The sequence below is a fragment of the Balaenoptera acutorostrata genome, chromosome 11 (genome assembly GCF_949987535.1).
Source record: "Balaenoptera acutorostrata chromosome 11, mBalAcu1.1, whole genome shotgun sequence".
In the NCBI taxonomy this organism is placed as follows: Eukaryota; Metazoa; Chordata; class Mammalia; order Artiodactyla; family Balaenopteridae; genus Balaenoptera; species Balaenoptera acutorostrata.
Genome location: NC_080074.1, coordinates 63,594,747 through 63,870,129, shown reverse-complemented (window position 1 = coordinate 63,870,129; position 275,383 = coordinate 63,594,747). Strand labels below are relative to the sequence as shown.

The 275,383-nt window shown below is 44.0% G+C and overlaps 3 protein-coding genes and 1 pseudogene across 7 annotated transcripts; 2 read left to right on the top strand and 2 right to left on the bottom strand.

Annotated features, from left to right (window-relative positions):
• Positions 1-27,937: 27,937 nt before the first annotated feature.
• Positions 27,938-28,548, top strand: LOC103018017 (high mobility group protein B1-like; annotated as a pseudogene).
• An 18,336-nt stretch (positions 28,549-46,884) lies between these two features.
• SCN8A (sodium voltage-gated channel alpha subunit 8) lies at positions 46,885-235,234 on the top strand. 5 transcript variants are annotated; one of them, XM_057557190.1, is made up of 27 exons: positions 46,885-46,969; positions 115,207-115,536; positions 140,740-140,858; positions 142,785-142,874; positions 143,526-143,654; positions 145,546-145,637; positions 155,995-156,216; positions 157,210-157,273; positions 159,041-159,182; positions 160,746-160,952; positions 161,812-162,105; positions 173,106-173,501; positions 183,109-183,241; positions 188,037-188,275; positions 196,722-196,895; positions 198,999-199,355; positions 202,198-202,668; positions 203,206-203,323; positions 203,863-204,017; positions 206,929-207,102; positions 212,556-212,678; positions 218,479-218,763; positions 220,563-220,616; positions 221,132-221,269; positions 222,270-222,374; positions 225,345-225,615; positions 228,647-235,234. In XM_057557190.1, the coding sequence occupies exons 2-27, from the start codon at positions 115,261-115,263 to the stop codon at positions 229,792-229,794; spliced, it is 5,976 nt and encodes a 1,991-aa protein (XP_057413173.1). In that variant the 5' UTR covers positions 46,885-46,969; positions 115,207-115,260; the 3' UTR covers positions 229,795-235,234. The 5 variants fall into 5 exon arrangements, with proteins under 5 accessions (XP_057413173.1, XP_057413170.1, XP_057413171.1 ...); XM_057557187.1 differs by lacking the exons at positions 46,885-46,969; positions 115,207-115,536; positions 140,740-140,858 and adding an exon at positions 201,431-201,493 and having other exon boundaries at positions 142,803-142,874; positions 173,106-173,468; XM_057557188.1 differs by lacking the exons at positions 46,885-46,969; positions 115,207-115,536; positions 140,740-140,858; positions 145,546-145,637 and adding exons at positions 145,299-145,390; positions 201,431-201,493 and having other exon boundaries at positions 142,803-142,874; positions 173,106-173,468.
• Positions 235,235-236,107: 873 nt separating this feature from the next.
• Positions 236,108-237,028, bottom strand: TMDD1 (transmembrane and death domain 1). Its single transcript, XM_057557544.1, has one exon. It carries the CDS (start codon positions 237,026-237,028, stop codon positions 236,108-236,110), a length of 921 nt encoding a protein of 306 aa, XP_057413527.1.
• Positions 237,029-239,936: 2,908 nt separating this feature from the next.
• Positions 239,937-267,258, bottom strand: FIGNL2 (fidgetin like 2). The gene is made up of 2 exons (XM_057555914.1): positions 267,057-267,258; positions 239,937-244,096 (listed from the first exon to the last, which is right to left on the bottom strand). The coding sequence occupies exon 2, from the start codon at positions 244,083-244,085 to the stop codon at positions 242,115-242,117; it is 1,971 nt and encodes a 656-aa protein (XP_057411897.1). The 5' UTR covers positions 244,086-244,096; positions 267,057-267,258; the 3' UTR covers positions 239,937-242,114.
• Between the last annotated feature and the right edge of the window lie 8,125 nt (positions 267,259-275,383).

The window sequence follows — 275,383 nt, the reverse complement described above, 5'->3', positions numbered from 1 at the left end:
TTCCCCTCATAGTCACAAGATGGCTCCAGGAGCTCCAGGCATCACATCAGGCAGCATAACTCCCCAATACAAGAGAGGCTAAGGGGGCATTTCACTAGCTTCTCCCTCTCTTTTTAAAGGGGAAAACCTTTCCCAGAAGGTCTCCCCCTGCAACATGCCGTTGGTCAGAACTGGGTCACATACCCATCTCTAAGATGGGAGAAGGGGATGGGATTGTCCTGTTTGGCTAGGACCAATTGTCTTCATCCTCTGGGGTTGAGCCCATCTTCCTTGACCATATTGCTGCTCCAATACTTGTACAAAATTAGGATTCTGTCAGCAAGGAATAAGGCAGGAGCTGTAAGCGATTAAATATCCAAAAGGGTCTTTCAAAGGATCCGGGAGAATCTGAACCACGGGGCCTCCTGCAGAGCTGGAGCCAGGCCGCAGCAGCAACAAGGAGCCTCAGGAGGCCCGGGAGCCCCCCCGCAGGTCAGTGGTTCTCCACCTGCCTCTACCTGAGAGTCACCTGAGGAGATTCTTAACCTACTAATGCCCGGCCCCCACTCCACACCAATTACATAGACTCTCTGGGGATAAGTGCAGGCACTGGCGTTTGTTAAATTCTCTCCAGATGATCCTTATGTGCAGGCAGGGTTGAACGTCAACTGCTGTTACGCTTCACCTTCAACTTGGCCTGACTCAGCTCGTCTGTGTCTGCTTCACTTCAAACCAGCTCATTCTCACCCTCCCCTGTATATGTTCTTCTACCTTACAGCCCTTCTGCAATGTCAGTGTGTCTCTGCCTAACCTGTCACAGCCTTAACCATCTCCAGATTCTTTCAGCTTCAATCTCTATGGCTCACAGCTTTCACCATCTCTGTATTTCCAGAATCAGATTCCCAAGATTGAGAATGTAATTGGTCTCTGATCATCATTTCTTAGCCACATTGTAGGTCCCTGACCAGCCTATGAATCAGGGGCCTTTGGGTCTGGGACCACCCCTGGGCCAACTGGGGGAGAATTAGGGTCAAGCAGTAAAAAATATGGCAGTTGAGGGATGTTCCTTCAGCAAGGGCTGTGACTTGTCAGTTTCTCTTAGAAGGAGACAAGGGCCAGGGAGACAGAGTAATTGACGTGCCTAGTTGTCTTATGATGTCCAAGGCTGATCCCTGGGTTACAGACCTGGTCACAAGTTCACCCCTTTTACCTCTTGGTTGTGTTTAATTACTGGGACTCACAGGTACATTCTTGCAAGAAAAATGGGCAAGTATTCCACTGCTCCTTCCTTCAACCATTGCCCCCAAAGGTCCCTAGCAGAACACCCCCCCCCCCCCGCCATCTCACCTGTCTGGTGGATGTCAGCGCTCACAGTGGAGGGAAGTGCAGAGCTTCCCTGTCAGGAGGCTAAGGGGGTGTGATTGAGGCTCCCAGCAAGTGGCAGGGTAAATGACAAGAAGCCAGGAACAAGCCTGCCTGCCTTCAAGTCCCGCTCTGCCTTCACAGCTGTGTGACCTGGGGCAACGTGCTTCACTTGTGCCTCAGTTTCTTCCCTGCAAAACGGGAGTAATAATACCGCCTACTTTATAGGTGTATGGCAAAGACTAAATTAATTAAGCACATTAAGGCTGGCCCCTCCCTGCGCGCCCTCTGTGCCTCCTTTAGAAGCGGGTCCACCCCTCTCCTGCCTTCCCGGTCCTCGGTCTTGCAGCTGTGTGGTGGAGTGGGCCCCCTAGAGTCTAGGGGAAAGGGGTCACGGTGTCTGTGTGGTCTATAGGTATTAACGCAGGAAGGAGGCTTCCTGGTCTCAGCCATGCTCCCCAGCTCAGCTTCCATCTGGGGCTGTAGGGCGCCAGCCCAGTGTAAGATCATCCGTTCCTCATTCAGCCTCATTCAGACCTTTGGGGGTATACTCGCTAGGTGCAGAGGGGAGAGACGGGGTGACTAGGGGCTTCCCAAGCCCTAAAGGGTAACGGCCATTTCTCTACTCTTACCAGAGTCCCCAGAGCCCCTCGGCACTCTCAGAAATTACAAAATAAACTATCACCTGATTTCCCTAATAGGCACAGTGGGTAAAGAGAAGATGCCCAGACCTTGACTGCTCAAAGTAGTGGTAAGTTTTCTAGTAACTTTGGGCTATGTGATTCTAGCTCTAATTCTGAGTCAGAGGGGCCTCCGTGTCCTCTTTTAACAGTTCTATCATCACCGTCAAAAGCCTTCCTTGGCCACCTCATAACCTACCATGCAGGGCTGAAGCCCTCACCCGAGAATCACTGGCAAGAGTGGCCAACGTCTGTTCTGTGTGTGTGCCGTGCCCGGCTAAATGCACCACGTGTACGTGATCTGATCCTCACAATACATGGAATGGGTACTGTTTCTCCTACAGCTGAGGAAAAGGGAAGCTCACAAAGATTACAGTATTTAAGTCCACACAGCTGGTATAGCAGAGACTTGAGTGAGCCCATGTTCGTGTGTGTGGAATCTGTGCCCTCAGCTGCCACTCTCTACAGGCTTCATAAGGTTTCCAACTATGGGGTCTGCATCTAAAACACATGCCCTGATATATCCAGAAAAGGACAAGGGCAGACTGAGAAAATTATTACAGAAATGTGCAATGAGAGAACATACCAGTTACGTGACTTTTAAATAGCAGGCAAAGTTGAGAAAACAAACAAAAATTCCAGAAAGAGTGCCTATGATATGGCAGGTATGCAACCATTTTCTCTTCCTTCCTTCCTTCCTTCCCTCCCTCCTTCTTTCCTTCCTTCCTTTTTTTTTTTTTCTCTGAATGGCCAAGGGAAATGGTCACTTCTGAGCAATACTGGAAATATTTTCCCAAGAAGAGGAACTTTAGGATACATTGTTAGGATGTGAAGAACTCAACGGCTGATCAAGTATTTGGGGAACCTGGGTAAATCATTGTTGGTGGCCAAATTGCTGCATCATAATCCACTGCATCCCTCTCCCTACCTTGGCTCAGGGGGACTGTGGTTTCATGGTACCTGGTACCCACAGAGACTCCTGTGTCTTCTTCAGAGGCTGCTGGAAAAACAGAGGAGGAGGAACACTTGAAGAAAATGGAGGAGAGACTCAGGGAGTCCTGGCAACTGGGTTGATCTCATCTTTGTCCTCAAAACTCATGTGTTGAGTGCCTACCAATGAAAAGGGTGGGGGAATAAAAGTTCTCAGAGGACCTACAAAGCACAGCGGTGAGGACTGTGTGTTCTGTGGGATGTAGGAGGGGATCCTTTTAGAGCCCAGGGAGTCAGGGAGACCTCCAAAGATGATACAGGAGAGAAGGAAGGAGAGGAGAGAAAGAAGACCGTGGCAGGAATGCTAATGGAATATTTTGATGACAGTGAATTTGACTGGTTTGCCTGCAGTTAAGCGTTTTGTGTCAGAAAGCAATTGTACATGAACTTGGAGACAGAGGAAAGAAGACCTGGAACGCCAGGTTAAGGAGGACCTTCCTATAGGTTCCAAGCCACTATCTCAAGGGAGACGTATGCTCGTTGACGTTTTGGAAAAATTCATCTTGTGGCAGTGAGGAAGAAGGCTTGGAAGAGGGGAAGTGATGTGGGTGGACCAGCACGAGGTGGTGAGGCTCCGGATCAGGAGGGGGCAGTGGTGATGGAGAGGAAGGGCAGGTGAGGGAGCAGAATTGAAGGAAAAAAGCTGCTGGATGTGGGGGACACACAGGCGGAGTGGACATCACTCCAATGTCACACGTCTGAGCAAAAGGCATAAAGACTGAACTCGTTTGACAGAGCTCCAGAGGACATAACTGGAACCAGCTTCTCTTCTAGGAAGGCCGATTTGGGCTCAAGGTTTGGAACTTAGGGCTAACCAAGAATGGAATCCGCTGCCTCAGGAGCCAGGGCGTGCCCAGCTTGCAGGGATGCAGGGTGGACGCCGGCCAGGAACCTGCAGGTGTGGGAGGATGGACGGGCAGGCCCATGACTCCGTGACAGGGATAGGGCGGGTGCCACAGACAGACAGCATCGCCCGGGAGGAGGATGAGAGATGGGAGGGTGCTGATGAAGGAGTGGGTGGGGAACAGATGTCTGAGTCGAGTGGAGGAGCAAACGGTGCAGGGAAGAGAGTGAGTGGGATGTAGTTGTCTGCTTTTGAGGCCGAGCAGGAGGATGAGGGCCTCAGCACTTCGAATCCCCACCGCTCTGGAGCAGGGTTTTTGGGTTATGTGGGTCCCTGATTATGTGGGTCTAGGTTAAAATTTGGGGTTCCATAAGGACACAAAAGGATATTTTTCTGACGGCCTCCTGCTCCCCACCTGCTATTATAGGACCTCCAGGCCCTCTCAAAACCCCCAGAACCGACTCATGTCTGCTCATGAACACGGTGACCTCAGTGACAACCTCATATCCAAGCTGCACGCCCACTGCTGAGCGAGACCCTGCTGCCACTGCCACCTCCGTCACTTCTGTGGACACGCTGTGCTGATCCGCTCTGCGCTGGGCCAGCACCCTTGTGTGCTGATGGCATTGGCTCGCTGGGGACCTCAAGGCAGCAGCGCCGAGCTGCTCACTCTGATCCAGGGCTGGGAGCCTTTCCTCGCAGTGTTGAGTCACCCTCCGCCAATGGCTTCCCAAAGCTAAACTGCCTTGGTTCCTCCAGTGGCCAAAGGGAGAGAGCATTCATTACAAGATGGCAATTGCCTGGAAGGCCCAGGTCCCACAAAGAGGGGGGACTGAAGAGGTTGACCCCTACTAATTCCCTACCCTGGTCCAGTCAGCTGTGTCCAAGGTCAAGGTCACGTGGGCAGCAGAGGCTGTGAATAGGGGTCGCTCCTAGAAGGAGATATGGGTAGGACCAGCATCATTGCTCACGTAGCATCTCTAATATAAAAAGCTACTGTACTTTAAAGACTCAGGATGTGTCAAACACTGAGCCAAGTACTTTAAATGCATGATTCATTTAACTCTCACAACAATTCTTTGAGGTAAGCATTATTATTCCTTTATTACAGGTGTGGAAACTGAGGTTAAGAAAGTTAAGTGATGTACAGAGCTAGGATTCAAACCCAAATCCTTCTGAGTCCAAAGCACATTGTTGCTCAAAACCACATCATTGTTCTGACCACACTGGTTCAGCTCATCCAACTTCTAGGCCCAAATGACCACTTTGAGGGCTGAGTAATTTGGTTTGGCCATATCTACACTGACTTGCTTATTGATTCAACAAGTAATGACGGTGCATTTACTCCAAACCAGGCACTGCCCCTAGGGCTTGGGACACAACGATGAACAAACTCACGGGGCTTCCGGTCTAGATGGGGCTGACACAAATGAGCACATTACACTGAGGGGGGAGGCTGATCTCACTAACAAGATGGGCAGTTTGGAAAACTTTCTAATGGACCCCCAGCCTCACGGTCGTCACATGGCTCTGGGAAAGGGGAAGTCAGGAGACAGGATTCTGGCCTGACTCTGCTGTTTGCTAGCTTCAGTTTCCTTCTCTGGGCTTCAGTTTCTTCGTCCGTATAAATGAGAGGTCATGTTTAGATGGGTTTTTAAAAAATTTTTATTGAAATATAGTTGATTTACAATTTTGTGTTAGTTTCAGGTGTACAGCAAAGTGACTCAGTTATACACACACACATATACACATACATTCTTTTTTAGATTCTTTTCCATTATAGGTTATTACAAGATATTGAGTATAGTTCCCTGTGCTTTACAGTAGGTCCTTGTTGGTTATCAATTATATATATAGTAGTGTATATATTTTAATCTCAAACTCCTAATTTATCCCTCCTCTTCTTCCACCTTTGGTAACCATAAGTTTGTTTTCTATGTCTGTAAGTCTACTTCTCTCTTTTTTTAATTTATTTTTTTAAATTTTATTTATTTTTGGCTGCATTGGGTCTTTGTTGCTGCTCGCGGGCTTTCTCTAGTTGCAGCGAGCAGGGGCTACTCTTCGTTGCAGAGCACGGGCTCTAGTCACGCAGGTTTCAGTAGTTGCAACATGTGGGCTCAGTAGTTGTGGCACGTGGGCCTTAGAGGGTGCAGGCTTCAGTAGTTGCAGCGTGTGGGCTCAGTAGTTGCGATGCACGGGCTCTAGGGCACACGGGCTTCAGTAGTTGTGGCGTGCGGGCTTCAGTAGTTGTGGCTCACAGGCTCTAGAGCGCAGGCTCAGTAGTTGTGGTGCACGGGCTTAGTTGCTCCGCGGCATGTGGGATCTTTCTGGACCAGGGATTGAACCTGTGTCCCCTGCATTGGCAAGTGGATTCTTAACCACTGCACCACCAGAGAAGTCCCTGTGAGTCTATTTCTGTTTTGTAAATAAGTTCATTTGTATCATTTTTTTAGATTCCCCATATAAATGATATCATATGATATTTGTCTTTGTCTGACTTACTTTGCTTAGTATGATAATCTCTAGGTCCATCCATGTTGCTGCAAATGGCATTATTTTATTCTTTTTTATGGCTGAGCAATATTCCATTGTATATATATATATATATATATATATATATATATATATATATATATATATATATATACCACATCTTCTTTATCCATTCATCCGTCGATGGACATTTAGGTTGTTTCCATGTCCTGGCTATTATAAATAGTGCTGCTATGAACACTGGGGTGCATGTATCTTTTCGAATTATAGCTTTCTCCGTTTACATGCCCAGGAGTGGGATCACTGGAAAATATGATTAGATGGTTTCTTAACTCTCTTCCAAGTTCGATGTCCCCTGAGTCTATAATGAGGGCAGGAATTGCTTGGCAGGATCAACTCTGTGGTGAACCAGGAGCCACAGAGGTGGGACAAGCCCAGAAGACGGGCCAGGTGCAAGTCCGGGGAACCCTGTTTAGAGGACCAGAGACATCAAGGAGGATCCAGGCACGTTGGAGACTGGAATCCAGTGGGTGAGAGCTTGAGGCAGCAGCACGAGGGTGAAGAAGTCACTCACAGGACCTAGACCCTCAGGGACGCTGTTAGGGGCAGCCTGGTGCCTATGTCCATGTGTGGTCTCCCAGACTTGGCGTACTGACCACGATGAAAGTCCAAAATAAGGGATTTGTGGCCTCTGATCTGCCTGCAGAAGGGAACACAGTTCCATTCATGTCATCACAGACTCAGCTTTGTATGGCTTTTAATGAGTTATTGGAAAAACTCTAACCAGAGGGAGCCTGTGTTATATACTGTTGTGGTAGCCACACCCCCAGATGCTGTGACCTTGCAGATCAAGTCCCTGGAACTGGGGTCTTCATCCCACTGGCAGTATCCCAACCAGAAAGGGTGGAAATGAACACCCATAGAGGAAGAAGGGACTGATCTAGCCCTCCAGATCAGCCTTCCATCATCTGCATGACGAATATCTCACTACTGGTCATGTCGCCAGCTTCGCTGGAGAGGTGATGAGAGCTGGTCATCCACCTGCATCCGGGTCTTGTCCTTCCCACCTATTTCTCCTCTAACACAGCCCCTCCCCACATCTCCCATCCTCATTCTTCCCACTGGTTCCTTCTCACCCGCCTCTCCCCTTGCACAGGGCAAACACACCAGGAGTGTCATGTCTCAGGGGACACTATGGGGCCTCACTCTTCTCTTCAACCCCCAGTTCCGGGTCCCTCCTGGTTCCTGCTCACATCACCTCCCCACAGCGCATGTCCAGCAAAGCCCTCTCCCGCCTCCAGCTGCTCTCCCGTCTACCTGCTACTCTCAGTCTCACCAGAGAACTGGAATTGGCTGAAGTATATGGATGCTGTTGGGCTATATACATAGCTTAAAATAAAAGAAACCTTTCATGGAGCACAGTATAGAAGGTATAATCAGTGGTATTTTATAGATCAGAGATGCTAAATAATTTTCCCGAAATCACACAGCTACTAGGTGGCAGATATGCCACCTAGTAGAGGAAAGCCCTTCCTCTTTCCATTACATTAATTTACCTCCCAGAGCCTGCAGAGGAACTTTTTGTTTGGCCACAACATGGGCAACTTGCGGGATCTTAGTTCCCCCACCAGGGATCAAACCCATGCCTCCTGTAGGGGAAGCGCATTGTCCTAACCACTAGACCATCAGGGAATTCCCCAGAGGAAGTTTTCTTAAGCCTTTTAACCAGATGGTCACTATCCAAATATAAAATTATTTCATAATTTTTCATAATTATTATTCACAATATAATTCATAATTATAATTCATAATTATTTCATAATTATTTCATAATACTAATTAGGCCTTTTCCTACTCTATATCCCGCCCCCCCAGAGAGCCTGCTGTGCACATTCATAGGAAGAGATTCTCCCCACCCCCATCCCAGCTCCTGGGGGTCACGAGCCGCTTTAGAGGCATGTGATTCCATGTGTGGAGAAGCCAAAATGCCCCTGTACTCAGCCACAAGAGTGCATCTGAAAGAAAGGTATCTTCCAGTGCCTTAGAGTGGGATGCACCGGAATCAGTCAAAACACAAGAGAACAGACCTTGGGGTCCTAGGGGGAGAACAGGAGCCTGTCCTTCCTCTCTCCTTTGCCTGGGCTGTCTGGTTGGAACGCACCCAAGTTCCCCAGAAAGTAACTCTTCTTCCATTCAGTTTGTCCTGAACTGGAGGGGAGTGAGCGGGCCTGATAGTCCAGCTGATACTCCCCCGGCAGGGCGCGAGCACGCCCATTGCGCAATGCGCATGTGCTGCAGTGGGGTCATGGTTTGGGACCCCTTGGTTTGGGTTGAGTTGAGATGGTTGAGCCTCCCTGAGCAGGATCACAGGATCTCCATCTCGGTCTCCCCACCAGACTGAGCACCTACTGGCAACAGGTACGGGTAGCCCAGATTCTTCATCAGCCCCCAGGGCTTCAACAGAACCCTTGCCAAAAAGCGCAAGTTTTCCCGGTCCAGAGAAACTGATGCATGCCAGGCTGGGTGAGGGCCTCCTCCAGACCTCCCAACATGGAGAAAAGAAAGAGTGGGTTCCCTACTTTCAGGGTTTTACCTGCTGTTTGAGCACAGTACAGGTGCACTTCAAGAGAAATAGGAACTTCAAGAAATATTTTAAAATGTAGAAAATCTGTGCCCAGATTCTGGGGGACTTCTTCATTTTTTAGGGAAAACCCTCCCACGAATACCACCAGTTTATTAGGGAGCAAATTCTCCCTTCCCTGTTGAGATTCACATCCTGGAGGCGAGAGATTTTCTGTTCAGTACTGGGCATGCTCAGTGAATAGGGAAAAGCTCTTCTGTTCTTTCTCTACCCAAACCCACATCACTTCTGACACCAGATGTGTGGGTTTTCCATACCAGGCAGTTCTGACACTAACTGCCTCACGTTAGCACAGACCCCACAGGTTAAGGGCTCAGTCCCACAAGACTTCCCCCCTTCCCCACTTCAGATGCCAATCACAAGTAGTGGGTCCCCAGGTTATCCACAACCTCTGTCCAAGTTGGCTACAAACTTCCCACGATCCCTTCCTTGGATTTGATAATTTGCTCGAGTGGCTCATAGAATCCAGGAAAATAGTTTACTTACTATTGCCAATTTATCTCAAAGGATATTTTACAGACTACAGGTGAACAGCCATATGAAGAGATACATAGGGTGAGGTCTTGAAGGGTCTCCAAGACAGGAGTTTCTGTCCCCGTGGAGTTGAGGTATCATCACATGAACATGTTCACTAACCCTGAAGCCCTACGAACCCTGTACTTTTGGGGTTTTTATGGAGGTTTCATCACTTAGGAATATCAATTATTGACTCAACTTCCAGTCTCCCTCCCCTTTCCAGAGAATGGGGGTGGGGGGGGACTGGTAATTCCACACTTCTAATCGTGACTTGGTCTTCCTAGTGATCAACCCCATCCAGGAGCCCCCCCAGGGTCGCCTCATTAGAACAAAAGATGCTCCCATCACCCAGGGAATTTCAAGGGATTTAGGAACTCTGTGTCAGATGCTCTGGTAACTCAGGAAATTATAAGGGTTTTAAGAGCTCTGTGCCAGGAACTGGGAGCAGAGACCAATCTACACTTTTTCTATTATTTCACACTCAGAATCTCCCTTTCTGCTTTAGCCAAACAGGTCAGGAGCAAAGGCAAGGCCTGGGACTTCAACCACTAGTGAGCCTTCTCCCTGCTTGCCGGGCCCAAACTCCACTCCCCATCTGACTTTTCTTTCATCTCCGCATCCCAGCTCTGCCACTCACTAGCCGTGCGACTCTGGGTAAGACACTCCTCTACTTTGGGTATCAGTTTCCTTCTCTGTAAAGAGAGGATGTTGAATTTCAATGAGTTTAAGATCACTTCCATCCCCGTCATTTTATGATATATTTGAAATTACTCTGCTACAATACAATGTACATATTATGTATTTACTGTTTATTCTATAGTGCATAAATATCATACAAATGATGGTCACAGAGAGAATGAGTCTCCATGTTTAATCCACAAGCATTTACTGTATATGAGCAGAGCCGATGCTGAACTGAGAGATACAGAAATGATGTAGAGTAACAGAATCTGAGGTGCTGGCATTGATATGGGACTTGGGCATCTCAGGGAGGATGGAGTGAGGGCAGGGACAGCAAGTAATGACATGGAGATCTGCTTGCCTGGCTCCCTTATTCTTGGGGCCCAGCAGCCATTGGGCCCCAGCATTAGGCTGGAAGTCTACACCTTCCTCATTCCTACTAGTTCTAGGATGAGTTTCCAAGGTCTTTCTTTCCTGGTAGAGCCCTTCCAGGGCACCACCCAGATGGCCACCAGACTCTGAAAACTACTGCAGCCCAAATTCCACAGCTGTGTCTGCCCTGCCTCTTGGATTGAAATGCCTGGTGTGGGTAAGTTTGCCAAACTTTCTTTGGACTTGGTTTGGCTGATCTCACTTGGGAAGGAGAAGGGAGACAGGACTGCGTCTTCTGCCCTGGGGTGTCCTAGGGTCACTCTGTGTATTCACGCACAGGTTGCCCTGAAAGGTGCCCAGGTCAAAGGGAGAATGGGAGCTGGAACCCAGCTCTCTCTCCACTCACCATGCTGTGTGCCCCAACATGGCTGCATTTGGATGGGGGAAGGAGGACCTTTTTCAAATTTGCACAAAGGCGCCCTAAGGGCTAATCATGGTGGCTCTGCGTTTCCCAAGCTCCTGCAATTTCATCTGTTACCGCCTTGGTCCATCATCCCTTCCCACATGTCTTAGAGCTCCTCACCTCTTTCTTGTCCACTGAAATGTGACTCTGGGAACTTCAGATCTGCCCTTAGGTGTTTCTTCTTGAACTCCTGTTTCCAACCTCATTACTGACCTAGCTCGCTTCTCAGACTTCAGACTGATTCTATCTCCACTTCATGGATTACCTGAGAACCAATATATCTAGGGAAAACTGAGCTTCAGTGAAATTAGAGTGACAGAAGCAATAGAAGGAAAGTTCAAGAATAAACGGGAGTATGTTCCTATGAGAAAGAGGGTTTCTAAGGATGTAAGGAAAGGGACCGGTTAGGGAGAGGCCAAGGAGGACATGAGTCTGGGATGGGAGGGTTAAGCTGATGGGCATATGAGAGTAAGACAGCACTGGATCCAGAAGGGTCTCCAGGGGCAGAGCTAGTGGTGTCTGCTACCCTTCCCAGGACACGCAGCCTGCATCAGGAGCATGGCAGGAGCTGCAGACAGGGGCATGGGGTGGCAGTGGGTACTGCGCACAGTAGCTGCCATATAAGTATTTGATAAATATATATGGACACAGCGTTTATATTCTCTGGCTGCCCTTTATCTCAGAAGGCAGCCTTGCTTCAAGCAAATCTCTGGCCTCAGACAAGTCACCGATCCATCAAGGATCCCCAAGATCTGCAGCAGCAGGTTCAAAGGGCAGAGCTGACCATGTGGTAGGAGCTTTCTCACCCATATATTTGTTATCTTGATTCCATGGTCCCTTTTCCCTGCCTACCTTTGAAATAGATTATCTCAGAAGACTCCTTTACATGCCAAAGTCCAAAAACTGGCCTGTAACTAGACTAGACTCTAAACTTCTTGAAGACGGAGACGAGGTCTATTGTGCTCATTTTTGCATTCCCAGTGAAACACTGCATCTAGCACATGGTAGATGCTTGGTAACTCTTTGTTAAGTGAACGTATAGCCCAACTCAGAGGCAGAATTAGCCTGCAAGTATATGCTAATTAGGTACAATGATGTTTAAGGAGAAGTCAGATCAACACCAAAGAGACCAGTTACAGAACAGCCTCTGTTGGGTCCATGTTGAGTGTCTGATTATTGATGTCTGTGCAGAAAGGTTAACTCAGCAGGCCTGGGTTCCTCAAACCCTGCACATTCCAAGGAAAGGCTTGGTTCTGGACTGGCCCCTGACCTGGCTCCTAGGAGATAAGCTTTGAGCCCTTGGAGTATCCTGCTTGACAAGAGTTTTTTTTAATGCCTGAGGCCTTGGGCCACACTGTATCAGTTTGACCAGATAGTTTATGCTAACAATGTGACTTTTGGTGAATACCTGTTTGTGCATGTCTGAGGCCCTGGACCATGTGTATCAATTTGACCTCTATGGGGCAGGGAGCTAGAGCCTGGGTAGCTAAGATCAGCCACTGGGCAGTGCACGCCTACCTGACTGGCCCCTGATAAAACCCCTCAACAAGGCTTGGATATGCTCCTCTGGTTGGCAATACTTTGCATGTGTTGTCACACATAGTTTCTCATCCTCGTGTAACTCCACTGGGAAGGGACACCTGCAGATTGAGCCTGCTTTCTCCTGGACTTCACCCCATGCTCTTTCCCTCTGTGCTGACTCTAATCTGTATCCTTTTATGGTAATAAACCATAACTGTGAGTATAAGAGCTTTTCTGAGTCCTGTGGGTCTTTCCAGTGAATCATTGAGCCTGAGGGTGGCCTTGGGAACCCCCAAAACAATGTCTATGATGAAAGAAGATAGAAGTGGAATAATCTTTGTCTTCAGCTGCACTGGTGCCTCTCCACAGAAATGCTTCTTTCATTCATGCAACAAATATTTCTTGAACACCTGCAGCGTGTAGATGCTGCCTTCTAGGTACTGGGGCACCCCAGTCAGGGAGACACACATCTTTGCCCTCATGGAGCTTATTAGTTCCAGTGGGGACACGGCAGAGGCTAGAAGCAACAGACATAATAAATAAGGTAATAAATGTGATGGGAAAAAGAAGAAGTCAAGCAGATGCAGGGAATCGAGTGCTGGGTGGGGTGAGATGCTGCTTGACGGAGAGGAGGGAGTCGGCCCCCAGGGTCACTGCTAAGAAAGTTCTCTGAAGGCCCCGCCCTGCTTATTCTTTTTTTTTTTAAATTTTTTAAATTTTTAAATTTTTTATTTTTTTAATGCTATTCTTGTCTGCTTACATTCTTTTTATGTATGTATGTATGTATGGCTGTGCTGGGTCTTTGTCTCTGTGCGAGGGCTTTCTCTAGTTGCGGCAAGTGGGGGCCACTCTTCATCGTGGTGTGCGGGCCTCTCACTATCGTGGCCTCGCTTGTTGCGGAGCACAGGCTCCAGACGCGCAGGCTCAGTAGTTGTGGCTCACGGGCCGAGTTGCGGCATGTGGGATCTTCCCAGACCAGGGCTCGAACCCGCATCCCCTGCATTGGCAGGCAGATTCTCAACCACTGCACCACCAGGGAAGCCCCCTGCTCATTCTTTAATGCGCACCATAATCAGGTAGGGAGCTTGTGGAAAAAAACAGATTTCCAGGCTTCTTTGGCGTGTGTGGAGGGGAAGGAGGGTTAATATTTTTACAGGCACTTCCTGTTAGTCTGACGCTGGACGTCTGTGAACCGCAGGTGGAGACTCCACAGTAAGCAGCCTGGATGGTGACTAGGGCACAGCCCTGCCCTCAAAGAACTTACTCTTCAGTGAAATAGAGGGTCATCGGGATAAAACGTACTGCCTCTTGGAGCATTTCTCTGCCATTCATACGCACATGGGGCTTTCTGAAGTGAAAATTGCCTGGAGTAGAGAACTCTGGAGGGATAAGTTTCGAGGAGCTAAGGAAGGAGGGATTCTGGAACAGCGATGGGAAGGCCTGCAATGAGCATCTAGGTTCCTGAGAGCCACAAAGGAGGTGCTGAGATACTGGGAAACGTCCCTTATGGGAGGATGAGAGGCCTTGAAATCTTCATAGGTTTTCCCAGAAGCTCTGCCTGGGGGAACAAAGTCTTCAATCATGGGGAGACTGATAAATAGAAGGGACCTTGCAGAGGGTAGCAGATGCTATCGGTGCTGCCCCCGACCCCCTCAGGTCCCTTCACTGGCTCCGTGTCCCCCGCCGGCTGCTTGTCTTCACTCCTAAGGGCTCCTGCCAACAACTGTCTTCAGAGGGTAAAACAAGGCTTGCGGGAGCTGTCTCAGCCAGGCACCAAGAGTCGGAAGTGCCTGTGAGTTTATTACGTCCCCTGGGTCAGTGGGAGCCAGTGATTGATGGGTGCAGGAGTATGAAGGAAGAATCCCTTTGCCCCGAGATGGGCTACACATTATACTCCTGAGCTCCCCGCCGGGTTAGGCTGGGACTTCACCTGAAATCAAACACTGGCTTCTCCTTCCCTATTCTGCTTTCCCCAGCTCCTTACAGAAGTGGGAATGTTTCTTTAGTAAATCACTTGACCTAAGACAGCAGAAAGTTCAAGCTCCAAAGCAACCTGCAGTTCTTTATGGAGAAGGGACAAAATAAGGGGTGGCAGGAAAAGTTGAACCTCTTTCCATGGCAACCTAGAGAAGCATTCCTCTCCCCTTGTCCAGCTTGGACCACTGAAATCTGCCTGGCCTGGCTTCTCTAGAAAGGGCATCATTAGTGGCCAAGGAGAGGAGGCACCAGTCTTTGGAATGCCCCGAGCTACAGGAAAATGATGGAAAATGCAAACTCGGTATCAATTTCAGGCAAAGCTAAAGGTGTAAATATGGAGCCCACACTTGGGTCAAAATAACTCCAAACCTCACATAGAGAGGACTCACCCTTTTTCGTAAGTCTAGGGAGCTGTCCAGACAGTTCAGGGTGTGCTGAGACCAGCATGAGAGACTTGGCCAAAAGATCGGACTTTCCATCCCATCTTTGCTCAGCCTGCCCTCTGCTGGAGTGACTTGTGAACAGCGGCTAGTCCAGAGGGACAGAGCCAAAAGCAAGAGGCCTCCAGAATCCCATTCAAATCCTACTCATCCTTCAGAGTCCAACTTAAATGTCACCTCCTCCAGGAAGCCCCCCCAGATTCTTGCAGCTGGAAGCAAGTCCTTTTACTATGTGCTCTCACAGTCCTTCATTTACACTTCCCTAAATGGTGCTGTCTACCTTATGTCACGGTTATGTAGTACATACGTTATCTCCCTGACTAATTTGTGAGATCCCAGGAGAAAAGGATTTCCTTTTTTTTTTTTGGAAATTTACTCCCGAAAGATTTTGCACCTGCCCAGAAATGTCTCCTAAAAATAAACCCTGAATTTACATCATTAAAAGAAGTCCTTTGAATTCAGATGTATCTTCAAAAAGACCCAATGAAAATGTAACTATGAAAAGATGTCATCATGTTGCCCGACTGTGAGTTATTACCCACTTAGGGCATTAGCACGTCAGCAGTGCCCAGAGCTCAGAGCCATAGTGTTATGGGAAAATTTTTTAGGTGGCAAAGAAAGATGATAAAAGGAAGACGGTTAAGGAATAAAGGGGGAGGGACTTCCTTCGTGGTCCAGTGGTTAAGACTTCGTGCTCCCAGTGCAGGGGGCACAGGTTTGATCCGTGTTCGGGGAACTAAGATTCCGTATACCGCATGGCGCGGGCAAAAAACAAACAAAAAAAGAATAAAAGGAATAAAGGAGGAGAGCTTGAGCACGAGACAGTTCTGAAGACAGTTGGCTGGGGAGGTTGGGGAGAGGTTGGGGTATTGGAGAGGGCAGAAGGGGACTCAGGACTCCCTTACCCTGAGCCAGAGGTTCCAGAAGGAAAAGTGTGGGACACATATCAAAGGAGCCATTGCATCTTGTAGGATCCAAAGAGAAATTATTGGCTCCAAATACAAAAAGAAAACAGTAAAAGAAAATTAACATGTACTTAATTAAATGTCATTAAAATATAACATGTCAAATTCATTAATTGTTAATTTAGCATTTATAAATATTCATTCCATTTGAATAGAATTTGTGGGTTAGATTTTCTCATTCATAAGAATTCCCAAGGAGAGACAATGACTCCTGACAAATCGTAGCCAATCACAAATTAAATATTCCTCACAGCCAAATAATTTCTAAAGTAAAATTATAAAACTCCATTCAAATTTTCAGGGCAAAATTATATTTAATGTAGGATGTGAGTGCATTTTAATATATTTGATATAATAAAAGTAGGAGTCCCTGGGGCTTACAAAGTTTTTAAAACGGCCCTGAGTATCAAAGATCAACTTCATCCCCTTCAATTTCACTCTCTATGACGTCACATCTTCCACAAACAGACAAGCTGCTTCGTTCTCCAAAACAAAACTTGCGTGGACCTTCTTGTCCACCTGCAAGGGCCAATCTTTTAGAATTGACTGATTGATTAAGTGCTTGGAATAAATAACTGAAATTTTTTCCTGTTCCCAAGGGATGCTCCAGAGGGAACCATTGTTATTCATTCCTTATGTGTATTTTCCCAGTATCTTCTGCATTTACAAGCAAAAACTGGAGACATGCTTTCCAACTTCCCCCTTTACATAGTTATTAAGATACTGTGCACATCACTCACACTGCCATGTTCCTGGTCCTTTCTACTTAACAATCGAATCCCCTTTTTAAAACCCTTAATTATGAGGAAACTACTAGTAACCCTCCCCGCAAAATGGTCAGAAGGGGAAGAAACGTACAGCCCTTTAGGAGGTAGAAGCAGTTTGTATCTAGTCAGAAGACACTGAGCTACAGAATGTAGTTAAAGAGAACTCCTAAGTCATTTTATACAGGAACAATTTGGATATCCGCAGAGAATGCCAAAGTCAGAGGCTATGGAATGAGTGAGCCCTGTAGAAGCCTGATGGCCAAGAGTGACATTTTTTTTTTTAATTGCAAGAGAAACAGTGATAGAGAAGGCCAATGCATCATCTTTCTCCTCATCCTTTCTTTCCTCTCTTATTCTTGCTGGAAATAAAAAAGATGGCCGAGAAGTCTGGAGGCACAGGCAGATGGAAGCAGAGAGGGGCCAGCTTGTCAATAAAAGTTGAGTGCATGCTGGGGGCAGAAGGAGAGACATAGGTTGCAGGGCCTGGTCACAGCAGGGCTGCAGAGAACTCAACACCAATTCAAGAGACCAGAGAAGCTGGCTGGAGTCCATAGTTAAGGGAGGACAAGAAAATCCAAGGTTTAGTCAAGCCGTGCTTTCTCTCCTTGCATTTAGAAATTTAGTGAAGTCAACAAAGTGATATTTACTTAGTGGCTGCTGTGTACCAGGAAGGAAGACACAGGCGTGAGCAAAACAGATCAAGTCCACGTTTCATGGGGCTGTCAGGGAGAGACACAACACGCAAATAGATGGCAAATACATGGGACATAATATCAGGTTGTGATCAGTGCTACAAAGACATAGAAAGCAGGGTAACAGGACAGAGAGTGACAGGATTATGGAGAAAGTGTGACTTTAGACAGGATAGTCAGGAAATGACTTTCTGGGGCTGAGGTGGTGTTTGGGCAGAGACTCATATAAAGCGAAGGTCTGAGCTATTTCAGTATCTGTATAATGGGTGTTCCAGGTATGAGTGATGGCACTTTGGCAATGTGCTGGGCTGGGTGGGAGATAAGGCTGGGGAGCTGGTCACGTGGGCAGAGTCCCAGGGAGAGGCTCACTAGTGGGGTGAGAGCAGCATGTGAAAAATCAGAATGGAATAGAAGAGAAAACATCAGAATGCACTGTGGGTGGTACAGCATATATGTGTACACAACATAAACAGAATTTCTTACACTAGATGTCCCAGTTGGAAAAGTCTGAAAGGCACTGATGTGAAGGTACTCAATCTGAACCTGGATCATCTTTACACACACACACACACACACACACACACATATTCACGTATTGTCGTAACATATACAATACCCATATATATGCAAATAGTAATATACATATACATGTATAGTAATAGACTTTTTATCTTGAAATAATTTTAGATTTTATAGAAAAGTCGTGAAGACAAAATACAGAGAGTTCCCACATACGCCCACCCAGTTTCCCCTGTTAGCATCTTACATTACCATAGTGCTTTGTTAAAACTAAGAAAACAACATTGGTATATTATTATTAACTAAGCTCTAGAATCTGTTTGGATTTCAGTCATTTTTACAGTTTTTAGTTCCAGGATCCAACCCAGGACACTGCCTTGCACTTAGTCACCATGCCTCCTTAGCCGTCTCTGGTCTATGATAGTTTCTGTCTTTCCTTGTTTATCATGACCTTGACGATTTTGAGGAGTATTGGTATAAGATATTTTGTAGAATGTCCCTCAACCTACAAACCATCCAGAGGTGGGTTTTTATCTTGTGTTTTTCTCATGATTAGAGTGGGCTTATGAGTTTTTAGGAAGAACCCTGAAGAGGTGGAGGACCTCCTATCACATCCTGTTGGGGGTAGAGGATATTGACCTGACATCACTGGTGATGTTAACCTTGATCACTTGGTTAAGGTAGAGTTTGCCAGGTTTCTCCACTGTAAAGTGACTATTTTCCCCCTTTTCATTCTGTGTTCATTAAGTTCAGCCCACAGGAGGCAAGAATTAAGCTCCACCTACTAAGGGTGGAGTGTCTACTTGTATTATTCGGAATTCTTCCTTAAGGAAGGTTTGTCTTTTGTCCCCTATCCATATACTGAATCATTAAGTTATACCAAGATGTCATGCATATTCTATACTTTGGGTCGTAATCCAGTACCACGCTATTTATTTTGTTGCTCAAATTGTCCCAGCTTTAGCCATTGGGTGCTCTTTCAAGCTGGTCCCTGTGTCTGACATCCTTTTGTTTTTTGAGTTCTTCCTTGTTTTCTGGCACCACAAGTTGCTGATCTTTATATTTTTAAAGTCCTGCTGCTCTGAGTGTATCACTTTGTTGTTGTTTTTTTCCTTGCAAAAGTTTGCATATTTATACTGTTGTATTAGACATGAACTGGAAGGGGGGAGTGGGTGGAGACTCTTGCCGTTCCCCAGTATCTATTCTCCCCTTCTTCCAAAATTACACAGGTACCAGGTAAGCCTGGTTTTCCTAGCCTTTTTGCAGCCAGATGTGTCTCTTGACTGAGTTCTGGCCAATGATTTGTAAGTGGAGGTGATGCAAGGCACTCCCCAGTTCTTGCCCTTACAAAGACGGAGCTTGAACGAGCTCCCTGGGTCCCTGTCCTCCTTCCTGCTGACTGACAGATGGTGAGATCCACAGCTGTTGTTTCCCATTAACTGCAGCAGCAAGAGCCCAGACCCCGTGTCGGGAAATGGTTTTCCAGCAGCTGAACTGGGGGCGTCCCCCAACCTGTTCTCTACCCCCGGCAGAGTCTTCATCACACCACACCGGCAGGACCAACAGACAACCACCAGCAAGCGGACCTCACACTGAAACAGGGCACGGTTGAGCAGCCTGCTAAAAACAGGTCTCGGGCAAATGTGCTCAGGGAGAGAGGAGATACGTGAGCCGCCTGGCCACAGCGCACCTCCCCCCCATCACAAGGTGCCTGGGCAGAGGTGGTTGACTCGGAGGAGGCTTGGCTTGCGCGGCCAGATGAAGGTCTGAGGCCCAGCTCCTCACTGTCAGTGGGTAGTAAGTTGCTTTGGTTAGTTGCAAAAAGGAGATGCAGTTCCGATTTCACTTTTCTCTCCTCTCTCTCCCCCTCTTCCCTGATCCCTTTTAATGATAACAAATACTAATGATCAGAAACCATGAAATACTGGAGAAATAAAAAGAGCTAAGTGATATTCTGAATCCCTGGGTAAGGATCAAGGGAAACTAACAATTAATGAGTTCCTACTACGTGCCAAACAATATGTCACACAGATTATATTATTCTTCAGAGCAACAATGAAGGCGAAATATTTTATCTCTCACTGTTAAAAAGGAGAAGGTGGCCAGAAAAGTTAAGTGACTTTCCCAAGGTTGCACAGCAGGAAATCAGCAGATCTGGGATTGAACTCAAGGCTGCCTGTTCCCAGTTCTTTCCCCTATCTTGTCATCTCTGTGTCTCCAGGGCTGTTCAGGGCCTGCTATATAGTTTGTACTTTTCTACTTGGCCCTGTTCTTTTGGGGGGGGGGTTGGTATTTGTTGGACCCCAGCTTAGGAACCCTATCATTAGGACAACTCGGCTCCCTTTGCTTCTGGGCAGTTCTGATGGACTCTCTCCCACTCTGACAGTGAACCTTCTCTGGTGTCGTGTGTCCATTCTGCAACACTGAAGCCCGTCTGGGTTCTTCCTATGTCATCACATGCAGGAAAGCGTGCCTGGAACCGAGGGAGGGGCAGTAGACAGAGTCTCTGAACTGTCTGACAATATAGAACCAATTCAGGTGTTCTGCGAAAACATGCAGGACGCTTGCGGGGTTGGTTTTTGCCTGATGATGGCTGCTAACGTCATCTACGTAGCCTGGTGCTGAATTGCATGAGCTTTGGAGCCAGATATCCTGGGTTCATCTCCAAATCTTGCTATTATGCCAGTTTGCTCTGTAACAAACTACCTGGAAACGTAGTGGCAGCTATTTTATGTCACATGATTTTGTGGGTCAGGAATCCAGACGGGGCTTGGCAGGACAATTCTTTGGTCCACATGGCATTAACTGGGGTCATTTGGTGGTCTTCAGCTGGCAACTGAAGACCAGCTGAAGGTCAGAAGGGTCCAAGATGATTTCATTCACATATCTGGTGCATCGTGGTGTTAGCTGGAAGGCTTGGCTCAGCTGGGCCCCTGTCTCTTTCCGTGTGGTCTCAGGTCCGCTCCACGTGGTCTCTCCAGCAGGGGTGTCAGATTTTTTACACGGCAGCTAGTGCTCCAAGAGACCAAGCTGCCAGTCCTCTTGAAGGCTGGGTCTAGAATTCACAAAGCCTCCTTTCTGCTGTCAAAGCAATCCGAGGCCAGCCCAGATTTAAGAGAAGGGAGTAGAGATCTCACTCTCTGTGGGAGGAATGTCAAACCGTCTGGGGCCACGTTTCACCCATCACTGCTCCTCACAACTCTGTGTCCCTGGACAAGTTTCTCAACTTCCTTGAGCCTCAGTTTCCTCATCTGGAACAGTGGAGATAATAACACAAATCTCACAAAACTGTTGTTCTGAGGATTAAATTAGAGAGTGGATGTGAAGTGCTTAAGACATTGCCACAATATGTAATGCACTTAATAAGTGGGAGCCCCTCTAGTGCCATGGTTAAGTTTACAGGCTCTGGAGTCAGACTGTCTGGGATTCATTTCTGCCACTTGGCAACTGTGTGACCCTGAGCTAGTTACCTAACTTCTTTTGCCTCCATCGTCTCCTCTGTAGCCACTCCATAGAATTGTGTTACTGGGATTGGGATCATACATGTAAGCACTGGCTCATAGAAAACACCCACGTGTTGTTTGGATGGTGGGAGTGCATTCCCTAAATCGGAGGAAGCATGTCCTTATCCTGGGCTTCAGTGACGAGATGCGTCTTTAGGTTAACACCTTGGGCACTCTTAAGGAAACTGAGCTCAAAGTGGAGGTGTCATGTGACACTGGATCCTGCTACTGACCCTTCTGGTCATAACTGTGAGCCAGGTACCAGGTAAAATGGGGTGGATGCCGCCTTGCAGAGTTACTGACGATCCCACCATAAACCAGTGCAAAAGAGTCAATGTTGGCTGCTGTCTCTGGGCTGCAAGAAACACATCCACCCCAGACAAGGTAAAGTAAATCGTTTCCACCTCCTGGAAAACATCAGAAGGAAACCGCAGAACAATAGCAGAGTGAAGGAGCAAAACTGTCAGAGGCTTTCATTAAGGATGGGGGCAGGGTTGTGCCATCCAGCTAGCACTTGGGGATTGTGCAGAGCCCAGGGAGTGACTGGTGGCATGGAGGCTCTGGAAAGTGCCCAGTGGTCTGGCAGGTGGGTAATCCCCATATCACAGAAGGGGATGGCCTCATCAAATCTCAGAGTTGGGAGAAATCCCAGAGGTCCCACCAGATGCATGAATAACTCCTACCTTCTAGGACAGTGGTCATCGACATCTGCTTGTGCACCCCAGTGGAGAGTAGTTCGTTATCTCTTGTGGTAGTTCATCTTATTTATGTACATCTCTGATTGTTAGTTCTCTCTTAAATTAAGACAAATCTGCTTATAATTCTAGTTCTGGTTCTAGCTCTGCTCTCTGGTAGCACACAAACAAGCCTCCTAACACATGCTAGTTTTCTAGACACTTGAAATCAGTTCCCATCCCCTCTGAGCCTTCTCATCACCAGGACAAACAGCTCTAGCTCCTTCTATTGTGTCTCGGTGATCTGAACTCTCTCCACCACCCTCAGGATTCTTCTCTTGACCTTCTCTTTCTAGAAATAAAACAAAATCACCCAGGTACCCCACAGCCAGAAAAACAAAAACAACTTTGAATTCGCTTGTGTTCCTCATCCACTCTTTAGCTCTGTGCTGACACTCTCTTATATAGTTGGTATCATAGCATTTGGGGGATGCTGCTGTCTTCGCATCATGTGGTGGATGAAAATGGCCACAAATTCTTTGCTACTCTTTCCACCAAGAGATGGAGCCTATTTCTCCACCCCTTGAATCTGGGCTGGCCTTTTGATTTGCTTTGGCCAGAACATAGCAGAGGTGATGTCTCAAGAGACCTAGCAGCTCCCACTTTGGTCCTCTTGGGATTCTGGCCTGAGACCACCATGCTGAGAAGAAGTCCAGGATATGAGAGCCGGTGGAAAGAGAGGCCCATTTCTTTCCAACATTCCAGCCATCGCACCCGAGGCCCCAGACACACAAGTGAGGCCATTCTGTTACATCAAGCCCAGGATGCAGCTGCAAGAATGGGGCCAGGAGAGACAAACATAAGAACTGCACTTTCAACCCACAGAATGATTAAAAAAATAAATTGTTCATGTTTTAAGCTACTAAATTTTGAGGGGTTTATTATGCAGCAGTAGAAAACTGATGTTTTTACAGCAGAAGTCACTCACTGGGTGCTTTTGCTCTACACTTACCCACAAGGGTTTTTCCCCTTGCAATAGTGAAATATTTATCTACCGACCTTCTCCCCGCTAGGTGTCCTCAGCTTAGGGTCCCCTGCTCTGGGGGGACAGAGTCCAGCTATCTTGTTTTGCCAATCAGCTGCATCACTGCTAAGAACACATGCCCAGCATGGGAATGAGCTGCTCAAGCCAGGAAACTCGACCCCTATTTTAAGTGACAGTTGTCATAGAAAAACAGAATGTCTGAAACTGACATCAGGAATAGGGTGTTATTCAGTGGCTGGTATCTTATTGCCTGATACTGGGAGGAAGTTACAAGCCAAAGGAAAACACAGTAGCATATGGAAGAGGCCAAGTGGTAGACTCTCTGTGGACTCAAGAGAGGAACAAAATACTAGCTTCCATTGCCAAGAAGTTCTTTCTTTCTTTTTTCATTATCTTTTTTTGTGTCTTTGGATTTCCAGGTAGCAAGACCTTAACAGACCTATAGAAATCAATTCATTTCAACAAACAATTCTGAGCATCTATTAAGTGCCACACCCTGTGGATGGGGAGGCAATGAAAAACAACACAGTTTCTGCCCTCAAGGAGGTCAGTTCAGAGTGGTTCAAATCCAGACTTCATTGCAAGTAGCAAGGCTTGTAAATATGTCAAGATATCTGCTGCTGCTGTGATGCTTTAGCTCTGGAATCAGCAATTTCTCTACAAAGCCTTGGTTCACAAATAAGATATACTATTGGCCAATAAGCACATAAAAACGTTGCTCAAGAGCATTAATCATCAGGAAATTTATATTAAAACCACAATGATATAACATTACACTCACTAGAATGGCTAAAATTAAAAGAATGACAATAAAATCATTGAAAAAGATGTGGATGACTAAAAAGCTCATACTGTTGAGCTTTGGAACAACTTTGGGGAAAAACTGGCAATTTTTAAATAAACTTGTAAAGTTTTGTATTTACCATGTGACCTAGAAATTTTACTCCCACGTATTAACCGAAGAGAAATGAAAATCTATGTCCACACAAAGACTTGTACGTGAATGTTCATAGCCACTTTATTCATAATAGTAAAATAATTGGAAACAAGGCAGATGTCCATTATCAGATGATTGGATCAAGAAATTGTGGTATATCCATACAAAGGACTACTACTCTGCAATAAATAGAAATAAACTGTGATACACAAGACAACACAGACTAATCTCAAAAACATTATGTTGAGTCAAAGAAGCCAGGCACAAAAGAATATATACTATATGATTTCATTTGTATGGAATCCTAAAGAAGATGAATGCATGGTAATAGAAAGCAGATGAGTGGTTGCTTGAAGCTGGTGTTGGATTGCAGAGCTTAACTGGGAAGGAACAACATAAGAAAACCTTGGGTGGGCTTCCCTGGTGGCGCAGTGGTTGAGAATCTGCCTGCTAATGCAGGGGACACGGGTTCGAGCCCTGGTCTGGGAAGATCCCACATGCCACGGAGCAGCTGGGCCCGTGAGCCACGATTGCTGAGCCTGCGCGTCTGGAGCCTGTGCCCCGCAACGGGAGGGGCCGCGATGGAGAAAGGCCCGCGCACCGCGATGAAGAGCGGTCCCCGCACCGCGATGAAGAGTGGCCCCCGCTTGCCGCAACTGGAGAAAGCCCTCGCACGAAATTAATTAATTAAAAAAAGAAAATCCTTAAAAAAAAAAAAAAAAAAAAAAAAAAAAAAAAAAAAAGAAAACCTTGGGGGTAATAGAAATGTTCCACATGTTGGGTAATAGAAATGTTCCGTATGTTGGGTAATAGAAATGTTCCATATGTTGGATGTGAGCAGGGGGGTGGTTGCAAGGGTACCTGCATTCATCAAAACTCATCAAATTGTATACTTTAAGTGGATTCATTTTATTGTATGTAAATTTCATTTCAATAAAGCTGATGAAAAAACTATACGAAAGCGTATATTCAGAGAAGTGCTGCTATTTCTACCCCTTCTACTCAGTGTTCTGCTGGAGCCAGCTTGTACTTGCTTGCAAGAGCCAATTCTGTGCATCTCTGCAGGCAGCTTGAAATTGACCACATTGGGAGTATTTACACCAAGGAAAGTGGCAAATTTACAAACCAAGGCTTTTGCAGGGTTTTGTTTTATTTTTTCCAGATAATTGGTTTACCTGCCTATCGCTGCCTCTACCTGACCTATCCTCCACCCCTTGTAGATAAACCATCTCACTGGTTTCTAGTTTATTCTGCCTGTATCTTTTTGTAAAAATCAGCAGATATGTGTTTGTCTTCTTATTTCCTCTTTTTTCTTACACAAAAGTAGCATACTATATATGCTTTTTTGCATTTTGCTTTTTTTCGCTTAACAATAAATCCAGGAACTCACTCCAATTCAGTTCACAGAGATTATCTCCATTGTTTTTTTCAGCTGCATAAGTACTCCATTGTTTGTACTGTAGTTTATTCAACCAATTTCTTGCTTTGGGGCATTTAAGTGGTTTCCAGTATTCTGCAGTTACAAGTTACCCATAATCCTATAATAAATAACCCTGTGCCTGTGTAGTTTTGTGTTGTTGGAGGTGTCTTTTGAACTTAAATTCTTAGAAATGGGATTGCTGGCTCAAAAGGCACATGTTAGATATTACCAACTTCCTCTCCATTTGGCTGTACTAGTTCGTATTATTACCAGCAATGTATGAGAGTGTCTGTATCATTACCACCTTGCCAACCACGTATGTTGTTAAGCTTTTGAATTTTTGCCAATATGATGAGTAAGGAATGGTATCTCAGTGTAGTTTCAATTTGTATGTCTCTTATAATGAGTGAAGTTGAACTTCTTTTCATGTAAAAGGGTATGGTGCAGACTCTTGCCCCCCACCCTACAAAACCTTTCATTTGTAGGGCCCCTTCTTGTCTGACCAAGTCTTAGCATCTTATTTCAAGTCATTGAAAGAGGATCTGATTGGCCCACCTGTCTGTGACTTGGTTGCTACCCCAGGTGCATTCGGCCCTGAGCAGCTGTCTATTCCTGTCATACAACAGGGGCTTGATGGGAATTCTCAGAAGGCAGTGAGCAGTCACTGTATGAAAGATGTTGAGTGAATACCAGTACTGAAAATGTGTGTTGGAGCCCAGATGGCCCCTTCTGCTAAGGCTGATATTGTCTGACAATTCCTTCATTCAATACATATTTTTCACTGAGTACCTACTATGTGTAAATGCTGGTCTAGGCACCATGGAGGAGGCAATTTTTTATATTAAGAACATATTATGGAGCATTTCAAACAAATATAAAAGTAGAGAAAATATATAATGAAACTCCATGGACCCATCACCCAACTACAACTATCAACTCATTTCAATTTTTTTTCATCTATACACCATATACTACCCTCCCCCATGGCTTTACATCATTTCATTTGTAAATATGTCAACATGAATCTCCAAAAGATAAGAACTCCTAACTATAAGGACATAACCATAATAACATTATCACACCTTAAAAATTAACAATAATTGCTTCATATCAAACATTCACTCATTTCAGGTTTGCATGTTTGGTTGTTTTTACAGTTTGTTCAAATCAAGATCCAAATAAAGTCCATATATTGTAATTGATTGATATGCCTTTCAAGTTTCTTTTAATCTATAGCTTCTCCCTTTTCTCTCTCTCTTTTTTCCTTTCAACTTAAGTATTGGAGAAAGCAGGTCATTTGTCCTACAGAGTTTCCCACCCGTGGTATTATTTAAAATATTCCTCCATCCTCTGTACTTCTTTGAAATTCAGATTTTGGGACTTCCCTGGTGGTGCAGTGGTTAAGAATCTGCCTGCCAATGCAGGCGACACGGGTTCAAGCCCTGGTCTGGGAAGATCCCCCATGCCACAGAGCAACTAAGCCTGTGCACCACAACTAATGAACCTGTGCTCTAGAGCCTGCAAGCCACAACTACTGAGCTCACGTGCCACAACTACTGAGCCTGTGTGCTGCAACTACTGAAGCCCGCACACCTAGAGCCCATGATCTGGAACAAGAGAAGCCGTCACAATGAGAAGCCCACGCACTGCAACAAAGAGTAGCCCCACTCGCCACAACTAGAGAAAGCCTGTGTGCAGCAATAAAGACCCAACGCAGCCATAAGTAAATAAATAAATAAATAATGAATAAATTCAGATTTTATTTTTTTTTATTTTATTTTTTCTGCTGCATCACACAGCATGTAGGATCTTAGTTCCCCAACCAGAGATGGAACCCGAGCCCCCTGCAGTGGAAGTGTGATGTCTTAACCACTGGACCACCAGGGAAGTCCCCAGATTTTATACATTTATTTATTTATTAAAAATTTATTTATTTATTTATTTTTGACTGTGTTGGGTCTTCGTTGTTGCGCGCGGGCTTTCTCTAGTTGCAGTGAGCAGGGGCTACTCTTCGTTGCAGTGCGTGGGCTTCTCACTGCGGTGGTTTCTCTTGTTTTGGAGCACGGGCTCCAGTAGTTGTGGCATGTGGGCTCAGTAGTTGTGGCACAGGGGCTCTAGAATGCAGGCTCAGTAGTTGTGGCACACGGGCTTAGTTGCTCCGCGGCACATGGGATCATCCCGGACCAGGGCTCAAACCTGTGTCCCCTGCTTTGGCAGGCGGATTCTTAACCACTGCGCCACCAGGAAGTCCCTATACATTTACTTTTGCAAGACTCTTTCAGACAGACACAAAATATATGGTTGTCGACAGAGTGGAGAGAGTCAGGAGGCTGCGTCTGGCTCCAGCTTTCACAGCCACTGCAGTACGTTGAGCTCCATAGAGACAGTGCCCGGGCAAGTGAGAGCCGGATGGGCACTGGGCCCCCCTGTGCCTCACTGAGGAAAAATAATTAAACATGGGCAAAGGAGATCCTAAGAAGCGGAGAAGCAAAACGTCATCCTATGCATTGTTTGTGCAAACTTGCCGGGAGGAGCACGAGAAGAAGCATCCAGATGCTTCAGTGAGCTTCTCAGTGTTTTCTAAGAAGTGCTCAGAGAGGTGGAAGACCATGTCCGCTAAAGAGAAAGGAAAATTCAAAGACATGTCAAAGGCAGACAAGGCCCGTTATGAAAGAGAAATGAAAACGTATATCCCTCCTAAAGGGGAAACAAAAAAGGTCAAGGATCCCAATGCACCCAAGAGGCCTCCTTCGGCCTTTGTCTTGTTTTGTTCTGAGTATCATCCAAAAATCAAAGGAGAACATCCTGGCCTATCCACTGGTGATACTGCAAAGAAACTGGGAGAGATGTGGAGTAACACTGCTGCAGAGGACAAGCAGCCTTACGAGGAGAAGGCTGCTAAGCTGAAGGGAAAGTAGAAAAAGGATATTGCTGCATACCGAGTGAAAGGGAAGCCTGATGCAGCAGAAAACGGAGGCGTCAAGGCTGAAAAAAGCAAGAGAAGAAGGAAGAGGAGGAAGATGAGGAAGATGAAGAGGATGAAGAAGACGATGATGTTGATGAATAAGTCGGTTCTAGCGCAGTTTTTTTTTTCTTGTCTATAAAGCATTTAACCCCCCTGTACACAACTCACTCCTTTTAAAGAAAAAAAATTGAAATGTAAGGCTGTGTAAGATTAGTTTTTAAACTGTACAGTGTCTTTTTTTTGTATAGTTAACACATTATCGAATGTGTCTTTAGATAACCCTGTCCTGGTGGTATTTTCAATAGCCACTAACCTTGCCTGGTACAGTATGGGGATTGTAAATTGGCATGGAAATTTAAAGCAGGTTCTTGTTGGTGCACAGCACAAATTAGTTATATACGGGGATGGTAGTTTTTTCATCTTCAGTTGTCTCTGATGCAGCTTATACGAAATAATTATTGTTCTGTTAACTGAATACCATTCCATAATTGCAAAAAAAAAAAAGAAAAAGAAAAGAAGTTGCAGCTGTTTTGTTGACATTCTGAATGCTTCTAAGCAAATACAATTTTTTTTTCTATTAGTATTGTTGTCCTTTTCATAGGTCTGAAAATTTTCTTCTGAAGGGGAAGCTAGTCTTTCGCTTTTGCCATTTTGGATCAGACTAATCATTACAGTGTTTATCTTTCATACAGTTAGCTGATAAAAAGCTTTTGTCTACACACCCTGCATACTCATGATGAGGGTAATAAAAGTTGAACTGAGACAGTTTTCATCCATAACTGAAACTCAAATCTTGATCAGTTGATATCAGATTTCACATAGCCCAGTTACATTTACAAAGTGAAGAGTAACCAATCTACTCACAGGACTGGATTATTAGAATCAAACATTTTGAAAGTCTGTCCTTGAAGGACTAATAGAAAAGTATGTTCTAATCTTTACATGAGGACTCTACATTCTTTAACTCCCATTACTATGGAATGGCAGCTATATTTGCAGTTCCCACGTTAAAGACCTGAGAATGTATCGCCAAAAGCATGAGCTTAAAATACAAGACTAACATATTAAATTTTTTTGTTGACATTAGTCCCAGCAAAGGCTCTGGAAAAAAAGTGCTGGCTATAAATGTCTTCTCCTATTTATCTAAATATGGATTGTTTAGGAAACTTGAGACCCTCCATTAAAGGTACTTTTAATTAATTGGGCCAACTTTTAAAATTGTATACCACATTTTAAATCAGGTATATTTTCCTATATTGGGCTTCCCTGGTGGCGCAGTGGTTGAGAATCTGCCTGCTAATGCAGGGGACACGGGTTCGAGCCCTGGTCTGGGAGGATCCCACGTGCCGCGGAGCGGCTGGGCCCGTGAGCCACAATTGCTGAGCCTGCGCGTCTGGAGCCTGTGCCCCGCGACGGGAGGGGCCGCGATAGAGAAAGGCCCGCGCACCGCGATGAAGAGCGGTCCCCGCACCGCGATGAAGAGTGGCCCCCGCTTGCCGCAACTGGAGAAAGCCCTCGCACGAACCGAAGACCCAACACAGCCAAAAATAATTAATAAATAAATAAATAAATAAATTAATTAATTTAAAAAAAAAAATTTAAAAAAAAAAAAAAAAAAAAACTTAAAAAAAAAAAAAATTGTATTTTCCTATATTATGGTCTGCCCCTTTATAAATCAAATAGACATGAGGGAAGAAGACACTTAAGCTTTGTTATCTCAGTTTGAATTACCTGATTTATTTGAATTTGAATTTCTTTACAAAACTCAGCCTCATTCATTAGAGTCATATGTTTGTCTGCTTAGCAGTTTAGGAAACACTTTGGCAATTTTGTGGTTTTCGAGATTACCATTCTCTTAAAGTGCCAGTGTTTTAAAATAGCGTTCTTGTAATTTTACACACTTTTGTGATGGAGTGATGTTTTGTTATATAATGTGGACCTGGATTCTTTCCATTTGCATTTGTTTATGTAATTTCAGGAAGAATACTGAACATCTGAGTCCTGGATGATACTAATAAACTAATAACTGTAGAGGTTTTAAAAAAATGTACAGTTGTCTCTTCTTTTGAGATGTCTCTAGTCATGTTCAATCCATTATTAATTCTTTAGGGGATACAAAGGGGTGATATTTTAATTCTATCATTTCTTCTTTATATATGAGCTGGAATATTTCTACAAAGAGAAACTTCTCCTTACCTGTTTGGTTATCCCTATTTATAGTTCCCTTAGAAAAGCAGGATAAGTACTTGAACCAGTTTCAACATAAGAATTGGTTCTTGACATGGAAAATGCAAATTGAATCCGACATGGATCCTGCCCTCAAGGAGCGTCCCATTTGGTAGGGGGATAAGAAATGTGGACAGAAGTGATGAGAGAATCCAAGAGATGCAAAGGATTCTGAGTATGCCCAGAGGACCATTGTTCCTAAGAGATAGAGCTGGCTAGGACTCAGTGCTTCTGGATACTGGACATCAGGGGGACCTAGTAAAAGTGTTCACATTTCAGCTGAGCCTCTAAAGATGGGGTGGCAGGGAGTGCCAGTTGTTCTCTAACATTAGATCTCCCCTTCTTCTAAGCCTGGGCTCATGGTGTTCCAGAAATAAGATAACTTTTTATTCTTCCTTGCAGTTCGGTGTGGCCATATGGCAAAGTTCTGGCTTATGGGCTGTTATGAGAAAAAGTAACTTGTGTGATTTCCACATTGTACCCTTAAAGAGAGGGCAGGCCTTTCCCTTCCCCCTCCCCCATCCTACTGCTCACAAAGTAGATGTTGTGGTACCCCATCTTGGAACATGAGGACCAGGAAGCATCACAGAGATGGCAGAGCAACAAGATAGAAGGAAACTCCTGGGTTTCTGGTTGCCCTATGAGCCACTGTACCAGCCCTGGATGCTATCCAACTATGATAAGAACAAGGAATAAACCTCTTCCCCTGATGGGGTCGCCGTGGTGATGGGAGTGCCATCTGGGGTCTCCCTTGAAGCATCTAGTATCTGCTGGTGCTAGGAAATGGTGGGAAGAGGAATCCAATGCAAAGAATGTAAGGGAAGGAAAAAGTGTAAGGCAAGGTAAATGTTTTCACATTGAGGAAGAGGAGAGAGCAATTAAAATATCCCAAGTCTCTTAAGGGTAGGGTTATAGGTATTTTTGAAAAACATTGACTCTCCCTTTTCAATCCTGAAGTTTACTCACTGTGAGAATCAGGCTAAAGGTGTTTGTTACATTGATGGTCACATGGCCAAAGGCATTATTCACGCACCTTTAAAAAGTGAAGTGTTTTTTCAAATATTTTCTATATATTCTCAGAAATTATCTGATAGACGCTTTAGCACTCTTTTATTCACATTTAGATTTGAAATTCACATAGAATTGGGTTTTGTGTATGGTATGAGGTAAGGACAAAGTTTCAACTGTTTTAAAAATCATCCTTTTTCTTATTGCACTGCAGTGATAACTTTGTCATAAATCAAAGGCATTTGGGAGTATCTGCTAAAATTGAACATACATACACCCTCTGATCCATTAAGTCCACTCCTAGATGTATATCTAACAGAAATGCATTCATACGTGCATGAAAAGAGAGATTTGAGAATGTTTATAGCAGCACTACTCAAAATAGCCCAACAGACAACAATATTGTATTGTAATCATCAAACTTGCTAAGAGACCAGAACTTTATGGGTCTTAAGGATCATCATATATGGGATAGAGATGCTAATTATCCTACAATGGCAATCATATTACAGTATATAAATGTATCAAATTAACATGATGTACACCTTGAATTTGTGCAACGGTATATGTCAAATATATTTCAATCTTAAAAAGGTTAACTGTCCCCCAAAATAGCCCTAAAATGAAAACAACCAAAATGTCTATCAACAGTAGAATAGGTAAAGGAATCATGGTATATTCATGCAAGAAAATAGCATACAGCCATGAAAACAAGTGAGCTAAACTATATACAATAACTTTGATAAATCTCAGAAACAAGTTATTCAGTGAAAGAAATCAAAAGTAAAATAATATAAACTATCTCATTCTATGTATATAACGTTTAAAAATGGGCAAAACAAATCTATGGTGTTAGAAGGTTATCTTTGGGGAGGAGAGTAGAGTTAGTAACTGGGGGGGACCCGCAGAGGGTTTCTGAGGTACTATTAATGTTCTATTTCTTAACTCGCGTGGTGGTCACCTTGTAGTAATTCTTTGAACTGTACATTCATAATGTTTGCATTTTTTGTATGTGTATTATATATCAATCTAAAAGTTACTTTAAAAAAGAAGTTGGGGGACTTCCCTGGTGGCACAGTGGTTAAGAATCTGCCTGCCAATGCAGGGAACACGGGTTTGAGCCCTGGTCCGGGAGATCCCACATGCCGCGGAGCAACTAAGCCCGTGTACCACAACTACTGAGCCTGCGCTCTAGAGCCTGCGAGCCACAACTACTGAGCCCACGTGCCACAACTACTGAAGCCCGCATGCCTAGAGCCCATGCTCCACAACAAGAGAAGCCACTGCAATGAGAAGCCCGTGCACCGCAACGAAGAGTAGCCCCTGCTTGCCGCAACTAGAGAAAGCCCGAGCGCAGCAACGAAGACCCAACGCAGCCAAAAATAAAAATAAATAAATAAATAAATTTATGAAAAAAAAGAAAAGAAGTTGGTTGCTATGTTATATTCTAAAGGAAGGAAGACTGAAAGAGAGGCATGACAGAGTTAGGACAGAGCCTATGTGGAGGTGGTCTTCTTTTGGTTTCAAAGTATCAATAGCTGTTACATTTCTCCAGTGACACACCAAAACATAAGATATTTGATATACATGCAAAGCAATGTTTGATATTTGATACAAATTGGTAGATGGAAGAGGAAGATAAAACTAGTAGTCAGATTTCAGCAAATTTCAAATACCATTGACCATTATTTTAATAAATCATTTATAGGGGAAAATGCTGCTAATTAAATGTGAAACCATACCTTAACAATAGTCCTGGGTGACACATGTATTGGTCATATCAGCTTCTTATTGCTTTGAGATTTCTTTGATTTATTCCAAAAGATTTGGCTCTTTTTCCTCCCTTTATTTGCCTTATTTGCTTGGTGATATTATGATTGACATTGCTTTTGCATATATGCATGTCAGGTACAAAATGGAACACAACTTCATCTTGTTGTGGGCCTCTTCCTTTCTTCGGTCCTGTAAAGCTCTTGGTTGGTCTTTACAGGAGAATTAGAATTTTGGCCATTCCTCCAAAGTGAAATGTTTGCTTTATTACTACCAATGTGCCCCTGTTGCTCTGTTTCTCTGCCTTTCTGTGACTACAATAACCTTTCATTTCAATAAGCAGTCTTTTAAAGGACATTTTAAAAATCAGCTAAGCTCATCTGCAGTGATGCCAATAGAATAGCTATGGCCAAGTTCACACATGTGAAGCAGTGACACAGCTGCTGCCTGGCCAACAGTGACTATAAGAGGATTCTCGATTTCAGAGATGTTAAAATGTGAAAAAAAAATGTGCATCTTAGAACTGTTGAATCAGTGTGTTGAAGGAAAAGGCAGAGTCAGAAAATTACTATTTACAAAATTAGAGGAAGTCTTACATACTTGCATAATTTGGGCTGAAAATAAGAAGTGATGTATTTCAAGGACCTAGAAGGAAATCAGGGAAAAGGTTAAAAGAAAATAACATAGTTTGCCTAAAATAAATATACTATGTTTGGTGGAGACTGGTATTCATTAACTTGATGTAGAAAAGCATGGCTAGTCTCTCTCTCTCCTTGGGAGGCAAGGTGATATGATAACTTAGAGCATTGGAGTGCTGATAAATGTTTAGCAACTGGTTTTCTAGAAAAATGTGCATATATAGGTTTATTATAAATTTTACTGATATAAAGGGGATGTAGCACACAGTTTAAAAATATTATTAAATATACTACTGTTTGTTGTAAATTACCATATAGCCAATTGATTCCCACAGAACACTTTTGTTGATTTTTCCCTAACTCTGTATCCATAGCCAACCTACAGTTGCAGTTGACAAATGAGTACAGTTTTGACATGAACGTTGGTTGGTACTTTTGTTTACATTAATGAATAAGAGCAAAGTGAACAGCAAAGACATATGTTGGAACTTCACTGGTTTGTCAATGACATGAGTGATTTCCTTGCTGAATCAGATAACAGTCTTCTAATACTGAAAGAATCTTCCCTCAGTGTTTTTGTGTTATGAAGAATGTAACAGCTATAGACACAACACACTTTCAAGTTTAGTCTACATTTCTAACATTTTCCCACCTTCTTAAGTCTAGACAATCAGCAAAATGATAAATGAAGCCCTGAATTGTAATATGTGTCAGTTGCTATGTTGTAAATATGCCCAGCGTGGTCAATTTCAAGTTATCGAAGTGATCTTACTGAATGTGGAGTTAGGAAGAGATGCGAAGTAACACAATATTATTTAGTATTTCCACCCTATAGCTCTAAGAGATATAAATAATCTTAAGAGTGTAGACACTAGTCAAAAGTAGTGATAATAACTAGGAAGTAATTAATTTTGAATATTTATTCTCTTGTTTTAAATATAATTTATTTATTGTAAGTTTGCATCACTTAATTTTTAATAATGGCTGTGCTTAACAAATGCTCATAAAATTCCTGAAACTTTGACTCTCAGCTCTTACAAGGCTGTATGTGTCAGCTCCGGCAAACCTCTGCTTTGGAGTCAGACAAGTTCAGGTTTTTATTTAACTTTACTGGTTCCTCCTTCTCCAACCATGGGCAATATATCTAGCCTCTTCAAGCCTGGTTATTTCTACAGCAGGGCTAATAATACCACCATCATAGAGATGAGTGAGGGCAGAATGAGATCAAGTTTGTGAAGTGCCAAAATCAACACAAAATAGGAGCACAATATTAATTTTTTTTCAGTTAATGCACTTGGCTAGTCAGGAGGTATATTGATTTTTTTTAATTGAAGGATAATTGATCTATAACACTATGTTAGTTCCAGGTACACAACATAGTGATTCCATATTTCTATACATTACAAAATGATCACTGCACAATATTAATTTTTTCCTCTTTCTCTGGTCTTTCTCTCGTCTGATCTATCCTGAACACTGCTAGTTAAAATTATCTTCCTGAAGCAGAGATCCTTGCTATGTCATCTCTCTGACTTATAGTGGTATTAATCACAAACTTCAATTTGCTATCAAAGTCTACATCTTACCAATCTCATTTTTTCATTACTCCTTAGGTTGTCTGTGCCCCAGATACAAATCTGCTGACATTTCCCACAGAGTCCTTAGGGATCCCATCTCTACACCTTTGCTCCTGACACTCCTTCCTGTAGAGACCTTCGTATTATCTGAATCACCCTCCCCTCTCCCCGTCAAAACACACCTTCACAAGGCTGCCTTTGTTAGCCCCATCTCACGATGATCTCTAACCTGAGTACTCAGTGCTGGGGATGTGCTGGGAACTGTACAAAATTTCTATATGCATTATCCCCTTTAGTTAGTCCAATTTAAAGATGAGGAAACGGAGGCACCCTGAGAGTAAATCATTTTCCCAAGGTCATACACCTAGTGAATGGTAGAGCTCAGATTGCAACTCGGGTGGTCTGACTCCAGAACATGGGCTCTTAGACATCATGTTCCACTTAACTGCTTGAATAATTACCTTTTAAAATAAATTACATCTGTTTGTTTAATATTAATGTGTCATATATACTGTTGTATATCACGTTCTTGGCCTTTTTCATGTCTAGGTTTATATGTTTTATTTAAGTACCATCTTCTTGAGGGCAGAGTTATTCATTTCTCAAACATTTATAAAGTGGTCTCCCTATGTATCAGGTGCTATATTAGACACTGGGGATATAGGACCTGTCCTTGGTTAAAGACATGACAAAACATCCATATAGCAGAATACTATGTAGCTATAACAAAAAATGAGGAGGCTCTTTATGTAAAGACATCAGAAGTGTTCCAAGATATACTGTTAAGTATGAAAGCAAGGGGCAGAACATTCTGTACACTATGCCAACTTTTGTGTAAAATAGGAGGAGGGGTTAAAACTTCTTCTGTGTATTTTTACCTGTTAAAATAGTAGACTCAGTTCTTATCAATATGAAGTTCATAGTTTAGGCAACATACTATAACAATGCTATAGTTATGTACAATGGAACATTGACCATGAAAAATATATATTCTGAAATCTTCAAAGACTATAAAATAATGAATACCACGGTGGCAGTGAGGGCCAGCTGTTTAATGAAGTTTAATGCTCCCCTTGCAGGATATAGAGTTATTGCTGAGAAGTGGCTCCTAGCAAAGGACTTTGTTTCCAGCATTCCTTGCATGTGGGACCATGTGGTTAGATTCTGGCCAATGGAATGTGGGCAGAAGTGATGTAACCATAAAACTTCCTGTGGGTATTGACATCCAGGAAGTTCCTGAATGACTGTGTACAGCAAAGTTACTTTACTCCCCTTCCCCCCTGCCACCCATCACCCATCGGGCTGCATATGAGAAATGAAATTCTATTGTGTTTAGCCAGTGAGATTACAGTGTATATCTGTTATTGCAGTTTGTATCAACTTCATTAATACACCACTCTAGTATAAAATTTTCCTCTCAAAGTATAACTGAAAAATTTAAATGACTCTTTCAGACTCTTACTAATTTATCTCACCTGATACGCATAATTCGGTACACTGGCTGGAATACTCGCTGAAACAGTTTCACAAATTCATTTTTCTTATTTTTACCTAGTACCTATGGTAGGATTATCCACATCACAAAGCTATGCTACAGGCATATGTGACATTTCACTCTTTAATAGATCCAATATTTCCATTTTCTTGACAGAACTATATTTTCTTAGACCTTTTAACTTTTTACTCCAGTGTTAACATCTTCCAGCTTTCCTCTTCTCTTTCTCCTTTTAAAAATTTTATTATGAGGGCTTCCCGTGTGGCACAGTGGTTGAGAATCTGCCTGCCAATGCAGGGCACACGGGTTCGAGCCCTGGTCCAGGAAGATCCCACATGCTGTGGAGCAACTAACCCCGTGTGCCACAACTACTGAGCCTGCGCGTCTGGAGCCTGTGCTCCGCAACAAGAGAGGCCGCGATAGTGAGAGGCCCGCACACCGCGATGAAGAGTGGCCTCCACTTGCCGCAACTGGAGAAAGCCCTCGCACAGAAACGAAGACCCAACACAGCCATAAATAAATAAATAAATAAATAAATAAAAATTTTAAAAAAATTTTATTATGAGATGCATCATACATACAGCAGAGGGCATAAAACAGAGAGTACATTTTCAAGAAAAATCAGAAAATGAAGTCCTGTAAAATGCCACCCAAGTCAAGAAACAGAACATTGCTGACCCCCAAGAAGCCCTCCAATTGTCCCTTCCTGATTATAATTTCCTTTCTTCCCCTACAGAGGCAACCACTCTCCTGACTTTGGTGATAACGATTTCCTTGCTTTTCTTTGTAGTTTTGCCTCCTGTGTCTGATCCCTGAATTATGTAATGTAGTTGATCTGTTTTTGAACTTTATGTAAAGGGAGTAATCAGCTCTATTTACTTCGTGTCTTGCTTCTGTGTCCGAAACGATGTTTGTGAGAGGCATCCATGATGTTTCATGTAGGGCTAGTGAGTTCATTTTCATTGCTGTAGAGCAGTCCTTTCTGTGACTATACTGCATTTAACTTATTCATTCTAGTGTTGAAGGACATTTGATTATGGTAAACATCGCTTTTATGAACATTCTTCCCCACGTATCCTGGTGCAGATGAGCATGAGTTTCTCTAAGGTACACAGCTGAAGAGTGAAATTGCTAGGATATGGAATGTGCCTGTCTTTAATTTGACTGGATAATTCCATTCTGTCTTGCACAGTGCGCTCATTAGTGGTATATGAAAGGTCCCCTTGTCCCTCATCTAAGCCAACATTTGACATTGTCAGACTTTGAATTTTTTGTCAATCTGATAGGCATTTCATTGTGGTTTTAATTTGAAATTTTCATCATCAATAAGGTTGAACACCTCTTTATATGTTTATTGACCATTTAGATTTCTCTTCATGTGAAGCGCTTAATTTAAGTCTTTTAAGTCTTTGACTAGTTTCTAATGGTGGTTTGATTGCAGGAGTTCTTAATCTTAGGCAGTTATATGTTTTTCAAATATTTTCCCTACCCCACACCTTGTCTTTGCACTTTCTTTATGGAATCTTTTGGAAAATAGACTCAATTTGATCAGGACTGGATTTATCTTTTCCTTTACAGGTAGTGTTTTTTGTGTCTGGTTTAAGAAATCCTTCTTTTCCCTGAGATCATAAAGTGATTCTCCAGTATTATATTCAAAGCTTTTATAGTTCTGGCTTTCACATTTAGATATTTATTTCACATGGAAGTAGAAGTCTAATTTCATTATTTTCCATCTGGTTACCCAATTTCAGCACCATTTATTGAAAAGTCTGTCATTTCCCCATTGATCTGCAATGTCACCTATGGTCGTACATCAAGAGTTCATATGAGTGGGGGTCTGTTTCCGGGATTTCCATTCTGTTCCATCACTCTATTCATCTAACCCTGTGCGAACACCATATGTTTTCTCCCATTTCAGTTTTCCTTCTCTCATTCATTCAGTACATTTATTTTGAGTGCCTGATAGACCCTCTTCTAGGTACTGAGGATAAAGCAGTGAATAAAGCAGACATAAAATCCCTGCCTTCCCAGAGTTTCTGTTCTAGTGGGGGAGTCAGACAATAAACAAGATAAATAAATAAAATAGACAGTATGTTAGATAATAATATTTGCTAAGGAGAAAAATAAAGCAGGAAGGGGAATAGGAAGTACTGGGGGTGGGGCTGAAATTTTGGATAGGATGACCAGGGAGGGCTTCACTGAGAAGGAGATACCTGGGTTTATATCTAAAGGGAATAGGGCGCACCCTGCAGCTGTCTGGAGGAAGAGAGAAGGATGATCCAGGCAGAAGGATCAGCAAGTGCAAAAGCCCTGAGATGGGACTGTGCCTGGTGTGTCTGAGTAATGGGTGAGGCCAGTGAGTGCTGTGGTGTGAGTACAGATAGAAGGATATGAAGTCAGAGAATTAGCAAGGGCCAATCCTGGGAGGGCTTGTAATTCATAATACAGGCTTTGGCTTTTACAGCTGTTAGAAGGCTTTGAGAGGAGTAACTTGACCTAACTTCTATTTAAAAGGATCCTTCTGGATGTTTTTTTTTTTTTTTTTAAATTAGTGTAATTACGGTATTCTTTGGATCTCTAATTCTCTTTCCTTTTTTTTTTTTTAAATTTATTTATTTAATTAATTTATTTATTTATTTTTGGCTGTGCTGGGTCTTCGGTTCGTGCGAGGGCTTTCTCTAGTTGCGGCAAGCGGGGGCCACTCCTCATCGCGGTGCGGGGACCGCTCTTCATCGCGGTGCGCGGGCCTTTCACTATCGCGGCCCCTCCCGTTGCGGGGCACAGGCTCCAGACGCGCAGGCTCAGCAGCTGTGGCTCACGGGCCCAGCCGCTCCGCGGCATGTGGGATCCTCCCAGACCAGGGCTCGAACCCGTGTCCCCCGCATTAGCAGGCAGACTCTCAACCACTGCGCCACCAGGGAAGCCCCTTCTGGATGTTAAGTTGAGAAGAGACTGAAGAAGGGCCAGGTGAGAAACAGGGAGATCAGCCAAGAGGCGATTGAAACAAGTCAGGTGAAAGAAAATGGTGACTTGGACCAGAGGTAGCTGTGGTGAAAGAGGTTAGATTCTGGATTTGGTGATGGATCAGATGTGAGGTTTGAAAGATGGTAGTTAAGTCATGCTGATGATTGAATTTGAATCCCTGACATCTCACTCCACAGTCCACATGGCTGACCACTATGAATACTGCCTCTCATTATGCCTATCAGAGAGTGTACTTACTACATAGAATGCATAGCAGTGACATCATTGAGGTTCCAGATGCTGATCTTGAGGCCTGAGGTATGCTCTTGTAGATGCAGTTTGACCAAATTAATCAATAAATTATTTGTAAAGCTATAATAAAAGTAGGATAAGCCAAAAGTAAGATAAACCAAAGTAGGATTGTCCAAAAGTCTACAGGCTAACACATGGTGGATATTGTCTTGGGGGATTTCACATTGCTTGCAGTGCAAAAGAAGACTAGAATGAGTGATGTCCTCCACATCGCCAATATCTCTGCAGTGTGGAAGATTAGGAGTAATCTCAGAGATAAAAGTTCCAGACTGGAGTCTGCTGGCATCACAGAAAGCTAAGGGATTAAATCCTGTGTCCATTGAAGGGAACAGTAAATTCAGAGGAAGCAGTAACGTTTGGAATGAGGGATAGAAGATTAAGTAAACTATTATGGGGTCAAAATGTAGAGATGAGAAGTGAGGCAGAACATCCAAAGAGGGAAAGTACTTCTGCTAGATTTCCATCAGGAAACCATAGATGACCTCTAAAAGTAGTGGTGAGGTTGGGGATAGAACCCAAGTGTCACAGGCTCTCAGAGTAGGAAGGGGCATGTCCCACTTCACACTTTAAACATCTGTGTACACCAGGCATTCTTAACCCGGGGTTCAAGGATGAGTTTCACAATAGAATGTAAAGCTGTGCATTAGTATATGTGCATGTGTGTGCATGGATCTGTGAATTTATCTGGGAAGAAAAAAATCCATAGCTTTCATCAGATTTTCAAAGGAGTCCTTCATCCTAAAAATGTCCAGAACAACTGATCTTACAGTTTCTCCTTGAACAAGTGCTTTTGGCTTCTTTCCTCAGGAGTGGTCTGTTTTGCTGCTGATCAGCTCTGTTAGAACGTCCTTCCTCATGGTGAGCTGGCACTTATCTTTTAGGAACTCCCACCCCTGGTCTAGGTTTTGCCCCCTGGAGCAACACTGGGAAGTCTAATTTTTCTTTCATCTCAGTGTATTGAATTTATTTTCTGATATGAGCTTAGTTGTTAAAGGAAATCCTTGACATTTGTAATGCCTTCGAAGATTCTCATGAAGTCAGCAAAGATTCTCAAATTTTGAAAAGTTTGTAAGTTTAGCTACTCGGAGCTTAAAAGTAACAGATTCTATTACATGAACCCCATGTAATCCCATGAGGCTGAATTTCCATGTTCATGAAAATATTGGAGAAAGGATATAGAACTCTGTCCTCTCTCACTCTTTGGCAAATAATGTCTAGTGATAGCTCCAAAGGGTCTGATTTTCAGGAAAAGCAGTTTTAATAAGGAGGACATACGTCCTGATTATAATAACCATAGAGCTTCAAAAATGCAAAACAAAAACCATTTACAAAGGCAAGTAAGAAGAAAGAGTTTCTCTATGTCATGGGATTAAATTTTTTAAAAATCTGTAACCTCAACTTCTCTAACTTATTTACACATTGGCTTTCTTATAAATTATACTACATAAAGCCTTTAGTAATTCTACTTTAACCATTTTTTGTGGATTTCTTTTCCTTTCCTTCTCTTTACAATCATCTTGATATAGTTACCATATTGGAAATCAGTTCTCTGTCTCTTCATCTAGAATGAGGCCTGCTCCAATCAAAACCAACTTCTAGTTCAGTTATCCGGAGCCCCCTAAGCAGGTAATCTCTAAATGTTGATGTAAGATGAGAAGAAATAAATGCTCATTCATTCAATGAGTATGTATTCAAAGCCTACTGTATGCAATGCACACAAACCCCAAGTGGTCAAAGAACTTACAGTTTAAGTTAGTACCCAAGTTAAGGCAAATACTTAAACTTATATAGTAGCAAAATAACACAGCAAAGAGTTATAGCAATAAGTCAACAATGTAGATGAAATGGACTCATAAAATATATTCCCATTGATCAATATAAGGCAGAAAAAGAGAAGAAGCAGAGAATAGAAAGAATAAATAGGAAACAAAGAGCACAATGTTAGATTTAACCCCAACCATATTAATAATCACATGAACTGTAAATTGTCTTACCACCCCAATTGAAAAACATAACTTGTTAGTTGGCAGGGGTGGGGAGTGGGGAACAAGACCCAACCATATGTTGCCCAAAAGAAACCCATTTTAAATATAAAGATATAAATAGGTTAAAATTTTAAAAATGTAAAAAGAAATACCATGCCAGTATTTGTCTATATTAGACAAAGTGAATTTCAAAACAAAAAATATGGCCAAGGATGAAGAAGGTCATTTTTTTTTTTTGAATCCTGGTCTTTTTTTTTTAAAGATTTATTTATTTATTTATTTATTTGGCTGCATTGGGTCTTCGTTACTGTGTGAGGGCTTTCTCTAGTTGAGGCGAGCGGGGGCTACTCTTCATTGTGGTGCACGGGCTTCTCATTGTGGTGGCATCTCTTGTTGCAGAGCACGGGCTCTAGGCACGCAGGCTTCAGTAGTTGTGGCACACGGGCTCAGCAGTTGTGGCTTGTGGGCTGTAGAGTGCAGGCTCAGTAGTTGTGGCACATGGGCTTAGTTGCTCTGCGGCATGTGGGATCTTCCCGGACCAGGGCTTGAACCTGTGTCCCCTGAATTGTCAGGCAGATTCTTAACCACTGCACCACCAGGGAAGTCCCACAGATGCAACAATTCTTAACAAAATGTTAGTAAATCAAATCCAACAATATATAAAAAGGATAATACACCATGATCAATACATTGTCCTAGGTTGGTTTAACATTTGAAAATCAATCAATGTAATTCACCATATTATTAGACTAAAAAGGAAAGCCATATGCAGAAAAAGGATTGAGAAAATTCAACATTCATTCCTGATAAAAACTCTCAGGAAACTAGGAAAAGAAGAGACGTTCCTCAACATGATAAAGGGTATCTAGGAAAAACCTACAGTTAACATCATACTCAGTGATGAAAGACTGAATGTATTCCCCCTAAGATGAGGAAGATTTTTGCTCTTACCACTTCTATGCAACATTGTACTAGAAGTCCTAGCCAGTGCAATAAGGTAAGAAAAAGGAATAAAAGGCATTCAGAATGGAAGGAAGAAGCAAAACTCTTTATCTGCCAATGACTTAATTGTCTCTGTAGAAAATCTGATGGAATCTACAAAGAAATCTACAACAGTTAATAAGTGAATTTAGCAAAGTTGCAATACATAAGATCAATATACAAAAATTAATTGTACTTCTATATACTACCAATGAATAATCAGAAATTAAATATAAAAACACTGGAACTTCCCTGGCGGTCCAATGGTTGGGACTCTGAGCTTCCACTGTGGGGGGGCATGGGTTTGATCCCTGGTCGGGAATTAGGATCCCACATGCCTTGCAGAGCAGCCAAAAAATAAAAACACTAATAGCATCAAAAATATGAAATATTTAGGAATAAATCCCAGAAAGGTGAAAAAAAAAACTGTATCCTGAAAATTACAGAACATTGTTGAGAGAAATTAAAGAGAACTGAAATAAATGGAATGATACATTGTGTTGTTGTTATGATATCAATTCTCCCCAAATTGATCTACAGATTCAATGCAATCTTGATCAAAATTCCAGGGGGCTTTTTTTGCAGAATTTGACAAGCTGATTCTAAAATTCATATGGCCATGCAAAGGACCTAGAATAACAAAATCAATATTTAAAAAGGAAGAGCAGGGCTTCCCTGGTGGCGCAGTGGTTGAGAATCTGCCTGCTAATGCAGGGGACACGGGTTTGAGCCCTGGTCTGGGAAGATCCCACATGCCACGGAGCAGCTGGGCCCGTGAGCCACAACTACTGAGCCTGCGCGTCTGGAGCCTGTGCCCCGCAACGGGAGGGGCTGCAATAGTGAAAGGCCCGCGCACCGCGATGAAGAGCGGTCCCCGCACCGCGATGAAGAGTGGCCCCCACTTGCCGCAACTAGAGAAAGCCCTCGCACGAACCGAAGACCCAACACAGCCAAAAATAAATAAATAAATAAATAAAGTAGCTATAAAATTAAAAAAAAAAAAAAAAAAAAAAAGGAAGAGCAAAGTTGGAGGGCTGACACTATTTGACTTCAAGATTTATTATAAAGCAGGGGTAATGAAGACAGTGGGGTTTTAGTGTCAAGATAGCCAAAAAGATCAATGAAATAGAATAGAGAGTCCAGAATCAGACCCTTAACATACTTGATTAATTGATTTTTGACAAAGGTGCAAGGGTAATCAGATAGTGCAGGAACACTAGATATCAATGTCAAAAAAAAAAAGAACTTATATATTATTCCAAAAGCATGATCCATAGAAGAGGAGAAAGTAATAAATCAGACTTCATAAAAATTAAGAATTTCTGCTCTTTGAAAGACTTTAAGAGAATAAAAAGGTACACCCACACTGGGAGACGATATGTACAAATCACGTATCTCATAAAAGACTTGCATCCGGAATATATAAACACCTCTCAAAACTCATTAATAAGAAACAAACAACCCAACTTAAAAAAATAGGCAAAAGACTTGAACAGACACGTCACCCAAGAGCATTTACTGATGACAAATAAGCCCACGAAAAGATGCTCAGTATCTTTAGTCATTAGGGAAATGCCAGTCAAAACCGTGATAACACTTCTTACCTGTTGGAATGGCTAAAATGAAGAAGACTGACCATACCTAGTGTTGTCAAGGATGTGGAGCAACTGAAACTCTCATATACTGCTAGTAAGAATGTACAATGACACAACCACTTTGAAAAGCAGTTTGGCCCTTTCTTAATATGTTATTTATACATCTACAGTAGGACTCAGTCATTCCATTCTTAGATATTTATACCCAAGAGAAATAAAAGCATATGTCCATACAAGGACTTGCACACAAATACTCATAACAGCTTTATTTATAATGGGCAAAAACTGGATATAACCTAAATGTCATCACCAGGTGACTAGATAAACAAGTTGTGGTATATCTCTGTAATGAATAGTACTCAGCAATAAAAGGGAAAGAACTATTGATAGACAACTGAATAATTTCAAAATAATTAAACAGAGTAGAAGAAGCCCTACAAAGAAAGTACATACTGTATGATCCCATTTGTTTAAAATTCTGGAAAATGCAAACTATTGTACAGTAATAGCAAGAAGATTGTGGTTGCTTGGAGAGGGAGTGAGTGTGGGAGAGTGATGCACAGAGGAATTACACAGGGGCCTGGGAAAACTTTTGGAGGTGACGGGTATGTTCATTACCTTGATGGTTGTGATAGTTTCATGCATGCATACATATGTCAAAACTGTTCACTCTAAACATGCATAGTTTATCCTATGTCAAATATACCTCAATAAAGCTATTTAAAAATATATGTAGTGGGCACACTATGTGTGCCAGATCTTGTTCTCAGCGTGTGAAATGCATTCTCCTCTTTAATTCTCACAGCAAACCTGTCAGGTCAGTCCTATGATTGTTCCCTTTTACAGGTGAGAACAATGAAGCCCAGAGCCGTTCGCGTCCAAGGGTACTCAGTAAGCGGTGGCAGCCTGCCCATACTCTTTCGCTCTTAACAGTGAACTTGCGGTAGAAATATGTGTGAGAAGCACAATAAGGTGCTAAGCGTTCTCACATTCATTGTCTAGATCCTCGTAAGAGAGTGTAGAGTAAGCAGTTCAAATGATCGTGCCTACTTTACAGATGGACAAACTGAGATTCAAAAAGATTAAGGTGACCATTACAGTTTCAGGCCTGGGGGAAGGGATGTCTCCCTCCTCCTCACACCAGAGCCGCGTCCACTGAATCACAAGGCTCCAGCTGCTGTTCATAGACTTCCGCGTTTTTTTCTCAGGCAGCCAAAGATCGGGTAAATTGAGTTCCTGGTGTTTATAGATGTCAGAAACTCTAACAACTGAGCACTGCACTGTTACTGGGCATTTCCTTCTGCGACTGTCGTTCAGGAGAAAGGTAAGACTTGGCATTTCCAAGGGTCACGGGGCCCTCGAGTCCACATAGCACCTTTCGGGTTTCAACGCCCGCGTGCTGGCAGACAGCCCGCCAGCGTTCCGCGGCCGCGTCCCGGCACTCGGCCCGGGTGCCCCTCCCGCGCGGCTCGGCGGGGGCGTCGGGGAGGCGGGCCCGGGGACGCTCGCGAGGCGCTCCGGCGCGGCGCCCCCTGCCGGCGCCCTGCTCCCTCGCCCCGGATCCGGTCCGGGCGGCGCGGGGACGCCGGCCTGACAGCCAGCGAGCGGGCGGGCGGGCGCGCCCTGCAGAGGTAGGTCGGCTGCTGGGCGCAGGCAGGCAGGCAGGCGGGAGGGAGGGCGGGGGCGGCGTGCGCGGGCGGGGGCAGGGGGCGGGCAGGGGGTGCGCTCCGGGGGTCGGCGCGGGGGCAGGGCGGGCGGGGGGCCCGGCGGCGGGGGCGCGCGCGGCGGCGCGCGGCGGGCGCGAGTCATCAATTATGCAAGGACTTCGGCGGCGCGGGGGGCGGGCGCGGGGAGCGCTCCAAGATGGCGCCGACCGCAGTCCCGCCCGCAGCATCCTCCGCACCTCCGCAGTCCGGCCGCGCCTCCCGGGCCCCGCGTTAGGGCCGCCGCTGCCTCCCTTGCCACCGCTGCCGTAAGTAGCCCCATAGCCCCCGTCCCAGCGCCGCTCCTCGCCCGCCGGCTTCCCCTTCTCGCCTCGGGACCCTGGAGCGGGGCTCGCCCACCTCCAGTCAGGGGCTTTGCCGCAGAGTGCGCGGCGGGGCTCCAGGGGCAGTGTAGCGGGGTTTCTGCCCTCCCTGTTTTGGACAGGTGTTTGGAAGTCTTGCTTCCTTCTGCCGTGTTTACTGGGGATCCCTGCGGAGAACTGAGGACCACCGGCCCCCACCCCCATGCACCCTCTCTCTCCTCCGCTCTTGGCTGCACTGGGGGACACTGGCGTGCCCTCGGCGCCCCTTCCGTAGGGCAGCACCGTCTCCTCCCCATCTCTCAGAGCCGGGGCGGAGTCGGGGCCCCTCGCCCGGTTACACTGGAAGGGCAGCGCCGTCCGGATCTTCTAGGCAGCTCCTTAGCTCTACCCCCTCCCCCATGTCTTACTGCATCCTTCTCCCCCATCCGGCTCCAGATTGTTACCAACTGCAGAAGCCTGGGGCTCGTGGGTTCTTAGGGCAGACAGGACTCCCCTGTCCTTTACTCGGATGCATCCGTCCCCCTCCCGACAGGGTACTCTGGGGTTGTTGGGGGCCCCCCGGGACCTTCCTCGGCAAGCTAGGATTCCTGCATTAGGGAGTACATCACTTTCAGAACATCCCCTTCCCCCGCCCCCACCCCTACGCCACCCGATGCAGAGCTTGCTCCTCTCCTCCTCTTTGCTTCCCTCCCCCACCTTCCCACCGGCAGCAGCACCCTGGGCTTCTGCTAGCTTTGGGCTTACAGGACTGCCCAGCTCCACAGGCTTGGACCCCTCCTCTCTAGTTCTCACTTGGTACTTGGGGGACCGCAAAGCCTCTGCATTTTTCCTGAGAGCTCAGCTCCATCGCCTCCTTGCCAGCAGCAACCACCGGTGGAGACTTGTCAGCTAACTTTCGGGGGGGGCTTAGCCACGGCTTTCAGACCCCTTCAAGGGCCCCAGTTTCGAGGTGGGATGAAGTGGGAATAATTTTACAGCCTGATAAATATGATTCTACAATCCATGCCTTCCTTCCAACTACCCCACCCTGTGCCCTCTTCCTCACTTACACTGCAGTTTTTGAAACATGGGGGAATACATTTTATGTCCGGAGATTCCAAGACGCCAAGGTTCAGCGTCGGTATTCATAATAAAAGGATGTCATCTGTTTTGGGGGAGGGGAAGGGGTAGAAGAAACTTTGCATTGCATCTGGCTAATTCAGGGAGAGGGAGAAATAATGAGCACGGAGCAAGCTCTACCAAACAGGGAAAATTGCTTTTGATGCACGCACAATGGGCACCAGAGAAGCCGGGATGGAAGCAGGAAGTGTGGGTGAGGGCTCTGGGGGCAAAGGGGGAGAGTGCTTTTTATAACCGTTTTCTCAAGTTTGAACCTGGAGAGCCTTTAGAAAGGTAGTGGTGTGCTAGGGCTGTGGGATGTTTTAGCTTTCCAAGGGAGATTTCGGGTGTGGTAGGTAGGTTTTCACTGTTTCACAACCTTTCTGTACTTCTCTGTTTTCCACGTGTATTAGAAGATAATGGTGGTTAGGGGACTTCTTTTTCTTTCCTCAAAAAAAAAAATTGGTTTTTTTTGATGTGTAATGCAAATGGCTGGATAACATTACCACCTGGTACCACCATCCCGGTAGAAATCTCAGGGGAATCAGACTTAAAATGCTGAAAGCTTTGTAACACGTTGACTGTAACCTGGTTCTTGAAATGCTGCAGCATTTTTTCTTTGGAGCTCATGATCCACAAGGCTTCATTTCTCCCTGAAAGAGAATTTGATTGCTTGCAAGCGGGTAGTAGTGATGGCTTGGTACTTAGCAAACGTTGTCTGTCCTAGAAATTGAGGCTCTCCCTGGAGAGGGCTCCAAGCATGTTCTGTGTTCTATGGACTTCTGATTCAGGGTATGTGTAAATATGTTGTGTTTCTTAGTAGGGCTGGTGGTGGGTACTACAACACAGTTCTTGACAGTGCTGGTCAGTTACTGGTTTCTTGGGTTCAGTTGGAGACGCTTCAGTTTTCATTTGGGGTTTTGTCAACTTTTATCAAAATATTTGAAGGATTTTATTTTAAATTAATAAAGGATTATGAAATGGAATATAGCTTACTTAAAAACAAACAATCATACAGTTGATGTTGCTTTCTTTGTAGGGGCTTTAACAAATTTTTCGCAGGGCCCAACTTGCCCAGCTTTGGTTGCCGGTGTTGAGGTTTGCGCCAGGGTTTCCTGCTGTGGTGCTGAAAGGACAGTTCCCTGACAGTCCCGCCGTAGAGTGCACTCATGCTGGACATGATTTGGGTTTTTCTTGCTTTTATTATCAGCAGGCTTTCCTGTAGATGTGCGTGTGTGTGCGCGCATGTGCATGCGCAGCTGGGTTTATACTTGAAGTTGCAGGCCTAGTTACCATATTTTATTACTCCCACATAACTCTTCATTTTGGCTGTCCCTCATGGAGACAGTGTTTTTACAGGCTGCAGCAGATCCATATGTAAGTCATACAGTGACATTTTGCTGACTGCATTATTTCAGCACATTTTGATAATTTCAAGTAGCAAGAAACTATTAATGTTATGGGAATTTGGTCTCCTCAAGAAGTAGTCAGATAACTTGCTAAATTAAGCTGGATCAGAAGGGCATCTTCTTTGGGTTGATTTGAACAGTGAGCTGGGAAAAGGACTCAACACAGCAGAGGCCAGTATGCGATTCATTGTTTCACTAAAGTAATTTGTCAAAAAAGTATTTTAAAATCCTAAAATAGTGAACGGAGCCATAAAATTCAGCTTGTGTGAATCTCCCACCTAGCACAGGGATCCCCTTATGGGAGATCTCACATAAAGCAGCTCGTTCCTTTTGGGTTCCACTGTGATTGAAGTACTTTTATGTCTTTGAAAAGGTAACATACATAAAGTTAAAAGACATATAAATTGGGGCTATGTCAGGGGCAAATGTCATTCTTGTGCTTCTTACCCAGAAAAGATTGACATTCAGTGTTCTATAGAGATTACACAAGAAACCTGCACCTGCTTGAAAAGAATACAAAGATAGAGACATATCCACCTAAAGCAAGAAAAGCATTCTTGAATGGAAAGAAAAGTAATTATCTTTAATGTGCTGATATTATGTAACAAGTTGTTCTGGAGGCACATGCATGAATTAATGAATACTTAATTCCTATAGATTATATCTGAGAAGGAAAATAAAACCACGCTGTAATGCAGACGTAGAGAATGGACTTGAGGACACGGGGAGGGGGAGGGGTAAGCTGGGACGAAGTGAGAGAGTGGCATGGACATGTATACACTACCAAATGTAAAACAGATAGCTAGTGGGAAGCAGCCGCATAGCACAGGGAGATCAGCTCAGTGCTTTGTGACCACCTAGAGGGGTGGGATAGGGAGGGTGGGAGGGAGACGCAAGAGGGAGGAGATATGGGGATATATGTATATGTATAGCTGATTCACTTTGTTATAAAGCAGAAACTAACACACCATTGTAGAGCAATTATGCTCCAATAAAGATGTTAAAAACAAAAAACAAAACAAAAAACAAAAAAAACCCCCACACTGTATAGAAAGTGTTAAAAAATAGTTTATCCAGAGTCAGATCAGTTTCCATAATTATAAAAATAATGTATACTTATTGCAGAAATATTTTAATATATAAAAGACAGGAAAAAAGTCATCCTTAGCAAAACAGTTGTCTGTGTTTATGGTTATTTCAGTCTTTTTTTTTTTCTGTAGAGAGGGCAAGAAGCACTTGCAGAAGTTATTCAGAAGAGCAAAAAATAAGTATTTTAAAACCAAACCTTTTAAACTCTTAAGTTCACAGTCCACTAGTTAGTCATTGAGAGGCTTAACAGCTAGATCGTTATATTTCAGTTTACCTTTATTTTCTGAATCATGTAAAAAAAATTTCCACAAAATTATCTTTAATGTGAAAGAATTCATTCTTAGAATTGGACTCCTGTAAAGTCTTTTTTTTTTTTATTTATTTATTTTTGGCTGTGTTGGGTCTTCGGTTCGTGCGAGGGCTTTCTCCAGTTGCGGCAAGCGGGGGCCACTCTTCATCGCGGTGCGGGGACCGCTCTTCATCACGGTGCGCGGGCCTTTCTCTATCGCGGCCCCTCCCGTTGCGGGGCACAGGCTCCAGACGCGCAGGCTCAGCAATTGTGGCTCACGGGCCCAGCTGCTCCGTGGCATGTGGGATCTTCCCAGACCAGGGCTCGAACCCGTGTCCCCTGCATTAGCAGGCAGATTCTCAACCACTGCGCCACCAGGGAAGCCCTCCTGTAAAGTCTTTTGATTTAAATATAGCAAGTTAACTAGAAGAATAAAGAAAACTTTACAAATATTCTCCCTCTGCACCTACTGTGTGTGAAGCATTGCACTAAGCACTAACACTCTTTAAATGGCAAGAATCAGCTTAGAAAATTATACCATGCTCAAAAACTATGGCTATTAAAGTGTTAAAAGAAGGAAACAGAACTTTCACCCTTCACATATATTAATTGCTGAAATGTTAACTGGAAGCCTATTGATCTTACCCAGTGATTTAACCTAAAAAGAATAATGTGTGCAGGAATATGAAGTAAATGTATGTAAAGAAAAGACAAAGAAGAAATCCTCTGGAAAATTTTTGTCTGTCCCTTCGTGAAGTTATAGATACAAAATCAGGACCCGCATTTAACTACATATCAGGAATTAAGGTGAAATGAAGACCCAAGTTGCCTTAGTTACACTGCTGAGAAGAAAAAGTCAGAAGCAGTATAGGCTTTGGAGGTAGGCAAAACTAAGTTCAAGTCTTGATTCTGCTACTTACTAGCTTTGTCACCTTGGGTAAGTTATTTAATCTATCTGAGCTTCAGTGTTCTCATCTATAAAAATAGGAATAATAATACCTACGTTGCAAGGTGTTTGTGGGGATTAAATGAAATCTCTGTTTCCTTATGGTTCCTGACACATAGAGCTCAGTATATATTAGTTCCTTTTCCTCTAGGGATTTAGCAGCTTAGTGTGTATTTATATGTGTGTTTGATAGAGTATATATGTACTGTATTAAATTACAGTAGTCTGAAAAGCAGACGGTTGCTTTATCTTCAGTCTGGCAGAGAGAATAGAATCTGCAGGTGTGCTGACTTGGGTGGACATTGCTAATATAAAAGGAGAAAAGTTTTACTGTATAATTGCACTGCTGATCTCCACCAACACAGTGCAAATGCAGTTACCAAAGTAACTCTTTCTGCATTCATTCCCAAACTATTCTAGAATAGGACTATTTACCAAATAGGAATGCTCTGGCATTCGCCAGTTGGCAGGCAACTGGGCTGTTTTTAGCTATAGTTTGGGATCTGAAGGTGGAATGGGCCCAAAGGCTGAGGTGTCCCTTTATCCTTACTTGAGCTGAATGTGTTAATTGTAGTAAGTGGTTATATGGGTTTGGAGTTGCTTTTGTCTTCAGCACCATTCTAGGTTTCCCCATTATATAGCCTTTTAATTGCTTTATTTGAATGAGTCTCATACATTTAGGTCTCATGGCTGACCATCTACTTTTGGTAATTATTACTCTATGTTTATCTGTTTATAAAAACTTTAAAAATCCTTCTATCAGTTGATTGTTTGAGTTAGGTAAGACAAATATTATTCTACGCATTTTATAGCTGAGGAAACTGAGGATCCCAGAGCTTGAATGAGTTGTCTAGGGCTATGGGACCATTAAGAGATGGAGTGGAGACAGGGACCCAGGTTGGTTGACTCATGCTTAAAGATTTTTCTTCCATTAAATGGTGTTATGTTCTGATGTTCATATAACCAAGTATTGTGAACGATTTTGGCTTTAAGAAATTATCATTACCCTAGGTATCTAAACATATCTTACTGAGTGGGCATAATGAAAGATTCTGGGATAGGCAGAGGGAGGGCAAGAGTACCTTTGAAGGAGAGCATTTTGGAAGCAGGAAGGAGATGGAAAATGAACAGAAGATGTATCAATAAATAAAATATGGATGAAAATAGGAGGCATTGAAGTAACATGGTCGTTTTGTTTCTGCAGCTATCCTGGCTACTTTTTTAAAGGTCATCATGTCTTGGTGTCTACTTGTCATTCGTCATTTCTCTTGCACGTAAATACACAGTTGGCTACTCATAAATACTCCCATGTTGCCAGTATAAGTTATAACCAGGACCACAGGGGAATTATGGCCACTATCACCTGGACTTTTTTGCTTATGCAAGGCTGAAATTGGTGTAGGACTCAGAGAAGAATTGGTGCTGGGTGGCGGGAGGGTTATGCTAGTTGAAGCAGAAAAAGTTCTGGGAGGCTCTAGATCTAAAAGAGCAAAGGTGAAAGTAGATAATAGTTACAATTTCCCTTAGGTATATGGAGATGTGTTATACTGAGGAGAGTGGAACAGAAGAAAAGCTGGGACCCTGAGGGTCTAAGATGTGCTCTTAGTTTGGGACCGAAGCTCTCTTGATCCTGGAAGGAGTCGATTGGGTTAGGATAACTAAAATGTTGTCTAGAGAGGTTTGGAACGCTTTTATATTCACTGTTGGTGGTAGCGAGAGTCCTCCTGTGTTCGCTGGGCTTGTCCCAGGATCTGGAAATGGAAAGCCTGAAATCCCTCAAAAGACACATTAACAGGCTCCTTTCATGTTCAGTTGATTAGTGCGATTTTTATGATGTAAAATCTTTTGAGTTCCTAGGGAGTAAGAACATTAGAGAAATATAGCGAATGCTTATTTATCCAAGGATGGATTATCTGGGCTATGAATTATACATGTCATTTATTTTCCTCTCATTTTCTGCATCTTGAGCATTTAACTGATCGTTAGCATTTCCATCAGAGTGAACTTGGGAAGGGAGAAAAAGTCAAAATTAAAATGTTGCTTTAAATTTTTAGATAATGATTGAGAAAGGAAGAGATCAATGAGAAGGCAACTCATTTTTAATCTATTCTTAGTCTCTCCTTATTTTAAAGTACAGACAGTTGAAAGCTGAGCCTCCAAGAGCTTCCCTGGAAGCCAGTGTGAAATAGCATTTTCCCCTCATTTTACTGAGTGACAGCCCTGTAAATAAATAGGGCTTAATTTATTACATGGTTAGTTTCTTGTTTCACAAGGAATTCTTCTTCAATTAAGGATAATGCAGCAGGCTTTTCTTCACATTCACTAGTGACTTTTTGTCTTAGCAAAAAGCTGAATAAAATGCTTTTAACTCTTTTTTTTTTTTAAAGCATCTAATTTATTATTTATTTATTTATTTATTTATTTATTTATTATTTTTGGCGTGTTGGGTCTTCGTCTCTGTGCGAGGGCCTTCTCTAATTGTGGCAAGCGGGGGCCACTCTTCATCGCGGTGCGCGGGCCTCTCACTATCGTGGCCTCTCCCGTTGCGGAGCACAGGCTCCAGACGCGCAGGCTCAGTAATTGTGGCTCACGGGCCCAGCTGCTCCGCGGCATGTGGGATCCTCCCAGACCAGGGCTCGAACCCGTGTCCCCTGCATTGGCAGGCAGATTCTCAACCACTGCGCCACCAGGGAAGCCCAAAATGCTTTTAAATGAAAACAAATTGATGCGTTATTATTAAATTGCAGAGAAAAATTGAGCAAGTTGCGAATGAGACTGGTAGAGCTTTCTCGGAGGTCAGAATAGCCAGAAATCTCATTTGCTACAGAATTCTTTTTTTTTTTTAATTTTTATTTATTTGTTTATTTATGGCTGTGTTGGGTCTTCGTTTCTGTGCGAGGGCTTTCCTCTAGTTGTGGCAAGTGGGGGCCACTCTTCATCGCGGTGCGCGGGTCTCTCACTATCGCGGCCTCTCTTGTTGCAGAGCACAGACTCCAGACGCGCAGGCTCAGTAATTGTGGCTCACGGGCCCAGTTGCTCCGCGGCATGTGGGATCTTCCCAGACCAGGGCTCGAACCCGTGTCCCCTGCATTGGCAGGCAGATTCTCAACCACTGCGCCACCAGGGAAGCCCTGCTACAGAATTCTTAATTGGATTTCCTAAGATTTTGGTGAAGACTAAAAAGGCGGAATGTCTTATTTCTAGGAAAGATACCTTGAACAAAATAAAGCATTTTAAGCAGATTTATATTGTGATAGGGAAGAAAGCATTGGGAGTGTGAGGAATCATCAGAGTGGAGAGTGAGGAAAGGTGAAAGAATGACTGCAGTGAAAATGGACGAGGAAATTTGGATGTGAACTTGGGGGAACTACTCATGTTTTAAGAGAAAGAGTTCTCTCTCCTCTGCAAGCTCCTTTGGATACATGTCTTTGTTCTTCTTCCTGAACTAAAGTTGTCCTGATTTTCCGGATAGGGCACAGAACCTTAGGAAGATGTTTTGTGTTTTAAATGTTATTTTATCCCTTTCTCTGCTAGAACTTTGCTGCAAATTGCTTACTTTATCTGATGTCTGCTTTGGAAAAGCTGGAGAAATTTTCTTGCTTTGTAGCAAAAAATTTAGTACCATTCTTAAATGTTTTTTCAAAATTTCCTTTTTTTTTTTAAAAAAGGATTTTAAGTCATTTAATATAAAAAACATTTTCTCAAAAGGCACTGTGGAAGGTATCTCTGTATTCTTTTTTTTTTTTTTTTTTAAGAATTTTTACTTTATTTATTTATTTTTGGCTGCGTTGGGTCCCCGCTGCTGCACGCGGGCTCTCTCCAGTTGCGGCGAGCAGGGGCTACTCTTCACTGCGGTGCACGGGCTTCTCATTGTGGTGACTTCTCCTGCTGCAGAGCACGGGCTCTAGGTGCACGGGCTTCAGTAATTGCGGCGTGCGGGCTCAGTAGTTTTGGCTCACGGGCTTAGTGGCTCTGCGGCATGTGGGATCTTCCCGGGCCAGGGCTCGAACCCCTGTCCCCTGCATTGGCAGGCGGATTCCCAACCTCTGCGCCACCAGGGAAGTCCATTTCTGTATTCTATACATAAAATATATCTTTTACATTTTTTTTGAATAGTTAACAGAGGCAAAGGGTTAAAAAATCAGAGAGTTCAAAGTTAAGTCTTTTATACTGTCACCTTCACTCAGTGTGCCCTCCATAAAGGCAACTACCGTTACCAGTTTCTCTTGTATCCTTTCTACATATATATGCCTGCACACATTTTCTCTCCCCTGCCCTCCCCCACAATTATGTCAATGGCCTTTTGAGGAAGACTGTTAAAATAGTTTGGGGATTTAACTCTCATTCTAGGTCATCTTAGATCAATTAATTCCCCGTTAGCAAAAATTTTAGCGTCATTCTTAAGTGTTTTTTTTTTTCCTCTTTTTATTGTTTTAAGGATTTAAGTCATTTAATATGAAAACATTTTCTCAAAAGGCACTGTTGAAGATATCTCTTCCATTCTGTGTCATAAATTTGGGGATTTGAATATAGAGTATAATTAGAATTATATTCAAATTAGAATAGAAATTTTGCTAAGAACAAATCAGTTGGGCTGGGGTAGAATCCCCCAGTGGCAGATAAGCCTGCAAAGATACAGTAGAGTTAGCCAAACACTAAGAATTTTTTTGAAGTTGCATTTATCCTTGGAGACAATGGAGAACATAGAAGATTTTTTAGGGGGTGCAAAATGACACATCATCAAAGCCGTGCTTTAATATTTTAGGAGAATTGGGCAGCAGTGTGTATATAACAGGATGGAACAGAACAAGGAATGGACATCCAGTTAATTGACTGTTTGATTTGGCCTAGCTGTGTGGTGACAAAGGCTTGGACTCGGAGAGTAGTGATGAAGATGGAAAGGAAAGAATATAAATACAATTTTGTATATGTGTGTCACATGGATGTGTGCGTTTAAGTAGCATTTTTATAATGTAAGAAATTGTTTCGAGGAAGGCCCAATAGGAATTGGTGAATAACTTTACTTGGGGAAAAGGGAGGAGGAGGAGTTAAGATTATTTTGCTGTTTTAAAGTTCAGCGACAGAGAATCTTCTGTTTAGAAAATCTGAGGAAGTAAGTTCTGTAATACACATTGGCAGTGTAGTCCAGAGCATCTTGGTTAGCAAGCTACCTTAATTTCTAATTTTTAATCCTTTCTCTGCAGAGGGTTTTCCCCCATCAGCTTCTCATGCTTTCTTTAAGGAAAACCTAAATCTTCCAACTTCTTTATTCTGTGCGTTCTCTCACTGATAAATATTACTTAATCTTTGTGGGTCTCTGTCCTTTTCTTATTTTGTGGTCTTTCATTCTGTCCATTTATAGACACTTAGCTCGCTGTCCTTCTCCTTGATACTCTCAACTAACCTTCGGTTTAGTGTATAAAGAAACAAGAATTATGCACCTTTTTATAGGTGGATGACTGTTTTGTCCTTACTGAAACTCAATGACTTTCTTTCTTTGATCATTTGCTTATATTCTGTGTGTTTCATGGAAGCCATAGTATTTGAAATTGCAGGTTGAATTAATGGTAGCAACTGAGAGAATTCTAATAGGTGAAAGCAGAGGGAAAGTGTTAGGCCTTATCAGCCAGTGATGTTGCTTGCTATTTCAGGTATTGACCTTGGGCTGTCAATACAAAATGTCAGACTTGCATAAACTTCCTTGGTGTAGCTGGGGTACAAGAGAGTAGAGAGTGGGCCCTAATGTGTAATTTCAGTATACCGTGATAATTTAGAGCAAAGGGTGAGCTCAGGGAGCTTGGGTTCTAGTCTAGCCTTTTGCAGTCAGTAAAGATCTTTGAATAAGAAAAAATAGAGGGTGGGCTTCCCTGGTGGCGCAGTGGTTAAGAATCCGCCTGCCAATGCAGGGGACACGGGTTTAAGCCCTGGTCTGGGAAGATCCCACATGCCGCGGAGCAACTAAGCCTGTGCACCACAACTACTGAGCCTGCGCTCTAGAGCCCGCAAGCCCCAACTACTGAGCCCGTGTGTTACAACTACTGAAGCCCATGTGCGTAGAGCCCGTGCTCTGCGACAAGAGAAGCCACTGCAATGAGAAGCCTGCGCACTGCAACGAAGAGTAGCCCCCGCTCGCCGCAACTAGAGAAAGCCCGTGTGCGGCAACGAAGACCCAACGCAACCAGAAATAAATAAATAAAATTTAAAAAAAAATAAAAAAAATTCAGGGTGATTGGAACATCAGAACATATACATGTAAAATAATAGAATGCGCCTGGAGAAAAGCAATTTAATTCAGTAAATCTTTCCATTTAATTTTCCTTCTCACCACCAAAGTTACTGAGTTTTTGCAAATTCCATTAACATTTGCCATAGTTTGCACTCAGATTGTTCGCAGAAGTCTCCATGGTTTATGTGGAACCAGTAGAGCAGGCAGAATTCATGTAAAAGATGTTAGTAAATTTAGACTCTGTTTAGGGATATAAAGCATCCTTACAGTAATCCCATCAGGAGGTTCTCTGTGCAGTCACACTGTAAGTTTGTACCCGCTTCCTAGTATGAATGCTCAAAGTAACAGTGATGAAGAATAGGTAAACAACAGACTCTTGGGAAGCCATTCTTAAAATAGTTTGGGGTGAGGAAAGTCCATAAAGACCACTAAACTGAAAGATGGCAATCTGTTTTATTAATCTAGATGTTCTAGTGCAAGTAATATTTCAGTAGGTTTATAGGTTTTTATTTTTTCACTTTCCTTCTATTTGTAATATTTCTTCTTCCTTGTCTCTAGAAAAGAAGGGTGGTATAAAGCCAAAGAAAGGCGCAGATTGAGTGATTGAGTGATTAAATGTAGTGGGGAAACAAAGTAGAATGATCCTATGAATATTTCACTTACCTCACAAGGCTGTTTTCTGACTCATACAAGAAAACTTCAGCCATAAGGGCCAAAGGGGTAGAAATTTCTTTTATTTGGGGATCTTAATGTAGATTCTTTGCATTAGAAATTGCTCAAAAGCTATATAGTTCAAAGAAAATAAGTCCGTTTTGTGTGATGAGTGGACATCAGAGACTTGTTATTAATTAGATCCGAGTGTCTTCCATCTTTAATTTTAATAAGCTTATGTGCAGCTTGACCCTTGGGGGCTGATGTGCTTTGTTCCTAGCCACACGCTCCTTCCTGACCATTAGTAAGTCTCTGGCCCGTATTGTCCCTTTCAGGTTGTTAGGAGGTGCGCATCTTTCACTTCCCTCTCCTCAGCAGGCTGCCCAGGTTCCCAGGGGTGAGGCAGAGCACACAGGGGTGTGTGACTTCTATGCCCTGCTTGGGCTCTGCTTTGCAGCCCTGCCTTTGCCCAGGCTAGTGCTCAGAGAAAGTTTTTTTTTTAAGAGCAATGCATTTATCACTCAGTGCAACCTATTGCAAAATCTCAAGGAAAAAAAAAATCCTCCAGAAAACAGTACAACTTTTCTAGCCAGGATTCCAGAGCCATCAGCTTCGTATAGGCACTGCTTCTGTTTATACATGTTGAGTTGTCAGGGCTTTGCCAGTTGTTTTTTCCTTCCATGGTTTAATCACAGAACCTAGTAAGAACTCTTATTTGTGAGAACTGAATGCTGACTTTTGAGGGTATTATAAAAATCTAGTGGATCTGTGGAGTTCGAAATGTGGGTGCTAGTCTATATTTTGGGCAAGAGAGTATCAGATATTCTTCTGGTGGAAATTGAGGCATCATAACCCTTGAAGTCTAGTTGTGGCCTTGGGCCAAGACACAGTGCCCCTGGGACAAACAGTGTCCTTTTTCCTATTTGGAAATTTATACCTATTAGGGTACTATAACCAAGTAGAGTACTATTTCCTTCAGAAGAATAAGTTCAATATTACTAATATTTGAAAACCTTTTGAAGTTCTAACTTATGTATGACAAATATATTTTTTCCTTTTTAACATTTTTAACAGCTTTGGTTATTTTTAATTGTTATTTTTAAAATTTACAAGCAGTACAGTTGAAAAAAATTTGGAATATAGTTCTATGAGTTTTAACACATGTATAGATTCATGTAACCAGCACTACAATCAGGATACACAATAGTTCCATCACCTCAAAAAGCCCCCCTCTGCTGCCCCTTTGTAGTCAGACTCTCTGTAACCTGTGATCTCTGGCAACTCCCAATTGGCTCTCCATTCCTGTGGTTTTGCTTTTTTTAGAATATCATGTAAATGGAGTCATACTACAGAGTATAACCTTTTGAGACTGGCTTCTTTCACTCAGCATGATACCTTGGAGATTTATCTATGTTGTAGTCTTTATCAATAGTTTTTTTTTTTTTTTTTACTGCTGAGTGGTATTCCATTGTGTGGTTATGTAACAGTTTGTTTATCCATTCATTTGTTGAAGGATATTTGAGATGTGTCCAATTTCAAGTGATTATGAATACTGCTGCTGTAAATGTGTAGGTTTTGGTGTGAATCTAAATTTACAGTATTCAAAGATAACCCTAAGGGTGAGATTGCTGAGTAATAAAGTAAGTATATGTTTACCTTTATAGGAAACTACTAAACTATTTTTCAGAGTGGTTATACTATTTTGCATTTCCACCAGCAGTGTATGAGAGTTCAGTTGTTAATATCCTCATTTGCACTTGGTATTGTCAGATTTTTGTTTGTTTTTTCGTTTTATTGTGGTAAGAACACTTAACATGAGATCTATCCTCTTAACAAATTTTTAAGTGTACAATACGTTATTGTTGACTATAGGTACAGTGTTTTACAGTGAATCTCTAGAGCTTATTCATTTTGCTTAACTGAAACCTTCTGCCCAGTGGTAACTCCCTATTTCCCTCTTCCCCCAGCCCCTGGCAAACATCATTCTACTTGGATTCTATGAATTTGATGATTTTATATACTTCATATAAGTGTAATTATGCAGCATTTCTCTTTCTGTGACTGACTTGTTACACTTAGCATAATGTCCTCAAGGTTCATCCGTGTTATAGCATATGTCAGAATTTCCTTCTTTTTAAAAAAGGCTGAATAGTATTCCATTGTATGTATATGCCACATTTTCTTTAGATGTTATCTGTTGATGGGCATTTAGGTTGTCTCCCTATCTTGGCTACAGTTGAATGGTGCTGCAATGAACATGATAGAGCTAATATTTCTTCAAGATCCTGATTTTAATTCTTTTGGATAAATACCCAAAAGTGGGATTGCTGGATCGTATGGTAGTTCTGTTTTTAATTTTTTGAGGAATCTCCATACTGTCTTCCATAGCAGCTGCAATATTTTGCATTCCCACCAACAGCGTGCAGGGAGCTCCAGTTTTTCCATATCCTTGATAACACTTGTTATCTTCTGGTTTTTTTTTTTTTAATTTTTATTTATGGCTGTGTTAGGTCTTCGTTTCTGTGCGAGGGCTTTCTCTAGTTGCGGCAAGTGGGGGCCACTCTTCATCACGGTGTGTGGGCCTCTCACTATCGCGGCCTCTCTTGTTAAGGAGCACAGGCTCCAGATGCGCAGGCTCAGTAATTGTGGCTCACGGGCCTAGTTGCTCCGTGGCATGTGGGATCTTCCCAGACCAGGGCTCGAACCCATGTCCCCTGCATTAGCAGGCAGATTCTCAACCACTGTGCCACCAGGGAAGCCCCCCTTTTGGTATTTTTTTGATAATAGCTGTCTGACAGCTGTGATTTCTCACTGTAGTTTTGATTTCGCATTCCCTTGATGATTAGTGACATTGAGCATTCAGATTTTTTATTTTAGCTATTTTAATAGATATGTAGTGGTATCTCATTGTGGTTTTAATTTGCATTTCCCTAATAGTAATGATCTTGAGCATTTTTTCACATGCTTATTGCCATCCATATATCTTTGGTCAAGTGTCTGTTCAAATCTTTTGCCCATTTTGTAAATTGGATTATTTGTTTTCTTACTGTGAGTTTTGAGAGTTTTTAAAAAAAACATATATCCTGGATATAAATCATCAGGTAAATTACTTGGACATGTTTTCCCCTAGTGTGTAACTTTTCTTTTTCTTCTCTTTATCATGTCTTTTGTAGAGCTAACATTTAAAATTTTGATTGTCTAATTTATCAATTTCTTTCTTTTATGGATCATGTTTTTGATGTTATAAATAAGAATTCTTTGTCTAATCCAAGGTCACAAATATGTTCTCTGTTTTCCTCTAAAAGTTTTATAGTTTGCATTTTACATTTAGATCTGTGATCCATTTGAGTTAATTTTTGTATAATGTATGAAATTTAGGTCAAGGTTCATTTTTATGTATTTATTTTGCAGATAGATGTGTAATTGTTCCAGCACATTGCTATTAAAAGACTATTCTTTTTCCATTGAATTGACTTTGCACTCTTGTCAAAACTCAATTGGCTATATTTTTTTGGGGCCTTTTTCTAGGTTCTCTATTCTCTTCCATTGACATATGTATCTGTCCTGTCACCAATGCCCTACTGTTCTGATTACTGTAGCTTTACAGTGAGATTTAAAATTATATAGTGTGAGTCTTCCAACTTTATTCTTCTTTTTTCAAAATCGTTTTGGCTATTATAATTATTTCATCTTTCCATTAAATTTCATAGTCAGCTTGTCTGTGTCTACAAAAACTCCTGCTGGCATTTTGCTTGGAACTGCATTAAATCAGTAGATCAATTTGAGAATTGATAACAGTATCATGTCTTCCAATCAATGAATATGATAAATGTCTTCATTTATTTAGGTTGTATTTGATTTCTTTCATCAACATTTTATTGTTTTCAGCATATAGATTTGCATATATTTTGTTAGATTTATACCTAAGTATTTTTTAAGCTATTGTAAATTTTTAAAATTAGATTTCAGTTTCTAATTCATTCCTTGTATATAGAAATATGATGGATTTTTGTGTGTTGAACTTGTCTCTTACAACCTTGTTAAACTCATTAATTCTAGGAGCTTTATTATAAATTATTTTGGATTTTCTATATAGACAATTATGTCTTCTGTAAAAAGGAATAGTTTTATATCTTCCTTTCTAATCTATATGCTTTTTATTTCTCTCTCTCCTCCACCTTTATTACAGACTTATAGTAAGATGTTGCATGAAAGTGGTGAGAGTGGATATTTGTGACTTCTTCCTGATCTTAGAGAAAAAGCATTTAGTCTCATCATTAAGTATGATGGTAGCTGTTAGTTTTTGTAGATATTCTTTCTCAGGTTGAGTAAATTCCCTTCTATTCCCAGTTTGTTGAGAGTTTTTTCAGGAATGGATGTTGAATTTTGTCAAATGCTTTTTCTGTATCAGTTGATATGATTATGTGATTTTTAAATTATTTTATCTGTTAATATAATGAATTACACTGATTGATTTTCAAATATTGACCTACCCTTGCATTCTTGGGATAAACACCACTTGGTTGTGATGTGTTATTCTTCTGTATTGTTGGATTTGATTTGCTAATATTTGTTGAGTTTTGCATCTGTGTTCATGAAGTTGTTAGTCTGTAGTTTTGTTTTTTTCTTGTCTTTATCTAGTTTTGGTATCAGGATAATGCTGGTCTTATAAAATAAGTTAAAAAGTGTTCCCTTTAGTATTTGGGGGAAGAGAAATTGTAGAATTCCTTTTTAAAAATATTTGGTAGAATTCTCCAGTGAACTGTGCCTAGAGTTTTCTTTTTGTGAGAGTTTTTAACTACGAATTAAATTTCTTTAATAGATACAGGCCAATTCAGGATGTCTGTTTCTTTTTGGGTGAGTTTTGGTACTTTGTGGCTTTGAAGGAATTGGCCCATTCATCTAAGTTGTCAACTTTACGTACATAGATTTGTTCATAGTATTCCCTTATTATCCTTTTAATGTCTGTGGGTCTATAGTAATATCCTTTCTTTCATTCCTAATATTGATAATTTGTGTATTCATTCTTTTTTTTCCTTTGGCTAGAGGCTTAGCAATTTTATTCATCTTTTCAAGGAAACTGTTTTTGATTTTATTGATTTTTCTCTTTTTTTTTCTGTTTTCAATATAATTGATTTCTGCTCTTTTACTTATTTTCTTCCTTCTGCTTGCTTTGAGTTAATTTACTCTTCTTTTTCTTTTCTGTTTTTTTAAGGTGGAAAACTGTCTTTTTTAGATCATTGATTTGAGACCTTTCTTCCTTCCTAATATAAGCTTTTATTTTTAATACTATAAATTCCCCTGTAAGCACTGCTGTGTTTGCATTCTACAAATTTTGATATGTCAGACTTTTATTTCCCTTGAAAATTCTTCTTTGACCAGTGGATTATTTAGAAGTGTGTTGTTTCAAGTGTTTGGAGTATTGGGAGATTTTCCAGAGTCTTTATTTTATTGATTTCTCGTTTAATTCCATTATGGTCAGAGAACATACTTTGTATGGTTTCAATATGTTTAAATTTGTTAAGGTTTGTTTTATGACCCAAGATGTGGTCTATCCTGGTGAATATCCCCTGTACACTTGAATAGAATGTATATCCTACTGTTGTTAGGTGGAATGTTCTATAAATGTTAATTATATGGAATTGGTTGTTCAGTTCCTCTGTATCCTTGATTTTTTTCCTCCCAATTTTATTGAGATATAACTGATGTGAAGCACTGCATAAGTTTAAGGTGTACAGCATAATAATTTGACTTACATACATCATGAAATGATTATCACAATAAGTTTAGTGGACATCCATCATCTCATATAGACATAAAATTAAAGAAATAGAAAACTTTTTTTCTTATGGTGAGAACTCTTAGGATTTACTTTCTTAACAACTTTCATATGTAATATACAGCAGGGTTAATTATGTTTATCATGTTGTATATTACATACCAAATACTTATTTATCTTATAACTGGAAGTTTCTACCTTTTGACTGCCTTCATCCAATTCCCCCTCCTCCCAACCCCTGCCTCTGGTAACCACAAATCTGATCTCTTTTTCTATGTTTGTTTGTTTTTGTTTTTGAAGTATACTTGACCTACAACACTATGTTAGTTCCTTTTACACAACATATTGTTGTGATATTTCTACACATTTCAAAATGATCATCATGATAAGTCACCATACAAAGATATTACATAGTTATTGACTGTATTCCCCACACTGTACATTTCATACGCGTGACTCATTTATTTTGCAACTGGAAGTTTGTACTTCTTAATTTCCCTTACTTCTTTCTTTCCTCCCCTCACTCCCCTGTATCCTTGATTTTTTTCCTTCTCCTTTAAAAAAAAATTGAAATGTGATTTATTATTTAATTGCAACATTATATCCTATCTCTTTATTTTTTCAAATGTATTGAGATATTATTGACAAATAGGAATTATATATATTTAACATGTACAACATGTTTTGATATCCTTGATTATTTTCTGTTTACTTGTTTTATTGATTAGTAAGAAAGGAAGATTGAAATCTCTAACTATAATTATAGATTTGTCCATTTCTTCCCTTAGTTCTATCAATTTTTGCAACATATATTTTGAGGTTCTTTTCTTAGGTACACACACATTTAGAATTGTTATAAATTTTAGTGAATTGACCCTTTTATCATTATTTAATGATGAATAAATTTAAAATTTATTTTTAAATAAATTTTTTAATTTTAAAATGATAAATAAATTTTTATCCCTTGTCATTTTCCTTGTTTTAAAGTCTACTTTATCTGATATTAATATAGCCTGTTAATATATAGTTAATATAGATCTGATAATTCATGTTTTCATGGTATATACTTACCCCTCCTTTTACTTAAAAATTTTTTTGGAAATAATTTCAGATTTATAAGTGAGTTGCAAAAATAGTACAGAGAGTTCCCATATGCACTTTACCTAGCTTCCCCCAATGTTAACATATTACGTAACCATAGTACATTCATCAAAACTAAGAAATTAACATTGGTACACTGTTAAGTAAGCTACAGAATTTTATATGGATTTCACCAGTTTTTCTATGATTTTTTTTTCTGTTCTGTAATCCAATCCAGGCTGCCATATTACATTTAGCATCCTTTCATTTTTTTTTTTTTAATTAATTTATTTTATTTTTGGCTGCATTGGGTCTTCGTTGCTGCGCGCAGGCTTTTCTCTGGTTGCGGCGAGCGGAGACTACTCTTTGTTGCAGTGTGCGGGCTTCTCGTGCAGTGGCTTCTCCTGTTGTGGAGCACGGGCTCTAGGCACATGGGCTTCAGTAGTTGTGGCACACAGGCTCAGTAATTGTGGCTCGTGGTATCTAGAGCTCAAGCTCAGTAGCTGTGGCGCACGGGCTTAGTTGCTCCACGGCATGTGGGATCTTCCCAGACCAGGGCCCGAACCTGTGTCCCCTGCATTGGCAGGCAGACTCCCAACCACTGCGCCACCAGGGAAGCCCCATCCTTTCATTTTTAACCTATATATATCATTGTATTTAGTGGGTTTCTGGTAGATGACATACAGTGTGTCTTTTTTTAAAAATCCATCCTCATAATCTCTCTTCTAATTGATGTGTTTAGACCATTTACATTTAACATAATTATTGATATTTTAGATTTAGGTCTGCCATTTTATTATCTGTTTTCTGTTTGTTCCTTCTGTTTTGTGTTTCTTTGTTTCCCTTTCTTTCCTCCTTTTGGATTATTTGAATTATTTTAGTATTCTATTTAAATTTCTCTATTGAATTTTTTACGACCTGCATTTGTATAGTTATTTTAGTGTTGACTAGGGATTATAGTACACATACTCAAGTATTCAGTCTACTTAAAATTAATATTTATCACTTCAAGTGGAATATAGAAACTTTAGTACCACATAGATTGGTTTGCCCTCTTCCTTTTATCTTGTAATTGTCATATGCATTACATCTACATTCATTGAAAACCCCATCAGACATTGTTATAATTTTTGCTTTCAATCATCTTTCATATTTTAAAGAACTTAGAAGTAAAATAAGCTATTATATTTACCCAGATTTTTACCACTTCTATTGTTCTTCCTTCTTTCCTGAAATTCTGAGTTTCCCTATTGTAACATTTCCTTCCATCTGAAGAATTTTCTTTAGCATCTTTGGCAAGTCTGCTGGTGATGACTTCTCTTGGTTTTCTTCATCTGAGAATTTATTTCATGATCGTTTTTTAAAGATATTTTCACTGGATATAGAATTCTGGGTTGATAGTTGTTTTCCAGCACTTAAAATTCTTGTTCCATTGCCTTCTGTTCTCTGTGGTTTCTGATAAAACATCCACAGTCAACTGAATTATTTTTTCTCCTATGTGTAATGCATTATTTTTCTCTGACTGCTTTCAAGATTTTTTTCTTTGTTTCCGTTTTCACTGGGCAGGAATTTCTTCATCCTGTTTGCTGTTCACTGAGTTTCTTGAATCTACAAGTTTATGTCTTTTACTAAATTTGGGAAGTATTCGGCTATTATTTCTTCAAAAAACAATTTTTTTTTTGACTGTGCTGTGTGGCTTGTGGGATCTTAGTTCCCCTACCAGGGATTGAGCCCTGGCCCACGGCAGTGAAAGTGCTGAGTCCTAACCACTGGACCACCAGGGAATTCCCTCAAATATTTTTTTCTGCACCACACTCTTTCTCCTTTACTTATGGGCCTTTGACGATACAAATGTCAGACCTTTTGGTATTGTCCAGTGGGTCCTTGAGGCTCTGTTCATTTTTGTCTTCCAATCTTTTTTCTCGGTTGTTCAGCTTGGGTAATTTTTGTTGATCCATCTTCAAGTTCAGTGACTCTTCTGTCATCTCAGTTATACTATAGAGCCCATCTAGTGAAGTTTTAAATTTCTGTTATTGTATTTTCTAGTTTAGATTTTTTTCATTTGGTTCTTCTTCTTCTCCTTCTCCTCCTTCTACTTCTTTTTCTTCATCTATTTCTTTGTCGTGACTGTCTATTTTTGCATTTACTTCAAGAGCATTTGCCTTTATTTCTTGCAGCATGATTATAATAGCTGCTTTAAAGTCTGTTAATTCCAATATCTTGGGGTTGGTGTCTGTTGATTGTCTTTTCCCTTGTGAGATATTGAGATTTTCAAGTCTCTTTGTACAGGTTGACCCTTAAACAGTGTGGGGATTATGGACACCAACACCCATGCAGTCAAAAATCCACATATAACTTTATCAACGGCCCTCCATATCTGAAGTTCCATATCTGCGGGTTCAACCAGCTGAGATTGTGTAGTATTATAGTATGCATTTATTGAAAAAAATCTGCATGTAAGTGGATCCACGCAGTTCAAACCCATGTTGTTTAAGGGTTAACTGTATATCAGTTTGGATTTGTATCCTGGACATTTTGAATATTATATTATGAGACTTTGGGTCTTGTTTAAATCCTGTAGAGAATGTTTTTGTTTGTTTGTTTATGTGAGCAGGCAGTCAATCCAGTTAGGTTCAGGCTACAAGTACCTACCGCCTTCTTTGGGCTGGGGTTCAGTATCTGTTCAGTTTTCAAAGTTCTGTTTGCTGTGCTATTTGTATCTGTTCCATGTACATACCAGCCAGTGGCTAGACTCAGACCTGGGCAGTGGTATACCTCATAGATCAGTTGTCAAAACCTTCAGTATGCTGTTTAGGGTCAGATACTTTCATGTACAGCTTGGGGATGATTCCTGGAGTTCACACACAGCTTCACTGAGCTCCCTTTTCTTCCTGTTGTTCTCCCAAACTTTCTAGATCCAAAGGATTCTCCTTCCTGCTCCTCTTGCTAGAAAGCTGAGACTTGAATTTCTCTGCTCTGCCTTGCACGCCCTATGACTACCTTTCCCTTGGGAACCAAATAGCAAGAGGCTAGGGAGAGAAAACAAAGCAGTGGAGGTTCCCTCTATGCACCTGGGATCACAGTTCCTCAGGTCAGAGAAAAGGTTTTCCTTTCTGGCTGGTGTTGTCATTGCCACTGCTGCCTAATTGCCTTGGAGGTAGGGCAAGAGAGGACAAAAGAGAAACAAACAGAAAATCAGGGGATTTCCTCTACTCCCTTTGACCTTAGGGGCTCCCTTTCCTGCTTCTTGGGCCAAAAATGGAGGTCTTCTCTTGGAGCTTTTTCTGTCTGTACCTGGTGCACAGTTCTGGGTTTGGGCTGCCTTTGAGTCCAGGCCAAGAGATACCAGAAGAAGAAAAAAGGGAAGCTCTGTTGGTTTCATGATATTTTGAGCTTTGGTTTGTTTTTCCAATCCACCTGCTATCAACTACTTTTCAGGCATCGGATAATGCATGGAGCATCTCTGTCTATCCATGGATTTTAGCTGAGTTCACTGGGAGAGACAGGGTGGAGTGAACTTACTCCATCTTAACTGGAACCAGAAACTTTGGTTATTTATTAGACACATTTTAAGAGAGGACCAAGGTTGTCAGGGGCAAGAAAGGTGTTGGCTTCAAGGCAGGTTATCAATCCTGAAAGATCAAATGACTGGACTGACAGGCCTTAGGGTCCTTAGTGGAGAAGACACCTCAAGGAAGGGCTCCAGTGTTTTCAGTGCAGGATGCTCTCTCTTCCTCCTTTTTAATTTTTAAATTTAAATTAAAAGTTTAAAAAAAATAGATTATATTTTTACTCAGTACAAAATTTGAAAGATATAAAGGGAACAAAACGAGAGAGGTATGTCTCCCTCACTTACTTATCCCCTAGCTACCCAGTTCCTTCCCCTGGAGGCACCCATGTACCAATTGCTTGTGTATCCTTACAGAGACATTCCCCACAATACCAAATATAAAATGGGAATAAGTGTGCATATAATAACAAAAACAGCAGTGTACTGTACATACCGCTCTATGCCTTGCTTTCTCACTTAATATGTCCTGGAGACCTTTCCATAGCAGTGGCTACCGAAGGCTTCATTCTTCTTAGCAGCTGCAGAGAATGTCATTGAATGAATGTACTATGATTCATTTAATAAGTCCTTTATTGGTGGGCTTTATTCCACCAATAAATGATTATTTAGTCAGCAAATAAATATTTATTCCATCAATTTCAGTCCTTTGTTATTACAGGAAAGTTGTATTGAATACCCTTGTATACATATTTAACATATGTGGGGCAATATCTATAGAATAAATACCTGGGAGTGACATTGCTGGACTAGAAAGTATGTGTGTCCATTTAAATTTACCAAATTGTTAATAGCATATTGATACCTTATTTCATACAACTGCAAATAATCCATCAATTTTTTAAGCCTTGGTAAGGAGAGTAATATTAGAATAGGTAATAGAAACCTTCATATAATCTTAAGTCTTTTTCTAACTCTGGTTAACATCTAACTCTGGTTCTGCCTAGTCTTTTACCAACATGATATGGAAGAAAAGGAAAATGTATTAATTGGCATTTTCCTTCTTTCTTCTCTCTTCTTACTCTAGTAAGAGACATGCCAACAAGCTGTGAAAAAAATATTATAAAATAACTAAATAGGAAATATCCAAAAGGAAGGCTATAACAGTCAAGAGGATTTGGATGACCAATTGATTGGACAATCAGTTCCTAAACCTCAAATGTTGGTTTGCATTAAAGCCTTTCTTCTGAGGAACATTTTATCTATCATGTGTTCTCACCTACACAACCATGCCCATATAGGTAGGTAGAGAGGGCAAGTGAAAGCTGTTATCATTTACTGTACTTATGGTGGAACAGAAGCCCTACAAATATAATGATTTTTTTTTTTCTGATCCCTAGATCAACACATTTGATGTGAAAATGTTTAATGTGAAGCGATCTTGGAGGCATATTTACTATCATGGATACCAAAGAGTTGTCACTTAGCGGTTTTTCTGATTGTTCATAGTATTTATTTGAAAGCAAGGCTTTCTTGGAAAATCTGACATACAAATTTTCCAACACGATGGAGCATTTTACTAGTAAGAGTCCTTACATTACACCTGAGACTAGAAATCAGATCAGTGAGGTGCTTAAAAATTTTCATGTTTACTTGGCTTTGACTGTATTGTTATCTGCTTCAATTAAATTTTATTTTGCATTCTTTTTTTTTCACACACACACACTGTATTTTATTTTTACAAGAGATAAATAGACTGACACCAAGCATTGTACATGGATGACCACAACAAAAGCAACAATGATTGCAATTACCAAACATGAAACACACTCACACTATGTCATAATATTGACATTCAGTCCAGTAATCCTCCACTGTAACAGCTCCTTTACTTTGCAGTGAAAATTGATTTGTATATTCTTTGCCTCTGAGTCCTTATGGGATTTTTTTCTTTTAATTCAAACAGAAAGTCACAAAAATTATACTCATCCTCATCAGTTCACTCAGTCCCATGTAATTAATTTTTTTTTCGTCTTGATCTTTTGTTAGCACTTTTATAAGTTCATCAGTTTTTCATTAGAGTTCTGAAAATGCTTATTCATTCAGTTCAGCAGTACAGTCAGTTACCAGAAACCTGTACTTGTCGGAGTCTTTTCCATGAATTTCTTGAAGATGAAACCCTTTTATAGGAACATATTTGCAAAATCATCAGAGTACACCCAGAACTGTCTGTAAATGACAAAAGACTTAAAACTGACCACGGTTAAAGATTTGATGAAAGTTCATAATAATGCAGTTGACAAGAAAATCAGTTATTTCTGAGATATACATTTTAAAGTAATAACTAGGATTATGACTTATAACATTATACCAGAACATATAAGATTTTTAGAAATTTCATGTAATGTCTGAAACATTTATATTAACATATTTCCATACAAATAACCCAATGAAAGTTTAGTATTAGTTGTTTTGTTTGTTTCTTTTTTTATACTGCAGGTTCTTATTAGTCATCAATTTTATACACATCAGTGTATACATGTCAATCCCAATCGCCCAATTCAGCACACCACCATCCCCACCCCACCACAGTTTTCCCCCCTTGGTGTCCATATGTCTGTTCTCTACATCTGTGTCTCAACTTCTGCCCTGCAAACTGGCTCATTTGTACCATTTTTCTAGGTTCCACATACATGCGTTAATATACGATATTTGTTTTTCTCTTTCTGACTTACTTCACTCTGTACGACAGTCTCTAGATCCATCCACGTCTCAACAAATGACTCAATTTCATTCCTTTTTATGGCTGAGTAATATTCCATTGTATATATGTACCACAACTTCTTTATCCATTCGTCTGTTGATGGGCATTTAGGTTGCTTCCATGACCTGGCTATTGTAAATAGTGCTGCAATGAACTTTTGGGTGCATGTGTCTTTTTGAATTACGGTTTTCTCTGGGTATATGCCCAGTAGTGGGATTGCTGGGTCATATGGTAATTCTATTTTTAGTTTTTTAAGGAACCTCCATATTGTTCTCCATAGTGGCTGTATCAGTTTACATTCCCACCAACAGTGCAAGAGGGTACCCTTTTCTCCACACCCTCTCCAGCATTTGTTGTTTGTAGATTTTCTGATGATGCCCATTCTAACTGGTGTGAGGTGATACCTCATTGTAGTTTTGATTTGCATTTCTCTAATGATTAGTGATGTTGAGCAGCTTTTCATGTGCTTCGTGGCCGTCTGTATGTCTTCTTTGGAGAAATGTCTATTTAGGTCTTCTGCCCGTTTTGGGATTGGGGTGTTTGTTTCTTTAATATTGAGCTGAATGAGCTGTTTATATATTTTGGAGATTAATCCTTTGTCCGTTGATTCGTTTGCAAATATTTTCTCCCATTCTGAGGGTTGTCTTTTCGTCTTGTTTATGGTTTCCTTGGCTGTGCAAAAGCTTTGAAGTTTCATTAGGTCCCATTTGTTTATTTTTGTTTTTATTTCCATTACTCTAGGAGGTGGGTCAAAAAAGATCTTGCTGTGATTTATATCAAAGAGTGTTCTTCCTATGTTTTCCTCTAAGAGTTTTATAGTGTCCAGTCTTATATTTAGGTCTCTAATCCATTTTGAGTTTATTTTTGTGTATGGTGTTAGGGAGTATTATAATTTCATTCTTTTACATGTAGCTGTCCAGTTTTCCCAGCACCATTTATTGAAGAGACTGTCTTTTCTCCATTGTATATCTTTGCCTCCTTTGTCATAGATTAGTTGACCATAGGTGTGTGGGTTTATCTCTGGGCTTTCTATCTTGTTCCATTGATCTATGTTTCTGTTTTTGTGCCAGTACCATATTGTCTTGATTACTGTAGCTTTGTAGTATAGTCTGAAGTCAGGGATTCTGATTCCTCCAGCTCCGTTTTTTTCCCTCAAGACTGCTTTGGCTATTCGGGGTCTTTTGTGTCTCCATACAAATTTTAAGATGATTTGTTCTAGCTCCGTAAAAAATGCCATTGGTAATTTGATAGGGATTGCATTGAATCTGTAGATTGCTTTGGGTAGTATACTCATTTTCACAATGTTGATTTTTCCAATCCAAGAATATGGTATATCTCTCCATCTGTTGGTATCATCTTTAACTTCTTTCATCAGTGTCTTATAGTTTTCTGCATACAGGTCTTTTGTCTCCCTAGGTAGGTTTATTCCTAGGTATTTTATTCTTTTTGTTGCAGTGGTAAATGGGAGTGTTTCCATAATTTCTCTTTCAGATTTTTCATCATTAGTGTATAGGAATGCAAGAGATTTCTGTGCATTAACTTTGTATCCTGCAACTTTACCATATTCATTAATTAGCTCTAGCAGTTTTCTGGTGGTAGTTTCAGGATTCTCTATGTATAGTATCATGTCATCTGCAAACAGTGACAGTTTTACTTCTTCTTTTCCAATTTGTATTCCTTTTATTTCTTTTTCTTCTCTGATTGCCGTGGCTAGGACTTCCAGAACTATGTTGAATAATAGTGGTGAGAGTGGACTTCCTTGTCTCGTTCCTGATCTTAGAGGAAATGCTTTCAGTTTTTCACCATTGAGAATGATGTTTGCTGTGGGTTTGTTATATATGGCCTTTATTATGTTGAGGTAGGTTCCCTCTATGCCCACTTTTTGGAGAGTTTTTATCAGAAATGGGTGTTGAATTTTGTCAAAAGCTTTTTCTGCATCTACTGAGATGATCATATGGTTTTTATTCTTCAATTTGTTAATATGGTGTATCACATTGATTGATTTGCGTATATTGAAGAATCCTTGCATCCCTGGGATAAATCCCACTTGATCATGGTGTATGATCATTTTAATGTGTTGTTGGATTCTGTTTGCTAGTATTTTGTTGAGGATTTTTGCATCTATATTCATCAGTGACATTGGTCTGTAATTTTCTTTTTTTGTAGTGTCTTTGTCTGGTTTTGGTATCAGGGTGATGGTGGCCTCATAGAATGAGTTTGGGAGTGTTCCTTCCTCTGCAATTTTTTGGAAGAGTTTAAGAAGGATAGGTGTTAGCTCTGCTCTAAATGTTTGATAGAATTTACCTGTGAAGCCATCTGGTCCTGGACTTTTGTTTGTTGGAAGATTTTTAATCACAGTTTCAATTTCATTACTTGTGATTGGTCTGTTCATATTTTCTGTTTCTTCCTGGTTCAGTCTTAGAAGGTTATACCTTTCTAAGAATTTGTCCATTTCTTCCAGGTTGTCCATTTTATTGGCATAAAGTTGCTTGTAGTAGTCTCTTAGGATGCTTTGTATTTCTGCAGTGTCTGTTGTAACTTCTCCTTTTTCATTTCTGATTTTATTGATTTGAGTCCTCTCCCTCTTTTTTCTGATGAGTCTGGCTAATGGCTTATCAATTTTGTTTATCTTCTCAAAGAACCAGCTTTTAGTTTTATTGATCTTTGCTATTGTTTTCTTTGTTTCTATTTCATTTATTTCCGCTCTGATCTTTATGATTTCTTTCCTTCTGCTAACTTTGGGTTTTGTTTGTTCTTCTTTCTCTAGTTTCTTTAGGTGTAAGGTTAGATTGTTTACTTGAGATTTTTCTTGTTTCTTTAGGTAGGCTTGTATAGCTATAAACTTCCCTCTTAGAACTGCTTTTGCTGCATCCCATAGGTTTTGGGTCGTCGTGTTTTCATTGTCATTTGTCTCTAGGTATTTTTTGATTTCCTCTTTGATTTCTTCAGTGATCTCTTTGTTATTTAGTAACGTATTGTTTAGCCTCCATGTGTTTGTCTTTTTTACGTTTTTTTCCCTGTAATTCATTTCTAATCTCATAGTGTTGTGGTCAGAAAAGATGCTTGATATGATTTCAGTTTTCTTAAATTTACTGAGGCTTGATTTGTGACCCAAGATGTGTTCTGTCTTGGAGAATGTTCTGTGCGCACTTGAGAAGAACGTGTAATCTGCTGTTTTTGGATGGAATGTCCTATAAATATCAATTAAATCTATCTGGTCTATTGTGTCATTTAAAGCTTCTGTTTCCTTATTTATTTTCATTTTGGGTGATCTGTCCATTGGTGTAAGTGAGGTGTTAAAGTCCCCCACTATTATTGTGTTACCATCAATTTCCTCTTTTATAGCTGTTAGCAGTTGCCTTATGTATTGAGGTGCTTCTATGTTGCGTGCATATATATTTATAATTGTTATATCTTCTTCTTGGATTGATCCCTTGATCATTATGTAGTGTCCTTCCTTGTCTCTTGTAACATTCTTTATTTTAAAGTCTATTTTATCTGATATGAGTATAGCTACTCCAGCTTTCTTTTGATTTCCATTTGCATGGAATATCTTTTTCCATCCCCTCACTTTCAGTCTGTATGTGTCCCTAGGTCTAAAGTGGGTCTCTTGTAGACAACATATATATGGGTGTTGTTTTGTATCCATTCAGCAAGCCTGTGTCTTTTGGTTGGAGCATTTAATCCATTCACGTTTAAGGTAATTATCGATATGTATGTTCCTATGACCATTTTCTTAATTGTTTTGGGTTTGTTTTTGTAGGTCCTTTTCTTCTCTTGTGTTTCCCACTTAGAGAAGTTCCTTTAGCATTTATTGTAGAGCTGGTTTGGTGGTGCTGAATTCTCTTAGCTTTTGCTTGTCTGTAAAGCTTTTGATTTCTCCATCAAATCTAAATGAGATCCTTGCCGGGTAGAGTAATCTTGGTTGTAGGTTTTTCCCTTTCATCACTTTAAGTATATCATGCCACTCCCTTCTGGCTTGTAGAGTTTCTGCTGAGAAATCAGCTGTTAACCTTATGGGAGTTCCCTTGTATGTTATTTGTCGTTTTTCCCTTGCTGCTTTCAATAATTTTTCTTTGTCTTTAATCTTTGCCACTTTGATTACTATGTGTCTCGGCGTGTTTCTCCTTGGGTTTATCCTGTATGGGACTCTCTGCGCTTCCTGGACTTGGGTGGCTATTTCCTTTCCCATGTTAGGGAAGTTTTCGACTATAATCTCTTCAAATATTTTCTCTGGTCCTTTCTCTCTCTCTTCTTCTGGGACCCCTATAATGCGAATGTTGTTGCGTTTAATGTTGTCCCAGTGGTCTCTTAGCCTGTCTTCATTTCTTTTCATTCTTTTTTCCTTAGTCTGTTCCGCAGCAGTGAATTCCACCATTCTGTCTTCCAAGTCACTTATCCGTTCTTCTGCCTCAGTTATTCTGCTATTGATTCCTTCTAGTGTAGTTTTCATTTCAGTTATTGTATTGGTCATCTCTGTTTGTTTGTTCTTTAATTCTTCTAGGTCTTTGTTAATCATTTCTTGCATCTTCTCAATCTTTGCCTCCATTCTTATTCCAAGGTCCTGGATCATCTTCACTATCATTATTCTGAATTCTTTTTCTGGAAGGTTGCCTATCTCCACTTCACTTAGTTGTTTTTCTGGGGTTTTTTCTTGTTCCTTCATCTGGTATATAGCCCTCTGCCTTTTCATGTTGTCTATCTTTCTGTAAATGTGGTTTTTGTTCCACAGGCTGCAGGATTGTAGTGTTTCTTGCTTCTGCTGTCTGCCCTCTGGTGGTTGAGGCTATTTAAGAGGCTTGATGGGAGGCTCTGGTGGTGGGTAGAGCTGACTGTTGCTGTGGCGGTCAGAGCTCCATAAAACTTTAATCCTCTTGACTGTTGATGGGTGGGGCTGGGTTCCCTCCCTGTTGGTTGTTTTGCCTGAGGCAACCCAACACTGGAGCCTACCTGGGCTCTTTGGTGGGGCTAATGGCAGACTCTGGGAGGGCTCACACCAAGGAGTACTTCCCAGAACCTCTGCTGCCAGTGTCCTTGTCCCCACGGTGAAACAGAGCCACCCCCCGCCTCTGCAGGAGACCTTCCAACACTAGCAGGTAGGTCTGGTTCAGTCTCCCCTGGGATCACTGCTCCTTCCCCTGGGTCCCGATGCGCACACTATTTTGTGTGTGCCCTCCAAGAGTGGGGTCTCTGTTTCCCCCAGTCCTGTCGAAGTCCTGCAATCAATTCCCGCTAGGCTTCAAAGTCTGATTCTCTATGAATTCCTCCTCCTGTTGCCGGACCCCCAGGTTAGGAAGCCTGACGTGGGGCTCAGAACCTTCACTCGAGTGGGTGGACTTCTGTGGTATAAGTGTTCGCCAGTCTGTGAGTCACCCACCCAGCAGTTATGGGATTTGATTTTACTCTGATTGCGCCCCTCCTACCGTCTCACTGTGGCGTCTCCTCTGTCCTTGGATGTGGGGTATCCTCCTTGGTGAAGTCCAGTGTCTTCTTGTCGATGATTGTCCAGCAGCCAGTTGTGATTCTGGTGCTCTTGCAAGAGGGAGTGAGAGCACGTCCTTCTACTCCGCCATCTTGGTTAATCCTCTGCTTCAATTAGTTTTAAAAAATAAAATTAGCTTTAAAATTAATCTGGAAAAAAAAGACTATTTTTAAAGTGAATGGTGTGTTCTCTCCAAGTGGGGACCCTAATTGGGTAAATTATTAAGTAATAAAACTGGTTTGGGTGGCTCTTCAAATAGTCATCTTGCTTTTAATTTTTATGTATTTAACCCTGTATTTTTGGAAAAATTTGGATGAGCATGTATTACTTTTTTTTTTTTAATTTTTATTTATTTATTTATTTATATTTGGCTGTGTTGGGTCTTCGTTTCTGTGTGAGGGCTTTCTCTAGTTGTGGCGAGCGGGGGCCACTCTTCATCGCGGTGCACGGGCCTCTCACTGCCGTGGCCTCTCTAGTTGCAGAGCACAAGCTCCAGACGCGCAGGCTCAGTAGTTGTGGCGCACGGGCTTAGTTGCTCCGCGGCATGTGGGATCTTCCTAGACCAGGGCCCGAACCCGTGTCCCCTGCATTGGCAGGCAGATTCTCAACCACTGAGCCACCAGGGAAGCCCCTGTATTACTTTTTAAAAGAAATATAACTCAGTAGAAAATATAAAACAAAGGAAAACAGTGATCTTGGAAGGCTGTGCACTTAATACAGTGAAGCAATTGTTACCCAAAACATTGTTGGAATTTCTTGTTTGAAATTGCCCTTCAAACCTGTTCCACATCAGTCAAATTAAAAAAAAAAAAAAAGACTAGGATCAGATAACACTATGGGGCAAACTGGGAAGGAAGAGTGTGACGGTTCTTACAATGACTTGAATGGAGTGGGCTTACTGGAAGATGCTGAGGATGGTTCACGGTGTATCCTTGGCCTTTCCTCCGATTGTGGCTTTACAGGGTAATGCAGTAGAGGAAAGACTGTCAAGAAACTTTTATTGTTTAAATGCTTTATCTTTTATTTTTATCATCATAAAGTTTTGTGACCTTCTCTGCTTATCGTATAAAGCAAGTTAATCAAGTGTGGCCCTTATCATAAACTTACCGTGTCTCTTTGGGTCTAGAAACTCTCTCTCTTTTGAATGTTATTTACTGAAGTTGGATTTAGAGATCAGAGTCAGTATTCATCTTTCTGAGAAGGCAGCTGATGAATTCTTTGAATTTTAAATCATTACCCTAAATAGTGCTAATTTTCATTTAGGAATACAAAGTGCATTGTAATGATGACCTCTTTTAGATAGTGAGCTCTCAAAATTGTGCTAGTAGGGTATTACTCGTCAGTTCGAATACCTTATGCAGTTATTTGACTATAGGCTAAGACATTGGTATTCTCAGTTTATGTACACAGTGATGCTTCTGGGAATGATTTAATCTGGACATGGAGAGACTGGGATTGTTCAGCTTTCTTTAGTTGTGTGTCAGAGGCAATAGTGAATAGAAGAAAGGGGCAGAGTCTCAGTCACAGCCCTAGGCCTCTTATAGGCAGGCCAGGGTCCAGACTAGACAAGGTGAGAGTCTCAAGAGAGGCCAGAGTTCTGCTTCAAAGGCAAAAATGGCCAAGGAAGCCTACTTAATCTCATCAGGAGGTGTGGGAGGGAAGGGAGGAGTTCTTGTCAAAGAAAGAACATGTAGTCCTATACTGGGAGGATTATTTCTCCCTCTGGTAAAGAAGCACCTGACTGTGAATGTGCCATGGAAGTGCCTTTTCTCCATCAACAGGAGTATCATTACAGTAGATTCAGTTTATAAGATAGTGTGTCAGGTGCCCTTCATTTGCTGTCTGTAAAAAGACGTGCCCAATAATGTGGTCCTATACTTCTGTCACACAGAAGCCTTGCAAATGAAACTTTAGTTAATTGTTCCTCACTAATTTGACCCCACACCAGCATTAGATTATTTAAAAAATCAACTTTTAATTTTGGAATAATTTTAGGTTTACAGAAAATTTGCGAATACAATACAGAGAGTTCCTGCATACCTCACTCAGTTTCCCCTAATGTTAACATCTTAAGTTACCATGGTATATTTGTCAAAACTAAGAAACCAACATCGGTGCGTTACTGTTAAATGCAAGGCTTTGTTTGGATTTTACCAGTTTTTACACTAATGCTCTTTTTCTGTTCCAGGATCCAGTTCAGTGTACCACATTGCATTAAGTCATCATGTCTCTCTCCTTAGGCTCCTCTGGTCTGTGACAGTTTCTCAGACTTCCCATGTTTTTTATGACTTTGGCAGTTTTGAGAGTACTGGTGAGGAATTTTGTAGACTGTTCCTCAATTTGGGTTTGTCTGAAGTCTTTCTCGTGATTAGACAAGGGTTATGGGTTTTGAGGAAGAATACCTTAGAGATGAAGTGTCTTCCTCATCACATCCTGTCTGGGGATGTGATGCTAACATGACTTATCACCAGTGGTGTTAACCTTGATCACTTGGTTAAGGTAGTGTTTGCCAGGTTTCTCCACCATAAAGTGACTCTTTTCCCCTTTCCCTGCTGTATTCTTTGGAAATGTCACTAAGTCCAGCCCACAATTGGGGGAGGAGGGGTGAGGATTAAGCTCCACCTCCTGGAGGAGGTACTGTCTGCACATATTATTTGGAATTCTTCTGTAAAGGAAGACTTACTCTTTTTACCCGTGTGTTTATTAATTGCCATTTACAATTTACAATTGGCATTACAATTAATTGCCAATTACAATTGCAATTTACATCACTATGAACTCATATATTTTGGGTTATAATACAGTACCATTCTATTTATTTTATTGCTCAAATTGTTCTAGTTTTAGCTACTGGGAACTATTCCAGGCTGGCTTCTGTATCCCTTTGACATGCCCTCCTCCTTTTGCCACTTGAACACTTCCTTACTTTCTGGAACTAGGAGATGTTCCAGGCTCATCTTATATTTTCCCTGCCCTTGCTCTAGAATCAGCATTTTCTTCAGGAGCCCTGGTTCTTTTCTTTGGAGAAACCAACATCTGAGCATTGGGTGTGTGCATTGCTCGTAGGCCCCCTCAGCAGCAGAGAGAGCTAGGAAATACACATATGTATACTAACCCACATGTATATACATATGTATAATTATTTATGTATCCATCTGCATATATATTAAGCTAAACATGGATTCACACTGTTATCTCTGACTCTAATCCTGTACCACAGAGTTTATTCTAGCCTTCCCCCCTTGCTTATCTGCAGTTCCTTCTCTGACAGTGAGAAACCTGCCTGTCACCATCCACCACAGTACATGGTGGGTTTACTTACTTATTTCATTATGTATACACGTGAAGCAAGTTCAGAATTGTCAACCCATACTCCCGTGAGCAGTAAATTTACCAATTAGCATACAGTGTTTATATACAGTTCCTTTTGTCTTTAGCCTTACAGTTCCCCATTGAAACAACATTTTCCAAGGTTACTTAGGTCAGCTCCTTTTTTCCCCCCACCCCCTTCAGTGAGTTTATGTCATACATTTATAATATGTGAGATTCATTTGTCACAGTCTGCATTCTATCTTGGGATCCCTTGACATCCTTTTTGAGTTTTAAAAAAATTGTGTGCATTAAAGTTCACTGTTTGTAAGGTATAGTTTTTTGGGTTTTGACAAATACATAAAGTCAGATATTTACCACCCCAGTACCATATAGAACAGTTCCATCACCCTAAAAATTTCCATGTACATCTCCGCGTAGCAGTCACACTGTCTAATCTGTTTAACGCCACTAATCTGTTTTCCATTCCTATAGTTTTGCCTTTTCTAGAATGTTACAGAAATGGAATCATACAATTTGTAGTCTTTCACTTAGCAAAAATGCATTGACGGTTCATCCATATTGCTCCATGAACCGGTAGCTTGTTCCTTTTTGTCGTTGAATAATATTCCGTTCTAGGGATATACCACAATTTGTTTATCCATCCACCTGTTGAAAGACATCTTGGTTGCTTCCAGTTTAAAGTTATAGGACCTTTACAGATGAAGTTGCTCTAAACACTTAAGTAAACTGCCCAGCTGTGCAACATTAGAGTTTAGTCACCCATTTTCAGGGTTTTTTTTTTTTTTTTTCTTTTTTGAGGGCAGAGGGGAATAATTAACAATTGATAAAATTTGGGCTGAAAAAAGTCAACTAATTATTTACTTACCTTTGTAACGTTCGACGTATCAAGTGGCCGCTGTGTATATAGCGTTAACTTTGGTGAGTACGTGATACAAGAGAAGGTCTTGTTTAAGTCGTCAGAGGAGGTGCCATCTAATAGGGGAGGTAAGATATTGTAAGCAGTGGTGTAAGCCGGCATATAGGATTACTCTGGGTTGAGTTCTGGTTCTTTGTGGCTGGTGGTGTGGTAGCGATAGTATCCAACTGATTTGTGCCGAAGTCTTTAATCTATAAAGGCGACTGAGGGAGTTCCCTGGTGGTCCAGTGGTTAGGATTCCACGCTTTCACCGCTGAGGGCCCAGGTTTGATCCCTGGTCAGGGAACTAGGATCCCTTGGCCAAAATAAATAAATAAATATAAAGGCGACGAACGACAACGTGGAGAGGCCGATGCCATTAAAAGAAAAATTTATCATTTACATGTCCCAAGAGAAGGGGACATGCCACATCACACGGGGACGCAAGGAGAAGCACCTGGTTTGGTCAGTAGCGAGGAGAAAGCATGGCTCAGAGCCTTTGTGTTTTCCACGGGAAAGGCAAGGCAGGGCAGGGGAAATGGCTTAGAATTGGCTAGTTTGAATAATTCCTTGGATCCTGGGGGCATAGGGGCTGTTCCTTGTTGTCTGGTACCTGGCCCTGGATTGATTTAGGGCAGGGGAAATATTGGCCTTGTGTGTGAGAGTTAAATAAGATAGTCCCGAATATGGGCTCTTGCTGGCAGGGGAGGTGTAAACAATGCTGGCCGTTAGTTTGGCCCTGTGATTAATGGATGCCAAATAGACAAATCCAGGCTCTGCGAAAACACAGAGTACTAATAGAACCTTCTTACATGGTGCTGTCTCTACCCAGCCGTCGAATAATCTAATTCAATACATTATTGACCGCCTACTTTGAAACAGGAGTACAAAAGTGTATGAGATGAGGTCTTTGCCCTCAGAGAGCTCATGATATATCAGAAAAAACAGATTCATTCATTCGCTAACTTTTATTGAACATCTACCATGTGCCAGGCACTTGGCTAGTCTCTGAAGACACAGGGTTTAATCTAACAGATGGAAAGCTTATAACCAAATAAATAGAGTACGTTTCTCTCCCTTATAAACATTAATGTTTCATACAAAAATACATCCTTTTATTTTGCTCTGTGTTTCCAATTTCCCTCTACCCTCTACACTCCAGTTGTTTTCTGAATATATTGGGTGTGCCAAAAGGTTCATTCATTCTTTCCCATAAGATGACTCTAGTAACACATAGTTGTATTTAACTTCATTTGAAACAATTTTGTTAGATTGTATGTGACAGCTGTCATATCAGTGAGCATTTTTAAAAAAAATCAAATTTGGTGAATTCTTTTTTTTTTTTTTTTCTTTTTAAAGGATTTTTCTTATTTATTTATTTATTTATTTATTTATTTATTTATTTATTTATTTTGGCTGTGTTGGGTCTTCGGTTCGTGCGAGGGCTTTCTCCAGTTGCGGCAAGCGGGGGCCACTCTTCATCGCGGTGCGGGGACCGCTCTTCATCGCGGTGCGCGGGCCTTTCTCTATCGCGGCCCCTCCCGTCGCGGGGCACAGGCTCCAGACGCGCAGGCTCAGCAATTGTGGCTCACGGGCCCAGCTGCTCCGTGGCATGTGGGATCTTCCCAGACCAGGGCTCGAACCCGTGTCCCCTGCATTAGCAGGCAGATTCTCAACCACTGCGCCACCAGGGAAGCCCCAAATTTGGTGAATTCTTATGTAGCCATTTTAATATTGAAGATGGAAGAAAAAAAGCAACATTTCTGGCATATTATGCTTTATTATTTCAAGAAAGGTAAAAACGCAACTGAAATGCAAGAAAAGATTTGTGCAGTGTATGGAGAAGGTGCTGTGACTGATTGTACATGTCAAAAGTGCTTTGTGAAGTTTCGTGCTGGAGATTTCTCGCTGGACCATGCTCCATGGTCAGGTAGACCAGTTGAAGTTGATAGTGATCAAACTGAAACAATAATTGAGAACAATCAACGTTATACCACGCGGGAGATAGCTGACATACTCAAAATATCCAAATCAAGTGTTCAAAATCATTTGTACCAGCTTGGTTATGTGAATTGCTTTGATGTTTGGGTCCCACATAAGTTAAGCGAAAAAAACCTTCTTGACCGTATTTCTGCATGCGATTCTCTACTGAAATGTAATGAAAATGTTCTGTTTTTAAAACAAATTGTGACGGGCGATGAAAAGTGGATACTGTACAATAACGTGGAACAGAAGAGATCGTGGGGCAAGTGAAATGAACCACCACCAACCACAGTACAGGCTAGTCTTCATCCAAAGGTGATGTTGTGTATATGGTGGGATTGGAAGGGAGTCCTCTATTATGAGCTCCTTCCGGAAAACCAAATGATTAATTCAACAAGTACTGCTCCCAATTAGACCAAATGAAAGCAGCACTCGACGAAAAGCGTCTGGAATTAGTCAACAGAAAGCGCATGATCTTCCATCAGGATAACACAAGACCGCATGTTTCTTTGATGACCAGGCAGAAACTGTTACAGCTTGGCTGGGAAGTTCTGATTCATCTGCTGTATTCACCAGACGTTGCACCTTTGGATTTCCATTTATTTTGATCTTTACAAAATTCGCTTAATAGAAAAAATTTCAATTCCCTGGAAGACTGTAAAAGGCACCTGGAACAGTTCTTTGCTCAAAAGATAAAAAGGTTTGGGGAGATGGAATTATGAAGTTGCCTGAAAAATGGCAGGAGGTAGTAGAACAAAAGGGTGACTATGTTGTTCAATAAAGTTCTTGGTGAAAATGAAAAATCCGCTCGGTGCTTTGTGTCCCCCTAGAGGGGTGGGATAGGGAGGGTGGGAGGGAGACACAAGAGGGAGGGGATATGGGGATATATGTATATATATAGCTGATTCACTTTGTTATACAGCAGAAACTAACACACCATTGTAAAGCAATTATACTCCAGTAAAGATGTTAAAAAAAAAAAAAGAAAAATGTGTCTTTTATTTTTACTTAAAAAACTAAAGGCGCACCTGTGGTCAACTAATCTATGACAAAGGAGGCAAGGATGTACAATGGAGAAAAGACAGTCTCTTCAGTAAGTGGTGCTGGGAAAACTGGACAGCTACCTGTAGAAGAATGAAATTAGAACACTCCCTAAAACCATACACAAAAATAAACTCAAAATGGATTAAATACCTAAATGTAAGACTGGACACCATAAAACTCTTGGAGGAAAACATAGGAAGAACACTCTTTGATATAAATCACAGCAAGATCTTTTTTGACCCATCTCCTAGAGTAATGGAAATAAAAACAAAAATAAACAAATGAGACCTAATGAAACTTAAAAGCTTTTGCACAGCGAAGGAAACCATAAACAAGACGAAAAGACAACCCTCAGAATGGGAGAAAATATTTGCAAATGAATCAATGGACAAAGGATTAATCTCCAAAATATACAAACAACTCATGCAGCTCAATATCAAAAAACAAACAGCCCAATCAAAAAATGGGCGGAAGGGCTTCCCTGGTGGCGCAGTGGTTGAGAATCTGCCTGCCAATGCAGGGCACACGGGTTCGAGCCCTGGTCTGGGAAGGTCCCACATGCCACGGAGCAACTAGACCCGTGGGCCACAACTACTGAGCCTGCGCGTCTGGAGCCTGTGCTCTGCAACAAGAGAGGCCGCGATGGTGAGAGGCCCGCGCACCGCGATGAAGAGTGGCCCCCGCTTGCCACAACTGGAGAAGGCCCTCGCACAGAAACGAAGACCCAACACAGCCAAAAATAATAAATAAATAAATAAAAAATTAAAAAAAAAAAAAAATGGGCGGAAGACCTAAATAGACATTTCTCCAAAGAAGACATACAGATGGGCAAGAGACATATAAAATTATGCTCAACATCACTAATTATTAGAGAAATGCAAATCAAAACTACAATGAGGTAGCACCTGACACCGGTTAGAATGGGCATCATCAGAAAATCTACAAACAATAAATGCTAGAGAGGGTGTGGAGAAAAGGGAACCCTCTGGCATCGTTGGTGGGAATGTAAATTGGTACAGTCACTATGGAGAGTAGTATGGAGGTTCCTTAAAAAACGAAAAATAGAATTACCATATGGCCCAGCAATCCCACTACCGGGCGTATACCCAGAGAAAACCGTAATTCAAAAAGATACATGCACCCCAATGTTCATTGCAGCACTATTTACAATGGCCAGGTCATGGAAGCAACCTAAATGCCCATCAACAGACGAATGGATAAAGATGTGGTACATATATACAATGGAATATTACTCAGCCATAAAAGGGAACGAAATTGGGTCATTTGTAGAGACGTGGATTGGTCTAGAGACTGTCATACAGTGTGAAGTAAGTCAGAAAGAGAAAAACAAATATCGTATATTAACGCATATATGTGGAACCTAGAAAAATGGTACAGATGAACCGGTTTGCAGGGCAGAAATAGAGACACAGATGTAGAGAACAAATGTATGGACACCAAGGGGGTTGGCAGGGTGGGATGAACTGGGATATTGAGATTGACATATATACACTAATATGTATAAAATAGATAACTAATGAGAACCTGCTATATAGCACAGGGAACTCCACTTCGTTGTACAGTAGAAATTAACACAACATTGTAAAAAAACTATACCCCAATAACAAAACCAAACCCCAAACCAAACCAAACAAAAAAACCCAAAGGTACTTTTGGGCCCACCCAATACTTTAGATTTAGAGGAGCTTATTTTATGGATTTGAGTTTTCACATTCATGACAGGTATAAGGAAAGGCATATGATCGACAGATTTTCTTTTAAGGATCTGGAGCAGATATTTTAAAAACTCCAAGTTGTGTTTAGGTAGTTGTCTTTTTACTATTGCATCTGAAAAGCAGCGATGGGGGAAGGAGCATAGTCATATGTGTGTAGCTGAAGGAGTTAGGGGAGGAGGGATTGTGGGGCACTATTTGGGACTGTGAGGAGAGAGTTAGAAACTCGGGACTAGGAGTCAGGAAACTTGTTCTGCTGTTGATTTTGTTGTTAACATGTGCATCTGGAGCAGATGTCTTCCTCCTTCTAAGCCTAGTTTCCTCATTTACAGTTGGGGTTGATGATTACCACTTGGTCTACCTATCTTATATTGTTGTTAAAGATGAAATGAGATAATAAGACTTAAAGTCCATTATAAATGTAAGGTATATTACAATGCCTTATACATAAAAAGCCTCAGAAGATATTGAGGGAATGAATGAATATATCTCTTTTTTCTTTTGTTTCTGACATTCACTCCAAGGAATGAGGACTGAGCGACCTTGATCTTATTTTCTGAACTTCGGCAGTATTTATCATCTATAGCTATAATTTAGTAATTATGTTCTTTCTTATATTTAGTGAGTGACAAATATTTATATTTGTTTTGAGTGAGTTAGTTTTGGCACTTTAAGGGGATAACTAAAGAGTATATATATTTCCTATCTCCTATGGAACCTAGAGTGCAAAGTACATTATAGGTACTCAATAAATATTTGTTGATTCATTGATACTGGTTCAATGTTTAGGGTGTCTAAATAAACCCTTTGAGAACTAATTCTAAAGCAGGATATATGCAAGTGAGTGAGAAGTTGGTATACTGCCTGGGAGAGATCATCAAGGAAAGGATTTAATAAAAAAGACTTGATAGAAGGTTTGAGGCAGATCCTGATGTAGACCTTAAAGACACTGGAGGTTTAGTTTGGGAAATGAAGAAAGGCATGCCTGATGGAGGGTTAGAGGTTGGAATGACAGTGGCGTATTAGGAGGTGCATGAACTGGTGGGACAGTAGTAAAGGCCAAGTTGTTGAGGTTTTAAGAATCATTTAAAGTTGCAGTTATTCACTGTGGCTATACATTCGTCAGAGTCAAACACGCAACGTTCGAACTTTGTTCAGAAATGAGTCCTTGTCATTGTATGGAGTAGCTCTTCAAGGTTTAGACTTAATGCTTACAAAGCCTCTTGCTTCTGCAGAGCCAATCTCTTAGACTGCTGATGTCATTAATAATATAATCCATGTAGAGTGTCAGGGGTTTTTAGCAGTTTTGTAGCTCAGATAAGCAGATAGGCCAGGAATTAGCAGCCTTTTATGGAGATGTTTGGGTTACTTTCCTTCTGGAGGATGAAGAGAATTCTTTCTGTGTGGGGATTCTCACAAGCTGGGGTGTGTGTCTGTGTGTGTGTGTGTGTGTGTGTGTGTGTGTGTGTGTGTGTGTCTGTGTCGACATGCTGGCCTCCGTGGTAGAGACTGTTTAAAGTGGAAAGAGGAGTCGAGTATGGGTATCAACAGGCCTGTGTTTGTGTGGGCTAGTGATGACACTTCTCCCCTAAAATAAGGGTACCTTGCTTATCCAGGAATTACAGCAGGTTGGCAGGTGTCACCTCCTTCATGTTCACCATCAACCTAGTTATATATTAGTGAGTACTAGTTATATACTATTAAGTACTAGTCTGGATATTTTTACTGGTAAACTGGGCAACACAATTTAGACATGTTACCTGACAATTTCAGTGTAGGACTCTTAAACCAAAATAAACATAAAAGCATGTCTAGACAATTATATAAATGTCCATCTACTACGTTTATAAGATGTGGTAACTATCTTCTGATTTTGAAGGACGCCATGTAGATCAGGGAGTTGACTACCTTTTGACCTCAAGAATTAGCATTAAGGTTGATAGGTGAAAGCTCCTTAGAGGCAAACTCTGATGGAATGTGAGGAATGCACTTATTTGTTCACAGATGAAATGAACTGCCTCAGGTCACAGCTCTCGGTTCATCACGACAGCGGAGGCTGTTGTCTCTTGGCAATTTGTAAAGGGAGTGTGAGTGGCATGGAAGGGTTGGGCTGTCAGCATCAGCGTATCTCTACCTTGGCACCAGTGACATTTTGATTGGGAGAATTCTTTGATGTGGCGGGCTATTCTGTGCATTGTAGGCTGTTCAGCAGCAACCCTGGCCTACCACTAGATGCCAGTAGCACCCCCTTTGCCCCGAGTTGTGACACTCAAAAATGTCTCTAGACAATGCCAAATGTTCCCTGAAGGGCAAAACTGCCCCAGTAGAGAACCTCTGGGCCAGGTGAAGTTAAGGTGCCTCAGAACTTTTTAAACCTTTTTTTTTTCCTTTGCAAGTGAATTCTGCAGCATAAATTTTTTTTCAGCAGCAAAGAACTGTTTAGAGGGCCTACATAATTGGAGTCGTGGTATTCAGTTACTTTCCAATTCTGGGAGGCTTTCTAGGGTTGGAAGGTTTTCAGAACCTGTTGAGTGACTGTGAGCTTGGAATATATAGGACGTTTCCTAAACAGGGCATACTCTTGGGAGAGAGCTATGGGATGAAAATGAGAAGATTAGACAAGGTTTGAGTAAAGACACCCGAATGACTAGAGCAAGGGGAGAGATGTGAATTAGCCATTACAGCCAAGTCCACTGTGGTCAGGCAGCACATCAAGGTTCTCTTCCTGATCCTTTTCCTTCCCTCTGAAAGCCTGGACAGGTCTGTGGTGGAGGAGGAAGGAGTGCCCAAGGAGATTACAAGCTTGCATCTTGGCTCCTCCATTTACTAGCTTTGACCTGACAAGTTTCTTAACCTTGTTTCCTATGCTTTGTTTATTTCATTTTTAAAAATTGTGGTAAAATATACATAACATAAAGTTTACCATTTTAAGCATTTCCCTCCCTACTACTTGTTTATCTTACAACTGGGAATTTGAACCTCTTGACTGCCTTCATCCAATTCCCCCTCCTCCCACCCTTTCACTTCTGATAACCACAAATCTGATCTCTTTTTCTATGAGTTTGTCTGTTTTTGAAGTATAATTGACTTATAACACTATGCTAGTTCTTGTTACACAGCATAGCAATTCGGTACTTCTGTACATTTCAAAGTGATCACCACCTATGTCTAGTTACATACGTCACCATACAAAGATATTACATAGTTATTGACTCTGTTCCTCACATTGTACATTTCATACCCATGACTCATAATTTTGCAACTGGAAGTTCATACGTCTTAATCTCCCTCACCTATTTCTTTCCTCCCTCCACCCCCTCCTCTCTGACAACCACCTGATTGGTCTCTGTATCTGTGACTTGGTTTCTGTTTTATTATGTTTATTCATTTGTTTTGGTATTTAGAGTCCACGTGTAAGTGAGCTCATACAGTATTTGTCTTTCTCTGCCTGACTTCTTTCATTTGACATGATACCCTCTAGGTCCATCCATCTTGTTGCAGATGACAATATTTCATTCTTTTTTATGGCCAAGTAATATTCCATTGTATATATGTACCACATCTTCTTTATCCATTCATTTATTGATGGGTACTTAAGTTGCCATTTTAACTATTTTTTAAGTGTGCAGTTCAGTGGCATTAAGTACATTCACATTGTTGTACAGCCATCACCACCATCCACCTCCAGAATTATTTCATCTGTCAGAACTGAAACTCTGTACCCATTTAAACAATAACTCCCCATTTTCCCTTTCCCCCAACCGCTGGTAACCACCATTCTACTTTCTGTCTATGAATTTGACTACTCTAGGTACCTTGTATAAGAGGAATCATATAGTATTTGTCCTTTTGTGACTAGTTTATTTCACTCAGCAGAATGTTTTTAAGCTTCATCCGTGTTGTAGGTTGTGTCAGAATTTGCTTTTTAAGGGTTAACAATATTACATTGTATGTATATGCCACATTTTCTTTATCCATTCATCTATCAGTGGACACTTGAGTTGCTTCCACTTTTCGGCTACTGCAAATGATGCTGCTATGGTATTTTCTTTTCTGTTGTTGTTGTTTAAAAATGGCAACAAATAATGCTTCCTTTGTACCATGTGTAAAGGCTCCTTGAGGAGTGCCGGGCATTGGCACGTGATAAGTGACATTTCCTTTCCTCACCTCTTTTTATGCCAGCTTCTTTACTTTTGCTTCTTTTATATCTCCCTCCTAGTACTGGTAATCAAACCAAAGCAGGGGCTAATGGATTTTTTTTTCCTGCCACTTAAAGTCCGTTCCAGGACTGATGTTTGCAATCACTGCCCTCTGAACTCTTTGTGTTATATCAAGACTAGTAAATCTCTGGAAATTGGAGTTGATTTTAAGGTTGCCTTAAGTGCTCAGGTTCTCTTTAATGGCTCTGAGAGTCCTTCACTAAACTCACTGTCACATTTTTCCCCAAGATAATTTGTTCTAAAACCTTGCTAGTGGCAGCTTGCTGTGCCCAGGGTCCTGAGGTCCCTTCATCAAGGGTTTTGATTCATTTGTCATTCAAAAGACTATTGATATCCTGAGGGTAAGTTTTAGATACACTTGGTGAATTTCACTGCTTTGTTCCTTTGACTCCTGCCTTTAAACACCCAGGCTCCCTCCCTGTGTGGGAAGGAATATTTTTGGCTGACCCTTTTCTGTCTGCACTGTGCCATCTGTCACAGGGGTCATTGCTCAGAGGCTAGCTTCTTCCCTACTGGGAGCAGGTGGTCAAAACCAACGGCTATTGACAGGGTCAGGTTGGGGCAGCTTACCCGTATGCCCCCAAAGCTGTGTGTTTAGTTGTTATCTTCAGAGGAATATGAGAAGGCCTTACTTTTGGGTCTTTTTTGCATTAAAGAGGAAGGATGCAGATGTGATCCTAAATTGTTAGTTAATTCCTATAGTCCAGCCACTTATCCACTGTCCTGTCTGTGCTCTTGCCTCTATCCACTTCAACTGGTTCTGGACTCTAAGACTACTACCCGAATCAACCTACAACGTACAAAGAAAGTACATCCATGAAAATTATGGACGATATAATTCCTCAAGCTGATTCACACCTAAGATGTGAGAAGTGACATCCTGATCCTTGTTCAAACAAAATAAAATACCCCTGAAATATTTCAATGCTCTTGGGTGGTAAAGACCTCAGTTTTAAAGTCTTATTTAAAGAGATTGTGCTTCCAACCACTCAGGATTCTGGGCCTGACTCACAGGAGAGCCAGCCCAGTGCTGAGTCACTTAGCCAACTTCATTCATTGATCATGTGCTTGTGCACAGCTTGGTTGCAAGGTGGGAGAGAATTACTATTTTCGAATGTTCCTTCCTGAGGTAGCGTGGTCCAGAAGTGAACCGAGAGACAGGATGCTGGAGTTCTATTCTTGGCCCATCTATGCACCTTCAGCAAGATACATCCCTCCCCCCTCCACTGTGTTAATATGGAAGGATTAGGGAAATAGGTAAAACCAGCACGACAGATAAGATAGAAGACTTTTTATATAAAATGGTTTTCCCAGCAAGATTATGAGACAGTATAGCCCCCTACCCTGTGACTCCTGGTTGGCCAGGCTTTGTCACCACCCTTGCTCAAGTAACTTACCATAGCCTCCGCTTTTCTTTCCTTCTTTCTTTAAAGCTTTTTTTTTTTAAATTAATTTATTTTATTTTATCTATTTTTGACTGCGTTGGGTCTTTGTTGCTGCGCGCAGGCTTTCTCTAGTTGTGGCGAGCGGGGGCTACTCTTCGTTACGGTGCGGGGGCTTCTCATTGCGGGAGCTTCTCTTGTTGCGGAGCACGGGCTCTAGGCGCGTGGGCTTCAGTAGTTGTGGCTCATGGGCTCAGTAGTTGTTGCTCGTGGGCTCTAGAGCGCAGGCTCAGTAGTTGTGGCGCACGGGCGTAGTTGCTCCACGGCATGTGGGATCTTCCCAGACCAGGGATCGAACCCGTGTCCCCTGCATTGGCAGGCGGATACTTAACCACTGCACCACCAGGGAAGCCCTCCACTTTTAAAATAAGGAGGAATTTCTCCTCCAAGATGAACCCCAGCATTCCTAGTCTTTGTTCTTTTTCAAACCAGTCATGCCTCTTTGCCACAGGACTCACTGCTTTGTGCTTGGGTACATTCAGCTGTTTTAAAAAGCACAAACGATTAAGCGGGGGAATTATTTCAGAACAGTTTACGGAGTAAGTTCATCCTAGGTGTGTGGCCTCAGGTTACTGAAATCAGCTTGACCCAATGTAAAGTACTGTTGGCTTCTTTGAGTGCTGCCTAGTTCCCCTCTAGGTCTACTGCTTGCATAACTCTGTCTCTCTTGCTTGTGTGCTCTTATGTCAACCTCCATCCTAAACATAGTTATACCTTTCACCTCTTCTGATTCCTGGAGAAGTAAAACCTTTTCTACCTAGGCCTCAGGTACTGTCTACCCTTGGCATCCTAACCTCAATATGGTGGTATCTCTAAACTTCGCCCACAGAATTCTTTTATTTTTAATCTGAAATGGTTTAAGCCTACAGAAAAACGTAGAGAATAATATAATATTTGCTTTAGGTCTCTTTCTGAATGTCAGAAATCATCATGGGTTCCTCTGAAGCCCAGAATCACCGTGTGTGCCCCGCTCCCCAGCTCTTTTGAACAAACCTTCTTTGCAGTGTGCTTAGCCCCCCTGTAGGAGGTCTGCCTTCCAAGACCTATATTCATTATTCTGTTTCCTCAAGTGCTTTCACAGCTCCCCTCCCCATCCTTTGCTGTGACCTTGGGCAAATCGCTTTACCTCTCTGAGCTTTATATTTCTCTTCTGTAAAATGTGAATAATAGCAGCACCCGCCGTCGCCAAGTTATTTTGAGAATCAAATGCAGTAATGTATGTGGAGGTCGTTTGTAAAGCTCTGTGTTACATGTGGCATCAGTCATCTGTATAGAGAACCCACAGCGATGTCTTCCAAGGCTGTGGGAGGGGGAGCGGAGGAAGGGAGATTGCCAAGGGAAGTGGTATATCAGAATCCCCAAGGGCTTTTTCATACTCTAACATATCTACTTTACACTTGGATGTGTTTACACACGTATGTACATACGCACAGATAAGAGTTAGAAATACTTGGAAGGTAGAGGCCATGGGGAAATCATCTCTATATTCCCTTCTATCATTTTCAAGGTTCTGAGCTTTTTTCTGACCTATCTCCCACATTGTTTTGCTGTGGAATGTCCACTTAAAAAAAGTCATTTTCTTAGTCTCTGTTTGCTCAAAAATCACATTTTCAATGAGAATCTTCATCAACTGTTTGTCTAAGGAGGTTTGCTTTTACCAATATGCTTTGCAAAATTTCTGTTACCGATTCTTTATGACCCCAGAATATGTCTTTCTCTCCTTTGTTCTTTATTTCTCCTGCTGAATGTAGTCTGAAGAGAGTTCTCCTGGTAAGAGTTAAGGATGCCTCAGCAATTCCTTTATAGCGCATTAAACTGAAGCTAGTCAGGTGTAATTACTGTTTAATCATTTCTGTTTAATCATTTCTGTACCACTGTGTGTAGGCTCTCTATATAGATCCTGGTTGCTGCTCATTGTCTCTTAGCCTTCCACATTTACTTAATTATGACACCCTGGCCCAAACTAGAGAAGGGATACTTGGGTGAAGGTATTCCTGAATAATTGTATTGAAGAACTATTCAGTTTTATAATTTAAAACGTTTAAGATTAAGTGTAGAAATTAAAAATGCTTATACTCTAGAACCCAGTAATCGAACTCCTAAGTATATATACCCAAGAGAAACTTTCTCATGTGAGCACATAGCGGCCTGGACAAGAATGTTTATGGTAGTGTTGTTGACAATAGTGCAAAATTGTTAGTAACAAAGATTCATCAATAGGAGAGTAAATAAATTATGGTATAGTCAAACAATGACCCACTACTATGAAGCTGTGAAAATGCATGAATTAGCAGAAAATATGTCAAAAGGAATAAATGTCAGCCATAATGTGGAATGGAAAAATGCAAGTTTTAGGATATGATCAGTATTTCACATTTATACAAAGTTTCAGAACATGCAAAACAATCCTTTTTGTTATATTGGATATGCTTTATGTGGTAATAGTTAAAAATAATATAAAATAATAAATTTTAGAACATGCAAAACAGTCCTTTATGTTATAATGGATACACTGTTTATGTGGTAATAATATAAAAAGTGCAAGAATTTGAAAAACACCTAATTCAAAATAGTGGTTGCTTTTGAGGAAGGAAGAGAGGAATTGTATGGAAAAGAATACACAGGGAGCTTCAGTTGTATCTGTAAGGTTCTATTGCTAGCTATATGTTTTTGTTGTTGTTGTTGTTTTTTGGCTGCAGCATGCAGGATCTTAGTTTTCACCAGGTATCGAACCCGTGCCCCCTGGTGTGGAAGCGAGGAGTCCTGACCACTGGACCGCCAGGGAAGTCCCTGTGTGTTTTTTTAACACCTGAAATATTTCATAAAATAAGTCAACTGTAATAAAAAGAATTCAAAATGTATGTTTTAGTTCATTTAGGTTGCTATAACAAAATACCATAGTCTGGGTGACTTATAAACAACAGACATTTATTTCTCAGTTCTAGAGGCTGGGAAGTCCAAGGTCAAGGTGCTAGCAGATTCAGGTCTGGTGGGCACCTGCTTCCTGGTTCATAGGAGGCCGTCTTTTCACTGTCTTCATGTATGGAAGGGGCAAGGGAGCTCTCTGGGGTTTCTTTTATAAGGGACTCTATCTTTTGTAATTCAACATATGAATTTTGGGAAGACACAGGTATCCTATAGCAATGTATGTAAAATATGACCCTTAACTTTGTAAAATTACGGACAAAGGAAAGAACATGGAAGGATTTAACAGTCATTCATCTCTCGACCGTTTTCATTTTTTATATTTTCCTGTATTTTTTGAGTTTTCTGTAGGAAAAATGATAATAAATATTACTCATTTAATATTTATTTAAGAGATCACAGGATATCAAAATAAGACAGTAAAGTAGTATTGGCAGCCACTCAGAGTTTTTCTCCAATCTGGACCTGAGACTATTTTACAGTTACCTTAACTAGCTGTAATTTTCAAACACTTTAATTTGATGAGTGCTTTACTGTTCTCTTTGCATTAAAAAAATTTTTTTTTCTTAAAGAATTGGGTTTAGAGGAAAAAACTGCTAGGATTTTTAAAGCCAAAGAATGCTATTTAATATTATGTAAAATCATGTTAAGACAAATAATGATTTTCAAAGACTGACAGCATGGTTAACAAGTCAGCCACTTCCTAGTTTGAAGAAATTCTCATAGAGTTGAAGACAGGCTGGATCAGACTGCAGAGAAATAAACTTAATTTTAAGTTCTTTTCTGTTTGTCTTATCCCTAGGACTTCACATTTCACATGTTCATAGAACAAACTACCCTTTCTTCTCACCTTAGATATTACTTTTATAGGAAACCCTACCTCTACCCCATCCCCACCCACACCCATCTGCCCCTAATTCCGGGTTATATGTATCCCTAGTACCTTATCCTTAATGCTGTTGTGTCACTGCATTGTAATTGGCTGATAATCTGTCTATCTCTACTGGGGTTTAAGCTCCACAGGATGGGATACAGATATTTTGTTCACTTTTCAATTAATCCCCAGTATCTAGCACAATGTCCAGCACATAGAAAGCACTGGTAATGCTTGAATTAATGAATAAATTGAATGAATCAATTAATGAAAATGTCACAACTGAAGGGGACATTCTGGGAACTGAGCCATTTGATAGGAAACTTTATTATTATTATTTTTTTGAATTTAATTTTATTTATTTTTTTATACAGCAGGTCCTTATTAGTCATCCATGTCATACACATCAGTGTATACATGTCAATCCCAATCTCCCAATTCATCCCACCACCCCCCGACCCTGATAGGAAACTTTAAACTAGGGTTTTCTACTCATAGGTACAAGAGAAGTCATTAGGTTGGGTAATAAGAATTCCAGAATTCTCTCTGGAACTTTTTTAAAAAATAAATTTATTTATTTATTTATTTTATAGCTGTGTTGGGTCCTCATTGCTGTGCGTGGGCTTTCTCTAGTTGTGGCGAGTGGGGGCTACTCTTAGTTGTGGTGTGCGGGCTTCTCATTGCGGTGGCTTCTCTTGTTACAGAGTGCGAGCTCTAGGCGCGTGGGCTTGCTTCAGTAGTTGTGGCATGTGGGCTTCAGTAGTTGTGGCTCGTGGGCTCTAGAGCGCAGGCTCAGTAGTTGTGGTGCACAGGCTTAGTTGCTCCGTGGCATGTGGGATCTTCCTGGACCAGGGCACGAACCCATGTCCCTTGCATTGGGAGGCGGATTCTTAACCACTGCACCATCAGGAAAGCCCCTCTCTGGAACTTTTAAGTGGGAAAATGAAAAGCCAGAGTTTTAAATGCCATTGCCTTACTACGCATAATGAATGAGGAAGTAGTGAGATGAAGAAAGTATACCTAGGATTGAAATAAATAATGATTTTAAAAGTTTTAATTGGTTCCTCCTTCGTCTTATCTGATTTTAAGTGCTGTTTTAAGATATTGCTTTAAATGGTATGGTTTCTTTTTTCTTTCTTTTTGGTTTCTTAATATTAGATAAGTTCTTTAGTCATCATTTATAAAAACTTCATATTGAAATATAGCATGCATATAGAAAAATGCGGAAACCATGACTATATGCTTGGAAAGTTTTCAGTGAGCATACCTCTGTAACCAGTAAGCCAGAAGTCTCCTCCTGCCTCTTCTACCTTTCCCCAATGGAACTACTATCCTGAGTATTCATTTTTTGTTAATAATACAGTTTTTATAGACTACTTCAACCTGTCATACTCCTATTAATATCAGGAGTAAGTCAGCCTGTTGGGTCCGACTATTCAGATTGTTACCGTCTTCCACCTAGTGGTCTGAATGAAGGCATGGCAACTTCAGCCCAAAGGAGATGCTTCATTTTATTGACAATGAATGCCACATTCCCAAACCATCACTAACTTTTATCACAGAGATCTTGGACTATGGGTATGTGGAAAGGTGATTAATAGAAAGTTATATAGTTGATTTTTGAGCCCTGGTTCTCTTGGATATTGACGATCTCAAGACTTCTGGATGCATTATTTAAAAGGTATTGGAGTCAATTTGCTTCCCAGTATAGCCGTTGTCTTAGGACAAAAACTGAATCTCATTCTTTCATTTATGCCACAGTTGTCTGACATGCCACTGTATTCCTCTTTGTGGGCAAAGCACAAGGCAAGGCATTCGGAGGATGCAGTGATTAATAAGCATGATCTTGCCCTTGAGTTACTTACGATCAGATAGGGAAAATGAAACACAGAAACATAAAACTTACAGTAGTATTTTAGGAGTGATATAAAATACTGAGGGGAGGGTGAGATTGTTTTTGACTAGGGGAATATGAACAGCTATCCCAAACAAGGATAGGTAAGTAGCATTCCAGGCAAAAGGAGTGGTACAACCACAGGTGTGGGAATGGAAAAGCACAGAACGAGTGAGGAGTGGTTTTATGGAGCATGAGATACAAGCAGAGAATGTCTATTAATAGGCTGAAAAGGACCCTGAGTGCTCATTTAAGGATTTGAAACTTTAATCAAAAGCAGTGGAGAGTCTGAAGGTTTCTGAGCAGAAGGGAGCCATGGCCATCAAACCTAAACTTCATACCAGTTTCCAAGTGTATCCACCAGTTTAGAATTACTGTACTGTCCAGAGGTTGCATGGTTTGTGCTGGCTGAAAGGATTCATTTGTCATCAGTGGGGTGGTTAGCAATAGTTAAGGCACCATAACAATCATGAACAATTTTCTGCTTTAATTTTTCCTACAGGATTTTTTGCTAGTCCCATCGTCTCCGAGTAGATGAGAGAGAGAACTTTGAACATTGTAGGGGAAAGCGTAAGATTAATTTTTGTTAATGCTTTACAAATGAGATTAGAAATAGAGTTCTCATCTTGTTATCACTGTACTCGTCCCATTATAACATTCTTTTCCTGAATGAGGAACATCAACCTTCAAAAAGCACACTGGATGAAGAGTCATATCCTGAGTTTAAGTCCTGGCTCTGCTACCTGCTATCTTTGTGACCCTGAAGATGTCACTTAACCTCTGTGAGCCTGTCATAGGGTGGTTGTGGGATTTCAGTTGGAAAGTAGTTGTGAAAGCATTACTAACAGTACTGGGATGCATGTTGCTGTGCTATATATTCGGAGATGATGTTCATGGATGCTTCTGAAAAGACTGTCTACATCACGTCCACAGTGCTTAGAGGCAGTGTGTTGTCATAGAAAAGCACTGGGGTAGAAAGCAGAAGCACCGAGTCCCAGCCCACGCCCTGCCACTTGCCGGTGTAACTCAGATGTAACTGTCTGCTTTTGTAAGCTACCTTGCTTTTGTCTTAAGGCACCATAAAAACAAAACAGAACAGCAACAGAAACAAAACGCCCTCAAATTTGGCTCCAAAAGACTTAATGAGTAATGCGTGTCTTCACTGCATGATTCTTTTTTATAAATTTATTTATTTATTTATATTTATTTTTGGCTGTGTTGGGTCTTCGTTTCTGTGCGAGGGCTTTCTCCAGTTGCGGCGAGCGGGGGCCACTCTTCATCGCGGTGCGCGGGCCTCTCACCGTCGCGGCCTCCCCCCAGGCCTCCCCCGTTGCGGAGCACAGGCTCCAGACACGCAGGCTCAGTAGTTGTGGTTCACGGGCTCAGTCGCCCCGCGGCATGTGGGATCTTCCCAGACCAGGGCTCGAACCCGTGTCCCCTGCACTGGCAGGCAGATTCTCAACCACTGCGCCACCAGGGAAGCCCCCACTGCATGATTCTTGAAGAGATTAGCAAAGCGTGTTGGGCATTAAACTGCTAGACTTCCTAAAGAGTATTCTTTAGCCACTCCATATAATAGTTGTCCTGTCTCCTCTTTTTCTTTCTGTCCCCAAACTTCCCAGCTGCACTGACAGCCACCTCCAGTATCAGCCACGTTACTGGAGTTTTCCTTCGTGGCTTCTTTACCATCATCATTATTATTATTTAAAGAGTGTTCCCCTTTCCCTTCTTACCCATTGTTCTTTTCAGCATTAGGAAGATAGCTAATTTTAACAGGTAAGGAATTCTCCCTCCTTAGAAAATGGATAGGGGCGCATTTAATACTTTGTCCCTGTGTCACTGGCTCTTTGAAACAAGGCAAGTCAGTTGGCCTCTCTAACCTCAAATACCTTTTCTGTGAAATTGAATCTGGCAGTATTTGCTCCTTTAACCTCACAAGTGAGGCTGAGATGAGGTAAAGGATAAGAAAATGCTCTGTAAATGTTACAGCCCTATACAAATATGAGGTTGCATTAATTTGTAGCCTCAGCAACTGTTTGCAAGTTTGTCGCTCTGTCAGCTGAATCTCCTAGGATTCCTAGCAAGTCTAAAATCTTGTTCAGGAAAGATCTATCCTGTTTTTAATCGTGGCTGACCACACCAGATTGTTTGCTGCGATGACCTCCTAGCACTTCACAGGCAGGCTACTGTGTATTGCTGTATTGACATTTGTGTAACACCTCAAGAGCTTTTGGCAGATACTCTCCCATCAGCTCCTCGCGGTAACCCTGTGAGGAGGCTTTCGTTACCCCCCGGTTGAAGCAGTATCTCAGACCCCCCTGTTGTGTGTGTCTCCCTGCTTGTAGTCACCGTGTCTGAGAACCACAGCAGCTACTTGGGTGACCCATCTTCCCTTCCCCCGTACAACCTCATAGAAGTGTGAGCCGTGCTTCTGAGTTTGGTAAGTAAGTGATCTTCTAGTAACCATTTAGTGGGTCTGCCCTGCTATTCGTTAGAGATTGATTCAGCAAGTGAAGAGCAAAAACCGTACGCGCTCCACGAGACCTCTGTGGTTCCTGTATTCCAGCCTCTTAGCCACGCGTGACGCTTTGGTTCTCAATGCTGCTTGAATGCCCTAGGTCTGACCCATTTGGGGTGTCACCTTTTTTGACCAGTGAAACAACCTGCGAGTTGCCTGAGTAGCAAAGCTCCATATAAGCTGTCCATTCTTGCATCTTCCTTCTGTTTATAGAGCTTCTTTGGAGTAGGCAAGTACCTGACCTTAGTCTACAAGGGAAACCCTGTGGGCTTTGGAGGGAGGCTGCTTCCCATATGACCTTGGGAATTCATATTTTTTATATGAGTCTCACTTTCCTCACTTGTAAAATGAAGCTGTCAATACCTGCTTAATTAGGTTGTTGTGAGAATTAAAGGTAATGATTATAAAATGCCTGACAATCGATATTATAATAATCTTTATAGACATTACACCAGCTTTGCATACAGGCACATAACCACATTCATATATTTCTGCATATCCATATCAAGTGAACTTTATTGGTAAGCAGTCACGATCCATTGCTATAAGAGGTGTCCGCTGAATTCTGGAGTTCAAAGAGACCCAATAATTGTTTTGTGTAATACTTTCAGAGCCATCCTGACACTCTGCAGGAATGTCTTTGGGGTGACATGGGCAGAGCGAGGTGGACTTCAGGCTCACTCCCTGCTTCAACCAGAGCAGAGGTGCTTTTGTGTATGTTATATATTGACATTTCATCTGAGATTTCATTTGGAAAACAAAAAAGCTTTAAAGTTTTCATTCAACTTTCTACTATCCAGTACCGGAATCTACTTTACAACATGACTGCCAAATAATGACTTAGGAGAATGTGTTCTGATATCAGTTTTCTAAGTTATAAGCTTGCCAGTGCCTGCCATATAGTAGACACCTAAGAAGTGCTTACTGAATGAATGAATTCTTGGTCACGGTTATCGTAAGGATCAACCAAATGGTACTTGACTTCTTTTTAGCCTCTGTGTTCATTCCTTTATTCAACGCATAATTATTTGATGGTAGGTATTGAATCCGGACACAATTCTTTCTGATTTAAGCCTCTATACATTTAGAACCTTTGTAATTCTCTCAGAGAAGCCAACTTTGCTTAGCCTGTCAGAGTCCAGGGTAGCTAATTAGTCTATTTTTCTGGAAGCAGAGCTGAAAGGGATCTTAGAAGAGGTTCAGAGAACGGGAAAGAGTGCTGATAACAAGAAGTAGTTTAGTGAAATGATGAAGAACACAGACCCTGGAGCCAAACAACTTGGGTTTGAATACCACTCTGTGATCTTGGGTAAATTACTTAATCTCTCTGTGCTTCAGTTTTCTCACAAGTAATATGGGATGGTAATTATACCTACCTCACAGGGTTGTAGGAAGGATCAAAAGAATTATAATAAAAATTCTTAGAGCTGTGCCTAGAGCATGTAGTAAATACTCCATATTAACTATCATTATTGGTAGTATTATGATTATCATTTATTTATTGAGACCTACTTCACATGCATCATCTCATTTAACCCTCAAATGAGGAAATGGAGGTTCCATAATATTAATTTGCCCAAGATCATTTAGCTGACCTTGGGCAAATTACATAATATTATGGAACCTCCGTAATATAGATCTGGCTCTATAAATCATTTCACTCACCTCCCTCCTTTTATAAATAAGACCAAGGCTTGGGTAGGTGAATTGATTTATTAAGGGCCATACAGCTGGTCAGTGACAATATCTGAATTACAACATCAGTTTCTTAAGCATGGCCTAGGATTGTATCTCTTCGGGGGGTGTAGTAGAGATCTTGATCTGATGTCTTAATGTAAAAAAAAAAATCTCGATGGCATAGGTGATGTCAGCTGTCCACAACCATTATTTTGATTGCAAATTGTCAAGCTTTTTAGACGCATCTGGGCTGGGGTCTTACCAACGGTGGAAAACAGAAACCTTGTAATCCTCATTATAGTCAAACACCATATTTTGAAGATGGCAAAGTTAAAGCTAGCTGTGAAATCTTGTGACTTAAGTTCTGAATTCTATGTGCAATGAAAAAGGGTATATGCAGATGAAAGTAATATAACCCTGTGATGTTATTAATATGATTGTAGTCCATACCTTCATCCTCAGTTGTGAAAGATAAGTCCAGCAAGCATTTCCACCATCTCTTTCTCTGCTAAGAGTGAGATCATCTGCATTCCTCAGTTGAGCTTGGCAAGTGTGCCTCTGGCTGTATGTAGTCTGTAATGTAGTAGAGAATATCTGCAACTTGGCTACATTTGTCTTTTGTACACATGATATATTGATACCCCTTAACTACCATTTATACCCACATTTAGATTGTTTTTGTATCAACTGAGAAGTGAACATTATAGATAATGTTTCATTCACTGACTGCCCACCACAAATGAATTTCCACAGTGATGGCATCTTTGTTCAGCAGGATTTATGCAGTGATTTGCAGAAATTGTTTTGGATTTTTATTTATTTTATGAAGGTTGTGTGGAATGGAAAAAATTAAGCTGGTGATACAGATGGTATTAAGAGCTAATATTTACTGTGCCCTTTCTGCATGTTAGACACCATATTAACCCTGTGCTTTCTTTGTTGTATTAGTAGGTCTCACAGTCATTATATAGTAGAGGCAAAGCTTAAAACCGTTGGATTTTTGGTCAGAGCAGTGAATCATATATATATATGAGTCCAAATCACATATTCACTGGACTTAAGCTGATTAACTGTATATAATTGTAAAGGAAAAAGCAACATCAAACAGGAGATTTGTTGATTTCCTCACTTATAATTAGGAATTTTATAATGTTTGTGTGTGTACAGCTACTTCCTTCCTCCACTCCCAACATGTTCCTTCATATGGAGGGATTTTCCTGTTCCCACCATGCCCAATAAATGCTTATGGGAGACGGTATAAAGTGAGAGTTTCTCATCCAGGCTCTAGAGTAGTACCTAGAAGCCTGTCTTAGATACTTGAGATAAAATATGGCTTCCTAAACATTTTGGTCTTCCCTTAGAGTGGGAACACCTATGAATTGACATTTCTTTTCTCAGTGTCAAGCATATGTCAGTAGTTTAGCTCTCTGGAATACATGGAGACAATCTAGTGGAAAATAAGACAACATCTGCTGTCTCTTTAGACAGTTGCGTGGGGTTGCGTTGGGATGGGAGGAAGGGACCACATAGGTGAGAGGGGAATCTCAATATTACTGTGAAAGAAATGCATAGGAAATTGAGGGTAAAATCTAATGTGCATGTTGGAATTGAGGCAGAAAGAAGTAGAGAACCACAGATCACAAAAATGAAACCCTTTTCAGTTATAAAGCAATAGGCAAGAAAAATTGTTTGCATCGTAACTTGAATCAGGAGACTAGTGAAGAGAATGGCAATAGATGGGAGGGTGGGGGAACAACCAGAGCCTACAAAGGGATAGAAAGGGGAAAGGCTCCTGTACCTTGTGGAAGAAATAAGAGGAACATCGAAAGCCAGTTAAATTTGAAAAAAAGAAAATTGGTGATGGGGGATAGGTGATATAATTGAGGGAAAATGTGACTTGTAGTGTCTGCAGGGCCAGGGAGATGGAAGTCTAATGACCTCTTGATTGACTTCACTTAAAAGCATTTTTAGATCAAAATATTCAAGTACTCAAAGTGTAAGTGCTTCACACGTACCTCCGGATAGAGTTACTTACTTATCATGGTTAATCTTAAATTTATATCCATATTAGGCCTCTTTCAAAATATTCTATAAACAGATCCTTCAAAGGGCATCTGCAGGAAGACAGTTGTAAATCAACCAAGAGTGACTATCTCAGAGGATTAAGAAGAGACCAGTTATTGAGAATCAGAGGCAAATAGCTCAGCTTTGGAAAAGTTTGGTGTGTGTGAGCCTTAAGAAGAACAAACTTTGAAGTGGCCTCATGAGGTGGAAAGCCAGTGAGACAGAAGAATGCACAGGACAGCTGTCAGTTAGCACAGGTGCTGACATTCACCAGGGTGAGGATGGGCCGTAACATCTTGTAGGAGGGAGAGCCAGATTTCGATGTTATCGAGAGAGGCTTAGGACAGCAATTTTTAATGTTTCAAATGAGTAAAATTAAGATTTGACAAAATTGTTTTTATTTCAGTTTCTAGAACTGTTATATGATTTTCCAAAATGAAATCTGTAAGTGACAAAGTAGAAAATTGGCAGCCTAGAATCTAGTTGTCACTGGAGGAAGGAGGGGCCCGGGGAGTGGGGACAGTGTAAACTCTATCCATCTGGCTGCATTTCTCTCTTCTCCTGTGATAAGAGCCGCCCACCTTCCTCCCAGAGCACTGCTGCTCCTCTGGCTAATTCCAAATGAGCTATATATCAACATGCAGAGACTGACTGGCAGTCCTCAGAGTCTAGCTGTAGTTCTATACAAAGCTGCTTCTCTCCTTTTAGTTCTTGTCGTTAAGCCTTTCCCTTGAACTTCAGGACCACATGTCTACTGCCTATTCAGAATCTCCATTTGGATGTACCAAAGCAACTCAAAAGTGAAGTCATAACCGTAAACCCCAGAGCTGTGCATCACATCTTATTCCCTGTCTCTGAATTTTACTGCCTTGCATCCATTGCCCACAGCAAAGATCTGGGCCTCTTTCTTGATTTTCCTTCTACCTTACCTCCCACTTCAGTTAGTCGACATTCCGTTCTGTACATCATCCCTATTGCTGCTGCCTGGTTCAGGCCGTCATTTTCTCTCAACTGAATTGCTACAACAGTCTTCTTACCTGGTCATCTTCTCTCTGATCTTGTTCTCCCCCACCTCATCTCCTCACTGCCTGCCTCATTCTTTACACTGTAGCCAGAATAATCTTCCTAAAAGTGTAACTTTGATCAAGTCATTCAGACCTTCAGTATCTCCTTATTGCCTTCAGGATAAAATCAAAACCACTTGCCATGATAATGACTTTGCCCCCCTGATGTGACACCTGTTTACCTGTTAGTTAATTTTCTAAAGACCACTTACACTGAACTGTTTGCAGTACCTAAGGGGCTTGATCTCCCTTGTCTGTGGTCTTTTGTATGTGCTATATTTTCTTCCTGCAAAGCTCTATCCATTTTCCTGCCATCTTGTACTTCACCAGCTTCAGGCTTTAGCTAAGATGTCACTTTCTTCAGGAAACCTTCCCTGATCTTCCTGATTAGGTGTCTTGCTTGTATCTGTCTGTAGAAGCCCATTTTACTTTACTGGATTTATCATACTGTACTTTGCCTGTTTATTTGTCTTCTACCCCCAGAAGACTTTAAAGGTCCCTGAAGGCAAGGAGCTATACTGATCATGAGTACAGTTTCTGGCATATAGTAGGGACACAGTCAATGCTTCAGTTTTTTTCTCTTTAAATAAATTGTGGTAAAATATACATAATATAAAATTTTCCTTTTTAACCATTTAAGTGTACAATTCAGTGGTATTGAGTACATTCACATTGTTGTGCAACCATCACTACTATCCATCTCCAGAACTTTTTCATCATCCCAAACTGAAACTCTGTACCCATTAAACAATAACTCCCCCATTGCTGCTTCCCCCCAGCTCCTGGTAACCACTGTTCTACTTTCTGTCTCTATGCATTTGACTATAGGTACCGCATATAAGTGGAATCATACAATATTTGTCCTTTTGTGTCTGGTTTATTTCACTTAGCATAGTGTCTTCAAGGTTCATCCATGTTGTAGCATATGACAGAATTTCCTTCCCTTTTAAGGCTGAATAATATTCCATTGTATGTATATAGCACATTTTATTTATCCATTCATCTGTCCGTTGATATTTGTGTTGATTCCACCTTTTCGCTATTGTGAATAATGCTGCTGTGAACATGGGTGTACAAATATCTGTTTGAGTCCCTGCTTCCAGTTCTTTTGGGTATGTACCTAAAAGTGGGATTGCTGAATCTTATGGCAATTCTGTGTTTAATTTTTTGAGGAAGCACCATACTGTTTTCCGTAGCAGCACAAGAGTTCCAATTTCTCCACGTTCTCCAACAGTTGTTATTTTGTTTTGTTTCATTTTATAATAGCCATCCTAATGAGTGTGAAGTGGTGTCTCATTGGGGTTTTGATTTCCATTTCCCTAATGATTAGTGATGTTGAGCATCTTTATATGTGGTTATTGGCCATTTGTATATCTTCTTTGGAGAATGTCTATTCAAGCCCTTTGACCATTTTTTATTTATTTATTTTTAAATTTATTTATTTATTTATTTGTTTATTTATTTATGGCTGCATTGGGTCTTCGTTGCTGCCCGCAGGCTTTCTCAAGTTGCAGCGAGTGGGGGCTACTCTTCATTTGCGGTGCGTGGACTTCTCATTGTGGTGGCTTCTCTTTGTTGCAGAGCACAGGCTCTAGGTGCTCGGGCTTCAGTAGTTGTGGCACGCGGCCTCAGTAGCTGTGGCTCGTGGGCTCTAGAGCGCAGGCTCAGTAGTTGTGGCGCACGGGCTTAGTTGCTCCGCGGCATGTGGGATCTTCCCAGACCAGGGCTCGAACCCGTGTCCCCTGCATCGGCAGGCAGATTCTTAACCACTGCACCACCCAGGAAGTCCTGACCTTTTTTTTTTTTTTTTTTTTTTTAAAGGATTTTCTTATTTATTTATTTATTTATTTATTTATTTTTGGCTGTGTTGGGTCTTCGGTTCGTGCGAGGGCTTTCTCCAGTTGCGGCAAGCGGGGGCCACTCTTCATCGCGGTGCGGGGACCGCTCTTCATCGCGGTGCGCGGGCCTTTCTCTATCGCGGCCCCTCCCGTCACGGGGCACAGGCTCCAGACGCGCAGGCTCAGCAATTGTGGCTCACGGGCCCAGCTGCTCCGTGGCATGTGGGATCTTCCCAGACCAGGGCTCGAACCCGTGTCCCCTGCATTAGCAGGCAGATTCTCAACCACTGCGCCACCAGGGAAGCCCCTGACCATTTTTTAAGTTAGGTTTTTTGTTGTTGTTGTTGTTGTTGTTGTAGGAATTCTTTATATATTCTGAGTATTAATCCCTTATGAAATACATGATTTGCAAATATTTTCTCTCATTCTGCGGGTTGCCTTTTCACTCTCTTGATAGTGTCCTTTGATGCAGAAAAGTTTTAAATTTTGGTGATGTGCAATATATCTATTTTTTCTTTTATTTCTGTGCTTTTGGTGTCATATGCAAGAAATCATTGCCAAATCCAATTTCGTGAAGTTTTTCCCCTATATTTTCTTCTAAGAATTTTATAATTTTATCTCTTACATTTAGATATTTGATCCATTTTGAGTTAATTTTTGTATACGGTATAATAAGGTGGGAGTCCAACTTCATTCTTTCACATTGGGTATCCGATTTTCCCAGCGCTATTTGTTGAAGACTGTTCTTTCCCCCATTGAATGGCCTTGGCACCCTTTTTGAAAATCATTTGACTGTATATGTGAGGATTTGTTTCTAGGCTCTCTAATGTATTCCATTGGTCTATATGTCTGTCTTTATGCCAGTACCACACTGCTTTGGTTAGTGTATCTTTGTAGTAATTTTTGATATCAGAAAATATGAGTCCTCCGATTTGTTCTTTTTTAAGTCTGAGACAAGTTTTTAATACTACTTGCTATTTGATCCTCCTCCTAACGTTTTTTGTGTACCCCCGCCTGTAGTGTTTCCCTCAACAACTCCTCCTAGATGACTTCTCTTCCTTCATCTCCATCATAACCTCACTCCAGTGCCCGTTTTCTTTCCCTCTTCCACCCCCTTTTCCTTAATTTAGAGTCATCTTTATTTGTGTGTGTTCAAGCCACAACTGACATTTTAAGGTCTTAATATTCCTGGGTGACCAACAGAAGGGAGCCCTAATCATCGATTTCTCCCAACTTTGAGTCTGGTTCAATCTCTTTCAGAATTCTCAGGGCTAAAAGTCACATTTATTGTTATGATGGATGAGGTGCATTGCCTAAGAGACTGTGTGGCATGGTGAAAAAGCATTATATTGGAGGCCAAGAGACCTGTGCCCTAGCTCTGCACCTGTCACCGATTAGCAGTTAGACAACTCAGCCTCTCTTACTTAACTTACTGTTAAATTTTCTTATCTGTAAAGTTAAGGAAAGTTGGACTAGATGGTCTCTAAATTCCTTCTAAATCTAAAAAGTTTATTTTTATTTTTAGTCCTCAGAAGGAGGAGGAATTTAAGCTGGTTTTAGAGATGAATGGAATTTAGATGAGAAGGAAAGAAAGACTTCAGGAGATTTAAAATAAGAAAATGAAAGTGTGTTTAGGAGTCAACGAAAACAACGGTGACCATATATTAAGTGATGCTGGGTCAATTGGAGACCCAAATAAGAAAATGAAAGTGTGTTTAGGAGTCAACGACCATATATTAAGTGATGCTGGGTCAATTGGAGACCCATGTAGAAAAAAAAATGAACCTTGACCTCTATCTCACACAATATTCAAAAATCAGTTCCAGATTATATGAAGTCTAAATAAGAAAGGTAAAACAAAAAAGCTTCTAGAAGAAAATTTAGGCTAATAGCTGCATGACTTTGGGATAAACAAAGATGTCTTATAACAACAACAACAAAAAACATGAAAGGGAAGATTGATGGATTGGATTTCAGTAAAATTAAGAACTACTTTTTATCAAAAGACACCATTTAGAAAGTAAAAAGGAGAAAAATATTTGAAATATATCTGACAAAAGACTTGTATGGGGAATGTGCAAAGAACTCCCACAAATCAATAAGAAAATGCAGATGACTCTAGAAAAAAGTGGGCAAAGATTTAAACTGGCATTCCACAAAGGAGGATTTCTAAATGGGCAATAAACATATGAAAAGGTGCTCAGTGTTGTCAGAGAAAAGCAAATTAAATCTCCAGTGAGCTAACGAACACATGGAAAAATGCTCAACATAATTAGTCATTAGAAAAATGCAAATCAAAACCACAGTGAGATACCACTTCACACCCACTAAGATGGCTGTTAAAAAAAATAATAATGAAAGGAAAATATGTGTTGGCTAAGATGTAAAGAAATTGGAACCTTGCTTATATTGCTGATGAGAGTGCAAAGTGGTTTAGCCTCTGTGGAAAAACAATTTGGCATTTCCTCAAAAAATAAAGCTTAGAGTTACCATGTGACCCTGCAGTTCCACTCCTACGTGTATACTTAAAAGAATTAAAAACAGGGACTAAGGGACTTCCCTGGCGGTCCAGTGGTTGGGACTTTGCCTTCCAATGCAGGGGGTGAGGGGTTGGATACCTGGTCGGGGAGCTGGGGTCCCACATGCCTCGCGGCCGAAGAGCCAAGACATAGAATAGAGGCAGTGTTGTGGCAAGTTCAATAAAGACTTTAGAAATGGTCCACATCAGGGCCTCCCTGGTGGTGCAGTGGTTGAGAACCTGCCTGCCAACGCAGGGGACACGGGTTCGAGCCCTGGCCCGGGAAGATCCCACGTGCCGTGGAGCAACTCAGCCCGTGCGCCACAACTACTGAGCCTGCGCTTTACAGCCTGCGAGCCACAACTACTGAAGCCCGCATGCCTAGAGCCTGTGCTCTGCAACAAGAGAAGCCACCGCAACGAGAAGCCCGTGCACCGCAATGAAGAGTAGCCCCCGCGGGCTTCCCTGGTGGCGCAGTGGTTGAGACACTGCCTGCCAATGCAGGGGACACGGGTTCGAGCCCTGGTCTGGGAAGATCCCACATGCCGCGGAGCAACTAGGCCTGTGAGCCACAACTACTGAGCATGCGCGTCTGGAGCCTGTGCTCTGCAACAAGAGAGGCCACGATGGTGAGAGGCCCGCGCACCGCGATGAAGAGTGGCCCCCACTTGCTGCAACTAGAGAAGGCCCTCGCACAGAAACGAAGACCCAACACAGCCAAAAATAAATAAATAAATTAAAATACTTATTAAAAAAAAAAAAAAGAGTAGCCCCCGCTTGCTGCAACTACAGAAAGCCGGTGCGCAGCAACGAAGACCCACTGCAGCCATAAATAAATTTATTAAAAAAAAAAAAAAAAAGAAATGGTCCACAACAAAAAAAACCAGGGACGAACTAAAATAAGTACATGTGCATGTACTGTTGACAATAGCCAAGAAGTGGAAAGACCTCCCCCCTCAGTTGTTCCTCAGTGGATGGATGAATAAACAGATTATGATACAGACATATATTGAAACGTTATTCATCCATAGAAAGGAGTGAAGAACTGATACATGCTACAATGAGGATGAAAGAAGCCAAACATGAAAGGTTACATACTGTATGATTCCATTTATATGAATTTCTGGAATAGATCAATCAATAGATTATAAAGACACAACACAGCCTGATGGGTGCCAGGAGCTGGGGGGTAGGGAGGCTTGGCGTCAGGTGGGTGCAGGGGAGAGGAATGGAGAGAAACTGATTAATGGGTAAAGGGTTTTACTTTGGAGTGATGGAAATGTTTTGGAACTAGATAGAGGTGGTAGTTGCAGTATGTTGTGAATGTACTCATTGCCACTGAGTTGTTCGCTTTAAAATGGTTAATTCCACCTCAGTAAATTATGTAAAAACCATGAGCTCTCACTGTATATATGCTCACTAGAATGGGTAAAACTTAAGAGGGCTGTCATTTCCAAGTGTTGGTGAGGATGTGGAGTAACTGGAACGCTCTTATCTTGCTGGTAGAAGTATCACTAAGGCTAAATAAACGCATGCTCTGAGCCCAGCATTCCACTCCTGTCTATATGCTGAAAAGAGAAGAGCACATATGGCCACCAACAGGCATGCACTAAAAGGTACTTAGCAGCTTTCATTCATAATAGCCTGAAACTATAATCAACCTAAATGTCCAGCAAAGTAGAATGGGTAAATAAATTGTATGTTCATACATGGAATACCACAGAGCAATAAAAAGAATGAACTACTGCTACACACACAATAGAGATGAATTTCACAGAAATAATGTTGAATGAAAGAAGCCAGATTTTGAAGAGTATATTTTATCTTCTGCTAAGGCCAAACTAATCTATGGTGATAGATGTCAGAATAGCTTTTGCTGGGCAGGGATGGTTGTGGTGGTCTTTGATGGGGGAGCTCAAGAGAGCCATCTGGGGTGCTGGAAACATATCTTCTGTATCTTGATCTAAGTGGTGGTTACACAGGTGTATACATATTACAAACTAATCTGTGCACTTAAGATTTGTATACACTTTATTGTTCTACCTTTAAAAAAATACTAGAAAATTAAAACAAAAACCAGTCGCCAGAGTAGATGTTCTTGCAGGGAAGCAGTAGAAAAGAATGTTTGTGAAGTATAAGGTTGTAGATGAATATCTGAGAAGTGTAAGGTTGTAGAAAGCCTTGAATGGCAGTGAAATGGCAGAAGTTTGGATTCTGTTCTGTAACTCCAGTAGCTTCGAGGGAGGAAAATGACATAATGGAAGCATATTTTTTAGGGAAACGGATCTTTGGAGATGTGCCTGGTGGGCTGAGGACTGGTCCACAGGTGGGAGACTATTGCAGTAGGACCTGAATTAGGTTGAAAATGGAAACTCTGAAGGAAGAAGAATTAGTGAGGCTGGTGACTGGTTGGGCAAGGACAGCAAAGGATGACAGGGTAAAGGTGACTGAAGGTCCACGCTAGATGGCTGGAAAAACGATGGTCCCGATCACAGGATTAAGAAAGCCAAGTGGAGGACTCCGTCTTGGAAGTAAAAAGATGAGTGGTTTTAAATGCTTTAATTGTGAAGTGGTGACAGGCAGTTGTGGGGCTCAGAAGAGCAATCAGGGCTGTGACAGAAATCTGAAAATCACCCACATACAGATTATTTTGAGTAGATGAGATCCCTAAAAGAAGGAGTGATGCAGAGAGATTGCAGAAAACCAGCCCTTAAGAGAAGAAAAAGGTGGTAGGGGAAGAACCAGGATAGAACCAGGATATCAGAAGAGAACCAGGATCGCTTAAGCCAAATGAAGAGAGAGTGGGTGGGGGGGGGATGAAGATGTAAAGGGAGAAAATACAGAAGTAGGAGGGGAAAAGTAAAGATTGAGAATGTGATGGAGACCCATGAACTTTGAGGGAACCTGGTCTTGGAGAAGGCAGGAGGAAACAAAGGCAGAGACAAAGGCAGAGGACTTAGCCTAGGATGGCTTTACCTATGAAGAGCCCAGGTGTGTACAGTCAGGTTACAAGAATTTGTCAGCATCTGCAGTGACTTCCTCTTGCAGTATTCTCTGTCCTCTAAGTAGGGTGACCCAGAGGGTGACCCAGGGTTGAGGATGAGTGTGGCTGTGGGAACCAAGGAGTCCCAAGTACTTGGACCAATTATGGGTTCCAGGCATAATCGTATTCTCTGTGAGGAGAATACAAAAGAAGTTTAAGGCACCACTCATGCCCCTAGGGATTTATGTGGTGCAGTTGGACAATGACTGAGAGCCAAGGCAAGTGTGAATAAGATGTCTTGAACCCTGACTTTGCCATTTTCTAGCTGTGTAACTTTGGCCAAGCTCCGTTAGGACTCTGTGCCTCTTTTTCCTCATCTGTTAAAAGGGGATAATAATAATGTCTACCTCATAGGTTGTTCTGGAGATTAAATGAGTTAATACAAGCAAGGTGCTTGGAACAATACCTGAAACATAGCAAGTATGTGATAAATGCTAGCTAAGAGATCACGATAAAGCTGTAGGAGTTCACAAGGGGAAAATAATTAGTAAGGGCTGGAGCTGATGGGAAGATTCTTCGGAGGAGTAGGGATTTATGGGAGGCAATTCAGGGACTGATAAGCGGAAAGGAATTTTAGGTTTGGGGGAAACAATGGGAGTAAAGTCTTAGATCAGTAAAACCATTGGCATTTGCGTGCGATTTACTTGAACCAGACTGTTCCCGTTGGGGAGTAGTGGGAGTCAGGCTGGGACAGGCAGAGGGGTAACTGATATTTGTCAGAATAAAAGAAGTATGAGTTGGGGGAGTCAGAGCTCTTTGTGTGTTTTTTCTTGGCCCTGTGACTTTGGGTACGTTGCCTCATCCCTTCAGACTCCAAGTTTCCTAACTCTTAAAATGAAATGGACTGGATCTATAAAATCCCTCGCAGCTCTAGAATCGCATGCTTCATACATGAAAAGGATTTCTTCGACCCCATCATCTGAGGAATGGTGTTTTGTGTGTGTGCAGCGTGGAGCTGACTTGTGGTTCTGGCCTCGTCAGTGCCAGGCTGTAACCGAGTGAGCTGATCAGCCCATGTGGATACCACACACTGCCTTTCGCAGCCGTCACCACCACTGGAAAAATCTGGGCTCTCTGCGGGTGTATTTATGAAAAGAGCCCTTGGGTATTTCACTCCCAAATTACTTAGAGTTAACTCTACTACTGTTCTCTTAAGGAGCCTCAAGTTTTATGGATGCTTGCCTTGGAGTGGACCTTGAGGGCTAAGTAGGAGGGAAAGAACTGTTTTTAGCCTTTAAAAAAATTTCCCAGATTGTCCTTGTGAAGCTCATAAAACAAAAGGAAGAAGCAGCACCACGAGCACCAGATGAACTGCCAGTGAAGCCCTAAAGCTTTCCTGGGGAGACTCACATTGCTTTGACATTAGGGAGCCCCCTGTTCCAAGGTGTGTATTTCAATAACCTAGGACTCTGTATAAACATAAATGAAAATGGGCTTTTCAAATACCATGCTTAGAAGTCTTTGGCTGTAGTATGGCACTACTTCAGTTTCTCTGTTTAGAAAGGGATTTGGTTTGTGATTCAGTTCTCACTTCCTGTCCTTCTGGCGTGAGCCCTGCTCAGGGGCCTTTCTGCTGTCGTTCACCCTGCAGTGCTGCAGGGCTGGTGCATCAGAGGAAGGTCTCTAAGATTCCTCTCCCATTTGCTTTTCCTGTTGCTGAGTAGGAGGTACGTAGAGCAATATCTGCCCTCTCCGTGAAGAAAAGCGCTTTGTGTTTGTCCCTGGCATGAGCTTGGTCATCAGAGCAGGTACTTCTGGACGTTTATACCGGATGGGTTTTACAAACCTTGGTGAATTGAAGAAGAACTTGAAACAGAAGAGCCAAAGCAAATGGAAGCATTTCTATCTATATTTTTGTGCTTCCAAGGTTTTGAAGGGTTTAGTGTTTTCAGAAACTGAAATTTGAAAAGAGTGACAGTTTACCCTTGTGTTGTCCTTGGAAAAAGAGTGTTTCTTTAGGGAGCAGAGTTCTAGGAAAGGAAGATGACTTGAGCATATAAGGATTCCAAAGCTAATAGGTGCCTCTCGGTCATGTTAAACGTACCTTATTCATTTAGAATAGAAATTACTCGAGGGTATAAAATATATATATTTTTAATGTTGTCTATAAGAAAATCACTTTATTTTTTATTGAAGTATTGTTGCTATACAATATTATATAAGTTACAGGTGTACAATGTAGTGATTCACAATTTTTAAAGGTTATATTCCATTTATAGTTATTATAAAATACTGGCTATATTCCCCATGTTGTACAATATATCCTTGTAGCTTATTTTATACCTAATAGTTTGTACCTCTTAATCCCTTTATTACCCCTCTCCTCCTTCCCTTTCCCCACGGGTAACCACTAGTTTGTTCTCTATATCTGTGTCTGCTTCTTTTTTGTTATATTCACTAGTTTTTGCTGTATTTTTTAGATTCCACATGTAAGTGATATCATACAGTATTTGTCTTTGTCTGACTCATTTCACTAAGCATAGAGGGTATGGAATGTATCTTTGTAGCTGTACGTGGTTACTAACTGTGAGCTGCATCTAAGTCAGTAATAAAAACTAGCCATTCAGGAGACTCCCATGTTTTGATCTCCTTGGCTGCTCATTCCCCTGAGGGGTGGTTATGGACATTGCCTCGTCCATCCATGCCACAGACTTTCTGAAGAGAAAAATAACCATGTCCATGGAAGCAACTCTATGTTGCGAAGGTTGTGAATAAAGGTTGAGAGTGAGATGGTTTGGTCTGGCCTCTTTTTAGAGCAGCGATGGATTAATGCTGTCTGTGTTGCCGTTTCTTCCAGAGCTGACCTGTCCTGGACGCAGCATAACTAACGAAGCTGCTGCAGGATGAGAAGATGGCAGCGCGGCTGCTCGCACCACCAGGCCCTGATAGTTTCAAGCCTTTCACCCCTGAGTCACTGGCCAACATTGAGAGGCGCATTGCCGAGAGCAAGCTCAAGAAACCGCCAAAGGCCGATGGCAGTCATCGGGAAGATGACGAGGACAGCAAGCCCAAGCCAAACAGTGACCTGGAAGCGGGGAAGAGTTTGCCTTTCATCTATGGGGACATCCCCCAAGGCCTGGTTGCGGTTCCCCTGGAGGACTTTGACCCGTACTATTTGACGCAGAAAGTGAGTTGGAGGAGGAGGAGCAGCAGCTTCAGATGCCCCTTTCCTAACAGGCGGAGGGGAGATGGGGAGAAAGAGCTGTGGCTTTGCCCGAGTTTGGATAAGTAGTTAGCCTTTTGTTTCCGTTCCAGTTTACGGCGATTCTTTCTTTGGTTTAATTGCTGCTAAGGGTCATTTATGGGTCTTGGCACTTTTCAATCTGTTAATAAGACTTCTGTTTTTGGCTCCTTTTTCTAATTTGACAGTAGAAAAAGATTGATGAACAAAAGGGGGGGGACATACATGAAATGGGACTGTTTAATAGAGTACAAGAAAGATGGCATAGTGAGAGGTGGCACAGCCCTGTAGACTCTTGCTCACCCATTCAGAATTCTATCTTTAAATATAAAGATGATGTTATTATTGCAGCATCAACGGAGCCTGTTGTTAATATAATGGAGATGATGGCTTTGTCTGCTTACCTAGCCCCCTTTGTGACATTAGATCGTAGCCTTTGGGGACAGGAATAGAATAGAGTAAACCAAACTGGGCCAATGAGGAGACCAGATCTGTAGCCTTGTTACACAGTTGTCTGGGTTCAGCGAGCACTGATTCTTACATAGAGTCAATTCTGTTATTCCTGCTAGTAAGAAGCATGAGTGAGAGAAATACCAATCTTCATTTCGCCAAGAGTTTCAAATTTCCCTAACAAATGTTTGACCAAACCTTGGATTTCTTTCTCACGATTATCTTTTGAAACTCGGCAACACGTAAAGAAGCAGAGCCCCCAGTTAATCCAATGGCCAAGTAATTAGCCATTGAATACTGAAGACTGACATCAGATACCATTTTAGGGATCCCCCATTTGACAGATGTCATTTAAAGAATTAAATCCATAGGTGTTTCCAGATGAAGGATGAAAAGGCTTTGTGTAATTATATATTTACAAATATAAAGCTTAACTGAACTACCTTTATTAACAAAACTGTCTTATAAACTGCCGTTAACTAAATTGCCTTTTAGTCTTTCAGTAATGGAAGAAATTTCTGTTTGTTTGTCTTAATAATGGGACAGAAGTAAGACTTGAGGCGAACAGATCTCTTGATTTAGCTATAGTTGTGGAGGCATCTTAGGTCTGCATGGCAAAACTAGTTAAGACGTTGTCTACATAAAATGGCCCTTTACCCATGTGCTTCTGATGGAGCTCAGAACAGCTACGTAATAGGAAAAAGTAGAATCAGTAGCCTGTAACTTCCACTGGGAAATTTAGAATGTTTAAGGAGCAAAACATGATATGATATAAAGAAAAGTAGACTAGAAGTAAGAAATCCCCACTCTACCATAATTCACCATGTTTATTATTTATAGTTTCCTTCTTTCGTATGTGTATTTTTCAAGCTACCACAAATAGTTCATGGGAAAAGAAAGTAGTAGATAAAGAAAAATATCTTCTCAAAACTAGTTCATGTCCTTTAGCAAGTCATTTCACCTCTCTGGGCCTAGATTTCTCATGTAGAAATTGAGAAGTTGGACGAGACTTCTAAGGACTTTTTCAAATGTCAGATTCTGGGGCTAAGTAAGTTTCCATAAACTGTCATTGATTTCCTCACTTACTTATCCTTTTTTTAAAATCTATTTAATCTGGGTCTCTGCTGAATGGGGGTAGGTGGGTGAGGAAGGAGACAAGGTTTTAAATTTCTGGGTTAGTGAATAAGGGAACATGGAATCTTGCGCTGTTTTTAAAAAAATATTTCATTGATTGTAAAATTTTGAAATATTTTAAGATATATTTCCCTCCTCTTTCCTGCCCTTGCATCCTTAGTCTTAGTAGAGGTAAAAAGAAATAACAAAACACAGAGTTTAGGTCGTGCCTTTTTAGATAAGTTTGGCCAACTGGTATAACTTTTTCAGAAAATACTCTTATGGCAATAAGCAGATAGGTAAAGCCCTTTGGACTCTGGCCTTTCAGGTGCCTGAAACCTCTTTGCTTTTATTTGAACTATTTGTTTTTCTAACTCAGATGCAAATTAAACTTCCTTTTGTTAAACCTGACTAATATATGAAAAATGTAGAGAGCTATTCATTGTCAGAGCCTAGTTTTCCTTTGCATGCCTTTTTCCCTCGTTCTTGCCTCATAGACAGCCTCTTTCCATTCCCAATGCCTTAGATTTCAGTGCTCCTAGCTTGGGAGTGAGGACCCAAAGAGAGTGGTCTCTGGCCCTAATGGGTACTCTTTTTTGGGTAGGCCAGATGTTGATGGCACTCCAGTAGGGGACTGGCTCTTCATGATAGAAAATCTGACTTCAGCCTTTGGCCTTACCACAAGGGTAAATAGTTTGTGGAAAGGATAACTTTAATTGTATTCTTTAAATTCTTTTTTTTAAAAAAAACTGAAATATACCACCATGCAGAAAAATTCATAAAACATAAATGCTTAGCTTAGTGATTATTAAAAGCAAACGAACACCTATGACAAGAAAGAACATTAGTAGCACTTCAAGGTATTATTTGTATTTTTAAATAAAGCGTTTTTCAATTGATTAAAAATAATGTGCTTGTTCAAGTTCACTTGCATATCTTCACTGGCGTTACTAATACGTCTTACTAACTAGGCCTTTCACTGGGCCAAATTAGCGAGGTCTCCCCTACAAGGAAGCACGCTGGGAATCAACCCACATATCGAAATATCCTGAGAGTAGAAAGGACTTTAAGAGGACATTCCCTTCCATTTGTTTTTCAAGGGCTGCCTTAAATAATACTTGCAAAGTAGAATTTCTTTTCTTTGCTTAATGGTACAAGTGGGTTTCTTTATTTTTTCCTCATAGGTCTCGTTTTCTACCTGATTGATCATTTTTGTGACTCTCATAGAAACTGGTTTCTCATTTCCTTCTCTCTTTATTTTAGAGGGTGAAAGAAAACTAGTTCTCTGTTAGTAAAGTTCTGGTTTCATCCCGTTGCGGATTTCACACTGTCCAGGGACACAGGGCCAGAAAACATGCGTATCACATTTTCAAGATACCATTGTACCAGCTGGTGCTGGTTTGAGCTATTGTAAGCTTCTTGGTGGTGTCCGTATTGCATTTCACCTGACTTTCCCAGATGGTCCCCGGAACAATCCAGATCATCCTCTCTTTGGATTGTCTCAGAACGCCCAGTGCTACAACATTTTCCTTGCCTCTTGGTACTTTGTTCGAACGTCTCCATTCTTTGGCTTTCTTGTTTTTCGAGTGTCACCTGAAAATAATTGAATTTACAGGACATTTAAACTTTTTAATTTATTTAATTTTTAAAATAGGTAATATATTTACATGGTTAAAAATTCAATAAAAGGTATTCAGTAAAAAAGATATTGAGTAAAAAGTCTCCCCTTTACACCTCTCTCTCATCAGCCCACTTCCTGCCTCTCTGCCACAGGTATCCATTGTTAGTAGTATCTTCCAGAGTTTCTTTATACTGTATATGTACAAGCAAAAACAAATAGGTATTTTAGGAACTTGAACTGTCCTGAATGCCTTTGCTCTTGGTTTTCTTTCTGCTATTTTCTTAAGCCAATTGAAGTCTTAATTTTGTTATTTGTTTTCCCTTCTTTCATGCTATAGAATCTTAAGTTTTATCAGGGTAAATTCTCGGTTCATTTCTCCCCTTCCACATGCTTTTTGGTAAATCAAATCAAGGACTTCTTCTCTATTGCTCGAAGTGTCTTTCTATCTTTACTACAAAATATACTCTCCAATGCTTAATAACAACTTGTTGAATTTTAAATGGCCGTGTTTAGTCCTAAGAACTGTCTTAAGTGGGGCAGCAAGAAAGTCAGTGGATTAAGTTGAAAGAAGGCCTTCAGAGTTGGCTCCTACCCTTTTTCCTGTTTCTTAAAACCAATAATTGTTATTGGTGTCCTTTTTGTTCAGTGGATATGCCCTCTCATAAGAAAGCCCTATAAACAAAAATCCAAATTACAGGATTGATTATGTTCCTTTAAATTGGGCACATACCTATTGCATTAAAAAATTACATATGGTTTCCCAAAGTTCGTTTTACCTTCAAGTTTTCACGTCTGTCCTTTCCTGCAAATTGGAGTCAACCTAGAATCAAAGAAAATTAGAATATGGTAGCCTTAGACATCATCTAGTTCAGCCTCCTCATTTTCTAAATTTAATAAGGTGAAATGCTTTGTCAAAAGTATTTGCGAACACCTCCTAACTCTCAGTTTGTTACAACATAGTTCTAGTTTTCCACTTTTCTAATTTTTCATTGATTGATCCTCAGCCTCGGTTGGCTCAGTTCTTCTGAAGTGAGGCATGCAGATACGGAGAGAGAAAAAAACCTGCTTTTTCATTCACATCCCTGATAATCCCTGTGGTTTAATAACCCTTCTTAGGATGGGTCCTAAGAAATGCAGTGCTTCTGGGGGAAAGGATGGCATTTGTGTTAGCTCCAGTATTTTACCTTCTCAAGTGAAGGAGCTCTGAGTAGTCTAGCAGCCTAGACAACTTGTTCCAGAGACATGGGCTCAGTATCAATACTGCTACCACTGTTTAGCTGGACATGTAATTTGGAGGGAATTTACTTAACCTCTTCACATATTTTTGCTTTTTAAAGGAAGATTATTTCTTAGCCCCCGCCAACCCCCCAGCCTACCAGCAGAATGATATAGTGAAAAGAGCACCTAACTGGGAATAGAAAAACCTCATTTTAGTTCTACCATTGCCTCTTGTCTGCCCTTGGCCAAATCACTTAAATTCTCTGGGCTTCAAATTTCCTTATCTATAATATATGCAAGGTAAGAGTTGCGCTTATGTCTAGATCCTTCTAATTGTATTTCACATATTATGCCTGTCACATATTATGTGTTAGCTGTTGCAAACTATTCTGTTTCCCTGGTGTCGCCTGCCTTCTGGTCTCCATCCCCTTCTTCTGGAATGTACTCTATCCTTTAACTTCACCTTTCGACGCTCTACCCATTTGTCTAGGCCTAGCCCTGAGACCTCTTCTTCCTTATAGCCTAACTTGATGGTTTACATTGGAACGGATTCCTCCTCCTGAATTTCTATAATACATTAAGATCCCAGCCCTAAGAAGTGGGTTTTAGCTGTAACTCAGGTTAGGTATGGCAGGGCACCCTGTTCCCAGCAATGTTTACAATTTTTTCCTTACCTCCCTAATATTAATGCCATCAGCTTCCTCAAATGAAGAACTCTTAAGTCACACACACACACACACACACACAGGCGCTGCATGCATGCATGCATGCATGCCCATGAGCTCCTGGCAGAAAATCCTTGCTGAATCTAGTTTCACACACTTTCAACAGGTGTGCAGAGTGGAGACAGGCTGTTAAAGGAGAGTTTATGTTCATTAGGTGTGATTTGAAGTATTGCTAATGAAGTGTTGAATTGCCTGTTGTTGCACAATAGGCCTAGATGCTGCTTTCTGTTTTGAGTGAAAACTAGATGTTTTAAAACTAGACATTTTATTTTGTTTAAAAAAACCGTTTTGCAACAATATAAAAAAACAAAATGTTTCCATTTTTTTATTCACCAAATCAAATTGAGGCAAATGCTTGTGAGCGAATGGGAGGAAGGCCATTCTCAGGGTGGTGGGTTAAGGAAGTGCCTGGTATGGGGTTCTTTTCCATTCTCCAAGTATCATTATCTAGAGGAAAAGGAATTTAATTAAACAATCTTAAATCAGATTCCTCTTTTATAGCCTTAGCAATAGACCAGGAGTTGGGAAACCTTATTTCTAATCCCATTTCCACCTAATTCTAGATGATCTTGGGCATGTCACTTAACCATTCAGCGTCTCAGTCTCCCTCATATAGAAAATTAAGATTATGCTGATAGCTAATATCCCACTTATTCTACAGTGTTGTTGTGAAGATTATATCTTCCCTACACTATACAAAACGAAACAGCCTATTGTGCTAGCCCTCCTTCATTTTTCTCCATTATGCACCTAGCATATATTTATTTGTTTGTTGTTCATTCTCTTGTATGCTCATTAGCTGGAGCAGTGCATGCCCTATAGTAAGTGTTCAATCCATATTTGTTGAATGAATGAGTCAATCTTATGAGATAATGCCTGTGGAAACACTATGTAGTTTTCCAAGTGCTTTGAACATGAAAGGTGACATTATGATTTTTTTTTCCTAATGAAAAGTTTTCCCATCTACCAAAATGAATGGGACTCTAGGGGGAAAAAGACTGATTATCAATATATCTTTTCCTTTCCTGAAGAATTAGTTTCCTTTAGGGGCTGAGGAATTAGATCAAGAAATGGGTTTCCTGACATTTTAGGGGATTTTCGGAGGGCTGAATTACTAGTTGGTAAGTGCCACCAGTCTTAACTCTCCTCTCGTAGAACCTTAGAATTAGCAGGGACTTTATCAAAGACCATTAGGTAATAGCCTCTACCTAGTGCCCTTCTTGATTTATTGGTATCAAGTCTTTATTATACAAAGGATGTTATTTCCTGAATATTCTAAATTGTTCTGTCATGTCTACCTTTATTAAATGTTTTGCTTCTTTCTCGTCTGTGGGAGTTGTGTTACCCTCCCTGTATTAACCGACTATAAAGGAAATGAGAGAAGCTGACGTGGGGTATATACCAGTTTGGGTTGTCTCATATAAAATATGATCTATTTATTCAACAGATACTTCTTGAGTACTTCCTATGTGTGAGACCTTGTGGGTATTGGGCTCTTTTGGGGGAAACACAGATTAATAAAGTCCATTTTTGACCCTTACATAGCTTATAACATGGTAGTGTGTAGGGTGGTATCACTTTTGACGAGGGGGCCTCAGAAAGGGCCTTATTACTTCATAGTAGGCATAATATTTGGATTTTAGAAAAGAGGGATAGACTGAAACATTCTAGGCAGAAAGAACAATATAAACAAAGGCTCAGAAACAAGGGCATAGGACAATGTAAGAGAAAGCTAAATCGTCTAATTTGATTGGAATTTGGGGAGTTGGGTGATAAGTCTCAGAAGGGAGTGCTGGAGCCAAGTCATGGAGGACTTAGAGTGTTAGACTGAGAAGTCTGGTCTTCACTTGGTAAGCAATAGAAAACTACTGAAGCCTTTTTTTTTTTTTTAATAAATTTATTTATTTATTTATTTTTGGCTGCGTTGGGTCTTCGTTGTTGCGCGCAGGCTTTTCTCTAGTTGTGGCGAGCGGGGGCTACTCTTCATTGCAGTGCGCGGACTTCTCACTGTGGTGGCTTCTCTTGTTGCGGAGCACAGGCTGTAGGCACGCGGGCTTCAGTAGCTGTGGCTCGTGGGCTCTAGCGTGCAGGCTCAGTAGTTGTGACTCACGGGCCTAGTTGCTCCGCGGCATGTGGGATCTTCCCGGACCAGGGCTCGAACCCGTGTCCCCTGCATTGGCAGGCAGATTCTCAACCACTGCGCCACCAGGGAAGCCCTACTGAAGGCTGTTGAATGGGAGTAAGGATATGTGATCAAAGTTGTGTTTTGAGGAGGTGAATGTGGCAGTGATGGGTAGGATAAACCAGAGGGAAAGAGAACTGGGACAGAGCGACCGGCTATGAAGTAGTGAGGGTCTGAACTGTGGTGGTGGAAGTGAAAAGTAAGGGGAATAGGTGAAGTCAGAAGTGATGTAGAGATAAATTGATAGGAATTTGTGATTGATTGCAGAAGCTTAAGGAAAGAGCTGAGCATTCAGTCCTTCATTTGATAATTTGATCAATTGTTATTGAGTGTTTTCTTTATACCCACGTTCTGTTCCATACCCTTGGGAACAAAGCAGGCAAGCTCTATATACTACTCCTGGAAGTTAGTTTTGTTTTTTTTTTAAACTTTTGGATTTATTTATTTATTTATTTATTTATTTATTTATTTATTTATTTATTTATGGCTGTGTTGGGTCTTCGTTTCTGTGCGAGGGCTTTCTCTAGTTGCGGCAAGTGGGGGCCACTCTTCATCGCGGTGCGCGGGCCTCTCACTGTCGCGGCCTCTCTTGTTGCGGAGCACAGGCTCCAGACACGCAGGCTCAATAATTGTGGCTCACGGGCCTAGTTGCTCCGCGGCATGTGGGATCTTCCCAGACCAGGGCTCGAACCCGTGTCCCCTGCATTGGCAGGCAGATTCTCAACCACTGCACCACCAGGGAAGCCCTGGAAGTTAGTTTTTGCTGGGGAGACAGATAATAGACAAGTAAAGAAATAAAGTTATTACAGATAACAATAGGTACATTAATGAATTTAATATAGTCCAGGTACCTTAAAGATTGTGGTGCTCTAGCTTGGTACAGAGACCCAAACTTAGAGAATGCAGGCGAGTCAAAGGCTACATGCTCTCTTAAACATTCAGTGTCTTAAATACGCTTTTAGCAAGTACTAAATTATAATCTTTAAAAGGACCCATACCACAGATATTCTGAGCTGTTTAAAAGCCAGTATTGTCACTCCACTGAGTTTGCCAATCTTAGATTTTTACATAGGCAGGAGTTCAATACATTTCAACATTAGTGTGAGCTACAGGGGCACCTGTAGATAAACCTAGCATTTTCCCCAGAAAAGAACCTCAGGTCTTCTCTAGTCCTTGTACAAGTCCTAATTTGCAGTTCCAAGGTTCTGAGCCACATAGTGTATAAGAGACAACTTTTACCTGGATTCTTGGGTGTGTATTATTAGCTAATCACCTGAGCCATAACATTACGCTGACTGGTAATTTTAGGAATTAATCTCTGATGGTTTCTCCAGGGTGTAGTTTATGAAATCTTTTTATTCTATCAAGAATTAACCTGTTGGGGAATTCCCTGGTGGCACAGTGGTTAAGAATCCGCCTGACAATGCAGGGGACACGGGTTCGAGCCCTGGTCCAGGAAGATTCCCACATGCCGTGGAGCAACTAAACCTGTGTGCCACAACTACTGAAGCCTGCATGCCTAGAGCCTGTGCTCTGCAACAAGAGAAGCCACTGCAATGAGAAGCCCGTGCACCGCAACGAAGAGTAGCCCCCGCTCACCGCAACTAGAGAAAGCCCACGTGCAGCAACAAAGACCCAACGCAGCCAAAAATTTAAAATAAATAAATAAATTTATTTAAAAAAAAAAAAGAATTAACCTGTTGAATGGGATATTTAATAATGACCATATAAATGTTGGAGGATTCTCAAGATTACAGTGATATTGATCATCTTCTCACTATAATTAGCCATATTTTAAATCCCTTCTTAGTAAAAGAGAGTAAGACTGTGACATCATTATACAGGGAATGCTTCTCTTACTGATTGATTCCAAATTCACATGAGTTGTAAATTCTTTATATATAACCCTGTTTGACACAATTCAAGATTAGGATTTCCCCATTATATGGCATTTTCTGTCAACTGATTCTAGCAAAATTTTTGATACCTGCTCTGAAGAGGCACTCCTGTTCCAGACACCGTGAGTCTACAAAGTTTGGCCTATGGAATGAAGTTTGAATAAAATATTCCTCCCATTTGAGAGGATAAGGTACCCAACCCATCTGCTGCTCAATGTCAATGCCTCTCCCTGTGCCTTTGAGCCCGTCCATGCCTACCAACCTTCTCTTGCACTTCACTCTCTCAGTCATCCCCTCTCTCTTCTGTACTTTCTATCCTTCCCTTTCACAGTGGTTCTTCCCTTCACCCTATAAACATACTAAAAGCCTCTCGCATCTTAATGAACCCACACTTGACCCCATATCTCCAGCAGGTATAATCTCTCTTCTCATGCCATTGAAGCTTTTAAAGAGTAGCCGTTGCTCACCCTCACCACCTACACATCTCCCACCCACTCCTCCATCCTTGCAGCCTGACTCTGCATCCTCCCTGCTCTACTGGCATTCTCAATATAAGATCCTCCAGGATCTCAAATTGCCAGATCTAATGGACATTTTTTCAGTTCTTATCTCACTGAACCTCTCTGCTGTATTTGACACTGTTTATTACTCCCTGATTCTTGCAGTTCTTCACTTCCTTGGCCTAATTCTCTTTACATCTCGGACCGTTCCTTCTCTTTCCTTCATTTCTTCCACCTTTCCTTTAAGTGTTGACATTCCCACGGGTTCAGTCCTTGGCCTGTGTTCCTCTTATTTGGCAAATCCTCCCTGGCTGATCTCATCCATTCTCTCACTACTCTTGAATCTGTATCTCCAGCCTAGAGCACTCCTTAAATATTCAGTGTCTTGCCAGGCATCTCTATCTGGACTTCCCATAGGTAACTCAGTGTATTCAAAATTGAACTCATTTTCTCCCCTCAAACCTACTTATTTCATCTGCTACTTTAGTTGATGATACCACCCAAATTCTAGGTATCATCATTGACTCTCCAATTTTCTACAGTCCTTGAGGATCACTTAGGGAGCTATCAGTGAATGTTGCACATTTTTACAAGTAAGAAAAAATTGTGGCTCAGAAGTGTTAATTTGCTGCTGAAATTCCCTCACCTAGTGTGTGGTAGAGCCAGGTTTCAGTTCCCGGGATATGTGAATTTAATACTCATGGTCTTTCTGCCATATCATGCTGTCTCTATAGAGTATATTGCAGGATGATTTTTGGGTTTTGTTTTTTACTATAATTTTTAGATAATTTCTGTCATTTTGCACTGCCTCAATATGAATATAGTATGGGTTTTTTTAGTTCATTTGTTTCATATCATATCTTCAGCATGGTATCTAAGATATAGAAAAGATGAGAAGACTTTTCGAACTAAAATTAATGAATTTTTATGGGTGGATGAGCTAAAGAGTGGAAAAGGTTGATTAGACACCTAGCATAAAGGATATAGTTATAAGTTAGTTGATTTTAGCTGCATCATTGCCTCATGACTAAGAGATTCATTCATACATTCAACAAATATGTATGAACTGTCTACCTTGTACCAGATGGGCATCATATTACATCTTCTGCTTGCTAAGCTAAGCAAGTCACAGTAGTTGGAGATATACCCCTGCCTTTAAGGATCTCAGGGTCCAGTGAGAGTTACTGATGTATAAACAGAATGACAATACTATGTTAAGTGCTCTAACAGAAGTGTTGTGGGAACACACAGGAAGGAAGGATAATTCTGTTTGAGAGAGCTGAATGGAGAGGAGGTGATATTTGAGCTGTACCTTGAAGTATTAAAGTATGGTTAAAAAACATTTCATCTGTTAAAGACAAGAAAGAGTAGTTTGGGTATAAAGAACAGTACATGAAAAGACAGAGAGACATGCAAAACGTTGAAGTGTTTAAAACCATGAATTTCATTGTGACTGGAGCATGGGGCTTGGCTTGGTAAGAAGGGAGATAAAGCAGAGAGGCAGGTTGGATCCCACTGTGTGCATTCAGCAGTTGTTTTTTTTTTTTTTTTCTCCTGCTTCCAGAGTTCTCAGGTCTGAAATAACCTCTGGGGCCCATTTTGAGCCAGTGCAGCTGTACGGTGACTTTGGTGCTAGTGACTTTGGACTCTTGGTCTAGCTTATGCACAAGTGTCCTACTGGCTTATGTCAAGTGTGTGAATACTAAGTAACTTGAATATTACCCCTTAGTCCCCTCCTGCTACCCCACCTGTGGTGCCACGGAGCAGCAGCGACCTGTGTGATAGCAGCAGCATTATCATAATAGCACTTGTTGAGTCCTTATTCTGTGCCAGGCACTGTAGTAAGGACTTTCTGTGAATTTTCACCTAATCCTCATAATCTGATAAAGTAGGTACTATCAATCGTTATCACTATTTTTATCAATAAGAAAACTTAGCCTTGGCAACCTAAGTTAGTTGCCTAAAATCATGACAGCTAGTAAGCAATGGAGCTGGGCCTTGAATCCAGGTCTTTGTGGCCTCAAAGCCTCTAAACCACTCTACTTTGCTGCATTCTACGAGAAAGGAGAGTGAGAATAAATTCTAGACTATGAGTACAGTGAAGAGAGGCATTAACATGCTTTACATAATAAACCTGCCTTTTGCTTTACCCTAGAGCAGCTGCAGGCTGGGTACCCCCAAGAGCGTAAGGGGGAAGGAGATCAAAAGCAAACTCATATTGAAGGACAGCGAGGAGGGGTGGCCGTGTAGGAGGTTCAGAGCCGCCCTGCCTTGGGGAGCAGCAGCATGCCGTTTCAGAGCTGAAGCAGCTGCTGTTCTGCCAGGTATGGCTTCCTGTGACCAGGATGTGGGCAGGAAGCGGGTGTCAGCTGCTCCAGATGTGGGTTGGAGGGCATGGGGTTACAAGGTCAAACCAGATGAGGAAGTGTATGCAGAAGCAGTGGGAAACAGCAAAGCCACAGACAGACGGGGTGCTAGCCTTATCTGCGTCGAGCTTAACTTGGAAAAATACCATAAATAGCTGCTGTGAACTCTGTGGCAGGTGCAAGGGCTTTTCTTTTTGCCAGAGTTAAAGGTATTAAGTAAAAAAGATTTCTTCATTGGTCTGAGGTTTGGACCAGATGACCTGGTGTGCTGAAAAGAGTTCGGGACTGGAAGCCAGGAAACCTGGCCTCTGAGGAACCCTTCTATTCCTGTTCCCACCTCTGTGGTCTCAGCTTGGGCAGAGCGCCCTGTGCTTGCTTTCTTATCTGTAAAGTGAGGAGTTAGATTTGATAAGTAGTTTTGAAGTTTTTTAAAAAATTGCAGTATTGTGTGATAATTAAGTGTAGGCTTTGAGGCTTCCCTGGTGGCACAGTGGTTAAGAATCCGCCACTGCGGAACACGCAGGGAACATGGGTTCGAGCCCTGGTCTGGAAAGATCCCACATGCCGCGGAGCAACTGAGCCTGTGCGCCACAGCTACTGAGCCTACGTTCTAGTAGCCACAACTACTGAGCCTGTGCGCCTAGAGCCTGTGCTCCGCAACAAGAGAAGCCACCGCAATGAGAAGCCCGCGCACCGCAACGAAGAGTAGCCCCCGCTCGCCGCAACTAGAGGAAGGCTGTGCGCAGCAACGAAGACCCGACGCAGTCAAAAATAAGATAAATAAAATAAATAAATTTATAAAGAAAAAAGGAATAGGCTTTGGAGTTAGACTGCCTTGGTTCCGTTCTAAGTTTTACCACTGAACAACTTTGTGGTCTTGCTACAATTTCATCATCTATAAAATGTACCTACCTCATCAAGTGGTTGCTGTGAGACAGGTATTGTATAAGGCATCTCAGTAGGGTGCCTGCCGCACAGTACCTGCTTAATACCTGCTAAATGTTATTATTTCTTCAAATAGACTCATAGATACAATTATTAATGAATAAAAGGAATATAAATATGGGATTTAGAGGTCTCTCTTGCTCACTCCTCAGTGTAGTGGAATAGAGACTTGGAAGATTAGGGCTCTAAATATATAGTTCAAACAGAAGTATAAGCCTAAATGAAAATAAAAATTGCCTGTGTCCTGATGTCCTGCTTTTTAGTTCAGTATTTCTAAGCTGGGTACCAGGACACAGGTACTCTGGAAATTCAGGCCAGTTGTGCCTTTGCTGGAGCCTTTCCTGGGACACATTGGGACTATAATTGTAATTTTACTTGAGGGACCCACTGAGCAGATTAGCATTAAGAAAGGCATCAGGACTCCTTTTCAACAGGGTGTAGTCATTTTGACAGTGCAGGTCATTTATTTCTGAACAGCTTCCTAGTCTGAGGTAGAATCTGTTTAGATTTAGCATTAAGTTTTTCTATATTAAAACAGGGAAAATTTGAAAGGACATTTATTTGTTGCCTGCTGTATTGGCTGTCTAGTTACTTAGAAGCAAATGCCAAAAACTGTAGCCATTGATTAGTGGACAGCTGGCTACTGCTCTTATCACTGTTATAGCTGTTTTTCAGATCAGCTATATTTGTATTATTATTGGGTAGAAGAGTACTTCTCTGTGCATGCACACTCTGAAACCAATAGGCAGAGAGGATTTGCCCCCGTAGAAGGTAGCAGAATTAAGAATTTATAGTTAGGCAGGAAAGAGCTAAGAACTACTATAAGTCAAATTAGCTAGTTGCCTGTTTCAGAAGAGGTACATAGGTCTGGGAGAAAAAGGTATATATATATATATTAGGTTTAGCAGGCAAGAATTTAAGGCTAGAAGTCAGCTAAAAATGAGAGGGTCAGGCAATTCCAGAAGTCAAAACAGTTAGGATCTAGGGTCCAAACCCTGGGAGATCGTCATAAACCAGTGTCGATAACAGTTACAGCCAGATGGAGCCAAAGGATATTTGTTCCCAACTGCCCCCTCGTAGATTAGCTCAATCCCTGAGCCCCTAGGTGTTCATTATAACCAGAAGGTCATCAGATGCCTGCGGGTTACCTTCGCCCCAGTTGAGATGATGACCTCTCAGGGGAGGGAGAACTTGGTTGGGTGGAGAGCTGCTCTCCTGGGCCTTGTCCCACAGCAAACCAGGAGCTGGGTAATAAACCTTTCCCTAAGAGGCTTTCTGTTCTGTGATATACTCCACCCCTGCATTGAGTACTCTTCCCTGTAATGTCCTTTCATATTTACCCACCCTTTATTACTTTAATTTATACATTTTGTATGGCTAAAAACATTAATCCAGTCCTGGGGTGAGGGTGGGGAAATGCTCATGAGTTGGCTGCATGCGGTACTTTGGTAACTGTGTGCGTTTATTGTATTGTGTTTGCAGTGTGCTAGGATTTGTTTGGCATGAATATGAATGGGCTCGTACCTGGCCTTGCATGATGTTCCTGCTCCTTATTGTAGACTGAAGAGAATATCTCTTACCCTGCGTTAGCAATGGCAAAGCTCCTCCATCGTGTGCTCCAAGCCCCACATTGCTAATTAGAAATGAAAAGCCTGCGCTTTTCAGAAGGCTCATCTTATGCCGGCATGACACATTTATTAATACTCCATGCCGTAACTTGTAAAGAGCTGTTCCACCACTCCTAATGGGCATTGTGCTCACACACATTCAGTGGCTGCTGTTATAAACTGATATTTTCCCTTGGGCCATAAACCACAATTCAATTTCAATTTCCCTTTTAACTCATTTACTTCACAAAGATCTAATTTAAGACAGATTAGGTAAAATATTATTGGACTTCATGGGTGCCAAGTGACTGTTGCTTAAGAAATAGTCTCGTAAGAATCCAAAGCTTGCTGTCCTTCCCATTCCTCCTGAGCTTTAAAGGATCTGGTGTTGGAGCACGGTATTGAATAAGGGACGAATCTCCTTTTCTGGATTCTTACCAGCAGTTTAACAATGATTACTGAGATTTAAATCAGCCATGTGTATGACTTTAAAATGCTTTTGTATATATTTTTTTAAAAGTCAGCCCATCACCAGTCATCCCTATCCATTCTCTCTCCCATAGTCACTGTTCTGCTAAGAACAGGGGGTATAAGTAGGGGATATAGGGCAGGGAAAAAGCAGCCTGTGGTACAGTTCTGCCCCATGCTGCCCCCTGCCCACATAAGTATAGTTGTCAGGATAGTATTAAGCACTGTTGACCATGGACTTGACAGAGTTTCAGTTGAAGGAGCAAAATAAATAACTCAGGAGAGTTCTACCAAGATGTAATGTGAAGGAATGAATAATAGTAGGTTTTCTCCTCAAAAGTATGGTTTGCTGCTTTGTTGCACTTAATATTGGATGCTTCTGTGTATTTTGTAAATTGTAGACTCACAGATGTCAGAGCTGGAAAGGACCTGGGCACGCCCATCAGGCAGCCCCCTCTCTCATGTTAGAGATGAGGAAAATGAGATCCAGAGAGCTGCAGGGGCTCCCCCAGGCCATACAGCCAGGTAGAGGCAGGTGAAGAAGGACAACCTATGTGTTTTAATACCTGACAGATGATGTGGCAGTTCTCAAATCCTGATGAGCACAGATTCCTCTGCAGCTTGTTTATCAGAACCTCTGAGGTGGGACTTGTGAATCTGCTTTTTTTTTTTTTTTTTAAAAAAAGCTAATCAGGGGCTTCCCTGGTGGCGCAGTGGTTGAGAATCTGCCTGCTAATGCAGGGGACACGAGTTCGAGCCCTGGTCTGGGAAGATCCCACATGCCGCGGAGCAGCTGGGCCCGTGAGCCACAATTACTGAGCCTGCGTGTCTGGAGCCTGTGCTCCGCAACAAGAGAGGCCGCGATAGTGAGAGGCCCGCGCACAGCGATGAAGAGTGGCTCCCACTCGCCACAACTAGAGAAAGCCCTCGCACAGAAACGAAGACCCAACATAGCCATAAATAAATATAAATAAATAAATAAATTAAAAAAAAAAAAAAAAAAAAAAAGCTGATCAGATCATTCGTAAGCAACCAGTCTGGTTTAGGTCAGAACTGGTGTTAGTATATAACAGGGATTAGCCAACCTTGACCCCTGGCCTAGATCAGCTCTGCCATTTGCTTTTGTACAGCCCATGAGTTAAGAAGGGTTTTCGCGGGAACTCCCTGGCGGTCCAGTGGTTAGGACTCCGCGCTTCCACTGCAGGGGTCACAGGTTCCATCCCTGGTTGGGGAACTAAGATCCCACAAGCCTCATGGTGTGGCTAAAAAAAAAAAGAAGAAGGGTTTTCACATTTTTAAATGGTTGGGGAAAAGTCAAGAGCATAATAATATTTTGTGATATGTGAAAATTTTATGAAATTAAAATTTCTTGTCTGTAAATAAAGTTTTATTTGAACACAGCCACTCTTATTTGTTGATGTATTGTCTGTGGTTACTTTTGCAACTACAATGGCAGGTTGTTGCGACAGGGAATGTATGGCCCATAGAACCTATAATATTTGCTATCTGACCCTTTACAAAAAAGGTTTGCTGACCCCTGATATATATTATTCTATCTCTCAGATAAGCACTGCAAGCCCCAGTGTTAAAAGGAGATTCCTAAGCTTTGAGAACTTGTGTTGGTCCAAACAGCATCTTGCTTTATGCAAAAGATGAACTTTGAAAAACTGCATATGAATTAAGCGTATGTAAATCTAATTATTTTAACAATAAAGTATGTTTTATTGTAATACAACTTGCTGCTTGAAGTATGGAGGATTCACCTTCATTTCCGGAGGTTTAGTGTAAGCTAGATGTTTATTTCTCTTTGAATAGAAAAAATATCTCCTGTTTTTATACTTGATAAAGATAGAGGATGTAAATATTTAGAAAGGAGTGATGATAAACTATTCTGAATGCAGTATTCAGTATCCAAATTAATTATGAAATTTCTACTTCACACATAAAATGTCCATAAGGAAGCCTTTATACCTACAAAACCATCGTTTTAGAATTCACTAAAAAGACCTAGATTCCCTCAGGATCATCAATCTCTTTCTTGCCAACTCAGCACTGTACTCATTCAGAATCCTAGCTACCGCCTAGTTTTTCTTCAACCAAGGCCTAACAACTTTAGTTTCCTAACGTCTTCCTTTTCCTTTTCCTCTTCTCCTTTTCCCTCACATCAGACATACAAGCATTTGTTCAGTCACCAAGCAACAGGCATTTATCGAGCATCTGCTCTATGCCAGGTGCTGTGCAGGCTCTGATTCTGAGATAGGAAACACCCTCAGTGGTTCCTCTAGACCTATCTTTCCATCATGACCAAACTAAAAGATGAGAAATTGGGAAGGTGCAGAGTTTGTTAACTTTTAAAAACCCTGTTGCCTATCTTCTTCTAAGGCAGGTGGGTGATTTTGTAAAGGCCCAGCCTGGTGGTTTTAGATCCTGGGACACGGGCCAGTGCTTCTTTCGTTGTCGCTGAGGCTTTTATGCAGTGTACCCCAGGGGCTCAAATTTCTCATTCACCGGAGACTCCATCCCCCACACCAGGTTCATTCTCTGCCATATTCCCATTGAACTGCCTCTCAATCTGGCACAATAGAAGCTGTAAAGAGGCTCTAAACTTGGAATAATATGTTGCTCCTTGCTGCCTGACCTTTGATAGGTGGTGTCCCTCTCCTGAGCTTTTGTGAAATGCATAGAGGATAATAATCCCTCCTTCACACATACTTCATGGGAATATTATGAGGTTGAATGAGGAGGTTATTTAAAAGGCTTGGCATTTTCAGAGAGGGGGTTGCTATAGAAACACAGAGGAGTACAAGGACTTCAGAGAGGGGGTTTTGGGAAAGTGCGGGGCTCATTGTTTCTTTGGGAAGCCAAAATATGGAAGAGCCGTAGCTCAGCCCTTGACCTCTTTCAGCCTAACCCCAAGTCTACTACTTCCTCTTGCTTTTAGGATTAGTCTTTCCCTGCAGCGTACCCCACTGGAACCAGTCCCTTCTAGTACAGGAAGAATATTATTGCAGTGCATTCTCACACTGGGGATGGTGCATTGAGCATTTCCAGAAAGTATATGGCTCAATACCAGCACTGCTTTTCTACTGTGGAGAGACTGGTGTGACTCTGCCAGATTAGGAAAGGAAAGAGCAGAAGATGAGAGGACAGGAACTTTGAAAAATCTGCCAGCAACCGTTTATTGGGAGTGCTTGGGTTGAGCATTATATTGGAGCTGTGGGAGGAAGTATGAGTGAGGTTGGTTCCTGCTCTCCAAGAGCTTGAAACCTAGTTCTAGGAGTAGGTGGGGAGGGTGGAGGGGAGGGTACAAAAAGAGCTGGGAGAATAATGAAAGACACAAACTCTGAGTGTAGAAAAGGGGGAGCTCAGAGTAACTGGAAATATACCACAAAAAAGTGGGACCTCAGTACCAAAATCAAAATATCGCTGACCTCTGTGGGAAGGAGAGTGTATTTGGAAAGGAGTGCAGAAAGGAGCAGTATTGGTAAGGCATTATTTCCTAGGCTAACTGATGGGTGCATAAATGTTTGTGGTATCATTCTTTAGACCTTTTTATATGTCTTATACCTCTTACATGGTTCATTTTTGTGTGTGTTTTTGTGGTGTTTCGTTTTCATTGAGATACAGTTCACAAGCTAGAAAATCCCCCATTTTAAAGTGTACAATTCATTGGCTTTTTGTTGACAAGGTTTGCAGGCATTACCACTATCTAGTTTCGGAACATTTTCATCACCCTAAAGAGACCCGTTTGCAGCGAGTTCCTAATCCCCTCTCCATCCAGCCCTAGGCAGCCACTAACCAACTTTCCATCAAGATTTGCCTATTCTGGGGCTTCCCTGGTGGCGCAGTGGTTGAGAATCTGCCTGCTAATGCAGGAGACACGGGTTCGAGCCCTGGTCTGGGAAGATCCCACATGCCACGGAGCAGCTGGGCCTGTGAGCCACAGCTGCTGAGCCTGCGCGTCTGGAGCCTGTGCCCCGCAACGGGAGGGGCCGCGATAGAGAAAGGCCCGCGCACCGCGATGAAGAGCGGTCCCCGCACCGCGATGAAGAGTGGCCCCCACTTGCCGTAACCAGAGAAAGCCCTCGCACGAACCGAAGACCCAACACAGCCAAAAATAAATAAATAAATAAATAAAGTAGCTATAAAAGTAAAGAGAAAGAGACAAAAGTGTTTCACCACTGGGCCATTGGTTAAAAAAAAAAAAAAAAAAAAAAAGATTTGCCTATTCTGGACATTTCATGTGAACGAAATCGTACAATATGTGGCCTTTTGTGTCTGAACTCTTTTCAAGATTTTGCAAGGCCATGTTGTAGCATGTATAAACACTTAACTTCTCTTTCTTTTTTTCTTGGCCCAGATGTCCTTATTTTCCAAAAAGCTCCTTAAATCTGTCTGAAGTTCAGAATGGGTTGGGAACCACTTTTAGCTATTACTATTCTTAATTCTGTTATTTGGCTTGGAATAAAACTGATTTTTAAAAGTGTATCAATAACACCTTACTGGGCACTTTTCAGGTAATCATGTACAGTTGACCCTTGAACGATGCAGGGGTTAAGGCCATGGACCCTCAGCATAATCGAAAATCTACGTATAGTTTATAGCCAGCCCTCCAAACATGCAGTGTCCCCCACACCTGCGGTCCCTTAGTGTCTGCGGTTCCTCTGTACCTGTGCTTCTGCAGCCGACTGTGGATCGGGTAGTACTGTAGGATTTACTATTGAAAAAAATCCACGTACAGGTGGACCTGAGCAGTTCAAACCCATGTTGTTCAAGGCTCAATATATTTTTATTGTGGTAAACTATACATAACACAAAATTTACCATTTTAACCATTTTTAAGTGCACAATTCAGTGGTATTAAATACATCCACCATGTTGTACAACCATCGCCACTATCCATTTCCACAAATTTTTTTATCATCCCAAACAGAAACTTTGCCCATTAAACAATAACTCTCCATCCCTCCTGCCTGAGGCCCCTCATAAACTCTATTCTACTTTCTGTCTCTATGAATTTGCTAATTCTAGATACCTCAGATAAGTGGAATCACATAACATTCGTCCTTTTGTGTCTGGCTTATTTCACTTAGCATAATGTCTTCCAGGTTCATCTATGTTGTAGCATATGTCAGAATTTCAATCCTTTTAAGACTGGAGAGTATCCTGTTATATGGATATGTGCCACATTTTGTTTACCTGTTTGTCAGTTGATGGGTTGTTTCCACTTTTGCAGTATTTTGAATAATGCTTTTATGAACATCCATGTATACATTTTTGTGTGAACCTGTTTTTAGTTCTCCTGGATATATAGCTAGGAGTGGAATCGCTGGGTCATGTGGTAACTCATTGTTTAACTTTTGAGGAACTGCCAACTGTTTTCCAAAGTGGGTTAACAATTTTACATTCCTGCCAGTAATAGAGTTCCAGTTTCTTTATGTTCTTACCAGCATTTGTTATTTTCCTTGTTCTTTTTTTTAATTATTACCATCCTAGTGGATGTAAAGAGGTATCTCATTGTGGTTTTATTTGCATTTCCCTAATGACTAATAATGTTGAATATCTTTTCATGTGCTTATTGGCTGTTTGTATATCTGCTTTGTAGAAATGTCTATTCAAATCCTTACCCATTTTTAACTTGGATTATTTGTCTTTTTACTGTTGAGTTGTAGCTGTTTTTTTTTTTTTTTTAATCTATTCTCGCTGCTAAACCCTTATTAGATACATGATTTGCAAATATTTTCACCCATCCTTTGGGTTGTCTTTTCACTTTCTTAATAGTGTCATTTGCTGCACAGAAGTTTTGAATTTTGATGAAGTCCAGTTTATCTATTTTTTCCTTGGTTGCTTGTGCTTTAGGTGTCACATCTATGACACCATTGCCTAATCCAAAGGTATAAAGATTTACACCTATGTTTTCTTCAATGAGTTTTATAGTTTTAGCCTTTACATTTAGGTCTTTGATCCATTTTGAGTTAATTTTCATATCGGGTGTGAGATAGAGGTTCAGATTCATTCTTTTGCATGTGGTTATCAAGTTGTCCCAGCACTATTTATTGAAGACTGCTCTTTCCCCTTTAAATTGTCTTGTCACCCTTGTCGAAAATCAATTGACTATAGATGTATGGGTTTATTTCTGGACTCTCAATTCTATCCTACTGATGTGTTTGGCTATCCTTATGTTAGTACCACAGTTTTGATTATTATAGCTTTGTGGTAAGCTTTGAAATGGAGAAGTGAGTCTTCAACTTTGTCCTTATTTTTCAAGATTGTTTTGGCTATTTTGGTTCCCTTAAATTTCTATACAGATTTTAGGATCAGCTTGTTAATTTCTGCCCAAAAAGGCAGTTGAAATTTTGATAGAGATTGCATTGAACCATAACAATATTAAGTCTTGCAACCCATGAGTGCAAGATGTCCTTCCATTTATTTACGTTTTTTTTCAATTTCTTTTAATGATGTTTTACAGTTTTCAGTGTATAAGTCTTATACTTCTTTTGTTAAATTTATTCCTAGGTGTTTTATTCTTTTGGATGCTCTTGTAAATGGAGTTGTTTTCTTTCTTTTTTTTTCTTTTTATAATTTTTAAAACATTTATTTATTTAATTTATTTTTGACTGTGTTGGGTCTTCGTTGCTGAGCGCGGGCTTTCTCTAGTTGCGGCGAGTGGGGGCTACTCTTCGTGGCAGTACACGGGCTTCTCATTGCAGTAGCTTCTCCTGTTGCAGAGCACAGGCTCCAGGCGAGCAAGCTTCAGTAGTTGTGGTGTGTGGGCTCAGTAGTTGTGGTTCACAGGCTCAGTAGTTGTGGCTCGCGGGCTCTAGAGTGCAGGCTCAGTAGTTGTGGCACACGGGCTTAGTTGCTTTGCAGCATGTGGGATCTTCCTGGACCAGGGCTCGAACCCGTGTCCCCTGCATTGGCAGGTGGATTCTTAACCACTGAGCCACCACGGAAGCCCCATAGCGTTGTTTTCTTAATTTCATTTTCAGATTGTTTATTGCTAGTATATGGAAATACAACTGATTTTTATATGTTGGTCTTGTGTCTTGGAACCTTGCTGAACTTGTTTATGAGCTCTAATAGTTTTGTGTGTATGTATTCCTTAGGGTTTTCCACGTACGAGATCATTTCATCTGCAAATAGAAATAGTTTTACTTGCTTAATTGGCTTGTCTAGAACATCCAGTACAGTGTTGAATGGAAGTGGTGAGAGTGGAATCCTTGTTCCTCGTTTTAGGGAGAAAGCTTTTAGTCTTTTAACATTAAAAATGATGTTAGCTGTGGATTTTTCATAGATGCCCTTTATCAGGTTAAGGAAGTTCCCTTCTATTTCTAGTTTGTTGAATGTTTTTATTATGAAAGAGTATTGGATTTTGTCAAATGTTTTTTCTGCATCTATTGAGATGATCATGCAGTAATTATGCTTTATTTTATTAATATGTTGTATTACATTGATTGATTTTCATATGTTAAATCATCTTTGCATTTCTGGGATAAATCTCACTTGGTCGTGGTGTATAATCCTTATTTTATATGCTACCAGATACTGTTGGCTGGTATTTTGTTGAGGCTTTTTGTATCTATATTCATAAGGGATATTAGTCTATAGTTTTCTTTTCTTGTAATGTCTTTGTATGGTTTTGTATCAAGGCAATACTGACCTTGCAGAATGAGTTGGGAAGTGTGCCCTTTTCTTCTATTCTTTGGAAGAATTTGTGAAGGATTGGTGTTAATTCCTCTTTAAACATTTGGTAGCATTCATTAGAGAAGCCATCTAGTCCTGGGCTTTTCTTTGTGAGGGTTCTTTTTTTTTTTTTTAACTTTTGGGTTTATTTATTTATTTATTTATTTATGGCTGTGTTGGGTCTTCATTTCTGTGTGAGGGCTTTCTCTAGTTGCGACAAGTGGGGGCCACTCTTCATCGCGGTGCGCGGGCCTCTCATTATCGCGGCCTCTCTTGTTGCGGAGCACAGGCTCCAGACGCGCAGGCTCAGTAATTGTGGCTCACGGGCCTAGTTGCTCCGTGGCATGTGGGATCTTCCCAGACCAGGGCTCGAACCCGTGTCCCCTGCATTGGCAGGCAGACTCTCAACCACTGTGCCACCAGGGAAGCCCCTGGGTTCATTTTTTTAATGCAAGGTGCAGAATAGTGTTTATGGTAGAATCCCATTTGAGAGAGAGAGAGAAGGAGAGTCTTTTTAAGGCTATATTTATGTTATATTAACACAGAAAAGTTTTGAAAAGATATACAAGCAGCAAAGTTTATCGTTGGGTAATGAGATGGAACTTGTCTTCTCTTCCTTTTTTTATGATTATGAACATGTATTGCTTTAAATTAAAAAACAAAACAAAAACAAAAACCTACTTAAAATGGCTAGCATTTGACCATTTGCTTTTTTCACCTGCACGGTGAGATGCTATGGCTGTGTACTTGCCACTGACCTTGTGTCCTTAGGAACTCAGTCTAGTAGGCCCCTACATCTCTCTCCAGCTTCACAGTCTGCTGCTTCCCCTCTCTATTTTATCCTCCATCAACACTGAATTACTTATCAATTCCCTGAGAGCACCCACAGTTCTGTGCTACTGTGCCTTTGTAATCCTATGCTGGTCCCTTTCCTTGCCAACCCTTCCTCCTTTATCTGCCCAATTAATCTCTCTTAATCTCCGCTTATCCTTTAAAACCCCTTCCAAATGTTTGGTTACCTGCCTTTGTGAACACCTCCCAGCCCACTCTCTTCCCTTGCATTTCCCACCCAAGGGGGGAAAATCTCTCTCTCCTGCTGCCTCATACATTACGCATACTTTTGTTGCTGAACTCTGTATTTACCCTGCATCATAATTACTAGTTCACATATATGTCTTCCCTAAAAGTGCAATTGTATTCAATCTTGTATCCAAGGAGCTTAGCACAATGCTTGGCACAAAACATGCTCAGAAAGATTTTAATTGAATTGAATTCATGCGACAGGAAAAGGCATTCTGGGTAGGATGAGCAATGAGAGCCAAGACCAAAGTTTAAATTACTATAACCTGTACTGGTTTGGCAAGACAGGAGGATTCATGCCAGGAATGTAGTTGAATGATTTTGGCAAGGCTGATAATGGAGGCTCTTAAAAGCCAGACAGAGTAGACTTGGTAGGTAAATACTGGTGGAATGAAGAACCCTCCTCACCTCCTTCGAGTTTTTGCTCAAATCTCTCTTCTCGGTAGGCTTACCCTGACTACCTGAGAGGGATAGGCACGGAGTTTGGGGTTGATAGATGCAAACTATTACATTTAGAATGGATAAACAATAGGGTCCTATTGTGTAGCACAGGGAACTATATCCAATCTCGTGGGATAAACCATAATAGAAAAGACTATTTAAAAAAAAAAGAATGTGTATATGTGTATAACTGAGTCACCTTGCTGTACAGCACAACATTGTAAATCTACTATACTTCAAAAAAAAAACCCAAACCTGTCATCTCTCCATTCACCCCATCCCCTGACCCCTGTACTCTAGAGCTGCCTTTTCCTGATCCTCTTCCTTTTTCCATAGCACTTATCACATTCGGTGTAATTTACTTACTCATTATGTTTTTTATTTATTATCTGTCTCCCCCCTTAGAATATAAGCTCCTCACACTAGGGTGGCCTTGTTTACTGATACTTCCCAAGCACCTAGATCGGTGCCTGGCATATAGTAGGCACTGAGTTAATATTTGTTGAGTGAATGAATCCTAAATTAATAAACTTAAGTATCTTGTCCAGAGCTGGCATAAAATAGTTTACGTATAATTCAAATGTCTTGTTTCTGAAAGGAAAGTTTATTCTGTAAAACTGCTAAAATAGTGTCATCTATTTGTAATGTAATCTGGGGCAGGGCGGGGGGAGGGAGGTGAGGGAAAGAGGTTTCTCTTGTCTTAATATTGCCTGAAGGTTTCTTGCCCTAGACACCAAACTGGGAAGTAAAACTTACAAGTACATTTGAGTTTATTTCTTGCCTAGAAAAATGTTGTTTCATGTGATGATTAATTCCCATGCTTTAATAATTTCTCTCTCTCTTTTTCCACAGACCTTTGTAGTATTAAACAGAGGGAAAACTCTCTTCAGATTTAGTGCCACGCCTGCCTTGTACATTTTAAGTCCTTTTAACCTGATAAGAAGAATAGCTATTAAAATTTTGATACATTCATATCCTTTTCTGCAAATGTGGAGTGAGTGCAGCAGTTGCATGGTCGCTGGTGTGTGTTTCTGAATGTGGACAACTTAATTGTATAGTAAGTATTTTACCAATAGTGTAGGTGACTGTCCCACCAGTTAGAAGTTCGAAGAGTGACTTCTGCTGAATCCTGAGCTGAGCTTCAGCAAATCCTTTTTTCTTAGGATGATGTCATGGGAGTCTGGAATTCTGTGGATATCATTAAGAGCGACAAATTAAGATGGTAACCTTTTACTGAAGTCTTACTTTTTAAAGCACTCAGACTTCAAGAGTTAGATTATTCAGCTTTTTATATATTAAAGTCCATATTAGAATTTTTGAAAAGCTACTTCCTGAGTTACAGATAATTGAATGAGTGTTTTAAAGATCTGCCTTGAATATTTTTGATTTCTTGAACAGTGAGCTTAGAAAGTATCTAAGATAGTTTCTCAGATTAAATGGCCTCCTTGGTACAGAGGTTTAGATCTAGATTGCAGGATTGTTATGAATCTGTTTTGGTATTCTTGCTCCCCTTAAACAGAAAATGCCAATTCATTCATGTGGCTTGACTTTTATGTCTTATTAATATAGGAGAGTATATGACAGATGAAAAATTGTGTGATGGGGTTAGCAACTTTGCATAGTGACTTTAAACTTTCATGGTTGGTCTTCAATTTGACAGTACTTAGTCCCATGCTTCAGAGTTTTTGTACCCTCCAATTAGGATGAGGAAACCAGCAGTTGCTACTGTGTAAATAGGTTTGCTAAGCTTTTGCACATTTTATTAACAGTAAGAACTTAGCAACCCGGTCTGGAATCTTTGATTTACAAGCAACATAGATCTGAAATCTAAAGGTTTATAAGTAAATAAATAATTCACAGTGGACTTCTTCCCTTTTTGTTGGATCAGAAGATGGTGTTTTTTCTCTTCTAGCCAGAACATGTTATTATTCCCTGAAGAAAAATACAGCTGTAGTGAAGAAAAAAATCCAGCTGTAAGAAGTAGTTTTTCTTTTTAAAACTCCACTAATAGAATGAAGATAGTGAATGCCATTAGCAAGAGAGAGTGAATTAGCAACAAATGAGATATGGCTTCTGTGCTTGTTAAAGTGACAGTTTGAGTTTGAGTAACTCATATTGACCTAAAGCAGTTTAATTTTTCTCAGTAGACAAGAACAGGAAGGGCTGAGAAAGATCCTGGATGGAATTAAAATGGCAACAAAATGATTTGCTACCCATAAACATTCCCAGGCACTTTCAGAATGATCAGATGAATTTGCTTCGTTACCTAATTCTTAGGAGTACGGTGGTACAGATGTCCTTAAAATCCTTACCCCATGTACCATAACTGGTTTCCCAGATTGGACAAATTCAGCATACATTGACTGTTGCCTTGCACCACAAGAACAATCAGACCTTTGGAAGACTATTAAAAAGAAAAAATCATTAATGACATGCACATTTCCAAATAATGGGTAATGCAAGATAATTAACAATAAATGACTACTGAATAATATAGATTAGATTTAATTTATTTTCTCATCTGATGACTTTGGCATCTGGTAGACTACAAGATTTCTGGTTATTAGGCAAAGAGGTATTTAGAGGCATAAGTGGTAAGAGGGAGAAATGTTTATCCAAAAGGAGTAGAACAGTGACAGTGCTTTTGAAAGAAAGAGAGTGGCCATCCTGCTGTGTCCACTCACATTCTCTGGCCAGGTGTGGATACACATGGTGGCACTCTGTGTTCATGGTGATGACCACAGTTTTCATTATCACCTCGCCTTTTCCTCCTCTCTGTGCTTTGTCTCCTTTCAGGTTACTGATTTAATTCCTGTGATACCCAATGCGATATGTGTTTGCTTCCTGAGGATAAAAACTGGCCAGATTTTGTATATTCTCCCTTGACTTTTTTCTACAGTATTTAGCATGATCATTATGTGCACTATTTTGACCAACTGTGTATTCATGACTTTTAGTAACCCTCCTGACTGGTCGAAGAATGTGGAGTAAGTAGCTCATTTATTTATTTTCCTGCCAGCTTGTTTTAAATATTTTTAGTCACTGAATCATGCACTGCACAGCTTATGCATCAAGGAAGAAAATTATTGCCCATTTTTCATGTCACAAGGATGTGTGAGGATACATGTGGAATTTAAGAAATATCCTTAGAAGTCAACTCTAGAAAGAGAAAGTATGCCCTGGAAGTTACTACTTATCACCTCTGGCCTTTCCTATGTTAGCCAATGCTTTGACTTGCTGCCCCATCACCATCTTGTACCCTCAGTTCCTGATGATACTACCTTCTTCTCCAACATTAGCTTTCCCTTTCTTTTTGACTTGTCTCAAGTTAAAATTAGCTGTGGGGCCTCCATGCCTGGTTCAAATGATCATGTGCTAGATGGCAATACAGAGTTTTTTCTTTGCAATACCCGTCAGGGCCCAGTGCAACTTTCCAGAGTTCTTGGTTTGTGCATTTCAGTGATTTTCATTTGAAGCATCCCTTTCTCTTCCTCACTTCCTTTCTGCTGCATTGGCTGTGTTCTTTCTATTTTGTCTCTGTTAGTTGAAGCCACCCGTCGGCAAGTGTTATCTTAAAAGATTCATTTAAAGTTTCTGTCTGTTCAGAAATTACCTCAAGATATCCATTTCTTTGACAGGTACACGTTCACAGGGATTTATACATTTGAATCACTAGTGAAAATCATTGCAAGAGGTTTCTGCATAGATGGCTTTACCTTTTTACGGGATCCGTGGAACTGGTTAGATTTCAGTGTCATCATGATGGCGTAAGTTCTCTGCTTACTTTTTTGGTGTTCTGGGTGTGATTATGTGTGTGTGGTTGTACTCTTGGGTGTGTTTGTATGACAGTTTGTAAGTGTGAGTTTGTGGGCTTAGTTGTATGAGGAATTAATGGATAACCATGTAAGGTGGTATGGACTTATGCCTATGATTCTTGCTTATGAGGGCCTCTTGTGGTTCAGGAAGTGACAGCGTGTATATATGGGAGATGGTGAGCAGAGGCTTTACAGCTGGGAGAGAAAGAGGAAGTGATTTCCCATTGACACTCCCTCATATTTTATTTTCCCCTACAACATTGACCAGGGGTCACACAATTATCACTAGGCGGCCTCGGTGAAGACCTCAGATTTTTTAGGTGTAAACCTTAGGCTGGAACTCAGTGTCCTGGGTATGTTATATCACATGTAATTTCATGAGGCTATCCACATGTTGCAGAATTCAGAGCATATTTTAGAGTCAAAACATGAGCCAAGTATCCAATCTGGTCACTTCGTAAAGAATTACTGACCAGAGCTTCAAACTATTATTAGTAGGGAGCAGTGTAACACCACATTGGTATGCTAGGGTAATTTGTGTTGTTTTAACAATGAAAATGTATCTCTTTGGGAAGTTTAGCTGGTGATAGAAGAGTTATAGCAGACTTTATTTTTATTTTCAGGTTGGGAAAGCACTTTGTGGTTTGGTAGGGGGTAAGTGTGTTGTATAGATTGTGTGTGTGTTTATGTGTGTGCACACAGACGTGTAAGAAATTGAGTGCATTTGTGTATGTATGGGTCTGAACATCAGATAGAAAAATGTATGTCAGCTATAAAGTGTGAATGAATGATATGCATTGAATATTTGAAACTGGAACTTTGACTTTCTGTTATATTAAGACAATTTCTAGCTTTCCAGCATTATGAATACACATTGGTGTTCATTTAAAATTTAAGTGTCCTTGCTAGGCACAGAGCTGGTGAGCACTTAACACAATATTGGCACTTAACACAGTGCCACAGTGCCACATTGGCACTTAAATGAGCACTTAACACAATATTGGCTCTGATCCCATGATCTAGATTTTTCCTGAGCCCTGTTTTTGTATGTCATGGGCTAAAACTTCATCTGTAGGCATGACTGCAAAGATATGCATACAACTCTTAGATAAATAATTTATCTAAGAGTTTTTAGGCAGAGATTTTAGGCATTTTTGCCATTGTCAACTAGGGAGTTATTTTAATGTAGATTTGTTTTTATGAGACTGCTGTTGCAGAAATTTGTCTCCTTTTCCTAAGAAATTGTTCATAAAACTTGGAGACATAAGCCTTTGAATACCTCCTGGCCTTCCTTTTTACTAAAAAAAAGTGAATGGACTAAGTAGTCATTCTGATTGGGATCTGCACATCACAATGCTGAGGAAGAAAGAAAGCCCTAGGAACCTTCTGGTGGTATCACTTCTTTCAAATACACTTTTGAATTCTCCTTGCCCAATTGAAAAAAAAATGTGTTCCTTAAATGTTTATATTTTGAAACTTTTCTTTTTCAAGGAAATAAATGAAATCATAGCTTGTATATAAGACCCTTTCTTACCCCCATTCTCAAACCCTCGCCCAGTGGTACCATTACAAGTTAACTTTGGTTTGATTCTGCAGGTATATAACAGAGTTTGTAAACCTAGGCAATGTTTCAGCTCTACGCACTTTCAGGGTACTGAGGGCTTTGAAAACTATTTCGGTAATCCCAGGTAAGATGGCCCGGGGTTGGTGTTAGGTGTTGGGTTAGGGCCCTGACGTGACGTATTGTACTTTTTGTTTTGTTGTGGTTTTGTTTTTTTCTTTGTTGTTTGTGTTTGTGTCCGTGTTTGTCATTTGTGTCTGTGCGTGACCTCCCTTACTACAGATATGTGACAGAGTTTGTGGACCTGGGCAATGTCTCAGCGCTGAGAACATTCAGGGTTCTGCGAGCTTTGAAAACTATCTCTGTAATTCCAGGTGAGAAAATTTAAACACAAGACTGACTTTGCCTCATCTCCTCTTTCTCCTCCATTCATTTTGTCCACCACATTCTGAAGCGGCATCAGCACAGCTGATATGGCCTTGCATTCCGCATGTTTTTCCTGGGAGACGTTCTCTGGAATGGCTCTTTGGTCCTTAGGCAGTATCTCTGACAGTGCTTGCTAGGCATGCAGCCCCCATTCCATCCATGCTTTGAAAAAGCACGTGCTTAAGAATCACTTGGATCTTACAATATCTGAAAGAATTGTCATGGAGCTAGCTGTCTCTTTGAATATAAATCATTTGCTTCCTATCCTCATGGAATTACAGTAATTTTAACATTCACCATCATTCCATTGCTTATGATTTCTAGGCTTCCTATAGCATGGTTTGCTGATGGGATGTTATTCGAAGAATTGTACTTTTATTGTTACTGTGTTAATGGAATTATTTAATCACAGAAGAGACCTTACCCAGTTAACTAGTCCAGTGTTCCAGACAAATTTAAGAGCCTGAACTTTAATAATCTCTGTCTATCACATTCTGTTGCTGTCTGTTTCACTAGAATAAGAACCAGTAGACATCTACTACATATATATTCAGAGACCATTCTCAAACATAAATCCCAGTGAAAGCTTATGCAGGTGCTGTTAAAAAAAAAAAGTCAAAGGTAAGATAAGATATGTCTAAACATGTGGGCAAACAAAAAAGTACAGAAACTTCATAAGAAAAAAAAAAAAAAGGAATCCGTGGGTGGTTGAGAGGTAGTTGATTGACAGTCTCTCTAAAATTTTTGCCTTTCTTTTTCTTGGTTCTGGTTGAGCTAGCTCAGTGGTTCCTAACCTTTTGAAGGTTTTGGATCCTTTTGAGAATCAGATGAAAGGTCACAGGCACCACCCCCCCACACCAAAGCCCATCTGTGGCCCCCAGGTTGAGATCCATTAATTTAATTCAAATCCTTTCTACCAGGTAATAACTATTTTTCTAAAGACCAGTCTTGAAATCTGGAAGGAAAGATATAGTTAGTCTGCTAACTAAAATATTGTTGGCAGAAATGTGGCAGAAGTCAAGACTACGTTGTTGCTGGTTCGACTTTGGTTATGTTCAGGAGTTTTCAGAGAAGACTCCCGAGAGGCCAGGCTTTCCACTGCAGTTTTGTAGAAACAGGGACACGAAGAACAGAGACATCCTATTCCTGGCATCACGTGGCTCTTCTCCTTGTGGCTGAACCAAAAATAATTCCTCTTTTCCCCTTTTCAACACGTTATCTAGATATCAGATGCAGAGAGAGGGAAGCACAGAGGTAGAATCCCAGAGAGGGAAGACTTAGAATGTAGCTTACTGAGAACCTCAGGAAGGTAAACCTCAAGTTTCTCCATTTACAGATTTGGGCTATGAAGCGGGCCAGTAAATTATGGCCCTATTAAAAATGAATTCCGAGCTTCCCTGGTGGCGCAGTGGTTAAGAATCCACCTGCCAATGCATGGGACGTGGGTTTGAGCCCTGGTCTGGGAAGATCCCACATGCCGCGGAGCAACTAAGCCCATGCGCCGCAAGTACTGAGCCTGCGCTCTAGACCCCACAAGCCACAACTACTGAGCCCATGTGCCACAACTACTGAAGCCTGCACGCCTAGAGCCCGTGCTCCGCAACAAGAGAAGCCACCGCAATGAGAAGCCCGCGCACCGCAACAAAGAGGAGCCCCAGCTCGCCGCAACTAGAGAAAGCCTCACGCAGCAACAAAGACCCAACACAGCCAAAAATAAATAAATAAATGAATAAACGAATAAATAAATAAATAAATAAATTTATTTATTTATTAAAAAAAAATGAATTCCTTGGGACTTCCCTGGTGGTCCAGTGGCTAAGACTCGGTGCTCCCAGTGCAGGGGGCCTGGGTTTGATCCCTGGGAACTAGATCCCACATGCCACAACTAAGAGTTTGCATGCCACAACTAAAAGATCCCGTGTGCCGCAACTAAGACCCAGTGCAGCCAAATAAATAAACATTTTTTAAAAATGAATTCCTTTATTTTTAACAATGGTAGCTTACTCCTTATCAACCAGAGGCTGAGTGTCAGTTGGAGTATATTCTCCTTGGCAAAAAACTATAACCCTGACTTATCAAGGTTTAGTTCCTAGCCATTTCAAATCCATTTGACAGACAATTCAGCTCATTCTCTAGGCAGCTTCATGAAGCTTGTTGATGGCAGCCTAACCCTTAGGCAGGCCTTGTCTTATTTTCTTTTTAAGACATCTGTACCACCAAATCTTTACTTTCATTTTTCCTTTGGTCTCTTTCCTCCTCTGGCCTCTTTTAAATATGATCCCATGTTTTCTGCTCACTTCCCCCAGCGTACTCTGCAAGGCATCTGTCTCTTTATGTTCTTGTGATCTCAAAACTTCTCTTCCAGAATTAAATTGGAAAGCTGCGTTCTGCTCACTAACTAGGGCAGCAGATGCTGTCTCTGCTCCAGCTCTTAGCCTCTGTCTCTGTCTCTGCTGTATGATTAACTTCTGACCACAGCATTTCTGCAAGATAACTCTTGACTGATGTCACGTAATTTATCCGTATTACTTTAGTTTTATAGATATATATACATCTCTAGTTTTATATTCTGTATTACAAGTATATATTTATAAGCACAGTGCCTGGCCCATAGTAGTCCTCCGTAAATGATTTTAGCAGTAGCAATTATAAAGAAGAAACCTAAACCCAAAGAAAGGGTTTGTATGAAGATTTAGACACCAGCTTCACAGTTTGAAATAGATTCCTGGATTCCTATTTCTAGAAGCACCCCCCAACTGAGATGGCTTTGGGAGGCTTTGGAAAATAACTTTAAGGGGTAATAAAGCCAATAATAGATCACTATCAGTGAATGGTATAATTGATACTTGAATTAAAGTGTGACTTTTAATCCCAAGTCCCTTTGCCCCCCATTCTACTTGTAGAGGGCTATTGCCTTGTTTCCTACCTGCCTGTTACCCAGGTCTCCTTCCCAGGCGGTAATACCAGTGTATGAGACAGTAGACCTGGGCCCTCTCTTGACTGGAAATCTAAGTCATTTTGACTCCACAGTTATAGAGTTGGGCCATAGTTCCCTCTGAGTAAAAGCCATTGCTTTGGGTACCAAGTTTTCTCATAGGCCACTTCAGTGGAATTGTTGCTCTCTTTTGCCTTTTCCTGCTCCCAGTTTGATGATAGCCTTTTGCCGAAGCTGCCAAAAACAGGAGTGAGAGCAGCCACAGAACTAATGTGGGACCTACACGTTCTCACAGAGCTCTTTATGAGAGTTTTCCCTTTCCTAGAGCACTCACCCTGCTCACCTGGCTGATGCCGTCCTCCCTCTTAGCATCTTTGGTATTGACAGATGCTCTGAATGTGTCAGGGCAGGCAGGACCCCCTGAAGATTGGAGAGTACAGTGCATCAGTTAGCTCCAGCCTTTTGTACAAGAGATGCTTTGATTTAGAGCCTTCTTGTGGCTTAGAAAAGACTAAACTCACATCCTGACCCTTTTTATTTGCCAACTCAAGACCTGGATACCTATCATTCATGGTTTCCCTTCTGCTTCGGAGAGCTCAACTTGAAGAACAGTGCCATGCAAACTGTGCTAAAAGGGTCAGTTATAGGAAAAGACCCTTTTAATATTTTCTTTGGTCTGGAACTTGCCGCATTCAACTTGACATTGAAGTATTCTGTGGAGAATGTCATATGTCTTAAAACTTTGTTTTCACTTTGTGTTTATCTGGGTACAAAAATGAACTTCTAAGTGACTTTGTCAGAATTTTCATCTCCTGCGTGCTTTAGCCATGAGCCACAGGACTAACATGCCCCCAAGATAGGGTGGACGTCTTAAAGGAGGTGTCTCAGGGTTTTCTTAGAGTGTAGCACTTAATGGTGTAAATAAAACCGGTTGGGAGGGCCTCACTGCCAGTCCCTTTTCATTTCCATCATCATTTAAATGGCTCCCCAAAGCACTACTTCTGTTGGTCATTTTGCTCTCTTTAGAGCTGTAATTTCTTGATTATTTTTCTCTTGGATTTGTTATTTCTCTGCTTTCATTTCTGTTACTGCCTCTCTCTCTCTTGACCCGTGGTATCAGATAAGAAGCAGGGAAAATGAGAGGCCCTTCTCCTTCCCACCCCAACATTCACAAAGAAGGTATTTTCTTTAAATGTGCCCATTATGAATGTGGCAATTTCTGCTGCACTGTGAAGGGGGATAGAAAGTGTTTTAAGACTCTATTCAGAGTCATTGTTTCTTTTAGACTATTCTAGTGATTAATCCAGTTGCTTTCGTGTTTCTCCTTTTTCCACACTGTTTCTCAGGAAAGACAACTGATGTTTACCACCCCACAGTGGTCCTGAGTGGAGCAATACTGGGGACTCCCAGCCCCACCTTTGGGAGCTAGTTTAGTTGCGGTCAGACTTTGATACGAATCTGGTCTTGAGTAAATAAATCGAGGGCCCCCCACATCTCTCCCACATTACTCTTGATCTGAAGAACCTCCAAGAACTGTCACTGTGAGGACTGAATCTGCAGCAGGGAAGGTGACCCAGCATGACTGTACCCCAGGACTTGTCTGGACCGAGCCAGACTGTGGGGCTGGGAGCTATTCTTCCCCCTGTTGTGAGAGCTGCTTGTTACTGCTGTTGAGGCCTGTTCTGATGTTCATTTTGTAGGAGTAGCTCGTGTTGCTTCAAACCAGTTAGATTTCTCAACCTGAATCACAAACTAGGAAAGATAAATTGACTTTATTTATAATCTGGCATCAGCATGGTGGAAGATCTTGATCCCAGTATGCATGGCAGATTTCTCTGGACTTAGCACATAAGCAGGCTTTGTTCATTTGTTCAGGGGATTGCTGGGCGTTGGGAAAGGTGACAGGAGGTTCAGAGGCACCTTTGGACATAGAGCAGAGTAAAATTCTGTGACAGCGGCTTCACCTGCTTCTCAAAATTTCTTAAGTGTCTGACTTCCGGTCTGGTAGCTGACCTTTCTGTACATTGGGTCCAGCTGTCTTTCCTTGTTCTGTAGTAAATCTATTAACTGCTTCTGCTCAGACACATCCCAGGGCTAGTTAACGTTAGCCTCTTCTTCTCGCTGTCCAATTTGCCGCCACGTGGCTTCTGTGTCACACTCTGTTGTGTAGGAGTCATATGAAGGAGCTTTCTGCTCTGTTTCGGATTATTAGTTTTCTTGCTTATTCTGGTATGTGGTGTTGTGAACCAGTCGAGGAAGTAAGACAGTTTATCCTCACAACCAGAACAGTGGCATTCTCCATTCTGGCACGCCTCAGGTCAGAAATTCTACCAGCAACTTCTTACTTTTTTTGACCTGCGTTGCTTGTTGCTGGGGGAGCACTTTTGCTTGGCTGTGTTTACTAGTATGTGGAAGCCACTGCTGGCAAGACTATGAAGGTTGAGCTTAAGAAAAGCATTGATGGCGTCATTTCCATAAATTGGCATCAGTGTCTGCAAATATGGTCATTTGCAATTATCAACCCTAATGGAAGGAAGAAGAGTCTTGGCTGAGACCTGTGTATAATCCAGTAACCATTTACATTTAATATTGCTGAGTAATTGTGTGCCTAACTTCACTTACAGACATTAAGTTACATCACCTTTCTTCTTCCTGTGCTTTCCTCTAATTTTCTCCTAACAATCTGGATGAGAATCTTAGAGAGTAAAATTTTGGGTGGCCATAGTGTTATTTAGTGATCATTTTTGTTTAATTAAGTTTTGTTCCTTTGAGACCCTGTGAAGTATAAGCGGCTGAATACCATTTCCAACTTCAGTCTCTAATTTAACCTTCTTGAAAGCTGAAAGAACTCCACAGAGGAGTTGATCTAAGCCTCAGACTTCAAAGCAAAACACTTGAAAATTTTTTTTTTAGCTTTCTGGACTCATGTGTACAGATTTCTTCAGCAGTGGCATCTGGTTTATGGAGAAGAGATGTTGAACCAGCCGATTGTGAGTGTTCAGGTCAATCCCCAGAAAAGTGAGGAGTTCCATGTTGGGTTGGTGTAGTATTTGAGCATCTCTGGTTGCAAGTAAAAAGATACAGGAGTACTTCAAGGAAACTAAGGGCTGGAATGCTTTGGGGCTTCTGGAAGCCAGGGAAACCAGAATGCAGAGCCAGAAAGCCCCAGACACCAGGGAGTACCTTGTCTTCATCTTTCTCTTCTCCATGCTCCTATTTCCTTTTTCTATCCCTTAGCATGCTGTCTTGACTTCACAGATGTATCCTAATATAATGATAGAATATGGCTACCATTTAGCTCCCAGATTTATATATTATCATTCCCACCACATGAAAAGGCTACTGGACTGTCTCTTGTCCCATTCTATATTCCTGGAGGACAGGATCTAGATTTAGGGCAGGTGTCCATCCTGACATCTGACTACTAAGAGAAGGTCACTTCCTACAAACAAGGCTGCTGGGAGCCCACCCTTATGGAACAGAAGATAGTTTGAGCTCATAGCCTGGAATTTCCTGTTGTATGGGCTTGGAACTGTCCAAAGAGTTCCCAGCCCAGGAAAATCAGATTAGACTTACGCTAAAATAGTATGTTTTTAAAAATTAATTAATGTCACAAATACATTGGTTTGACTATTTTAAAGTTTTATCCTCTTGTTACTAATACAAATGACAGCTTACAGCTCACTTCTCAATTCATTAAAATAGAAGTAGAAAGGGCCTTGAACTATCATCCAGTATTCACACAGGTGATTGTCTGAACCATTCAGGAGAGATGGCTATATAAGCTCTTCATAAAGAAGTCCAGGAAAAGAAACTTTACAGCCATTCTTCAGTGACCTATTCAACTACTCTTTTTTTTTAAATTTATTTTTTATTGATGTATAGTTGAATTACAATGTTGTCTTAATTACTGCTGTACAGAAAAGTGACTCAGTTATACATATATATACATTCTTTTCCATTACGGTTTATCAACTACTCTTTTTTAAAAATCACTCTTGGGCTTCCCTGGTGCAGTGGTTGAGAATCAGCCTGCTAATGCAGGGGACACGGGTTCGAGCCCTGGTCTGGGAAGATCCCACATGCCACGGAGCAACTGGGCCCGTGAGCCACAATTACTGAGCCTGCGCATCTGGAGCCTGTGCTCCGCAACAAGAGAGGCCGTGATAATGAGAGGCCCGCGCACCGCGATGAAGAGTGGCCCCCACTTGCCGCAACTAGAGAAAGCCCTCGCACAGAAACGAAGACCCAACACAGCAATCAATCAATCAATCAATATATATCACTCTTTGACTTTGAAAGCAGAACTGTATAATTCTAGGAGCCTAGAATTGACTTATCGATCCAACATACACCTGCCTCAACCCAGCTTTTCTATTACTTAGCAACTTATTGAAATGAGTTCCAGAACACTGGAACAGTTTTTACTTCTTTATAGCTGCCTTTTATTCTGTACTACCAATACCTTCTTACCTAGCTGTGTGATTATGATACAATTTTCCAGGACTTAGGAATAAAAGATTGAAACTTCGACTACTTAATCATGAACAAGGAAATATCTCCTCCCTATTTTTAAAGACTTTTAGAGGGACTTCCCTGGCGGTCCAGTGGTTAAGACTCTGTGCTTCCACTTCAGGGGGCACGGGTTTGATCCCTGGTCGGGGAACTAAGATCCCACGTGCCACAAGGCACAGTTAAAAAGATTTTAAAAAGAAAAAAAAAAAAAAAAAAAACACTTTTAGAGACGATTCTTCAGCTTCTCCTCCACTGCCCACTGCCGGTGCTCCTGTGTTTATCCATGTTCTGTGTATGAGAAAATGAGACTGGGAGGTGAGCTTAAGTTTGTTCTGAAACACAGTGGGTCATAAATAGTGGCTGAGCCAGGATCAGAATTCCTGCTTTCTGATTCCTGCCTTGTGCTCTTTCTGAACAGCCCTGTGAGGAGACAAGGAATCAGGCCAGAAATGCCTTATTCCTGGAGCCCAGGCAAGCTCTTCCTAATCCCTTTGGTGGCCACAGTCTCCATGGAAGACCCGCTCTGTGAGCAAACATAAGCCTTTGCACACTGCTGTGTCTCTACAGTCTAACTCTTGGCTCTTTTTTCTTTAATTTCCCTTACATCCCTTTCAGGATATCTGTGTGAGAGGAAAGAAAGCTTCTTATTCATTTACTCTTTCAATAAAGAACTTAAAAACATATTAAGTGTCTGCTTTGTGCCAGGGCTTGTGCTAGGCACAGCATCCATTACTACTATTGGACTCAACTTTTTTTTTTTTTTTTTTTTTTTTTTTTTTTTTTAATAGCTACTTTATTTATTTCTTTATTTTTGGCTCTGTTGGGTCTTCGGTTCGTGCGAGGGCTTTCTCTAGTTACGGCAAGTGGGGGCCACTCTTCATCGCGGTGCAGGGACCGCTCTTCATCGCGGTGCGCGGGCCTCTCACTATCGCGGCCCCTCCTGTTGCGGGGCACAGGCTCCAGACGCGCAGGCTCAGTAGTTGTGGCTCACGGGCCCAGCTGCTCCGTGGCATGTGGGATCTTCCCAGACCAGGGCTCGAACCCGTGTCCCCTGCATTAGCAGGCAGATTCTCAACCACTGCGCCACCAGGGAAGCCCCTGGACTCAACTTTGAAAATTCTAGGTAGTCACTTGCAAAATGCAGCAAAAGAAGAGTCACGTCCACACCACCCATTAGATCACCATCGTACGAGGTTAGCCATGCAGTGTCATTATCCCATTATCCTGTCTCTTTGAGGAGGGCAACATATGTATCATAGTGATAGCTAACAAGTATTAAGTACCAGGCACTGTACTTGGTATTTAACATTCATTATCTTATTTAAACCTCACAACATATTTTAAATACCTTTTACAAATGAGTAAACTAAGGTTCAGACAAAAATGGTTAACATTTGATTCATTTATTGTGTGCCAGGTGCTATGTTAAGTGTTTGTATGAATCATGCTTAATCCTCGCAACAGCCCTATGATACTCTACTCTAATTATCCCCATTTTAAAGATGAAAACACTGAGATCCAAGGAGGTTAGGTTTATTGGTCAGGTCACATAAGTAAGTTGTATAACTTGATTAAGATTAGTAATTATCTACCCAGACTCAGGATTAGAATTAGGGTTAGGATTAGGATCATAGCCAGGATTAGGATTTCTGTAGAATTTCAGTGTGATAGTCTTGTCTTCAGAAGTAGATTAGGGATAAGATCCCTCTTGAGGCCTGTGTGTCAAGGCTCTGTGTCTGCCTGCTGTCCGTCCTGGTGTTTTGGCACCCCGGGAGTGCTCAGTGCTTTCTTGGCCGTGTCTTATGGTTAGCTGATGTGTGAGCATGCCCAGGAGAACCACGTGGAGACTCAGTCTTGATCCAAACATCACGAACCCACAACCATACTTTTCTTTGCCTCCTATCACTGATCTCTCCCTGTGCAGTTAAGAGATCTGCCTGCAGATTCAAATTTGAACCAGTGGCTTGCATTTAAACCGCCAATTCAAGTGGGTTATATGCTTTTTTAAACTTTTTAAAATTTTTAATCTAGGACAGAAAAAAGGTATAGTATATGTGACGCAGAGAAGGTATATTTTTTAGTGGAAAGACAAACCATAAATACTGGATTGATAATGATCAACCTTTTCAATACACTGGCATTTCCAGAGCTCTTGGGAAAATATTATTGTACCTTCTCACTTATTATTGGCTTTTAAACTTACCTGTAGTTCTCTTTCCGAACTGGAAGCCTCCTCAATTCCTGATTTTCTATTTTTTTATTCAGCTAATATTTACTGAGTACCTTGTGGGCTAAGCCATGCAGATACACCCGTGAACAAGGCAGACATAATTAACTATAACCATGATAAATGCTACAGAGGAAGTAAAAGGTGCTATTAAAATAGTAATAGTAGGGGAGGGAGAAGAGTTGTAAAGTCAGGGAAGGCTTTCTGGGGGAATTGCTCTTTAAGCAGAGAGTGGAGGTTGAATAGGAAACAGGCAGGAGGGACAAGAGAAGGGAAGGAAGCATTCCAGGCAGAGGGAACAGCATGTGTGGCGACACTGAGGCAAGTAAGACCTTGACTCATCTGAGTCGCGGAGAAGAAGTCAGAGACAGGGAAGTACTTCCAGGAAGAAAAGAGCCACATGCTGGAGAAGGGACTTTCTTTTTCAAAAAATATTGACTTAAAAATTGATGCCCCTGGAAGAATTGATAATACCGCTGCCCCATTGTTATTCCCATGGTATAAATGGTGAAGTGGCCATGCTTCATGGGTGGCCCTGTGGGACTAGGAGCCGTGGTGGAGTGGGGAGGCTGGGGGAGGTGGGGAGGGCTGGGGGATGACTCTGACTCGGGGGGTTCTCTCCCCTCAGGCCTGAAGACCATCGTGGGCGCCCTAATTCAGTCCGTGAAGAAGCTGTCAGATGTGATGATCTTGACAGTGTTCTGCCTGAGTGTCTTTGCCTTGATCGGACTGCAGCTCTTCATGGGAAACCTGCGGAACAAGTGTGTGGTGTGGCCCATAAACTTCAACGAGAGCTATCTTGAAAACGGCACCAAGGGCTTTGACTGGGAAGAGTACATCAACAATAAAAGTAGGTGGCCCCGTCTCTGCAAGTGGGGGAAGAAAAAGTCTTGCAGAAAGGAAGGCCAGGGCTGCTGGAAGGAGCCTTGTGAACTTACTCCCTTCCCTTGAGGTCGGATTATGTTCAGAAGCTCTCAAATATCAACCCTCTCTCCCTCTCTCTCTTTTCTCTCCCTTTAAAAACAAAGATGAAACTTTAGATCTTTTTCACATGTACCCCTAAACTTTTGCTTTGAAAATCAGGCTTAGAAACTTGATAAAAATCCTCTTTTCCCTGAGATACTTAAACATTTAGTTAATAGAGTATACCTAGTAAGGTTTCTGAATACTACTTAGACCTTAGGAATCAATCTGGTCTAGGGAGTCGAGTAATCTCTAAGTAATCATTTGATCCTATTACAGTTAAGGAGTTTTAACAAGTTCATTTCAGGAACCACGGCACTTGGGTCTTACCCTTAGGAATATTTGGTATAGTAGTACTTCTGTAAAACAATGGGGGAAAGTTAGCAGTATCACTGTTAGTCACTCCTGAGGAAATAAAGGCAGTTAGTACCTACAAGAAAGTGTTGCAAAGGGGATTTCAGGGACACGAAAGGGAAACGTGCCTTCTAATTTAAAATAGGGCATGGTAACTAGCGATCAGTTTATCTTTGGTAGAGAGAAGTTGTAAGGATAGAAGAGTAAAGTGGTGTAAAGGGGTAAAGAACTCAGAAACCTCTTTTTTAGACCCTTTGATTCAAGTGCTAGAACGTGGCTTACAGATCTGAAGTACGAGTAGAGGTCAGGTGTCTGTGAAAAGAACATTGCACTAAAGGCTAAACATTGCACTAAAGCAGCACTTTTCATTGTTAAATATATATAGGAAAATAGTTAATGGGAAAGAATTCTTATCAGGTTTCACTGCTGTCAGAAAAGATTTATATGAGCTAAAATCAATAACTGTTCATTCTCTCATTCACTGAAATCTGCCTTATTCATTTCCTGCCTCTTTAAACTTTTCTAGCAAATTTTTACACAGTTCCTGGCATGCTGGAACCTTTACTCTGTGGGAACAGTTCTGATGCTGGGTAAGTAGCTCACCTAATTTTATTCTCCTCCCTTAAAATAATTTGTCAGACAAAAATGGACAATATGTTCTCTTTCTTTGTGCTCATACAGTGGATCCTTAGTGGACCCGATGTATTGGGTGACTCAGATCTTCTTTCTGTTTTGTATTTGTCCGTCCAAAGTTGACATTTCACTAGTAGGTGAAGGTGTCCATAGTCTCAAGCCAAAATTAAAGATGTAAAAGGCTAAAGACAGAATCTATAACATCAGATATCTTGCCTGTCTCTTGAAGACTCTCCTCATTCTATCCTAATACAATTAATAAAATATCGAATAAGGACACTGTCTTCATGATAGGTTAGCACCCAAGGTTGACCCAGAATATGCCAGGCCTGACAACGTGGGGGAGGGAAAAGAGTTGCAATGTAATATCTTTTCCCCTTTTTATATTGTGGCAAAATACACGTAACATAAAATTTGGTCTCTTAACCATTTCTACATGTACAGTTCGGTGGTATTAAGTATGCTAATGTTGTCATGCAACCGTCACCACCATCCATCTCCAGAACTCTTCATCTTCCTACAGTGAAACTCTGTACCCAATAACTCCCCATTCTCCCCTCCCCCCAGCCCCTGGTGACCACCATTCTACTTTCTGTCTCTATGATTTTGACCAGTCTAAGTACCTTACTTAAGTAGAATCATACAGTAATTGTCTTTCTGCAACTGACTTATTTCACTTAGCATAATGTCCTCAGGGTTCATCCATGTTATAGTATATGTCAGAATTTCCTTCCTTTTTAAGGCTGAATAATATTCCATTGTATGTATATATCACATTTTGTTTATCCATTCATCTGTCAATAGACACTTGGGTTGTTTCCACATTTTAGCTATTGTGAATAATGCTTCTATGAACATGAGTGTACAGCAACAAAGTTTAGTCCTGATTCTGCTACTTCTAGACTTTTGGCAAGCCATTTAACTTATGTGAGCCTCCGCTTCTTCATCTAAAAACGGATTTAATCATGTTCTCACTTTCTCAAAGGGTTATGTAAGGATCCAATTAGATAACATACGTGAAAGTGCTTTGTAAACAGAGGACTATATAAATGTAGGGTGTAGTGTCATTATTTAGAGTATATTGGTAAATACAGGAATTGGTGTTTTAAGATGACATGACGACTAGAAGTTCATTTAATTTCTGTATTGAAGTAGCTACTAGAAATTACACTGAAATAAATATCAGGCGAGTCTTAAAGCAGAAGAACTGTTATAATCAAGGTCACTGAAATCCCCATTATGACATGGTTATCACAATGGGTGTTAAGAGAATCGAGATGATTAAGAGGAACTTCTAGCCATTTGTCATTTCGGATAGCAGCTAAGTTAAATTTGGTTGAATTGCACATTGTTATGAATCTAGGACAGTGATTCTCAAATTTTGGCCTACATAAGAATCATCTGACACGCCCCTTAAAAATACAGATTCATGGATCCCATATCCAGAGCTTTTATTCCTAGGCCTTGGGTAGGACATAGGAATCAACATTTTTCAGGTGATTCTAATCCTAGACTGTCCCCATGACATCATTTTTTGAAAAATTGACCTTGCTACTTTGTTTCTTTCCTCTTTTTCTTTTTTTTAATTCCTGTTTGTTGTCCTGTAATAAATAACCATCTTTATAGATGGTTATTTATTATCTCCAAGGTCATAGAGATGCCTTACAGCTGATGACTGGGTAGGATTACATTGAAAAGCCCTTTGTTTCCCTTTCTTTCCTCAGGCAATGCCCAGAGGGATACCAGTGTATGAAAGCAGGAAGGAACCCCAACTATGGTTACACAAGCTTTGACACTTTTAGCTGGGCCTTCTTGGCATTGTTTCGCCTTATGACCCAGGACTACTGGGAAAACTTGTATCAATTAGTAAGTAATACCTCTTTTTCGAGTGCTACCTCTTTTTCTTTGGTGATAGAATTTACTTGAGGATATGTGGGGTTGGGGACATTCTGTGTGAGAGACCTTTGGTGAAGACGTTATATAGGATCTTAGGATGGTATTTCTCAGAGTCAGCTGGTTTACAAAAGTAAGTGAATTCTCCCAGCTCTTGGCCCGGTTTCTTTAATGCTCATCATGTATAGCTGTAGAGGTTCACAGACTTGAGAGCCTCTTGCCTGGCCTGGGAATCTGCCTTCTCTACCTACTTCCTATCATTTCACCAGACCATCTTCAGTATTTCTCCTTTTGGACTTTTGGGCTTAGGGCATCTTTTTAAGAAATATTAAACACATTGTGCAAGGCCCTATACTAGACATTATAAAGATGAGATTTTATCCACAGGGATCTTGGAGCCTAAATATGTCAATGTTTTGAAATTTGTAACACATTTGTATTTGTTCAAGAATGTTGTGACAGATATTTTTAAAAAGGTCACTACTATTCTGTTGGGCTGCTTTGGTGACTCTGGGCAAGTCATTTAATTTTGCTGGTTGTGGTGGAGAAGTTAGTCTAGGTGACTGCTGAGGGTCTTCCAGTTTAGAGATTCTCTGATGATCCACTGTTTTCCATTTGATTCTGGCATTTGGTAATGCAAGTTAGTTTGAGGATAAGAAATGTGTTCCCCTCAGGCATGAAGGAAGCTCTTTAAGGGAAGTTTCTTATTCGTATCTCCTAGAATTCTTCGTTTCTGTTGTGCAGCCTAGTATTCCCTCAGGATTGAATCTTTCCCATGAAATATTTGTGACTTATGCTAAGTTTCAATTTGTGGTTGAGAAGAACAAAAATGAAAACTAAGTAATAGTGGGTCCCGTGTACATAACCTAAAACACAATTGTTCTTTGATGTCTATTTGCTTGCTCGAGGAGTACTCAGTATTCCTTGAGTATTCCCCAAGGGATACTCTTGGGATCCTCCTTCCTGTTTTCTTTTCCTTCCACTATCCTTTATGTCATATCCCTCTTTAAAAACTCATCCTATTACAAAAGGCTAAGAAAGGATGTCCCTCAAGATAGGGACTTCCTATGACTTGGACCTGATCCCAGGGATGGAATTTGTCTGTTAATGCTCTTTGAGGACCAGTAGATAAATGAGCTGAGGTCTTATATTCATTTCTTCAGACTTGTTTTAGAACCAGCTGACAAAGTCAAATGTAATTCTTAGCCCAGAGTGATTTTTCCTTTAAAAAAAAATTAAGCATTTTTCTACGAAAGCAGTATATTAAGAGTATTTGGAAGTGGAAGAGGACTTTTTTGTCATAATGAATGGGACGTACTACCAACATTTGCTGTGAGTTGAGGGTAGGGGAGGCCATTTGGCCGTTGGGGATGCTAAGTGTTCTGCAGTGTGAAGAAGTACCACGCGGTGAAGTACTGTCCTGTTCAAAATGCAGTAGTGCCCCTGCAGAGGAACACCAGCCCATGAGTTGTTTTCAGCCTGATTCGTTTGATGCAAGCGACTCAGAAAGTGGTCTTTGTCTCTTTGTCTTTACAGACCTTAAGAGCAGCTGGGAAGACGTACATGATCTTCTTTGTCTTGGTCATCTTTGTGGGTTCTTTCTATCTGGTGAACTTGATCTTGGCTGTGGTGGCCATGGCTTATGAAGAACAGAATCAGGCAACACTGGAGGAAGCAGAGCAGAAAGAGGCTGAATTCAAAGCAATGTTGGAGCAACTTAAGAAGCAACAGGAAGAGGCACAGGTTGGTGACCAATTCTTTGCTGTGGTCCTTCCTGCCAGATCACGGTGACTAAGGCCCCACCTGATTGCCATTCCAATTGATCTTTTTAGGCATCAGTCACTGTCAAATAGAAGTCATTGATCTGATTAAAATAACCCAAGTAACAACTGCAGATGGTCAGTCCAATTATTCCATTTGTCTTAATGGCCAAATTGTTTGTGAATATGACCTTTTGTTGAATTTCTCAACTGTTCAGTGTACAACTGCTGTGCTGGCTGGGGAGAAAAAAAAGTGGCCAGAGCAATTTATATAATGCTTCATATAAGCATAGCCTTTTTGTTGAGAAAAACATTAGGATCTCCTTCAGAGATTCTCTGTGGTCATAACAAGTCTTGGAAAGAAGATACAGGTAAAATATTAAAGTAAAATTTGAAAAACAAACTTGTGATTCCACCAACACCCTAACACTTTACTTTTTAATCTTTATCCAAATATACATGTATTTTTACATTGTTGGGCCCATAATGTATAGTATAGTTTCTTAGCATTGATTTTCAGAGTTGTCCAAAAAAAGGATCATTTGGTACCAAGGTGGCAGCCACGTTCTTGTCTGAGATACTCAAGAGAATAAATCCCAGAGTTCTCACCATGCCGTTCTGCTCTGATTATGCAAGGCTGTGTGCCACGGTGCAGATTCAGCTAGGAAAAAGAGATACCAGGCCCCAGCCACAGTCTCCTCTGACGGGCTGGCTTTCCTTCCTCCTTTTTTCCCTTTTTCCCCTATCTATGGGAAAGGAAGTGATCTGTACTAACTGCTTGGCTTTGGGTGGCTCCAGTTAATTGCTTCCGATCTGCTCTGCTGCCGTGGCTCCTTTCGTAGGCGGCGGCGATGGCCACTTCAGCAGGGACCGTCTCAGAAGATGCCATAGAGGAAGAAGGTGAAGAAGGGGCAGGCTCTCCCCGGAGCTCATCTGAAATCTCTAAGCTCAGTTCCAAGAGTGCCAAAGAGAGACGTAACAGGAGAAAGAAGAGGAAACAAAAGGAGCTCTCTGAAGGGGAAGAGAAAGGGGATCCCGAGAAGGTGTTCAAGTCAGAGTCAGAAGATGGTATGAGGAGGAAGGGCTTTCGGCTACCAGACAACAGAATTGGGAGGAAATTTTCCATCATGAATCAGGTAAACTCTTTGCGCTGGGTCAAATAAGCCTAAGAAATTTTGGTTTTCCTCATCTCACTTGATTCTCGTATTCCCCTTTGGGTTTACGTTTTCCAGCCCCATCCCTGCATTCTCAGGCCTACCTCTCCATACCTACACGTTGTTTTCCTTTTGGAGGAAGTGTTACTCGCGTATTAAGGCTGCCCTGTGCTCTAATCCTGCCCTCCCTTCTCTGCTCTAAAGCTAGCCCTAGGACAACCTGGTCACCTTTGGCAAACTTACTACAGCAGGAAAGTCTGTGTCACAACCAGCAAGCCTTATGTTCTAAAACATCATGAAGAACTTTTCTCCGCTTAGCATCTGAACTTCAGAATTTAGATCAAATACCTCTTTTTAAGAGTTTCAGGGCTTCCCTGGTGGCGCGGTGGTTGAGAGTCTGCCTGCTAATGCAGGGGACACGGGTTCGAGCCCTGGTCTGGGAAGATCCCACATGCCGCGGAGCGGCTGGGCCCGTGAGCCACAATTGCTGAGCCTGCGCGTCTGGAGCCTGTGCCCCGCGACGGGAGGGGCCGCGATAGAGAAAGGCCCGCGCACCGCGATGAAGAGCGGTCCCCGCACCGCGATGAAGAGTGGCCCCCGCTTGCCGCAACTGGAGAAAGCCCTCGCACGAACCGAAGACCCAACACAGCCAAAAATAAATAAATAAATAAATAAATAAATAAGAAAATCCTTAAAAAAAAAAAAAAAAAAAAAAAGAGTTTCATATAATCTTAGGTTAAAAAAAAAAAGTCATGAAACTTTTTAGGTCACCTTACTTGAGTGTGGCAAGTTCTAGTAATTAATTATTCTAGATATATAGTGTCATGCTGATAAATTAGCCTATGATATATTAAATGCCTTCAGTTTTACCCAACTTTGATAAATCGGGAAACTCAGAGAAAGAGAAGGGAGAGGACTTATGGATAATTATTGAGCATTGTATTACTATAAATTTCATCTCATAATAGGTATTTTTGGATTTCAGAGAACACCACCAAAATCCAATTCTTAAACCATTTAATTCCCCACTTTTTTTTTTTTTTTTTTTAAGGATTTTCTTATTTATTTATTTATTTATTTATTTTTGGCTGTGTTGGGTCTTCGGTTCGTGCGAGGGCTTTCTCCAGTTGCGGCAAGCGGGGGCCACTCTTCATCGCGGTGCGGGGACCGCTCTTCATCGCGGTGCGCGGGCCTTTCTCCATCACGGCCCCTCCCGTCGCGGGGCACAGGCTCCAGACGCGCAGGCTCAGCAATTGTGGCTCACGGGCCCAGCCGCTCCGTGGCATGTGGGATCTTCCCAGACCAGGGCTCGAACCCGTGTCCCCTGCATTAGCAGGCAGACTCTCAACCACTGCGCCACCAGGGAAGCCCTTTTTTTAAAATTTATTTTTGGCTGCATTGGGTCTTCGTTGCTGCATGCAGGCTTTCTCTCGTTTCAGTGAGGGAGGCTACTCTTTGTTGCGGTGCGTGGGCTTCTCATTGTGGTGGCTTCTCTTGCTGCGGAGCACAGGCTCTAGGCACACGGGCTTCAGTAGTTGTGGCACACGGGCTCTAGAGCGCAGGCTCAGTAGTTGTGGCGCACGGGCTTAGTTGCTCCGCAGCATGTGGGATCTTCCCAGACCAGGGCTTGAACCAGTGTCCCCTGCATTGGCAGGCGGATTCTTAACCACTGCGCCACCAGGGAAGCCCTAATTCCCCATTATAAAGAACGTTTTGTAAGGTATAGAATAGATTACAGTTCCTGGTTATGGCGGTGTATTCAGTGTCTTTTCTTGTTTCCCAGAGATGATTGATTGTGCCTCTCCCTTACATCTCTCACCTCCCAGTTCAGTCTTTTGCTAGTCCAGTTCATTTTATCACAGCAGAATCTCTCATGTCCATCCCCTTCTTTTTTTTAATTAATTAATTTATTTATTTATTTTTTTGGCTGTGTTGGGTCTTCGTTTCTGTGCGAGGGCTTTCTCTAGTTGTGGCAAGCGGGGGCCACTCTTCATCGCGGTGCGCCGGCCTCTCACTGTCACGGCCTCTCTTGTTGCGGAGCACAGGCTCCAGACGCGCAGGCTCAGTAATTGTGGCTCATGGGCCTAGTTGCTCCGCGGCATGTGGGATCTTCCCAGACCAGAGCTCGAACCCGTGTCCCCTGCATTAGCAGGCAGATTCTCAACCACTGCGCCACCAGGGAAGCCCATCCCCTTCTTTTTATTCCTATTAATCCTACTTTAGTTCAGACTTTGTGTTACTTTGTTCTACTGCAGTTATCCATTGCAGCTTCATTCACTCTTGTCTGTCTCTGTCTCCTTTATGTTTTACATATTGTCAGCAGATCACTTCCTAAAACATATCTCTCATTATTCATCACCAAGCATTTATGGAGTGCCTACTGTGTGTCAAGGATTGCGCTAGGTCCTAGAGATTAAAAGGTGGTTAGAACACCATCCCTGCCCTAGGGAGCTTACAGTGTAATGGGGCAACCAGATACATTAAAAAAATTATTTGTGTAATAGCATTGATGATATTATTCCATAATTGAGATACGCTGGGGTGTTTTGGAGGGCACAGATCTATCCCAACCTGGAGGTTCAGCAAAAATTTTCTGGGGAAGATCAATGAAGGATAAACAGGAGTTAGTCAAGTAAGGTACATGTGTGTTGGTGAGGGAGCAGTAAGATGGAAGAAAGGACATTCCAGGTTTGGAAGAAAAGTATGTTTCAGTTTGGACATCCCAAGTTTGAATTGTTTGTTGGGAAACCAAGTAGACACATGGATAGTCAAATGATAGCTCAGGGAAGAGGTCCTGAGCTGAGAGATGGGGATTGAAACCATGAGACTGGATGAGACGACTCGGAGAGGTTGTGTCAGGTGGAAGAACAGTGGGCCACTGATGTTCACGGGCATCGGAGATGGAGCTCATGGAGGGAAACAAGTGAACGGTCATTAGAGGTGCTAAGAGAACCGACAGTGCAGTGAGGGCTGGAGAGCACAAGGGTGGGAGAAGGCAGTGGAGTGATCAGTGGATTGAAACTTCACAGAGATGCTTGATGAGATCAGAACTGGAAATGTCCGTTGGATTCGGCAATAGAAGTCATTGAGAACTTGAAAGTTACATTTCAGTCCAGGGTAAGGGTGGATGCCATATTGAGTGGGAAGTAAAGACTTCTCACTCAAACTTCTTTAAAGAATGTGGGTGAAAATAAGCATTTTTATAATCTTTTGGAGAGGAAACCCAGAAGAAGGAGGGTTGGAAGTAAAAATGGAGTAGAATAGAAAAGAAAATAGAACACAGTCTTAACCACTTTATTATCTCCAATTTTGGGAGATGTGAAAATAGGTGTAGCCTCTAACAGGAAAGGGGGTACATTGTCCCCCCCAAAGACGCCAGCACAATAGAGGTGTGTGTGTGTGGATAAGTTTGTAGATGGGGAGTAGGAAGTGGAGAAAGATGACACCTGTCAGTCTCTAGTTTTCAATAATGTAGGAAATTAAAAATCTTATCGAAGGGATTGAGAGCTTGAGTTGGGAGGTTGAAGACAACAGTGACAGTTTAGAGTAGTTATTAAAAAGAATGGGAGAGGGAACTCCCCTTTGGGGTGGAATTCATAGCACTCCCCCTCCCCGATGCAGACTCCCTTTTCAGTCTGCAGTCCCTGTGCCCCTTCAAGAACCCTATACTTACACCAGAGTGAACTACTAGATGCTTCTCATACACGATGCTTCTTTTCTACCCTCTGTTTTGCTCCAGAAACAGCCTCTCTAAGATGCCCTGTTTTTTCCATTTCTGAATTGTCCACATTGTATTTATTCTTCACATCCGTTTCTCAAGAAACCTTCCCTGACCCTTCTCCATCCCAGCCCCAATTGGAAATTATCATTTCATCTTTCCATTATGTTTATACGTACCTCTTTGCATGTTGCTTTCTACTGTATGTGGTTTTATATTTACTAATGTTCATATCCTCTCCTCTCTCAGATAAAATCCTAAAGTCAAGGCCTGCTTCTATGCCCATTCAGATATTTGTTGGAAAAATGAATGAAGAACTTTTATAAATCTGATTTAACCCCTTCTGGGACTTCTTTATGGCCGGAACCATCTCTGTCTCACCTTCACCTCACCTTTCTCCTAGTTCAGTCTCTTTTGGGGGAAAACTGTGATTGTAGCTTTGCTGTAATCCATCACTTGTCTTGAGAGCCATCCTGAGCTAGTTAATAAATACCTTAGTACCATTAACACTTTGCTATTGAATGGGCTCTGATTAATCCATAGGCTTCAGCACAGAGTTGCACTGATTGCTCCCTAGCTCAAAAATAAAGCTGGGCTTCTGAGATGTCCTGCTTTGCATGAAAATGTTCACTTCCTCTAATTTCCCCATCTGAAAAAAACTGTGGATTCCTAGAGTCCGTGGCTGACTGCCAAGACTTGCTTAGAAGCCCCACACAGTAGTAATACTCTTTGTCCCAGGACTCTCCTGCAGTTTCTCTGATTTTATCTGGAGGAATGGTTGCAGAAACTGAGGCCTAGAGAGATTTACTAATTTATTTAAGGCTATATAGCTAGTAGGTGTTGCAGGCAAGATTTGAACCGGGGGCTTCTGACTCTTAAGCCTCGTACTGCAGTCTCTAGCCACGCCCTCCTCACTCACCTCCACACATACCTGGTCGTCTGTTCTGTTGGCTTAACGGCGACTGGCTTCAGTTTTCCCACCGCACAGTTCAAGTAAATGTCGGTTTCCTGTATTTCATATCTGCTGAGATCCTCTCGAGACATCTGCCCAACCTGTCTCCTACCTGTTTCTCTGTAAAATTACTGCTGTGTTTTTAGGGTTTAGGTGAAAACAGGTATTAGGTTGAGTTCATTTTTGCAAAGTATTTTAATTATTCTGTTGCAGCAGTTCTCAAACTTTTTGGTCTTTATATCTTTAAGAATTATTGAGGACCCCAAAGAGCTTTTTTTAAATATGCTTTCAATTTATTGTGTTAGAAATTATAATTAAGAAATTTTAAAATGTTTGTTTACTGATTTATTTAAAATAATAATGATAAACCCATTATATGTTTAACACAGATCATACATATTTTTGAAAAAATAAACTGTTTTCCAGATCAAAAGAAAAATTAGTGTAAAAAGTGGTACTGTTTACATCTTTTCCAAATCTCTTTAATCTGTGGTTGATAGAAGACAGCTGGAATATACCTGTATTCAGTCTGTTGCGATGTACGTTTTTTTGGTTGAAGTATTTAAAGAAAATCTAGTTTCATACAGATGTAGTTGGAAAAGGGAGGAATATTTTAAGAGCCTCTTTAGATAATTGTGAATATTCTTCTTCGATGCTTTTCCAAAACTGGATAATGGTAGATTTTTAAATGGTTAGTTGCAATGTGGAAGCTGAAACTGTATCAGTAACTTGGTACTCTGTTACATTAAAATCCTTTGCTGTATTTTGCACTATAGGTCTTTAACTCATGAATGACTTGTAGCATCTTACATTGACCATTTGGGAAATACTGGTTCACTGAGTTATGCAGATCTTCGAAGTACTGACACACAATATTAAAAAATCACATATATTATTATCTCTATCAAGCTCATAAGAAAAGTCTTTAAATTCTGTGAAACTGTCAGGCTCACAGAGTCTACTGTATGCCTGTGAGAAAACGAGAGTGATAAAGGCAGACATCATCTTAGTATTATTATGAAGTAGTTTTAATCTTGTGACCCTCCCCATAAAAGGGTCACAAGGACCCCGGGAGTTCCCAGACCACATTTTAAGAACCAACTGCTGTGTTGGAAAGAAAAAGTGAAGAAAAGGTGAAATATGGCATGGAAGTAGGACATTTAAATCATCAATTTATTACATTCTAAACGTCCCAGTCATTGTTAAGCCTTATCCCAGTAAACAGCCGACATGGATACCCTGAAATTCCCAATTAATTTTTCTGTGTAATATGAGGGCTACTCCCTCAACCCAGGAACGCCCCAGAGCTATTCTCCCAAGCAAACACCTAGATCTAAGGTAGTATTTTTAGTTAGCTGTGATGTGACTGCCTGAAAAGGACCAGAAGCTCCTGGTTTGTTGACAGGAAAGATTTTGAAAACAGGACCTATCTCATAAGCTAGCCTGGATCCCAGGAGTTAATAGAGCCACGGGTCCTGAGTCATAACTAAAACCCTCCAGTCCAGGAAAATTGAGACTGGGGGGCCGGGGGCCACCCTCAGGATATGTCTCCTTAGGGAATTGGCTAGATCAGGCTTAGATACAAGGGGTACAAGGAGAAATGGGACAAGTTCATCTTTTCCCCTTCCACATTTATTGCAGTCAACTCTTTTGCCAAGAATGGAGCAAAGAATTAAAGAATAATAGATAAACTGTTTCCTTTTAGTGTGTATTGTCTCAGGATACTGATTCCTAAGTGTTCCTGGGTCACTGAATTGGTCATTATCTTTCTATCACTTCCTCTCACTTTCCTATCAGTTAAGAATAGTCAGGTATTATATACTATATGAGATCTAATATAGTATATTTCCTCATGTAGTACCTAATATTTCCTACTAGGCTGCAGGTTTCGAGAGGGCAGGGACCATGTTATATGTCTTGTTCACCACTGTATCCACATCACTTAGCACACAATAGGTATTTAATGATCATTTGTCAAATAAAAATCAAACCTCTTTCCTAATATGGAGACCTAATATAGTAGGTAAGGTCAGCACCCAACATCGGCCTGTGAAAATCACAGATTCAGTCCAGGGAAGCTTGCTGTGAGAAGGGAGGCAGTTTTTTATTTTCTGTATTTTATGGTGCTTTGACATGTTAGGAGCCTTGCTGGCTGGGAGTAGCTGCCCCTCTTGGTGCTAGTTTAATTCCTAGAGAGAGCGAACAACTTGCCAGGAAGTCTGCCTTTCGTGTGCAGATCAACCAGTCCAAGACCCTTATCCCCAACCTCCTGTTATCTAATTCACACACCCAGCCAATACTTCCCGTGCCCTAAATCACTCCAGAGCCAGGACCATTCCTATAGCCCAGAACCTGTTTGAAATTATTCAAACTATCCAACTTTAAACTTGTTCAAATGTGCCTGCTCTGCCTCACCCATCCCTTCCACAGCAAAGGCTCTGGGCCAGGCTTTTCCCCTCGCTCCTCCTGCCTCCTGACTGACCCTCATACCCACCCCCACCCCCCGTGAGGCCCTGTGTGGCCTGGCATGACATGATGCAGCATGCCATGCCCCCTTATTTTGGGAACTGTGAGTAATAAACTCTTCTTTCAAAGGCTGTTATCTCTGTGTCTGTCACCTTACCATACCTGATTAAAACAAAATCATAGGTGGGACTTCCCTGGTGGTCCAGTGGGTGAGACTCCATGCTCCCAAGGCAGGGGCCCTGGGTTCGATCCCTGATCAGGGAACCAGATCCCGCATGCATGCCACAACTAAGTCCACATGCCTCAACTAAGAAGCCTGCATGCCACAACTATGAGCCCCCATGCTGCAACTAAAAAAGATCCCTCATGCTGCAACTAAGACCTGGCACAGCCTAAATAAATAAATATTAAAAAAAAAAATAGAAAGAAACCAAAACTCATAGGTACGTTCTAACACTTAGCAAATCATCTGGCCAGCCACATTGTTTAGAGAAGTGCTCCTCAAACTATCTGTAGCGAAGGACCAGTTTTTGTCTTTCCCATTTCTTCATGAATGATACTCTTGTAAAATATAATTGCAATAACTTCTAGAAAAACTATCACATTCTTGGATGTTGTAAAAATGCCTACTTGCTATTAAAATTTCTAAATGCTTCTCTCAGGTTTTTACTGCCTCATTGCAAACCAGTAGCGGATTATATACTAGCATTGATCTGTGAGTGGTTCAGGGGAATGAATCAGTGAGGGTGCCCAAACATATATGTGAAATGAGGAATAGCAAGCAATAAGCTGGAGGAGGCACTGACCCCTCTACCAGCTCAACAGCATGGAGAAGGAACATGGCCATGTAGGTGCCCTTTTAATACACAGTGACACCCTCCACTCATAAATGAGACCCAGTGAACATTCTAGAATCTAACCTATGCAGTTCCTCCTCTCTGGTGCAGGGCTGAGGCAGAAGAGCAAAACAAGTCAGAGTGATCAGGAAAGGGGTCAGAGATGTTGCATACCTGAATCCTATTTTTTGGAGGCCTACATACAGCCTATAGTATGTATTTAACAATAACATTTATATAAAATGATCTGTGGTAAGTGGTTTTCTTGATGCAGTTTCCAGTAATCAAATTCATTTATTATCTCAGAGATTTGTGAGTTGCTTCAAGCCAAGGCAAGAAGAGACTACATAAGGGAAATACAGGTTAGAGAGTGAAGTATGATAAAACTAGAAATATCCAAAGAAAATGTACCCATCTGGGCATGGGGGCTTTGTACATTATAGGAAGAGAATGGAACTGGGATCATTTTGAGTCTAGAACTAGAAGTGGAATTCTAGGTAACAAAAAGATACGGGCAGAAATATTAAAGAGGAGCCCTACAGCCATTCCAGGGTTATCATCAAAAGTATTATTTTAAAATGTTTATTTAGCACTTTTAATATGTATACTATATTGGCAGAGTCCTAGCCCACAAAGAACTTTCACAGTGGAATCAGTTTACCAGAAGGGTAAGGCCTAAACTCTAAGGCAAAAGTCTTATATAGCTAAAAGTTACTTTGAAATTCCTTCAAAGTCATAACTGGGCAAACTAAGTATCTCAGGGTAGCAAGGAGGATTGTCTGAGGTCAGTTGTCTGTCAGGTTTTGTTCTCTTAGAGCAGAGGTCCTCAAACTGGGATTGCATCCCCTCATGGCACTTGAAGACTTTCTAAGCACAGTTTTAAGGAACCTGATTTCCAGATCTTTAAGTTACATTTTCCTATGCCTAGGGTGAGGCCTGTGGTCCAAAGTCACACCAGTTCTTCTCCACTTTTCTTTTCACAGTCAGCCTTCTCCCACTTTACAAAAGGGAGGCATACCTCTCTCTCATCCCAAATCCTAAGTAGTATATTGCCCTAAGATATAAAAATCTTTGGAGGTACGAAGCAAGGGGACAGTTGAAAATATTAGGGTCTAAAAAGTTTTCTTTAATCTAGGAAAGAAATCCATTGTTAGGCTTTCTGAATTTACCTATCTCTTACATACTTCTAATAAGAGTGAAATATAGAGTTATAATCAGGGGCATTGGGATGTTTTAAAGTTCAGGAGCAAGATGGATGTCACTGGGATACGTATTACTACATATATTAAAAATGAAAAATGAAGTCATACTTTTTCCAATGAAAATAAGCCTGATTTGGCCAATTACTTTGACATTGGGGACTGGCTTTGCTAATTAGATCATATGGTGGGCATTTTTGTAAATTAAATAAGCTAAATCTATGGCTTTAAGGTTTTGATGAAAATATCTTTAAAGCATGTGGTAACATCATTTTATTAAAAAAATAATGTTGGCAGTGATGTATAGAAATTGACAATATTTTGGTTATTCCAACCTTTTCTGTTGGGTTAAATAAGGTTCCTTTAAAGTAAAAGAATAACCCCTGTAAGAGGTACCGATATAATTATTAGTTAATAATAAATAAAGCCCTTTTGATATCCTCAGAAATCAGGAAATGGAATACTTCTATCAACTGGGTACAAATCCTTTGGCAAGTTGGGTGGTTTTCAGTTCTTTGCTTTCAGCACAATTAAAAGAGGACTTGATTTAATTGTCAGCTGATAGATCATTAAGATAAATTTTGCTGATAGCTTACTATGCAGTTTTAGCATATAACTTAGAAGGAGTTCAAAGAATTGAGGGACATTACTGTTTATAACAATATTCTTCTGTTCCAAGATACCATTTACATGAATAGGGTTTCTCAGCACTTAAAATCTAAATAATATTAGAAGGGAGAGAGGGGTTGCTGTTGAACCATGTCTGATTCTAATAATAAATAATACTATCTACAAATATTTAAACACCAAAACACCCATTGGAAAAAAAAAAAGTCATCTCATTGAGATATATTTTAATAAAATTTTCTTTTTAAGCTTAGTAATTACTTATAAAATGTAGAATATATTTGTAATCAATTGTATTAATGAGAATTGTAATAAAAACACAATCCAGGAGAATTTAAAAAATTTCTTGGAGACTCATGGTCACAGGAAAATTTTTTTTTAATTTTAAGTACAGTTTATTTATAATTTTTTGTTGCAGAGAAGTATTGAAAGGTGATCAGTAAAACGCATTAAAGCATAAAGATATACATCCGCATACAATTCTCTAGGGAAGGTGGAATGGAAGTATGAGCTGAAGGAGAAGAAGATGAAAAATTTCTAAGTGATAAATACAAGTTTGACTTTAAAATGTCAATGCTGGGAATTATATAATTTACAAATACTTAAACTTCTCATGAAAAAAACGTTGACTTTAAAATGGAGGAGGAGGGGACAGATACCATTTTCAACTGAACTAAAAAACCACTGTTGGCGTAGTTCTTAGCCTAGGCATGTGGTACCCATTGAGAGAGTGGCAAGTGATTGGGCACTTTTAAATTCTCCCCTTTTGCCAAGTGTGGCATAGAATCTAACTTGGTAGATTAAAGGCACACTCCACGTGAGCTCATAGTAATGAGAAATAGACACTGAATGTATTTCCTGGTGGATTCAATACACAGAGCATGAGATAAAAGCATCCTTTCAATACGTGGGTGAACAGTGACGAGAACTTGTGAATGGTTAACAGGTCAAAGACAGGTGTATCACAAGGTTATGGGGCAAGGAGAGGTGAGTAATGATGGGTGTTGAAAAGCAGTAGAAATTCAACATCCAGAAGTGCTTTCTGGAAACACCTGTGTTCTGATTAACAGGAATGCAAGGATGGGGCCAGGCTGGGGAAGCTGACAGCCTTTGTTCAGCCTCTACGGGGTCCCCTTCCTGTCTCATGCTTCCCTCTCTGTCTTTCTCTCTTCCTGCCCCTACAGTCACTGCTCAGCATTCCGGGCTCCCCATTCCTGTCCCGCCACAACAGCAAAAGCAGCATCTTCAGCTTCAGGGGGCCCGGGCGGTTCCGGGACCCGGGCTCCGAGAACGAGTTTGCGGACGACGAGCACAGCACGGTGGAGGAGAGCGAGGGCCGCCGGGACTCGCTCTTCATCCCCATCCGAGCCCGCGAGCGCCGCAGCAGCTACAGCGGCTACAGCGGCTACAGCCAGGGCAGCCGCTCCTCGCGCATCTTCCCCAGCCTGCGGCGCAGCGTCAAGCGCAACAGCACGGTGGACTGCAACGGTGTGGTGTCCCTCATCGGCGGCCCCGGCTCCCACATCAGCGGGCGTCTCCTGCCAGAGGTGAAAATAGATAAGGCAGCTACTGATGACAGTGTAAGGAAGTAAAAAAGTAGACCGAGGCTAGGCATGGCATTCTCTCCCACTCCCTTCCCCTCTTCTCTCCCTGCTCTGTCCATTCCACCCGGTCTCTCTTCCACGCTCCATCCCAACTCTTGTCTTTACCCCCCACCACTTCTATTTTCTCCCTCCTGGTTTGTTCCTATTTCTCTCTTCAGCCCTCCTCTTTTACTCGCCCTGTTTTCCCTTTTACTTTATTCCTTGCTCCATTTTCCCCCATCTTCCTTTCTTGTTTCTGACTCTGGCCCTTTCCCCATCAACTCTTTCCTTTATTTTATCCCTTTTTCTCTCTCTCCATCTTTGCATGTCTCTGCCTGCTTGTCTCTTTTCCTCCCCACACCTGCTTTGACTGAATGCCTCTGGCCAGCGGATCCTGCCCGGATGGAATGAGAAGGGCCTCTGCCGTCACCAATGACCAAGTCTGAGCGGGTTTGGAACTACCATTGCTTCTCTCCCCCTACGTCCTCCCTCCTCGTAGGGAAACAGCTTGGAATTTAAAGCTCTTATCTTCCTATTAAAAAAAAAAAAAAAAAGTAACATAGCTTTGAATAATTTTCTTAGTCTCCTCTACAAGAGTGAGATGTGATTTTTCCTCTTTTTCCAAAGAGGAATGTGCATGGGTGATGCTGAGGGTAGGAAGTAGGCACTGGGAGAGCCAGGCAAGGAGAGGTTAAGGAAACCAGTGGGGAACTGGACCTAGACATTTAAAAGGGATTGAGATGGAAATAAATCAAAGGAGGGGAAGGTAGGTGGTCAGGGCAAGAACACATGGTATATGGGGGAGGAAGGAAAAGGGAAGTGAAAGATGAATTTTAAATGTAATCAAATGTCAGGCTCTGGAGGAGCTGTATATAATGGCTTCACAAAATCACTTGTCTAGGGGTTAGGATAATGGCTCGCCTCTTTGGGAAAAGCCATCTCTTAACATTTCTTTAGATTCTAAGCTGTTTATACCTTTTTTTCTAGTTTTAAATTCTTATAACCTTAATGATCCTAATCCTTTCTACCTCTAGTTGCTTAACTTTCCTCAGTCCCTCCTTAGCTGGTCTCAGCTTCTTGAGATAGCATGTCGGTCTGTTTTGTTCCAACACTTCAGTTTCCTCTAGCACAGCATGAAGATAGCCAGCCCTTTAATTAGCATGATGCATGTGTGGAGGAAAATTGGATAATCAAGGATGGAATTATTCGGAATGATCTGCTTTTGGCACTTTAGGACAGTTGTTGACTGTCCTAAATTCAAAAGACAGTTAGGATATTTGACGTCCTTTCTCTTCCTGCCTTTTTATTTAAAAGCAAAATATTTTCCCCCTTATGTTTGTATAGCTCTTTACAAGCTACAAATTACTTTTACATGCTTTATTTGTTTCGAATAAAAATTCCATAAGGCTGACAAAGTGGAGCTGATTATTCCTGTTTTTGAGACGGGGAAACAGGCTCAGCGAATCTGTTACACAGTTCATTATTGACAGACCTTTCAGAAACCTCAATCTTCTGTTTCTCAGTTAATTGTAATGTCTTCTCCGCCTAGTCACATGGCCATTGCTCTTCTGGAGAACTGTTTGTTTCAGATCAAGCGTAATAGGAACAATAATAATAACAAACAGTGGCTCCAAAGTCCCCCTCCAAGCTAGGTAGTTGGCCAAAATAAATGTTATGAATGACTGTCTTTACTTGAAATATAATTTTTTGGTCTTCACTGGTTCTATGTCTAGATGTAAATTTTTTGGCTCCATAATTAGACAGATAATTATATTCTCTAAAAAAACAAGAGATGATCTCAATGGAGAATGAGGGGTGGATCAGCACGGACAGTACAGTGGGGATAATTCAAATGTTGAAAACCAAAGTAAATTTTGATATCCTAGCAGTTTTAAAAGATATTTAAGCGAAATAATATATCTTGCTTTTTCTTTGAAGAGAAGGTATTAGAAAAGGTGTCCAGGAAGAAGGAGCTTGAACTTCAGCTTAAAGGCAGATGAGCAGGTTTGCGGGTTTTGTTTTTGTTTTTTTAGCAGCTTGTGTTACGTTGTGTGGGAGACAAATCTGAGAGGCAGTTGAGCAGTTGGCTGTGGAATGTAAGGCTGTCTGCGCCGCCTTACGTTGTGGCTGACAGAACGCTGCCCTCGGGGTTTTGAGGGTCCTGCACACTCAACACCCTGTAAGCACTTAGGAGATGCTTTGCAGTGGCCCCAAGTGATGGTGGTGACAGACCTGAGGATTCCCAAGGCCAGGAGGTCAGATCCCAAAGTGGCAGGAAGATGAGGTAGGTAGGACTATATCATTCCCAAGGGCTTCGTAACGAGGAAAAATTATTTTGTTAGAAACCATAAAGAAGCACCTCCTAGTTGTTAATGGTGCGGGGAAATATCTAAGTTACATTAATAGGCCAAAAAGACAAAACAAAACAATAACAGAATGCATATAGTTTGTGTGGTATGATATCATCTATATAAAGACAAACTGCATATAGAAAAAAGATGACTGACTAAAAGTTAACAGTAGCTGCCTTTGGAAGGGGAAATTATTAGTGACGTTTTTTCCTTCCTTACACTTTTCTGTTCTTTCTAGTTTTCTACAATGGGCCTAATACTTATAGCTGCCATAGACTGAGTTCTGATGACACTATGCTAAGCACTTTATATGTATGATCTCATTTAATTCTTATAACTTCCCCATTCAGTAGGTGGTTTTATCCAATCAACAGATAGACTCAGAGACTTAGTGATTTGTGGAAATGGAACCAAGGTCTTCCTGATGCCAAGAGAACTTCCTGACTGCTTATTTGGGAAGTAGGAAAAGTCATTTATCTTAGAAGGAATTAATATATTCATAATGTTATATGCAGCCCGGGCCAAATGAGCAATTATTATACCTCTTTGGGCTAGAAGATAGTGATTCTCACTGTCAAAACGTTTTGGATGCGTCCGCAGCTACGGATTAACTTGTCCTCGCCTGAACCATCAGAGTGCTTCCAGTTACATACTCATGCTTTATGGACTGGTGTAGGAGCCGTTGATGGTCCATAAGCTGATCTCACACAACATTAATGCTTGGGCTATGCCACATCTGTATTTTTTTCTTTAGGCTCAAATTAAGAAATATAATATTCCCTATGAAAAAAGACATCCAGACATCACCTCATTAGAATCTCATCAAAAACTATTTCACATCTTCATTAATTATTCAGTTGTGATTGAGTGGTGATAATTTTTTGATAGTTTGAGAACTTTTGCTTTTTGCTGAAGCAGAGGATAAGGGGACTTTTCCCATGTCTTCATCTCTGAGCTGGAAAATCATTGCTCTTCACTCGTAAAGGAAGCAGGTGCCACTGACCATCCAAAAACACACATAACTCAGAAATCATGTTGTAAATGTAAAGCATTATCTCATTTCATGCTCACAGCTCCTGCCCTCTGAGTTAGAAACTACTATTGTGTGCATTGTACAAGGAGGAAACCAAGGCTTAGAGAAATAAAGCAACTTGTCCAAGATTGCACAGTAAGCAGTAGAGTTAGGATTTGAATCCAGACAATCAAACTCCACAGCATTAACCACTAACCATTATGCTATGCTAACTACGAAGCCCGGGTTCTTTATTTACTCAAGTGATCCTGAAAAATGAGCACCTCTAAGCCCATTTCCTTATCTGTAAAAAAGAGATTAAAAGGACCGTTGTTATAGGGCTATTTGAAGATTAAATGTAATAACATTTATAAAATGTGAAGCATATTGCTTGGCCCATCCTTGGTATTCAGAAAGCCAGTTTCCATTCCTTTCCCTATACTTTTTTGACCTTTGTAGACTGAGAAGTAGACAGTGGGATTTCTGCTGAATTGCTTGACTTGGAGAAGGTCAGATTTCTTCTAAGATTCCAAAGATCCTTTGAGAAGGAGAAATTATTGTACAGTATTTTAAAGCAGAATACTACAAAAATTTTAGAAAGGCTTGAACAGGAGATAAATGGCTAGGTCCTAAGGCCACTTCTAAAATGCTCTAAATTTTAGTCCCAAGAAAGGTGACTGGCTGGTAAGTTGCCAGTTATTTATTGCCATGTGAAAGCAGTTCAGAATCAATAACAAGTTGAGATTCCTTGGATAGATCTATAGAAATGTGGGCAGAACCTGCCATCTGCAGACATGGTAGAATATCTCTTTGAGAAGGACAGCTACAATTTAGGAGGTTGGAAGTTAGTGGCTAAATGCCTAATAAACTTTGTGTTTGAGTTAAGAGAAATACAACAAATTTGTATTGGGTTTAAAGTAATTAAGGTTCTCAATTGCTTCCTCTGTTACTGATAGTTTTGCACCAAGGCTCCTTAGGGGCTGAATTTTTAAAAGGCAGAGAGGCCCCTGACTTTAAAAAGTTGTTAGTTCTCCTCCTCCCTCCCCAACAAAATGAAAGAAAACAAAACAAAAAAATATATACACCTTCATTCCCCCCCCCCAAAAAAATGACCCGAAGAAATAAGGGAGGGGAGAGAATGAGTATGTGATCTTTCCTCTGGTCCTTGGGTCTCAGCATGCTTGGAGGAAGACACCTTCTTCCCACTTTCCAGGTGATGAGAATTGGGCAGCTGAGCCAATAGTAGAGACATACCTCACAGAATCCCAAGCAGATTCTAGGTGGAAAGTGACGATGAAGCTGCTTTACATGGGAGAGAGTCTGCTCCAGGTTTTCTTCCCTTCAATTGGTCATAGTCTGACACAAGAATCAATAGTTAACATTACTGGTTGGAAAGTGAAATAGTGCAGACACTTTGGAAAACAGTTTGGCAGCTCCTCATAAAGTTTAACATAGAGTTATCAGATGACGCAGAGATTCTACTCATAGGTATATACCCAGGAAAACAGGTGTTCACACAAAAATTTATACATAAATATATGTATATGTTTTTTCAAAAAACACAGAATTGTGGTAGTGATTGTACAGAATCTATAGATCACTTTGGTGAGAATGGACATCTTAATTATATTGAGTCTTCCAATCTATGAATGTGGTACATGTCTCCATTTATTTAAGTCTTCGCAAGTTTCTCTCAGCAAAGTTGTATAGTTTTTAGTGGGGGTCTTAGACATCTTTCATTAGATTTTTTTCCTTGGTATTTGATATTTTTTGATACTATTGTAAAAGGTATAATTAAAATTTTTATTTTCAATGATTTGTTGCCAGAATATAGAAATACAGTTGATTTTTGTATATTGACCTTATATCTCATGACCTTGATAAATTAATGTATTGGTTCTATTAGCCTTGGAGGGTTTTTTGTTTTTTGTGTTTTTTTGGTAAATTCCATAGTGTTTCTTACATGCACAGTAATATTTTCTGTGAGTAACAGCAACTGCAATCTTTATGCTCTTAATTTATTTTTCCTGCTTTATTGCACTAGGTAAGACTTTAGATACAAAATTGAATAGACTTGATGAAAGCGTACATCCTTCCTTGTTTCCAGTATTAGAGGAAAAGGATTTAATGTTTCACCAAGAAGCATGATGTTGGCTATAGGTTTCATAAATGATCTTTGTCAGACTGAAACTGCTACATTGTATTTGTGGCTTGCTGAGAAATTTTATTTTTATGCAGAGGTGTTGAATTTTGTTAAATGTTGTTTTTCTGCATCTGTGAGATGATCATATGGTTTTTCTCCTTTATTCTGTTAACGTGATGAATAACACTGACTTTTTTCCTAGTATTAAATTAACCTTGCTTTCCTGGGATAAACTCTGTTGGTCATGATGTAGTATCCTTTGTATATATTGCTGGATTCTATTTACTCATATTTTGTTAAGGATTTCACATCTCTGTTGATGGGGGATATTGATCTCTAATTTTCTTTTCTTGTAATGTTCTTGTCAGGTTTAGTATCAGGGTTATGTTCGCTTTATAAAAGAAGTTGAGAAGTACTCTCTTAACCTCTGTTTTCTGAAAGAATTTGTGTAAAATTAGTATTATTTCTTCCATAAACATTTGATAGAATTCACTTGTGGAACCCCATCTGGGCCTAGAGTTCTCTTTGTGATAAGATTTTTTATTATAATTTCTTGAATTAATATGGGCTATTTAGATTTTCTATTTCTTCTTATGTCAGTTTTTATAAGTTGTGTTTGGATATGTTTGTCTATTTCATCCAAGATGAAATGGCATAAAGTTATTCACAACATACCCTTATTATCTTAATAACGTCTATAGGATTTATAGTGATATCCTGTTTTTTCACTCCTGAAAATTATAATTTGTGTTTTCTCTATTTTTTTTTCTTGATCAATCTTGCCTGGGGAATTATCAATTTTATTAATCTTTTTAAAGAACCAGCATTTGACCTTTTTTGATTGTCTATTGTTTGTCCATTTACTAATTCATTAATTTCCATTCTTATTATTTCCTTTCATATACTTACCTATGGCTTAATTTGATCCTCTTTTTCTAGTTTCTTAAGGCAGAAGCTTCGAGCATTGATCTTATAGCTTTTTTTATTTTCTAATATAAACATTAAAGCTGTAAAATTTTCTCTAACCATTTCTTTAGCTTCATCCCATAAATCTTGATATATTGTGTTTTCATTGTCATCAGTTAAAGTATTTTTTAAATTTCCCTGTGCAAACCTCTTTGATTCACAGATCTTTAGAAGTCTGTTGTTTAATTTACAAATATGTGGGAATTTTTCTGGATATCTTATTATTACCAAGACATTTGATGGAACCAGTTATTTGGATCTATGCTAAATGCTCTTGCCTTTGTAAAAAGATAATTAATGGATTTCTCTTTTTACCTTCTAAAATTTCCTAACTATGGGCTTTGAAATGTTCATTTCTCAGCACCTTCTTTCATTTGTTTCTTTTTTAAAATTTAAGCAATTGTACAGTATAGATTATAGTTCTATAACACATTATGGATTATGGAACAAATTTTAATATTTCAGAAGTTGTCTCCACATAGCCTTGCTATAGTTTACTTTCATTTTACATAGAAAGAGATAAATAGTAATTGTTCCATCTTAATATTAAGTTTGGGGATAAATTTTTCTTTAATTTTTGTGGATTTTTTTATCCAAGCTAAAAATTGTTTTATCTTTTGAATAGGTGTCAACAAATGATAATATAATGATTTGACTAGGTCTTTTTAGATAGCATTTTCATTAATTTTGTTTTTTAAGGTTGGTGTTATTAAAGCCTGAAGAATTTATATCTTATTATATCCAGCATGCCCAGAAGACAGTAAGCTACACTAATACCAAAGCCATATTAAGTGCAGTTTCATCCTTCTTTGATGAACCAGCCAGTCCATTAGATCTTCCAGTACCTCGGGGGTCAGCATTATAAAATCTATCTATTGTAGATTTGCAGAAGGGCAGTTCAATAAAAATCTAGAATCAATAAATGTCAGAAATAAGAATGTCCATTGTATAGGGACTTCTGTGTTCATTTTAGATGATTGTCATTTTTTTAATATATTTATTTATTTATTTATTTATTTATATTTATTTTTGGCTGCATTGGGTCTTCGTTGCTGCACGCGGGCTTTCTCTAGTTGCAATGAGCGGGGGCTACTCTTTGTTGCGGTGTGCAGGCTTCTCATTGCAGTGGCTTCTCTTTGTTGTGGAGCACGGGCTCTAGGCACGTGGGCTTCAGTAGTTGTGGCACGTGGGCTCAGTAGTTGTGGCTCGCAGGCTCCAGAGCACAGGCTCAGTAGTTGCGGTGCTTGGACTTAGTTGCTCCACGGCATGTGGGATCTTCCCGGACCGGGGCTTGAACCCGTGTCCCCTGCACTGGCAGGCGGATTCTTAACCACTGTGCTACCAGGGAAGTCCTGTCATTTTTTAAATATAGTAGTTTTTTTTTTTTTAATTTTATTTATTTATTTATTTATGGCTGTGTTGGGTCTTAGTTCCTGTGCGAGGGCTTTCTCCAGTTGCGGCAAGTGGGGGCCACTCTTCATCGCAGTGCGTGGGCCTCTCACTATCACGGCCTCTCTTGTTGCGGAGCACAGGCTCCAGATGCGCAGGCTCAGTAATTGTGGCTCACGGGCCCAGCTGCTCCGCGGCATGTGGGATCTTCCGGGACCAGGGCTCGAACCCGTGTCCCCTGCATTGGCAGGCGGATTCTCAACCACTGCGCCACCAGGGAAGCCCCTAAATATAGTAGTTTAATCTCATTTATTAAATGTCATGAATATCAGGCTGGGAATTGTAGCAAAAAGTGATTTCTCAAAGAAATATACCGTATCATGACCTGAGCTAATGGTTAAGTCATTCTTACAAATACAGATGTTTGTACAGTAATGCATCCAGGAATACCCAAGGAAACCAGTTCTTTTTCTTTTCCATTTCTTCTGTAGCTCTGCCAAACAAACAAAACAAAACCCTAAGGTAAACCAAATCTCTGAATCAGTGCAACTATTTGATAAAACACTATGATGGGATAAATTGTAATCTGCCAGGAACTTTCTTCAGTACAGTTCTTAAAATCTAAACATATGTAAGAATAGAAAGGCTTTCTGATGTAACTCTCCAGAGACGATTATTTTCTTTTCAAAACTTTCTGTCACTGATCAGACAGATACTTCTCTAGCTTCATACAAACACATGTCTTCCCTGTCCTGTGGTGACTGTCTCTGTCCTCTTACCTTCACACGGAAGGAGCAGCTAAGTTTATATGGATGACGTGTTACAGTGGACAGCATGGTTACTAGAAAGCTACGTTTTAAGCCACCCCATAAAGCCTGATCTGATGTAGAATATTCAGGTTGGCACAAACAGCGCAAGCAAGGGACATTCAGAGACCCTTTGCCGTAATCTACCATACTGGTATTGCCCAAGGAGGAGCGTGTAAAAATATTTTGTTTAACAGTCTGATGGTGTTTTCTGCCCTTTTTATTTGGTTGGGAATTTGAAAATTTCAGGTTAACTCATAAAATAAAAATGTAAAAAGACAAGATAAATGTAAAAAGACATATGAGGCAATGTGTTTAATTAAGATGGCAAAACCTACCACTCTTGTTTGCAGTGGCTTGGAGGAGATTTGGAGTAGAACTTCTACTTGCTAATGTCCAGTTAGGCCCAGGTTTGACATTTGGAAGTGACAGTTTGGTAGAATGATGGTTCTCCTACAAGTGAAGGAAACTGTGTCTGTAATACTCAGTGTGATCAGGGACCTGGACCTTCATGAAATTTCACGTACAGGTGAATTTGACTTATTTTATCATGTGGTCCAATTCTAGCCAAATGCTGTGGATATGAGAGGAGGACAGGAGAACTCAGGGTCTACTCCTGATGGCATTTTCCCAGGGGATCTGGTCTTTCTACTCTATGCTTACATTGAGCAGATGAGGTATTTGGATCCCAGCCAGACTCTTGGGTTCATTGTAGATTTTATGCACACTTAAACGACTTGGTCTTGTCATCTGCGGAACTAAGGATGATCCATGGCCAGCTCGTTTCATTCTACTTCTTGAGGTGAATAGGATTGTAGGATCAAAGTAAAAAGATCTAAGGAAGAGCATATGTTCTCGCTCACTCCAGACTATATCCGGTAAGGCCCAGCCTTAACATTTATAAGCCTTTACTCACCCCACTTGCTGTTTTTTTCAGGCTACAACCGAGGTGGAAATTAAGAAGAAAGGCCCTGGATCTCTCCTAGTTTCCATGGACCAATTGGCCTCCTATGGGCGGAAGGACAGGATCAACAGTATATTGAGCGTTGTTACAAATACACTGGTAGAAGGTATGTGCCTTGTGATGTTGGTCCAAGCTGCTGAGCTATAAATATGTAGTGTGCATGATAATATAAATATAGTCCCTTGGTCTGAGTTTTGCAAAAATTGTCTCTGAGCTTTAGGAATAGAGTCTGCTGGTTATAGAAACCGGCATTTCAGATCTGCATGCGGAGAATCCAGGAAGGACTTCAAAGCCGCTGCCAGCACTGTACACAGATAGGTAAGAAGTATGAAGGAACAACACAAGAGTGAGCTAGAGGACCTCAAGAAGTCTCTGTAATCATCACCATGAGGAGCCAATAGGGTGACGTGAGGCAGAGAGGAACAGAGACGGAAGAACTGTGATGATAGAACATGATGGAACCCCCCCTCGTGCCCTCGACCGCAAAACTCACCTTCCTCTTTTCCTTTTTAGCTACTTACAGATCTTTTGGTTTTCCCTTAAGGACAAATGTGCCGTGCGTTGTGATTATACCTAATTCTGCCTCGCTTGAAACACCCCCATATATCCATAAATATATTGCGCGTGTGAACAGGTAAGCTGAAACCCCTCTAACGCTGGCGCTCTGTGCCCAGGGGAAGGGCAGCCACTGTAGAATCATAGCGTGCCTGCAGCGGCGTAGCCGTCAGAGCCTGAACTTGGTAGCAGGTGGCTCCTCTGTGACACAGCCTGGCTTGCTGAGGAGCAGCTGAGGATTTCCCACGACACTGCAGTTCCCTCGCAAGTGTCTGCTTTCTGTCCGACTGCGGCCTGTATTCCAGGCTCCTCTTGGCTTCTTTGGCGGTAGATTCAGTGACCAGGTTTTCTCTCACAAGATTCTGATTGATTCTGCATGCTGCTTCTTCATCTGATTCGTGTTGATGTAGCTGAGTTGTCCCATTATAGACCCGTGCTGCTCCTGATTGCCGTTCTTCAGAATCCACGCACCCAGGCTAACCCAGGAATAATCAGAGTCCCTGAGAATCCCTAGAAGGGAACCCGAAACTCCCCTGGAATACTCACATCTGCACATATGGGCAAGGAGTTAGACTAAACCTAGACTAATCTTGAGAATGTATCACGTAAGAAGAATACTGAACTAACTACTTTTCAGCTCCTGAACAGCTTCATTTAGTCGTGTTTTCTTTAATTCCCACTGAGGTCATTGTCTGATAGAACATCTTTAAGCTTTATAGTTTATACTTTGAGATAACAGGTAAGTAACTGCAGATCATAAGAATTCCAAGGTAAGATATATCAATATTAGCTTAAGAACCTTAGCAAATTTTATTCTTCACTTGGAGACCAAGACAAGATTTCTCTGAGTATCTGTAGCAGTTGAGAAAGAAAAACGAACAACCTCCAACAGGCCTATTTTATTCCTGGTAAAAACATCAGGGCAGGAGAACTATCCATGCAACGCAACAGTGATTTATTGGTTACCTCGGTGGCCTAGCGCAGGGTCTGGCAAAAGTAGATGCTCAAAAGATGTGTACTGAACTGAATTTTGTTGTGCTTGGAACTGGGGAGGAGTACTGGGGCTGCAGGATTCCTTTCGGAGGCCTTAGTACCTGTCCTGCCTTTCGCTGCTCACACATCCTCCCATCCTATCTCCCTTTGCTAAAGCTGATGAGACAGAACTGCTGTAATCAAAGGACGGTGCATGGCTGGAGCTGAATGATGTGAGAGAATTAAAGGACATTAAGAAAGATCCATTCCTATTTAACCACTGTTCCCTCTGTATTTAACAATTGCTACAACATGGAAAGCCAGCATTGAATGAATAATTGTTTCTGCTTTTCAGCCTTCAGTTAGGAAACTCTGACATTATTTTAATCCAAAGAAGCAGGCTTCTTATCTAATGGTTTAGAAACCACAGTGGAGAATTCCAGAATCCTGTAAATAATGAGATAATCCTGCCTGCTCTGCCTCACCCCTATCCTATTGCGAGCATGCTCACCAGGATCCAATAAACTCAGCGGAATTCACAATCAGCAGAGCCATAAGCTTTGGGGATATTTCAGAGGACGGGGCATGGGGTGTCGGCAGAGAGTAATGTGGTCTTACTTCTGCTCAAAGCAGTAAAGCTATGGGAGAAGGGGAGAGGGTTGAAGTAAGAATGAGGAAGCAGTGATGGTATTTAGCATTATTGATTCTCTGGTGAAACAGTTTCAAAAGTGTCAGTGCAGTTACTTACCTGGTATCTGCCTTTCCAGGTGCGTCTATAAGCTCTGTGAGGGTGGCGACTCTTGTTCATCAACGTAGTCCCAGTGCCTAGCACGCTGTTGAATTGACCTGGGAGAAGCCCTGGCCTTCAGAAACCTCCTGGTCTACAAAGGCCACCATCTTGGAGGAATCATGAGGCCCTCTCTGAAAACAATTCCCAGTGCCCCCAAGGTTGAGACTACAATTCCCAGTGCCCCCAAGGTTCTCTCTGAAAATGTCCAGGAGCAAACTAAGGGGAGCCCCACAAACTTTTGGACATCTCACCCCCATATGTTAACACATTCGCCCAGAGTTTGCTGTTCCGGGTGTGTAGGGCCAGTAACGGTGTGCAGAGTTGTGAGTCTCTTTATAAACCTCCTTATTCACCTAACTGATCTCTTCTAGCTCCTAAAGCTCCACATTATCTTAGTTTTTGTGGAACGGAAACGAGTATCCTGAGGATCTTCCCCTCTCAGTAAATGGGAAGGATACTAGATATCTAGTATCCCTTTTTGGTGCCCCATAGGGTAGGGAAACCCTACCCTTGTCTGTCTGGCAAGGACTTGGAGCCTAGTTCATTGTAAAACGTTACAATTGTGTCAACTGTTAGAAACGTGAACAGTCCGCTGCTTCAACCTCCATGTGCAGGTGAACAGCAGACATTTGGAGAAAGGAGGAGATAAAAAAAGGAACGGAACCAGATTTCCAAATATGTACTATAAGAATTTATGGAAATAAGAGAACCTTTTCAATTTTCTTTTTTGGGAAGAAGACTAAATTTACCTTGGGAAGGGAGGGAGTTCTATGAGGAAGAAACCAAAGCAAATTTTCTTCACAGACTTCCTTTCCCACGCAAACTCCCACGTGTCGCTTACTGTGGCCCTTAAATCTGAAAAACCAAGGCAACCATTTTCTTAGCAACCAGGGAGCCAATTAGAAGCCCAACCAAAGCACCCCATCTAAAATAAAGCCATCACCATGGGCACCATCCGGCTGGTTGGAAAAAGGGAAAGTAGACTGATTTAAAGCAGCCATCTTGCTCTTCGTGAAATGTTGGGAAACTTTTTTTCTATTCCCTGAATGATTTGATTTTGTTAGTGGATTTGAGTGCGGTCAGGGTGGTAGCGGATGCAGTTATATCCAACCCCACAGAGCCAAGACCTGGCCTCTAAGGATTATCATGCTGACGGGTTTTCAAAGTTACACCTCTTCAAGAACATCCTTCCAGATCAAGGTCCTTGGACTTTTGTGATGCTAGCTATTATATTTCATACTTAATTTGAGGAGGGCTTTGTTACCGAGGGCCTCACGCCTAGATTGTTGGAGCTGAATGGCTCTCCGCCTTTAGTGTCTAATTGTCCTTTCTAATCTTTGCTTTGTAAACGACCTTAGAGCTCATCGAGTCCAGTGATTGTCAGTCTGGGTTTGTCAGAGTCCTAGGACCCTGGGGAAGTACCTCAGGGAAGGAAGACTTGGATTGCCCTGGACTCCAAGCTCCTCTTCCTGCCTAAACTAGAGCAGCTCCTGGTTTGTCTATTTTACATATTGGGGGTCACATGAGATCTTGTTTGAAAAAATGCGTCCTGCTTTTAAAAGAGGGACAGACTAAAGAGACGAAGAGGAGAAGACAAAAGAAGAGAGAAACAAAAAGGAAGGAAGAAAGGACTGAGGGACGGGGAGACGAAGAAGATAGAGAAAGAAAGGATGAGAGTGGGAAAGGGTGAAAGGGCAAGAGAAGGAGAAAGAGAGAAGAGCAGAGATGAGAAAGAGGAAGGAAGGAGCAAAGGGGAAGGAATGCAACCTCTGTTCCTGACTGCATTGCGAACTCACATTGTGAACTCGTACATCTTTGGGAACCTAAGACAGATGGTCCACGTGGTGGCTAGGTTGACAATGCTGGTTCTGCTGTAAAGAAAATAAACAACAATAGCAAATGCTTTCATAGCACTTGCTGTATGCTAGGGTGTTCTGAGGCACTTTATATATGTTTTAGCTCATTTAATTGTCGCAGCAAACTGAAGTAATTTACTCAAGGGCCCACAGTTAGCAATTGCCTGAGCTGGTTACGCCCATATATGTCTGGCTTCAGTGTGTGTGCTTTTGACTGCTTCTCTGATAATAAATAGTTTAATGATACCATGTGTAATAAAATATCTACCGTTTATTGAGGACTTACCTTGTGCCAGGCCCTGTGCTGTCTGCTATCAACCACTTAATCTGTAAGCAAAGGAGGAGGATTATAGGATTCATTTAGTCCTATAGCCTGAAAGTCAGTGTCCTTTTAGATGAGGCAACGGAAGCGTAGAGGACGCAGTACCTTGCCTGAGATCATACACTTGTGAGTGTGGAAGCCAGTTGAACCAGGGTTGCTATGCTTCCCAAACGGGTGGATTGAGTTTTGTTTATAACTAGATCCTTGTTAACTGGGATGTGACCTGGCACTGGTCATGCCTCCTCTCTGCCTTCAAGAGAGGGAAAACTGAGGGAAGCTCTCAGGAAAGTCAGCACTCCCTGGCCACCTTCCTTCTTGTGTTAATAGCAGTGATACCCACCAAGTCCAACCCTTTTGTTTTCATCCCAGGACTGAGGGGGCTACCTTTGTTCTTTACTCACTACAGAGCTGGAGGAGTCTCAGAGAAAGTGCCCGCCGTGCTGGTATAAATTTGCCAACACTTTCCTCATCTGGGAGTGTCACCCCTACTGGATAAAGCTGAAAGAGATTGTAAACTTGATCGTCATGGACCCTTTTGTGGACTTGGCCATCACCATCTGCATTGTCCTGAATACACTGTTTATGGCAATGGAGCACCATCCTATGACGCCACAGTTTGAACATGTCTTGGCTGTAGGAAATCTGGTAAGATGGAGCACGGCCTCCTGATTTGACCATCTGAACGGGTTTTGCCTGTAGGAATTTTGTTTCTGAGACTGAAAGCTGGAGTTTAGTTGAAAAGAAAGTAATAGTTAATTGGAATACAAATGCTTCCACATATGCCGCAGCCCCGCCGCTTCTGCTCGCTTGTGATCCCTTGGCTGTTTCCTCTTTCTGCAGAACTTTGAAGACGTCATTTAGGAGCTGTTGGTGACAGAATGGGAGGCATGGTACAGCGGGTTGGTTTCAGCAACCTGAGCCAAGGACTTGTGGATTTCTGTCTCATTCTGTTTCTCACATTACTTCCTGCATTACTCCAGCAAATCGCTTCCCCTTTCACCTTCAGTAACAACCACCACAAAATAGGGGAGCTCTTTCAGGGCGTTAAATCTAACGATAAATTTGCCCACACCGTCATATCTTAATTATCCATATGGGGACTGTCCACGGGAAGTTTTAAATTCTAGGCTGGTTTCCCCTCCTGTCCAACTTCTGAGTGTCGTCCAGTTTCTACCATTAGTTGATCTGTGCCAAATTTATTTTAACGTTGGCGTAAGTGATTAATTTATATTATTTAGAAGATAAGTATGCAGTTTTTAAAAAATAGATTATGTCATGTATTGTGAAGTCAAGTAGTTATAATTTGGGGATTTTCTGTTTTACTTCTTTAGTACAAAAATCAGGAGTTGATTGAATTTTGATCGACTGTAAAGAGTTAGTTGGAAAGAATCCTCTAGGTCATCTGGCTGCATTATTCCTTAGGAGTTGCACTATAGGCATGTCAGATCTAGTTGTTACCATTTAATTTGTGCATGATCTCTGCCTGGTATTTCTCTCTCTCTCTCTCTCTCTCTTACACACACACACACACACACACACACACACACACACACACACACAGAGTTTCTACCTTAAGTCCTAATATACTATTAAAGTGTTATAATATCATTTTAACTGCTGATTCGGAAAACACACACTGGTTAGTCCTTACAGCTGATGTTCCCTAGTACACATCCAAGGTGATACTGTAATCTTTCCAATCTTTATGTCTGAGTTAGTGACACACTTCAGACTCACTACTGCGATGTGCAGCTCAATGAAATACCCAGAGTCTTGAAACAGGATACCCTCATAGACTATCCAGGAAATCTGTTAACTGTCTCTGAAAGGCCTCTGAAGGTGGCTTGCTGTGTGATTGGCCGACCCTGGGGCTTGGCCATCAAGCAGCATTTTGAGTCAATCAACAATATCATATAAATATAAGCTTTATTTTATTAGCCAATAGTTATGTAACGAGAAATATGACTTGATCAACTTTGTTGTTGATGGTAGTGGCAGTGATGTGTTTCCTGCAGTGTTTTGTTTTTCTCAAAGTCTTTACTTTTACTTGCTTTTCACAGAATCAGTCCTTGATTTCCAAGGGATTTTGAGAGGCCTTTTCACATACTACCAGCAGAATTGCCCTCAGACCAGGCCAGAAAATAACGTTATTTTTCTCTTCTTGAAAATCTAGAGGGGACTTCCCTGGTGGTCAGGTGGTTAAGACTCCACTCTTCCATTGCTTCCACTGCAGGGGGCACGGGTTCCATCCCTGGTTGGGGAACTAAGATCCCGCATGCCGCACAGCACAGCCCCCCCCCCCAAAAAAGGGAACCTAAATTAGAGTCGTGAGCATTCAGAAGACTTTGCTCAGAATCATCACTGAAGAAGAGGGAGAGAGGAGAAGGTCAGCAGCTAATATTCGGGGACTTCCTGAGCCAAGCCAACCAGAACCAAGTTCTAAAAAGAGAAAGCACTCCGGGGGCAGAGTTTTCAAGGGAAAAGCAATGTCTGATTAGCAGTGGGGATGGAGAACAGTGAATGGTTCAGGATACTTTGGACTGGCCAGTGAATTGGACATGAGGGTTGAGGGGAAAGAAATCAGGAATGGTGCCTAGATTGGGGAAGTTTGGTAAGCGAGGGGGAAATGGGGATGACTGAGCAAGGAACAGGGGTGGAGTTTAAAATCTGGAGTTCTGTTTTGGACATATTAGCCTTAAATAAGCCATTGATTTCTGTCCGGAAATGTTTTACATCTGTAAAATGAGGATGACACCATGTCATCAGTAGTTGGGAGGAAAAAATGAGAACCTATACAGAAGTATTTGGACTAGTGAAAAGTACTCTCCATACTTAGGAACTGTATGAGTGTAGTTCAGTAGGAGAATTTTCAAAGGCTTGGAGATTTGGATACAGCCTTTGACTGAACCTGAGAATAAGAGAACAAAAAAAAAATGGGTGGACTAGCTTGTGAAATAGACTAGGATCTTCTCTTGTGGTTGGACGGTGAGGCTTTTCCCACAGCTGGGACAGTGAATTGAGTTGTGTTTGTCCACAAACGTGCAGATAGATGTTTTTGAGGGAAGATGAGAACAGCATTCTGTAAATTGGCAATCCCTGCCTCTTCCATCCTCCCCATAAGAAAAAAATGTTCATAATAGGAGGAAGAGTAAAGATAATTTGATCCAACCTCCATGTTTTATAGAGGAAAGTGAACCCAGGGAAGCTACTTGACTTTTGTATTGTTTAGTAGATAAACGTAATGATTCTTCTCTTGCTTTTTTTTGGTAACCATTTGAACACAATAGTGAGTTTATAACATGGTTTTTTAAACAATCTTAATCTTACAGAAAAGTTTCAAGTACAGTGTAAAAAACTATTTTTTGAGAGGAAGTTGCTGACACAGCCTGTCACCCCCAAATACTGTAGTGTGCTTTTACAAACAAGTACATTCTCCTGGACTTTTGCGGGACTTTTGCACAAGCGAGACTGTCATCTTCTCATTACATCTACCAGGTGGCACATGATTTGCATTTGTCCCGTTTCTGCCTATGGTCACTTGATCACTTGATTAAGGAGGTTCTGCCAGGCTTCTCCCCTGTACAGTTACTCTTTTTCCATTTGTAATTAATAAGTGTTTGTGAGGAAGACACTTTGAAGCTATCTAAATTTCCTGTTTTTCATTAAACTTTTGATTTATTCCTTTACTTACTTATATCTGTATGGACTCAAGGTTTTCAGTCTTATTCAGTGGGTTTTAATCCATTACTGTCATGTACTTAGATGTTTAAACCATTCCCGATTTGGCCAGTAGGAGTCCCTTCAAGGTGGCTTCCGTGTCCTTTCAACACATCCTCGTTGCTTCCTTGCTTTCTCAGAAATATTCCAGGCTAACTTTATATTTTTCCTGTCTCAGGTCTGGAATCAGCCATTTCTCAAGCAGCCCTTTGTTGTTTTAGTGGAAACTGACATTTAGAAGTCAAGATCTGTTGAAGCAATATACACAACTGGGCCCTCTCCGTACAGGGCTCACTGCTTATTCTAACCCAGCATTACAGGATTCATTCTAGTGTTCCTCTTTCTATGTTTATAACTCCTTCTCCAACGAAAAGAGACCTGGTTGCCACCATCTTTAGTATATTCCCTTATTTGATTTAAAAAAAAAAGCCATGGTTACCTCTTCCAGCGTGGGTGTCCTCTCCCCCTGGTCAGGCTCTGACGCCCCATGCTGGGCTCTCCAGCAGCCACGCAGCTCCTCCACGTGGACCCCTCCTCACACTTCTCAGGCACTGTCATCCCCGGCCAGGCCACCCCACACATCCTTGTTTCCCGTGCCCCACTTGAACGTGAACGCCTCATAGTGGACCTTCCCCCCGCATGGACCCCTCCTCACCCCACACCAGGCTTCCGCTACCTAGAAGCTCTCAGCATCCTGCTCGGATTCGGGCACCCCATGCCAGCCCACCCTTCCTGGCCCTGCTCGGGCGCTGACTCTCCACTCCATGCTGCCCGTCTGCAGGGACACTTTCCCCCCATCTCAGGCTGTCCTTCCACCCAGAAGTTCTCCTCGCCCGGCTCTGTAGCTAGCTCCAGAGGCCAGGCCACACCCTCCTCACTCTGCTTGGCTCTGACACCCTTCACTGGGCCACCTCTCTGGATGGATGCCTTCTTCAGCCCACTCAGGCTCTGACACCCCACACCAGGCTGTCCTCCCCATGAGGTTGCAGTCTCCACCTGCTTAAGCTCTAACTCTCTCTGCGGGTCCCCCACCCCCTCCAGGGTGGACACCCTCCCATCCCACTTAGGCCTCAACATCCTGTGCTGGGCAGCCATTCTACACAAATACCCTCCTTATCCCACTCAGACACTGGGCTGTCCCCCCCAGAGTGGACACTCTCCTTGGCCTGCATCGGCTCTGATAGCCCATGCTAAGCTGCTCTCCTGCACAGATGTCCTGCTTGGGCTCCAGCTCCTGACACCAGATCCCCCTCCATGTGGATAAGGGCTTTTGGCGGGGAGGGGGTATGGAAGGAAGGGCAAAAGCTTAACCTAACATGTAAGTTGAATTTCTGAGAATCTAAGCAAAAAAGGAAAAACGGGAAGTTATTTTCATCCTTCACCAAATACACATGAATGTTATAGTTTCTTTTCTTTTTTTTTTTTAATTAATTAATTTATTTATTTATTTTTGGCTGTGTTGGGCCTTCGTTTCTGTGCAAGGGCTTTCTCTAGTTGCAGCGAGTGGGGGCTGCTCTTCATCGCGGTGCGTGGGCCTCTCACTGTCGCGGCCTTTCTTGTTGCAGAGCACAGGCTCCAGACGCGCAGGCTCAGTACTTGTGGCTCACGGGCCCAGTCGCTCCGCGGCATGTGGGATCTTCCCAGACCAGGGCTCGAACCCGTGTCCCCTGCATTGGCAGGCAGACTCTCAACCACTGCACCACCAGGGAAGCCCATTATGGTTTCTTAATTGTAGCTTAGCTAGATTTTCAACCAAAAGGAATTCTTTTCAGATTTTCAATTTTCTTTATCTGTGTCCCTGTAGCCCCTCACGCATACCTCTTTTTAAATTCTTACTACCTGCTAAATGTTTTTGTGCCTGTCTTCTCCTGGTTGGGTAAGCGCAGATCTGAGGGGGCTCCTAGGATGTGGAACTTTCACTTTGAACGTGGGACGGTTCTGGGCATACCAGTTCAAGCTGATCACCCTGTCGACCCAGGATGCAGGACTTTCAGTATTAAAACCAGACAAGTCTCAGTACTAAACCCAGCCAAGTTGGTCACCTGACTCAGTTGTGACCAATGGGTGACTCAGTTCCTGAGGATCCATTATTTTTCATGGTCATATTCTTTTTTCATGTCTCCATTGTGGTACATAGGGCTTTTATCAAATTGAATTTCATTAACTTTGGAAGAGGATCCACTACAGAACAGCAGCTGATTAGCCTCCTTCTGGGCGTAGACAGGGGCATGCAAATCCCAGTGGCTCCCAAATGAGCCTAGCTTTGTAGACGCAGTTATGGCAGAGGAGATGTGCTGCTTCTCCCCACCCTTCCCAAGCCCCAGGCACAGCCCCAAATGAAATACCCCAATCTTAGGGCACTGTAGGCCTTGCCTGGTGAGCTGGCATCACACATGCTCAGGCCTATGCCCAGGGGCCTGTCCAGTAGGCCCCTGAAACATATGCTGACCATGAATTCAGAACATTCAATTAGAACAGAATTCTCAATCTTTCTTTGGCCTTAGGACCACTTTATACTCTTAAAAAGAGCTAAAGAGCTTTTTTTTATGAGAGTTGTATCTTTTGATATTGACCATATTTGAAATTAAAACCAAGAAAAATCTTAAATATTTATTTTAAAATCACAATAATATACCCATTATACAATTACATAAATAACATTTTATGGGGAAAAACTGTATTTTCTGAGAAAAAAATGGCATTGTTTGGCATTTTTGCAAATCTCTTTCATGTCTGGTTTGATAGAAGATACCTAGATTCTCTTACCTGCTTCTGTATTTAATGCATTGTGATATATTATTTTGGTTAAGTATAGGACGAAAACCTGGCCTCACACAGATGTGTAGTTGGAAAAGGGAAAGGATTTCATGACCCTTGAAAGGGTCTTAGGGACCCCAGGGATCCCTGACTACACTTTGAGATCTGCTGCACTAGAACATAAATTCTTAGGTGAATATTTGATGACATTCACAAGAGGGACATTTATATACAGTTGATGTGCTGCTTGTAGTTCCCTTTTTTAAAAATTAATTAATTTATTTATGTTTGGCTGTGTTGGGTCTTTGTTGCTGCACGCGGGCTTTCTCTAGTTGCGGAGGGCAGGGGCTACCCTTCGTAACGGTGCATGGGCTTCTCATTGCGGTGGCTTCTCTTGTTGCGGAGCACGGGCTCTAGGCGTGCAGGCTTCAGTAGTTGTGGCACGTGGGCTCAGTAGTTGTGGCTCCCGGGCTCTAGAGCTCAGGCTCAGTAGTTGTGGCGCACAGGCTTAGTTGCTCCGCGGCATGTGGGATCTTCCTGGACCAGGGCTCGGACCCGTGTCCCCTGCATTAGCAGGCGGATTCTTAACCACTGCGCCACCGAGAAAATCCTTGTAGTTCCTTTTTCTCCTCAAGAAGCATATCACAGTGCCAAGAAGAATGGCATCAAATGGATAACCTTAAATCTACTCTTCTCCATTTAATTCCTTCCAATAGTTACAAATTTATTTTCACCCAAACCCCAAACAAGGGCAGCACACTATGTGCTGAAACAACATGGGTGCCGACCTCTGTCACAGGCATTTCTACCAGGCGCCTGGAGGCCTTTCATCCCACTGAAAGGCAGCACCACATAACTGTGTCATTGATCTTCTGTCAGGAACCAGAGTTCCCACAGTATAGATATTCCGAGGTCAGTCAGCCCTTGCTTGTTACTGAGCACTTAATGTATGCTCACCAAGAACTAATGGGACAGCAAATTCAGTCTCTACTTAGTGTGCGTTAAGTGGGTTAATGTTTCTATGTAGAGAAACCTTTGATGGGCTGATGCTAAGGGTAAAGTGTGTGTCAGGAGTTGATTCACTGCCCCTACTTTCCTGACCTCACGCAGAGTGGTATTCTATTTGTATACGCTTAGCTTGCACTATGAACTTTGATTTAACTTAACCAGATCTCTTCAGGGAATATTTTCTTTCAATTTTAGGGTACTGCCTCTTCAATTTAGAAAAATGGGGGACCATAGAAACGTATACGGACCCCCAAAATTTCCAGCCCATTTATCCATTTTGTTGTGTTTTCATCAAGTCATTCTGTTTATTGCTATACATTAATTCAGTGTATTCAAGACAGTGTCTGTAATCTAAGTATTTTTCACTATTTTTAATTCTGTCCTCAGACCATATCTCCAAAGTTTTCCTCAAACTCCTTCATATGTAAACTTGGTAACGAAGTGGTTACAAGTATTAACTTACTATGAATTTTAAATCTGCTGCGTATGAAGTCTTCTCCTCCAAAAACAGAATATTCAGTAATAGTCGTATGTTACATGCTTAGGCTAGAATGAGGGTATTGGTCTTGTCAAAACTGGAGTTCATGGGATTTTACTTTCTCCTTGCATGTTATGTTACTAAGGCCTTGGGAAGGATGCAGAAAGCATTGGGAAACACAAGGTGCTCTGAAAGGCAGAAAAGTGGGAGCCAGGTAACACAGGGAAGAAGTCATTCTTGTACCCAATAAGCTCCAAATCTAAAACAATTACTACATTATTGACTATCATATTGAAAAAATCAAAAGGAAGCACCAAAGTCTCCAACAATAAGAAAGTTCTTTGAGGATATATTTACCCAATAGAATATTATACAAGCAATAAAAGTGAGAGTTACGAAGACCGTGTTGCAACATGAATGGAGTCATGATAAATGAAAAATGCGTGATAAGTGAAATGAGTCGTGATAAGTCAAGATAAGTGTAAAGCCAAAATATTATGTAGTCTGTGGCTTACAACTCTGACAAAATATATATGCATTTGAAGAAAAAAAAAGAAAAGGAGTACATTAAAATAATAGTTGTATGCAAGGTGGTGAGACTGTTTCTCCTGTATTTTTCACACTTTTAGCAATGTTCTGTTGCTTTTACCATTTAAAATAAGAAAGCCTGCAGTATATGTCGACGTTTGAGAAGACACATAATGTCAAATCAGGAATAATACTGTATTTTTTAAATATAATTATAACACGAGTGATTTTTTTCTTTTTTTTTGGCCAACATCCCAAACGTGGCATACACATTCAAATGACTGCTGACCCTTTAGGAGTCACCTGTGTGATATTTTCAATTGCTTAGAATAATTTTTTAACTGCACGTTTGAACAATATGAATTGGGTAGTTCTGGCAACAAAGATGTGAACATTTCCTCTTCATTCAAGAGGAAAATAAGAAGACTTTCCTGCATCACGTGGACTGGTCAGGAGACATCCAGGTATTGTTGTCCTCAGATGCAGAATTTAGCCAAGGCTGGCGCTTGGGGCTTCTTGGACATGCCATATTCAAAGATAATGATAAAGGCATTTTCTTTTTATTATTTCCTTTTTCTTAACCCCCTGCCTTCCCCTCTTTAGGTTTTCACTGGAATTTTCACAGCGGAAATGTTCCTGAAGCTCATAGCCATGGATCCCTACTATTATTTCCAAGAAGGTTGGAACATTTTTGATGGATTTATTGTCTCCCTCAGTTTAATGGAACTGAGTCTAGCAGACGTGGAGGGGCTTTCGGTGCTGCGATCTTTCCGATTGGTATTCCATATTTCTCCAATTTCTTTTTATATTTCCTATCTTGCAGCTACTAGAAAGAGTTTTGCATAAGTTAATCTGATGACTTTTAAAAATCCTTAGCTATATTCTACTCCCAATTTCAGTTGGCTGTTTATTGGCTTAGCAACTAAAATATTGAAAACTTTTCTGCTAACTACCTAATATAGAAAGTAGTTGTTAAAATCAGTCAACAAACAGAAATCAATTTTATGAAGTTCCTCAGAAAATAATGGTTAATCTAAAAGACGAAGAAGAAGGATTCCCAAGGGCTATTCTGAGGTCAAATTTGGATTTGCTAGTAAGCCTCTTTCTTTATCTGAACATCTCCTTGAAATGGCAAGAATTTCTCCTTTTTCAAAGATGGCTCTACTCATTTCTTCTATCATGGTGACCCCTTCCAAAAAATGAGAATAAAATAATGTTTTTTAAAGTTATATTGAAATTAGTAGTTGAACATCCATCATTAGCTAAGAAAGATTTTTCAAATGTATTTGAAGAAGTTAGTATTCAAATTACTAAAATGCCTCTGAAAGAATAGTTAACGATATCCTCGAAATAGCTTCCCATATGCATAGGCATAAGTGATGTCCTGATTAAGTCCCTTGAGAAGCTGAGTTATCATGGAGGTATCCCACTCAGACAAAGCATCAGACAAAGCATCTCCTTATTGGGAAGATACCTAAGCACTTGCAACTGAAAGGATTTCAGGATATTCAGCATATCTAAGAAATAGAATTGGATTAGAGTGAAACTGTTCATAAAACAGAAATCTCACTGAATCCAAGTCACAAATATTTGTCAAGTTTCTGGAACCTCTGCTTACTGGTCTTTGGTTAGGATCCAGCCCACAGTAGACTTTTTGAGAATAGTTCTTATTATCTAGAAGATAAGATGAAGAATTAAGAGATAGAAGCCTTACCACTAAATACACTCGATAAATTAAAAGCCAGTCAGAATAGGGAAAAAATATGAGAGACCCGGAGTATGCACAGAGCAACATCTGGTAAATCTTGGAACTCTCAGATAAGATTCAAGTTTTCTTTTTTTTTTAGATTTATTGAGGTTTATTTTTATATCAAAGGATAGTACAAAGATTTACCATACACCATTAACCTAAATACAATAAGTTTAACCTTCTAAACGTGCAATTGCTTGCTCAGAGATAGATCTGCAGATGGTTTTGCCACATAATGCCAAATTGCCCTCCTCAAGGGTTACATCAAATGACAGTCCCACTAACAATGTATGAAGACTCAAGTTTTCAATAGGAAAAAAAAAGTCCTAATCAGTGCTGTTGCCTTCTACCAGAATTCTTATTACATCACGTGTTAGTTATTGACTTAAGACATATGATGATGATCTCTGTTCATGGGCTTCATGCATTATAATTCTCAGGCTATTAGCCAAGACCTTGTAATCATTCATTACAGAATACAGAAATCTTGTGATTGACAGATACCAAAAGTTCTGTCCTCTGAACTAATATCAGTATAGTCCCTTTTCATAAGATATTTGACATATTGGAACTGCCCCTACTTGGAGGTTGTGGTTTTCCTCCAAGTTATTCCAAGCATGTCACGAAGTTTCATATCAGCGATTGATTATTTATTGGCAAGCAAAAAGAGAGGTATGTAGAATTTTTAAATGCTTGCTTTTTTAAAGAGACAGATGATTTATTTTCACCGTCCTTACCCAACTGACCTTTTGGTTCACTACAAATCACATTTTCCTTGATATGACCCTTGAGAAGTCAGGGGAAAATCAGTGGGAAAAGGATTATTTCAGGTATGGATTTTTAAAAGGTAGATTGACCAGAGACTAATTCAGGGGACTAGAGGCAGTATTCTTGGTTCTTAGTTCTAAATCTTTCACTTACTGTGCAGTTAATCTGTTTTCCTTCATCTTTGCCTCAGTTTCTCTCATTTTTGTCTAAGATACTGTTAGAAAGTCCTGGGGATTTCCCAAGGGTGCTCAATAAATGTTAAGATGATCTTAGTAATTTCATATGTTTTTATTGTAGCCATGTGGTAAGAATAAATGAATTGAGTTTCACTTGGGTTTTGTTTGGGTTTTTTTTTTCCATAGCTCCGAGTCTTCAAACTGGCCAAATCCTGGCCCACCCTGAACATGCTGATCAAGATTATTGGAAATTCAGTGGGTGCCCTGGGCAACCTGACCCTGGTGCTGGCCATTATTGTTTTCATCTTTGCCGTGGTGGGAATGCAGCTCTTTGGAAAGAGCTACAAAGAGTGTGTCTGCAAGATCAACCAGGACTGTGAACTCCCTCGCTGGCACATGCATGACTTTTTTCATTCTTTCCTCATTGTCTTTCGAGTGTTGTGCGGGGAGTGGATCGAGACTATGTGGGACTGCATGGAGGTGGCCGGCCAGGCCATGTGCCTCATTGTCTTCATGATGGTCATGGTTATTGGCAACTTGGTGGTTAGTACTAACTTGTAGATCTTTTTGTTCTTTGCTCTGAACATCTTACCCTTGACCCAGAAGCCCAATCTGCTTAGTCCTTCTACTACCTTCCATGTCTGTGTTGGTCTTTATTCTTTCTTGGCTCGAGAACCCTAAGGTACAAATGAAGGAAAGGAGACTGCTGTTTTCAGAGTCCTACTAGGTCATGAGCCCCATGATCTGTCAACCTTCTTTCATAGTTGTGGAAACAAAACTCAGCAAAGTTAAGACGTTTTTCCAGAGTCACACAGCTGATAAGTGTCAGGGCTTATATTAGATCCTTGACTTCAAAGTCTGTGCTCTTTCTGCTACAAAAAAAATAGAATTTCCCGACCTTGACAATATTGATCTTTGGGGCTAGATAATTATTTGTTGTGGAACTTTCCTGCATGTTGTAGTGTGTTTACAGTATCCTGGCCTCTACTCTTTACTGTCCAGTAGTGACTCCCATCCCAAGTTGTGAAAACCAAACATGTCTTCAGACATTGCCAACTGTCCTCAGGGGTCAAAATTGCCCTCCATTGAGAACCATGGATCTAAACCATCCCAGGATTTTATCTGATTTGTATAAATTGCAAATCACTTTCTTGCTTTACTCTGATCTGTCTGCCTGCTGTCTTCTGCCTCTGTATATAGAACATTCCCCAACAGAGACTTCACACCTTGTTTCTCAAAGTGTCATCTGAGGACTAGCAGCAATGAGATCGTTTGAGAGTGTCCTAGAGATGCAGAATCTCAGACCCCTCCCCAGAACTACTGAATTAGCATCTGCATTTGTAACGAGATCCCCAGGTGATTCATGTGCATGCTAAAGTTTGAGAAGCACTCATCTTTCAGATCAGGCCAAAGCCCACTTGCAAGTGTAGAGCGAGGAGGGCTGGAAGAAGGCATACTCAGATGACCCCTTATAAGCGCATCCATAGTAGGTCTCTTCCTTTTTCTGCCATAGAGAAGCACATGCCAGTAGAGGGTTCCTACTCACCAACCTCTGAACTAGCCATGCTCCCCCTATTCTTTCACTGGACCTATAAAAATAGACACTGTAATGCTTCTTAATCGCTCCCATTCTCCATGCCCAGCCACCTTCCCCTCAGTCCTGATCCCCCTGGTCTTTCCACTGCTTCAGTGAATACAGCTACTGCCTGCTGGTCTGCAGTGGGATCAACATTACCAGCCCTGACCTCCTACCGTTTCTCTAGCCTCCTTTTCTCAGTTTTCTCGGGGACATCTCGCCATGACTGGCTATAGATACCTGAGCACATGACAGAATCCACTATTATTTCTGCCTCTGATGACACCTTTCCCAGTTCCCCTTGGCTCCGTCCTTCTGCCCATGTAGTCTCTAGTAATCTGTAAGTCTTTCTGACTTTTCTCTCCACTCCTAGTAAATATCTGATGTCTGTCATATGTCTTTCTTCTTAGCATTTCTATACCTACATCTTTCTTCATAGTATTTCTGAGATCTGCTCCTTCCTTTCCATTTCTACAACCCATCTATTATTTCTAAAAGTGTGAGGAAGACCACCTTCATCACAATCACCTGAGTTTCACTCATTAAAAAAGGCCAAGTCCCAGGCCTTACATCAGATCTACTGAATCAGAATCTTACAGGTGAGGCCAAGGAAATGCTTATTTTTAACAAGCATCCCATCCCAGGAGATTCTTCTGCATGCTAAGGTTTGAGGTTACTATAGCCTAATCCAGACCCTCATCAGTTCATGCAAGCAACAGCCTCCTAATTCCTAGTCCCCCCTAACGCCCCCCCCACGACCTGTGTACATAGCTAGTAGGAATGACTTTCTCAAATCTCTGTCATCATCTGTGACTCCTTTGCTCAAGGACCAATAGTGAATCCAGTTAAATAAAATTCAAATCTTTCAGCCTGACCTTCAAAGCCCTCTGCAACTGACCCCCATTTTACCGACTATATTCCTTTGTAATTCTGCAAATGGCCGCAGTAACCCTGATACATATAGTTCATATATTGTTTCCATTTCTCCCACTCTGCACATATGATTATCTCCACCGAAAAACTATGCCTTACTCTTCTTCAGAAGTGTGACAAAGTAAGGGCCAAGTGTAAATCAAGAAGTGAACATCTCTCTCACTTTTCAAAAGTAAGTCTTAATAAAAATAATTAATTTAATGCCCAATGTGCTGAAATAAGGGGAAAAAACAACATAAATAAAGCTTGTTTCTGATGGCTTGACACTTCAATATATGATAGAACACAAAAGTCACCATCACTGTCTTGCTAGAGCTACTTAATTTTGATACATGTTAGGAAAACAAAGAAAATTAATTCTTAAAATAGGGTGACATCAAATATATTTCAGTTCCACCGTCTAGATTTGTGGTATGAGAGTCTGGCTCTCCAAGCCTAATTTTTTTCTAACCTGGGTCCTCCAGGACATCTGCTGCTCATGAACACATGGCATCTATGCATTCTTTGATCCTCCCCAATAATCCATACCCACCTTTTTGTTTTTATTTTTGGGGAATTTTCTCCCAAAATGGATACAGCCTTTGCTTCCTCGGATTATAAGAAAAGCAGTATGTTTTGAAGTACATATATATGTATATAACACTACAAAAGAACCAAGAAAAGGGGTACTAAACTCCTTGTATTACAACCAAAACCAAACAAAATGCCCACCTAGTGACATTTAAAACACTCCGTGGGTCAAATGAAACACAATAGAAACTCTTGAGTCTTTCACATAAGTCTGTGGGCTCCCAATTTGCAACCCTAGTTTAGTGGATTCCTTTACCCAATACCATTCTACATTCACTCTCCTTTTTCCTAATGCTCCTGGTACAGGTGCTGAACCTGTTTCTGGCCTTGCTCCTGAGCTCCTTCAGTGCTGACAACTTGGCAGCCACAGATGATGATGGGGAAATGAACAACCTGCAAATCTCAGTAATCCGGATCAAGAAGGGCGTGGCTTGGACCAAACTGAAAGTGCGCGCCTTCATGCAGGCCCACTTCAAGCAGCGCGAGGCCGATGAAGTGAAACCTCTGGATGAGCTGTACGAAAAGAAGGCCAACTGTATCGCCAACCACACTGGCGCCGACATCCACCGGAACGGTGACTTCCAGAAGAATGGCAATGGCACAACCAGCGGCATCGGCAGCAGCGTGGAGAAGTACATCATTGATGAGGACCACATGTCCTTCATCAACAATCCCAACCTGACCGTGAGAGTGCCCATCGCGGTAGGCGAGTCTGATTTTGAGAACCTCAACACCGAGGACGTTAGCAGCGAGTCGGATCCTGAAGGCAGCAAAGATGTAAGGTCCTAGCCTAGAAACGAGTCTTGATCCTATGTGAGAACAAACGGCTCTGTCAGCCCCAAGGCATTGGTTCAGCTGTGGGTCTGGCAGAGAGATTCTGGAAGAGCCAACTCTCAACTTTGAGAACCAACCCTACCCACCCCCCGCATTGTTATTCTAGATGAGCTAGATTCCTGAGATGTTTCCAGATCTGTCTCCATTGCTTCTGGATCATCTGGATCCAGAGGCTGGAGAAAACCCTCAAGTACTTCCCTGCCATTAATCTGTCTGAGCTGTATTACTGAGACCAATCTGTAGCCCATCTTCTGCTTAGGGTAGATCACTGTCATCTGTGAGTGGGCTTTAATGTTGTACCCCATCCTGACAGAAGTTTTGAGGGTGCTGTGGTAATTGTTTGCCTGTGATGAACTGGATGATCATGGATTTGTAACAAGAAATGTAGCCGGTCCATCATCTGTACCAAGGTAGCGTAGTCAGTGTAGAGTGGACATGGTGCTGCAGTGTTGCTTCTCTGCCTTTTCCTTGTGTATCTAGAAACTGGATGACACTAGCTCCTCTGAAGGCAGCACCATTGATATCAAACCAGAAGTAGAAGAAGTCCCTGTGGAACAGCCTGAGGAATACTTGGATCCAGATGCCTGTTTCACAGAAGGTGAAAGGGGGCCAGGAGAGGGGATGGCATGTAGCACTTGCACTGCTCACAGACACATTTCTGCCAGGGTCACTGGTTGGCTGGGGAGGGGGGCTCAGTGGCTATCTTCAGGAACTTTGTTCCCCGCCTCATCATTTTGAGGGAGGTTGATACTGTTTTCCCTATTTGATTCTTAGCTGTCACAAGTTTTTACTCTCAGGCTTTTCTTTGTCCTTTTTTCTTGACATCAGCCCAGAACTTCCACTAGAAAGGCCTATTCTGTCATGGCTGTGTCTGCCTCCTGACTACCCTTTTCTCCTCCCTCTCACTGCTTCTTTATAGGACATCTTCCCAGTGCCAGAGGGCCTTGCCCTGGTAGCCTGGCAGCCTGGCCTCAGCCCTGCCACCCTCTCCACTTCTGAGCCAGACCTTCCGATTCAGCCACTGAGCTCCTGGCTGTGTGCTGGGGCAGCACCTGGTGGGGCCTGGGAGAAGGAGGACAGGGTACATCTGGGCGGGGCACGTCCCACAGTCTGACCTGCCTCTCCCTCTGGTGCCAGGTTGTGTCCAGAGATTCAAGTGCTGCCAGGTCAACATTGAGGAAGGGCTGGGCAAGTCTTGGTGGATCCTGCGGAAAACCTGCTTTCTCATTGTGGAGCACAATTGGTTTGAGACCTTCATCATCTTCATGATTCTGCTGAGCAGTGGCGCCCTGGTGAGGTCCGGGGGAAAGAGCCATGGGGGATTGGCTGGGGAAGGGGTAGAGCAGGGAAGACTGGATGGGCCCAAGCCCAGTTTCTCTGAGAACACAGCTTGACTGTAGACCCAAGAATAATGATCTACTAAAGTGCTTCGAGCTGGTGTTTTGAGCCTTTGGGATTAGGATTCAAAGTTGTCCAAATCGTCATCTTTAGACTCAGCACGATCCCTCTGAAGCCTAGGACCCCCTTTTCATCAGGAAGAGAATACAGATTACCAAGTATCTTCACTGCTTAGTTTGCCCCATTCAAAACAACTTCCTAAAATGAGCTTCCCTTTCTTGCCTAATACCCTGAATCACTAGTTCTTGACTTTTCAGTTACCCAAGATAGGAGGAAGGTGGTACCCCTCCACCCCCTCTCCCCTCATACGCTGCTGAACTTGGAGAACCCATGGCCTTAGCAGATATTAAGAGTCAGATCTCTGGTACAAAGGTCATTATATTCACGTGGTTGTAAGTGCTTCTCATTAATCAGTGAGGCACACAGGGCACTGAACACACAGGTTCCTCCCCTACTAGGACTAATTATCTTGGCGTTTGCTTTCATTTTTTAGCAGGATTATAACTGAGGAGATCTGGACAGGGTCTGCTGTGAGGGAGCTGCTTCCTAGTTGAGTAGATTCGAAGACAGCAGAGACTAGAGACACAACACATTTTCCTTCTTTTAATTAAGGGAGAAGTAAAGAATGCTGGATTTTGAAATGCTTTTAAAGAAGGTGGGCACATTCATGTAGGTGTGGAATTAGAGCCTAATCTGGAAGCAAAAAATAACAAGAGAGAAGCCCCAGATTTAGTGTTAAAGATCCCCCAGTGACTTGAGAAGTCTCTCTGACTTGTGAGGTAGGAGAATAGGGGAAGCCGAGACAGGAAGTGACATGTGGTGAAGAAGAGCCCGAGCATGAAGCAGTGGGGCGTTGGGGGTGGTGAGGAATGCAGGAAAGCATCAGGACTAGCGCAGGAGGCAAAAAAGCCTCCATCCCTAGTGAAGGGGAGCCAGACCACCCTGCCTGCCCCCGGGCCATTTATTGCACCAACAGGCATTCACTCAGCACCTTCTGAGGCGCTGTGGAGGCCCCAAGATGACAGTGCAGGCCCTGCCCTTGAGAAACGGAGGATCAGACTTAGGCCAGGGATGGAGGAAGGTCTTTTATTATTGCTGTCATCATTATTCTTCAAATCTAGTCAATGAAAACCTAAAATAAGAGAGGACATGCCTCACCCTTTGATTCTTCTCTTCCCCCGTCTCTACGAAAAAGAGTAGAAGCAGCAGTGAAACAAATGTATTGAACTTTCTTTACCGCTACCTGTGACAGTCTTTATTTATCAAAGGTGAATAAAACGGGGGAGTCTGGGCTCAGGACATGAAGACCCTGCGCAGTAGTAGGCGTGAGACTCAAGTCAAGTGAAGCCACAGCTAAAACGTCCAAGAAAAGACTAGAATGTGGTTGTGAGGAGATTTCAGAGGGGGATCAGAGCCCCCAGTGACAGGGTGATCAGTCTCAGACAGCTCACATATGTTGGGTTCTAGGATGGATTTCTACAGGTGGAGCTAAGGGGAAACGTGACATGGAAGCTATAGCTTTTCCACTGAGCGGAGAGGATTTATTTGTACCAGACCCTGAGGACTGTGGACCCGTGATTTCTGTCCCCACTGCCCAGCAGTGAACCTGGATGTCCGTGTGCCTGCATTTTGGAAGAAGAGTCTGCGGGCAGCCTGACTCTGTCCTTCCTTCTGGAACTGTTCAGATCAGGCTCCTCCACCGCAGGGCACAGGACCCTTTGCCCACCTCCAGTTTTTTTCTTCATGCTTCAGGTATTCCCTCCCCCCAGCACAGAGCTTCTGCAGTCCGCCCCCCTGCACGCACGAGTGCTCAGACCTTCACATGACAAAGGCTCATCCCCTCATTTGGGAGTTCCAGAGAAAGAAAGGAGTGTTGAGATTCTCTTCACCCTGTGTCTTCCAGTCCTGGAACTCTCCACCTGTACCTGTGGTGTCAGGGGCTGAAGGGAGAAAAATTTTTGTCCTATAAATATATAAAGTGTCAACAAGGATGTGGAGAAATTGGACCCCTCATATACTGCTGGTGGGAATGTAAACTGGTCCGGCCTCTTTGGAAAACAGTTTGGCAATTCCTCAAAAAAATTAAACTTGAGTTACCAATGACCCAGCCGTTCCACTCCTAGGTATATACCCAAGGGGCATAAAAACATGTCCACATGAAAACTTGTACACAAATGTTCATAGCAGCATTATTCACAATAGCCAAAAAGTGAAAACAACACAAATGTCCATCAACTGATGAAGGATAAACAAAATGTTGGTATAGCCATAACTGGAACATTATTCATCAATAAAAAGAAAAATGAAGTGCTGAGGGGTGCTGCGATATGGATGAACTTTGAAAATACTATTCTAAGTTAAAGAAGCCAGTCGCAAAGGACCGCATATTATATGATTCCATTTATACGAAATGTCCAGAAGGAGTAGATCTGTCGAGATAGAAAATAGATGAGTGGTTGCCAGGACTAGGGGGAGATCGGGAGACTAGAGGGTGACAGCTAGAGGTGTGGGGTTTCTTTGGGGGGTAATGAAAATATTCTAAAATTGTGGTGATGGATGTACGACTCTGAATTGTATTAATAGCTATTGCATCGTACACTTTAAATAGCTGAATTGTGAGGTATGTGACTTACATCTCAAGAACACTTTTTTAAAGAGAAAAGCCATGTGTAGCAAGGGATAGAGCGAAAGAGACAGGGAGCTGATGACGGGCCACCGCAGGTGGGAGGGCTGCCGAGGGGGGCAGTACCTCCGTGTTGCTTGTTTCCCTTTAGGCACTATAGGCCGCTGCTGCCTCTCTTCCAGGCCTTCGAGGACATCTACATTGAGCAGAGAAAGAGCATTCGTACCATCCTGGAGTACGCTGACAAAGTCTTCACCTATATCTTCATCCTGGAGATGTTGCTCAAGTGGATAGCCTATGGCTTCGTCAAGTTCTTCACCAATGCCTGGTGCTGGCTGGACTTCCTCATCGTGGCTGTACGTGTCCTGCTTTCTACTTCCCACCCATGCCAGCAGGAAAGCAAAAACAGGGACTGTCCTTCCTCTAAGGGCTGGAGTTGCCTGGGGCCCAGGGTGTAGGGCAAGATGTAGATGGAGCACTCAGATTGTAACTCTGGGAAGGGACTCTGAAGTCCTACATTTGCTCCAGGGACTAACTCAGCAGCTCTTTACTCTGGTGGTTTGACCTAGAAGTTTGAGAGATTAGGATTGGGAAGAATCACTGGTGTCAGAGCCTTGTTATTAGGCTGGGAACAGGAAGATTCTGTCCCCGAACCAGTGTGATGTCCTCCTCCTGCTGCCAGGAGAGGGCTTAGAGGACGAGGTGGGTGCTGCTGGGATGGAGGTGGTGGTGGGATCTAAGTAGACTCTCCTGCTGACCGTCCCTGTGGACACCCCCATCTACGTCAAGTCTTCATACCAGACTCATCTGAACAAGTCAGACTGTCAGGGAGAGGAGGAGTTTACCCTGAAACAAACCCCCCCCTCTTCCCACACATTGCCATTTCCACAGAGGTGATCAAACTCTTAAAAAATCCTTTTTCCTCCAGGTTTTGAGACCATCTCCACAGCTCAGTGGCCTTCACCTGCCATGTTATTTTTCAGGGTGGAAGCTGCATCACCTGAAACTGTTTCTCACCCCACCACGACTTGTTCCTTACTGGGTTTTCTAACCATGATGAGTGTTTCTTATTCTGTCTAATCACTAAAGCTTTTTTTCTTTCAGTCAAATCAGCATTTGAATGGGAATGAATGGGAATTTCAGGAGCAGGGCCTATGGAAACTTCACTTCCTTCTGAGGGCTGAGAAGTGCCAAGAAAGTGGAGTGTTTGGCGGCTGGGTTGATACATTTAGAATATGGGTTTCATTGGCTATATGGTGAACTACGTGTAGAGTGCCTCCGGGATCTAGCATAGAGCAGCAAGGAAGTAACAGGCACCTGGCGTTCTGCTCTGTTAATGGGCTCCTTTCCCAACACAGTACCTGCAACTTCCATGGTTTAATGACTCCTTCCAAGAGCTGTCACTGTGCTCCTATCTGCATTCCCTATTTCAAAAAGCAGGCCTTTGGGAGGATCCCTAAATGAAGCGAGGAGGTCACTGGCTGCCGTCCGAGTGAACCGGAGACGTATCGCCCCAGAGTTGCCAGCAAGAGAGGCTCCTAGCCAGAGGTTTCAGCAGCCTTGGATGGAAGGGACTCTACCTCCCACAGATGGAAAGCTTGAGTTCTAGGAGCTAAGGAATGGGCTTGGGATAAGGCCCAGAGAACTAAAGTGACACTGGGCCAGCTTTCTTTCTACAGAACACGGCAAGTGCTCTGGAGTCTTCATTTCACTGTAACTCCTCAGGACCACTTAGAATCAGGTGGGACGCCCGTGGGAATCCTAGAAGCCCCTCATCTTCTGGACCTTCCAAGAACTCGGATAGATACATCCACTACCACACTTCCAACAGCCCTAGGAAAGCTGTGATTCAGAACAGATCTTCCCTACCATGACGGGCCTCCTGTTCACCCTAACCTCTGCTACTCTATTCCTCTTCCCCCTGGGGTGGGCAATCCCAGAATTTGTGAGTCTCAATCAAGTATCCCACATTCCTCTGGTACCCAAATAAGCTGCTAAAAGCATTAACGATTCTGCATGTCACCATTTATTTATTTAGCAAATATTTTTAGTACTTTTTATACTAGGTGGCAGGGAAACAAAAAACATGAGAAAGGCATGTAGCCAACTGACAATAATCCTTAAATCCCCCTAGCTTTGGGGAATTGCTGGATTCTTACATTGCCATGAGACCTGACACTGGCTCCTGAGACTACCTCTGGACCAGTGACTAGTAGACAGACATAAATGAAATACCATTCTCCGTGTGGAATTGTCCCAGAAGCCATAGGGAGTCACGGGACAGGCAGGCATAGTCCCGGCCCCTGGGAAGCTCACACTGGCTTGCTGGGCCACTCTGACCTGATTCCAGGCTGTGGAAATCCAGCATTCCAGGAACAGGGCTTTCCCAGGACCTTCCTTCTGTTTTCTCTGGGACAGAGCAGTGCATTTATTCTTCACGTCTCATGTCTATCGAGCATCCGCAACACAAAGCCTCCTGCCAGGTATTGTGGGGGGATACAGAGAGTAGAAGACAAGGTCACTTCTCTCAAAGGACTGAAAAGATGGGACACGTACACAAATAACCAGTGTGAAGCAGAGTGTGCTGGTTGGGGTGGGGGAGCCCCAGTCCATGCCATGGCTGCACTGTTTGCCACTTTTGAGTTGCGGGTGGAGAATAAGGCTTAGACTGACCCTTGGACACGTGGAACTGTCAGTTTTTGCTGTCCTTTTGGACAAAGTGTCTAGTGCCTTCGGCATTTGAGAACATCCAGCAGGTGTAAATATTAGGTCCTAATTTTGCAGCATCTCTGAGACTCTCTTCCTCCCATTTCATCCACCGGTGACTTGATGTCTGAATCTGTTATTCATCACCATGTCTGTTTCCCTAATGGATTTTCATTCTTCCTTGTTGCCCTTTATAGCTGCTCACAGTACCTTTTAGAATCATGGGGATGATCTAGACAACTTCCAAGGTTAACTCTCTGTGTTTATAAGCCAGGTGAATTCCCAAACAGAGACAACATTTTCTTTTGCCCAGGTCCTTGGCTGCACTGGAGATCTTGTCCTGGAAAAGAATTTTGTCATCTTTTCCCAGGGAAATTTACCACATCAGATCCGGAGATTAGCCAGCATATCGGTTCCAGGGATGGGAACTTGCAGAGACCATTCACCTCATCCTGAATTCAGACTACTGAAACCATTCTCCATTTGAAAATGTTCACATCATTTTGAAAAAGCCACCCAGTGTCTCTCCCTTTTTTTCAATGCCTGAAGCCACAGATACCCTGGATTTTGACTTCCCCTCAACTCCTTTTTTTTTTTTTTTCAGGTTTGAGTCTTTCCTTAACTCTAAACCATGTTCTGATTATGTCCAGTGAGAGTTTAACATGGAGACTCAGCAGATTATAAAATTGCCCCTAACTGTTTAGGAATAACCCAGATCGGATGCTTGCTGATCCTGTCTAGGGTGATCTTGGCCAGATTGATGAATTGAGTGGCAGACTATCTCTCAGCACCATTTAGAGCCAGCCTCTGAATTGGCATCTGTACCTCCTCCACCCTTCCCCCCACTTTAGGTAGGCCTATTTATTATCAGATAAATTACGCACCGCCCCCTGCCCAGAGAAGAACTTGGGTTGTCTTGTTTTTTGCAGTCTTTACCTGGCATAGTTTCACAGGATGAAGTTGACTCAGGTATTTTGAACTCATGTATTTGGTTGAGGTCTCTTACCTTCAGATGTACCTATAGATTCTTTGGGGTTAAGAGTTGGCTGCACTTGGCAATAGAAGGCAGAAGACACCTCCATGTAGAGTCTTACTGTTAATGATGGATGGAGGGAAAATGATTGGTTGGTACTACTGTGTTCTAGATAAGGATTTTGAGGCCCTTGTTTTGAACAGAAATTGAACTCTGAGCCATCTACCCTTCAAAGAGCATGAGACCTACTCATGTAGGTCTCTTTAGTCAGCCTTAGGGCAGCATTTAATTCCAGATTTGCTTTGGATACTGCCCAGGACTCTAGAGAAGAGACCTACACTAATGGGTTATGAGGACAGGCATAGTTGAAGGTTCACAACCCTTTTAAAAACTGAAACCTTTGAGCCTGTTCATCCGTGACCCTCACTAGGTCATTGACCTGCTACTTCTACCGCTGCCAGCCTGCTGCTTAATTATAAATATCTTCATTTAAAGCAACTTTTTTTTTTTTTTTTTTTTTACAGTTCAGAGGTACGGAATCAAAGAAGTAAATCCCTCAGCTAGAGATAAAAAGCAACAAATGAAACTAAGTTATGGATTGTTGCTTTAAAATACCAGTTTAGGCCAAGCCGATCTGTAATCACCACTTCCCAGTAGAGGGAATTTAAGAATTGTTGATGGAAACATCTTAACCGATCCCAGAATTTGTGGTGCAATATAAAGGAAAGACTGCTCTAAGAAAGCCAGAGCCCAAACATTCTAACTAAAGGTATTTCAGGTCTGGTGTCCCATGAAGAGCTACATATCTCTCTCCGGTTAGGCCCAGGCAGCCCTAGGTATAGTTAAGGGTCGGCGTGGTAACTGTTCTGAGAGCTCTGGTAGAATAAGGTGAGTTTGCTGGTGGAAGAGCAGGGAAGAATTTGACCGTGACTCTAGGCCTAGAGACCAGACTACTTCTCCCCAGCATGGCAACATATTCAACCCCAAATTGTTCAGATACCGTAATCCTCTACTGAGATTTTGTCATCCAACCTGCCAGTGAGGGAGGTGACCTATCCATGGGAGAAAGAGCTCTGGCCTGGGAATCAGGCATGTGAGCCTTTAATCCTGGCTCCAGAACTGCCAATGTGACACTGGGCAAATTCTTGTGTATGGGTCTCAATTTCCTCATCTATAAATAAAAAATTATTCCAAGAACCCTTCCAGCTGTTATTCTGATGATGAGAGTAATAGAAGATTGTCCTGGAAAGGACAGACCTGAGGCCAGTTCTTTTGGGGCTGTTCTGGAGAGAAAGAATGGGGATTATAAGGGAAAATATGGATTCAGTTGTCCAGACCCACCCAAGCTCTCGTGGCCATGAAGGAGTCATGGTTATAATTAAAAGATGGAAGGATTGTTGCGGTTAAAAGTGAGAGATAGAATCACTTAAGTGAGTTCCCATGGAGCCAAACCTCCATCAAGAAGTTTCTTCTTTTGGTCCTTTTCTTGTTGGGAACTGCAAAGTCAGCTGTGGTACTTACTGAATACGTTTCCTTGTTGATGTAGTAACGCATCCAATTCTCAAACCAATGGTTTCTTGTCAACCAGGAGTAAGAGAGCTTGTCCCTGTTGGAAATCCATGGTGAATGAGCTGAGGAGGGGGCAGCCTGTGTGGAGTGTGTGTATTTATCTGTATTCTTTTCCATAGGTACCATTAAATTTGTCTGGCTTAATTTAATGGGAACTTCTGGGACCTGCAGAGACTATAAAGGGCGAGGGTAAGGTTTTTGTCATCTGTTCAGGCTCCTCTCCTTCCAATGGAACTTCCTCATTCTCCCTCTCCCTTCAGCCTCTCCCCTTTGCCAACTTGTATGTCTGTTCTACTGCCCTCTCTCCACGTTCTCTTCCCTTTGTGTGTTTTCTTCTGCCTCTCAACCACCTTTCCTTCCAGGTCGTTTGAGTCCAAGTTGAAGTAGGCAGCTGGTGTTACCCACTTCCTCTTCCTGGGGTTGGGGGGGGGGAGGCCCAATCTGTATAATCAGTGCTAGGGGCTTTATTCTAACACTCTGGAACCTCTCTGTTTTCTTTTTTTTTTTTTTTTCTTTCGTTTCCTTTTTTTGTTTTTGTTTTTCTCTTCTGTTTCCGTGTAGGTCTCTTTAGTCAGCCTTATAGCTAATGCCCTGGGCTACTCGGAACTAGGTGCCATAAAGTCCCTTAGGACCCTAAGAGCTTTGAGACCCTTAAGAGCCTTATCACGATTTGAAGGGATGAGGGTAAGATACTAAGAGCAGCTGATCCTTCTGCATGCCAGTGGAAACTGTCTAAGCATGCTAGAACTGATCACGTGGTGGAAAGATCATTCACACACGAACTCTGGATGCAGCTGCTGATTTGATCCTCCACTCTTTCTCCCCCGCACCTGCCCCAAGGGCAGTCGCGTTTAGCTGCCTCATCACATTAATACCGGCCCCACCCCCAACGACACGCCATCGCAGAACATGTTAACATTGGCTATTCTCATCTGGCCTGGCTTACCTGTAGCCCTTGGGGCGGCTTTCTGGGCTGTTGATTTAATAGGGAGAATCACCAGGTGCAAAGAAGGGGAATTGTCACCCACAGACCCACTGAAAAGCAGAGGCCGCAGGCAGGGAGAGTGCAGTGTAGGGGGCGTCAGCCAGGTGGGGACTGCGGCCTTGGAGTCGCTGAGAAAGCGGCCGAGAAGGGGCTTGAAGACGGGATGGCAGGCCTGGAATTGGGGACGGAGCGGAATTTGGCATGGGCCCGGGAAAAGAAATGCTTTTCTTTCTGTTCTGATTCCTCTTATTGCACCTTGTTGTTCTCAGCCCAGTCCCGTAAGGACTGGCAAGCCTCTGTCTGATAGCAAAGCTTTCCTCCTCACCCCCCTACCCCTCTGCCCACGCTATACGGTCCCCTGTCCTAACACTGTCAAAATAACAACCGGGTACGATGCTAGATGACTATCAGCTAGTTCTCCTGAAATTTCTCAACACCTGCTATTCCTGCTTTGGCGATAGATAACTCCACCCAAATCCAAACAGTGCAAGGTGCTGTCACCCTGCCAACTATAGAAATAAGGCTCCCTCTTTTGGTGCCTTTTTGCTGTCTCTCTTGGTTTAAAAAAATTGTGTGTGTGTGCACATGTGCGTGCGCGAGCGTTCGCACACACACACAGACATGCAAGTCCGTAAAATCAAATGGACCACTGGCTTTTGGTGGTAATGGTTGTCCTTTGGTAATCAGAGAGGTCTGTTATACTTAACGAGACCAAGAAAACTCATTTTAATTCAGATGTTGAATACATGCAGGAGAGCAAACCAGAGGATGCGTTTTTAAACGTGCAGATATCAGAATGTAGGAATAAAAATTAAACTGTTGTGGTAGCCCACGTGAAGCAAGACTGCTCAGAGAAACTAGGTACCAGGACAGTGCTGCGTCATCAGTCCCCATCTGTGGGTTCCTGGCCGCTGTTTCGTGAAGCCACCCACATCTGTACAGGAAGACGAAAATTTCACTGGGACTTGGGAATTTTATTATTTTAGTTTATCCAGACAAATGCTTTCTGCAAGAAATTTGCATTTCTCCTGTAGCACAGTCACAGTTTGGTTTACTAAATATAAGCTTTCTGCAACCCACCTGAAACCATCTGCAGGAAGGTCAGTTCCACAGCAGCATAAATTTATTTTAATTTAAGAAACAAAACTTGGGATTCTAAGTCTTTCTCCCACAGATAAGAGAGGTTTCAGAATGTGTGCAATCAGGTCATTGTTATGCTCGAGCTAAATGTAAGGGGAAAGAGAGGATATTGCGGAGGGCTCAGTGTTTTAGGGGGCCATGGTGTCACTGAAAACAGGGTTAAAATGCTCTTCCCTCCTCTCCCACCTTCCCACTTTTTTCAGAAGGGGTTAGTTAAATTTTTTAAATAAGTCATACTAGTTTTGTTATAAAGTTGATAATCCGTTTTGGTGACTGAAAACTGAAGACAATAATTGCAACATTGTACCTAAACTCAGTAGCCTGTGATCCTCCACATGCCCCAGGAGGGGTCCTGGAACTCCTAAAAGGAGACTGGTAATACCCAAAGAAAGCCCAGAAAAAGATGCCCAACTGCCACTGCTACTGACTTTCTCCATCTGGGTGCCCATCACTGCCAGTCCCAACCTGTGGCAGAGGCAGTCCTCCCTGACCAGCTGCCGCCAGTTGGCTCACGAGGAAATTACGTGAATTGTCCCAACACAGGAGTGCTTCTGGTGGCCACACCTCTTCCCTTTAGCTCCTCCTTCTTTCCTCACCTTTCCGGGACTTGCAGTTTCCATTTCCTCAACACTTTTACTTGTCAACTTTCAAGTGGTTGAGGAGCCCAGAGGCCTGGAATGGGTGACCAGAAGAGCAGACAGTTGTATTTGAAAAGCATTAGTAAAGGTTTTTTCAAATGAGATGATAAGGGCAGGAACAAGTTTGAACCCAAAGCCGGGCTTTCAAACAGTAAACATTCAGTAAGGGAAGCTCTGGTAAAGGATGTCACCTCCTTTGGTTGGCTCCAGTCAGCAACAGCACGGCCACTTCTGGTTGGGCCGGAGGTGAAAACTCAGGACCCATTCCTTTCCTGCAGTCCCCCAGCCCTTCTGTGCAAGAATAACTGCAAGAAGGGAGGAGTGAATTTGCCCCAATAATAAATAGAATTAGGGACCTATGTTTTACTTGAACGTTACTCTTCTGCAGGGCCGTGTTTTTCATTTGTTGGTTTGGGTCCTTGTGTGTGCCAACACTTGCATAATCTAAGCGATTATCCCCTTAGAAAATTTTAAACAAGACATCTTTATGAACATCAATGCAGATGGGCTCAACTGTCACTGTGCTGCTCCGGTGAGAGGTTCAGACCTTCGCTTGAGAGGGAACATAAGGCCCTAGCCTGTCCTGGGACACTGACTTCAGTCTCTTCCTCAAACCAAAGACCAGAACACTGAAACACTCATGCTGTCGGCAAAGGAATGCTTAATGTAGTTCTTTGCTTTTCTCTCCTCCATAGTAATCTTCATTTAAGGATTTTGCTGTGCTGTTAAATTTTTGAGGGTACAGAATAGTAATGCTGTGAAACATGCATGCATTTTTGTTGTCAGTATATAGTTGTCCATTAAAGCCATGTTCCCTCTGCCAGATATTAAAAGCTATTTGACAGATTTTATAGTATTTAATGAGCAATAATGTTCTAGGCATTATAGAGAAGACAAAAATGCTGAAAGAATTAGTACCCATTGGAATTTTTTCATCAAATGAGATTTCTATCAACTGCTAAATATAAACTTGCATTGCAATAAGTAACTTTATAGGTTGCTAGATCCTAGCTTTGAGTAATATTTCTATACCTAATTTTTAACAATAATGAATTTCATCATAATTAAAGGTGACACAGAATAACTTGAGTTATTAGGGAGCAGAAGAGGAGATCCACTTTATTATGTAACTATCCATGGAAACTTAAATTATCATTTATATATATATGTCTATAGTGTAAGAGTTCAAAATAAGAAAGCATGGTTTCTTGCTCTTTGGTTGCTGAGAATATTAGCTAATGTTCACAACAAGGAAGAATTATTAGTAAAGTTCATCAGCTGTTTACTGTTTTATTCATGAAATGAAGCTAAGAAGTTTTTCTTTGGTTATAATGAAAGTACATTTCATTATAAGTGAAAGTACATTTACATCTTACAAGTACATTGGATTTTATAGGATTTTTATGTCATGTATATCAGAGAACGAGGCCCAGTAAATACTTTTGTGTACTGATTCCTTTGAGCATATCTATGAGTTTAAAGGTGCAAAGAGATTTCTTAGTCAATTAGCTAATGATTCTTCCCTGCTGGAAATATTGCCCCATATTTAACTGTAACACACAGACACTATGTAGGACAGGTTAGACTAGGTTAAGGCAGTCAGAAGAATTCCTAGAGGAGGTATATTCTGAATTGATATAAAAAGCAAGATTTCTAGGTTTCAGATCTTTCGGGGCCAACTTCTGTATTGCACACTTGTGATGGTCTAATAGAAGGTCACGCTGTCTCACCTGAGCTCTGCTGCAAAATGCTGTCACATAGACCTGAGCTTCTGAAACTTTACATAACCTACTCTCTTAACTTTTGAGAAATAAATTATTCCATTTGTGGGTCATCTTCCTTTTGCCTATTCTTTTGCACATTTCATTGCCTTGAAGTATTCCCATCAAAGGGTAAGCAACTGTAGAAAGAGGAGGTAAAATTCATATCTGATCACCTGACACATTTGGTAACATAAATTAATAAATATGAATATCATTCTCCACAGTAACATTGGGGAGTTCCCAGATTGCAGGTATTCTGGCTTTCCTTGCTCAAAGTAATGAACAATGGAAGTATAATTATTTTATACCAATGACAGAGCTATTACATCTAGAAGAGATTTCTTGGTCTAAGAATTAAGAAATAACTGCCTCTCAATCTAAAGGCCTTGATACATGAATTGGAGAAACACAAAACTAATATTTTAATCTAAGGAAGAGTGACTCCTTAGCAGAATATCGTTGCCTTTTTTATATAGGACAGGACAGACAGCTCTTCTCAGCCACGTGTTCCAATGAGTGACATTACAATCTAAGGCAAAAACAGAAGATAAGGAAAACCTGATCCCAAATCGGGCTCAAATTAGAGCCCAGAGCTGCCCCCTGGTGTTCCTTCTACAGCACGGCCCTTTTGGCTGTTTCCATGCTGTGCTGGTTGGCAGCGTGTCCTGTCTCTTCCCTGCACTGAAAAGCGGATGGAGGAAGGTGGTGATACTTGTCACCTCCTTCTAACAAAACATTAGAAGACTTTGTTTATATCCAGGGTCTTTATTTTAACTCCACTTATCCTCCTAGGATACTAGAAAAAGGAAGACACATGCTTCCCATTTTAGGGTCACCTTTCTGGGCCTTAGCAGTCCTGCTTAAGACAACAGCAAGTGAGAATCAGGGAAGAAATGAACACCAGCTTTGTTTTCTGCCCCACCACCTGAAACGCTATTTTTGTAAAGCACTTTGAACTCTTCTAGTGAAAACTGCTGCCACAGTGGAAGTGTTGTCTAGCTATTCTCATCTACAGTGTGAAGCAAAATCAAAGAGAACACAGAAACTTTGATTTCTGAGGGAGCTCCTTTCCCTTTGCTTTTTTTCACTCCCGAGCTTACTATAGTCAGTGATTTTTAACAATATGCCAGTTTTTGGGTTTTGAGACCAGCGATCTAACCCAAAATTCTCCAAAAAACCCCAAATTATTCCTTTTTCTAATAATACATTGTGAAGAGTTGAGTCAAACCCCGGATTGAGCAGAGAGACACCAGCATTAGCCAAGCAGAGGGCAACTCAGATCTAGAAGCCTGCAAAGTCAGAAAAAAAAAAAGCCTGAAGAAGAATAATGAATCTTGCATGGAAAACACAACTGTTCAGATTTTATTTTATACTGTTTGGTAGAGGGAATATAGCTTTTTTTTTTTTTTCTTGAGCCTGCAAAAAATGCATGCTCAGCTCTTGCCTGAAATAAGATAACTGGCCTTGCACAGTCATAAAAGAGACTTTATGTACCGTTGAGTGATTCACTGCTAACCCCACAGGGTAGTTCTCTGTGATTTTGAACAATCTCATCTTGCTTTGCAGAGGGGGAATGTCTGTCGAAAGGCAACTGGTGAGCTTGAAGTCACTCAGATTTTCCCATGGGGGGCATATTTTATGAGTTGATGAGAAGGGACACTAGACAATGAAATAATTTTTTCGGTCCGAGGTTGATGCCTAGGAGAGAGACCTAGGTCAACTTGGGCAGGAGAATTTGTGTTCAATGAAATAAATATGTAATTTTTAGAATTCCTCAAAATATATTTCATAGATATACAAAATTTTGGTCCTGCTTGTGGATCCCTAATTCCAAAGGGGACATAATGTTTCCATAGTCAGAACAAGCCACAAAGTGTCATTCCCCTCCTGGAAATCAAAAGAGTATGCGTGCCTGTACTTCTTCCCGACACTCAGCAACCTCCCCCTTCCAAATGCAGGTGGTGGTGAATGCCTTGGTGGGCGCCATCCCCTCCATCATGAATGTGCTGCTGGTGTGTCTCATCTTCTGGCTGATTTTCAGCATCATGGGAGTTAACCTGTTTGCCGGAAAGTACCACTACTGCTTTAATGAGTCTTCTGAAATCCGATTTGAAATTGAAGATGTCAACAATAAAACTGAGTGTGAAAAGCTCATGGAGGGGAACAATACAGAAATCAGATGGAAGAACGTGAAGATCAACTTTGACAACGTCGGGGCAGGATATCTGGCGCTTCTTCAAGTGGTAAGGATTGTTTTCAGTCCTATGAAATCCGGAAGGCTAGCAGAAATCTCATTTGGTTCCTTCTCAACCCTGCGTCCAGAATCAGGATTGCTGTTAATAAGTCAGAGGACAGTGTCATTTCCCAAACCAGTTCCAGGGAGACACCTTTCCTGAGTACTCTGACATCTCCAAAACCTCAGCCAAGGGAATCTGTCACTGTGCTCAGAAGCAGAGTTCTGCTTAGCAACAAATAAGGATTCCTGCAGCATAATAAAGTTGCAGAGAGATCACCATCTCTCTCCATGACAGAGTATGTAGTTAAAGAGAAAGAAAAAATAAAGTAGGTAAGTGCATAGACCAAAAAAAAAAAAAAAAAAAAAAATTGATGGAGCAGAACAATCCCACGTAACAGCTACACTAGAGTTAACTAAATATGACAATATGACGGTGTTATGATGCCGCTACTCATGTCAGCTCAACCCCAGAGAAAGGTCTCAAGTTAATGTATCACAGTAAACAATGAAGCATTCCATCATGTCTAGTTTTCTCTTTCTGTCTGGTCGATTTTTTGGAGTGTTTGACAAGACAGTAGAGTACAATGAAAGCTCCTAGTCTTTGGACTCAAACAGATGTAGGTTTGAGCCACACACTCTGGTATTTATTGGATATGTAACCTTGGACAAATTACTAAACCTCTCTGAGTCTGTTTCTTCATCTGTTAAATTTGAGTAATAATACCTTGCATGGTAGTTAAGAGGATTCATGATAATTTATTAACATTTCTTAGCACAATGCCTGGCACATAGCAGTGCTTAATTAATGGTATTTGCTATTATGTTTCTTTGTTACTATTACAACTGTCCCTATGTCATAGAGTTGTTGGGAGTATTAAATGTGATAATGCAGGTGAAGCTGTCAACTCGGCCTTGCGTATAGTAAGCACTTACTGTTAGCTTGTAGGAATTAATGGGATGAGCAGTGGTTTATCCCACTCCAGAGCTCTTTAGCTGTTCTCTCCCAGTTCAAGAAATTGGACCCACAGATTGAACCTAAATTAGAGCAGCTCCAGGAAACCAGTGCACATCAGCCAGCCAAACATTGTATTGAGTCCCCACCACATGCAAGGCACTGTGCTTGGGCAGTACCAGGGCCATCAGATGAATAAAGAACTGCCCAGGCCCTGAAAAAACTTAGAATCTGGTTGAGTAAGTAAAACAGAGAACGAAAGGAAAACATGGAGGCTGTTAAACTGGTTACCCGTATTAGTTTCCAAAATCAGGTTAGGTATAGTGGGAGAATCGGGAAGGGGCTGCCTAGGATGAAGCCAGTGTGGCCACTACCATAGGCTAAACGTGTATCTTAGGGGGAAAGTTCTGACCTTGTTTTTTTTTAATGCAACTATTAATTTTTCAGACCTCCCCCCCCCCCATTGCTTGTTTAACACCTTTTTAAAAAAATGACTCCTTCATGGAGGGCTAAGTTCTAAGTAAACTCAGTAGATTCCTGCCACTCAAAAATATGAGTTTGCCCTAGCTTTAGGCGACCTTCTCAGACCCATTTTAAAGACCTTTTGTAAAAGTATTGATCCAGTTACCACCGTCAACACGTTTCTCTGCCAATCTTTGATGTTATATTCAGGGACTTAGACAAAGCTCCCCTGGGACCTGTATGAACAAACAGAAAATTCTGTGTCCACGTGAGGCTGCACCCAAACTCCCTGACTTGTGTTCTCGCTGAACCTAAGCCTGCCTTTGGGACCCTGCCCAGACTCCCGCCCACCCCCTCCCAGGCACAGTCTAATGACTGACTCTGTTTGCCAGGCAACCTTCAAAGGCTGGATGGACATCATGTATGCAGCTGTAGATTCCCGAAAGGTAAGGTTATACCTGGTGACACCACAACCTTCTTAAATGGTTAGAAAGCAAGCAGCATGGTGGAGCTCATCAAGAAAGAGAGAGAGGGTTAGAACATGTTTTGCCTGTCTCACTGATTACAGATCACGTTCCTCCTCTCAGGGAGTCATCAGTCTCTTACAGTGGCTCCAGATGGTGAGGCTGTTGGTTTTCACCCGGCCCTCATGGAGCTGTCTGCGCTTCAGTGCTGATTTGAAATGAGTGTAGCTCCTAGCAGACAGCCCTCCCCTCCCCCCTCGCCTCACGATTTGCATATTCTTCACATACCTCACGGAAGGCATAATGCCTTCTCAGGGCAGGACCTGCCAGTGTGGAGAAGGAGACAGGCAGAGAGAACCTAGGGCTCCCCTACCCCAGCTGGCTCAGCAGCTCAAGCGGTCAGCGGGGCTGACGGCCTTGGCATGTCGGAATCCCCCACCTGACCCCCAAGCTAGGAGCTGACTCTCTTTTTTTTTTTTTCTCCTGTCCTTTGACAGCCTGATGAGCAGCCTAAGTATGAGGACAACATCTACATGTACATCTACTTTGTCATCTTCATCATCTTCGGCTCCTTCTTCACCCTGAACCTGTTCATTGGTGTCATCATTGATAACTTCAATCAACAAAAGAAAAAGATAGGTCTCCTCCCCACATTGCCCGTGGCCGGAGGTCAACCCAGATGAGAGGCACTTCTGTCCCTCTCGAGAGAGAGAAATGCCTCTCTTTCTCTAAAATCCGTATCATCACCTCACTGTGGCACTGGCCCCACTGTACATTAGTCCCAACCAGCTCGTTCTGTTCTGCTGGATTTTGCAGTGTGCGGTTTACCACATTTACTAGACCAAACTAGCAATTTACTAGTACCAAATTTACTAGCAATTCCTGAGGCTTTTTACTAGGTTTGGCCTCCCACCAGAGGGAGGTAGGGTCATAGAGGGTTTAGTGACAGCTGAAAAGGAAAGCAGCAGATGAATAGCTTGAGTGAGAAGTAGAAATTGTCTCGACTTGTCATTATCTATGTTAATCCCTGGTACCACCAGCACATTGGGATTTGAGAGATCAACCTCGGAAAGCTCACTTCCTTTACTTGTCCCAGATCGTTAACAATTTTTCCAAAGCAAATAAGATTACTCTTGTCATCCATTTTATAAATCAAGCCTGTCCCAACAAACTCCAAGGAACTTCCCAAATTGTTTGCTCCCACCAAGATTTCTAAATTTTTAATATTGTCGGAAATAAATGGGCCATTAGCCAGGACTTGAAAATCCTTTCATTTTAAAATGCTTTTTTGAGAATTGTGTCAGGAAAGCAGGCCCCCCAGAATTTATAAAGATGTGTTTAGAGTCATGGCTCTCAAGTTTATCCTTCCCCGGGGGTCTATTAGTCCATTTCCTTCCTTCTTTCCTTCCTAGCCCCTAGCAGGTCTCAGAAATCCCAAGCTGAAAACAAAGGTATCTCTTCGAGTTAGATTAGTTGTCCCAGGTCTACCTCACTCCGGGACAACCATTAGCTAAACTGACCTCTGGAAAGTAAAGGGGGTAGATCCCCCTCGGTTCTCAGGGTTGCACCTTAGGTCCAAACCTGTAGCATGTGAAAGCCAGTTGTAATTGCACGTTCTCTTTTTCCCTCCTTTACTTTGGAGGTCAAGACATCTTCATGACCGAAGAACAGAAGAAGTACTACAATGCCATGAAAAAGCTGGGCTCAAAGAAACCACAGAAACCCATCCCCCGCCCCCTGGTGAGTGCATTGTGCGGGGCCCAGGGCAGAGTGAGGCCCCATATGGAAAAAGACACGGCTAGAGTTACTGCAGAGGGAGGAAAGGGGCAGATGATGGGCGGCCTGTGCCCTCCAATCCTCTCCTCGCTGTCCCATCCAAAAGATCTGAGGAAGGGAATTCGCTGGCCATCCAGTGGTTAGGACTCTGTGCTTTCACTGCCGAGGGCCCGGGTTCAATCCCCGGTCGGGGAACTAAGATCCCGCAAGCAGGGATCTGAGGAAGACGGCAGAAGATCTGAGGAAGATGGCAGAAGAACAGGGGTTAAGGTATGGGACGGCTTTTGCATTTGCACCCGACCTTTCCTCTGAGGCATCCTGGGGCAGCAGCAGAGAATCGGCATGTTGACCACATTGGCTGTGACCCTGGTAGAGTGATGTTTTTAAGAGACCCACTACAAATTAACAAAGGAAAGTGAAATGAAAGCTGATCTCTTTCCTAGCAGTACGAGATAGGATTTGGTCATTATTTTCTCAGCTCTCTGCTTAACAAGTAAGTCTTTGCAAGGGTGTGCCTGAAAGCTAAGCTAATGCCTCTTTCTGGTTATCTGTGGGAGCAGGAGAGGGTGAAGCTAGGAGAGTCTGTGGCCTGATTTCCCCCCTTGAACTGAGCCTTTTGTAAAACAGATTTGGAGACTGGGATTCTGCTTGACCCTGTGTTGGTGGTGGTTCTCTTGCTTCAGAGAAGGAGACGCTGTGCTCCTGAAGCCATACATCCCGCTGAGTGGGACATGACCCCCAAAAGCCACGCTCAAAAGTTCCTTCTTCTGTAACTTTTATTTAAAGTAACTCTTTAGGGAATTCCCTGGCGGTCCAGTAGTTAGGACTCCGTGCTACCACTGCCGGGGGCCCGGGTTCGATCCATGGTTGGGGAACTAAGATCCCACAAGCCGTGCGGCGTGGCCAAAAATAAATAAAGAAAGTAACTTTTTATTTAAAACAACAACACCACCACAGCAGAACTCTTAAAAGCTTACCTGGCAACCTAATTTATAAAAAATGAAAGTGAAGCTACTTTGTTTGAATCAAGAGTGGGAGTCCCAGACCATTTTCCTGACTTAACCCCACACGCCCTGTTCCTGGCATACCCCCCTCACCAACTTCTGAGGGAGAGGAAACCTTAGGGCTTTGTGGAACAGTTTGAAAACCACCAAGTTAAGTAATCCTGAAAATAAGCATGAGCTCAAGTGCCTAGGTATCTAAAAAATCAGGGAGATCTTAAGAAAGGGAACATTTTTTATATTTCCTTGATAGTTTCCACTTTGATAGAAATGTGATCAGAGGGAATGCAAGAGGACTGCCATTTCTAAAGTTCTGTTCAGTACTTTGCACGTGGGAACCTGAGCGTATTTTCTTCCACACTAAAATATAAACGCTCAGTGTGGTAGGAAGCATTAATAAAGACTTATTCCGCAAATAGTTACAGATATCCTACTGTGTACCAGGCACTAGGCAAAAAGTGATGAACAAATTTAGACAACACAATCATGGAGCTTACAGTGTAGTGGGGATATAGATAATAAGTAAGTGAACAGTTATTATAAAATGCAGGGACTTCCCTGGCAGTCCAGTGGTTAAGACTTCACCTTCCAATGCAGGGGTTGCGGGTTCAATCCCTGGTCGGGGAGCTAAGATCCCACATGCCTCGCAGCCCAAAAACCAGAAACATAAAAAAAAAAACCCAGAAGCAATATTGTAACAAATTCAATAAAGACTTTAAAAATGGTCCGCATCAAATAAATAAATTAATTTAATTAAATGCAGAGTGTTGTGAGAAAAAAATTAACTGAAGGACCATGACAGAAAATAATGGAGGCCTGGGCTGGGGGATCTCCTTTAACAGAGTCGTGGGAGAAGCCTCACTACGGCGGGTCTATTTGAGTGGATGAGAAGGAGCCAAAATGCTGGGGAAAGGAATCCTGGAAAAGCAAATGAGGCCCTAAAAGCAGGAAACACTAGTGTGGCCAGGTGGTGATGAACCAGAGGAGGGGGTGTGAGGTGAGCAGGATCAGACTGTGAAAGGCATTTTGAAGTCAGGTTAACCATAGGAATTTTGTTGCAAGTCCAATGAGAAACTAGTGAGAGATTTTAAGTAGGAGAGTGATGGGATCCATTTATGTTTTTAAATAATCACACTTGCTACTGTGTGGAGACTGCATTGGATGAGGGCAAGAGAGGAAGCAGGAAGACCAGTCAGGAGACCCTTCTAGAAGCCCAAAAGGGAAGATGATGGTGGCTTAGTTAGAGGAGGGCAGCAGAAATGGAATGAAGCAGACGAATTCAAGGAAGAATCCACAGGACCTGTGGTGGATTAGATGGGGGATGAGGGAGAGGGAAGAGCAGGAATGACCCTCAGATTTCTGGCTTAGAGACTGGATAAGTAATTGCGGTGAGAGAAGAGCAAGTTGGGAGAGGGGCAGAGGAAAGGAGGTAGCTCTGCTTTGGACTTGCTGAGCTTTAGATGCTTATGAGTCATCCAGGAGTGATATCAAGCAAGCAACCCAGGAGTTCAGAGGAAAGATACGGGCTGGAGAAGAAAACACTTGGGAAACTGAAGTGCCTAGGTAATATGTGAACGGTAGGAATAGATGGTAGGTGAGCTCTCCAAGGGAGGAAGAAGAGATTAAGAGAAGAAATGGCTGGCAAATGAGACTAAAATGGAGCAGCTGGAGAGGTAGGAAGACACCCAGAAACGTGTGATGGCACAGACACAAAGAGAAGAGTGGCAATTTTAGAAAACTCTTGGTGAGGGAATGTTGACGTTGGTCTTTGTCCATGCTCCTGATATCCTGCTAGAGCAGCAGCAGAGAGCTGGCCAGTATTCCAGCAAAGAAAGCAAAGAGAACTTCGATTAACAGGATGGCAGCTCCCACAGTCTGCTGGGGAAGGTTTTCATGAAGCCTTTTCTGTCTTCCTCCCTCCCTCTCCACCCAGAACAAAATCCAAGGTATCATCTTTGATTTTGTCACTCAACAAGCCTTTGACATTGTTATCATGATGCTCATCTGCCTTAACATGGTGACAATGATGGTGGAGACAGACACGCAGAGCAAGCAGATGGAGAACATTCTCTACTGGATTAACCTGGTCTTTGTCATCTTCTTCACCTGTGAGTGTGTGCTCAAAATGTTTGCCTTGAGGCACTACTACTTCACCATTGGCTGGAACATCTTCGACTTCGTGGTGGTCATCCTCTCCATTGTGGGTGAGTGGGGCAGGCGAGGAGGGGAAAGGGACCTGACTGGCCCTGAGGATGGGATTCCGGGGAGTGCAACGAATGACACAGGGCCGAAGGGCAGGCAGGTTACTCTCGGGTTACACCCAGGGGGGACCCCAAGTCAACTTGTGGGCCAGCCCCAAATTGCTGATATGGGTCAGCAAGTTTCTATGAGTCTTCATAGTAGTCCTGGATTGTAAATTTTGTGGCTGAAGAGGGGGAAAAGATTAGATTTGGTTCTTGCTTTCAAAGAGTTTACATTCTAACCGGTAAGGTAAAATAAATATATTTTAAAATCTGGCTACAATAGTATAAAGTGGAAAAAGGCCTGGTAAGAGATTGTTAAGTTGGATGTTAATGAGGAACATTCTGGTGGCGACGGCAGTGACAGCACTGCTGCTGATGGCAACGCTCATTTACTAAGATTTTATGGTGCCAAGTAGTTGGAGAGTTTCTTCACTTGTGTTATCTCATTTGATCCTTATGACAGCCCAGGAAGCAAGGTATTTTACTATCTTTGCTGTGAAGATGTCCAGGGTCACTCAGTTAGGAGGTGGCAGAGGCAGAACTCAAGTTGCTTTTTAACAGTGACTGTGTGGCATTTGCGTCACCCTAAGGGCCTGGAAGGGCTGATGTCCTGGCAGGCAGCGGAAATGCTGTCCTATTGATCGCCCTCGCCCAAATTTCCTTGCCTTCCTAAAAGGCATCTCGAATGGTGAAACACTACCTTGGTTCCAGGTGGGTTTGACTGACTTGTGCTAGCAGAGGTAGAGTGCCCGAGACCCAGGGAACCAGCTCCAGAGCTGGTTTAGCAAGGTGGTGACCATGGCCACCAGAAGGCAGCTGCGCTCCCACTTTCTAGTTCTGTCCTCCAGAGCAGGGTGTCCAAAAATGTGTTTACTAATCTCATACATTTCTCCCCAAGAAAAGAATCCCATGATGAATTTACTTTGGGCAACACTGTACAATACATTGAATTTCCCTTTGGAGGGTCACAAGGCACATTAGCCTACAGGAGGCTCTTGAAAGTCTTGGAGTAAAGAATTCTGTTTCACACATCATCCCACCTTTATTCAATCACAACACCCTGTTTTCAAGTAATAATAATGTTTCTAAGAGTTTAATGGAACATACTATGTGCCGGTCACCATTCTAAGTGCTTTACATGTTTTAATTTATGTAACCCTCACAACAGTCTTGTAAGTGTCATGAGGAACGAAGGCACAGAGCAGTTACTGAGACATGCAACTGGTAAGCGAGCAAGCCCAGCCCCCTGGCCTCAGCTCCGCTCTCCTAACCTCCCACAAAACACACTTTGGACCATGCTACCCTTGTCCACGTTTCTTAAACTTTTTCTGCCCACCCATCACTAAGTGGGATGGAAAACCCACAGACGAAACCATGCCCCCTATTCTCAGATGGTACTTGAAAATAAGGAAGAAGAAGAGTTTCTTCGGATAATTGGGATTTTTTTTAATGTCATTAATCTGTTCAGAAACAAAAGTTAGAAAAAAATCTTTTTAAATTAAGAGGAGTTTGGGTAAAACTCTCCCTGGAACCTCCTGGAGGACCCCTTAAATGTTGATCCCACTGCCTGGATTGCTGTCTGCCCATCTCTCTCCCCTTTTTTCTGGGCACAAATACACATTCATCCTACAGAACATTACTGAGGCATCATCCCCTCTCTGAAGCCTTACTTACCCACCATGTACGGAATGCAAGTATTTCGTACATTACCTGACTTCTTATGGTCACTGGTTATGACTTCATTGAGAAGTAAAAAGAGGAGAGCTGAGAAATCATCTTGAGTCCTGGCTGAGGTAGAGATTTTCTTGAAAGCTGAAAGTTAAGATTCATAGCTTAAAACCTTAACACCTGCAGTTCACTACCCCAATATTTATGAATCCTTATGGTTGGAAGATATTTCTTTATTTAAATGAAGATGTGCTCACACTCTCTCGTGGGGGCCTCGACAGCAAGAGAAGACACTGAAGAAAGAGCACGTGGTGTCACTGCCATGCCTTCAGCTGTCGTCTCCCAACCTTTTCATCTCCTCTTCCTTCTGTGTCCCCTCACTGGGCTCCCGTTATCGCTCTTTAGTTTTAAAGGCAAGTGGTCTGGTGGAAGTGGACCCCTGGATGAATGTGAACAGAAAAAGGCCCTCTGATGTGCGTTTCACCCTCTACTTTTATATCCTATTAACATCTGGACATTTTTACCTGGTGATACTGGTTTTTGATTGATGGCTTTAAACACAAAAATCTAGAAGCTCTTGAGTTGAAAACTACTCCCGAGAGATCCCTTTAGTTTGTAGGCTAGTTTGGTAGGGTAGGAACATGGGACAATGAGAACCAAAAATATCTTTTCAGAGCCAGGAAGAAGATGCCCTGAGAATTAGTGGCATTAGCGGACTAAGACTTCACAGCCAGAGGGTAGTGAAGTTACGGGGTGGAGCCAGGACTTCTCATTCACTGTTTGTGGATGTGGTAATTTGATAGCACTTTGGAGAAGAATCCATAACACCTCAGAAAGTTGTGCATGGACAAATCTGAAAAAAAACGAATTTAACACCAGAGATCAATCTCACAAACAAAATGTTACGTCTCAAAAGCAAGTTAGAGATCTAGAAAGAGAGACACGGTATAATTCCTTAAACATAGTAGGCTGCTACCTATATATTATTTATGGGTTCGTACATAGCAAAATTATGAAGACACTGGGGTGATACATGTCATCTGCAGGATAGTGGTTGCTTCTGGGGGTGATGAGTGGAAGCAAATTTGGTGTCTGGGTGTTAGGTACCTAGGTGTCCATTTTCTTGTTTTCTCTGCTTCTCTATATGTTTGAGACATGTGATTTTCTTTTGAGAAAATTTTTTATTATGAGGGTTCAGATTGAATAGTAAGGCACTCATTCTGTAAAGTCCTTTGAAGTTAAGGGCTCCATAGTGCCAGGTGACATAAGTAAAGAGAAAGGGCATCTCCAATCTCAGTAACATATCTTCTGTTCCTCTTCTTAGGAATGTTCCTGGCTGATATAATTGAGAAATACTTTGTTTCCCCAACCCTGTTCCGAGTCATCCGATTGGCCCGTATTGGGCGCATCTTGCGTCTGATCAAAGGCGCCAAAGGGATTCGTACCCTGCTCTTTGCCTTAATGATGTCCTTGCCTGCTCTGTTCAACATCGGCCTTCTGCTCTTCCTGGTCATGTTCATCTTCTCCATCTTTGGGATGTCCAATTTTGCATATGTAAAGCACGAGGCTGGCATTGATGACATGTTCAACTTTGAGACATTCGGCAACAGCATGATCTGCCTATTTCAGATCACAACCTCGGCCGGTTGGGACGGGCTGCTGCTGCCCATCCTAAACCGCCCCCCCGACTGCAGTCTGGATAAGGAACACCCAGGGAGTGGCTTTAAAGGAGACTGCGGGAACCCCTCAGTGGGCATCTTCTTCTTTGTGAGCTACATCATCGTCTCCTTCCTGATCGTGGTGAACATGTACATTGCCATCATCTTGGAGAACTTCAGCGTAGCCACGGAGGAAAGTGCAGACCCTCTGAGTGAGGATGACTTTGAGACCTTCTATGAGATCTGGGAGAAGTTCGACCCCGATGCCACCCAGTTCATCGAGTACAGTAAGCTGGCAGACTTTGCAGATGCCTTGGAGCATCCCCTCCGAGTGCCCAAGCCCAACACCATAGAGCTCATTGCCATGGATCTGCCAATGGTCAGCGGGGATCGCATCCACTGCTTGGACGTCCTTTTTGCCTTCACCAAGCGGGTCCTGGGAGACAGCGGAGAGTTGGACATCCTTCGGCAGCAGATGGAGGAGAGGTTCGTGGCATCCAATCCTTCCAAAATGTCTTACGAGCCAATCACGACCACACTGCGGCGCAAGCAGGAAGAGGTGTCAGCAGTGGTCCTGCAGCGCGCCTACCGGGGACATTTAGCAAGGCGGGGCTTCATTTGCAAAAAGACAACTTCCAATAAGCTGGAGAATGGAGGCACCCACCGGGAGAAAAAAGAGAGCACCCCTTCTACAGCCTCCCTCCCATCCTATGACAGTGTAACTAAACCCGAGAAGGAGAAACAGCAACGGGCAGAGGAAGGAAGAAGGGAAAGAGCCAAAAGACAAAAAGAGGTCAGAGAATCCAAGTGTTAGAGGAAAGCAAAAATTAAACACTGTACAGATTTAAAACTTGCAAGTGAAAGATTGTTTACAAACTTCCTGAATATTATCAATGCAGAACAGCTGTGGAGACACTTTAACCCGAAGATCTATACCAAACGTAGTCTGCTTACCATGTAACACGGTTGCATCTCGAGCAGTGACCTGCCAAGGGCAAAGGACCCTGCTCCCTGGACTCACAGATTTTCTAATGCTTGGGCAGGTGGTTACTGCATGTTCCACATCAGTCAATGCAACTTAGGACAAAACTAACAGGATACAAAAACAGAGGCGAGGCTGCCGGGACCAGTGTATTTCCGTTGCAGCCAAATGGATTTTATTTTTTCATTCTGTTGATTCTCAGAAGCAGAAAGCATCAATTTAAAAGTTTGTTTGTTCATGCAAACTCTATTTGCATTCTTACATTAGTTAGGCTAAGCAGCAAAAAGAAAAAACACACACACTCACATTTAGCCCATGTCATTTAATTGTCAGTTTCTTTGACATAAGCCGCATCTTCTCCACATGGGCTTCACGTGGTTTGGAGATGGGTGGGGGAAAACAATCAGGTTTCTTCAGGCTGAGGAGGACTTGCTCAGGCCAATTCCAAACATTGTGCTCGTTCAATGCGTAGAAATGATTTGCATGATGGCATGCCGTGATCAGAAGTCATGCATGAGAACCGTACACCACAGGACACTACTAATCCTGTCCCCTGCACTGGGTCAGCCTTTGGACAGGACCCAGCCCTGCACCGTTCACTGTATTTGGAGGAAAAAAATGGTAAGCGTTCCATACCCGCTGCAATTCTTTCTGAATTCTTAGAAGTCTTTCGTACACCTTCCGGGTAGGGAAACATAACCAACCAATTGACTACCACCACCAACAAAAAACAAACCCAGTCCAACAAGCAGATGGATCCGTTGTGTGTATATGTTTAACAGACATCTCTAACATACAGCCATTGTTGCACATTTTGAAAGATGAACTATTTAATGCTGCTCTGTGTCCCATACCTGGGGAAATTTTGATCTCGAATGGCTTGTATTAACGTCACTGTAAAACCAAATCCTAGGGCTAAAAACAAAAATCAAAAAAATTTTTTTTCATTTATATCTTGCAATATTTATGATGATTGTTTAGCCTTCATACTGGAGAACTGACTTTTTTTGGGGTAGAGATAAAAGTGCTATTCAAAGTAGCATGTTATCTCTAGAGGGTCATTTGGGGGAACTTAAAACAACCTTTCGTTGGGGGTAAAGGGGTGCTCACTTCCTCAGTATCATGCCCTTCTGCATTGTGGCTTTCTCTGGGCTTGGGTCCATGTGGAGAGGGGTTCATATATTCTGAACAGGCCTCTCTTCTACAGAGGGGTTGTCACAAGCTGACACACCGCATGGTTCCTCCTGCCTCCATCACATTTTTCCACCAAGCAGGGCTTCCTTTACCCACAGAGGTGGGTGAGGGCCACAGCACTGGAGCTACAGCTGTGGTTTCTTTCATTTATTATTAGAATAAATAGTCACTGGTGGGACCTCAGTAGAGATGGATCCGCCTCTGAACCCAGCCCACTTGGTTTCTTTATTGCATTGGTTCTCATGAGAAAGTGACTTAATATGAATTCTTAAGAAGTTCCAGCTTCCCCCAGCACCTTCCCTTTCGGCCAGTTTTGCCATCTACTTAGAGACCTGCCCATTGTCATCGGAGGGTGGCTTTGCGGGGGAGTGTCATAGCTTCCGTCCGTCTCCCGCTTCAGGGAAGACAGTTTTTAGTCCAGGGGTTTCTCATCTGATGACTCGATTTCAGAGCTAAGATGCTGCAGTTGAATGTGTCAGGAAGTCGATGCAGAGAGTGAGGAGAGACTTCAGCATGCAAACCAAATCAAAATAAATTCTTCCTGAACCATAAAATGGAGGGAGAAAAACAACCCATGATCAGACACACCAATCTGCCTTGCAGTAGAAGCACTTTGGATGTAATTTCACAGTCCACCTGACTAGTTTTGTGTAGGACAAACCACAGCAAGTCAGTAAGCAGAGCTTTCTATCTTGTTGGACCATTAGAAACTCTGTCCAGCTTTCATAAGCCTGCTTCTGCAGCACCATCCGTAGTACTTTTTGTACTACACCTGATACCAGGTTGGGAAGGCGTTTTTCTCGGTGACCCTGCTAACTGCTAGGATGAATGTATAGTAACGTGGACAGGCTACATCGTAAACAGCACAAAACAGAAGCTGACGTGTGGTTATTCTTTTTAAGAGAATTATAAATACTGTAATATATCATTTTATTTTATTGGCATGCCTTTTTGTAAATACAAATTATTAACTTATTAAATAGGAAATGGCTTCTGGCTTATGCCATTGTCATGTTTATTTTTATTTTTTATACTTTTCTTTCTTCTTAGAACTTAGATGCTGTCAGCCAATGTACATCCCCAAACCAGACAGACAGACAAAAAATTTTTTATTGCTAATGGTCTTTTCCAAAACAACAAAAAATATATATATTTTTGTTCCAATGTGCAATAAATTCTAACCACTTCTATGCAAGATTTGGCTAAACTTCATAATCGTTCTTGTTCTTAGGTCTTGAGATGGGCAACAGAACTATAAGATCCCGCTCCGTCCTCTAAGTGCTCGTGCTAGTGATGTCATTAAGCTACTAGAGCATATTAATGAGATTTTTCTGAGCTCTGACCCTTTTCCTCCCCCAGACCCTGGTCCCCACCCAGCGGGTTATCTCCTCAGTGACACACACGGGCCTTGGTATCTGACACCCATCAGCCAGCTTCATAGGGAAGAAGCCACCTCCACTCTATTTGAAGTTTCACTTTTTTTTTTAACCTTTTCCCACCTTCTTTCCCCTCTCCCATCGCCCCTCTACCCCCCCACTCGCTCACGCGCTCTCGCCCTCACCCGCCCTGCTCCACACTTCTTTGGTAGTAAGTGACACCATCACCAGCAGTTGACACCCGCAGTTAACAGGCATTGAACTCAGAGTCAGTGATGACGTTCTTCTACGTCTTCACCGAGTGGGTAAGTGGCAACGCTTTGCCAAATATTAACGAAGCCAATCAAGAAGCAGCGGCAGCCACAGTATCACTGCACATATATATATATAGATATATAAATACAATATAAATATTTATTTTTTGTAGCCAGGTCCTTGGTGCAGTATTTATACTTCACAATCCACCTTTAAAAAAGGACAAAAAGCAAAAAGACGTGTGATGCTGTTAATTTAAAACGCAGAGCCAAAGCCACTGAGCAGCAGCTGACACGGTTGCTGGCTTGTGTGTGAAAAACACTTTCCCCTCTTCTTTCCTTAACCTCCATGTTGCTTAGGATGAGGAGACTCCGTAATTTAAAGCAGAGGGCGAGAGCAGGATAAACTTCCCAAGTCAGCGGACCTGCTCCCATCCCTCTCTGAATGAATGAGCCACTCTTGGCATCAGAAGTTGGCTGAGGAGAGATTAACAGAAACTCCCAGTCAAAGCCCCTGGAACGACAGTGCCCAGAGTTCTTTTATTTTTCGCCGCAACCAATGTAAGCTTGTAAAAGACCAATAGTGAAGACTAGTGTATTAGTGAACGCATGGAGGCCAGCACTGCTCTAAACGAGACGTGATAAAAAGTACATCACTACTATAAGCCAAAAGGAAACAAAATAAAAATGACCCTTTTTACTGTACAAGGGAAGCCTGTCTTGGTGTGCGTTTGTTGCTTGACTCTCCCAATTTTTGATTCCTGGGAGGGGTCTGGGAATTGGGACTTCAGCACATTTGGGGAAAGGAGGGGAATGGAAGGGAGAGAAATCAGAGGGTTTCCTGCAAAGTTCTGGCTAAAAAGTAGAGATTGGAGAGAAAAGCAAGGTCCTGTCCGTCCCCCCCACCCAGATCCCCAGTCACCCATTGCATGTGGCATTCCTCCCACTACTGGGCCAGTGCTTCAGGGCCCATGAAACCCCTTCCTCATCGGTCCCCCCGGCAGAGCCCCCAGAGAGGCTGTCAGCCAACCCAGCCGGGCTGGCCTTACTTCTGCCTTTTTCACGTTTTTTTAAGAAAAAAACCGTCCCAACGCCCCAAAGCTCGGGCGAGCACGACGCCCAGCAGCCTCCCCGCTGCTAGCTAACGCTGGGCCCTGCCCTCCACCAGCCCCAGCGGCAAACCAGCAGACTAGGGCTGCTCTCATTCGCATTCGGCAGGGAAGGGGGGTGCCCCTCCCCTTCCCTCACCCTGCCCGGCTTTGGGGACATCCCTCTCTAGGCCGTGTCTCCCAGTCCAGGAACACTCAGGAGGATTTTGAAGTGCCCACTCTAGTCCGCTCCAGTAGCTCCACTCTGGAGAGAGATGGCTGGTAGGTCAGTCCCCATCCTCCTCCCCTCGGCCCCCCGCCTCCAGGCCTGCTGTGGAGGTGAGATTGCCATGGGTTATGACTTTGTGACTTGAGTCCTGGGCATCTTCTGTGATGATGCCTCTTTCTTTTCTCAGATGTTGCCCAAAGTTTTGCAAAAAGCTTCGTTCATTTTCAGGTACCCCCACCCCCTAAAGAATTGGCTGCAACTAGCCAGCCAGGGGGACATCAGGAGGGAAGAAGAAGTCTGGGTTCGGAGGGGCCCGAGGTTTGCACAGTCTGTGCTGTGGCTCAGCATTGTGCTTTCTTGGATTCCCCTTCCAAGAGTACCAAGATTTCCTCCGTCAAAACGCTCCTGAGGCACCCCCTACCCCTGCCCCCCACTGCTGTTTGCTGTACATAGAGGCTAAGTGGGGTGGGGTGGGCGGGTGTGCACGTGTGGTGTGTGTGTGTGTGAAGAATGTATATAGGTAAAGGGGAGCGTGGTCCAGTGGTTCCAGAAAAGGGACAGAACTCCTGTGTTCCATCCCCAGCTCGATCACTGACTCGCTGTGTGGCCTTGGGCAAGTCACTTAACCTCTCTGTGCCTCAGTTTCCCCATCTGTAAAATGGGGATAATAATACTGACCTACCTCACAGGGGTGTTGTGAGGCTTTAACTAAATGTTTTGTAAAGTGTTTTTGAGATACAGAGGCAAAGGCACTAGGGAAGGGCAAAGTATTATTTGGACTTATGGAAGATGAAATGGTACCATAAATGCTGCTATTCTGAGAGCCATTTTAAACTGCACTGCTCCAACCACCCCCGCTTCTCATCACCAGGACAGCAGGTCGAGAAAATGTCTTTCCTTTCACTTGCTTCTGGGGTTTGTGATTATTCCAGATACTTAATTTTTTTCCCTTGCTGTATCTCCTTCCCTCACCCCCTCGACTTGTTCCCTGTTCCGTTTATGTGGAAATGGCAGAAATGCTTGAGAAATGGGAATGTATAAGAGGACCGGAAGTTTATAGTCTGAAATTTCAATTTTACTTTGTACTGTACATCTTTTTACTTTAGAATTTGCAATAAAGGGTTACGTCAATCTTGTTTTCAACTCTCTTCTTGGACTGGCCTGTCATTCTGTCATTACTCTCACACCGGAGCCCCTCAGCCCAGGGTAGCCAGGGAGTCAAGCACTCCCACCCAGCAGGACCCCACAGCTGTCCTCTCCCCTTCCTCTGGCAGGGGCACAGTCTGAGCAGGGTCTGTGTGAGGGCTCACCCAGGCTCAGCTCCCCGGATGGGCAGGCGGTGCCCCAGACACTCAGGTGGGTGGGAAAAGTTTGGGGCTCCAGGTAGAGCTTCAGGAGGCCTTGCCTGACTGGAGAGAGCAGCTTGGAGGCAGCAGGCCCTGGAAGTGGGCACACCTCTAGCTGTGCCGCCCACAGCCCACTCCAGCAGGGCCTCAGAATAAACGGAAATTCTGCACCTTGTTCCGGTCCCCATCCTGTTTCTCCAGCTCCCTTACTGCTCACGGATCATTCCCTCTGGACCTCAAACTTTTGGCTCAGGCAGCTCTGGATGCAAACACCTGACTATGCCACTAACTAGTTGTGGCCAGTTTCCTTATGTGTAATTGAGATAATACCTTATAGCCTTGGGTTTTGAAGATTATATCAAATAATGTAGTATGTAACTTCTTAGCCTAGGGCCTGGCACACAGTTAGTGCTCAACAAATGGTAGCTCTTCTTAGTGGAAGAATAAGTGCGAGACAAAGAAGGAACTAAAGCTGACAAGATTTGGGAGGGTCTGCTCTCCCGGGAAGACTGGCACCGGAGGCCCTCCTCTTCCACTGGCTGCCCCGCTGGCTATGCCAGCCATTTCCAACCAACAAACCGATCGCTCCCACTTTTGCGTATTTCGTAACTTTTATAATATGTCAAAGGCAGCACGCCACCAGGATTGTGCTCCCATTTCACGGCCGGGGACACAGAGGCAAGGGGATATCTGGCCCACCTGCAGCCCAGGCCCCCGGGGATGCGAGGGGCTCTGCAGTCAAGAGCGGCTCCTCTTCCCCGCAGCCGGGCGCCCCGGCGGGCCGGAGCAGGGGAGGGGCAGGCGGCCGGAGGCTGTGGGGCCACGCCCCGTCGCCGTCGCCGCCCGTGATCCACGGCGTGAGCAGGATGAGCAGCGCCCCGGCGCCCAGCGCCCCTCCGAAGCCGGTGAGGAAGCCGAGCGCCAGCGGCCCGGCCCAGCCCGTGGGGCTCCGCTCGTACGGAGCCTGGGGCAGTCGCTCCACGATCAGCTCCAGCTCGTCCCAGTTGGGCTCGGGGACAGAGGAGCGGCGGGGGCGCAGGGCCGGGGCCGGGATGGGGGCAGCGGGGGCGCCGGCTGGGGGCAGGTAGCTCTGCCCGAACTTGCGCAGCTGCAGCGTCGCCTGCTGGTGGAGGCTCTTGCCCAGCTCCCGGGCCACGTCCGGGCGGCCGCTGCGCCGCAGGGCCCGGGCCACGCGGTCCCACGACAAGGACGGGGCCTCGGCAGCCAGCCAGGCCGCCAGTCTCTCCCGGCAGCCGTCGGACACGTTCGCGGGCTCGGCCGCCCGGCCCGCCGGCTCCCCCGCCGCCTCGCGCCGCCGCTGCCGCCGACCCGGTGCAGCCAAGGTGGGCACCGGCTCGGGCCGCGCCAGCCGGTCCTCCGAAAGCCTGGCCAGCTCGGCCTCGACGTCCGGCTCCGGCGCCTTCAGGAGCGACTGGAAGTGGCCGCACTCCTCCGGAGTCAGCAGCTCTGCCAGGCGGACGGCCGCGTGAGGACCCATGGCGTCCACGGCTCCCGCCGGAGCCAGCGCCCAGCCCCAGAGCGCCAGGGCCAGGGCCCCCACCGGACCCCGCGCAGCCATCGCCGGGCGGTGACCACAATCCACGGACTGTGGGGGGAGGGGCTCCGAATGCCCACGGATGGGGGAGGGGCGCCAACACCCACGGATGGTGGCAGGAATGAGGGTCCTACATCCGGGGACTGGGGGCGGGACGGGAAGGGGGGCCCTCCGACACAGGCAACTTGTCGGAGGAGGATCTGCTAACATCCAGAAACTAGGAATTAAGAGGGGAGGGTCTCACAAAACCCGGGGATTGGAGTGAGTTTCCCAATACCCAGGGATTGGGTGGGGGGGACTCAGTCCCCCAGGAGGCAAGGATCCCGGGCCCTTAGACTGAAATGCCTGCCAGAGGCCTCCGGGCTGTCCCACTAATGTCTCAAACTTAGCAAGTCTCCCACATCTCTTCTAACCCATTTACCGCCCCTCACCCTCCACCAGAAGCCCTAGACCCCTTGCTCTCCTATTTTTCCGATATCCAATCAAGTCCCACATTCTCTTATTACCTGCTAAATACAAAATATGTATAGACTCTACCAGTTCCCGTCCTCCTACGGGTGCATCCAAATCCTCCTCCTCCGTTTGGATAAGATAAGCTCCTCCTCAAGTCCCCCACCCTCAAGGACTGAACTGGCTTCCTTTCCCCAAGCAAGCTTGGCTCAGGCTCTCCTTTAGATCTTGGACTGCACTCTGCTCTGCCTCAGTCACTCCCCAGCTGACAGGTCCCTTCTGGGATGCCCTCCCTGCCCCCCACACACCCTTTTGCCTTGTCTCTCCATTAGGCACCCCTCCTATGTACTCCCACAGCACGCTGCCGCTCTGCCTGTTTACTGTCTGTCTCCCGCATTAGAGTGTAAGGTCCATCTGTTGTCCCCATAGCAACTAGTGCATAATAGTGTTCAGTAAAGATTTGTTGAATCAGTGGGTGAACTCTTAACTTGCAAATCAGTCCCTGTCCACCGGCCACTAACCCCCTCCCCGCCCCACACACGCAGGCTTCATCGTGGAGCCTCAGCTCTTCACAGGGCATGGAAGGTCCTCCTAGTGCGGCGGTGCAGTTCCATGATTCCTCCCACTTCTCCCCACTCCTGCCCTCACTTTATGCCCTTGTAACAAGTCACAGGTATGGTGCAGTTTCCAGCCTCCATAGCTTTGTCAGGCTGTACCCACCCAATCCTGTCCAGGAAGTTTTTCTGACCCATCACTACCACTACCACCGCGGGTCAGGATCTTTTCTGGGTATTCTTGAGATAGCCTATGCATCCTCCATCGGGACACTTATCTGGAAACTAACTAATTCGAGGATTTAGTCAACATTTACTCAGTGTCTTCTATGCGTACCAAATACTGTGCCAGATGTGAGAACATAAAAATTTTGATACGGTCCCTCCTCAAGCAGCTTTATCCAGTTTTATTTTCAAATGATCCATTTTTGAGCTTTTCCCACCCTGTACTGTGGGCTCTCCAGAATGGTGGCTGTGCTTAACCATTTCTGTATCCTCAGTGCTACGTGGTGTCTGCACAGAGCAGGTGTGTAATAAACCAACTAGAGTGCGAGGGGGGTCGGGACCTCCAAGGGCCGAGAGGGTTGGGGTCGATGAGCCCTGGGGCAATGCCCTGGAGCCCCCATGTCCAGGTACACCAGCTGTTTCTCTTGGAGGGGAAACTGCTTTGCAGGGTCTGGCCTTGGGCTTGCTTTGCCTCCTGAAAGTCCTGGGTATGCCCTTAGCCTGAGCCCGAGGAAGCCAGGGGGCCTACGTCCCTTGCACTCCAGTGCATTGTCAATAATTTTGCTCAGCGCATTCAAGACCTCAGGAAGTTGTGGGTCAAAACCTCTCATGGGCATCTCCATATAGCTTTTTCAGCAAGATGTTCCTTCCTAGTTTTCTGTGTCCCAGTTTATGATGAGCTGTCAGAGTTGGGGACTGACAGATAGATGGTGGCAGACAAAGGATCCCATGTGACCTGAAAGACTGGAACACACTGTGTCCACACCCTGCCCTCTGTCCACTTTCCTTCCGTCCAAGGATGGAATACAAGTACGATCCTAGCTCTGGCCAGCAAGGGCTGCTGTCCAGGTTCTGAGTGAAACTTCCTCTTCAGCCCCCCTTTCCTCCATGCATACACCTATTCATTCATTCACTCATTCAACAAACATATGAGCCCTTCTTTATCCCTCATGATTCAGAGCTCTGGGGATATGTCAGCCCCAATTCTGAGCCTCTAAGAGCTCAGAATTGCAGGCTTTTCATCTGGTGGCCTCAGTGCCCAGCACATGGTGGGTCCTTGCTGTGCCAGTGAGTAACAGGAGTCCCACAGTCATGTTTTGCTGAAGGAAAAGAAACACCCACAGAGCCACACCCATGGCTCCGGCAGACCTGGAAGCCCAAGCATTCCCCAGAGGGCTCCCCACATCCTGCTGCCCCCAAGAAATCCTCTGGAAACCACGTATCATCGTTTTAATACTGTGTAATACTTTCTTTTAAAATACAGTCTTTTCTGAGGTAGACAGACCAAACTGCAGAGCATCGTCACACAGGAGATAAATACGTCCATGTACAACACGCATCAAAATGAGGTAGAAATGGTTACAGCTGGAGGAGAGGACCCCAACCCCAATCTGGGCAGAGGAAGGAGAGGGCCAGCTTGCCCTCCCCCCATCCCTGCCCCTGGATTCTTTGGTATGCCCCCCCAAACACTGCCAGAGCTGGACCTGCCCTTCCCCACCCGCCGCAGTGCCCATGAGGTAGGTGCTATAGACTGGAGGCTGTCTCCTTGTGCAAAGCTCCCCGAGGCCAGGAGAGGAGGCAGTGGGGGCCCTGGGTCCTGGTCAGTGAGCTCTTCTCCCAACCCCCAGAGCTGCCTGCCTCTTGAAGGGAAGGCTGGGATCCCAACCCCACCTCCCCAATGCCCTCCCCCCCCCATACACACATACACACCTGAGAGGACCTGCTCACTTCCTGCTCCCCGCAAGGGCCTTTCAGAGCCAAGACCCTGCACCCACTGCTTCTGAGGCACCAAAGCCCTGCAATCAGCCAGCTCCAAGGAGTGGAAGGCCAGGGACCAAGGGGGAAAAGGGGGGGAAACAGAGCAGCTTTCCTGTTAGCACTCCTAAGCCAGCACAGGCCCTCAGCACCTTGGCACCTGAAATGTCCCCCACGGACTTCCTTCCAGCTAGTAGTGGGAGGTGGTACAGAGACTGCAGGAGCTGTAAGGGTGGCGAGGAACAGGAAAGGTGGCTGGGGCGGGAGAAAGAAGATTCGGGGTGACAGCTTGTCCCCCCCACCTTTGGACCAAAGGTCAGAGTTGTGAAATGGGCTCCCTGAGGGGGAGGGGCAAACTGCCAAAGCCCCATCAAAGGAGAGTTGGTGGGAAGAAGAATACGGTTCTCACGAGGAAGGGCGCCCAAGCCTGGGCTTCCGGGGGAAAGTTTGGGTGGGACTGAGAATAAACCCCCAATGTTTATTCAGGGGAATACAGCCTGCCCATCTCTTTCACCCTCTCATAGCCCCTGGAGCTCTAGACCTAGGACCCTATGAGAATGGGAGAGGTACAAGTCCCCACAGAACCTTCTCCTGTAACGGATGCTCATTCACCCCTCCTCAGGGCCTCCCAGCAGGCCCGGGAGGCGGAGTCTGTAGTCAGTTTTGTGCCCAACCACACTTGTGGCCAGACTATCTTCCCTCCCAAGGAAATCTCCTTAGCGTAAGTTACAGGAGACCTCTGCCTAGACAAGGGCCAGGTGGGATGACCTCTCTGGGGACTTTCTGCCTGGGTCATCTTCCCATTTGGGCCCTCTCAGCCTACTTTCTGGGTCTAGGGCAGGCAGTAGACAAGGGCATCCCAACTCTGGATAACCAACCCTCCACAGAAAACACCCCACTAAGCTGAGGGTGAGGGGTGGGCCCAGCAGGAAGGGAACAAGACCCACCTCCTCCCAAATTCCACAACCCAATCCCCCTCACCCCTACCTACAACCTTGGACCTGAGCAGGAAGCCCTAGCAATACATTCTGCTTCTGTCCCAAGAAGCACAGGGGTTTAAGTGTGGCCTCTGGGTCTTCCTCTCCTCTTCCCCACTCAGAAAGGTCTCACTTTCTGAGTCTTCTGGGAGAACTTGCTTCCCTGGGGGTGAAGGGGTGGGTGGGGACACACACAGGAGAGCAGCCAAAATCTAACATTCTTTCTGAGGTCAGTTTCTTCCTGAGTTGTCAAAAGAAAAAGAAAAACAGCAAATTCTACACATCTTACAAAAATAAGAGGCCTAAAATATTAAACAAGCTACATTTCTGGGATTTCCCCCCTCAAAAACAAACAACAAAAAAAAACCCTTCTTTGGGTGGTTTTTTCTTTTTTCTTTTCTTTTCTTTTTTTTTTTTTTTTTTGCTTGACTCCCATAGACCCAAGGTTTCAGCTGGGTGAGGGATACGGGGTGGGAGGGGACTCCCTACCCCTCCTCTTCAGCCCCTAGACCTCCATATCTCCTGAAAGGGACACTGCAGTCTTTGAATGTGAGGGACAGAAGGCAGGGAGAGGGACCAAGAGACAAGAGGGGCTGGAGAGCAAGGGATGGAGACAGAAGCACAGAGGGTGATAGATGGAGAGACAGGGGAGGGAGGAGCAAAAGAGAAACAGGGCCAGCGCGGGGCGGGGGGATGGGGGGGAGGTATGGTCAGTGACAAAGCGACGGGGAAAGAAAACTACGCGAACGCAGTGACAAAGCGACGGGGAAAGAAAACTACGCGAACGCAGAGAAAGGGGGAAGTGGAAGAGGGGGAGGGAGCCATTCAGAGAGCAAGGAGACAAAAGGATTGTGGCGAGAGAGCAGGAGTTCCTTCGGCCCCCGGGCCGGCCGTCCGCGGGGCGGAGATGGCGAGCTTCCCGTCCACAATAAATAGGAAAAAACCTGAGTACACAGCGCATACGGCATCTATCTGCCTAGCAGAAGCATTTTCCTTCCCACGAACAAAAACCATCCACCGGCAGCCCCCTTCTCTCCTCCACCCCATATCCCTCACTCCGCACCCCCCAGCCCGGTGGGGTTAAAGACGTCCCTCCCGAACAGAGGGGCGGGGAGGGGGCGGCGGCTCCCGCGGCCTCACGGAGCGCCTTCAGTGTCCGAAGCCGTACATTTTGTCCCACTCCATGAACGAGTCCAGCTCCTTGGGCGAGGCCCTAGGGCCCACCTTGGGCAGCGCCGCCTCCAAGTCCTTGTAGGAGAGGGGGCGCTGCAGCCCCGGGAGGCCCGCCCCGGCCGCCGCCTGGTGGCACAGCTGCCCCAACTCGCCCCCGGAGAAGCCCTGGGTGCCCTGCACCAGGGCCGCCAGCTCCCGCTCGCTCAGCGCGCAGCCCTGCTGGGCCAGCGCCCGCTGCAGGATCTGCCCGCGGGCCGGGCCGTCGGGCAGCGTCACGTAGAAGCGGAGAGCGAAGCGCCGGCGAGTCGCCTCGTCCAGGGCCGCGGGCCGCGAGGTGGTGCCCACGACCAGCACGCCGTCGGCTCCCGCGCCGCAGCCGCTGTCCAGGCAGGCCAGGAGCGGCGCCTGCAGCGCGCCCGCGGCGGTCGCGCCGTCCTCCCGAGCCGACAGCAGCGCGTCCAGCTCGCTGATGAGGAGCACGGCGGGCGGGCGGCAGCGCGCAGCCGCGAAGGCGGCCTGGAGGAGGCGCGCGCCCTCAGCAGAGCCCGGCGCGGCAAGCGTGGCTCCGCGCAGGCGCAGCAGCGTTGCGCCCAGCTGCGTGGCGAGGCAGCGACCCAGCAGCGCTTTGCCGGCGCCCCGCGGCCCAAAGAGCAGTACGGTCCGCGGCGGGCGCGGGCTGCCGGGGTAGGCGGGCGGTCTCAGCAGGGGCCACACCAGCTCCTCCTCCAGCGCCGCCTTGAGCGTGCCCTGGCCCGCCACGTCCGCCCACTGCACCGGCGGCCCGCAGTCCACCATCTTGCTGGTCACCAGCTCCAAGGTCCCCGGGTCCACACCTTTGGGAGGCTCCCCCGACGGCACCGCGAAGCCCCCGCGGGGAGCCGGCGCCGGGGATCGCTCCGGAAACTTCTCAAAGGGCTCGAGTTGCGGGCCGTAGACGGGGGAGCCCAGGACCTTGAGGGGGACGCCGCCACCGTACTTGCCTGATGCCTCCTCCGCCGCTCCCGGCGGCTTCGCCCGGAACCCGTTGCCCCGACACTCGCCGTTGTCCGCGGCGGGGTAGGAGGCGCCGTCGGCCGCCGGGGCCTTGGCGGGCTCGAAGGCGTACTTGCGGTAGCGGCCCTCGGCGCCTTCGTCGGCGGCCTTGCGCTTCAGCGACACCCCGGCCTCCGAGGCCCCCTGGAAGCCGTAGGAGGAGGGCGGTGGCCGGGACGGGGCGGGCGTGGGCAGGGGCGTGGGCGCCGCCAAGCCCGAGGTTAGGTAGGGGGCCGGGGGCGGGGCGGGCGGCGGTGGGAGGGTCCCATAGCCCGGCTGCGCGGCGTAGCCCCCCGCTGGGTAGTTGTACAGAGGCCCAGAGGGGCCGTACCCCGGCGGGGGCGGGGGCTGCAGGAGCGCGGCCGGGGGCGGTGGGGGCAGCGCGGCGCCGGTCTGCGTACAGTAACCGGGCGCCAGGTATCCCCCGCCGTAGCCCGCCGCGTACTCGGGCGCCGCCGACGGGCCCCCGCACGCGTTGCCGGCGTAGAGGGGTTCAGGCAGGTTACCGGCTAAAACCGGGGAACCCCCGAGGCCCCCGGAGCCGCCCCCAGTGCCCGACTTGGTTCCCGGGAGGCCCTCGTGGAGCGAGGCCAAGGGGTAGGGGGTCTCCGGCCCCGGCCAGGGCTCGGGGTCCCCCTTGGCGCCGTTGAGGAAGGCGGCGTCGCCGTAGCCGCCCAGGGTGGGGCGCTCGTAAGGCGAGTCCAGGACCCCCGAGTACTTCTCTGCGTAGCGCTTGAGGAGGTTGGAGGCAGTGAGGGCAGAGATGTCGTCGTGTGCCCAAGCATAGTGGCAGCGCTGGCGACCCCCGGGGGGCAACTCCAACTTGTGGGCCGGCGACGGGGTGGTGGAGGAGACGTCCAGGTGCTGCTCTGGCCACTGGTTGAGGGGCTGGGCGTGTTCCGGTGTCCAGTGCATCTTCGACAGAGCTTCAGGCAAGAGAGAGGAGAGTCTAGTGAGACCCTGCAGAGCCTCCGAGAACCCGTCGACTGCCAGCCACAGGCCGATCTTCTTAAACCTTAGCTTGGGACAGGTTGGTTTTCCGGCATCCACCCACACCGTTCCACCCTCCCCAGGCTGTCTTCTGGCACCAGAAACACCATATTTGACTTGTCCCTCATGTCCCACAATTAAAGTTATCTGAAGATACTTTCCGCAGATCCAAGATGGATCTGAAAATGACATGTTTGGCCCTAACTTCACCTTCTAAGTAACAACTATTGTTTTGTCCTGGCCCCTCCAGCCCTGCCCTCTAGGACACATGGTCCTTACTTTTAGACCTGTTGTAGTGAAGGGTCAGGCAATGGGTAGTCCTCCCTTCCCCCGCCCCCAGCCCTGGGAGTAGTCAAACCCAGGTGGGGCTCATTCAGTAACAGATATTTGCTAAACACCCACCATGTGCTAGGCACTACAGGGGCACTGGGGTTGTGTAAAGGCCCCTGGCCTAGCGGTGGCCCCGCAGTCTGATAGTCCTAAGTGCTCTGTTCACCTTAGCCTTCCCTGAGGCTCCAGGGATCCCTTTGGGCCTGAAGTGAGGGATGCCAGTGTCAGTGGCAGCACCATATCATCCCTGGGAAACCCCAGAGGCTGACCCAGAAGCATTCACTTCCTTTCTACTTGGTTTCTTTTAGTCTCTACCTGATGAAGTTAGAGCACCTGGGTTCCAGACCCAATTCTGCCCATGACGACTGGGTGCCCAGAGCAGGTGCTGCCACCTGCCTCGTTCACAAAATGTTACACTACAGTACAAAAAGTTTGTTTAGAAAAGACATATATGTCTTCTAGAGAAAATGGGACAAAGTTAGTTCACAGCAGTGCGAAGTTAGTGCACATCATAGAAAGTGGGTCACAAATTTGTCTCTGAGCTTCCCAGGAACCAAATAACTCACCTTGCAAAGTAAAAAAAAAAAAACACCATCATACTCAAAAGAAGCAAAAATGTTCCTGGCATAGAGATCATGGAACATTTTTTCATGGACCTCAGGAAGCCGACCGGTGAGATGTAATAAAAGTGGCCTCTTCAGTGGCCGTGCCGTAAACACGGCAGAAGCGTTAACACGGCTGTTTTGTACACTGTCCCTCAGCACCAGTCTAGGCGTGGGCCACACTGGTAAAAGTGATTCAAGGCCTGGGGAACAGCACTCTCCAGGCATATGGCTCCAACTGGTTGGCCTGATCCGAGGATAACACCTCAAAGACTAAATGGGCCCATGACATGCCAGAGAAGATTTTTGCTGATGATTATTTTTCAAACCTAAGCTTTTGATAAGACAAGTTAACCTTACAGGTTCAATATTCTTTCTTCAATAAAATTTTATCGAGGGACTTCCCTGGTGGCACAGTGGTTAAGAATCTGCCTACCAATGCAGGGGACATGGGTTTGAGCCCTGGTACAGGAAGATCCCACATGCCGCGGAGCAACTAAGCCTGCGTGCCACAACTACTGAGCCTGCACTCTAGAGCCTGTGAGCCACAACTACTGAGCCTGCATGCCACAACTACTGAAGCCCGTGCGCCCTAGAGGCCATGCTCCGCAACAAGAGAAGCCACTGCAATGAGAAGCCCGCGCACCGCGACGAAGAGCAGCCCCCACTCGCCGTAACTAGAGAAAGCCTGCGCGCGGCAACGAAGACCCAACGCAGCCATAAATAAATAAAATTAAAAAAAAATTTTTTTTTATTGAGCACATACTAAGAGCTGTGCTGGGCATGGGGGCAGGTTGAAAGGTGAATATGATGGTTCAACCAGGTGGAGGAGACAGACAACATCCTTTATGAGGTGGGAAAACAGAGGTGTGTGCCAAGAGCTCTAGGGCTCGGGGGAACGTGCCATGCCTGGTTGAGAAGGCCTCACCAGGGAGGGGTATCTTTGCTGGACCTTGAAGGGTGAGAGACCAAAACTGACCAGACCGGCTGGAGGGTTCCAGCCCCTTCAAAGATGCAGAGCACAGTGCGTTGAGAAAGCCAGGGCTGGAATAGTTCATATGCCCTCTCTCCTCCTTCAAGATGCCTTACTGCCACCTTCTGGAAAATCATAATAAATCTACAAATCTACCACGTCTATGATGTGAACTGTGTCCCTTTAGAAGTAGGGCTCCTGTGCAGTGCACAACCTACATAACCATATGCTGTAAGCCTAGGGGGAGCACCAAGAACTGTTGGGTCCCTGGAGCCTTGCAAGTGGGTATATGTGGGGGGAGTGGTAGAAGAGGCTGAAAGTAATCAGACCGCTTCTGAGGCTCTCCACAGTTGCCCTTACTTGCAGCAGCCTGACTGTATCACCTCTTATGGCTGTAACCTGATGTCAGTGGGTGAGGACAGTCTTTGAAAATAAAACTATTTACTCTCATCCCCGCTGCCCTAGGGAAGGCATGAGCCACAGATACTAAATCTTTAAAAGAGGAGTTCTTAGATTTGTTTCGCCTCCATCTGAGAGGTGATCCTGGCCACCAATGGCGAGAGAGCAGAGCAGAGACAGCAGAACTGAGGGTGAGGTCTGAGGGATGCAGATATGCAGCTCCTACTGAGGGGTCTCCAAAGAACAGAGGCTTTACCTATTGTCAAAGAGGTAATGTCCTGGGATATCAGAAATCCCAAGTGGTTCTACTTGCAGGGTCATATGTGGTAACATCAGAGTCATACAAATGCAAAAATTGTGTTATGATGTAGCCCCCCAAACCTGTTTTTTTTTTAATTCACTATTATCTGTGAATATAGATAAGGAGCTTTGGCTCCTTAATATAGGGGAAAGAGATTTGAACTTGATGAGAGCACTTTCCCTGAACTTATTAAACTGGGCATGCTGGGGGTAAAGGGTGGCCCCTCCCAGAAGGACATACATAGACACAGCAAGGAAAGCTCTGGGTCTGGACTTGTCCACACACATTTCCCTCACCCACTGCCAGATCCGCTGTTCCTCCTCGTCGCTGTCATGCAGTATCCTCCCTGCCCCTCTCAGCCAGCTCCTGCCCTGGCCTGCAGCCGCCTTCACTCAGGTCCCCACTCTCCAGACCAAGCACTCAGGCCCTGGGCCGCATTGAACCACTCCACCTCAGCCATTGTGGACTCCAGGAACCCACTACCTCTGGCCCTCCAAACCTGTCCTCCCAGCTGCACACCCGTCTATCTCATCTGCTCCGGGCTCAGCCCCTTCCAGGCTCTCCTAGCCCCTGCCCAAAGGGGCCCTTGTCCACCGCAGCTCGTCCCACCCACTTTGAGATTGTCCCTTCCCTCAATCCCCTCAGATACCGGCCTTCCGCTCCAGGCCGTTCGCCAGGGGCACGTCTCCCTCACCTCTGGCCTTCTATTTTCACCTTTATCTACATCTGCATCCATTTTGCAGGCCAGGCGGCCTGAGGGTCCCTCCACCCCAACCCAGGCTGGGACCTTGCCCGTTAATTAACTATTCTTCCCCACTACCATGGCCTGGCTCCATCCCCACAGCAAGCTTAATTCTTTCCCAGTTTCAAAAAGACTTCCTGTACCCTAAGTCCCCCACTAACTACCAGCCCATCGCTCTTGCCCTTCTCCTTCATTCTTCCCTCAAGCATCACTCTCTGCCTGCAGTGATAGCCGGGGTGGGGGTGGGGTGGGGGGGCGGGGCCTGCCTGTGGCCCGCCCAAGCTGCTGCTAGTCAGCCTTCCGCACGAGCTGGAGGGATCTCCCCTGGAGAGGGACCCCAGCTCCTTCCCAGGTTCATAGGGCACACTGCAGTCCCTACGTCAGCTGAGCTACACATGACGGAAGGCCTGGGGGACTCGGGGGAAGGTATGGGTTTTGAATCAGAGAAACCTGGGTTTGAATCCAGCCTCAAACACTTACGGCGTGAGCCTGAGCAGCCTGCCTAACCTCAATGAAGCTCAATTTCTCCATCTGTTAAAGGGCATAATATATGCCTTGCAGAATGGCCATGAGGATTTAAAAAGATAACATAAGTACACAGTCCAGCGTCGGATATAAAGTAGAATGACAAATGGTAAAATTAGGAACCTGAGCAGCGGCCCAACCTTGCTGAGTGAATCCGAACAAGTCACTTCCCCTTGGGGTTGGGGGAATGTGAAGAATGTTCCAGCTCTGATATGATAGACTGGTCCTTATGCCATTTCCTCTCTGTCCCCACTAGGGGCAGAGCCAGCCCCTTCTCTGTGCTTTATGCACTGTCTTGTGTAGCCCTCACAACAGCCCAATGAGAAATACTACTGTCATCATCCCCATTTGGCAGATGAAGAGACTGAGGTACAGAGAGATTAATACATCCCTAAGGTCACACAGCTGTTACCCAGGGGAGCAGGATTCAGACCCCAGCAGTCTAACTACAGGGCCCAGGCCCTGACCTCTTGGCTGCACTATCTCCCTGGTCTAGCCCTTGGTACTTACAGCCAGAGAAGAGCCTGAGGCCATGACACAGTCTCCACCAAGGATCGTTTCCTTGGCCCTAAGGAAACGTGTTTCGGTGTTTACCTGGGAATGTGGCTATGCTTCAAGTGCTGTATGCTTACCCTTCAAACCTGCAGTTGGAAGCACCTCCCCCTGGGGGATCCCAAGTTAACTGTGCCCCACACGCAGAAGAATATGTGCCCTCTCACTGCAAAACAGCCCAAGTAGAGCTGTCCCTTCCCCACCCCCAACCTTGCCATCTGATAAGCACTCACACCCCTAGGCTGGGCAGACAGTTCCTTATTTGGGTGTGTGGCCTTCGCTAGGGGTGGCTGGGACTCTGTGGAGAAAACACCACTTTTTGAAACTGTACTCTTTGGGGAGCAAAGGAGGTCAGGCTCCTGAAGCAGCTCTTTCTCTGCAGACCCTTGGAGGCTGGAACTCCACTTGACTCCACACACAGAGTGCAGTCCTTCAAACTCATAGGTGGTCAATAAATAGTAACAGAAAAAATTGCTGGATGGAAGGGGAGGAAAGAATCCTATAAAACCCTCCCCTCATTTGTAGGAAGTCTTCCAGGATCAAAGAGGGAAGTGATTGGGCCTTTACAAATGGCCAAGGCACTCAATGCACTGATATCAGTCCTCGTGGGCCTCTCTGATCCCCGTGGACCAGGCCCAGGACACTCCGTGCATCAGGTCTGACACAGGCTGTGATAGTGTGATTTACGATAAGAAATATATATATGGGTTGGCCAAAAAATTCGTTCGGATTTTTCTGTAACATCTTACAGAAAAGCCCGAACGAACTTTCTGGCCAGCCCAATATTTAGTCTTCATCCACTGTTCCTGACTCACAGCTCCCCAAACCCTTGGAATTTCCTAAGCATAAGAGTGACGGGAGCATCTTTCATTATAATAGTTGGTCTCTTTTCCGAGTTTCTGAAATAGCTTCAGAGCAATAAAGATGAAATTGGTGTCCTGCGATTCCTAACATGCCCCTTTCAACCACACCTGAGTTTATGTTAATGAGGTCATTTTTGGAAAGCTCCTAGGAAACCTAAGGATGAAGGCTGGTTGCAAGGGGAAGCAGCCATGATTAGAGGGTTGGAACTTTCAGCGCCCCCCACCCCACCTCCCAGGAAAAGGAGAGGGGCTGGAGACTGAGCTCCATCGCCAGTGGCCAATGGCTTAATCGCTGTTGGCTGTGTAGGAGGCCTCCACAAAAACCCCAGAGGACGGGGTTGGGGGAGCTTCTGGGTTGGCGAACACGTGGAGGTGCTGGGAGGGTGGCTGCTGGGAAAGGGCATGGCAGCTCCATGCATCTTCCCATATACCTGCCTTTTGCATCTCTTCCATCCAGCTGTTCTTGACTTAAATCCTTTTATAATAAGCCAATAATCTAGTAAGTAAACTGGTTTCTTGAGCTCCGTGAGCAACTCTAGCAAATTAATCGAACTGGAGGAGGGGGTCGTGGGAACCTCTGATTTACACCCCACTGGTCAGAAGCACAGGTAACAGCCCAGACTCGTGATTGGCATCTGAAGGAAGCAGTCTTGTAGGACTGGGCCCTTAACCGGTGGGATCTGCCGCTGCCTCCGGTAGATTGTGTCAGAATTGAGTTAAATGTGTAGGACACCCAGCTGGTGTCCCAGAACTGGCTGGTGTTGGAAGTGAAGCAGTGTGAGAGAAAGGGGGACACGCAGGGGGAGAATGTCTCTCCCTCACACGCCCCTCCACCCTCACTCTGACATCTAGAGGCAGCAGACACCCTGAGCTGTCCCTGTGTGACCACGGGCAAGACACCCAACCTCTCCAAGCCTCACTTTCTTCAGCTGTCAAATGAGATGGTGTAGATGATGGACAGCAAACTTGCTCTCACTAGGAACCCTTTCAATGAGTTTTATACAGGCTGAGGTGGGAAGGGACCCCAACCGTGCCGTGTCAACACCCCCTTCCGACTCCCTAAGGGGGCCCCTAACACGCCCTCCCCATCTCACAGAAGTTCTCTGGTTCAGAATTCCCTGACCCACAGGGCTGGGGGCGGGGCAGGAAGGAGGGGCAGCTGTGTGGCGGCTCCAGGCCTGGGTGGAGAAGGGCCGATGTCACCCTCCTGGGCCAGCTCCTCGGGCTCCATTATCTCAGCCTGGGACAAAGGGGCTGGAGTGGAGAATCCCATTGTTGGGCCTCGTATGGAAATCTCATTAATCTATTCACCACGGCTCCCACAGGCCTTTTGTCCCAGGCTTTTTGTCTCCCGCTCACAACTGATGCCCCGGGGGGTCTCTGGCTGCCTGGCAGAGCTTGAAGGGGACGGTTCCCCCATGCACTGGGCCCTGCTCCCTCGTGCCAACCCCCAGTTACTGCAAGAGGAGAGGAGAGGGAGGGCACCCGGGAGCCTCTGGAGGACAGGACAGGTCACCTGCCTCAGCCCTTGCACCCACTATCTAGGAAGCTGTTCCCCCAGCACAGCTGGACCCCCAGCACCCCGCCCTAGACACAGGGCCTAGCATGGGTAGGGCTCAATAAGTGTTTAGGGGATGAACCAGAGGAGGCCAGAGAGGCAGCTACAAAACTCTGCGCCACAAGGGCCGCAGCCCATTTTCTTCAGGTTCACTGTCTTGTTTCCGTCCAGCCAGCCAAACACTTTCATATACCTTCAGAGTGCCAGCCACTGAGCAGCAGCTGTCACAGGGGCAAAACTGGATCAAACCCTTCCTTGCAACTCTACCATCTCACAGGGAAGATAAGGTGAAAGTGGTTATGGTCATAGGAAAGAAGAGAAGAGAAGAGAAAGGAAAGGAAGAGGGATGGAGAGAAAGAAAAAGAAAGAAAGAAGGGAAGAAAGAGAAGGAAAGAGGAGGAAAGAATGAAAGAGCAAGAAAGAAAAGAAAAGAATTAATACTGGCAGTTGGGCGGCAGTGGAGCCTATTTTCGGTGGGGAATCAGAGCAGCGCCTAAAATGCGTCTCTGCAGACAGAAAGCCCGGGGCTGTGTTCGCAGCCGAGCTGAGCAGGGAGTGCTGGCGCATCCGTGTCATCACTCACCACCCCACACCCCACCTAAGCAGACAGTATTTACAGATGATAAAACTGAGTCCCAGGGAGGAGGTCCTGCTTGCCCAAGGTCAGAAAGAGGGCCTCCTCCTCCTGGCCAGCGTTTTCGCACCTCCACAGGCTCTGGTAAGGCAAGGATACAAATTGAGGAGCAGACCCTGGAGGGGAGCAGGGGTCCACCCAGCAGATCTCAACACTCCCCTCCATGTCCCTAAACTCACTCCTTGGCTGGAAAAATGGAGAACTGGAGCTGGGGAAGGGGGAAGGGAGAGCCATAGGGAGATGAGGAAGGGGTCACATGCCAGGAGGTGGGAATGGTCGGAGCCAAAAGAAACCTGGAAAACAGCCCTGCTCATTCCAGCCCACAGGGCTTTGCTCACCCAGGTCCACTCACTGGAAAGCTCTCCCTGTGCCAACTAGCTCTTTCCCATCTTTCAAGGCCCATGGCAGGTCCTTCCTCCTTCATGCATCCTCCTTGGCCACTCCAGCCCTAACTGACCCCTTGCCTTTTGGGGAGAGCTGGAGAAAGTCCCTCCTGGCAAGAAGAACACAGGCTGTTCTTCCTCTTGCGCCTGGATCCCATCCCCTTTCAGTGCTCAGGGACTGTGTTCCCTCAAGTCTCCCCTCTCCTGCATGATCAGTTGCCCCGTCTACTGGGTCATCCTCATCAGCCCGCAAACATGCTGCTCCTTTTCCCATCTTGGGGTCGGGGGAGCTCAAGAGGATCTCTTGATCCCTTTCCAACTACATCCTATTGCACTCTGCTTGCTTTTTACCAAAATAAAAAAACAAAACAAAAGCAAGAAAGAGTTTAAAAGATGCCTATACTACAAGTTCTGATTCCTCCCCTCCCATTCTCTCTTGAACACCCTCCATCCCGGCTTTCACACACAGCGTTCCAGCTGTCTGAGTGCGCGCTGTTAAGTCTGACAGTCAGTCAGATGGCCAGTCCTCAGCTCAGTGGCATTGGACTCAGCCGATCCCCCCTCCTTCCCGAAGCTTCTTCACTGGGCGCCCCGCCCCCTCTCCTCCTCCACCTCTTTCAGACCCTCCTTTCACCCCTCCCCTCTGAGCCTTGCTGAGCCCAAGGCTCAGTCCTTGGAGCCTTCTCTCCACATTAATTCCTTGGAGACCCCATCCAGGCTCACGGCCTTGACCATCGGCTGTACACTGAGGATTCTCCAGCCTAGTTCCCCCCCATGCACACCCCACTGGCATAGTCAACCTTCTTCCTGACCCCTCCCCGCTTAAATGTTTAATGGACATAATTGACATGTCCAAAAATCAAACTTCTGACTTTCTCACCCACCCCCGACCTACCCACCACCCACTACTCCCACCCTGGGTCCTCCCCACCTCAGGAAATGGCAGCCTCATCCCTTCTAGGTGCTCAGGCCAGAAACCTGGGGGTCACCTCTAACTTCTCTCCTTCACACCTCAGACCAGCAAATCAGACTGGCCCCGGCTTCCAAATCTATCCAAACTGCAGCCACCTCTCACCACTCCGGCGACATCTCTTACCCAGAGGACGGCAGCAGCTTCCCACTCTCCCCTCCCCATGTCCACTCTTGTCCCCCACTCTCTAGTCGCAACGCAGTAGCCACAGGACCTTTGAAAACACGTCTGAGCATGTCATTCTTCTGCCCAGAAGCTTCCAGAGGCTCCTATCTCACTGGGAATAAAAGCCAGGGTCCCCCTAGTAGCCGACCTCATCCCACCCATCTGCTTCCCCTCACCTCCAGGCCTCCCCTCCCACCACTGTCCCCTGGCGCCTCCCCTCCAGTCACACTGGCTTCCTCACTGCTCCCCGCACACTGGCTTTTCTCCCATCTCAGAGGCCCTGGCCTTGCTGCACTCTGTGCCTGAGACACTCTTTCCCCAGATCTCTGCACGGCTCACACCCTCACTCACTCCAGGCCTCTGCTCAACTGTCACCTCATGAGACCCTGACCCCCCAACCTGATGTCCTCTGTAGCACTCATCATAATCTGACCTACTTGTTGCTTTATCTTCTTGTACCCACTGGAAACTTACAAGAAAGCAGGTACTTGGTTTTGTTCACTGTCATATCCCAAGCACCTAGGACAGTACCTAGCGCACAGTAAGTTCTTAATAGACTCTGTAGAGTGGATGGATGGATGGATGGATGGATGGATGAGCAAAGAGGCTTGAAAGTGCTTCTGTGTCCAAATAAAGAAAAAAATCCAGGTGACTAAATTTGAGCCCACATGAGCTGTTGAGGGTGGCAAGAGGCAAAGCCAGGGAATTACTTCAGGAGTGGATGGGGAGGGATTGCCTGGAAGGGGAATCCGTGTCTGTGAACACCAGAGGAAATACCCAGCCCTGATCTGGATGGAGCTGAAGGACACCCAGCCTCCCAGGAACCCAACCTGGCCTTCTTTTTTTTTTTTTTTTCTTTTTCCCCCAAAAATCTTCCTCCTCCTCTCTTCCCCCAGCCAGGCCTCTGGGAGAGGACAAAAGGGGCAATGGAATTCCCATCAAAGGCCACCGGACACATGGTAAAGAGATCAGGGCCCTTGGGATCCTGCTTCCTCAAGGTAGTAAGGCCTCCCCGCCAGTCTGGCTCCTCTCTGGGATGGGGGTGGCAGGGGGCGTGGGGTGTGCTCTGGCCCCGGACTCCTCATATGTCAAATGCCAAACAGCAGGAGGCTGGCCAAGCAGCCCCCATCTGGGCTGTGTGTGTGCACACGCGCTGGGGGGAGGGGAGAGTGCAGAAATCCCTGCTTGTGTCCGCGGTCAGGGCCACAGACAAGCTGTGACCATCTGTTGTCGTCTTGAGAGGCCAGGCCAGGGGCCGAGCACCCTTGAGGATAAACCTTCCCTTTCTCCCAGGCTTCTAGTGTTTGCAGAGAACTTGAATAATTACCATTCAGTTTCATCCTCTCGACTTCCCTGCTAGATAAACATATTCTCCCCATTTTACAGAAGAGGAAATGGAGGCTCAGAGAAGGGGGAGTGATTCTCTCAAGGTCACAACAGCTAGTAAGAGGGGAAGCTGAGATTCTCAGCCCATGCTGTCAGCCCCTCCCTATCTCAGCCTTGGCCAAGGTGCCTGGGTGCCAAACACAGGGCCCCCTCAGGGCTAGGCTCTCAGGCACAGCTCCAGCCCAAGCCTGCTCCCCACCCCCTCTTCCAGGAAGCCTTCTAGGACTGACACCCCCAAGGAAGTTCTAAGATGCTTCAAAGTCTAGAGCTCTATACAGCCACTCCTTTCCCACCCTGGGCTGTTGGTCTGTCCCTGGGTATTGGGCCCCCTCACCGGCCAGGACCTCTTAAGGGCCGCTCAGTCACCCACCCGCATTGGGGCCGGGGTGCTCTGACAGACTGGGGAGGGGGCACCGCATGCTGCGAAGAACCCCATCTAAGGTCACACAGGCAGGAAGGGATCTGCACCCAAGAGCCTGGCTTCCACCTCTGAACACAGCCTCTAATCCTGTGCTGCCCACATCGCAGCTACTAGCCACAGGGAGCTATTTAAATTCATTAAAAGGTACTAATTATTTAAAATTAAATCACTTATGATTACTTATTAATTATTTAAAAATAAAAAATGTATGATTAAAGTGACATTCAATTAAAGGAATTTCCTCGACAGCACTAGCCACACTCCAAGCTCTCACTAGTCACGTGGGGTAGTGGCACCTGCATGGTCAGCGCGGACACAGAGCACCCCTATCACTGCAGAAAGTTCCACGGCACAGTGCTGCTCTCATCCCAGCCAGGACTTGCTTCTGCAGCTGGGGTGCCTCCCACTACAGCTGCAGCCTCCGCCGCTTTCTCTTGAACTTGAATGGAGTCTCATTTCTTAGGGTCTCCAGGTAAGACATCCCTAGGACTCGGATTCCGTTCCTCAGGACTCCAGCTTCCCCAGGAGCCAGGGAGGGAGGGCAGACGAGCTGAACGCACCACTCCCCGCCAGCCCAGCCTGTCCCGCCTGCCACCAGCAGAGGAGGGGCAGGCTGAAGAGGAGAGGACAGTAGGACAGGGCAGTTTGTCATCTGGCCCTTCAGGCTGTGCTTCCTTCCCTCCCCCGTCAGCTGCTCAACACCCATCCCCCCTCGCCTACCATCCTCATCCTCATCAAATCCCATGGACAGATGGGGGCCGGCAGGGAAAAACGTGACCACTGTGAAAGCACTCTCCAGTGCAACAGAGTCTGGGGGTCACAGCTGTGTCCCCTGAGGCCTGGCCAGTCCTTCATGCCCGCCCTTGTGTCAGCAGTCAGAGAAGGGGGGGTACTTAGGAATCTTAGGGGGAGATTTAGGAATCTGTAGATGCTGGATTATTCCAGCAGACACAACCCCAGTTAAAAATGCAGTCAGTCATGTGGTCACTCATCCATCCATCCATTCAGCGCACACTGAATAAGTCCCACCACGTCAAGAGGTAATAAGAGGGTGTAAAGATGGACAGGTGGGCTCCCTAACCAGCTTGACCAGGTAGGGACGTGGCTTATTCTGGACTTAATCCTCGTTGCGGGCTAGATGAAGATCCTTTGTCTCTGCCCAGTGGTCTAAGCAGGATGGACAGCCTCCCTCAAACCACCCCCCCAAACAGGCGCACAGCGCGTGTGCGCGCTCGCGCGTGCGCGCACACACACACACACACACACACACACTCCCAGCTGCTGCCATGAACTCCCTCCCATGGTCTTTCTAGCCAATCACAGCACTGAAGGGTAAGTCCCACTGCCCAGCGGCCCCCAGGGAGTGTATTAGCACATTTGAACTGCTCAACCTGCAATGACAAAGCCTGGGGCCTTGGGAGGAGACACAGCGGGAGGGGAGGGGGGCCTGTGGGGAGCTGTCCTCCCTCCTCTCCCAGAGGAAAGCTCAGGACTAAATTAAGCATTCTGGGGCACAGAGGAATTTGGGGGCCCCAGCTCCAGCAGTGAATAAGCGATCCATAAAATCCCAATTTACACACTCACTGATCAAACGGCCCATCTACTCCCCTAGGAACTTGGGCATGGCTCCTGGGCTTTCCCCTCTCTTGCAGAAGGTGCTGGGGTGCCAGACCCAGGACACAGGCAGCCAACGCTTTATCTGCAGACTCAGTCCCATCCCCGATCCCCATGAGGCACACCCATTCCCAGGGCTTGGGGACCTGCCTGTACCCACTGTCATCTGGCTGCCTTTGGTGGGACTCGTCAGGTCTGCCCTCTATGAATGACAGCTCTTCTTCTCTCCTGTGCTGCCCCGGGGCTGCCGGGGCTGACTTCAGCCTCATCAGAGCTGCTAATCACTTTTCCAGCTCTGAAGCCCTACTCTCCTGCCCACTCCCTTCTTTCCGACAGCCCCTCCATGTTTTCTCTTGATCCTCATCCTGGTGGCTGTAGCTGCTGGGAGATGCTCTAAGCCCTTTCCTTCCAGCCACACAATCTCACCCCTTCCGCAGGCTGGGAAGATATCCAGAAACACAGGGCAAGGAATACGGGTTTCCTATCCCCAACTCATCTATCTCCCTGGAGACAGCAGGTAGGGAGAACTGTCCTACTTATCACCCTTACCCCTTCCCCCAAAGAGAACTCAATTTGTCTCCACCTACCTCGATTTTGTTTGCTTTATTTAGGCTGCCTGAAATTTCAGTAACAGAAAACCATGCTGGTTAACAGGCATCCTCTTTTAAACTACCTACAGCTCCGGGAGGTTCTGGGCTATCAGCCACTCGGCCCTCAGTGAAGGTTAGCAAAGCTGATTGGCTTCTCTCCATGCCTGCTTGAGAGTGGCCCTACTGAGCAAGTAGAATTTTCCTCAAGGCCAAGTAAAGCGAGTTTTCGGGGCTGGTAACTGCATTAAGGGCAGCACAGCCCACCCTACTACGCCCTCTTCTCACTACCTGAGCTGTGTTGGAGCAGGTCAGCGGGGGCTTTAACTGCTGGGCCCTGGGACAGGACAGAAAGGGAGGGAGGGCTCACCCTATGTCCATGGTTTCCGGAGGGCTTGGTGGGTCAGGCTGCTATCTCCCAGAGGCCATTGCCTCCTGGGCCCAGAGCTCGATCTCCATGACGTCATTGAGTCCCCCCAACAGACTGCTAGGAGGGGTTTATGGTGCGAGCCCATTGGACAGCAGGACACACTCCTTCCCTTCTTCCTCCTTTCCTCACCTTCACTGGCTGCTCCCAGGGACCCTCAAATGCAGCCTGGACTCACTGGTGATTTCAGTTAGGCAGGTGTCTGAAGACTGACCTGGGGCTGGGGGTCTCTGAGACCACCTGGCAAGCCCAGGGGTCCATCTGGAGGTCACAGTCCCAGCTCCTTCCTAGGGCTCAGATGATGCAGGGAGTGGGTCAGCCTCTGAGATGTGGGGCAAGTGTCTCAACCTCTCTGTTTCCTCCGGCGTGAAATGGGGGAACCAGCATGTCCCAGCATGCCCCCAGGCTGGCATGAGGGCAGTGAAGGAAGGGTGGTACTCTCAAGAATGGCTGGAGGGAGCCAGGGGTTGGGGCAAGACACCAGGCCTGGCTCTGACTTGGCTCCCAAGAGGCCTGGCCAGGCACTTCAGCCTGAAAAAGGCGGGGTCGGGGAGGCTCTGGCGCCAAAAGGATCCAATGCGCTCGAGAGACCCCTAGGAGAGAAGGGCATTTTCCAAGCTGGGCCCCAGAGTGGAGGCATCAACCTGCAGTGTAAGGCCCCTGTCCTGCCCCTCTCGACTGCTGGGTGGGACCGTGGGGGGAACTGAGAACTGAGCTCCACGACTGAAGCCCACGGCTTCCCTGGATGTCCTGCCTGACCCCTGGCCCTGCTGCCCTGTGTCCTGGAGCACCTCTCACCCACTCCTCCTCTGCCAATAGAAGGAGGAGCCCCAGGGCCCTGCCCCCTCTCTGCCCTGTGTCCAACTTAGAAAATGCCCAGATAATGTCACATGCCCCTTCAGGTCCCTCTTGAGAACCCACCCTGCCAGACCCAACTTCCTCCCGAGCCACACTTTTCCTGTCCCTGGGAATCTTGGGGAGCACTCGGCTTCTCAACACAGAGTGGGGACAGCAGCGGGCACTGGTGGAGGAGGCTGTGGTCACTGGGGTTACTGGCCTGCTCCCCGGGGCTGGGTGAGACCCTCCCAGTGCCTGTCTCCTCGTGGATCTGCATCTGGGGGCCCTCGTCCCTTGGGACTTGGCCCTGCATGGCTGTGGGAGGGGGAAGAGGTCAGGGCTCTTGACCAGTGTTCAGTCGCAGGCCCCTTGTGCAGTCTAGTAAACCTGTGGCCTGTTCTCAAAAGTATTTGTCAGTGCATAAGATAAAAATACACAAGAGAAGAAAAAGGTGTAATTATATATCGTGACAGATGTTAGCTAGACTTATTGTGGTGACCATTTCATATTATATACGAAAATCAAATCATTATGTTGTACACCTGAAACTAATGTTATATGTCAATTATACCTCAATTAAGAAACAAATAATACATGGGACTACTTTGTCAATTATACCTTAATAAACCTGGGGAGGGGGTAGAATTCTTAAAATATTCAATACACGGGGCTACACAGGGAATTAATAACATTGGAATACAACTCTATTCATGAGCTCCTCCGGGATCACGGATCACGGGTGTTTAGCCCAAGAGACAAAGGCCCCCTCTCAGACTCCACCCCCTTCCCCCCAGCCAAGCTTAGGATCCAAGGTTGACTTGAGTCAGTTTGGGTGGCATGGACCTCCAAAAGGCTTAAGCTTTAAAGTCTGTGTGATCCTATGTTCCCAGGCCCCAAATATACCCCCCTCCCCGTGCATAGGGGTGTGTGAGAGACACCCCGCACAGGGCCAGAGCAGAGCAGCGGTAAGGGAGCAGGCCCAGGCAGCCTACCCAGGCTTCCCCAGCAGCTGCCTCTGCCCCCTCCTACTCCCTTCCCAGCCCTGGGGGAGCCGAGCTGAGTAACTCCAGCTATGCAGCCTGGCCGGTCTACCTGGGCGTGAGTGGGCAGGGCTGTCCTCGAGAGGGTGGCCCCCTACACCTGCGGGGCCACAGGAACAGAAAGAGAAATGGGGGGGGGGGGATGGTGCTGGGCAAAAACCAAACAACCACAGCAACTCCTGTCTGCTCCGGTCTGGGACCCCAGCACGTGTGCCAAGCACTGCTGTAAGCACATGAGCTCATGTAATCCTCACAATAACCCCAGGAAGGAAGTATGACTGTTACTCCCATGTTACAGAGGAGGAAACTGAGGCATAGTTAACTTGTCGAAGTCACCAAGCTAGGACACGGTGCTGGGTGGCAGCTCTGTGCAGGCCCTCGGCTCCCCCCGACCCCATCCTCGAATGAGGCGAATCTGCCATGAAAGATTTTTGGCTTAATGTTAGCTGTCTGAGAACATGTAGGTTGTCTCTGGAAGTGATAAGCTCCCCATCAGTAGAGGCATTCAACACGAGAGGCTGTCTACAGGGAGGGGCACTCTTGGGCAGGTTGATGGGCTCTTCCTCTCCTCTCTGCAATTTTTCTGGGTCATCCCCACTTACATGTCTAATAGGCACTGCAAACCCAACAAGTCTAAAAACTGAACTCCTGACCACCCCACCCCGATGAGGCAGCTCCATCTTTCCCAATAAGGGGCTCAAACCCCAAAACTCTGACCCGAGAGGGCTACGGTATGGAAGATGGTGACAGGAGAATGGCCATCCCACATAGAACACAGGTCACCTGGAAAAGGAGCCCCTTCCTAGAGGGGTGAGCATCTGGCCACGAATGACCGCTGTCTCTCTGAGGAGCTGGGTGGGAGGGGCGATCCCCCCTGGTGGCCAAAGTCCCACTGGAGCCCCTCTGCCCCAACAGAAACCTCCAGGTAGACCAGGTAGATGTGGAAGAACATGAGGCAGGGGGAGGTGTCTTTTTGCAGTATAACCCGAATCTCGCCAGCTTTCTTTCCCCACTGGCCTGGAAAGAAGAAAAAACACCCCAGACTCTCAGGCATCCAAGGGCCCAACAGGCCAGTCAGCAGCAGGTGGACTCTCCCAGTTTCCTAATTCCCACTGTCAAAAAGATGGAGCTGCCTCATCCGGGTGGGGTGGTCAGGAGTTCAGTTTTTAGACTTGTTGGGTTTGCAGTGCCTATTAGACATGTAAGTGGGGATGACCCAGAAAAATTGCAGAGAGGAGAGGAAGAGCCCGAATTAGGGCCTCTGTCACCTATGAACAGCCTCCCTCAGGAAAAAGAAGTCTCCTCGGGACTCTGCCGAAGATGCAAGGCCCTGCTGTGAAGGAAGTGGTCTTTTCCCAAGTCTCTCCTCTCCATTCCCATCCTGGGTCCTGTCCACCGCTCCCCAGCTCAAGCACCTTCGGAGGCTCCCTCCTACGCAGGGAAAACAAGGAGAGCGGTTCTGAAAGCTTAGCCTATCCTTTTGCCTGTTCGCTGGTCCTTGACTGTCTTGTAAGCTCCTGGAAAGTGGGACCACATCAGAAATAATGCTTGTTGTTGGGGCTTCCCTGGTGGCGCAGTGGTTGAGAATCCGCCTGCCAATGCAGGGGACACGGGTTCGAGCCCTGGTCTGGGAAGATCCCACATGCCGCGGAGCGACTGGGCCCGTGAGCCACAGCTACTGAGCCTGCGCGTCTGGAGCCTGTGCTCCGCAAAAAGAGAGGCCGCGACAGTGAGAGGCCCGCGCACCGCGATGAAGAGTGGCCCCCACTCGCCGCAACTAGAGAAAGCCCTCGCACAGAAACGAAGACCCAACACAGCCATAAATAAATAAATAAATTTAAGAAATAATGCTTGTTGGATGAAAGCCTGCCCAGATAAAGTATCTGCGCCTGGCTCAGGGCCCTGCTGAGTGTGAGGTGAGTGTAGCAGTGCTTCACGGGGGTGCCTGTAGCAAAGCAAACAGCACCAGGGCTAAGGATGCGCTCTGCTCCTTCCAGGCCACATGGGAAGCCGAGGGTTGTTATGGAAGATCCGAGGCAGGAAAGCCCCACTCAGGGGCTGGTAGGTAGGTGCCCGGGGACTGTGTGGGGAGTCTCAGGGGCCCAGGAATCCCAGCCCTGGCTGGGCACCGTCTGGAACCTGGCTGAGATACGCCCAGGACCTGGCACAGTGCCAGCACCCAGCAGGTGCTTGACCCAGGTTCCTTAGAACAAAATGCAGCCTCTTTGCCACATCTTCCCATCCATCCCCGATTGATTAATTCCAGCACTGGGCAGGGGATCAGGTGGCCTGAATCTGCCAGGCAGTGAGGGGAGGCAGGGGGGAGGCAGCTTCCACCTTCTGGATTCCAGAAGTAGCCAAGCTGGCTCCCCTCTCACCCACCTCCTGAGCCCCGCTCCTGCCCCGACTCTATCTACTTTGGAGAGAGCTTCAAAGATGACCTGGGCAAGCCCTGCCCTGGGCCAGAACTTTCACACACATGTCCCCTCTTTCTCCTTGCTCCTATGCTGGGAGTTGGTTCTCTGCAGTGGGTTCTGAATCACCGAGTGGGTCACCAGAGGTAGGCATGTACTTCAGAGACAAAGGACACACTATGCGAAACCAACACCTCTATCACTTATGAACTCACTCACTAGTGTTCTTACCCCCATTTTGCAGATGAACACATCGAGACACAAACAGAGTATGTGACTTGTCCAGGGCAATTAGACCTGATTAGTGGCAGGGTCATTGCAGCCCAGGGCTTGGCCCCTCGGGTAGGGCGCATGATTGGTCATCATAAATTGGGATTGGGGCCTACGGAGGTTGGTCCGAGGCCACTGCCTAACGCTACCATTCACTGAGAACACCCCACCCCACCACCAGTCCCCAAGGTGAATTGCAAAGGCTGACTGTCCACGCCTCCGTACTAAAGGAAAAGAGAGCCAGGCACCTGGATGGCTTCCACTGCAATCCCTTCTCCTTGGCTGGCCCAAGCAGGAAAATGTCAACATCATCAGCAATCAGAGACGGTCCCAACTCACGATGGTTTGACTTACAACTTTTTGACTTTACAGTGGTGCGATACGCATTCAGTAGAAACCGTACTTTGAATTGTGAATGTTGATCTTTTCCCGGGCTAGCGATCAATATGCAGTAGGATCCTCTCTCGTGATGCTGGGCAGTGGCAGTGAGCCGCAGCTCCCAGTCAGCCATGCCACCACGAGGGTAAACAAATGATGCAAAACAACCATTTTGCACCCATTAAGCCATTCTGTTTTTCACTTTCGGTACAGTCTTCAATAACTTACATGAGATTTTGAACACTTCGTTATAAAATACGCTTTGTGTTTGATGATTTTGCCCAACTGTAAGCTAATGGAAGTTTTCTGGTCACCTGTAAGGTAGGCTAGGCTAAGCTATGATGTTCAGTAGGCTAGGTGTATTAAATGTGTTTTTGACTTACAATAATTTTAACTTACGATGGTTTTATCAGGACATAACCCCATCGTAAGTTAAGGGAGATCTGTATAGCCCTGAGAACTGTCCCCTGCATTTCTGACCAGGCCCTCACAGGCCCACAGCCCTTCAAGACTGGGACTCAGGGCTTCCGGCTCCTGCTCATTATCCTCACGATAATGTTTATGAGGAGGGCACCATGATTAGTCCCATTTCTCAGATGAGATATAGAATATTTAATAAGCACTATGTAAGTAAATATTACCTATGATTCATCAAGTTGCTTAAGAGAGTGCTCAGAAAAGAGCTAGACTCTCTTGCCACTCATCCTTGTTCCTGGGGATGAGTGGGTCCTAAAACAAAACAACCCCTGGACCTCCTCTCTCCAGGTGACACATTCAGAGGTGACTAGCCCATACCCCGACCCAGGCAGTGTGAACCTTTCCCACTCAAAGGCTGGCCCAGCAGCTCCGTCCGATACCCCTGGTCTCTTGGCTCATCCTGTCAACCTTCCATGGAGACAGCACCAAGTGGAGGGCAGGAGTGCTGGGCTGCAGGCCCCACTCTGCTCTCAGCACTTCAGGGGGGTCTGGATTGGGGTGAGGGTTTCTTGATGTAGGGTTCCCATGGGTGTCACGGGGTCCAAGAACCCTCTAAAGCAGAAGGCGGAGTCTAGTATCGAGTGATGGAAGTGCATTTTTCTGGGGATGGCTTTTGAGGGGTCGGTAAATCAAAAAAAAGTTATGGACCCAGGACTGGGTAATCTTGAAGACCCCTCCCATTCCTAGTATTCTTGGGCTACATGAATTTAAACATAAACTCCACTCCTCATCCTTCAAGGCCAACCTCAGTAGCTACTCTGGAAAACTCTAAGATTTCTTGCTTCTTTGACTGCAGCATAAGGCTTGGGACCCACATAGCCTTGTAGGGTCTCTCCTGCCTTGATCTTCCTCACTAGCCTGCCAGCTCCAAAAAGGGAGCAGGGCCAGCCCAGGGCTGAGATGGCAGAAGGCACCAGTATACCCCATGGTCGGCCTAGTGGGGCTTACCCCAGCCCACAGCCTCTGACCACGGGAAGGCAGAGGCTCTCGGTGTTGTGGACCACAGGTGTACCCGGCCTCAGGTCCACCTCTCTCCACAGCGGCCCTGGAACCTCACTCAGCCATGCTCCCGCAAAGAACCTGGTTTTCATTAAATCGGGTAGAGGAGTCATTAGCTGCCAGCCAAGTCAAGAAGAAGCAAACTTCTGCTAGAAGGCATAGGGAGAGCAAGGGAGACCAGCCTGTCCCCTGCGATCCCTGGCTGACCGAGGTGGGGGGAGGGGGAGGGGGGAAGGCTGGGCTCCTAAGGGTCCAGCAACTGCAGCAGTAGGAGCTGGGGGTGGAGAGTGGGGGCAGTCTTGGCCCAGATAATAAGCAATTGTTAATGTGATCCATATGGATCCTGACTGGCCTCTCTGTTTAACAGGATGATAATGGCAGGGAAAGAATGCTGGTCTGTGGGGAAAGGAAGGGGCAAAGTCCTCCCCGGACTTGGGGATGGGGGAGGGTCAGCAAATGAGGAGCAGGAAGAGACCCACCCAGGGGTCTCCACCCACCCAGGAGCACAGAGTTATTTGCCTGGAAGTGTCCAGATGCCATGCTTTGCAGGCTGCCCTTACAAAACCCCTTTTATTCAGCCAACAAATATTTATGGAGCATCCACAAGGTGCCAGGCGTCCCCAGTGGGGACAGGGCGCGGGGAAGTATATGCTCCACCCCTGTCCTCCAGGAGGAAGAGCCTAGTGTGGACTCAGCCTCAGAGGCTGACAGGAGGCACAGGTGCAGGGTTAGGAGAACATGTAGGGAGGAGCAAGTGACAAGAGCTGCGGGCTCTGGAGAGGGTATATGGAGGAAGTGTGGCATCCGAGTCGGGCCCTGAAGAATGAGGAGGTTGTGGAGAGACAGGGACAATGGGAAAGCATTTGGCCGAGGGAACAGCCAGAGCAAAGGCAGAGAGGCGTGAAATTGCGTGGAGAGAGTCTGAGGTCTCAGCAATAAAGCTGCAGCCCAGGCAGGGGAGGGGAGGGGAGGGGATTCTTGCTCCATAAAAAGCTGTGGCCATGGATGACCAGGAGGAAGGCAGGAAAGGGCTCTGAGAACAACACACTCCAGTCTGGTCCCTCTCCTGCCCTGCTCCAGTCGGCGCAGTGGAATTGTCCACTCATGGGATCCTCAGCCCAGCCCAGCCCACCCTTACACCACAGTCCGAAAATCCCTCAGGCCCTTGGAGGTCAAACTCATCCCTGTGTCTCTCAGCCCTCCTCTTCTTCTCCTGAGGAGACGGGGGTCCCCCTGAAAAGTGGGGGTTATTGGGCCTCCCCCGGAGCAACTCCGCTGCCCCACAGAGCTAATTCCCTTTGGCGCAAGAGGGCTTTCCTCGAGAAGATATTACAGGGAGGGCACGAGGGTCGCTCCTTACAGGGGTGGTTGCTGAGGACACCAGTGGAATCAAGTGGAAATAAATGAAATGGCGTTAAATATGGGAGAGGGGGATTTACGAGGCCTGTCACCCGGTGGAGCGAAGCTGGCCGGTAGGCCCCGCCCCTTTCTCGCCCACCCCAGTAAGTCCCGTCCCGCCCCCTGTACCGGCGTGCGGCTGGGTCCCCGCGGCGCTCAGCCACGAGCCGCGCAGCGCGTCCGTCCTCCGGGGTCACAGCGCAGCGGAGGACGGCGCTTGCTCCCGGCTAGGAGCTCCGGGATGGGGGCTCTGAGGAACCCCAGCCCGGCCGCTTCCAGGACGATGCACAGGGGTTCAGGTTGGGCTCTGGAAGGGTCTGGGGCTCCCCTGTGCAGGGTCAGAGTTCTTTGGACCACTGCATCACCTGGCCCACTCCAGCGACTCCACAGGGAAGGCTCTGGGCCCCGAGAACCGAGAAGTTCTCCAGCCCCGCGGAAGCCCAGAGTGGGCTTCGAAACGGATCCCCATTCCTCGCTGCCTGGCCGAGGGCTGGAGTCCGCTCAGCCGCGGCAGCCCGCGCGGACGACAACACAAACATTCTTCCGTCCTCTATTCTCCTCCAAATTAGGTATCCATGGAGACAGGGCCTGGCAGCCTGACAGCCCCACGGCCTAATCCTGATTTAGTGACCGTCCCTTTAACAGCCCACCCACCCGTCCACCCACCGCTGCGCTCTGGGCTCCCGGCTGCCTCTGGACGCAGACTCCAGGCCACTTACACTCGCCCCCGCGCAGACCCCTTCCCAGGCCTCCTCCGCCCAGGGGCCGAGAAGGGGGCCTACATTTGCTGAGCACCTACTGTGTGCCCAACCCTAGCGGAGGACCCTCTATCGAGCGGGTTCCTTAGCAAGGGAATCTCCGTGTAGACAGACCAAGAGAGGGCTCTTGGAGTGGGGAAGTTTAAAGGGCTCTCGGGAGAGAGGGCCGGGAGCTCAGAGGGTCACCCTCGCAGCCTGTAGCGCACGGGTGAAGGTAAGTTGCTTCCTGCAACACCCTGACTCTGAGATGGGGGCTATGCTCTCCCGGGCCAGAAGAGAAGAAAGGCAGGGGTTGGGCGTGAGGGACGCAGGACCCGCAGGGCCCGAAGTGGCCTCAGTCTCCTGTCACTGCCCCGTCACGATGCTGGGGAATCTCCGGGCCTGGAACCCAGTCCCCACCCCCCTCCCTCACACACAGGGGCCGCTGGACAAAGACCTGACGGAGTGGGAGGGGCCTCGGGCCGGCCCTCGGGCTCCGGACACTGGATCCTTCTGGGACCCGAACCCGCAAATTCTGGTTCCCCACCCCCAATCCCGCAGGCTCCCCCCAGAGCCTGCTGCTCGCTATTGCTGCAGCCTCCGCACCAAAGGGGGCGGCGAAGAGGGTGCCCATCGGCGGCGGAGAGGAGAGCCCCTTCTCTGCCCGCCCCCTCCCCCCGGGAAGTGACCCTCGGCTCCCACGCACCCGCTGGGGTCTCTCGCTGGCCTTGCCCTTCGACCCCCGCCTCGTTGAACCCCGCGCCCCGCAGCCCCCGCCCTCTCCGGCCCTCGCACTGCCCCGCGCCCGCGGACAAAGCTCCGGACACCCCGACCGAACGAACGGTCACCACCCCCTGACCCCGGCCCGCCCGCGCGCTCCCGTGCCTGCCCCCGCCGGGCCCGCGGCCCCGTACCTCGGCATCCCGGCCGGGTCCTAGGTGAGTGTGCGTGGCCTGGGGGGGCGTCCGGCCCCGGGGCTGGGGCGCGGGCCGGGGGCGACAGGCCGGGGCTGGGGGGCAGCGGCGCTCACCATCCTGGAGCCGCTACTGCTGCGGCTGCTGCGGCCGCCGCGGGCGGGAGCGGGACTGGGCAGTGGGGGTGGCCGGACAAGGGGCCGCCCCGGCTCCCCCCGCAGGCAGGACCCCCACCCCCACCCCCGCCTCCCCTCGCCCGCCCCCAGCGCCCTCCCTCGCAGGCCTTTGCTCCCCTCCCCTTTCCCTGCTCCTCCCCTCCCCTCGTGCCCCTCCCTTCCCCCCAACTCCCGCCCCTTCCCCGGCCCTCTCCACCCCGGCTGCTTCCCCGCCCTCCCCTCCTCGCCCCCGCCCCGCCCCGCCCCCACCTCCCCTGGGCTCGCCCGGCCCCTCCTCTCTACCCGCCCGGCCCGGCCCCGCCCCTCTCCTCCCCGAGCTCTAAAATAAATTAGCCACAGAGGGGGAAAAAGAGCAAATGACCCTTGGTGTGGAGTGTCATTGCGCCACTCTCAGGCCCGCTCCCGCCTCTCCCGGGCCGTTGGAGCGGGAAGTTGGGGTGGGGGTGGAGGCCGAGCAGGGTGAGGAGCAGTCCCCGAGGCGGGGGGCCGAGACGGAGCAATAGGGCGGCCGAGCGTGTCCGCCGGGTGTGAGCGGCTTCCTGGGTCGAAGGGCAAAGGGGAAGACAGCCGGCCCGGCCCGCCCCGTCCGCTAGCCGCCTTCGACCCCCACTCCCTGGACTGCCTCGGCCTCTCAACCTAAGCCTGGTAGACTCACTCTTTCATTCTCCTCGCCCCCCCCCGCCCCTCCGCCCCTCCGCCCCTCCGCCCCCAGGTGAACAGTTGGCTGCGCCTGCCCGGGATGCAGAGGGTGGGACACACACAGCCCAGCAAGTCCACCGCTCTGCACTAATGCCACTCCGAGTGGGGTGGGTTCTGGGGAGGACCGAGAGCCCTGGAGGTGGGCAGTGGAGAATGCGATGTGACGTCTAAACCGTGGGCTTCCCTGGAGGGCTTCCCCAAGAAGGCAGCATTCACACTGGGCCAACAGGATGAATCCCAGACCTGTGATCGGCTTGGAGGTGTCCAAAGGCGTTCGTTGATTGGTGCATTCATTCAGCAGATATATATTGAGCGTCTACTCTGTGCCTGGGCATTGGGCTAGGCGCTGGGGACACCCGAGAAAGTCCCAAAGACACATCCCTCTCCCGGTGGAGCTCCCAGTACAAGGGCAGACAGAATTCTATCAGACACACTGACGCAAGTCTTCAGCGGTGATCCAGGCAGGAAAGGAAATCTGCAGGGCGAGCAGCCCACAGCAGAACCCACTTTGCCCCAGGAGGAGAGGGGTCTGAGCTTAGGTTGGAAGTTACAGATACATTTCCCAGAGGAGATGTTGAGCACCCAGAGGGTCCCAAGGCCTTCTATGTTCCCATGCAAGGGCAGTGTCTGAGGGTCCTCTCTTCTGAGGTGTGGTTTGTTTTTTTTTTTTTCTTTTGGGTGCTGCTCAGACTCTCTGAGTACTAGTCGGACAAGGTTGCCCTTGTGCTCTCACCCCCAACTGCCCGGTAGTGCTCTGTCCTCAGTGTTTTGCAGAATTCTAAACTCTCCCCTTCCCTTCTCCTAGTGATGGTTCCTCTGGAGTCTCTGGGGTCTCACTGGTCCCCTCTGGAAGCTCTGGGTTCTGATCTCCCAGGGCACCCCTATAGGTGCCACTCAGGGAAAGGGGGAGGCTCCCATATTTTTCCCAACCCACATATGGAAGCAAGACTAGCACCCAGGCAGGTCCTGGAATTCACCAAGGTCAGGATCTTCTCCAACCCCAGAACCCTCTCTTCCTCTCTATGCCACACCCCTAGGACCACACCCTGGCACAGGGTCAGAATGGTAGGGCAACCCATGGCTTCAAAATCAGAAAGGCAGGATAAAGGGAGCTACAGCTGCCACCCTAGGAGAGCTGAACCCCTAGCTGAAGGGACAATCCCGGGACAACAGAGGGGGAAGGAATTTGTTGAGTATTTCTTTACTGATGGGGGATCTGAGGACCAGAGAGAAGAGACACGCTTGGGGTCACACAGCAAAGCTGGATCTAGAATCCACTGTACTCTTTCTACCCTATCTGTCAGGCTCCCCAAGGGTCAGGGGCAGGAGCTAAGGGAGAGGCCAATGTCCGCATGAGCTGAGTGACCCCAACCAGCAGGACTAGTGCCTGGAGGCCAAGCCCAGCATTGCCAGGGCATTGTGGCTAGGTGTCACTGGGGGCCATGCTCCCCCAGGCTCCAGGGTGGGGTGGATGACAGGGGTGAGGGTGGAGAAAGGAGTTGATAAGGTGCTCCCCTGGAGCAGGGATCGGGTTCTCCTTCACCCCCCAGGTCCCTCCAGTATGAAAGACAAGGTTAGACCTCAGGAAGGCCTTTCCAGTAAGACAGTAAGGCAGGTCAGCATGCTGAGAGGCCTTTGCTGGACTTCACGTGGGAAGGTGCTGCATCTCGGAGGTGCTGAATTGTTTCTGATGGGCAAAGAGGCATAGGTTGACTTAAAGTGTTTAGTTAGCAGATGGGGGTGAGGTTGGTCTCTTCACCCCTCTGCCCACCAGGCTCAGGCAATGAAGTGTGGCTCCCCATCCCAGGCTCATTAAAGTCCTGTTAATACATCATCCAGCCTCCTGGGCTGACAAATACTCAGTCCTGGCAAATGGCCCTTCATCGTGTCTGCCCTCCTGGGCGGGGCCTTGGGGGTCTGTTCTCTGAGGACTCCCTGCTGACCCCTCTCCTGGCTGTCCCCAGTCAACAGATCTGTGCCCTAAGAGCCCCCTGCTGAGGACAGGGTTCTGGCAGGTCTTATGATCATCCCGGCCTAGGTCAAGTGCCTGGCAATGGATTGGATAATAATAGTGGTAGTGATGGCGGTAATGCTCTGCTCAGCTTCTGCTGAGGGCCCTGCATTCTTTCCCAGCCCTTTTGCTTGTATCACATCCAAGGTGGAGGCAGGTGCTGTGCTTGGGTGTGCTGCTGAGTGCCCGAGCATGGGGTGTGAGGAGGGGGGCATGGGTATGTGTGCAGGGGTGTGTGTGTGACCTTCCTGGTCCAGAGATTTGCAACAAGGCCTTTCCGAAAACATCAAGGAAAATCACCCAGCTGGCCCAGGGAGAATCAGCCTTACGGGTTTTGAAGGGAGAGAGGAGGGTTAGGGAAGATGTGGAAGCCAGAGAGGGAGGGAGGGAGGAGCAGGTGGGGTGAGGAGGAAGGAAAGAAAAGGGCCTTGGGGAAGGATGGGGGTGGGGGGAGGAAGGGAGAAAGAAATGGAAGGGAGGAAGAGGAAAGGGTGGGGAGACCTCTTTTTGTAGTCCTCTGGATCAGCCACTCAGGAGTCATTAAGAAGCAGGAAAGGAAGGAAATGTGTCCAGGCTGGGCGACTGGGGTGCGTGCCCAGAGCACACCACACCCAGCTGGCTGCCACACCTCCCACTCACCCTGGGCTCAGGCTGCTCCCCCCACAAGTGTTAGCTCCCCCTAACCCTTCTCTTTCTGGCTGTTTGGACTTCAAGGCCCAGTTCCCAGTGCCTCCCCCACCCTGCTCATGCCCTCACTCTCTGTTTGTGTGCTTATACCAGCTTTGCCTTCTCAGTGAGCTACAGGCTGTGTCTGGGTCCAATCCCCACCCCACAGCCGGCCAGGGGCAAGTAAGAGCCTCCGTGAGAATGAGAAAAAGCATCCCTCCCTCTGGGCAGACACAGCTCTGTGCCAGACCACCTAAGACTTGGGAGGAGGTGCCGGGGCTGGCTATCAGTCCCCTCCTTTCCCCCAGGGGCCCAACACTTGGGGACCCTGGGACCCACTTCCAAAATCCTCATACCTTCTCTGGCTCTGCCATTTGGTCTGTGAGCAGAAGCACACCCATCCTACCCCCATCCTGCATCACAGCCTTTGGGCCAGCACCCCAAACTGAACTGTCATCCCACCACGCGCCTTTATAATACAGCACCACAGAACCTCTCACTAAGCACCCACACCATTTTAATACCGCAGTCTCTCTCCCTGGAGTATCATTTATCCTTCAGAACCCCAACTCAGATATGTCCTCTTCTGTAATGCTTCCCTAGCTATCCCCTATCCCCAGCAGAGCTGGTAGATCCTACCCCAGAGCTCTCCTAATCCTTTTCTCTAGGTTCCAGGGGTTGAGCCCAATACCCTGCTTCCTAGAAGAGCCCTTCCCATCCTACACCCTATCCAAAGGCGGAAGACTCTACTCGAGCCTGCCTGGCTTACTCGCTCACATGCCAGCTCCTCTGGAACCCCACTGAGCTTCTCCCGTCCCTAAAGCTTACAACCCAAGGAAGAACGAGGAACTGAAAATCCAAGTGGCTCAGAGATCTCCCCACCCCCACTGCCCTCACTGGGGCTGGGCCTGACAGGAGATTCCCAGCACATCTGGTTGTACTTAAATCATCCAGCGCCCAACTGCCCAGGCATGTTCCCTGCTTTTCTCCCCTCTGGCCTGGCCTCCTCCCCTTCTTAAACCAGCCTCCCAGGTCTCTCCTCCAGGAAGCCTTCCCTGATTGGCCCAGCCTCTGTTACCACAGCCCACTCTTGAACCTCCACCTCTCTGGGTCTGGGGTCTGGAGGGTGTGCACTCAATATGTGGAGCCCCATCCTTTCCAAGCATTGGTCCTGGATAGAAGCCCTTCCCCCAGGCAGGGAGGAGAGCTGACGAAGAGCTTCTCCTCTGTGCCCTTGGCCTCCAGGGTGGTTGCCTCCAGTTACTGGTGTGTAGTGGGTATTGGGAGCCTTTTTAAAGCTTTGGTTCAGATCCAGACAGAGAGCTGTTCCCACAACTCTTGCTGTCAGCCATTTTCCAAAAGACTTTGCAAGTATTAAAGAACAAAAGGGAAATAAATACAGAAAATGCAGCAAATAGAAAAGGACACAGGCTACAAAGAACAGGTCTGGGAACTACCAAGACCTGCTTCACCAGGGCTCCAGGTTTGAATATTTGTTCATTCATTCATTAATTCAATAGCATGTACTGATGCCTACGTATACTAGGTTCTGGGAATAGAGACTTGAGTAAGACCCCAGTGCTCCGTAGAGAAGCTCACAGCCAGAGGAGGAGAGGGACAGGTGGATAATGTAAGATGCTGCAATGGACATGAGTGGGGAGGCAGTGGGGTGCAGTGGTTGAAGATGGGAGACCCTGGGTTCAAGCCAGCTACTTGCCTGCTGTCGCTCCGGGCGGGCAGCGGAGGAGCACTTAGCTGCTGGAGCCTGGCTCCTCACCTGGAAAAGGTGAGTGATGTGTCCTGAGAGGGTTGTGGTGGAATTCAATAAGATTGTGTGTGTGGAAGCACTTTGTGAAACGCTAAGTGAGTTGTTGCTATTATTACCGGGCTCAGGCACGTTGCCTGTCTGATGGTCACCGCTCAGTTTTCTGTTGCCTGAACAGCTGTCCCTGCCTACCATCTGAGAGTTGGAGAAACTTCTCCTGTGGGGGACACCCAGCCCAAGCAGCGGGCAGTTAGGATCCACACACACGTAATACTTTTTTTTTTTTTTTTTAAAGGATTTTCTTATTTATTTATTTATTTATTTATTTATTTATTTTTGGCTGTGTTGGGTCTTCGGTTCGTGCGAGGGCTTTCTCCAGTTGCGGCAAGCGGGGGCCACTCTTCATCGCGGTGCGGGGACCGCTCTTCATCGCGGTGCGCGGGCCTTTCTCTATCGCGGCCCCTCCCGTCGCGGGGTACAGGCTCCAGACGCGCAGGCTCAGCAATTGTGGCTCACGGGCCCAGCTGCTCCGCGGCATGTGGGATCTTCCCAGACCAGGGCTCGAACCCGTGTCCCCTGCATTAGCAGGCAGACTCTCAACCACTGCGCCACCAGGGAAGCCCCACGTAATACTTTTGTTACACAAGTAAAACACCTTTTTAAAGTAACTTTAAAAATTAGAAAATATAGAGAAGCACAAAACAAACAAATTTTTAAAAATCGAACACCCTTAATCCCACTACCCAGAGATAACCACTGGTAAGACTTTGGAGTAAGACAGGTTATTTTTCTAGATGTCGATATAGTAAGAGATTGCCACACTATCTTGTAATCTGCTTTTCTCAGTAGGCAAGTATTTTGAGTATCTTTTCTTGTCTATAAATATACTTAAACCACAGAATTTATTTTATTAAAGTCTGGTTGATTTACGATATTGCTTGTACAGCAAAGTGATTCAGTTATGCATATATATATATATATATATATATATATATATATATATATTCCTTTTTTTCTGATTCTTTTCCATTATAGTTTTTTTAATAATTAATTAATTATTTATTTTTGGCTGTGTTGGGTCTTCGTTGCTGCGTGCAGGCTTTCTCTAGCTGCAGCGAGCGCGGGCTGCTCTTCGTTGCGGTGCATGGGCTTCTCATTGCAGTGGCTTCTCCTGTTGCGGAGCATGGGCTCTGGGCGAGCGGGCTTCAGTAGTTGTGGCGCGTGGGCTCTAGAGCACAGGCTCAGTAGTTGTGGCGCTCGGGCTTAGTTGCTCCATGGCATGTGGGATCTTCCTGGACCAGGGATTGAACCCATGTCCCCTGCGTTGGCAGGCGGATTCTTAACCACTGTGCCACCAGGGAAGCTCTATAGTTTATTACAAGATATTGAATATAGTTCCCTGTGTTATACAGTAAATCTTTGTTGTTTATCTACACCACACAACTTTTAATGACAGTTTAATATTCCATCATATGGACATGCAAGAATAACAAATTTCCTTTGCTGTAGATTTTTCTTTCCAGAAATAAAAGCTTGATGAACTGACTTGTAACACCCACCTTTGTGCATATGTCTGGTTAAGATAAAAATTCTAGTAATGAGAGGCTGGGAATGCATATTTTAAGCTTTGAGGAGCCACTACCCCAGGCCTCTGGGCGGTGCCCTCACATTTCCTCCAGGCAGCCCTCCCAGACTGGCGTTTCAGGGCCCAGTGCATCTCCCAAGGCCCACGCCTTTCCCAATAGCTTCCTCCTTAAGCGACCTGGCCTGGAAGCCCTGAAAAATGCTCGGAAGTCCCGGCTGGTGAAGGCCAGGAGGGGCCCTGTGTGGAGAGCACAAAGCACAAAGCTTGTCTGGGGCACGGAGAGAGGCTCCGCCCCCTCGGGGCTGCTGGCCGAACATTCCTCCCGGGACAATGGCTGCCTCAGGGAATCCCGAGAATGAAGGAGGCCGGGTGGTTTCCCGAGGCCACCCCCAGCCACCCCCGCACCAAGTTGAACCTGTTCCCGAAATGGAAAGAAAGGGCGCTTTGCACAGGGGACGGGGTGGGGAGGGGCAGTGCTTCTTCGTGCCTACACCCCCCTCCCCCGCCCCCTTCTTTCACCAACTGTAAGCCGGGAGGCCTCAGCCCGAGTCCCGCCCAGCCACCCCTTCCCTGTGGATCTTGGGCAAGTCCTGCTCTCTCTGTAAAATCCCTGCTTCCTCAACTGTAAAATCAGGGGCTTGGATTCAGCGACTGCTAAATTCCCCACGCATCTAAAATGCCATAAGGTAGTGGCTAAGACAGGCACGGGCTCTGGAGCCAGATTGCCCGAGTTCAACTCTTGGTTTGCCCTTTACCCTGTAAATTTAACATTCCCGCCTTAGCTTCCCCATCTGTAAAGTGGATTGATGATAGATGCCCAGCCCTCACGGGGCTTTCCTGAGGAAGGATGAGAAGATGCTCATGAAACAAATGGCTGAGTCATCAAAATCTATGAATAGTGATTCACACTTACCTCTACAGCTAACTGGATCCTTAGCCCCAGTCCCCTCTCTTGCCTAGTTGAGATTTTGGCCCCTGGACATTTTCCCAACAACTGGCCACACCTCTGGGAGATGAGGGGCAATGGATGTCCCAGGGAAGCCTCTGTCCGGCATGTTTCCACTTGCCCTTGTATGAGCCATAAAGCCATAAAGCTGTAAAACTGTAAAGCCTTTTGGGGGCAAGTAAAATTTAAAATACAGAAAAACTCCTGTGTCAGGTCACATGTCTCCACTTTTGTTTGGGAACTGCAAGCATTTCCAATGCAGCCAGCAATTGCTACACACCATGGGTGACAGGATTCCAGGCCCTCAATAACGCATCGGAGGCTTAGGACTAACACACTTGAACAGTGAGCAATATGGGTTTCCCATAAATATTTTTGAGCTGTTTGCCACAGACCCCTACCCAACCTCCTCCTACTCTCCCTCACACACTTGTTCTCTGCTTCTCCTTACACACCTCCTCCTCAACCCTATCCAATAC

Coding starts and splice junctions, on each gene's coding strand:
- FIGNL2 (XM_057555914.1), bottom strand. CDS start 244,085: ATGCACTGGACACCGGAACACGCCCAGCCCCTCAACCAGTGGCCAGAG.
- TMDD1 (XM_057557544.1), bottom strand. CDS start 237,028: ATGGCTGCGCGGGGTCCGGTGGGGGCCCTGGCCCTGGCGCTCTGGGGC.
- SCN8A (XM_057557190.1), top strand. CDS start 115,261: ATGGCAGCGCGGCTGCTCGCACCACCAGGCCCTGATAGTTTCAAGCCT. Junction 160,953..161,811: donor AGCAACAGGAAGAGGCACAG/GTTGGTGACCAA, acceptor CTCCTTTCGTAG/GCGGCGGCGATGGCCACTTC. Junction 222,375..225,344: donor AACCCATCCCCCGCCCCCTG/GTGAGTGCATTG, acceptor CTCTCCACCCAG/AACAAAATCCAAGGTATCAT.